The 288,358-nt window shown below is 33.2% G+C and overlaps 23 protein-coding genes, 1 long non-coding RNA gene and 2 pseudogenes across 33 annotated transcripts; 12 read left to right on the forward strand and 14 right to left on the reverse strand.

Moving 5' to 3' along the window:
• Positions 1 to 256: 256 nt before the first annotated feature.
• On the forward strand, positions 257 to 1,783 carry LOC149484917 (uncharacterized). The gene is made up of 5 exons (XM_089700426.1): positions 257 to 569; positions 693 to 843; positions 1,003 to 1,052; positions 1,217 to 1,334; positions 1,616 to 1,783. Exons 1-5 carry the CDS (start codon positions 378 to 380, stop codon positions 1,753 to 1,755), a joined length of 651 nt encoding a protein of 216 aa, XP_089556552.1. The 5' UTR covers positions 257 to 377; the 3' UTR covers positions 1,756 to 1,783.
• Positions 1,784 to 3,096: 1,313 nt separating this feature from the next.
• Positions 3,097 to 9,406, reverse strand: vimar (visceral mesodermal armadillo-repeats). Its single transcript, XM_089701182.1, has 7 exons — positions 9,218 to 9,406; positions 8,378 to 9,133; positions 7,861 to 8,028; positions 6,876 to 7,058; positions 6,171 to 6,431; positions 5,628 to 5,788; positions 3,097 to 4,782 (listed from the first exon to the last, which is right to left on the reverse strand). The coding sequence occupies exons 1-7, from the start codon at positions 9,222 to 9,224 to the stop codon at positions 4,375 to 4,377; spliced, it is 1,944 nt and encodes a 647-aa protein (XP_089557308.1). The 5' UTR covers positions 9,225 to 9,406; the 3' UTR covers positions 3,097 to 4,374.
• An 865-nt stretch (positions 9,407 to 10,271) lies between these two features.
• On the forward strand, positions 10,272 to 110,201 carry LOC149484919 (uncharacterized). The gene is made up of 3 exons (XM_089701237.1): positions 10,272 to 10,488; positions 11,194 to 11,387; positions 110,148 to 110,201. The coding sequence occupies exons 1-2, from the start codon at positions 10,288 to 10,290 to the stop codon at positions 11,353 to 11,355; spliced, it is 363 nt and encodes a 120-aa protein (XP_089557363.1). The 5' UTR covers positions 10,272 to 10,287; the 3' UTR covers positions 11,356 to 11,387; positions 110,148 to 110,201.
• Positions 14,002 to 66,248, forward strand: LOC149484920 (uncharacterized protein ZK1073.1). Of its 5 annotated transcripts, none has more exons than XM_089701203.1 (10): positions 16,576 to 16,924; positions 17,782 to 18,073; positions 36,425 to 36,475; positions 43,052 to 43,115; positions 44,091 to 44,208; positions 44,623 to 44,771; positions 46,243 to 46,418; positions 48,994 to 49,115; positions 50,067 to 50,229; positions 65,216 to 66,248. In XM_089701203.1, the coding sequence occupies exons 2-10, from the start codon at positions 17,867 to 17,869 to the stop codon at positions 65,402 to 65,404; spliced, it is 1,239 nt and encodes a 412-aa protein (XP_089557329.1). In that variant the 5' UTR covers positions 16,576 to 16,924; positions 17,782 to 17,866; the 3' UTR covers positions 65,405 to 66,248. The 5 variants fall into 5 exon arrangements, with proteins under 5 accessions (XP_089557332.1, XP_089557329.1, XP_089557330.1 ...); XM_089701204.1 differs by having other exon boundaries at positions 16,577 to 16,924; positions 17,857 to 18,073; positions 46,243 to 46,376; XM_089701205.1 differs by having other exon boundaries at positions 16,577 to 16,924; positions 17,857 to 18,022.
• LOC149484921 (uncharacterized) lies at positions 38,852 to 39,747 on the reverse strand. The gene is made up of 3 exons (XR_016316244.1): positions 39,331 to 39,747; positions 39,146 to 39,207; positions 38,852 to 39,071 (listed from the first exon to the last, which is right to left on the reverse strand). It is a non-coding gene; the product is annotated as an uncharacterized LOC149484921 (long non-coding RNA).
• LOC149484922 (retinol dehydrogenase 12-like) lies at positions 57,891 to 59,665 on the forward strand. The gene has a single exon (XM_089701153.1). It carries the CDS (start codon positions 58,263 to 58,265, stop codon positions 59,253 to 59,255), a length of 993 nt encoding a protein of 330 aa, XP_089557279.1. The 5' UTR covers positions 57,891 to 58,262; the 3' UTR covers positions 59,256 to 59,665.
• On the reverse strand, positions 70,296 to 101,488 carry LOC149484923 (tubulin alpha chain-like). 2 transcript variants are annotated; one of them, XM_089701200.1, is made up of 9 exons: positions 101,375 to 101,488; positions 75,934 to 76,159; positions 75,152 to 75,324; positions 74,410 to 74,538; positions 73,602 to 73,772; positions 73,074 to 73,214; positions 71,779 to 71,994; positions 70,771 to 70,934; positions 70,296 to 70,496 (listed from the first exon to the last, which is right to left on the reverse strand). In XM_089701200.1, exons 2-9 carry the CDS (start codon positions 76,115 to 76,117, stop codon positions 70,364 to 70,366), a joined length of 1,311 nt encoding a protein of 436 aa, XP_089557326.1. In that variant the 5' UTR covers positions 76,118 to 76,159; positions 101,375 to 101,488; the 3' UTR covers positions 70,296 to 70,363. The 2 variants fall into 2 exon arrangements, with proteins under 2 accessions (XP_089557326.1, XP_089557325.1); XM_089701199.1 differs by lacking the exon at positions 101,375 to 101,488 and adding an exon at positions 76,647 to 76,738.
• Positions 88,771 to 149,352, reverse strand: Cad74A (cadherin 74A). Of its 2 annotated transcripts, none has more exons than XM_089701172.1 (25): positions 149,189 to 149,352; positions 141,982 to 142,189; positions 141,537 to 141,680; positions 141,130 to 141,278; positions 140,716 to 140,844; positions 140,212 to 140,430; positions 139,349 to 139,561; positions 138,385 to 139,209; positions 137,940 to 138,135; positions 137,365 to 137,665; positions 135,575 to 136,454; positions 135,233 to 135,418; positions 133,976 to 134,147; positions 133,487 to 133,606; positions 133,022 to 133,242; positions 132,396 to 132,519; positions 131,883 to 132,058; positions 131,468 to 131,588; positions 131,109 to 131,275; positions 130,502 to 130,812; positions 130,222 to 130,282; positions 129,957 to 130,117; positions 129,091 to 129,338; positions 128,109 to 128,592; positions 88,771 to 88,945 (listed from the first exon to the last, which is right to left on the reverse strand). In XM_089701172.1, exons 2-24 carry the CDS (start codon positions 142,187 to 142,189, stop codon positions 128,492 to 128,494), a joined length of 5,433 nt encoding a protein of 1,810 aa, XP_089557298.1. In that variant the 5' UTR covers positions 149,189 to 149,352; the 3' UTR covers positions 88,771 to 88,945; positions 128,109 to 128,491. The 2 variants fall into 2 exon arrangements, with proteins under 2 accessions (XP_089557298.1, XP_089557297.1); XM_089701171.1 differs by lacking the exon at positions 88,771 to 88,945 and adding an exon at positions 126,628 to 126,830 and having other exon boundaries at positions 127,454 to 128,592.
• On the reverse strand, positions 96,973 to 101,482 carry tap (Basic helix-loop-helix neural transcription factor tap). The gene is made up of 2 exons (XM_089701209.1): positions 101,375 to 101,482; positions 96,973 to 98,378 (listed from the first exon to the last, which is right to left on the reverse strand). Exon 2 carries the CDS (start codon positions 98,364 to 98,366, stop codon positions 97,113 to 97,115), a length of 1,254 nt encoding a protein of 417 aa, XP_089557335.1. The 5' UTR covers positions 98,367 to 98,378; positions 101,375 to 101,482; the 3' UTR covers positions 96,973 to 97,112.
• Positions 107,832 to 115,704, forward strand: LOC149484926 (carboxylic ester hydrolase-like). 2 transcript variants are annotated; one of them, XM_089701188.1, is made up of 5 exons: positions 107,832 to 108,192; positions 108,395 to 108,526; positions 108,798 to 110,086; positions 110,368 to 110,537; positions 115,503 to 115,704. In XM_089701188.1, the coding sequence occupies exons 1-5, from the start codon at positions 108,124 to 108,126 to the stop codon at positions 115,520 to 115,522; spliced, it is 1,680 nt and encodes a 559-aa protein (XP_089557314.1). In that variant the 5' UTR covers positions 107,832 to 108,123; the 3' UTR covers positions 115,523 to 115,704. The 2 variants fall into 2 exon arrangements, with proteins under 2 accessions (XP_089557314.1, XP_089557315.1); XM_089701189.1 differs by lacking the exon at positions 115,503 to 115,704 and having other exon boundaries at positions 110,368 to 110,826.
• LOC149484927 (retinol dehydrogenase 14-like) lies at positions 111,149 to 112,511 on the reverse strand. Its single transcript, XM_089700428.1, has one exon. The coding sequence runs from the start codon at positions 112,233 to 112,235 to the stop codon at positions 111,258 to 111,260; it is 978 nt and encodes a 325-aa protein (XP_089556554.1). The 5' UTR covers positions 112,236 to 112,511; the 3' UTR covers positions 111,149 to 111,257.
• LOC149484928 (carboxylic ester hydrolase-like) lies at positions 113,488 to 115,802 on the reverse strand. Its single transcript, XM_089701186.1, has 4 exons — positions 115,698 to 115,802; positions 115,260 to 115,391; positions 113,829 to 115,126; positions 113,488 to 113,659 (listed from the first exon to the last, which is right to left on the reverse strand). The coding sequence occupies exons 1-4, from the start codon at positions 115,773 to 115,775 to the stop codon at positions 113,488 to 113,490; spliced, it is 1,680 nt and encodes a 559-aa protein (XP_089557312.1). The 5' UTR covers positions 115,776 to 115,802.
• On the reverse strand, positions 116,257 to 120,233 carry LOC149484929 (juvenile hormone esterase-like). The gene is made up of 4 exons (XM_089701185.1): positions 120,105 to 120,233; positions 119,392 to 119,523; positions 117,801 to 119,107; positions 116,257 to 116,468 (listed from the first exon to the last, which is right to left on the reverse strand). Exons 1-4 carry the CDS (start codon positions 120,180 to 120,182, stop codon positions 116,294 to 116,296), a joined length of 1,692 nt encoding a protein of 563 aa, XP_089557311.1. The 5' UTR covers positions 120,183 to 120,233; the 3' UTR covers positions 116,257 to 116,293.
• LOC149484930 (juvenile hormone esterase-like) lies at positions 120,780 to 123,632 on the forward strand. Of its 2 annotated transcripts, none has more exons than XM_089701183.1 (4): positions 120,780 to 121,065; positions 121,606 to 121,737; positions 121,933 to 123,227; positions 123,440 to 123,632. In XM_089701183.1, exons 1-4 carry the CDS (start codon positions 120,904 to 120,906, stop codon positions 123,612 to 123,614), a joined length of 1,764 nt encoding a protein of 587 aa, XP_089557309.1. In that variant the 5' UTR covers positions 120,780 to 120,903; the 3' UTR covers positions 123,615 to 123,632. The 2 variants fall into 2 exon arrangements, with proteins under 2 accessions (XP_089557309.1, XP_089557310.1); XM_089701184.1 differs by having other exon boundaries at positions 120,781 to 121,065; positions 121,609 to 121,737.
• LOC149484931 (cytochrome P450 6k1-like) lies at positions 125,059 to 126,573 on the forward strand. The gene has a single exon (XM_089701191.1). It carries the CDS (start codon positions 125,069 to 125,071, stop codon positions 126,560 to 126,562), a length of 1,494 nt encoding a protein of 497 aa, XP_089557317.1. The 5' UTR covers positions 125,059 to 125,068; the 3' UTR covers positions 126,563 to 126,573.
• A 2,173-nt stretch (positions 149,353 to 151,525) lies between the features above and the next one.
• On the reverse strand, positions 151,526 to 159,092 carry LOC149484932 (uncharacterized). Its single transcript, XM_089701154.1, has 2 exons — positions 158,829 to 159,092; positions 151,526 to 153,740 (listed from the first exon to the last, which is right to left on the reverse strand). The coding sequence occupies exons 1-2, from the start codon at positions 158,982 to 158,984 to the stop codon at positions 151,803 to 151,805; spliced, it is 2,094 nt and encodes a 697-aa protein (XP_089557280.1). The 5' UTR covers positions 158,985 to 159,092; the 3' UTR covers positions 151,526 to 151,802.
• On the reverse strand, positions 154,188 to 156,140 carry LOC149484933 (uncharacterized). Its single transcript, XM_089701155.1, has one exon. It carries the CDS (start codon positions 156,072 to 156,074, stop codon positions 154,188 to 154,190), a length of 1,887 nt encoding a protein of 628 aa, XP_089557281.1. The 5' UTR covers positions 156,075 to 156,140.
• A 3,667-nt stretch (positions 159,093 to 162,759) lies between the features above and the next one.
• On the reverse strand, positions 162,760 to 197,263 carry LOC149484934 (uncharacterized). Of its 2 annotated transcripts, XM_089701180.1 has the most exons (3): positions 197,158 to 197,263; positions 164,837 to 165,275; positions 162,760 to 164,803 (listed from the first exon to the last, which is right to left on the reverse strand). In XM_089701180.1, the coding sequence occupies exons 1-3, from the start codon at positions 197,158 to 197,160 to the stop codon at positions 163,128 to 163,130; spliced, it is 2,118 nt and encodes a 705-aa protein (XP_089557306.1). In that variant the 5' UTR covers positions 197,161 to 197,263; the 3' UTR covers positions 162,760 to 163,127. The 2 variants fall into 2 exon arrangements, with proteins under 2 accessions (XP_089557306.1, XP_089557305.1); XM_089701179.1 differs by having other exon boundaries at positions 162,760 to 165,275.
• A 32,661-nt stretch (positions 197,264 to 229,924) lies between these two features.
• LOC149484935 (uncharacterized) lies at positions 229,925 to 233,073 on the reverse strand. The gene is made up of 2 exons (XM_089700429.1): positions 232,983 to 233,073; positions 229,925 to 230,328 (listed from the first exon to the last, which is right to left on the reverse strand). Exons 1-2 carry the CDS (start codon positions 232,992 to 232,994, stop codon positions 230,074 to 230,076), a joined length of 267 nt encoding a protein of 88 aa, XP_089556555.1. The 5' UTR covers positions 232,995 to 233,073; the 3' UTR covers positions 229,925 to 230,073.
• A 2,672-nt stretch (positions 233,074 to 235,745) lies between these two features.
• Positions 235,746 to 237,622, reverse strand: LOC149484936 (lithocholate 6-beta-hydroxylase-like; annotated as a pseudogene).
• A 9,623-nt stretch (positions 237,623 to 247,245) lies between these two features.
• On the forward strand, positions 247,246 to 248,811 carry LOC149484937 (cytochrome P450 6k1-like; annotated as a pseudogene).
• Positions 248,812 to 255,289: 6,478 nt separating this feature from the next.
• On the forward strand, positions 255,290 to 256,826 carry LOC149484938 (cytochrome P450 6k1-like). Its single transcript, XM_089701156.1, has one exon. It carries the CDS (start codon positions 255,300 to 255,302, stop codon positions 256,800 to 256,802), a length of 1,503 nt encoding a protein of 500 aa, XP_089557282.1. The 5' UTR covers positions 255,290 to 255,299; the 3' UTR covers positions 256,803 to 256,826.
• Positions 256,827 to 262,519: 5,693 nt separating this feature from the next.
• On the forward strand, positions 262,520 to 264,170 carry LOC149484939 (cytochrome P450 6k1-like). The gene has a single exon (XM_089700430.1). The coding sequence runs from the start codon at positions 262,611 to 262,613 to the stop codon at positions 264,108 to 264,110; it is 1,500 nt and encodes a 499-aa protein (XP_089556556.1). The 5' UTR covers positions 262,520 to 262,610; the 3' UTR covers positions 264,111 to 264,170.
• Positions 264,171 to 273,148: 8,978 nt separating this feature from the next.
• On the forward strand, positions 273,149 to 274,725 carry LOC149484940 (cytochrome P450 6B5-like). Its single transcript, XM_089700431.1, has one exon. It carries the CDS (start codon positions 273,149 to 273,151, stop codon positions 274,649 to 274,651), a length of 1,503 nt encoding a protein of 500 aa, XP_089556557.1. The 3' UTR covers positions 274,652 to 274,725.
• A 3,476-nt stretch (positions 274,726 to 278,201) lies between these two features.
• LOC149484941 (cytochrome P450 6B5-like) lies at positions 278,202 to 279,792 on the forward strand. The gene has a single exon (XM_089701157.1). The coding sequence runs from the start codon at positions 278,243 to 278,245 to the stop codon at positions 279,740 to 279,742; it is 1,500 nt and encodes a 499-aa protein (XP_089557283.1). The 5' UTR covers positions 278,202 to 278,242; the 3' UTR covers positions 279,743 to 279,792.
• A 351-nt stretch (positions 279,793 to 280,143) lies between these two features.
• LOC149484942 (uncharacterized) lies at positions 280,144 to 283,051 on the reverse strand. The gene is made up of 3 exons (XM_089701158.1): positions 282,971 to 283,051; positions 280,925 to 281,021; positions 280,144 to 280,327 (listed from the first exon to the last, which is right to left on the reverse strand). The coding sequence occupies exons 1-3, from the start codon at positions 282,986 to 282,988 to the stop codon at positions 280,197 to 280,199; spliced, it is 246 nt and encodes an 81-aa protein (XP_089557284.1). The 5' UTR covers positions 282,989 to 283,051; the 3' UTR covers positions 280,144 to 280,196.
• Between the last annotated feature and the right edge of the window lie 5,307 nt (positions 283,052 to 288,358).

The raw sequence follows: 288,358 nt of genomic DNA on the forward strand, positions 1-288,358 counted from the left end.
ATGACACAACCACACAACCTTTATCGACACACGGCAATCACTGACTGCCAAATAAATTTCTCATCTCAAGCCGCCGACATGCCGCCGACCAAATTTTCCGACTTGTAATAAGTGAAGCCGCCAACTAGACCGCCGACAAAAAGTTGCCGACATATGTCGGCGGCCCGGCGGGCTCAATGTGTATTGCGCTTTAGTATCTCTGATTATAAAAGTGAACGTCAAACGTCTAAGTGATAATGACAAATTGGCTATGTCAATGTCATAGACTCATAGGAAATAGAGGCCGTTTTTTAATGTTTTTAATAATTTTGTAAACAGTAAACAGTTCAACTTAAAATTTTCCAATCGTTGTAAAATATTTGTTTACAGTTTAAATAATGGCAGATTCCGACTTATCAGATCTAAGAAAACAATGCTTGAACAGTTTGTATTTGTGTTCAGACAATATTTCGAAGTATTTGGATGAAGGAAGAAATGATGAATATGAGAAACTACAGTCGATTGTAAAAGAATATTGTCTCATGGAAGCTCAGCAAGATGTAGCAATCCAAGCCCTGGAAAAAACGAAGGTATATATTGAAGTTGCAAAAATGTATTTTCGTACCTACTTTCATGCAGACATATTATTATTTTATATTATGAAGTAATGTTCTTGTAATTATTAATAATATTGTGTGTATTTTCTACTTCAGAAAGAAATAGACGCAACAAACGTAGACACATTAGAAAATAAATTTAAGGCAAATCTAAGTAGTATGGCTGGAAAACGTCTAGATGTTAATAGGCATCCGTACATGGTCGAACTAAATAAACATATTGAAAAGGGACTACAAAATGCTAGAAGTAAGTTGATTTTTCGTACATAATATAAAAAGTTATGTTCTCTAGTGTGGACATGACTTAACTAAATATTAATGTGTGTTTACATGAGACTTCTTAGATTAATTAATTGCTTTGCTTTTGGTTATTTACTGTAATGTGTGTTTGTTAACATTTTTTCAGATAATTTAGATGACTCGGACTTAGCAATTACAGAAACTCAAGATAGACTTGTAAGTATTTAAGTTTTAATGTGAAGTATAAGTTTCCATTTGAAGAATTGTTGGTTTTATTCATATACAATAGTGTTCATGGTTCCAACTTATTGATTAAATTTTTTGATAGGTAGCAAAACTTAACGTTAACATTATTAATGAAATTTTAACAACTGTTTCAGATTGATCCAATAACAAAGAAGGCAATAGTAAACCCAGTAAGGAATGCAAACTGTGGGCACATTTATGAAGAGGAAGTTATTATGAAAATCATACAAAAGAAGAAACTTAAATGTCCAGGTACATATTGACTGATTTAGCTTTTTTATTTTAATTTTTACTTATTATTATTATAGCTGTTTTTCTCGGAATAAATAAATAAATAATCTTTTAGTTAAAATATTATAATAATGAATTAACACACAGTATGTGAATTACCATATTAAAAACTGTTACTTTTTTGAAGAGGTTTAAATTTGGTACAGTAAGCAAAAAAAATCGGAGATTCTTCTTAACAACTATTGTGTTCTCTGCAATCATATAAAAATATGATTTAACATATTTATCTTATTCTTTTTTAGTTGCTGGTTGTGGAAATCGAGAGCCAATAATCAGGCAACACTTAATAAGTGATGAAGAACTGAAATTCCGTTTGGCACTCACACAGCACTCTACTATGATTCAGGAAAGATCTGTATTGGATCTTGATGATACTACTTAGTGATAATAAACTAAATTTTTGTTACTTATGTGTTTTATTTAACTTCAGATTCTATAATCTATTCTTTACATTATTCTGAATCCTGCATTTATTTATTAATGTTACAAGTTTCACCAAACGCATTTTATATGAGTTTGATACTAAAATGATTTCCATAATATGACCTACCACAAAAATGCCAATTTTTTTCATATGTAATCATCTCAATCACGCATTTTTTTTCTTTAAACGAATGCCAAAGAAGACCTGGCTCTAACCAGGCTCCCTCTTCAATTATTCGTAGAAGGATGAGGATCGGAGAAAGGGATATGAAATAAAACAAAAATAGAACTGGAAAGTGCAGTAAGATTTAATTTAGCACATTTAAAACAACGCGTAAATTTTAATAAATGCAATATTAAGTTGTGATTAAAGTAGAACATACATAAATACTAGAATTCTTAAATTTAAAACAATTTCATTGGGAACAATAATTGAACCGATTATTTTCTCGTTAATACTATTTGCTATAATAATTAATTATTATAACGCCTAAAAATATGGCAAATAAAATACATAGAAATGTGTAATTCTACGAATACAGTGGATCATCTTCCTATTTTATCTATAAAGAGTCCACCTTTCTTTGCCCGATGCAATTATTACTAATTTTCAGATTATCCAAAAAGGACCTATTTTGGCAGTCACACTGGTACGCTCTAATGTCTATTAGGCCAAGAAAGCTATCAAAAATATATTATGTTTGTAGGCATATAAGCATTATATGTAGAAAATATTGATTTTTAACTATTAAATATTATTAAACCCGAGTGGGTCATGTAAATACCGTAGAAGTGTTGTACTAGTTTTTTTTTATGACGTGCATTTATAATATGAAGAATTATTATTGTTATTTTTTTACGAATTTACTGGATATTAAAAATACTTAAAGGGATTACGCTTACCTTAATTAAGAAAATCTAAATTGCAATTCTAATATTTGGTCCATAATCTATGGTAATCTAGTTCATAGACAATTTTAATTTATAGAAAAGTTAAATTTGGTTACATTTATGGTAATATGGTAGCTCCAAATTCATGGTAAACATAATATTTTGTTGAGCAACAGACGATCAACATCTTTGATGAAGTGCAGGAATGTTGCAAGTTTTTTTTAAATTATTGCTTCTCGGGTTGAGATCTTCAAAACATGCCGTCATCAACTCTGCAACACACAGTGTTCCTAGCAACTCCGCAACACGTTGAATGAAAATTGTTGCTAATCTTATGTTTACGATGAACACGAGGCTTCACAAATTTAATTTAAACACTGCCAAAGTAAACACACAACAAATCCCTATAGAAATTTTGGTTAGGTCGTATAGTTTTATAATGTTTGACAAATAAACTAGCCTCGTTTTGAGAGAATACAAATAAACTGTACTTATAAGTAAATTTTGAAGCTGGATACGATTAATTTTTAATACTACCACAATTCTTATACATATAATAAAATTGGGTTCATATCATATAAGTAACAAAAGCACCTTATTCTTAAATTTGTGCTAGATACGGAAACGGTGCTATAATCCTTAATTTAAGCTTTAATAAGTGCACTATGGGATTCATAACAATTATGAACTAGACTATATTAAAAGATTAAGTAAGCAAAATTGAACTTTATATGCTTAGAATTAAATACGAAATCACAAAACAAATACGTATATAAAACTAGTGTTAGTACATGATAAAATTACTATTATATAAATATATCTTATGTTGTACTTGGAGTATTTCATCAGTATTGCTCGAGGTGAATAATTTTATTATATTCGTATTGTAATTAAAATAAATTAAAATAAAGTACAAACAAATGTCTTTAAAAATACATTGAATACAAAATACTAAAGCCACGTAAAATGCAGTGACGAAAATATGATTGGATATAAATCATCAAAATGAGAACTATATTTTAATGATCATTTTAATATTTAAAAATACACAAATTCGAAAAATATGGAATGGAAAAAAAATGATGAATAAAAAAATTCTGCAAAAAAAATACTTTAAGAAAAATAAATAAATTTTAGATCTATATTATTCTAGGACAATATTAAATAGTTAACATCTTCTAGTAACTTCTAATAAATATGAACAGCGAGTCAATTCCTTCAATAAGAGTAGACATATTATCAATATTTTTGGCATCAACAGACTATTTCGACAACCAAGCATGTTTTGTGCGATGTTTTATTTAGGAAGGTAAGTATTCCTCTAATTTCTAACATGTATTAAAATTGTTAAAAAGTACAGTCAATGAAATAGCAGGATTAAAAAAGATTAGGAAAAGTTTTTGTATATAATTTTTATCTAAGAGTTAAGTTGCTTCGAAACATGTTGATTCATTTTTACTATATTTGGGTTAACATTGATCAAAGATTGCCAAAATTTTATATAAATAACACTCTTGAAATAGTGCTTGTAAAAATATTTAAGAGAAAATTTAACTTAGTGCATTTTGGGTATCACACAATACATTTATAAGAAAAGTGACAACAGTCACAAAGAAGCAAAGGGCTTCATAACTAATTTTATGTACTTAGGTTCCAATAGACCCAAGTTAATGTCATTTTTTTGTAATCATTCACTCCCTTCAGATATCTTTTTAATAATATCAAAAGCACACGTTCTCAATTCTTCGCTAAAATCTTTTCTAGTATCGACCAACTTTTGTAACCCGTTATGTACTTTCGTTTTATTATAATCGCGTAAGATGGTTTCACATTTTGACGTCACATCCAAAAACGCAAGCAAATTCTCAGCGACCTCTACCGGCATTTTAGCGCAATTAGTCTCGATTAGAACGGACAAGTGTTTGCCGATTTCCGACTCTATTAAGTGAGTGATAAAGTTCTTTTCGTATTCGTCGGTGTGTTTGTAGTTGAGGATTTCTATAGCGAGTAGCGTTAGGGCCAGGATAGCTTCATTTTGCATGACCGAGTGCGGAGCTATCAGCATGTTCACTAGATTGAGTATGCATCCTTCAACCTGAAAATAAAATAAAGTTTAATTAATTTACTCTTTAACTAGTATTTAGGCTGAGTCTAGAGCTGACCGAGATGTTATACGTTTCAATATTGAGCTGACCACTGCGGAGATTATTCGTTTGGCTCGACACTAGTACGCTCTCTGATAACTGAAGGCAGAGGCACATGTGCGGTGGGCGTTGAAGCCTACGCGGCGTCGCACAGACGTGTGGCGCGGCCCGCGACACGTACTCTTGATACCTACGCTTTCTCTAATCGTTAAACTAGAAAGGCGTTCGAATGTTCCAATTTCAAATTTCAAAAATGTTGCTGCACTGTCCCCCCTCACCTGCAGCATGTCCCCGTGCCGCTCCCCCCCCTCACCTGCAGCATGTCCCCGTGCCGCTCGCTGGCCCCCCCCTCACCTGCAGCATGTCCCCGTGCCGCTCGCTGCCCCCCCCCTCACCTGCAGCATGTCCCCGTGCCGCTCGCTGGCCCCCCCTCACCTGCAGCATGTCCCCGTGCCGCTCGCTGGCCCCCCCCTCACCTGCAGCATGTCCCCGTGCCGCTCGCTGGCCCCCCCTCACCTGCAGCATGTCCCCGTGCCGCTCGCTGGCCCCCCCTCACCTGCAGCATGTCCCCGTGCCGCTCGCTGGCCCCCCCTCACCTGCAGCATGTCCCCGTGCCGCTCGCTGGCCCCCCCTCACCTGCAGCATGTCCCCGTGCCGCTCGCTGGCCCCCCCTCACCTGCAGCATGTCCCCGTGCCGCTCGCTGGCCCCCCCTCACCTGCAGCATGTCCCCGTGCCGCTCGCTGGCCCCCCCTCACCTGCAGCATGTCCCCGTGCCGCTCGCTGGCCCCCCCTCACCTGCAGCATGTCCCCGTGCCGCTCGCTGGCCACGTGGCGCACGGTCCAGGCGAGCAGGCGCGGCGCCTCGCCCGCGGCGCCCGCGTGCTCGCCCGCGCCGCCCCAGCGCGATATCGCGCCGAGCGCAGCTTTGTTACTGGACACCAAGCGCGCGACGCCCTCTGGTATTATAAAAAAAAAAAATAGAGCAACTTAGGCTCGTCGCAAACGGGCCACCGACCACAGCCAGGCCAGCAGCCACTTGACACATTTTTTCATATATTACATTGCGGACACTTCTGTAGCGAGTGCTCGCTACTGCTCTACCACTCACTACAGGTCAGTGCATACACGACGACAGAAAGTCAGTGTATACACGATGACATCATCAAAATTCATAATTAAACATACCTAAAAGTTGTTTTATAAAATTCTAAACTTATTAAAACATAATTCAAAAGGTACTATAATCAAACATGTAGATGTTATGAACAATTTTTGAAATAAAACTTCTTTAGGCGCATTAAATATTATAGCAACGCACGCTTTTTTTTATTGACTCACCCTGTCCATCGACCAGCATTCTCAAAGCGGCCAAGAGTTTATACGCAACATGATGATCATCCACATTCGGCAAGCACTTTATCAACAAGGGCGCAGCCCTGCCCTGTACCGCAGACACTCTCTTATTAGCAACAGGCACACTCAAGTTCCTTATAGCAGAGAGTGAGGCGTGTTGTATCTGGTTAAGGGTGGACTTCTCTAGGGGAATTGTTTCACCGGAGTTCTGTTTTATACTTAGGTTGTGGTACACTTCGAAAATATCTGGGAATGAAAAACGATGCAATAAGAAACCAAATTTTCATCATCAGAGTTAATTTTTTTAATTTCAAAATCTGGCAAAATCAATATTTTATGTTATTTTGTAATACATAAGTTACACAATACAGTACTACCAAGTATCATCAAAATACATTTGTGGTTTTCATGTGAAAACAAACATACATACAATACCAAGTTTATAAAAATAACTTTCACATATAATATACTACTTTATAAATAACTAGCGGTCTGCTCCGGCTTCGCCCGTGGTACATATTTCGCAATAAAAGGTAGCCTATGTTCTTTCTCAGGATCTAAGAGATTGTCTGTGCCAAATTTCATCCAAATCGGTCCAGTATAGTTTATGCGTGAAAACCATACATACATACATACATACAAACCTTTCCTCTTTATAATATTAGTATAGATAATTCATTTAAAACTTACCCAACAGCTTATCAAATATCTTATCGTTCATCATCTGTATGCAATAATCATCTTGCCTTGCAAAGTTACCGATAGCAAGTAATGCAGTACCAAGCAAATGATGGTTTGGTGAATCAAGCCATTTTACCATTGTCAAATATACTTCACCCACACCATCTTTGTATAGAATGGGCATTGCTTCATCTATGAATAAAATATTGCAAAAATACATTTAAAGTACAGGTTGAAGGAAGGTAAAAAATTTTTGAAGTGGAGTCTTTAGGAGTCTTTAGGAGCGTTGAGAGTAAAATTTCAAGGCCGCGGCATTACCGTCACGACATGAGAGTAAGGCGGCGATAAAAGAGCAACTATGGAGTTTCTTGCCGGTTCTTCTCCGTAGATACTGCTTTCCGAATCGGTGGTAAATTTTAAAATATGTAATGACGTTTCAAAAGTGTTTCTATAAGAAGTCTAATTGAATGAATAAATGTTTGAGTTTGAGTTTGAGTTTGATTTTGGTATATCTTATCAAAGAAGTTTCACTTCTGACACGTGTGCTTCACACACACACACAGTATCTTTTTTATACTTTTAATCTGAGGACATAGATAGGTTTTTTTCTCTAAGGGCCGATTTTTCAATGCTTGGATAAATTTTATCCGTCCAATAAAATATTACACGATAGTATTCAAATGTCGCGTAAACTGTCAAATACGGGCAATTAGAATACGTTTTTAAAATGGTAGTTTTATACATTATTCGACCAATAAGCTTTATCCAAGCATTGAAAAATCGACCCTAATATTAATTTATCTGTTATTAATTTATCATCAGCTATTTTAAGTAGGAATTTTTTTTTACACTTTTCAGGCAATCAACTTACAGGTTAAAATTTTCCCCCTTTTTTGAATTAATATTTTACACTTGTGATCTTTATTTTTACAAAGTTATTTTACAATTAATTAACTGGCCAATAATAATCATAAACAGAAATACTAGATCTCACCTCCAGTCAATATAAGTATAATCAAATAGCATGCTTGTTTCACGATCCCTTCCACCTGTGAGTCGTCAGCGCTCAGCTCCCCTGCCTCATGTCTTTGTAATAACTGGTTGAGACGCACACACACTAGTTGAACACCACCTTCCTTGGCTAGTAAGGTTTTTACTGTGTCTGGAAGTATTTTTAGTGATTATCAGATACTGAATATATGTTTTAAATGTTGTCTTATACAAAAAATATGGAGGATTATCTTGTCTAAAAACTTGAAATGAAAGGAATGCACTTTTCTGCCTACTAAGACATTTTACTATAAAATATTGCTGCACAATAACTTTGTGGCTAAATATTTAGTATTTAGGATTTAAATATGATAAACAGTGCACATAACATATCTCTAAAGAGCACATGCACAAACTTCTTGCCCGAATCTGTATAATTATTTGATTACAACAAAAAGAATTTTATCAAAGGATAAGAATACAGCATGACAGATGGAAAATAATACAAAAAAAATACATGCCATGTTCCCGAACTTGTGAATGCAAGTGTTCTAAACACAGCTCTGACAATTCCACATTTGTGGTTTCCTTCAGCACTTTCAACACGGCCACATTTATTTCGTCACTATACAGGAATTCAGGTGCATTATCATTTATCACACTCAGTATTAACAGAACTGTAGAAACCAGATCATCATTCATATCATCTTTCTTTAGTTCAGCTATCAATACATTTTTGCAATTGCCTACAACTCCACATTTATCCAACGAATCTGAGAATTCCTGCCCTCCAATTGCATAGTTCAACAGCGTCTTACAAATGAGTATTTGGATCTCGTCAAATTCAGTCACTTTTAAAGTGTTGGTCAACAAGTTATTCAATATTTGTACTCCATTGTTTTCAAGCATGATTTTCCTTGAAACATCACAGTCACAGCATAAATTACCTAGCGCTCGAAGGCATTGTTTCGTGAGTTCGAACTTATCGATACACAACTCTTTGGTTAAAATACTAAGTATTGGTTCGATAATTTCTTTTTGTGCGTACGTTTCACGTTTGTCCTCACATTTCGCAACCTCTGATACAGCCTGAACACTTAATAATACGATAGATTCGTCATTACTCTTTAATAATGATTTCAAACACGATGAAACATCGAATTCGTAGTTTTTACCGGCAGCAATAATTTCGTTTAATTTTGCTTTTAAATCGTTCACATTATTTATGTTTTGTATAACAAGAGTCTCGAAAGAAGTAGATTTCTTTGCTGACGGGCCTGGAATATATGGTTATATATTAATATACAAGGATAACATTAATTATTCACTGTTGTGCTGAACTGTAACATGCTATATTTTACCGTCCATTGTGCTATGCTGTTAATTACAATTGTAAAGAAATGAATGAATTCAATTGGATGCTTTTAAGGATTTTTCTTCGTTGCAAAATATTCAACTGATTTCATCTTATTAATTTTGAATACATTAAATTTTGTGCTCTACACAGAAAATGAAACTGAGCAAATCGATGTCCAGTCCAATTGGCTGTAACGTCAGATGTCAAAACAATTGAGATGTCAAATTCTTGTCAAAAGATTAATGAATGCATTCCGTTTTATTGAAAATCGAACTGTACTTAAAGGTAGTTCAAATTTACATTGAAATACTGTGGAAATACCTATCTCAGTTTATTTCACGTTTATTTAAATCTAATAAACTTTTAAAATTTACTAGTGACTGTAGTAGTCACGTAGTAGTAGTAGAACTTATCTATTCTAGACTTTCTAAAAATGTTATAGGTAGGTACAAACAATATTTCAGAATATCTAAATAGAACAAAATTTTGCAAATCATAATCAGGCTAGGTGTATTTCATGTACAAAAAATTACGATTATTATTATGTACATCGTAAAAAATTCAACACCATTACATAACAATGCAATTATTTTTAGGAACTTTGCGTGAAATATTACATTTTTATGTGGTTAGAGCGTAGGTGTTTCAGTAATAAAAATATAGTTTCGGTAACCGCAGGATCGTTAAAAATATTCTTGAAAACTTTTTGTTTGGATATATTTTATGAAATGTGAACAGTAATGTATAAAATAGAACATGCAACTTTTTTACGCTTACCTTTTATTTGCGGCAACCGCAGCTTCCGACCAGACGTTTAGATATGAACAAAAGCAAAATTATGGCTTAGGTAGACCTATTATGTAAGTATATAATATTTCGACTCTATTATCATGACATAAGTACGAGTCTTTGTATCTGCTATCATAAAATATCACGTAATAGAGGTATAGGTATAGCTACAGGTAAAGATTCTCCGTACTGTCATGATGCACGTAGTAGGTAGTAGTAGTAGACTGCACGGGACCCTACCTGCATAAAATTAAAATGTGTTTCCACAGATTAAATTATCGAAGAATGTTCAAAGGCTATCCTTACCCTGAACCTCTGCCTTCATCAACGTCTGGCTATATCAGATCACCATACAAAAACATTTATCAGGGTATAAATAGGCGGTTAAAAGGTGATATGGACAAACGTGTGTACAATAAAAAGTTCAAATATGCAGCTAAGCCGATTGGTCATCATTTGTATTGTGAAGGCGTGTTTGATTGCATTGTGAGTACTTATTACTTATTAGTTAAATAATAAAAAATGTGGGCGTGTACTAGTGTACACACGTAAGAAGTAAAACTTCTTTATGACCTTATTTTTTCAAAAAATAATTTACTATATGCAACTTTACAGAAATACGTCGAATCATGCGTAGTAGGGATAAGAAAAAGATGGTGCGTAACGGAAAAATGTCACGCGTAACGAAAAAATGTTACACTAAATTTTTTTTCAACCCCGATAAAGAAGTTTTACTTCAAAAATAGTACTTCAACGGCGCAACGACCCAAAGAGGATCTTGGCCTCCGACACCAAAAGTTTCCAGGTTTCGCGCCTAAGCGCCCTGGTGTTGAGGTCTTCTACTTGGAGGATGTCCAGATCTTTTTGGACTTCGTCTCTCCAACGGTGACGAGGTCGGCCGACGGGGCGCCTACCGATCGGCTTGCTCATGTACACCCTCTTCGCAGCGCGATCGTTTGGCATCCTTTCTAGGTGACCGATCCATCGAAGGCGAGCAGCTTTTGTCTCACCAATAATGTTGGGTTCACGGATGAGATCTTCGATGTCTAGATTTTTCCTCATTCTCCAAGTTCCCTCATCAGATTTTGTAGGTCAAAAATAGTACAAATATTTATTTATAGAGAATCTTGTATTATATCCAAACGACAAGAAAAGGGCTAGTAATGCAGAACCTAACTATTATTTTTTTAGATTTCCCGAATGGCGATAGAAACAAATGGTAGTATCCCAATAATTCTTCGTGGTGGTGTTGGATATAAGTACTTCAGTGTAGCGATCAAAGCGTACCCAGGGGAGGAACTTTCTGGAACAGTTCGAGCGTATTGCCCGTCGCCTAATGTCGATGGATCATAAAAAAGAACGTGTGAACCGACACGTGGTCAGAAGTGAAACTTCTTTGGCAAGATTCAAACATTTAACATACCAAAATGGTCGCCTTATTCTTAGTAACGCCTTAGTGTCCGTATTGCCATGACGCGACCATGAAATTTTACTCTCCATGCACCTTTTTTTTTATAGTGGGGAAATCTTCCAAAGATACCCACGGCCCCCGGGGAAGGAGCCGTGGGTTATGTCGGATTCTTACTGACTAAAACCCCACTGTGTTCCGTCGAGCCGCTTTAATGATGGGGCCGCGCGTATTTGTTAGAATTCTTCCGCGACCACTCTCCATGCACCTAAAGATGTTTCACTTCAAAAATATGGAAATAAACCGATCTTGTTCATCTGTACAAAATACCTAATTTAGAGATATTAATTTATGTGTATAAAGCAACCCACATTTTTCGTTATGTAAATAGAAGTTATTTTTTTTAAACGAAATTTCTAAGTTATGGAATAGCTACTCTTTGACCTACGACGAATCTACGAAGGGAAAAATCAAATCGAATCTAAAACGAATAGTAAGTACTTACATACTTAAAACCACTTTAAACTTTCAAAAATAAATTTACAGTATTGTTGTCATTATCAATGAGCAATTAAGTACGTGATATTATAGCATAATAAAAGAAAATAAGTGTATGAATATTATCAAAGGTTAGTAAAGACATTGCTATGCAACATACACAAGAGACTGCAGTGACCCATCTGTTTTGTTTTAGGGTATATCGAGATCTATTTGGGGTCATAATATTATTGATAAGTACAGTTTATGTTTTAATACAGTATGATCTTAAATTATTTTAATAAATAACAATAATATTATTGACTATTTTAAGAAGTCAAAAGAAGATAGCATTAAAATTTATTTTTATTAAGCTCAGTGATTATAATCGATTAATCGTTTCTTTTACTGTTGAATGTGAGTATAATTAAATTTTATATAAGAAACTGTCTTTTTTATTTTTTCCCATATTGGTTTGTTCCTTTAATGATTAGGTACCTACTACAAATTGCAATACATTCGTTCAAGTATGTCGTACGTATTTAATTGATGACTGTAACAGATCACTATACACAAGGCATAATTAGACACATCTTTATAGGTCTTACTATAAAATTAGAAACAATTAACTCATTCAGTTCCTGCGGGATTGAAGCGGTTTTAACTACTTAGTTAATTATAATATAGGGTGTTCATAAATTGTAATGTTTCTGTCATGTTTGCAATTTTACACGTGTGCGTATATTTCTTATATTTCAATATGTACTTAGTAAGTAGTACTTTAATAACAGAGAGAATATTAATATTTTATGAAAAACTAGCAAACCGGGCGAACTCCGTTTCGCCACCAGAGACACCTTTTCTTTGCTATAAACCTCACGGAGCCCGAGACCTTTCCAACGAATGAAAAACCGTGGAAATCGGTTCGTGCGTTCTGGAGTTATAGCGTCAGGAACAGCCTTTCTGTTAGTAAGCTGTAGATACGTGTACGGTGTATCTACAGCTTACGTCAATCTCATACATTCGTAGTCTATTCTGGCAGGAAGGAAAACCCGACTTTTTTTATATAGTAGATGACGAAATCGTTCATCTCTTATCTTCTTAATCGCGTCTCTTCTTCTAACCTCGTATTTTGGCAAAGTCAGAAGAACATACTTAATATTATAAGACGCTAGAATCTATAGATATGGTAATTTGTCCCTCCTTTATGTTAAGACCCGTCTCTTTGGTACAGTGGTTAACGCGTGAGCGTAGATGTGGTAGAACCAAAGGGTCCTGGGTTCGATTCCCGGTGGAGAAGAAAAAATAAAGGTTTGGGTCTGTTAAAGGACACAGGAGGCTGATCACTTATTTGTCCCTAAATAAAATCGATCAGTGAAACAGATGTATGCACAATGCATATGCCCCTGACACAGGACTTCAATTGTCAAGACAAAAAACTTCCGCAACAAATTAGCCTATAATGTGCTTAATAGAAGACTGAAAACATTTAAACTAGATTGCAATGTCTGTGTTTATTATGTCTATACATTCGAGTCTGAGTTGACTTGGAAAGACGCCCAAGTATTGAGAATGTGTTGATAGATAAATATTAGTGACACTGTATTATCTAAACGCTTTACGTCATACATTTTTTGTACTAATTAATGAGTGTTTAATGTTTATGTATGACATACTTTCTAATAAATGTATTGTTAATTTATTTTACTAATTAAACGGACTTAGCTACCTACCTACTTATAAAAAAAGACATGAGCACCTAGGTATATCATCGTCAAAATATAATTTTATATTCATTAATTTTTTCCGTTTAATCGGAGTTTAAGTTAACTATATTAACCTATTATAAATAAATAAATAAATAAACTGATAGTTATATAAAAACACATTTTAATTTTTACCTAACACTAGTGTACTAGACAAAGCAAAATTCCAATAATTTAATTAATAAGTAGGTATAATAATAACTACTGTTTCTTATAGAACTTAGCCTAATAATCCTATCACAGAAAAAATACTTTTCAAATATGATAAGACATGAATATCTGAACAACCTGTATACGCGTTAATTACCTACCCACTTTTGTAGTTTATACGAATAATTACAATCTCAATTAATGACATTCTAAGTGCATGTAAACAGTGTTGGTGTGTGGTAGTGAAGTGTTGAGAAAAATATGTATTTAAACGGAATTGCCGATTTCTTTACACGCCATAGGGAAAGTCTTGAAAGGGTAAGTCGGTTTTTGCTAATCACGATTCACGGTATGGTTTTGTTAATAATTGGTTCACTAAGTAATTAATGGTAACTGGATAACGTAGGATATGATAAGCAAATAAATACGTACATGTATAATCAATAATTCATCTTATTATTATAGTAGTTAGGTAGGTACTTAAAGTATTATTTTATATTTATAAACATAATTCATTGCATTGCAATGTATTTTGTTCCGGTGATAGAAAATTATAGTTAGGTTAGGTAAACCCTCTGTGTGTGTGTGTGTGTGTGTGTGTGTGTGTGTGTGTGTGTTTTTTCTTCATATTGATAAATTATTGTAGAAATAATGAATAGAATAGGTACCTACCTATATCGTGTTCCTTTAACATATTATCCTACATCAACATTAAAAATTACTTACATACATGGTTTTTGATGACTAGTCTTCACATTTCTTATTGCTAGTTTTAAAACTCTAAACTCCATTATGTTTCCTCTTTTAGGTTGTAGGATCAAATTTTTCATAATTTATATCACATAATCGTAAAATCCTACAAACTATAGTGGTTAGATCAAACTAAATCGAACAATTTCAATTTTTTTTCAGTAGGTACTAGGTAGTCGTACCAGGTCGTACCTATCTACTTTAACATTCTTAATTTAAAAAAATGCGTTGAAGTTGAATCATAGAAAAAAAACTTTCCTTTCGATTTCAATCCACATTTTTTTTATTTGTTCAATAGTCGCAGGTATCTCTAAACATTCTTAATTTAAAAACCGTTTTTTCGTCGAATCATAATATAGAGAACATAAAAATCCTTTCCATTGCAATCCACATCGAATTGTTTTATACACCATTGAAAATGTGAGTTTTTCTCATATAAGTAGATAATTTTGATTATTTACTATTATTCAGTTCTTTAACAATATCGGCCTTAGAGCATTAAACCAATAGCGGCAATACCGAAACTAATTGGCACATTTAAAAAAATATAACGACTTCATACGTCATATTTTGAATGTTTATTTTTGTCCACAATGTCGTCTAAATCAGCGCGCCAAGTCGTTCAATATAATAAGTGACTCTTGTTTTAGATTCGGGAACATTAACACTTGTTGTGTGAAAATGTTACGGAAATATAGTTTTACGTTTATTTCTATATTGATCAACCCAGATTATTATGAAATTAGCTATCAAGAGAATTATTAAAAGTTTTATGAGTACGGTCATTAATTTATGAGTGCAGTGAACCTATAAGAGATAATTTCACCAATTAAAAAAGAAATGATATTGTTATGATTAAAACATTCACTTTAATCTTAATTCAAATAAATTGTGCAGACTGCAGGTCTTACAGGCACGTAATAATAAGTGGTGGCCTAAGTTCTTAAATGGCTAGATATCACTCAGGCAGCTAATTAAAAGACGACGTATATTAAAGACCCTAGGGCCTAGGCTATTAATGAAACAGCTAATTAAGCTAATTCACTATGACATATCTATACTAATATTATAAAGCTGAAGAGTTTGTTTGTTTGTTTGTTTGAACGCGCTAATCTCAGGAACTACTGATCCGATTTGAAAAATTCTTTCGGTGTTAGATAGCCCATTTATTGAGGAAGGCTATAGGCTATATAATTATCATCATGCTAAGACCAACAGGAGCGGAGCACTGCAGGTAAAATCGCGGAGCACAGCTAGTTATCTATAAATTACTAGAATAAGCACTTACCTATTTAGATACTTTGATCCCACGTATTATGGATATCTGAAACCAACTTCCTCAAGCGGCGTTTCCAAACGGATACGATTTTGAGACCTTGAAGAAAAGTCTCATCTTTCGAAGCATCTTTCCTTTAAAAATTGGCAACAACGTGTCTTCACACCTATAAATAAAGAAAATTTTCAACAAAATACAGCACAATAAATGCAAAAAATGTTTGAGACTTCTGGATCTTAGTATTCTTAGTAAACCTAACTCAGTATACCTATGTAAAAATCGATACATTTACTGCAATATTTTTTTTATTGATATTAGCGTCACTGAACGATTTCTTTATAAAATATTACGTCTAACACAATATATCATTTAAATACAAAAAAATATATATAAATAACTTACTATGTAGTTGTACTGAAAAACAAGATAATATTATATTTAAAGTAATTTAGTTAGTTAGTGAAATAAATTTCAATATTTCTAAGTATAACAATTTGTAACAGACCTATAAAGATAAATACAATATTGACCACTAAAAAACATTAATAAGCAATATATTTATGAGCAATTAATTTCTAAATGTATCAATCTATCTACTATCTAGTTAAGTATCAATATAATTTATGATTACATTTTGAAATTTGAAGGAGTTTTACTTATTTATTATATCACTCACTTGACGAACCACATTCATAGCACTATAATCGTTAAATTATCTTATTCCACCTCGTACCTTGTTCTATAAATATGAAAGCTGTTACAAAGGCAATTATGAAAATAATATCTCTATTTTCTCCTCGCTAATCTACGCGTCTGATCCAATTTTAAATGTCAGATAGATAATTGTGCAACGTAACTACGGCTGCAGATCAAAAGTTCTAGCGACTGTCTCTTGAAGAAACTAATTCAGTTCTCGCCTATTGACGGAACCAACACGTTTCACAATTGGCGCCAAAACTCACGCGCGGCGTGCCTACGCGGTTTTTTTTTTAATTTGTGCATTGTTGTTTTAATTGGCAAAGGAACGGTGATATTGTGAAGTTTATGTGATTGAGTGATTTTTTTTTAATTATTAAAAACAATGGAAAGGAAAAGGTGATTTATGATAATGTCATGCACATTTCCACATAAAAATTAAATTTTAATAAAATTATAAGATTTTCAAATAAATCTTATGTAATTACTAATTGGTTTGTACATAAAACAGTATTGTTTATATTATTTTTTTTTAAATTGGCATGTTATTTTTGAAACTCATTCTGTTTCATTATCATTTTTCATAATTCTCAATTCCTCGTCATTTACTTTATTTTTAAATATTTATTCATTCTAAATTCAAATTGAAAATTAAACTTTTACCTATCTTGCATTCAATAATTAATTTTATTCAAAATAAATCAATTTAGTATAATTTATAAGCAATAAAAACATTCATCGTTTATCTTATATTTAGGTCATAGGTGTAGGGTAAACTTTCACATTGAAGTTTAAGTACCGTTTATAAACAAAAACTAATTATGTTAATATTTCGTAAACATTGATAACGACTTGGCACACCGCGAGATCTTACGCGACGAATGCTGAGAGACAAGATATATTTGTAATTTTGTATAATAAGAATAAACTTAAAATCTTTTTAAAATAATACCTAGATGATAAAATGGAACACCGTCTTCTAGACTCAACACACTCGTTATAAATAATGTTTTTTTTATAGTTCTAGATGTATTGTCCTATTTCTTAATCAAAAAATTAAAATGAAAGTTATTTAATAAAGCTTTTATTTTGATAATAATAAAACAAAATTTTAATGAAGCGAAATGTTTATAAAGATTAAAGACATCATATTGTTTATGCCATTGATATTTAAAAAAAAAACACTTTTTTTATCTGTGCAAACCATTCCGCGGGAAAACAATGGCGCGCGACAGAATTTCACTTTTCACTTTCAGCATCTAATCACGTTCACGAATCACCTAACCAAAATCGCAAGCGATATTAATTTTCAAGCTTATAACAAACTATAGCGTCATCAAAATGTTTCGTCCGAACCTCTTCCGCGGTCTTAGCGTGGACTCCGCTGACTCTGGGGAATACAACCTCGACAGGAGCCGGCGGGCGTCGCTCAGCGCTGAGCAGCGCAGGCGGCTCAGCATGCTGCGGACGTCCAGCATACCGACGCCGCTGTCATCGGTGAGCCACATTTACCATTTGCTAGTCTGCCCGAGAAAATGCTGTAATCAGGTATTCAAAATTACTGAGAACGATTTGTGTCTGCTTCTGTGCTTGTAAAAAACTGTACGTAATCTCATTTCTACTGCTGGCCTGTTGGTCAAAACAAGTTTTCGTTACTTATAAATTTGAAACGAGAAATGGATCTTTACAGTGTTCTTTTGGTTATATGCTCTAACTTTTTCTGTGCTGTACAATAATTATAATACTTGCGACAAACGTTGTTGTCATAATATCCATAACTTTTCTATACTCTTGTCGTATTTAACAAAAATTCTAACTTTTAAATGTGTTGATGCGATGACGCGTGGGTCCGTACTCCGTGTACTAGGTATGTAAACAATTTGTATGTACCTATATGTATAGTGTATACATAACGAGGTGTTTATTTATGATCAAAAATATCTTACTATTTTTAATGTGTTCGGTTTGGTGCGATAATCACATAGCAACGGCAGGCAACGTTATGTTTTTTTAATTTAAAAATGATATATTTATATAAGAATGTATAATTAATATAACCGTTGTAATTAAATAATATAGGTACGTAATTGTATTTAGGTATTAATAGCAAAATAAACTTACCATGAGCATCCAGCTAGTCGCCTTTTAACTGTTGGTAGTCAATTTTCTTATATGAACTTTTTATGAAATAATATTACGATAACATTGAAACAAACGTATAGATACAATAAATTTTACGTAATAGACCATCTCTTACATAAATTGCGAACTTTATTTTAGCCATCAATCAAAAACTTTTATCAAAATAGAAGCGACTTCAAACGTTGTTCATGATAACTATGTCATATAAACATTTCATTTAAATGAGTGTATCCATTTTGTATAAAATAAGTACTCTTATAAGTACATGAGAAATATTAGTTACCTATGTAGTTATGTATGAGGAATTTTAATGAAATAATCACGTTAGTGGAAAGAATGGAAGTTCCGCGAAACCGTATAGACTAAATAGAAAAACATAAAAGTTTGGTTTGTGGCGAATTACATAATTATGTATCAAAGCTAATTAATGCTTTTGATGTCGATTTCTACTTTAGCTAAAATATGAATGTTAATTTATTAAAGAATCCATGAATCTAAGACATTATAGAAACAGTGTAATAATGTCATACTTAGGATCAAAGAACTAGCTGGGCCCCGTGGTTTTACCCGCATTGCTCCGCTCCTTCGTGATGATATTATCTATACCCATGGGCGTAGCTAGCCATGGGCACAGGGTGGGGCAAAAAAAAAACCGGCCAAGTGCGAGTCGGAGTCGCGCACCGAGGGCTCCGAATAAACCTACTTTTTATTATGTTGTAACTCTAAAATGTATGTTTTAGCAATTTTTCCTTTATCTGTGCTATAAGACATTGCTTTTAACCAAATTTCAAGACTCTGTGTTCACGGGAAGTAGGTACAATGTAGGTTTTGATTCCCTTGCGAATGTTGAAATTTGCGATAATTTGCATCATAATTTTATCTTTTGATTGCGTTGGCTTATAAGTTTGATTTTTTCACAGCTTTAAGAGACCGTAGACTTGAGTATTCGATATAAATTTCAGTTTTATAACTCTACGCATTCCTGAGAAAAAGTGTGTTGACAGACAAACCGACAGGCAGACTTTGTTGTGCGTCTGTCTGTCTAAAAATACCTTTTTTTTCAAGAACACGTGGCGGTATCAAGCTGCAATAATAATGAATAAATCAAAACAAACAAAAGATACCTACAGCCGTTTATGTTGCAAATTTCATCCCTATATTATATAGTTTATCTGTCTAATACAATAATATGATTGCTTGTTACCATAAAATATAGGTCTATGTAAATAGAAAAATAAACAATTTTAAATAACTCAGTAAATAAAGCAAAACCTTGCACTTCCGATTTCATGTTTGTTTTAGGTTAATGGTCACTTATTGACCATAAAAACACAAAATGCAGACAGATCCAGGTGGAGCTTTGCTCGCAATCTTATAGTTTTTGACCGATATCTCGAAAACTATCCACTTTAGGGCAAAAGTTGCTTAGACTTTTTTGTAGAAAGTAAAATTTCGCATATTTTATACCATGTAAATTTTTTTGTAAAACTTACTATTTACGGTTTATGGCCTATTTGATGAACCGGTCGATCGTTAAAATATTGGATTAATGAATAAAATGCATGTATGTACATAGTTTTTAGATCACTTAACACTTTATTCTCTACAAGTTTTGTTTGAAATTTTTTTCTAGTGCCCATATTTTTTGAGTTGTTCCACGTACAATGTAGAAATGCTGAGGCTCGGCGGGTGACGTGGCAGGCCAAAAGCTTTTTTACGGATGTAATAAAAACGAAGAAGAAATTTCCAATGCAAGTGGATTTTCACCGTTTCCGAAACGGCAAAATTTTTGATTTTTTTTTACTTATACAAAATTTTTAATACATTTTTTTAAATATTTTCCTTTATTCTTGCATCCGAATATAAAATAACTACTCAATATTATTTAGAATATATACGAAATATATACTTACGAAACATACATAGGTACCTTGAAATTTACTATTTATTGCCAAACGTTAAATAACTCAAAAAGGATTAGAAAAAAAAGTTTCAAATAAAGTAATCTTCATAAATAGATAATGCATATGTATAATATATTAATGCCTTTGCATTTCATTGATAAATCCAATATTTAAAGAGTTACTTGCCAAAGATGATTAACCGGCTCATTAAATAGGCCATTAATCGTAAACGGAAAGTTTTACATAAAGTTTACAAAGTATAAAAGGTGTAAAATTTTACTACCTACAAAAAATTCCCAATATTTAATGGATAGTTTCCGAGATATCGGCCAAAAACTTTTATGTAAGATTGCGAACGTAGCTCCACCTGGATCTGTCAGCATTTTGTGCTTTTATGGTCAGTAACTTATCCTAAAACAAAAGTGAAATTGGATGGGAAATTTAGTGCGAATTTGGCTAAATTAAAACAGCTTTGAATGGGGTAACAGTACTACACTACTTTTTCTGGCACCAAAAGTGGTTTAAATCATGTAACATAGAAGCGCAAACTTTTTGTTTAGATAGCATTTTTTTTTGTGTCGACTGACAACTTTCGAGTGAGAATTTTTTAACGGATATTAAGTTTTGTAGTCAGTACCTAGATAATTACGTTTTTTTAGATTTGGTTAGATACCTTCCAGATCAGAGCCAGGGTGGGGCAGGTGCCCCACCCTGCCCCACCGTGGCTACGCCCATGTCTATACCTATAGCCTATAAGCCTTCCTTGACGAGTACTTCCTCGTAAATGGGCTCTATACCGAAAGATTTTCTCAAATCGGACTAGGTCGTTCCTGAGATTAGCGCGCAAACAAAAAAACTCATATTATAGTATATAGTATTGATGACCGCTTCTAACTTCTAACTCATCTAAGGCTTTTAAAGCAAATCGAGCCATGATGCCATGAACCTCTGGTCAAAATTTTACTTACCTATAGGTATCTACTTAGTTACTTACACAAGCAAATCGCATCGCAAGTACAATGCCATAATTGGCCAGAAAATATTCATATTGTTTACCATAAAACATATATTTTACATGACCGTGAAAGCATTACTACATTTCGTAGTAAATATGCCTGTATGGTTTCACTATATTTGGAGGATGATCGGATTTACCCATACCCGTAGGTTGTACGGTTTCTGGGTATTATGTGATATTAATCAGCTTGATTGACTGGGTCAGTGTTCATTTGGTTTATTTATACAATGTAAATATACTTTTTATTATTATATCATAATACGGTTTTATTGAATTATACGTGCTCTATGCGTATGCGTTATTTAAGTCTGTAAACGTCACAATGAAGAATCCTAGAAACATAGGTATGCAAATAAACGCGAACTCTACATTTTGTTTTAAATATTCTATATGTCGTTATTATTTCTGTTATACATTTAAATACGTGATAGTTAGTTTCTTATTTTTTTACATTTTTATAAACTAGTAGTAGCTTAATTAATTAATTGTCAACTAGAAAAACTATCAGCAGATTAATAATATGTAAATTTATAAATTTTACCCCAGAAATAAGACAACCGGGAATAAATAGGAATTGACCACTAATACCTCTATTCATTGCAATATTGTCTAACAAACTATAAAGCTCTCAGCCTGTCCACAACACATCAATTAATGATTGACTGGCTGTTGGATGGCCATTGACGTATAACCCAAATACCCAGACTAAACATTTTATCGCCAAGTTAATGCAATCGGTAATAGTTCGACACCTGTGCATAATCGTTATACTGTGACCACTGGTATTTAGTTCACATCATACTATAATAACTCTAGGATAAAGGATTCATAATTTTAAGAGTTTGATTCCAGGGAAATATTAATCATAATGATCACTACAATACAGTCAAAAGATACATCCTGATGTTTATGATAATAAAAAAGTTTGAATTAAATTTGAGTAAAAAATTGTGCGAACGTAAGTCGAAAAGGATCTACATAATGATCACTATAATAATTAAAAGTAACAGTCGAAAGCTCATCCTTATGTTTATGATGTAAGTTAGAATTAAATTTGAGAAAAATTTTATTCCTATATTATTTGTATACCTACTTACGTAGTATATTATTATTAGTCTGTGCTATTATTAAGACCTTTATTGTTATTTTGCAAGTTCTGATGCAAAGTAACAATGAAGTCAATAGAGCCTATAGGTATATATTACAGTATTAATACTATGTAGCTACTATGTATATACTGGGGGTATATACATAGTAGGTACCTTGTTAAAAATATTTGAGTATCGCGATACAAAATATATCGGAAAAAGATTACTATCAATATTTACATATTGCTTCCAGAGTCTAGATATAAGAATTCGCAATTTCCGCAATCTGAAATAATTTATTAATACAACAATGGTAAGAGAGCGTTAACTACATATTGTACTCCTAGGATAATGAATTTTTCTACCAAAATTTTTATCGGGAGAAACATAATATCACGAGGTTGATATTGCCAAATAAACTGGAATACCTTATTATTTTTTAAAGTCTATTTGTACAGGGTAAACAATAAAATATATTATTATGAAAACATGGATTGTAGTTGGATTGCATAGATGATTTAAAGGCAGCAAAGAAATACAATTGGAAATTTCTACAATAATAACGAAAAGAACGGATTCCTTTCTAATCTCTATTTTGCAATCATGACAGTTGGAACTTAAACAAACCGTCAAAAGGAATTGAATGTAAAACCGGGTTGAAGTATACGAACTTTTATAAAAGACGGACTTGCCACAAAAATAAACAAATCGTCAAAGCAGACTTAAAATACGCTAAACGTGAGACAATGGCGCAATAAATCTTCTTAAACTGTTTTCACAGTTGTAACTAACGCTTTCAGTGCAGTAAAAATAGATATAACCTATGTTTTAGTGCAGGAGACATTACGAAGATAAAAATTGATTACCTACTTTGATGAAGAAAATTCGTCGCAAAATACTCAAATGACAAAGATAACATAAGCTTGAATAGTTTTCTCGCAAAACATGTAAAAGATCAGTCGAATGAAAAGTCGAAGAGTGATTTAGTGATTGATAGACATGCCAATGATTTTAAAATTATTATTTTTTTGTAAATTTGGCACTTATTTTAATGTTCTAGGCGCATAAATAAAACGCATGAAAAATAAACCGCCCATCTCGGTCTCGCTTGGTTGGACGAGACATAGACAATGTCTGCGAACTAAGCAATTAGAGAGAGGATTTTCTAAGTACCTATGTATACTATAATATGGGGTCTAAGATAATTCATTTTTGTAAATCTACCTACTAGGTAATACCTACTGAGTAAGGACTGTAGTCTGTAAAAATCATTGAACCTGAAGTCAGCAATGCTCTGAAACATTGAAACGTGGATAATTTTCACTAAACTTTTCACTTCATTTTTGTTAGCGTGTTTTTAGAACTTTATACATCAAGTAAGTAATTTATGTATTTTTAGAATGAATATTTTAATAATTAACATCCACGTTATCAGTGGTGGTATTTTTGAAGTTTATTTTATAAGGATTTGCACTTGACCCAAGAATTACTATGACATAGGGACTACAAATTATAGGTGAAAAAATAGGGTAAGACAATTGAACAACAGCAATCACAGCTATATGTTTTCCAATAAAAAAGATCACTGTACATTAACAACAAAAGAAAAACCGGCTAACAAAATATATAAAGCAATAAACGTTTGATGTGGAGATTGTCCGCGTCGCGGTCAAAGCGCCGCGCTCGCTGCCAAAATACCAGTCTCAGAGTCATCAGACTAGCGAGTAGCGACAAAGATATTTATCGGTCATTGTTCTATAAACGTTTGTAAATACCTAATTAAATATGCCCGGGATAAGCCGTAAATCTTAAGTTCAATCGGATCTGGACTGTAAATGTCTAAACGGGAACTACATTATTATAATTTGTCTTTGTGACAAATTGTAACGTTAGTTTAGCATGAAGGTTTTCATAAAGTAACAATCTTTGAGTATTGGAATTGTATTACTTTCAGAATTATTGTCTAACTTTTTATGGGGTAAAGATTTTATAGGTAAACTAGATTTCCGCCCGCGGCTTCGCCCGCGTTTTCAAAGGAAAACCCGCATAGTTCCCGTTCCCGTGGGATTTCCGGGATAATACCTATCCTATGTGTTAATCCAAGTTACCCTCTATATGTGTGCTAAATTTCATTGTAATCGGTTTAGTAGTTTTTACGTGAAAGAGTAACAAACATCCATACATCCATACATCCATACATCCATACATCCAAACAAACTTTCGCCTTTATAATAGTATTAAGATGCATGCGTAGGTTGCATTAAATAATATGTCCTAATGACATATTATTTAATGCATATCAAATTTTCCACCAAATCACAAGCCTCTGAAATTCAGAGTAGAGAAAACTCGGTTTTCGTATTTAAAAATTGCTGATTTATTGCATTCATAAATCATATTATTTTATTTTGGTTTATCTAAAAGACACACCTACCTACTTAATTACATCTAGGTATTTAAAGATCCCACAAGGACTTTATTAATACAAATCGTAGTTATTTTTAGCATAATATACTTACGTTTTAAGTATGACTAACATGTCACTATTTTGCAATTGTGTTTTTATTCGTATAGAAAATACTGTGCCATTTTGAGAATCCTGTTCATTTAGATGCGTATGATGCTTTATTTTGATATTTTTTTTATAAATTTGAGACAAAATATAAACCTAATTGAATTAAAGAATCGCACAAAAATGTGAAGTAGTAGGTATTCGATAATGATTGAAAGTCTATGGAAAATGTTTCGATTTTCTACAACCTTTAAATATCAAAATTCAAAATAAATTGTAAATTGTATTTTTGTTTCCAAGTATTAAAACTACATGTCACATACCTACCTAATTAATAAATATCGACATAATTAACATGTAGTTCAAGCTTAAAACCTAGGTATTGTGCTAAGGCCTTGTTTACCTAGACGTACGTCATAAGCGAAGCGTGCTAATTAGATTGTACAGTTATTTTTATAAAGTGTAAACCGCATTAGAAACCGATCAATTTATTTAAATGCACGTAGATGTGCATTCTTTTCTTTATTTAAGAAATATCCTACTAATATTATAAAGGCGAAAGTTTGTATGGATGTTTGTTACTCTCTCACGCAAAAACTACTGAATGGATTTGAATGAAATTTTACCACAATATAGCTTATACATCAGAATAACACATAGGATAGGTTTTATCCCGGAAATCCCACGGGAACGGGAACTATTCGGGTTTTCCTTTGAAAACGCGGGCGAAGCCGCGGGCGGAAATCTAGTATATGGGGCATTTCACGCGAAGCGGACACAGATTTCAGGGTCAGGTTTCAGATTTCGGTTATATTTTGATATGTTACACCTGTATATATCCTCGGTATGTATACGAAATATTTTTGCATTTAGAAGCTTAGTTTTCAAAATACAGGTCTTTAAAGATGTCAGTAAGCGCGAGGTATGGGGAACTTTGAATGTAATTATCAGTTCAAGAAAAGTAATTTTCAAATAAATTGATGACTGAATAATATACCCCATTAAATAAACTTTTTATCCTCATATTACAAACTTTGCGTATTTTTAATTTTTTTTAAGATCATTAAATAAATGGCTTATATTATGCTTAAACTTCATGCAAAGTTCTAGAGTGGTCATTATAATGGCGAAGCGCGGCAATATCCCCATACTAGCGCCTAGCGCGACGCACTGCAATATTCATACAAACGGCGATAAAAAATAAATTCGAGAAATTTGAATTAAATGAGGTGTCAACAGATAGGTCTTTAAAAATTGATTGAAGGTTTATAAATAAGTTTTATGCTAAAATAAATAATTGACGAGATATGCGTATTCAAAGTAGTAAAAATGTCATATTACTTTACTGAATAATTTTTTTTTAAGAAAATAAAAGTAATATTTTCTTGCTTGTTATTTACCACTATAAAACCTTATTAAAACCTGAAACGGTGTTATTAACTAACTATAAAGAGATAAATACTGCAGTACGGTGCGCTAACCAACTAAGCGCTAGTATGGGGATATTGCCGCGCTTCGACATTATAATACATGTAGCTTCTAAACTTCTGCGATGACCACTCTAGAACTTTGCATGAAGTTTAAGCATAATATAAGCCATTTATTTAATGATCTTAAAAAAATTAAAAATACGCAAAGTTTGTAAAAAATGACAAAGAAAAATATTTTTTTCTAAGGAATTTAAATATAAATTCGAAATTCGAAATATGAGGATAAAAAGTTTATTTAATGGGGTATATTATTCAGTCATCAATTTATTTAAAAATTACTTTTCTTGAACTGATAATTACATTCAAAGTTCCCCATACCTCGCGCTTACTGACATCTTCAAAGACCTGTATTTTGAAAACTGCTTCTAAATGCAAAAATTTTTCGTATACATACCGAGGATATATACAGGTGTAACATATCAAAATATAACCGAAATCTGAAACCTGACCCTGAAATCTGTGTCCGCTTCGCGTGAAATGCCCCATATAATAAAAGGCATGATTGTGAAAAATTGACTTAATATAAAGTAGGTTTAATAATGCCTCTTGCCAATGCTTCTTGTACTTTGTGAGCACTAACTACTCAAGTTTATTTGTGAAAACTAATTTCTTCTTTTTGGATATAAATCATAATTTTGTTTGATGAACTTCACATTATAGTTTTGTTCCGGTCAACAATGATTGGTTGTAGGTAAATAGTAAGATAAGAAAAACAGCTCCAGGTTCCTCTACAATCTGAAACAGTTTTAAAACATTTAGAATTTAGATGTGTGGAACCACAGACTAATAATAATATACTACGTATGTGGAACGGTGACAGCGCTGTACCTACTCATCTACACTAGTACATTTATATAGTGCATAAGAGTCTCAATAAAATCGATTTGTTTACAAATCGCCTCGTACTTGTACACAACCGTGGTCTAATGTAATTGTAACAGTGTTATGAGAGCAATTTAGTTATTTTTGTACTATCGATGTTGAAATCTCACTCGGCCCGGCCATCATGGTGTTATACCTATATTTGACAGGGGATAGAATTTAGCGATTGAAACTGACAATGTTGAAACCTATCTTCTAAAATCTAAGCATTTGTAAATGGCTCCATCAGCTCCTACGTAGTTTAGGAGATCATATGGAATATACAGATTACAGACAGACGATAGCCCTTTACATTCATACATGCATAACAAGTACGACGATGTAGTATAGACAGTATAGAGCAGTATTCATAGTTAATAATACTTCCTTTTAATCGTTTGTTTTTCCAGAAATATAAAGCATTTCCTAATCTGTCGATGTATTAAAATTATCCAATATAGTTCCTAATTCTACCACTGAATATTTTCAAGTGGTTTGCCCACATAGCGTTTATTGTACTCGTATAAGACACTCGTATATAGAGGAAGGTCGGTCTAATTACATGACAATAATTGATGTCGAGCTCCGATATCCGGAACATTCGAACGGATATAAATGCTAATATGTGTCTAGTGCCTTGCATTGGTGGAACTTAAACATCATGCGTCGAGAGGCTCTTGTTAAAAAAGCCTCTTAATATTTTTTTGTAAAGCATCTTCTAATGGTAAGGATATATAAGAAACTCTTGTCAACTAAACATTTATTAGAGAAATTGAAGAACTTTGTTTTTGAATCTGTCACCATGTACTTACTATAGGTAGTTAAAGTAGTAAAAGCTTCTAAATATTCAAACGTAGATCAATCTTTTAATTAGGACTTGGTTTAGGCGGCTTCAATTGAAGCAATTGTTTTTCAAAATACACACTAGACAATTATCTATAAAGATCCTTTTTTTGAGTCACACATAATTTTTTGTATGATTAAATACGAACATCTTTTGATATAAAAACGATATGCATAGTAAGTAGTATCTATATATGTATAACTTTTTTTATACAAATTAATCATATTATGGGTATAACGTTTTAAATACTAAGTTATAAACTTGTAAAAGTGCCAATAGCCGTCACTAATTAATTCGATCGCAGTAAAAGCCCTACCCAGAATTCTATCTATTAAGTAATTGAACAAGAGCTGAATACATTTGTTCAGTAATTTACTTTATTCTTCTAGCTATTCACTTTCATATTCCTAGTTTTGTTAGTGAACAAATTAGAAACATTTTACAATACGGTTAAAATTTATGCTACCAAAATACATGTCGCGGGCGGAAAGTTACAGGCAATAGACATAATTGGGCGGATAAAGTTGGTGAAATTTTTTTTTTTAAATTTGGATAATTTTAAACACTCACTTCACTTTCACGCTTCAGAAGATTTTTTCAAAAGCTTTAATTCGATAAGTGTAACTTTTTTATTTTTTTATGATTTGCATTTTTTCATTTTCACGTCGACTTACGCTAAGCTTATTTCGTACTTACCTCCTATTTGTGTTCCTATGATCACATTCATTCCTAACCCATCTATTCTTCATTTAGATCAAGACTATTATAATATTTAATTCATTGCCATAGTGCTTTGTAAAAGCAAACAAGCCTTTCTTATCAATTAAACCGCCTAGAACATTCTTTTACTATAGCCATATTCTATAGACCTACAATATACGTTCTCACTTCTAACGAATTTATAAAGCTCTCTGCCTTCGCTAACTATATTTCGCACTATGACGCACTTACACTCTCAAAGAAACAACATTGTAAATAATTATAGCAATACTTAATCGACATACGCATTATACATTGTGTATTTTGCAAATATTGAATGTTATTTATTGTTTTTAGCATTTCAACGTTTTTGAATAAATTTCAGAAGTAGGAGAAAACACTAATAGATTTCATTCATTCTGTTGAATTTCAGCCCAATCGGTCTTAGTTTGGACTGTGCGTTAATAGATCACTTGCGATTGTCCAAATCAGCAGTGAATAAGAACGATACAATAGCAACGTGGTTTATTAATAGTAACGACATTTATTTGTTTATAATATACCTTTTTATGACATTCAAAGATTGCTGAGTTGTTTCTTATAATTTATATCTTAGTTAAAGTGTAAGAATATTTGTGTCCTAACGTCAGTATATTTGCGTTTTCTTCAAATGCCTCGGGAAGAATGAAAACCCAGCACTATATAGTCCAACACACCGCTATGTAAAATATATATCGGTTTCAATCCCATTGCATTTCTGGAGTTCCCGCGCGTCACTCGTGTTCTGTATTGGTGTATAAAATGGACACTGAGGATAAGTGTACTCAGGTAAATGTTTTTTATATTGTTTTTATAGTTATAATAATGTCTTGTAAAAGTGGAAAGGACTTCCCGGAGACGCAATTTCTAGTACAGCATTCGTTAGTTATGTTATATTGTTTGTTGAAATTTAATACTCTGATTTTTTTTAGAAAAGTTCATTTAAATAACTTATGTAAAGTGCTTATATATTACCACATCCAATAAATAAGAATTTTCTGAAACGGGGAAGCATTTATTAGAGGATAGAGAAATCCTTATTGTTTGAAAATGGTTACTCATTTATTATTTCATTAGATTTTTTCTATTTCTATTTCTATTTTAAGTATAATATGTATTGTATAATAGGGCTGTGTTTAAAAATTTTTGACGGTTATATTTTTGAGTTTTGCGATTTTAATTACTCGGTTCTTATTTTTGGCACGGTTCAGACGTTGTTATTTAGTCGTAAAACAGTTTGGAGCGTCCGTCCTTACGCCGAATATTGTAAAATAATGAATAATTTAAATTTTAATGATTTTTCTACTTCTCATACTTAATATAATATAATTTAAATGCATGTCTTCAAAAGATAATATTTACATTTTAATTGCACTTACCAAGATAACTTTTTGATTTCAATATTTTTTCCAATATTATCAAATAGGTAATATGTACCTTATTATATTGACGTAATAACTTACAACATTACATTAAGTACTAAAAATACATAAGACTACTGCAAGAAAAGGCTAAAATTAAAGTTTTTCATGTATTGGAAACCTCAAACCTAACCTAGTAAACTAAAAACACCATTCTAATTGAAATGTTTACATTTATAAGCACGTTTGCAATATAATGGTCATGACCTTCATTTTATATATATGTTTGAATTGGCAATCATTATTTTCATAAGTGATTTTAAATTGAATGGTAGCTAATTTTTAGAATTGACTTGACTTAGTACCTACTCTTAAAATGCATTTTTAGTGCAAGGAAAGATGAATATCAATAATCAAAATGAAAATAGTAAATTTTAAATAAGTAAAAAGTTTCGGTAAGGATATTTTTTAATAATATAATAGATAATACTCATTGTTTGCAAAAAATGTTATACATATAGGTAAGTACCTACTTAGTTTTGGGGTACGTCATGTATGGAAAAGGGAGATTTTAAGAATTAATTAGCATATAAAAATAGCAAATATATTCTCACTTGTAATAATTCATCTTAAATTTTCAAAATACATGATCTTATAGGAAAATATCTAATAATCTCTGTGACCTTGACAAAAGTGCCGCTACAATTACATTCCTGTAGGCCCCGCCATTTCAATTGACCCATCATAGTGTTTGCTATGTCGTCTTTTGTCCTATGACTGTCGTAGAAAAATTCCTCGAGATCTGGGAAAATAATGAATTATAACACCTTTTAAGTACTTATATTTATTTGCCTAATAAGTAATAAGCTTACTGTCTTAGAGTTTTTTAAGCATAGCTTTTATCTCAGACTGAACGCGGCGACCGAATGTAAAAATTCCGTAACGGATAAACCTAACACCCCCCACTCCAACCGGCACAGCGATGCGATGCTATCACAGTATTACCATAATATTAATTATGCTATGCAATAGCTTTACCGCGGCAGTCCTCGAGTGCCACACGTATTTTTTTTATTTGAAATATTTGTGCGACAGACACAGATAAGTTTCTTTTTTTCCATTTTCTGATCCGGAAGGTTTTATTTATTTATACCTTAGTGTTAGTTAGTTATGGAAAATATAAATACATATTATGTATCTACCCATTTTTACAACATTACTTCGACGCAAAAGCCAAATGTTTCTCAACGTTATATTTTCAGCAGTGCCGAAATGTTTTCCATATTCCAATGAAATGCCTACTCGCTTGATCCTTCATTTTAATTGAACGAGCAGCATTCGTATAGATAGATATTGAAGGTTGATTATATTGGCATGGATAGCTCGTAACCTACTCCACTCGGGACTGATTACTAAGAGCTATTTGTATAGGTATACTATAGAGTATAGATCAACATTAATTTTCCGTTCGAAGCCTCTCTCGAAGAGGTACGATGTGTGTGGCAGCTGTAGAACCACAGAATGGAAATGGCAGTAACATGTAGAATTGTAAAAAAATGATTTTATGTCATCATCAGGCGATCTATAATTAATTATTAGTTTTCACTATAAGATAGGCATTTAGAACAATATCTACGACGATAGACATGGTGGGAGTAACATATCGTTGAACGTTTTAGTTCTACGAACTTTGAACGATTTTCTATTATTCCGCTTTCTTATAAATTTTATTGTATTACAAGGTGAACATTTAATACTAAATTGGGAGGAATTTTAATAATTCCGCTATTTGAAAAAACATTCAAGAGTCGTAGAACTAATTAAACGTGGACTTTAACCTCATGAAAACTCAGCAAACGTACAAAGTTTCGGGTTTTTGACCGCTACAAAACAACAAGTAAATAATTGAATTGCGATGTGAGTATGGCCGCCAAATATTGTACAATAACAGTCGTGAAATCGTAACACACCGTAACATACGTGACTGATAGTAACATACGTGATTTTGTTAAGCCTAGTGTACATTACAACTAATAATGCAGGAGATTTTTTTTTACATTTCTGTTTTATATTGTTAATTAAATTATTTGATTAAATTACTTTAAAACTCAATAAAATAAATTTAAATATTAAAGAAAAAGTTTTATTTCTCAAATTTTGTATTTCTATAATACTTACAAATGCAAGAATCATTCACAACTTATGATATTAATGACGAATACGAATTATTATAGTAAAAAAGTTACTAACTTCCGAAACATGATAGTTTTTGAAGTGGGTTCTCTTTATGTAAAAAAGTAAATTTTTAACTTTAGATTCTCTAGTGAGTACTACCCATAAGAGCCGCTCACGGATGTTACGTAACACAATAGTAACACATGGTATCATTCGTGAATAAAAATATGGTTGGACATAACCTAAAAAGCCTTTATTCGCCAAAGTATTGTAGTAATAAGACGCCGCATAGTTTGATTTGTTACTAGAACACTAAAGCTACACACATAATTTAAATAATATAGTAAATTTGTATTCTTACCTTGCATAATTCTCACTCAAAATTATTAAAATGTTCTGGGACAAAAATGCCGACTACCTTTCGATCAACTTTTACAGTAACAAAATGGCGATTGTTTTTTCTAAAGGTAGGCCAACATGTAAATCGGTGTTGCCCCTACTTAAAAATATTTTTGTGGCTTGGATATCTAGTTATTTAGGGTGTTATATTATGGTAACCGTGCGTGAAGTATCATTCGTGAAAAAAAGTGAGACATAGTTTTAAGTGAGTTTTATATTAATTTCTTTTATGTTATTTTTATTAGAACTTGTTAAAACTATCCACAAGTTTACAGAATAATTTAGAAATACCAAAATTTTACAGGTATCAATAGATTTTTGCATAATTTTGTGACTTCAAAGTGTGAGATGACTAAGTGGGACACATGATTTTAGTATGGAAAGGAAAATTTAAATAAGCATTTCAAAAAAAAAATATTGAGCTTGTTAAAGGCACTCAAAATTAATTTAAATTATTAATATAATGATAAATATAACATAGTGAAGCTGAAACTATTTAAAAACTACCATAATTACTATATAAAAAAATCTGGTGCTATATAAAATGACAAGGACATTTTTTTTTCTTGAATGTACAATTTTTGGCGGCCATACTCATGTGTGGTTTCAGTCAAAAAAAGCAATGAATTACTTACGTCAATAAATTGTTTTAGCATATTCCGATGCACATTAAATTGAACAATGTTTACGTTTTAAATCCAAACAGATTATATTTTTTCCATGTTATTTATCGTTATGTGAGTTCTACATTTTTGATTAACTGTTTTTAAATAAAAAAAAAATATATTTTATTGAATGAAATGAATATTGCCCCTGCGGCGGGTACGTGAGTAGCCGACTTTAATAGTAGATAACGAAAGCAGTAGTAAAATTTGATAACAGAGGACAATTTCTGCAGTTAATTACAGTTAAAAGAGCCTGGCATTTGTTTAAACCGTTGATAAGGGGAATTAAAGCAAAAGAGACAAATGAACTCCTAAGATTCACATCTCCGCGATTTTAAAATGACCTGGGTAATAATGCAACTTTGTATGTTAATCTCCTATGTAAATACTGTTTGCGTGATTAAATAACATACAAATCTATCACGTATACAAACAAACTACAAACCTCTATAGCATAAGTAGGATTACACTATCATGCGCGATACCACGTGCTCACAGAAAAAGCCGACTATACCTCAACAGAAAACTGTTAACAAACAAACAGACCGGGGTGACCTTCCGATGCATTGTTTACATCTCGAAATGCAACGTATATTGATGGACTGAAATAGATGTTATGAATGCGTTGTTGCTTTTGCGACTTTTTAGCCAACTGTGTCGACATTTGACAGACGATTATTAATTATCTACACTAATATTATAAAGAGGAAAACTTTGTTTGTTTGTTTGTTTGATTGTAATGAATAGGCTCATAAACTACTGGACCGATTTTAAAAATTCTTTCACCATTCGAAAGCTACATTATCCACGAGTAACATAGGCTAGGTTTTATCCCGGAAATCCCACGGGAACGGGAACTATGCGGGTTTTTCTTTGAAAACGCGGGCGAAGCCGCAGGCGGAAAGCTAGTTCTAAATATTTGTTCAGCAACAGTTGAGCAACAATCATATAATAATGCTGTTGGAAACTTTTTTGTTTTTTTTAATGTTGACGCTCTTCAGGTGTGATCATTTTTAACCGACTTCAAAGAAAAGGAGGAATCAATTCGGCCGGTATGTTTTTAACTTTTCAATATGCGTTATCAATGTGAAACACGCAGTGTAGCCAACATTCAGCAACATATTGATAGCAACTCCTCAACACGTTGATTCATCTTTGTAATAAACAAATTTTTACTATGAACATGGGTTTTATATGCAACCTCGCGGTTTTCTCTATCCTCGTCAAACGTTTTCATAATAGTTCTGAAATATAGCAACTATCTAATTAGATAAGATTTTAATGCATTACTTACGTTTATTTGGCACGCATTCAGAATACGTTATACGGCAATGTTATGATAACAACGCCGTGACAAGGTGGCAATAGATTCTTCCTAATTAGAATTCCGCGTCGCCCTTTCGATAATGCATAGAACATAGACTTACAAATGTTAGGAGAGTACAATAAAAGCTTAAAAAATCATTTAAAAATAAATTATCGCGTTATGCCAAAAGTCGTAGAACCACCGTAGAACAAAATATGTTGTTACTTATGATGTTAGCTATCTTGTCCTGCGAGGTTGTTGGTGTTTTACAATTAACCCTGTATACAGTCTATATACCTAGGATTGAACGGATTACTACTTTGAGTTATCTAAGCTCTTATAATATTCTTATTTTATTTCATTTGAACCACAGATTTTAACCATCGAATGTAGAGATCCAATCGGATTTTATGTAGTGGGCTGCGGTTATACTTGTATTAATTATATTTTTTTTAATCCTCGATTACCTAATCGATTTTTTATATAAATTATTATAAAGCTGCTGTCACGTTCAACCATTCTAAATTAATACTAGGTTTGTATTGCCAGGCAATGGACAGTCGTAAAATCAAAATGTGGGTTATAGTGGCGATTAACTTACGACGACTCAATTTGTTTCATTACTCGCTATTTTTACAATTTATGACTATCATAAGTGCACATTATTAATATTTATGAAAACTAGTCTAGCTTTATTTCATTATCGTTCTTTGCTTTGATGTTTTGCGAAAATGTGGTGTTCATGGATTACAAAAATAATAAACCGAAAATGTATTGATGCGAAGACACTTGCAATATTATCTGAAAAATGAATACGTAGTAGGTACATCGGAAAAGCATAGAATATAAGTGCCTTTATTCAGTTCGAATGTTCGATGATGATATTCAAGATGTATTGCTGTACCTAACTGATAAATATTACTTACGTAATTATGTTATTATGATTGTCTTTTTATTTAGCTTTCGGCCGTTTTCAGACTATGACTACTGAATTCCCGCTACTAATTTTACTAAATTAAATACTTTGTTTAAAGATAATCATGAGGAATTTACTTATGATGAAATTTAATTTATTTCTTGGCTATTCTCGCTATTTGTATTGTGATAACTGTTTGTTGCATGGAGCAAATTTGTTTTATTTATTATTTGTATATTATTCAGCTATTATTATGTATATTCAATGACGATATTTGTGCTCCTCATTTAATTTTACTTTCTTAGAAAACATTCTTATTCTGAAAATAAATTTTTAAATTCAATTCCCGACATCATAAATCTGTTGTAACTACTTATTACCTGAAAATACAAAATACGATTTTGTTTATACCGTGATTAAGAAAGAAAGTCAATAGGTTCATTGACCTATTTATCTGAAGAGACTCTTTTTTTGTTGCAGAAATATGTTGTCAGCACGGATCGAAGTGGTGATATTCACGTACATGTACAGGTGGGTTTTTTATTTGGATTAATTTTAAATTATTAGCATTCCGTAGATTACACATTATATAACCATACATAATAACATAACTATTATTATAAAATTACATACTTCATTAATTTTTAAAAAATCAGGCTATATCCATCGAGATATATGTAGTATGTACTTACATATATATATATGTATCTCGATGGCTATATCAATGTTTCCTAATAAGTACACAAATCTATTTTGGTTCGATTCTTGGGGATATCGTATAATATCTTTCGGTGGTGAGGTGCTAACTTGCAAACTGATGTATGAAGGAGCTGAAATAAACGCAGACTAAATACTTGAGCAATAAAAGTGAATGGGACACAAAATAATGGTAGATTTGCGTAAATGTCGGATCTAAATTATCACGGTTAAAATGTCATCTTGACATTAATTTCTGTAATGAAAAGACTACTTTGCTTATGTGTTACTATTAAAAATATGTATTACCTTTTATAAAATATTTTACAGCCTTTTAAGATAGTAGAAGTATTGTTTTGTTCATTTATCAACTCCTTTCAATTTCAAATAGTGTTGTTTGCTTTTACGAATGAAAAGGCGCTTTAAATTTTATATTATTTTTCACGCAAACAAAAGGGAGTTATTCCGAAGAATGGACAAGTAAGTAAAATAAACATTATAATCCCAAAAAAACTACTTTTTAAAATTTTACTAGTTGTCACGTACTATTAATAATATAACTCCGTCCTGTAACCTTAGGCCACGGTTCAGCAAATTAACTATCTTAAAGATTTTTTCATTGGAAGGGATGTTTTGTTTTCAATAAAATATAATTATAACAATATATAACGTTACAAGAAGAAAACAACAAACAATAGAAGTATACAGATACCATAATAATAAATTTTATCATAAACATTGTAGTGTTATATGAATAACGAAGGTGTTGTTTAACATTGTATCAGTAACTTATTTTTTATTTCACTTTCAATATTTAAATTTTAACTCTATTTTATTTATTTATTTATTTATTTATTTATTTAGGTACATCGACAGATCGCGCATACAACATTCCTTAATAATAAATACAGAGTAAGAATATTCTAATGCTTGACCCTATTATAGATGTACACAGCATTACAAGAAAAATAAAGATAAATGTAGTTAAGACGATACACAAAAAAAAATCCACTGCTTGGCGGGCGGAGTCTAATAGCTCGCTATCGCGAACGCGGGTGTGCGCGAAGTCATTCTTGCAAACTCGCCGCGCTGCCGCTGGCCGACTCGGGACAAACATGTATGGAGTCGTCATACAGTTATAATATTGTTATACATTTATTCAATTGTTGATTTATTGGTTTTATTTTCTTGCTTATAAACAAATAATCTTCTTTCCAACAACTACTTAGACATTATTAATAATTATTATTATTTCGTAATGTTTACTTTATTACAAAATAATACAGGTTATAAATAATCTTTAAAATTACAAAAAATATTGTTACTCTGAAAAAATGAAATGGTAATCAATAACGCGGACTACTGAATTGATTTAGATAGAATTTGATGCTGACGTAGATATTACATCATGCCCAGAAATGAAAGGTACTATTTCTGAAAGAAGTTATAAACCCTAATTCTTCTCAGTCAAAGTCAAGAGTGGAAGATATCACTAATACAGTAAAACTGATGCGAAACTTTGGATGTTAATTTGTATATTTTTTTGTTAGTTGTTACTTACTTAATCACGTCAAGACTACATTACCAATTTTGATAAAATATAGCTAATTGCCTGGATTTACACATAGGATACTTTTTATCCGAACTGAACACTTCTGTGGGATAAAACAGGATTCACGATATAACCTAATTCCAAGCGGGCAAAGCCGCGGTCGGAATGATATTTTTTTAAATAGAAAAATTGTTTTAAAAAAAACACAAAATATATTGACGCATGTATGTTTTGCACTCTATTATAATTGTAATTATTCTTTACAAATAATCAAAATAAAATAGCCAGAACAAAGTTAGGCCCTGGTAGGGTAGGTAGGCAGGTACAGCAATGTGAGACGAACACTGGCTTATTTATACCAATAATAATGTATTATAAACATTAAATTAAGTTTACAACAAAAATACATAATATTAGCTAATGTGAAAACGAATCAACCAATCATCCCACAACAATGAAATGTGCACACAAATATTCATCCAAATCGGTTCTTGTGATTAGGAGGAGTGACTGCAGCGCCATCTTCCGGGCCCAATTGTGTTTCCAGATCACCCAGGAACTCAATTTAATATAAGTACACAAAATTTTTCGAAATTAAAACTCACATTACTATGTAAATATGAATATAAACCTGTTTTAGTACTAAGCAATTTCCCGCACAGGTGTAGTAGGTAAGTATAAATGAAATAAATATCAACATCAAATTCTTTATACAACATACTTATCTACCACCTACTAAGAAATGTAATTCTTGAAATTTTTTCGTATTTTTTTTAAATATAATACTACTCCAATGAGCTCCTGTTCCATATCACGTCCGCCATACTTCCACTAAGTTCACCATGATTTTTTTATTTCTTTGCACTTTGTTGCTTTTTGCTAAAAATGGAATCATGCGATAAAACCAGTAGAACGTTGATAACATACATTTTTGACTGAATAAAGGTACTTACGAAGGAGTGGGTTCACATTGTGAACAATCAGTGGGTTTATTTTCCTTCTGGATTCCGGATTTCTGAAAAGATTATCTATGCTATAAATGAAAAAAATCTTACACATTCGTTATGTACTTAAAACAGGGGTACATATCAAACATCGTCTATAATACAATTATCATCAAATTTAAAATAAAACCAACTTCTTCATTAATTTGTTCCAATTGTAAGCATTCTTTTTTCTCCAACCTTTATGTTTCTTCTTCTTATTTTCTTTATTGTCCCCATTTGTCTCATTTTGTCTTATCGTGTTGTCACCCTTTTTTACGATTGCGCGAGCGACACAAGTTCCCCGTGTGACGGCCGTAGCGGGAATGACTCGTGCAGCGATCGGGGTAGGAAGGTACAGGGCGGCTCTCGCTATATTGGCTGGTCGCGCGCTAATTTCAAGTATTTCTTGTTTATTTCAAAACCATCGCATATTTCAAAATTCTAAATCGGTAGACGTATAGGTTGTATATTTTATAGTTAATATCCAAAAAGTCGTAACTTTACGTTTGTTATTTTGAAGATGCCAGAGATTATAAAAAAATAACAATGAGAACTTTGTATTTTTTTTCTATCGAGAAAATATCATGGAATCATGTTTCTAAAACGGTAGACGTATTGTGTTACTATTGAACTTTCTTGTCAAGAATTTTCATCACGACAACTTTAATAATATAAAAATTACGAAGGTTTGAAAAGGGCCGTAAATGTTAGAAAAATTAATTCATCACCTTAATGAGGATGGTTTATACAACTAAAGTAAATAATATTGATTCAATATTGCTTAATTCTAAAACGTGATCTGATATGATCTCTGCAGTTTTCGTTTAAACATTGGCAAAGTATCGTGGAAAATATCAAGGTTCGGATCTTTAGTGAGGAATTCATTGTAGGTTCTTAATAAGCGAAATACTGGCGAGTTTGAACCGAGAGTTGTTCTGCAAGTTGGAACGCTGAAAGTTCGGATAGGCTTCCTGGGAATCGAACGGGGAACATTAAACATAATGCTATTGAGCAAATCTGGGCTTTCGATTGTTCCGTTAACCAATTTAAACAAAAATGTTAAGTCAAGGGTGACTCTTCTGTCGTGAAGTTTATCCATTTTGAAAAAAGCTAATCTATCAAAGTAAGGGCGTCTGTGCGAAATGCCAGGTGAAATAAAGGCAAGATACCGAGTGAACCTACGCTGTACAGCTTCCAGTCGTTGAGAGTGAACGGTGAAGTAAGGGTTCCAAACGACACTCGCGTATTCAAGAACGCTGCGAGCCATACTATTGTACAAAATAATCCGGGTACTATTAAAACGGAAACCTTTTGTGTTTCTTTTCAAGAAACCAACCATCTGATTCGCCTTTTTAACAATTGTGTCAAAATGCGAATTAAACTTCAAGCTCCCATCAATCACAATACCCAAGTCCCTCATCTCTTTGACCTCTTCTATTTGAACACGATTAATGTTAAAATTAGATTTAAGTACATTTTTATTCCTAGTGCATATAAGGTGAAAACATTTTTTTGGGTTTATAATCATTTTGTTTGCTTCACACCAAGTTTGGATATTATTTAGATCGCTTTGAATCAATTGTGCGTCATAAACTGAATCGACGACTTTATAAAGTTTTAGATCGTCAGCAAATAGTGAGACTTGTGAGTTTTTAATGGCAATAGTTATGTCGTTGATAAATATGACGAAGAGAATAGGGCCTAAATGTGATCCTTGAGGCACGCCTGAAGTTGCCTGGTATGATTTAGAAGTATAGGCGTTAACTGATACTACCAAAGGCCTTTCTCTGAGGTACGATTGAAACCAATTAAGAAGGGGGCCCGATATTCCATAGGATGATATCTTTTGTATTAAAACTGAGTGGTCGACTTTGTCAAAGGCGCTTGCAAAATCTGTATATATAACGTCTACTTGCTTCCCTCTGTCAACATCATAAGAAAGGTTTGAAATAAATGATACCATGTTTGTGTGTATAGAGCGTCCTTTAACAAAGCCATGCTGGTGGGAAGATATTGAGTGATGAATATGTCTGGAGATTGATATGATTTTATTTAATTTATTCACGTGCATTTGCATGCAAATCTGTTATACTTACAATAAAGACATAAATAACCTTAGCTGAAAACAAAAAATATATTATCGTCATAATTTGATCTTTGTTAAGGAATCAAAACAATATTATTAGGTAAAAATTCGTGAAATAATATTTATAGCTACCGTCTAAATTAATTATTCCAAAGTTTAAAGTTTAAACCGTTCCAATGATATGAGCAGACAGAGACGTAAGACGTTTAACTTTTTTCTTTGTCTCACATAATTTTTGAGTAAAAAAGACTTTTTGCAAAAAAAAAATGCATAAATTTTACAAATAACACTAAATGACATTTACACTATAAGTGCAAAGAAATAACCAGAGGAAACATTAGCACGCAAAAATGTTTACAAAAAAAAAACTGAAAATGTTGTAGGTAACATTTGGCTTAACGGTTGTTCGATTTTTTGTTTATTTATTTATATTTTATATAGGCCGGGAGATACTGACACAAAATTTCGGGTCATATTTGTAACAGAACCGCCGTTCTACAGGGGTAATCGTATCATAATCGTAATCGTTTAGCAAAAAAAAAAAATAATTGCTGATTTTCGGCGGTATGGAACTGTCTGAAAAGTATGGCATGGCGATTTTCGTACATGGCTGCAGGACGATGAGTACCTGTGCAAAAATTACCCTGGTACAAATGGTTGAATTGTTTTTTTTTTTAATCAACGCATTCACATCGGTATGGCGGGCTGTAAGTCACACCGGAAAGTATGGCATGACACTACCGCCTACTTCTTTTTTATGGGCTATCGGTAAATCCTAAAATTTTTGTGTTACAAATCGTTTGAGTCGACGAGTTCGACTAACGCTCACGCGACTAGTCCGCCGGTACCAGCGTTCTGAGTTCTGACCATCATTTTTCTTTTCGTCATTGCGTACTAAGACCCCTGTAGAACCGTCATCCTGTTACAAATGACCCGAAATTTTGTGTCAGTATCTTCCGGCCTAATACTTTTGTATCCTCTGTCTTTCTTTTATAGACGAATTGTATAATTTTCATGTCACAAACGAACAATAGAAATAAAGCCTTCGATACCCCTTTTAACCTTTCTGCTAAATTGCAAATAGGAAAAAGCGTTTGCGAACAAATTTACATGTAATAAGAAAGGTCGGTGATAGACATTGTTCCTATCTGTAATTCATGATCCAAATTGAATTGTACGAATTCGTAAGATGAAGGATCTATTTTATTTCCTTCTTCTTTAACACTTTTATTTTGAAGTTAGTGTACTATGGATCTAGTTTTTATGCTAGCTGCTAGTAAGCAACGGTATGATAGGTGATGTAATAATTTTACAGTTTATAAATTACATTATTTTTATTGAATGAATGAATGAAATGAATGAAACATTAAGAAAAGATAAGAATAAGATAAGTATAAGATCTCACAGGATTAGTGCGTTCATCGATTTTGTGCTAAAACCAAAATTTTATGCATATTGCCAAATTTAATACTGGCAACCAAGGCGATATATCATATTCTCCTAATTATAAATATACACAAAATTTTGGTTTTAGCAAAACAACGATGTAAACACTAATCCTGCAGTGGGATCTCGCTTTTTATTAATCATAGACAATCTGTCCCTAGATAACATCCGATTTTTTGTATTTCTTGGTTTAAAAAAGTTAGTCTACTTGCAGGTGGAAACGCGGAATTAGACTTGCAAGCTGCTGTCAGACATACTGTCGGACATTTCTTGCGAAAGTTTTCTTGCAGATGGAAAGGCGGCCTTACACGCGAATTAATTTATGATTTGTATGCTTTCAGGGTGACTTAAGCCAACAAGACAAAAGATGCGTTTTTCTCACCGTCCACGATCTGGGAACCAATCGTAAGTATAACGTATACTTAGTAGGTACCTTTTTTTTTTTTTTTTAGTGGGGAAATCTTGCATAGATACCCACGGCCTCCGGGGAAGAGGCCGTGGGTTATGTCGGATTCCTACCGACCAAAACCCCACTGTGTTCCGTCAAGCCGCATCAACGACGGGGCCACGGCCGTATGTGTAGAATTCATCCGTGACCCCATCAGCGGCAGCCCGTCGCCGGGCCCAAACAAACTTAGTAGGTACCTATTATATTATTATCTGTGATATTATATAGCATAATAAAATCCATATATTAAAGTTCTAAAAAGTGCAAAAGCATGTGCATTCAATATCCTTTTTGGCTTATAACAAAATTCAATCTTACATAATATTGTAAATACCAAGACTTTTTATTTACCGGAAAAACGAAAAAATAAGGTCGTTTTTTTTACTAAAACTTTTGTTACTACATGTACAATGTACGTACTTACATAATATTGTTTTTGTATCTTAAACAATTAACATAATTCGACAGTATTTCTTTAATTAAATTTTATAATACATACATTCAAAAACGACACGTACTTTACTGTTTTTATGTATGGAAAAAACGTCAGTGTTAAGTTTTTTGTTTAGTTTTTTTTAACTGTATGAATGAACACTATTATCATCTTTTAATCGCATAATAAGTTTTTACGTGTAAGTATAAAATTCAGACGATATTGATATTAAAAAATTAACATTAGCTTCAAGGACTTTTCATAAATTAAGGATGCAGTGTTGTTATTCTTTCAGCTATAAAACTCTGTACTTATAGCTGTAAAGTCCTTTCGTTATGAATTATACTTACCTAATTCAAAATCATCTACAATAATATTTCTACTAAAATAAAAATTCCCAGGTAGATGTATTACTTAGGCCTTTTTAGTTGGACAAACGAACATAATTTTTTTAATAAGTAGATATAATATGTAGGTTTACGTTGAGTTATTTCTCCAGATACATCAATGGTGGACTTTGTGAACAGTCCTGCGATGTCGGAAATCAAAGAGCGGTCGTGTTTCATACATGTGGATGTGCCAGGACATGAGGAGAACTCGCCTGATCTGCCTGAATCGTAAGCGTAGTTTTGATTGAAAACTGATTTGATTTTAGTGCTTGTGGTTAAAGTGTAAACTCCTGAAATTGTTCCTCCTAAGTTCTAGTATTGCTAAGAACATAAGAAGTACCAAATGTCAAATATTTAGTGGAATGTTTGGTAATACTTATCTGTATTTCACTATTCTTAAATTATATTCGGATGTAATAACTTACATATTAACAGGAAATATGTTTCATAAAAATAGAATCGAAGATTGTAAAATACATACTACCTTTTATTTCTGCCCTACATAAATGGTTTTTGGAAATTACATGATTAACTTGTAAACCTATAAGTAAATTTGATATTTCAAAAGTGTATGTAGGTAATAATATAATGCATCGCATGCTGAATCCCAAACATTTAATCACGTGAGAACTACACTTGCAGGTACCCATTCCCATCCCTCCAAACACTGGGCGAGGACATGGTGACGGTGTTGGACTTTTTGCACGTGCGCTACGCGGTCGGGCTCGGGGAGGGCGCTGGGGCCAACGTGCTCGCGCGCTGCGGGCATGCGCACCCGCGCCGCTTGCTTGGTATGTGTACATATACACGAGATAATACAAATTACAGGCATAGGTATACACTATACACATCCACGCGCGCTGCTCGGTATTTACACACACAGGCATACACGCACGCAAAAGACACCCATTATACGCTGCATACCTACGCCACACCCCGGACACTCCATACAAAATTATCGTTTTGACAGTCACACTGTAGAGACTGTAAATGTGTGTGTTAACACTTTATGGTTGGCACATTTGTGACTAACGTAAAAAAAAAATGCGTTTTTCTGATGAAATAAATCCGTAAACAGCACAATATCTAACCATTTTCTACGAAAAACGATAATCACAAATCCAAAATAATAAATTACTTTAAGTCAATTTGATTAATGTTGTCAATCTTCGTTGCGTATCGTCCTTGCAGAAAAATGCGGACCATTTTTAGCCTGATCGTGCGGGGTGAGGCAAGAGTTTAATTTTGGCGGGAGGTGGCGAGTGTCCGTTCTGTAGCGTTTAGCTACTATCACAGTATTACAATATTGTGCTGCTATTATGTATTCTGTGCCTACGCATACTGCTTTACGCGTTCGGGCACCCGCACACATACACACAGCGCTACTCGATCGCGCTCGCGCCTCGCGGAAGGCGCTGCAGCTCGTGCTAACATGCTTGTGACACACACACACACACACACATAGATATAAATTTAAATAATCTTATATATAAAAATGAATCGCAAAATGTGTTGGTAAGCGCATAACTCGAGAACGGCTGAACCGATTTTGATAATTCTTTTTTTATTATATTCCTTGAAGTACGAGGATGGTTTTTATGTAGAGAAAACGTAAATATGTACCACGGGCGAAGCCGGGGCGGACCGCTAGTAAGAAATAAAAACATGATGTAGTAACTAAAATTAGATAATAGATTATTATCTATTACGGCATCAATAACATGTTTTTCTTGTAAGCAAAAAAAAAACATTGTAATGAAGATCGTATAATATCGTCTTACACTTTGGTTTTTGTAAAAATAAAATTTAAGTATTTAATTTAACATAAAAAATGATATAAGTTGTTCATAAAATAATTTTTTGTCGAAAGGAGGCCATATTACGGCCAAAAAAATTTTTTTTAAAATTAATAACCCATTCTAAAATTCATAATACATACAATATACCTAATATATTTCTTAATTTTGTCTTAACTGGAGCAAACTTCCTTATTGTTATTAACTTAAATAATTTTTTTTTTCATTATGATGATAAAAAATATCCGATGATTTATAGTCAAACTGTAAAGAATTTTATATTTTTATTATTAAAGATAATATCCCTTTTTTGTACTGATTCGGCTACTAGGCGATAGTAGCCTTATGATGATTTCTTTATATTCGGTGTAAAATGGGATTTTTATCTATACCAATATCATAAAACAGAAGTTTAGTATAATTAATTTCTCGTCGTACCTACTACAACACTAGTGTCTCGCGCCAGGTCTGATACTAGTGAACTGCACGGCGTCCGCGTCGTCCGTAGCGGACGCGTTCCGCTCGCGCTTCTCGCGCTGGCGCGGCGCCGACATGTCGCACTCGGAGGAGGACTTCCTCGTCTACCACAAGTTCGGACACGTGAGTTGTATGCGCATGCCCTGCGTGCACTATCGCTACCAGGTAATAGTGGCTTGTTCCTAAGTGCTTGGTGTTTGGATTTAGCTAGGTAGGATAAAAAAGATGGGTTTAATAGGGAGAAAAGCAGGATGAATGTATTGGTTAGGTAGGTCTCTTTTAGTAGAATGGGAAAGTAGTTAAAACGTTTTTTTTCGGTTCCGTCTTTGTTTGGTGATATTTGATTTTAGTATCATTTTGCTGTCCATCTGGCTTAAGTTAAGTACGTCACAGTATTCTGTACCCAAAACCCTTTACCTAATAAAAACTAGCTTTAACATTTAAATACTTAGGTTTTTCCAAATGTCACAATAGTAATCTGCAATCGCGTGATCAACAAAAAAATTAATACACATAATAAGTCCTAACCGTTTTTATAGAACAGTCATTACAACACAATGGACCTAGATTCAAAATTGTAGGTTAAAGTTAATCGCGATTGAAATAATTAGGTACATCCCCCAAAATTCATCCGCAAATTATAATGAGATTGTAATTAGACCATGACATTGAAGTTTTATGTAAAAATTTATGAATAGTAGGCGACAGCAGACAAAATATATTGATTTTAATACAACTATGCAAAATATCTCGGTATTGAAATAATCAAGGAAATAATCAATGAATTTGACATGCCATTCATTGAAAAAATAATTATAAATATTTACATATTAAGGTACATTTGGTTGTACTGTAATTAAATTCACATTTTTTAGAATAACATAATATCTATACAAATTTAGGAAAAAAAAATAGTTTGACACCACCGCGCCGCGCCGCTCTGACCTTTACTAATTTTATGGGCATTTTCCATCGAAAAAAAAAATCATTTTACGTCATTCGAAGCAGAATAATCAATCAACGTAAACGTGAGTTTTTGTTGTCAATTGTCATTACTACACTGACTACAAGAAGGGCAAAAAATAGTGCAAAGTAATTACCTTTCAAGTCATTTTGTCAGTGGCATGGGTTATAGAATTTTTTTTTATGGGTTATTATTTTGTTTTTAATTATTTATGCTTCCTAATGTTCTCTCTCTTTCTATGTTTAGAAGAAGCAACTTGACATACTTAACATGAAAAAAAATGTGTGCGTGTATTAGTGTATACACGTACGAAGTGCAACTTTTTTATGTCCTTATTTTTCAAAAAATAATTTACTATATGCAACTTTACAGAAATACGTCGAATCACGCGTGGTAGGGATAAGAAAATATAGCGCGTAACGGAAAAATGTCACGCGTAACGAAAAAATGTTACACTCAATTTTTTCCCAACCCCGATAAAGAAGTTTCACTTCAAAAACTTTTTAAATTGTAGTTAGTTTTTTGGGAATTTCACTATTTCGATTCCGTTAGGACTTATGAAGTTATGAGTGTAGGAAGTCCAAACACCAATCATGCTTTTTTTCTTTATTTTTGTTAAGGAATGCGTTTTTTTACGATGTCTTAGTATTCTTTATTGCAAGTAATGCATTGAAATGGCAGCATTTTTTCCTATTTAAAATTTTCTTACATCTTCTTCTTGAATGTCAAAAACCTGTTCCTTACTTAATTTTTTTTTCGATCTCTTTTATTTCTTTTCTTTTATACACTGTTGCTTTTAGTCATTAGTTAGATCTAGTTTGCGTTTGTTTTTTTTTCATTACAACTAATTCTCACACGTAGTTAGTCATCACAATATAACTTATTATCTAGATTTTATCTACAAAAAAATGACTGCTTATTTTAAATTAGTGTAAAATATGATCATTCCTTTTAATTGAATGGCGACATTATAGGTTTACTTATTCATAACATAATGGATTTCTTAGATTTAATTCATAATAACAACTGTTAATACGAATTTTATTTGAATAATAAAGCTTCCTTATTAATATACTTCATATTATGTGTTTGTTTAATATATGTTTTTGTTGAGTCTAATCTTGTTTTGTTCTGTCTGCTCGATATAAAAATACAATACTTATTTAAAATAAATCGCTCATTAAAACTTTTTTCTTATAATTGGGTAGATACCATGTAGTTGAGCATTTTTTGTAAGTTTTTACTGATTTTAGTGAGCTTTGCCTTTATAGAATGCATGAAGTAAATGAATAATACTATGCCGTTATTATGAGTTATTTGTCTTACTTATGCGATTAAGAGCCGATTTCGCCATAATTGAAAGCGATTTATACATACAGTATAAAAATAATATAACTTTGTCTGTCGTGCAGTTGACACAATATATTATGTAACAGAAACTTCTATAACCTCGGCATCGAGATATTTTAAACGTTTACTAAGTTAAGCAGATGTTAAAATCGGCTCTCAACAAGGAAAAAAATTGGCAAAATAAAAAAATGGTTGCCTGTAAAGTCGGTTTTACGGGCGAAGATTTTACGTGACAACGTCTTTTTCTCGATCATAGTTGAGTGGGAGAGAGACGCAAGGCATTCGGCGGGCCTCTCTCTCGTTCGGTGACTCATCGTAACGTTACCGAGCGTTACACTTTTTCATAAGTGACTCCCAGTCGCAACCTAATTTAAGACGTTGTCACGTCAAAAAGAAACAATCAGCCAATTAGCAACATTTTAACAGAAAATTCCAAGCGAGTCGTGCGAAGCGGCGGAACGCGAGCGCACACTCGCGGAGTACCGCTCGCGGCTGCGCGGGAACCTAAACACGCATAATATCAAGCAGTACGTGCGCGCGTTCATCAAGTGAGTACAACACCAACCGCTCTACACTCACACTACACACAAACACACTACACACGCACACACTACACACTAGTGAGTACAACAACAACACCAGTCACACAACACACTACACACTACACGTGTACAAACACACACACACACAAACAATCGCTACTCATGTTATCTATACGGATGACTTTCTTTGATAGTTTGTTTGAAAGAAAGTAAGAAATAAATATTTCAAAACACAGACACACAAAAACAATAAAGAATGAAGTCAGACAAAGCAAATGCATATTTAAGTTTTAAATGCTAATCTCATTATCAATCGGTTCGAAAATATAAAAATTAATAACTCATAATCGTGTTTTATTTACGGAACCCTTCAATTTATTTACAGTGGTTAATCGTCAGTGAGACATTAATTCAGTAGTTTATTAACTTGGTTAACCCATTAATTTGTTTAATTTTGGATACAGTTACTAATTCGACAGTTCAAGGTGAAAGTCAAAATACGTATACAGTTGTATAAGCATGTAAATTAGTTAACTAATAAATTATAAAACATTTTTGTGTTTTAAATATTTAACAAACGATGAAGGGCTTCATCATTATAATATAAATAATTCGTTACATATGATTCAAGGTTTATCATTAATCAAATTTGTTATTTCAATGACGGTGTTAACTGTAATCATAAATATTTATAACACATAACACATTAACTTAAAGTAACTTGAAATAAAATCGTACTTCTTTTTTAGAAGTTTCTGGACGAAATAAATGTTGTGCATGTCAATAAAAGACTTCTCCTTAAAGAAAATCTTTCAGTGAAACAGTTGTATGCATAATGCATCTGTCCCATGTACAACTAGGGGACACGGGACTTATTGTATATAGATTTGTTGTATGTCGAGGTGTTGCACATATAGTATTGTGTATCAACATGTTATATAAGTATTATATCTCTAGTCGCAAGGACCTAGTACTACGCGGCTGTCGACCAGACATACTCCTCATCACGGGGACCCAAAGCCCGTACCTTTCCGTAGTGGAGCGCATGTACAAGGAACTGGATAAGGACAAAGTTACCATACTGAAAGTGGATAGAGCTGGAGATGTACTGGCTGAAGCGGTGAGTTATACTACACTACAACACAATACCCAAGAATCATAGTAAACAGAATATACAGTAGCGAAACTCCCTACAAAACGTTCGAAACAGCTCACTCACACAAACATCGACGAAACTCAAAAGGGAACGACCGGTAAGAACCGCAAGTCAATAATTATTGCGTGAATGTTTGCATGAGTGATCCGTTTCGAACGTTTTTTAGGTAGTTTCCGTACTGTTCGTATAATGTTTAAGTTTACTGTCATAATCTCGATACACTTTTAAAGATAAAACATTACCTACAGGCTACAGTTTTCTATCAAAAGCGTTATTGCTTTGATATACAATAATACACTATTTTGAACTAAATCATTTGGTACATAGCTACTTTTAGATAAATACATAATAACGTGTTAGTCTCCTGGAATATTGGATACTAATATATCGTTAAACGATATCACGCACATTTAATGTAAATATTGCACTATATTGACAATTTTTGCACTTAATGGTCTTGTTGATCGTCTTATTAGTATAATAGAGTGGCCCAGTTTCATCAAGCTCTGTTAGTTAGTTTAACACGCTGTTAACTCTTTTAACGGGACATCAATGTAAGGGAGTGTCCCACCATGACCTAATCGAGGATTAGTTTCCTTAACACGGCATTATATTTAACCCGTGGCATAGAGGCTCTTTAAATTTTTAACAAGCGATTAGAAAAAATGATTTGAAGTTTTCTTGCTGTCAAGATGGACTCTGCATACTATTTTATTTTTGTAAATGAAGATGTGTTGGATGATTTGTATAATTTGGATTATATAGTGCGACCGCGACGGCCCAGAATTTATAAAGACGTCGTCATTGTTTCGAAGAATATGATGATGTTGATTTTAGTACAAGATTTCGTTTATCAAAACAATCGGTTTTGGAAGTATTGCAATTAATTGAAGATAAACTCGAATAACCGTCGGATCTGTAAATAAAACTATCTCGTGAGGTAATATTTATATTTATGTGCATAAAAGGTTCCTTCCTACATACTGTATTATTTTCAATTAAACCATAATAATCCTGTGAGTCATGTCAAATCTAGTATTGAATACCAATATAGGTACTTAAAATGTAAACTTCACCACTACTCAGGTAAGGCTCAGGCCTCCTCATGATTATGAAATGTACTTATCTTAATTTTAAATTCTGTTTTAGGAATCTATCAGTTTCACCTACAGACCAACTGCTTATTGTAGTGCAGTGCAGTGATGGCTCAGTGGTGAAAAACATTGTGAGGAAACCGACATATCATAAGATAGCGTGGTGGATAATGACCTGATCCCTTACCGTGTTTAAGTTTAAGTTAGCACTACCAATCCCATGTCCCAGCAGTGAGAAAGTATATGGGCTGACGATGATGATGATCCTAATTTAATTTAAATGTGACATTGTTATAGAAATATGTAATTTTTCATGTTACCTAAATAAATAAAACTTGTGTTTTTATAAAACATTTTTATTGTACCCTTAGATTGTACCTATCAACATCATTCAATAAATAGGTTATAACAACTAGATACTAGGTTATTACAAACAAGAATTTACTATTAATTTACTTTAAATGTATCTTGCTGCTTTGTCTTTATTTTTCTTGTTTTAATTGCTCTTCTAGTATGAGATCTCTCGCACTTTCCTTCGGACTCCGAATTTTTTTTCGTAATTTCAACCAGATCCAGTTTACCTTCGACCAAGTGAAATTGAACCGCGATTTTTCTTCAACATTATTGTATTTATTCAACTCAAAATAAAATTAAAATAACACAAGAAAAATCACAACAAAACAATCTCCAAATAACATCAAACATTTGTAACCATGGTAACGACCAAATCGTTTGACATATAAACCAGCAAACGTAAAAGTTTCTACATGATTATTAAATTGTATACAGTGTTAGAACATTTCAATTTAGTCGAATTACCAAACATGACAGTTATTATACAACTAGAACAAATAGCCCCAACGTGCGAAACTATGGCATTGTCAACTATGACATTTTGTTTCGGGCGGTTTAAAATACGAATGAATGATTCGTGAGTCGCTCAGTTAATGGTCGATTTGATAATCGGCTGTTAGATTTCCTTCTTGGGACCTGTAGAGTTGACAACGATGTTAAAATACATGTTTAATTTGAAGCTCGATTAATAAATGTCTGATTTAGAAAATATTGGTGAAATTGGGTCTAAATGTTACAGCCGAGATTATTTTTATATGAATTTCAACTGACTTTCAATACGTTGTCTAACCGATGATTATTTGCATAATATAATGTGTGAAGATGTTTTATTGAACGTATAATTTTTGCACTAAAAATTAATTTACCGCTAATTTTTTATATGCATAGAAAACAAGTTTTGCCGTTGCAAGTTATATTATAGAATATAATCCATACTTTAAAACAAAAAATAATGCATTGTTTAAACATTGCAGATTTATATCAGTACTATTATGCATAATTTCTTCATGAAATTATGAATTTTACTATGCAGTACTTATGATACCTACGTCATTTGAATAAAACTCGTGTAACGGTGCATTTACACCAAACGAACGTAGAGCTGGAGCTAAAGCAAGAGCATTATTTCGTGATCTCTTAGTGTAAACGAAAACACGCATTCAGCGTTGTTCAGTATTAGAACATTGTATAGAATCTTTTCAAACGCACTAAGAACAACGAAAGAATGCTCTACGCCTGTTTACACTAAAAGAATTTGACAAAGGGTTAGAAATGTTAGAATGAGCATTCGCTCGTTTGATGTAAATGCACCATAACAATACAAGCAAATATTTATACACTGTATAGTAAATTTCTGACGCACGGTTTTCGTTTCGCATCAGTACCGCAAATAGAAAAAAAATATATTATGTTAGTCATTTTTTATTAAAAATGACTAGATCATATTCTGATATTATGTTACTTTCGTACATTATTATAATACCAACATAATATTATGTTCTAATTTGTATAGTGTAGTATCAGTTGAAAAAATAACAATGTGCTTTTTTTTCGATTTATACCAAAAAGTATGTCGACTTCGACTTTGAGTCTTCGTCTGACGTGACCTGTCTGACGTGTCATCGTTAAACCGAAAGGAGACTATTTTTTGTGGGCCCACCAAGACTCGGTAACGTATAATAATAAAAAAAAACGTGAAAAAAATATAAAATTATATTAAGAATTTTGAAGCTTCGTTGTTTTACAAACGAAATCGCTAAAATCGCATCAGGGTCCAGAAACTTGAGGTACACACACTTATATCTATTTTCTATACTATTTATAACCAAATCGGGTCTCTGTGTTTGTGGTACCTTCGTTCTTTAGCTTGGAATCGTGACAATGTATGTGATGTTTTCTAATATTTATTTATTCATTTATTGAAATATATTGTACCCTGTGATTGTACCCATGACCCAATGATTCGGATGGGTCACACAAGACAAATCGCTCATTATCAATTAGTTTTTATGTAGGAATGAGGTGAATGTTTGCACATCGTGTTTCTAAAGATTCCGGTTAAAACATGTAAAAGTAATGTCACCACTGTAATCTGGGGACTTCAAGGAACAAATTAACACACATTTCATTAATATACGCAAAAAAATTGAGGTGGGCCTATTCTCCATACAAAAAAATGGTCTCCTTTGAATATTTTGTACCTACCTGGATATCACTAGATAGACTTTTTATTCTGGTTATAAGAAACTAATCTTATCTTAATATCTTAATCTTAATCTTAATACTATTATAAAGGCGAAAGTTTGTAAGGATGTATAGATGTATGGATGTATGGATGTATGGATGTATGGATGTTTGTTACTCTTTCACGTAAAAACTACTGAACCGATTACAATGAAATTTAGCACACATATAGAGGGTAACTTGGATTAACACATAGGATAGGTTTTATCCCGGAAATCCCACGGGAACGGGAACTATGCGGGTTTTCCTTTGAAAACGCGGGCGAAGCCGCGGGCGGAAATCTAGTACTATTATAAAGGCGAAAGTTTGTAAGGATGTATGGATGTATGGATGTTTGTTACTCTTTCACGTAAAAACTACTGAACCGATTACAATGAAATTTAGCACACATATAGAGGGTAACTTGGATTAACACATAGGATAGGTTTTATCCCGGAAATCCCACGGGAACGGGAACTATGCGGGTTTTCCTTTGAAAACGCGGGCGAAGCCGCGGGCGGAATTCTAGTAAAAAAATAGTGTTTCAATTCAAGGTTTTCCCGTTAAATTCGTTTCTTATTTTATAAACGTAAATATTTTCAACACACCGAATATTGCGCACAATGCATTATATTATTGTGATCTTTTTAAGCAGTATTTCGCCTTTTTTAGTTTATTTTTTATTTCAATTCGACATATTTTCAAATTATTATCGTATTAAAAACATCGATGAGAAGTAGGCATCATTATTTGGTGTTAGCCATCACTACATAGTATAAAACAAAGTCGGGGTTGAAAAAAAAATTAAGTGTAACATTTTTCGTTACGCGTGACTATTTTCCGTTACGCGCCATCTTTTTACACGCGCGCATTCTTTTTAGCAAATTATTTTTTGAAAAATAAGGTCATAAAGAAGTTTCACTTCTTACGTGAGTACACTAGTACACGCACACATTTTTTTATTAGAACTCATTTGGCTACACTTGAATGTGTATTTTTTATTGTTAAGAATTTAGATAATATAATTATTATAACCTACATGCATTGATTTATGACTAAAAAATATGTCTAGAGAACTTTTAAGTCATAGTGGATATACATAATATTATTATTCATTCCGAGACCTTCATTATCTTCCTCATTATCTATTTTTTTAATGCTCAATAATACTGTAAATATTCCATGTTTTTGTTTAGTATTAGGTAATATAATTAAAATTGAATATACTTTAATAAAGATAAATTTTTAAAAGAAAGAAATTATACCTACTATCCCTACTAATATTATAAATGCGAAAGTAACTTTGTCTGTCTGTCTGTCTGTCTGTTACGCTTTCCCGCTGAAACCTCTCAACCGATTTTGGCACATACAATCTTTAGACCCTGAGAAAGAACATAGGCTACCTTTTATCAAAACACCACGCGGGCGAAGCCGCGGGCGGAAGCTAGTTAGAAATAAATATAAAGAAATTATTTCGCTTATCAGTTATAAACGATAAGGTCACCTTTTGTACTATACAAACCATCTAGGTACCACAGATGAGATACTTTTGTACAGCAATATAGCTGTTGATGTCAACAAAGTCGCTTTTTCTGTCCCTATGTCCCTATACATATATGCTTAAATCTTTAAGACTACGCAAAGGATTTTGATGCGGTTTTTTTAATAGATAGAGTGATCCAAGAGGAAAGTTTTAGTACCTATATAATTTATTAGTTTTTAGACAAAATGGGTGAAGCCGCGGGCGGAAAGCTAGTAAATAATAAATAACATTTAATAATAGTTTGATTATTATTTGCCAAATTTTCGAATTGTATAGATAATAATATAGCTATAAGCTCAATAAGGGTAAATATCTTACAAGTGCAATGTATGATACATAAAGACATTTTAAGTTTGAAAAATCAGATGTTTTGCGCGAAGTGACAGTAGTACCCACCTCAACGCTTCGCTTATGAGGCGTGCAATAATAAAGAATTCATCTTTAAGAGGCAGTTAAAATTAAATTAAATTAAGTTCCAAAAACGATATAACTTTATAAGTAATTGAAAGATATTAATAATGAAATGAATAAAAAATAATAATTAACTATTAACCTGACATGCGGAATACAAAACAATTTTATATTTTATATTAAAAGCAATTTTAACTAGTATGCAAAAAATTGTATGACGCAAATCAATTTGCCTAGCCATATTTTTTTTGCTTTTTGTCTGTCTGATAGACATCTTTAATAACATAATAATTATAAATTAATAGTAAAGTTTAATTGGCTGGTTATTATAATATAAATGGATCATACCTAGATTTTAGAGCTGGATTCATTCCGCATCCGCTCTATATCATCATCACTACATAGTATAAAACAAAGTCGCTTTCTCTGTCCCTATGTCTCTATGTCCCTTTGTACGCTTAAATCTTTGAAACTACGCAACGAATTTTGATGCGGTTTTTTTCAATAGATAGAGTGATTCAAGAGGAAGGTTTATATGTATAATAACATCCATTAAATAGTGGAGAATTACTGTTATTTTTGAGGTTTATAATGTGATGTCGTAAATAATTACATTTTTTCCGCTTACATTGCAAACGCAGGCTGAACCCTACGAGTTTTATCAAAATAATGTATTGAAAAGATCTATAGAAAAGTCCGCGATGGTATATGTCTATTTCTTATGGATAACCCACAATAATTTTTTTTGTCGTTTACTTTTTACGACAAATAATGGTTAATTTTCGAAGCGATTTTAACCAAAACAGCATTAATCCTTAACCAATTGAATACCTTGAAAACATTGTTCATTTAATATAGATCTATATGGCCCTTTACACCGTATGATTTAAGTGAATATTTTCGAAGATATTACAGATTTAAAAATTGCGGGACGTAGCGTTTGCGGCGGTACCGGCCGGCCGCCATTGCACCCGTGCGAAGCCGGGGCGGGTCGCTAGTAATATCATAAAAGCCAAAAGGTCTCTTAAAAACATTTTTTAGTTACGTAATAATAATTTTCCCTATTTGGAAAACAAGAATAAGATACCATTGAATGTTTTTTTTTGCTGTGTATTTTTTAATGAAATTATACTTTATTTCCTCTTCGTGGAACAACTGTACATTTTCCAAAAGAAATACGTCAATAACAAAAAATATAAACAGTAGTTATTTATGACACAACAAATATATGAAAGTTATTTATAAATCGCGCAAATGATGCGAAGATAAACAAAAAATACAATCGAATAGGGGCACTTGCCTAGTTAAGAACTAGGTTATATAGTGCGGAAATGCAGGTTCATACACAATTGAGTGAATTATTATTTTTGTGGTTATTGGAAAGATCATATTATATACAAAATTTATAGCAAAACGGTATTTTTTGCAATAATTCAAAAGTTATTTTTAAAATAAAAATGAATTTTGAATTCAGTAGGTACCGAAAACACGCTGACAGTTCCGGTAGTAAACCCCGTGTGTTTAATTAAAAAAATCATGAACCTTCTTACTTAATAATTGGGTTTTAATTTGATGTACATATTTGTAATAATAACGTTCTAAGTTATGGATTTGACTAGATTAAATTATGTCCTTATAATATTATCATTTATCACATTTATAGCTAATCAAAACCAAACAACTCGTTTTTAAGCAATAAATTTTCAATATTATTGTCCAGGCGTGTGGTAGCCGTAAAAACTGCTATAACAATTGACGTCACAGCTCTGGTAGGAAAGTTTTTAAGTCGTTTTTTCAAAATTATATGTCCCAGTTACCTATTATGAACTCGTCATATCTTATCTCATAGGTCACACGACTCACACGTTATTAGTAGTGCTAATATAAAAAAAAAATTGTGGAAACGAATGCGAACTATCTATGTTTTATTTTCGCATTAATTTACGTACATTACAATAATTGCTTTAGTCCGCCGTCCTTATAGTTTAGAAAATGTTAGTTTCATATTGGCTACTTGGGTGAACGATGCAATAAGCCGAGTGTGGCTTGCATCACACGCGAAAGCAATAGGCCCTCACATTGCCAGTTATTCGCCGTTGCGTCGCCTGACATACTTTACAATACATCGAACACAGAGTGCATATATTTTGTGGAATATAATTTTTAATCGATCAGTGACGCGAGTGTGAAAACGACATTTTGCAAGGGCAGTTCCGCGTGGAGTGTGGATTCAAAATTGCCACTTGTGATAAACGAAAACATCGGCTTAAACGCTACACTGAGTTTTTATTTGAAGTTCATGAGGACACGTGAATATAAATGAAACTATACAGTGAATACCGCACTTAGTTTCGATCGCCCGGCGTGTAACAATGCTGGCTGTGGCTTACATTTTATTATTGACCGCGATCGTCGCGGTCCTCGTGGGACTGTGGCAGAAAAATACAAATGCGCTCTGCAAATCCAAGAAGAACCTCGAAGGGAAAACGGTCATCGTCACCGGAGGCACGTCCGGTATGGGCTTGCGGATTGCGACCGATTTCGCAAGCCGAGGCGCGCGAGTTATAGTCGCCTGCCCTTTCATCGACGAAGGAACTAATGGTCGAAAACAAATTATCGAGCGCACCGGTAATGAGAAAGTTTTCTTCAAATTATTAGACCTTTCTTCCCTCTCGTCGATACGCAAATTCGTCGCGGACATATTACAGAATGAACAACGTTTGGATATTTTAATTAACAACGCCGGCATCGGAATCGGTTTCGATTTCTTGACGAAAGATGGAATGCACTTTATAATGCAAGTGAACTATTTTGGACAATTCCTGCTCACTTTACTTCTGCTGCCCTTATTATTAAAAACGGGCAAGAGCGGAGAACCCGCTAGAGTAGTTAACACATCATCTATTTTACATAATATTGGTGTAGTTAACTTCGATCACATGAACAGTCTCAAATACTGGAACGGTATCCAGTTGTACGGGAACAGCAAGTTGTGTTTAATATTGTTCGCTCGAGAGCTAACAAAGAAATTAGATAACGCTAATGTTGTGATCAACTGCGTCGACCCCGGGGCGGTGGGGACGACGATATTCAATTGTATCGGAAGTTTTCTCGGGACGATAATAACGGTTTTCTTCAAGAACTTTTTCAAGACTCCGTGGGAGGGGGCGCAGACCGCGATACACGTGGCTCTGGATAAGAAGGCTGGAGAGGTGAGCGGGGAGTTCTTCAAGAATTGTAGGCTATCTCGTGCGAAGAGCTTGGCTTATAATGATAAGTTAGCTGAACAGCTCTGGGAAGAGTCCGTTCGTCTCGTTAGACTGGGCAAGGATGAAGTGGAACAGTGTTTCAGGCCGTTGCAGTAACTTTATGTGATTTAGGGATCTTGTGGTGTGCAGTTTTACATTAATCTTTACTTTGATTGTTAAGTATGTTTGAGTTATCCTTGGAAGCTTCTGTGATTAACTATTTAATGTCGGTGATATTATGATTGCGTTTCTGTTTAATGGTATTTCTTGTGATTGAGATGATTGTCATGTAAAGTATTATTATCATACAATAGTATTTTTTGTAAACGAAATTAAACAAAAAAAAATATCGTATGTAAATCCATGGAATGTATGGAAAAATATAATATATTTAGTCAGGTCACGACCGCGTAATATTAAGTAGGTATCGACTTTATTATTGTAAAAGGGTGCTAACTGTAAATATAATAATAAAATGCTTGTATTCGATATCTCTTTATTAAACGATTCAAGTGAGCGAAATCAAATTATGTATTATTTAATAAATATCCAACTATTAAATGACTGCTAAGAAATTATAAATTACACACAATACATAATTTTGCTGATTTGATTATCTATAAATAATTTACTGTATCGTTGTTTACTTTTCTAATCACATATAGGTACTTTGAACATTACGTATCAATAAGGGCTGCCTCAAATTATAGGATACTAGCTTTCCGTCTGCGGCTTCGCCCGTGTTTTCAAAGAAAAACCCGCATATCTCCCGTTCCCGTGGGATTTCTGGGATTAGACCTAGCTTATGTTAATCTAAGTTACCCTCTATATGTGTGCTAAATTTCATTGTAATCTGTTCAGTAGTATTTGTGTGAAATAGTAACAAACACACACACACATCCTCACAAACTTTCGTAGGACTGTTCTTACATAAATGTTTATTTTTTAATAACAATAATTCTAGAAAGGCCCTCATAATATTTAGTACAGTGATACAGAATTGACGATCAATTTTAATAATTCCTGTGTTGCTCCAAATCCACTAGGTATGAAGTATGTTAAAATGGTCACGAATTCCACTATAAATTAGACTGCTTTGAGCTCCTTGAACGAATGTAGACAATGTACTGTTTTTATGCAAAATTATACAATAGGTAATGCGTTTTTAAACGCCTCAAAATAATAATATATTCATATTATAATGTCAATGAATCATGTCCAATTAATAATCATGTAATGAGTCGTGGTGCCCATGAAAACCGAACATTAATAATATTTACGTTTTAGCATAATATAAATTACTAAAACGAGAAAAATCATTAGGTTAGGTTCCTTTTGAGTTGTAAATTAGGTTAGTGCCTATCATTTCAATAAAAAAAAAAAATTAACGACTTTATTTTATACTATACGGTTGGCTTGGTGACCCTGCCTGCCAAGCCACTGGTCGTTGGGTGGGTTCGATTCCCACCCGGGGCAAATATTTGTGTGATGAACATAAGTGTTTGCTCTGTAAGCTTTAGTATGGGATCAGGTCTTTCCGTGTGTGAAAATTGTCCTGAAATATTTATTATTTATTTATTATATTCTATGAGGAAGGAAGTTACTCATTCGTAGCACTTTTTTCTCCTTTTTTTGTTGTTTTTACATCGATGACTCGGATTTTCAACCTGTTTGTTAACATTATATATTAATTGTGTAAGTATACGTGACGTCTGAACGTATGTAGTTAGTATTATTAATTGTGTCTGGGATTTATTTATAAAACGTGATAGGTATAGTTTACCTTCTTATTATTATAAAATTATTACACTCCAACGAATCTAATAGATTTGCCACGAAAAACCAAAACACATTTAAAGGTACCATTTTTGATCATAATAAAAATGATGATTTAAAATTAAATTGGGATTTCTTAATTTGCAGATAATAGGCATGACGACAGTATCCATAAATGATCGTATTAGTGTTTTTAAGGGAAAATGTATAATAAATAAATTAAATATAGCGACTTAGAAATCTTAAAAACATTAAGATTAATGAGATTATCAATAAAATAAAACATTGAAATTCTGAAGTTCGCCATTTTGACTAAAACACGCGTGACGTCACGCATAAGTAAACAACTCACGTCAGATGTATTTTGTTGTTATGAATATGTTGAGAATACGCATTTTTATTTATTTTCTATTGTTTCACGTATGCTTTATCGACTCAGAACAGAAATATAATTGCGAATTCACGAATACAAGGTTCGGGATTCTCCGCGCCAACTTTATACAATAATTTCTTATTATTTTTTCGCTTGAAATAATTACTAACACATTTTTGAGCATTATTTTTATGTGGATTCACACTGCAATACTGCACACCACTTATAAACTTTGTAATTCGTTTCTATAACACATATTAAATAAAGACTTTTTTAATTTTCTTCGCAATGCGTACAAATAATTACGTATTTACCAAAGTTTGACGTCACGCCTACGCCATGACACCTGCGAGCTGTTTTGGCACAGATATTAAATATTTTTTGAAAAATGGCTTTAATCTTCGTTAAATTTAAGTATATTACCGAAATATAGGGTTTTTCTTGTATAGTAAACGTATACACACATTATGGAAGAGAATTTCAAAATCTTTCGTCATGCCTATTAAAAATATAATAATTAATACTGTAGATACTGAATAATAATATATTGCTGTTATAATTTTCATTGCAATTACACTGCGTATTGATTGATTGATCAGTACTTTCCTAATAATTTTCCTAATATTTTCCTAATAAAATTCAATATTTGTTTTTTAATTGAAAAATAACATAAAATAACGAATATATACTTACTGAAACCGTAACTTATGTACTTCGATAGATAATAATGTATATTGTATAATCTACTTGTGTACTAAAATTACTTTTGGTTCAAGAGTATGTTCGTGAACTTTAACGCCCAAGGTTTTCTTTTCGGGACAAAACCTTTGTACTTTTCCAAGGGTGCTTATATACATAATATAATACTAGCTTTACGCCCGCGGCTTCGCCCGTGTTTTCAAAGAAAAACCTGTTCCCGTAGGATTTACGGGATAAAACCTATCCTATGTCCTTTCTCGGGTATCAAAATATCTCTATACCAAATTTTATGCAAATTAGTTCAGTAGTTAAGGCGTGATTGAGTAACAGACAGACATACAGAGTTACTTTCGCATTTATAATATTAGTATGGATATAAATATACACAGAGCTCGTCAGTTATAAACATAGACATATTTTATTACGTCACTATATTTTTATATAAGTAAGGATCAAGAACGATGAACTGTGACAGATCGTACAATTTGGGTCAGATTTTGTATGATTTTTAGATATCGGAATGCCCCGAAACATGACATCAACATTATTAATGTTATATACCTATATTTTAGGTACATCTTAATACTTAAGTATCACTACAATAAATTAATTGGTAAACTAAGTGAAAAAGTTCTTGTTTGTATGAGAAAATCTGTACATTTACAGTTTACGTAGATTCATCTCTACAAAGCTAATGTTATCCATTTCTGCAGTGGGTTAAGGCAAAATATTATGAATATTATACACAAAAATTAAAAATAATTATGAATAATAATCATCCATTGATAATATGGATCATGAACTTTTGAGGTCAGATTGACGATTGTACCGTATTTTTATATTATCATAAAAAATATAAAAATATAAAATAAAAATCTTTCCTTGTGTAATACAGATAATGACTGCAATTGTTAAAGAAAATTTACAATGTAATTGTTTAAGTGTTTTATTATTAATTGGTTTGTTTAAAAAGAAACAATGGATCGTGTGATCTAACGAATAGATTATGCTATTTATTTTTCCGAATATGAACAGCATAATTATTTTCATTTATATTTCATTGAAAGCTTTTATATTTTTTGCCAAAACACATACATAAATAAAAAAATGTTATCGTAAATGACATAATTTTTATATAAAAACGTATTTACAAATGTTGCATGGAAATAAAAAAAATTAACCTAGGTTCGTCTTACTGTTAATGAAAATTTATCCTCACTAGTTGTATATGTAATAATTGTATAATTAAAATACAAAATTGTCCTTCCGTTAGCGTAGCTAATATTAAGTACCTATTCTGTGCTTCCGTTACACTACAATGTGCTCAAATTTGTCCTTCCGTTAGACTACAGTGCTTTTTGCTCGAAAGAAATAGTAGGTAGGTATATCTGTTGATGAAGTTTTATTTGCGTGTTTAAAATTAGTTACATCCATTATAATAATTTAAAGTCATAAGCAACTGATGTGAAACGAAGGTTAAACTTTCTTAATATAAAATTGAATCGCTATTTTCCCTTGGTCACAGCATCACACGTGAATAGCTGGATTGTTTTGAAACCAACAATCTGATAATAGATGGTTTTAGGAAAAAAAATAAAAATGAAAAAAAGAATGTGCTAAAAATTATTTTTTAAAGTGAAACGTTTATTACATCGTCTCAAACTTTTTGGTCTATGTAGTTGTAGCGCATGTCGCGTGTATCGCGGCTGCCGAGTAGGTATACGGTATACCTAATCGGCAGCCGACCGTCACGCGACATGCGCTACACAAAGCAGTGTTCGGAACCGTTCGAACAGTTTCACTTTTACCGTGGTTTCATAAAACCACACAACATTTTTTCATAATTCGCGCGAATCCAGGCTTCTAATGTCTGACGGGTTAGTTTGTAGATAATGATATAATCTAGGTAAATAAAAAAATGATATTTAAAGTCTATCGCGTAACTATACACTGAGCCTAAATAAATATTTGCTTGTAAGTAAGTAGTGATTGGATAAAACTGTTTATTTATGACACGACTAGCACAATATTTGTTTTGAACAAGCCGTGCAAATAATCAAAGGTTATTTATTATCCTATTAGCATATCCTATCGTACTTTTTTTTAAGAATTCATATTTTTTATTTGCGTTAAAAATTAGCGCATATTACCTCACATTACGTAAATGAGGAGATGTTATATACATTAAAAAAAATCCAAAAAACCTTGTATTAAACTACACTTTATACACTCACACGATTAATTCTATTTAGGGCTGATTTTTCAATCCTTGGTTAAATTTTATCCGTCCAATAAAGTATTACACAATCAGATGAATATACAGATGTCACCTAAAAACTGTCAAAAAGTGGGCAAGTAACACATTTTTAAAATGGTTGTTTAATACGATATTCGATGAATAAGTTTTAACTAAGGGTTGAAAAATCGGCCCTTAGTCAATAATGGCCAGTTTCCGAGTTCTTTTAGAATAGGTTTTCGTTGTTAGTATGTTGACGAGAGTTTCCAACATTTATTTTAAAAACCTGTTTAATTGAATAAATGTCTACTTGAATAATTCAATTTTAAATGAAATTTAACAGCTTTTTTTGTAGTAATTTTTCTGTTAAGAGTTTCATCATAAACTTTTTTGAAGTGAAACTTCTTTATCGGGGTTGAAAAAAAATTTAGTGTAACATTTTTTCGTTACGCGTGACATTTTTCCGTTACGCGCCATCTTTTCTTATCCCTACCACGCGTGATTCGCCGTATTTATGTAAAGTTGCATATAATAAATTATTTTTTTGAAGAATAAGTTTCACTTCTTACGTGTGTACACTAACTAGTACACGCACACATTTTTTCGACTTCGATTTCCCTAGTGGTAGAAATAAATATTTTTTCATACTTATTTAATGTTGAGTCGTGCATTCAGCAACGCATTACCCGATAATAATCGAAGTTTATGTTATCGCCAATGCATAAAATATGTTTTATTGTCATATTATTTATAAGGCTTATCACCGTCCCCCATCAGGTGTTATTTTGGTTAAATGTCTATTGTTTTTTAAAAGGCTCAGAAAACCAGTCATAATTTTTCCTTCCATATACCTACCATTTTTCCTTTCTATACAGATAATATATTTTCTATATAATACCTATGCGATTCTCTATTCACTATTGGGTTAAAATGTACCTATGTTCACTTTTTAACACTAACAAATTATTTATTTTTATTACCAATATTTTCCAGCCCGCGAAAGTAGCTCAATCCCTTCTGCTATTCTGCCAAGGGCAAGGCTTGCTGACGTCACTACCTCCACCTGGTGTGGAACGACGCATGTCTCGCGCTATGTCTATGGAAGAATACGACAAGCCCAATATCCGCAGGTTGTCGCTCACACCGAACACTGCGGAGACACCACCGCCCAGGAAACTGTAGAGTGGTCTCGGGTTGGGTGTAGGGGAGGCGGTGTGATTGTGGTCAGTGCTGGCTATCACACCGTGGCGGAGTTGGCATTGGAGAAAGTTGTAGTGTAGTGATGTTAAAAGACGGTGTGATTGAGGTCAGTGCTGGTTGTTAGTCACACCGAATGTGGAGGAGACGCTGCTGCCGAGGAAGTTGTAGTATGTTAGTACTATGGCTGTAGTGTGAGTTTGGTAAGGTGTATGGTGTGATTGAGGTTTCCTGGGTCGGGTATAGCGGTTGGCGTGCGAGTATATGCTATGGGGATTTTTATGTAGACGTTTTTCGGTTGTTAGTTTTTTTTTGTTTGTTTAAATTTATTTTTTTGTGAAAGTCGAGAAAATTGTTATCAGAATCCCCATAGTTTGTTTATTTGGAAACAGAACAATAGCCTAAACTATAGGCTGTAATAGATAGAAAAGTTCTTAGGTACAATCACAGGTACAATTCTTTCAATTCTGCTCGCTCTTGGCTATAGTCGTCACCGGCCTCTGTGTGAACGATGTTTGCTTTAGATTTATAAATTTAAATTTTATGAAATATATTACAATATTATGATGTCATTGAAGCATCGTAAAATAATGCAAAATTTATTAGTTGTACATTTTTTTGTTAGAAAATAAGATATTTCAATTTAGTTCTGTAATTATTTACCATTGTTTCATTTTTTATTATAAAAATCATGCATTCATTTTCATTTTAAAGTGCTCTTTGTATGCAAAATATTTCATTTTCCTTATGAACGAATTCATGTCGTGTCAAACTTTTGAAAACAACAAATTTAAATTAAACTTATAAGCAGAACGAATAATTTTACAGGTAAATTAGCTTGGAGAAATTTTTGCATATGTAGTGGTGTGTATATTACTCAGATCTTAGAGCGCGTTTCCACTATATCGTTCTGGCCTATACAAAAATGTTTCGATATCCTAACATTACTATTTAATTTTATACTTATTCCTAGCAACACTTTTGTTTTCAATAAAAACAAGTTTTTATTTGAAAGAAAATGGTTTTGACTTTATAAAAAAAAATATATCATTCAATTTTACGTCCTTGAGCAAACGACAAGGCGACTACCGTGAAACAATAAAATATCGTGTCCATAATAATTTGTTTCATAATTAATATTTGACCATAATAATTACGAAACAAAACAAATAAATAAATCGTCACTTGATAGTGGAAAGTGGAAACACGCACAAAACCAGAATAAACCAGTTTACGCTGTCCGCAGGTGCCACGTGCAGTCGTTTGGTACCGTTAGAACATAAAGCACACATTTCATTCAAAAATTATAATTATTATGTACGTAGTTTAATTGATAAATTTTGTATTTGTTGATTGTTGTTATTATTTGTTATTATTGTTATAATATTTGTTGAAGTGAATTACATGTCCCGCAGCCGGAGGCCCCAAATGAAAACTCAGATGTACTTAAAAACTACATTTAATAGCTAAAATGAGACTTTTACACCCATGTCTGCACGATGCAGACCGGAGTTAAAGAATGAATTTATACAGTTTAATAATTATAAAGACGTAAGCTTGGATGCTAACTAAGGGAAATCGCATCCACATTCTATTCCCGTGCGAACGGCGTATTCAGCAGTTTTGTATGAAGGCAGGGCCATAACTAGTGTTTAATTTGGGTGTAAGTGTTGTAACTTTATATTGTTAATTCAAAATGGCTCCAGTGTGTTAAAACATGGTCGAGGCAAGCCTTTGACTTCTCAAACTAAAGAATTAAACTTTAAATGTCGTTTCTTTTTCAGGTTAGTAAATTTTTCATTTTAGTAACATTGTTAATGTAGAAGTTATATGTATGTTAAATGTGCAAATATTAAAATAAAGTCTCATCTTTTTCAGAGGAGAAACACATATAGTTTAATTTAAAATCCCTTATATATATAAAATAAAAACTAAAAATAAAATGTTGTTTTATTTTATTTGCTGACCATACACTACTACAAACGCAAAAATTTCTCCAAGCTAATTTACCTGTATAGTATTATATTTTCATCTCACTACTGTAAATTTGATCTTTTATTTATTTAATTCCCTTTTATAATCCGATTTGAAAAGTAAAACGAAATTTAAAAGTCCCTGTAGAACTTTGTTGAGCAAATGCACATGATGTATTTTTCTATTTAGGTTTAGGTTTAAAGACTTTATTACTCATAAGAACAATTATTAACAATATTTAGTAGAACTATATTATTATATAAATGATCAAAATAATACAAACGTAAAGAATGAAATTATTATTAAACATGTATTCTGAAAAATTAAACAATAATTAATATGCTGTAAATAATTTTCATTATACCCAATTTTAATTACCATTTGCTTAATGTAATAAATAATAATCCTTTTAAGTAATAATCGCATCACATGAGAATTGTGAGTCATTGAGCGTTAATTTATACGTAATTGAATACATAATAAACTCATGTACAGAAATTTATTTTGGAAGAATTTACTACCTAATCCATTGTATGAAAGAAAAAAAATCCACTAAGTTCTTTATACCTTTTCCTAGTAACGTAAAAACTAATAATAATAGTTTAATAAAACTAAAAAAACACGCTTTTTATAGAAAACCGAACTAAAAAATAGAAAATTTTATCAAATTAGTGTATTGTCATCGGTCCTCAATAAATCTACAAAGTTTGAACGAAATCTGGCCGTTTAAAGTGGGTCAAAATCGCGCTCAAAGAAGTCGGTTACAAACATACAAACATACAGGTGAAGCTAATATAAAGCGTGTAAAAAAGCATGTGAACAGCCCACCGTTCTCTTAAATCTTATGTTTTGGCATATTCATAACATTTATTTTCTATTTTGATTCTGTAATTATTGTAAGTTAGTTAAGAAAATAATTATAATGTATGAAATACAGTTACCTATTTATTGTTATGATTTATAGATTTAAAAATGTAGCTTGAAGATTAAGTCAAGATATTATTATAAATTATTATCAGTAATAAAGAAATACAAAATATATTGTGGTTTATATTATTTACTTGTTCCTTACCCCGTTTTTCTCTTCCAAGCTGAAATTGGTATACACCTTTTTCAATCTGGTGCATGTATCTAGTAATTTCCTATAGATTATAGAAAATTCAGCGACATGGTCCAAACTTTTAAACGCTCGGCTCTTCACTAATCACTATACCTATTATTATTCGAGTAGAGACGATTGAATCAAATCAATCCTCGAACTAAGTTCAAAAATAAAAATTAACATGATCAGAGATCTCATAATTGCCATAAGAGATCTCGTGAATGAAAGCCTCATATTATAAATGAAAAGAAACTTATTAGGTTAGGTAGGTACTTATACAAAATGCTTTTAATGATCCATGGTACGTAATATTTTCAAGGATACAAATGTTCTGAATTCCAATATTAATTAACATTAAGGCCCTTCGCTCATGGAGCTACTCAAAAATGACTGAACTAATCAGTAATTACGATTACAAACCAGTTACAAATTGTATCTCGCATACAACGCTACTCAAGTTATAAGGTTTCAGTCACTTGTCAATGTTTGCTCGTTCATTTTATCATAAAAAACAAAAAAACTCGGGAAACCAGTAGCGTGGAGACCGACACGACGCGTCGCGCGTGATTGGTTGTTAACGCGTTACTCACCAGTTAGTAACTAGTCGCGTCGTGTGCGAATCTCCATAGAACATGTATGGGCTGTGACGCTCAGGCAACTCGTTAGTAATTTGAGTTTGTGACTAGTTCTTTTTAAGTAGCTCCATGAGCGAAGGGCCTTATAATAGTGAAGTTCCTTCCTACTGCGGTTAAAGACAGGCGCGTATAATTCATTATCAGACCTCGGTTAATTGTTAAGGCCTTAAAAATTCGGTCAATGAAATGTTGGGTTCACAGACTGACCCTAAGATAAATATTTTTATCCTTGGTTAATGACCAACTATATAGTTTGTAAATGAATTTGGTACTAAATAAAACAAAATTTCGAAAAAATATACATTTATTAAAACAGACAACACTATCAAAACTTTTTAAACATTTCAATAAACGATACAGACGTACAAAACAATTACGCTTACAATATTAAGCACACCCACGGCTCGCAATTTTTCAAAATTGACTCAAAAATTTTAAATCCAAATTTCTCTGTCTAGTATTTGCTAGAGAATTTAGAAAAAAAAGCCAAAAATATAAACTAATCGCAAGTTTACTCGACAAAGAAAGAGGGAGTGGCATAAAAAAAAACTAAATGTTACTGACATGATTAATGATAAAAAAAAAATATTTTGGGCAAGTTGAGCATCGTCCGACCTCTGCGGACATTTTCATACCTTTAATTAAAATTTAACAATTTCTGCTATAATCAACATTATAACCATAGGGCCGCGGTTTTCTTGCGTCCGCTTTGGCGTCGACGCTCCTTCACCACGCTTTTTACTGGATTATCCATTTTCTAGACTGGTAACGCCAATGTATAAAATATTATCTTACATCTATGAATCCAATTTATTCAAGTTCAATATTTATTGCAATTGTGTAATAATATTCAAAGACAACTATATATACCGGCCGAATTGATAACCTCCTTTTTTTGAAGTCGGTTAAAAATGCATTAACTGCATATAAAACAATAACCCTGTACAATATTCACAAAAAGGCTTCAATAATTAATTCAACATCGACTAGACTATAAAGTTTAGAACTATAAAGCGTTACCAGTCAAAGCAATCAACAGCGCGGACAGTATATTGTAACAGCGGGCGAGCAGCGAGCGCGCAGTGACGTCACGTCCCGTCAGACATCCCACATCAGTGCGTCAGACGTGGACGTCAGCGCGTCAGATGACGTCATAGCGCGTCAGACATGCCACATCAATGCGTCAGACGTGGACGTCAGCGCGTCAGATGACGTCACAGCGCGTCAGACGCGTCACAGCTCGTCGTCGCAGCCGGGCGGCATGTCGCACGTCTCGATGGCCACCTCGTCGTAGTCCCGCTCCAGCGCCGCGAGGTCCTCGCGCGCTTCTGTAAACTCGCCCTCCTCCATACCCTCGCCGACGTACCTGAAACATTCAATTTATTTGTAAAAATTGTTATTTTGTATGAAACACTTAAAATAAATACTTATTTAAATCAACATAAGTTGGAACCTTCTAGACAATCCCTTAAAAAAAAGAGCACACGTGTCAGAAGTGAAACATCGTTGGCAAGATTTAAAGATACCAAAATCGTCGCCTTACTCCATGACGTGACGATATTGCCATGACTTTGACATTTTACTCTTCACACATCCTTTTTCACATCCTTTTTCATACACACACGCACACAAACACCCACCAGTGCACAAAGGCCCGCTTCGAGTACATGAGGTCGAACTTGTGGTCGAGCTTGCCCCACGCCTCCGCGATGGCGGTCGTGTTGCTCAACATCGACGCGGCGCGCTTCACCTGCGCCAGGTCGCCGCCCGCCACTACTGACGGCGGCTGGTAGTTGATGCCCACCTGTAAGGAAAGATAAACATTTATTAGAACAACACTGAAAATAAATTATACGTGTTGGGAAAGAAATTTTTTTTATTAGCACAATAACAGCACATACATAAAAATATATATTATAACTAGCAGTCCGCCCCGGCTTCGCCCGTGGTACATATTTACGTTTTCTCTACGTAAGAACCATCCTCGTACTTCAAGGAATATAATAAAAAAAGAATTAACGAAATCGGTTCAGCCGTTCTCAAGTTATGCGCTTACCAACACATTTTGCGATTCATTTTTATATATAAGATAAAAATTTCTTTATTTGTTACAAAATTTTTTTACATATGTTGCATTGAGCCCCACACTAGGATCCCCTGTGTTGTGAGGCTCAATCTCTTTCATCATATTACATAACAAAACAACAGAAAAAGAAATATATATATATATTTTAAACAAATAATTGCTATTTTAAGTATTGAGAGTGTGTGTGTATATGCACGTACGTGTATAATTATGTGTGTGAGTGGATATGTTTATTTTAATATTCAGTAAAAGACAATATACATTAGACAATATATCATACAACATTACGGAAATTACAGATTATGGTAAGAGATTATTTTTAATTAAGAGTTTCCATGAGTATTAGAAATTAGAGCAAATGAAAGCGAGAAAGAAACCTATCTCATCATTACATTACATTCAGGAATCGAACCCATGTGATGCCATGAATGATGTGATAATATAATGCAATGTGATGAGACGACGTGTATGCTGTTGTGATGTGTGATGTATTGCACGCTACGGCATGTGTGACGTCACATGTAATCAGTAACGTCACGTGTGACACGCCCTATCGCATCACCTTAAAGCCGGTGGGACACCAGTCCACAAAGCGGATCCCGGCGCGTCCCTTCATGCCGGCGATGGCCGCGTTCACGTCCTTGGGCACGACGTCCCCGCGGTACAGCAAGCAGCACGCCATGTACTTGCCGTCGCGCGGGTCGCACTTCACCATCTGGTTCTGCGGCTCGAACAGTTCTGCGGTGATCTCAGAGACGGACATGCCCTCGTGGTACGCCTGTCAATAGTTCGGGCTTGAAAATTGTAAATATAAAAATAGTAGATTACTGCACGTAATAAATCTGTGTTCCCCTAGTACCTACTAGGGAAGCGCTACCATCTTAGACCACATCTTAGCTTTCCATCACTCGAGAACCACAAGGTCAAGCGCTTCCCTATCTACAATAACAAAAAAAAAATGTATTAACATTGCATTGACAGTGGGGACGCCTATAGTGGTAAATAGTAGCTTTAGTCGTCGTAGGATAGTTCGAGCTTGAACATTATTTATTTTATTTTATTTTATTTATTTGATTTGCCAACAGATGTACATCTTATATTTATAATATACTAGCGGTCCGCCCCGGCTTCGCCCGTGGTACATGTTTACGTTTTCTCTACATAAGAACCATCCTCGTACTTCAAGGAATATAATAAAAAAAGAATTATCGAAATCGGTTCAGCCGTTCTCGAGTTATGCGCTTACCAACACATTTTGCGATTCATTTTTATATATAAGATTTTGAGTATGTGACATAATTAGCATACATAGCAAGATGTAGATCCAATTACAGGCAAATACAACATGCGTTTTTGAGTTATTATAATAATTAGATATAATAATTAGAGAATTATAATAATTTAGATAGTAAGTGATATCGAGAAGACAAAAGACTTATCGGGGCGGTCTAATGTAAAATGCTATGTGTATAATCTATAATATAAAAATGAATCCCAAAATGTGTTGGTAAGCGCATAACTTGAGAACGGCTGAACCGATTTCGTTAATTCTTTTTTTATTATATTCCTTGAAGTACGAGGATGGTTCTTACGTAGAGAAAACGTAAATATGTACCACGGGCGAAGCCGGGGCGGACTGCTAGTAATAAATAAAATTCACAACGACAATTTGAAAAATAACATTCTGAAATATTATAAGATATTAATTTAAGATTGTATCACCTCACATTGCTATTAGTATGAGCATAATTTATCATACAACAGGCGTCACAATAGTTAGCTTTCAACCGCTAGTCTAGTCTGAAAATATTTTTAAATAAATAAATACTTAAAAAAAACTTGAAATACCAGTATCACCTTATCAGCAGAGACCACGGGCGCGTACGCAGCGAGCGGGAAGTGTATCCGCGGGTACGGGACCAGGTTCGTCTGGAACTCCGTCAGGTCCACGTTCAGCGCGCCGTCGAACCGCAGCGACGCGGTTATCGACGATACCACCTATATAATGAGTGGTTTATTTCAATAAATATGTTTATCTGAAGGTGCATACAAAGAAGGTTAGGTATATATCCCAAGGTTAATGTTAGTTTACTTAGCCCAAAAAAGACGTATTTAAATTGAAAACCAAACTAGTCAGAAACTATTTTGAAAGACAATCTGTGTGGTTTCAGACAGTTTTTTGATAAGCTATTATTATAGAAGATGCTAAAAATTTATCATAATTTATCGCAAAAGCAAAGTATGTAGATTGTAGAATGTGCAACTAGCAAGCAAGCATTAATAAGAACTTTAAGTTAAACTATAGAAATATATGAACAGGAAATCTGATTTCCTTTTGTATCACCAAAATAGACATACGTACAGTTAAAAACTATTGAAAATTACCTGTGAAATAAGCCTATTCAGGTTGGCATACGACGGTCTTTCAATGGACAATCTCCGCCTGCAAATATCATATATCGCCTCATTGTCCACCATGAAGGCGCAGTCCGAGTGGCCGATGGTCGCGTGCGTTGTGAGCACCGCGTTGTATGGCTCTACTACCGCTGTAGATACCTGAATACAGGTTTACTCTACTGTAAGATTTGGACATATCTAAACACTAGCTGTGCCCCGCGGTTTCACCCGCATTGCTCCGCTCCTGTTGGTCTTAGTGTGATGAGGGCTATCTAACACCGAAGAATTTTTCAAATCGGACCAGTAGTTCCTTAGATTAGCGCGTTCAAACAAACTCTTCAGCTTTATAATATTAGTATAGATTTAGGTATCTACACCTAAATAAAAATTTTAGGTATGTTTAAAATCTAGAAAATGTGTCAGGTAGAACACGTATGTAACTGTAAGCTGACGCCGCGCTATGACGCCGAATTGTGTCGTGCAACGCTGTAATATATCGCCAAACAGAAAGCCAGCGCTCCGACTATTTCATGTACAAACAAAATAAAAAATGTGTAGTGCCAAAAATGTAAAGTTTCATATTATTATCTAAACATGACTTCAAATACATATTGTAATTTGAAATTGAATTTAAACTATTGTGTTGTAATTAATTTAATATTTGCATGTCAATCAATTGGTAATTCGAATTCGAAAACAAACTATCTTTGTTTATTTCTGTTACCTACCACAATAATTCATGCTAATAAATATTTTTAATTACGAATTCACATAATTATTATGATAATCTACATACCTGAGGCGCGGGATAAATAGCGAACTCCAACTTGCTCTTCTTGCCAAACTCTTCAGAAAGTTTTTCCATCAGCAGCGACGTGAACCCTGAACCCGTGCCGCCTCCGAACGAGTGGAACACGAAGAAACCCTGGAATAAATATATTTTACAATTACTCAAATGTTTTTTTTTATCTCCTTTATGGCGTCAAACAATTACACTAGCTGCTACGAGTACAAGAAAGTTTGATATTTTCATATACTTATTATTTTTTATTATCTAAATTTTTCCAAGAACCACTGGATAATTTCAAGTTAAAATGATTAAAATCGTGAAAAGCTAATCGTAAAGGAACTAAACTAAATGATCAACATTAATTTGATATTAATTATAAGGCTTAGGTATATACATTTTGGCATATAGACATTATTAGGCTTTGTCCATTTTTACTAAACTTCGATAATCTGGAGATGATGTAAGGAATTGTTTACAATAAAATCGAAATAAAAGTATGTAAATAAATAGTGGAACTAGTAAATTGTGGAAACACACAATTTACTAAAAAAATTTAAAATTAAAATTAATGTGCCCTATAACTTCGAAAACCTCACATGCAGCCCCGTGCACTGGTCAGCCAGTTTCCTGACCCGCTCCATAACAGATCCTAGTATCTCCCAGCTGGTCAAGTTTAAGTTTCCCCGCGTGTAGTTGTTAGCCGCATCCTGGTCTACGATCAATATTCAACATTTATCTTCCAACTCACCTGCAGCCCCGTGCACTGGTCAGCCAGTTTCCTGACCCGCTCCATGACGGGCCCGAGCACCTCCCGGCCGGTGGAGTAGTGTCCCCGCGCGTAGTTGTTCGCCGCGTCTTCCTTGCCCGTGATCAGTTGTTCCGGGTGGTAGAGTTGGCGGTACTCGCCTGATCGGACTTCGTCTGGTGAAAGTGGAATCACTACATAGTATAAAAAAAGTCGCTTTCTCTGTCCCAATGTCCCAATGTATGCTTAAATCTTTAAAACTACGCAACGGATTTTTATGCGGTTTTTTATATATAATTTATATAATTTATTATGTTTTAGACAAAGCGGGCGAAGCCGCGGGCGGAAAGCTAGTATATAATAAACGCATAGGAATAATAAAATAAAATATAATAAAAGTTGTGAATAATTAATCCATAGAAAGAATGCGCAGTTGTACCAGGCATAATGGAGGGTAAAAGTTTATCATATAACGGTGCATTTACAAACGAAGACAGGGTATAGAAACTTTTCTAACGCTCTAAGAACGAAAGAATGCTCTACGCCTGCTTATGTTAAAATAATTTTATATAGTGGGGTTAGAATGAGCATTCGCTCGTTTGATGTAAATGCACTGTAAGATGATGAAATGAAAAATTAGATGAAAAATTATTTAAAGATACGATATTTAGATAATAGATAAAATCAGGTATGACACGTTGCTTCTAAGTCATCAGTATGTCTATAGGAACTGCTTCTACAAGACGTGATGCGAGTCATTTCTGTTATATACTGCCGACACTAACCAATAACAGTTTCCTCCAGATCCACCATCACCACCCTAGGCACCATCTTGCCTCTATCCGCCTCAGAAAAGAAGGTATTAAAGCAGGAATCTGCAGCGTTCGGTTCAGTCTCACAGAGGGGCAGTGTGCCATCGGGACGGATGCCGTGCTCGAGACAGTATAACTGCCAGCATGCTACGCCCATCTGCACCCCCGCCTGCCCCACGTGGATTGAGATGCACTCCCTCTGCTCAAGCAAAATTAGGACTTGGTTTTATTTCTCAATGATAATGAGTCGAAAATTAATTCACATGACGTATGAACCGTAGGGAAGTAACTTCCAAAGGCTACATATTGGAACAAGATAAAGCTTTGTTACATTGCGTATAGTATGACAACTGTTGACATAATTGAGAAATAATACTACTATCAATAGTTTTTAAAGTAATGTCCGTTCCAAATAAATTCATGGCACGCATGTAATTTACTTATAGTATTATTGTAAATCATTTCAATTTTCAATGCAGTTTATAAATAAACACGCCGGAAAACTAACTTTGTAGATGCACTGCATGCATGATTTAGAAGATCAAATGCAAAATTTAAAACATAAATTACTTTCAAAAATAAAATACATAATTTTACATCGTTTTTCGTTCTTAAATTAATGTAATAAAGAAAATGTAGAGAACTAGGATGTGTATGTACTATTTAAAGAACTTAAAAATACTCACCATCATAAATACTAGTAATTTTGGTAAATCCGGTATAAAATAGTATAAAAAAACGTGTAAACTAAAACAGATTTACAAAAATTTTGGTGGAACTGAAATTTTGAAAAAAAAAATTGCAAATCAGCGCCCGACTGGTGGGCCGCTCAGATCTATTGTAAAAAAACTTCAAAATTGTTCCATTCCTTGATCTATTTTTTTTTATGAAAAATAATTCAAATTTGTCAATGGCCAGTAACTAGATACAAAAATTTACGTAAAGAGGTTTTATATAAAATGACTTCAACAGAGGTTTCTTTACAAGCGAAATAAAAAAATGGAAATAGCCACGAAATAATATATGTAGGTATATAGTTAAATGTTTATTTTTTGTGTGTAAATTGAAGTTGTATACTAGTTTAATTTTTTTTTATAAAATAAGGAAATTCGATCAAGAGGCGGGAACAGAATTTTTATACTTGTTCCCCTGCTTGTGTGTGTGTGTTTAATAAATTACCACAAAATAAAGTAGATTAACCTTCATCTATTTTAGATATTTCTTACAAAAATTAAATTTTCTAAAAAAAAATTATTGCCATAGACCTAAAACTTTATAGACATGCGTTCAAAAGTGTTGTATATTATAGGGTGGCAAGTACGTCACTATGGGGAGGGTGCACCCCTAAGTCCGAACTATTAGAGAACAATGGCCACCCCATCGGGTACCCCAGAATTTTGACATGCTGGTACTGTACATGTAAGTTAATTTGCATTTTTCGCAGTGGGGTAGATTTTAGGAAATTATTTTTCTCTTATAATTTTCAATGTAAATATGTAGGAAAATTATGATGAGTCGAATTTTTAAATATTAATAAGCTGTAAGAAAAAGCAAACAAATTTTGAAAGTGAAACAATTTACTTAGTATCTGCTCCATAATTCATTCACAGGAATGACCCAATTATAATATCACAAATAACAATAGTTTTTAGCTTACTTATGCAAAAAGTGCCGAAACGATTTTATCCTACTACTATTATAAAGGCGAAAGTTTGTAATTTGTAAGTATGGATGTATGGATGTTTGTTACTCTTTCACGTAAAAACTACTGAACCGATTACAATGAAATTAAGCACACATATAGAGGGTAACTTGGATTAACACATAGGATAAGTTTTATCCCGGAAATCCCGCGGGAACGGGAACTATGCGGGTTTTTCTTTGAAAACGCGGGCGAAGCCGCGGGCGGAAAGCTAGTTAACAGATAATTTATTGTTTTTATCTGATTACTAGATTTCCGCCCGCGGCTTCGCCCGCGTTTGCAAAGGAAAACCCGCATAGTTCCCGTTCCCGTGGGATTTCCGGGATAAAAACTATCCTATGTGTTAATCCAAGTTACCCTCTATATGTGTGCTAAATTTCATTGTAATCGGTTCAGTAGTTTTTACGTGAAAGAGTAACAAACATCCATACATCCATACATCCATACATCCTTACATCCTTACAAACTTTCGCCTTTATAATAGTATTAAGATTTATCACGTGATTGATACCGCGGGCTGCAGCAAGTAATTAATAATGTGCAAGTTATTAAATAATATTTATTTCAGGCTTATTTCATTTATTAATTTGTATTGTCTTATAAAAGGCAAAAGCTTTCTATATTTCTCTGTTTACAATATGAAAAAGGGTGAAGTATTACAAACTTTTATCAATAAATTCAAGCGGCTGTAAATTAACCAAAAACATTGCACACAATCCCACAAATTTGAATCCGTGTAAACATTAATTAACATGGTCATGCTCAACCATTATTGTCATACAAACATGCATTGGATCCAAGCCCTTCAAGTATTTTGAATATTTAATTTGGTAACAGAATGGTGACAATTGATTCGTTACAGTTATTATAATATACAACTGTTGTATCAGTGATTAGTGGTCGAATTTGTATGGTTTTTATGTTGTATGTTTTGTTTGTTGAGCTTTAAATAAGAATAATTGTATGTAGAGCTTTTTGTGTATGCTCTAGGTTTAGTGCCTAAATTTTATACACCATATTGCAATTGCTTTTAGTAAATACTAGCTTCACTCCGCGGTTTTACCCGCGTGGCTCCGCTCCTGTTGGTCTTAGCGTGATGATATATACCTAGCCTATAAGCCTTACTTAATAAATGGGCTATCTAACACCGAAATAATTTTTCAAATCAGACCGGTAGTTCCTGAGATTAGCGCGTTCAAACAAACAAAATCTTCAGCTTTAGAATATTAGTATAGATAAGATAGGAATGCCACTGTTACCGATACTATAAACTTCATTTAGGATACGAAAAGACGAGAAGATATTATTATAATCGCACATGTATTTCTGTCATTTATTAAGGTTTCTCATGAAGAATATTTAAATAATTGCCAATTTTTCTAGCAAACATATCTATAAAGGTAATTTTCTAAATTATTAATAACCGGAAAATGTAAATCAATGGTATTAAATTATTTATCTATACATATAATAAAATCGTAGGAAAGTCAAAACTGTACATTGAATATTTTTTTAAAAGAATACATAATCCATGATCTATAATCGATGTAGAAGCCAAAAACATAGATTTTAGAATTTTTGTCTGTTTGTCTGTTTGTCGGTTTGTCTGTTTGTCTGTTTGTCTGTATGTTTGACCAGGCTAATCTCGAAAAGTACTGCATAGATTGACTTCAAATTTTGCATGAATATTACTAACAGGTCGGGTCAGGTTATAGGCTACATATTATCAAGCTATCACCTGCGGGGGAGGAGCTGTGAACCTTTATTTTTCTTACGTATTCTCTGTACTACGATAGCGTACAATCTAAAGACTCATGTTTAAATGTTGTTTTTGAGTAAGCCATGCTATTGTCTACCTTTACACTATAAAAACTACGTCATTTAAGTAATTTTGGCAGAGAAACAGTATAATGAATCTTAGTAGTATAAAGACAAATTTAAAACAGCGCCATCTATGAGATTTCATTAAAATCAAATCAATTTACATATAATATTAACGCTTCTTGGAAATTCATAATTTAAATATTATGATGTTGGTGAGGTTGTTTTTTTTTTTAAAGTTAAATAAATAATTCATATCTTCCCAGAGTCCATTTCAGGTGCGCTTATATTTCATGTGAATATATGTACTAAATTTTTATAAGTGAGGGTAGATGTTTATTATTTGATGTCAAACAAGACACCATTACAGTTAATATAGGTAATAGTAGATAGATAACAGTGATTGTGTTCATTCGTTACATTGTTATAAATCTTCGGCTTTTTTTTTAATTTTCGCCTCCTTGCGTTCCCACAAAAGGTAAGTTGTAGCTTTTGTATTTATTCTTTATAATTATAATTATATAGTTAGACTCATGTTTTTAATTAGTTAAAGTTAAGTATGACAAAATAAGAAAATGATGAAATTTTATTTTTATGTAGGTATAACTTTTACAAGACTATATTAAACGCCCAAAGAAGGTCACTTTAGTTCTTGATAAAACTTTATTTGTTAGTAGCTTTTTAATAAAATAAGGTACAGTTATCTTTTGATTTTTTTTTATTTACAGATTCAATGTTAATAAAAATTGACGATATGCGTGAGGATGTACCGATGTAGTGGAAATTAGTAACCTTGCGCGTGGTCAATTATCAATCATCAATCATCAATCATCAATACATATAATAAAATTCTAGAAAAGTGATGTCTGTACAATGAAAATATGTAAAAAAAATTAGCAGGGGTTAAATTATTAAATCGATCCCAAACCCAAAACTGTAGTTAAAAATTTAACTTAAGCTGAGGTAGTAGGGGGAGGGGTCAAATTAGAATTATGCTTACTTCTAGGTAAATTTTCTACATAAAATGTCCTTTAAATTATTTCGTATTATATTTTTAACCCCCGACGCAAAAAGATGGGTGATAAGTGTTTTACCGCTATGTGTGTTTGTGTGTGTAATCCGAATTAGATGCGGTTTTCATGTTAGGCAGCATATTTTCCGACGCTGGTTCTTAGATAAAGTGTATCAAAATCGGTTCATCCATTTATTATACCTTTATAGGGGTAAAAGTGGGAATGTGGGAAAAAATATTAGTTATATTTTTATCCAATTCGGTTTATCCATTACAGCTTCTATTAGATTACAGCGGTAAAAGTGGGAATGAACAATAATGGAGTGTTGTCAAAATATAATATACTCAAGCGGTAGATATATCAAAATATGAAAGAGCAACGTGTGAATTATAATTAATAATGTTTTATCGAAATCGATTCATCCGTTTATTACATATAGGGCACTTTAGGGGGTGACAGTGGTTAGATAAATAAACCAAATGGAGCATCAAACGATAGGATATGACGTGTACATATAGGTACAATTAGATAATATGGTTTACATCAAAATCGGTTATCCCATTTACTAGGGGTGGAAAGGGAATGGGTTGAAAGTCTATTAAAGAAGAGGGGGATATGGGAGCGAGAGGATAGCCACACACTGGAAATTTTGAACTCTACTCAAAGCCACATAGGCCTGGCCCTTGGCAATTTTTTTTCCTAAAGATACCACTTCTTTTGTCACTGTGGTCCATTACAATTTGTGCCCGGTTACGGGCACCGTAACCGTGCACAAATTGAAAGATGTCAAGGAGCAACAAACTTATAGATATCAATATGATGTAGGAATGTAAAATTTATTATTTATTTATTTATTTTGGTCTACCAACGTTTGTTTACATTACATATAACATATCAAAATTCATATACACAATTATAAGGTCAATGTAAAAAAACACTTACAGGTAAACACAACATGCGAAAACTAAGTTTAAAAGTATACAATATAAGCGATAAACAAAAAAAAACAATGATATATAATGTACTTAATCTATCCTATTCCAAAATGGAGGTAGGTCTCGCTTACTTGAAAATAAGAAACCGAATTTAAAAATTTAAAAATTAAAAAAAAAGCAACGCAACGAATGTAAAGGAATAAATAATAATTTTACAAACTTCCCGACGATCTTTAAAATTAAGTACCATTATAAAAAAATATAATATATGATATGATAATGATGGTATGGCAGCTCCGACGACTTTGTTTTTTTATTTTTATAAATATTTAAAATGGTATTTATTAATTTTTATTGCACGGTCTAAACGGTTTAGTTTCTACAGGCGTGAGACAGGAAAGATCTGCAGGCTGAGACGGCAGAGATTAGAATAAACGCTAAGGAATAGAAACTGCTATCGCTAATTATTATTGACATAAGCTCATCACATTTTAGTAATGGTTCGGTCACACTACCAAAATTACGACGACGACAACGACCAAAATTCTCATCCAGACCAATTTCGTTCAAAATAAAATATTAAAATTTCCCGTCATACTGGTACTCGGAAGAAAAAAATTTAGAGGTCAATTAATAAAAAATAGATTTTTTTCGATTTTCTAGGAGCTACCGTTTCTACGAAAAATCTATTTTTTCGATGAAAAAAACAATTCCAAGCACCAGAACGACAGGAAATTTTAATATTTTATTCTAATTGTGTTTAGCACTATTTTGTTAAATTGCGACTGGATGAAAATTTTGTTCGTGGTCGTCGTCGTCGTTGGTAGGGTGAACAAATCCTTAGCAAAACATCATACGCTTATGTCAATTATTAGTATCGATAGCGGATTCTATTCCTTTGCGTTTTGACGTTTGTCTCGGCGCTCAGTTGCTTCACGATTTATTATCAAAAACATCCATACAAGGAAGGAAGAAAAATAAATTTGCTCCCTTCCCCTCTGGTGCCTAAAAATAAATTTTACGTAGAAAATTAATTAGGTATTTATTTTTTTATTTTTTAGCTCAGTTTAGTAATAAATTTTAGTAACAATTCTTTGTATTATTTATGGTAGTACGTGTTTTTCCTTTAAATTCAATAAAAAAGACGGGTTGCACTCCGGGAGTGCCGGCAGAAGTGAATACTTGATTATTAACGTTGAGCATGTTTGATATTTTGGAATGGTATTCGTCTTACGCTTTTTCGATCAGGTCACGTGTCCTGACGCGAGTTTAAGATTTTATACCCATTACAGAAAAAGTGCTCAACGCCGCTAAAGAAGTTTTCACTTCAAAAATTAAGTAGTAACTACTATACAGTCACTATTCCACGCGGACGAAGTCGCGGGCACAGCTAGTATAAAATATGTATTATGTACCTACTTATTTTTTTTTTATTTCATACCTTCAACACAAAGCCCGTCAGATCAGCGTATAGTTTGACAAATAACTGTCATTCGTCAGAGGGTAGATCTCAGATAGATCTTATCAGCACAATTACCACTAATGCTGGGAGATAGCATCGGCTTTTATAAAGCTGTTTATCATCTCGCTTTATTATTGTTAGTGTTTCTTGTATATGAAGGAAAAAGACCCATTTACATGGTTGAGAAGGTGGCAACTTATTACAGACTACTCTAGATGTGGTTTTGAGCGATTGATAGGAAATTGGTTTCATCTTAGGCTAAAAATATAATAAATTCATTGAAATAAAGGTCTATAAACCTAAATAAGTACCATGACCTAAGCTTACATTTTACAAGTTTTATATTCTTGGCATATATTATAGTCCATACTAATAATATTATAAATGCGAAAGTAACTCTGTCTGTCTGTCTGTTATTCAATCACGCCTAAACTACTGAACCAATTTTCATGAAATTTGGTATGGAGATATTTTGATACCCGAGAAAGGACATAGGCTACTGTTTATCCCGGGAAAATGACGCAATCCCGGAAATCCCACGGGAACGGGAACTATGCGGGTTTTTCTTTGACTGCGCGGGCGAAGCCGCGGGCGGAAACCTAGTAGTTAATAAATTGAAACAGCTCTGTTTAATTAATTTTTCTTATATTATACATCACATCACCCTTATAATATGTGTTAACTAAACTGGATTTAATTCAGGTAGTTTATTCAATGTCGCCGTTTAATCAAGAGTCTAGGATACTATTATAGATATTAATGGAATGGCGGATTTAAACAGTTAGCTACGACACAAATATTACGTGAAAGTGAATCTTTCAGTTTATATTAGTACACTAGCGGTCCGCCCCGGCTTCGCCCGTAGTAGGTACATATTTACGTTTTCTCTATCTATGAACCATCCTCGTACTCCAAGGAATATACCTAATAAAAAAAGAATTATCGAAATCGGTTCACGCGTGATGCCGTGACCAAGGAAAACGGGTTTAATTTATATACATATATACTAGCGGTCCGCCCCGGCTTCGCCCGTGGTACATATGAAATATGAAAAATAGATGAAAAATATGAAAAATAGATGTTGGCCGATTCTCAGACTTACCCGATATGCACAGAAAATTTCATGAGAATCGGTCCACCCGTTTCGGAGGAGTATGCAGATTGCAGACTAACATTGTGACACGAGAATTTTATATATAAGAAGATAGATAGATAATATTATAGCGAGACGTACAAGAGTAGAGCTCATACTCTATCTAGTTTATTATATTTCTGTTTCCAGAATCTTCTAGAAAACATATCGCTCATTTGCTTCTATAACGTGACAAAGTCAAAATCTCAATTGTTGGGAAAACGCATTTGAAAGTTTAAAATTCCTGTAACTTTTTAATTATTATGCTAAGAATATTCAGCTCAATACAACATATTAAAACGTTCTCGTTTTTTTGAATCAAATTGTATTCAGAACAATAAGTCGGTTATTAAATTTATTATGATTATTTATTTCAGAAAGGGCCCTTCTTGTTGCGTTTTTCTTGTAAAAAGTGTGCAGTATTGCGTTACAAACAGATATGTATCATTTTTCTTGAAAAAAAAATTGAATAAAAATCTAAAACTTTACAAGTTATGTCGTATTGTTACGTTTTATTGATAATCAGTAATCTAAATGTATTGGAAATTTTAATTAAAACGTGTTACTGTAGTAGAAATCTTTTTATTTTTGTACTTTGTTTTACAAAATGAAAGATATTTTTGCGAAATTATTGTGTAACTTTCTCTGAAATACAAGTAATATACACATTTAAAAAAATATACAATTATAACCAGACATTAATATTTTTTGTTTTACTTTTACTCACAAACGTTGGCAATTATTATATTACGACCCGCCCCGAATTCGCACGGGTGCAATCCTGATACCTACCATCGATTTTTCTGAAGACTTTTTCATGTGTTAAATACTTAGTAGGTAAATTATTTTGATAAATCTCGTAGGGTTCAGAATGCGTTTGCAATGCAGGAGGAAAATAATGTAATTATTTACAACATCACATTAGAAACGTCAAAAATAACAGTTCATTCACCTATTTATGGATGCTATTATACAATATACATATAAACCTTCCTCTTGAATCACTTTATCTGTTAACAAAAACTGCATCAAAATTGCAAAACGGAAAGCATTCGGCCGGGGAAAACGACTTTGTTTTATATTTTGCTTATCTCAGTAATATTAGGAAACTAATCTTTATTGCGGGTCCCGGTCATACATAAATCAAATAAACATATTAGCAAAACAAATCACAGGTTCTTGTCTCGAGACAGCTTCTTGATCTCTCCTAAATTACAGTAATCTTTCAGTATTTCACGGTGTTGTTCTTCGGAAAAAAAAATTGACACTTGAAAATGCAGGTTTCCTTGCAGGATTCTCTTTTAGTTGACGGGGCGGCACAGTTTTTTTTGTAATGCTTTCGATTCGTAGGACTGTCTTGCATTTTTTAACTGATTTGTAATATTTTTTTTTTCATTTTTCTTTATTCAGTGGTATTTTTTACTCGTTTATGCTATAAAATAAATTGATTGTTTAATTCATATTTTGTATTTCGAGAATCGGTATGATCTTTTCGTTTTTCTAACTTAAGTGAATGTAAAATAAAATAATGAATATTTTCTCGTACAAGATTTACAAGCTTCCTAGACCGTGATTCCATCTGAAAAATAAATTAAGTAATCAGACAACATTTTTATCATTTATAATGCAACATTGTAGCGTATTCGTTGTAAAAATGTATTATTTTTTATCAAGAATGTGTTAACTTGAGATAACCAACATAAATACCAAACATTTTGTACTTTTATTATCAACTGTAACGGAACATCTTAAATTAACCAACAAAAAACATTGTTTATTTCAGCAACAACGGGACAATCCTATGTAAACCGTAGCATGCGAATACTATTTTTACTACAATAATGACCCACATACAAATGTCCCGTTATAGCTGCAAATATAAATCAGTAAAAAAACAAAAAGCTGTACTTACCTTTCAGCAAAACCGTGATACAATAAGCTGTTACGTTTTTACCGCAATCGGGCAGCAGTTTCCTTCTCAAGGGAGCAGCGACAACTGACTTAAACCGTTCTTGCATTAAATTCAAGAGTAAAAAGAGATTTCGCTAAACCGATAGTCGCCGACCTTTTCCCTAATAACTCGGTCATTTTTGGAGCTAGAAATATCGCGTTTTAGCAGCAAGTAGAGCGCGATGCGATGGATTCTACTGTATCATTATTCCATAACGATACATATGCTCGTTAACACGTTCTTGTCGCAAATGAGCGATATGATACTTTTACACCATAATGGATTTAATAGTAAAACACAAAGAAATTCGAATCACACGAACCAGTGACAATCCGTCCACAATGTTCCGAGGTGTGGACCAAACAAAAAATCCCATTTAGTCCACAGAGGCGGAATAATAACCGCTTTTTACCGGTTTAATCCGGATCAGATAACCGGGCCCCTAATGCGATGCCCGTTTGATATTCATGATGCCTCCAACGGGGATTTTGGGAATATACCAATATCATGTTACTTAAAGGAAATTTTTGGATTTATTATTTCGTGTATCGGATGATATACCTATTATAAGACAGATTAAAAAATAAGTACAAAATTGATAGGGCTTTAAATAAAGTAATATATATTCAAAAATAAATCCAAATAATTTGGAAGAAAAAAAAAATTCTTCCATGCAAATAATGAACACTGTTTGATGAGAAAAATTGTCTTTGAGATGGTACTAATTACATTCAAATATGTAATTGAGAGTAATATCGCGAATAAGTCTACATATTTTAAGTTTCATTATACTTTTCTTTTTCATTAACTATTGCGCTAGTTATAAATATTATATTACTTTATCTTCACCACAATAAACTATATTTCGATATGATGCGGGATATATTGTTAGCAGTGCCACTATAAATTAAAATACAGTAATTAAATCTTATGAGGGTGCAGGGGACCTCTTGTCCCTTAGGTAATATCAGCTGCATTTTCCTACCTACGTGGAGATAGAGATTGTTTGGTAACTCGCTTTTGATACCTACAAAAAGAAATTAAAATCATGAGTCGTTTTAAGTGCGTTGTAACTAGGTAAGTTACATAAATAAAAATAAATGACATTCACAAGCTCTTAAATATAGAGATAAAAAAATTGAGAAATTATTGATGTTTAGATATCATGTACCATAAATTAGTTTTTAATAGTATCGCTCGTTTGCTTCATGGGTAAAAACATATCTCTTATATATAAAAATGAATCGCAAAATGTGTTGGTAAGCGCATAACTCGAGAACGGCTGAACCGATTTCGATAATTCTTTTTTTATTATATTCCTTGAAGTACGAGGATGGTTCTTATGTAGAGAAAACGTAAACATGTACCACGGGCGAAGCCGGGGCGGACCGCTAGTAATTAATGTAAATTAACTTACTAAGTTTCGCACACAGATACTTATGTTTTAGTTTTATTGATAATAAGTTAGGGAAGCACAGCTTTAATTTTCAAACCTTTACTTTGGGTCTTTCACTTAACTCTAGTTAAAGTATTTAACTTCTTACCATTTTTTGATTTTTCTAGAATTCTGCGGTCTTCATATATAAGTACTTGTATAAAATACCTAAAATTGATTACAAAATATTTAATAAACACGTAATACCATATAATATTTGACCGATTGTCCCGGTGTCAGACCGTTTACCCTTATCGCGACCCCATCTGTGCAGTTATTGAGAACAATGAATCTATTCATTGGATTTTTTATCAAAAAATGCATTTTCAACCGAAAAACATGCTTTGCTTAATTGCAGCGGGTGTTACTTGTAAGTGGGGAACTTTGTGGATTAAAGTTTTTTGGTAATAATCGATGATGGAGTAGTTTTTAATAATTTTAGTAGGTGTAATTTCTAAAATTATTTAATTTTTATGATACTATGATTTACCTATCCTTTTAATTGTATTTTTCACGCACAATTCCGTTTTGCAAATATTTTTGTGCATATCTAATTGCATTTTGTACGTATATATATAACATCTCTGGTGATATCATTATTTAAAAGAATCGGAATTACCTACAATTGATTTTTACAGTACACAGGTAAGTAAATAAGTACACAAATGATCGATTTAAAGTTTTTTATTTTTTTTTCTACAACACCATCCAAATACCAACAAACCAAGGTGGTATTTTTCTAAATAGCAAACCAATTAACGTATAACTAAGCGTAAAATCAGCGTGGTATTGGGTGGTATTGCTGAATTCGTTCTGCGTGGGAGTTGCCATGCTGTTCATGTGAATTGAATGCTTGTTAAAACCCGATTTATATGATTAGTTGACAAATATAATAATGTGCATGAAATAAGATTTTTGTGAATGTTCCTTCAATATAATTAAACCATCAGCTTGATTTCAGTAATGTTCCTTCGGCAAAAACAGACAAACAGGCTAATAAATGAAATTTTCACTACTTTTTGTTTTTCCATAAGAACTGTATTAATTAATACTTTTACAATTTGCATCTGTTTCTGATTGCTTATTTCAGCTATATACCTAAAAATAAAACATTAATAACTATACATTGCATATTTACAGAATATAAGTATTTAAGTATTAGTAAAATATTAGTACAAGTATTTTATATCAAGTGACCAATAAAAACACGCTCATTTGGTGTCGGCACGCGCTTGGCACGCGACTAAACGCGTGGCTCGTTGCAAATACAAACCATAACGGTTTAACACTTTAATAATAAGATATTAATTAACATCATAAACCATTTACAGCTTCTATCTTCTTATCTTATATATAAAAATGAATCGCAAAATGTGTTGGTAAGCGCATAACTCGAGAACGGCTGAACCGATTTCGATAATTCTTTTTTTATTATATTCCTTGAAGTACGAGGATGGTTTTTATGTAGAGAAAACGTAAATATGTACCACGGGCGAAGCCGGGGCGGACCGCTAGTTGTTAATAAAAATAACACCTTCTTTTGGGACCGTTATTAAGGATGAAGTAGGACAATGCATATTTTTCTGTAAAATTAATGAAGATAATTATGAATAAGGAAATTTTAAGCATCAATTTCATCTGGGGAAATAATCAAGAACTGCTTACATTTTATACATTAAGTATACATTCATCCTAAGATCGGTATAAATGTTAAACAAAAGAACGGGAATAATATGTTATCTTTACAGTTACAAAAACTCTACAATAGGAGATTGTAAAATCACCGAATTATTATTATATTGCGTGTGAATATTTATTTAATACTTTTTACACAACACTTAAATTCATTTATTAATCTCTATTAGTGGGTCTAATATGACACGCGTAAATTCAAGTGGGATAATAACTAAATATCACAGTGATATCCACTTCGTTTAAGGACCTATTATCATCCTGATGACACCAGTTTGTGTCGTGGGAATTTTTTGAGATTTATAATATTCATTTGAATATAATATTAGCCCTTAGGTAAAGTTTCAGTAGAAATAAAGAGTAAGTATGGTTTTTTTGAATAATTTTCTGATGCGCTTTGCTATTTCAGTATAATATGTAGTTTAATTATTGATTGGGATTAAATACAATATGTTAAATTTGTCTTTATAACATTTAAATATAGTAATTTAAAAATTGAAGAATTAACAAAGCTCTATATATAGGTCCAGCAATTAGAGCTTTCTTCAAAGGCGCACGTAATTAAAATATTTTTTTAATTTTTTCTAACTCTGCTATAAAATAAGTATACATAAATAACTAGGTAGAATTTTACTGTTTTGATTTAAAATTTAAATTTAAAAGTAAAACTTTTTATTTACCTTACTTATAAATGAATTGAAGACATTTAATTTACATATTTTTTCTATAATTTGCATGATTACTTTAATGCTACAAGCTTCCTAAAAGCATGCTTACTACTTATAATTACATGATATAAATCTTAACACGTGTTCCCAATTAGGGTACAACAATAATATTTAGGGAAGCTTTGAGGATAGGTGTTAGTATAACCGCTAACACGTGACCGACGCGCGGCCGACGCGCGACATACGCGTGACAGACATTTGGCCAAGTGTTAAAAAATTACTCAAATATCATGGTTGTATCAATGAGACATAATAAGCCCTTTTATTTTGTATCTAAGTAATAAGCCTTTTCTTCTCAAATGAAGCTATTTATTAATTTAATTAAACCTCCTTTAGATGCACTTTTTAATCGTCAAAAACAGACTCATATAACTTACTACCACCGGTGCGAAAAGCTGTAGTTTCTACAGTGAAGAACCAGTGAAATTATTGTAGTTGATCTCATATTGTACTTAGTATATGATACAAATCAAATTCGTACTAATATTATAAATGCGAAAGTAACTCTGTCTGTCTGTCTGTTACTCAATCACGCCTAAACTACTGAACCAATTTGCATGAAATTTGGTATTTTGATACCCGAGAAAGGACATAGGCTACCTTTATTGCGAAATATGTACCACGGGCGAAGCCGGGGCGGACCACTAGTATTTTATATGCGAAAGTAACTCTGTCTGTCTGTTACTCAATCACGCCTAAACTACTGAACCAATTTGCATGATATTTGGTATGGAGTTATTTTGATACCCGAGAAAGGACATAGGCTACCTTTTATTGTGAAATATGTACCACGGGCGAAGTCGGGGCGGACCTCTAGTTTATTATATTATATTAGGGACAGCACAAACGATCTAGTCTCAACCTCGGGATTAGATTTTTTACAAATTAACTAGTTAGCGTTATAAACATAGTAGGACTGATCTATTATTTAGTAGTATGTAGCGCATACTGTTATAAGTACTACCACAGAGGAATAGTTACTACATACTACTATTCGATTTGATTTTCGGATATTAGGTAATTAAATAAAAAAATACTTCTAAATTAACTTTTCCTAATAACAAGGACTAATACAAAACAGTCTGCAGTAGTTACCCACCTACCTATGATCTAAAATACTTTACTATTATTTTTTTACAAACCATACTTGTTCCAACGTACAGATGCGCTCTCAACTTCAATGAGGTCACTTATTATCTTTACAAACAAACATACAAAGATACAGTTGGTTTTCAATCAATCTCAAGTGGGGACCAAATGTTTAGCCAGCGACTGGGGTATAATTTTACCCTTATTGCGTTTAGACTTTAGAGCATTGTTATGAAGGAATATTATAATATTTTGTTACAGTACGTAGTATTAATGTTTCTAGCATTTTATGGTCATATTTAAGATAGATAGAGAAGGTAAAAATTTCATAGTAGAGCATAAATTATACTCGGAACTATTTATTCTTGTAAATCTGAACTGAAACAGCTGAAACTAGAACCACAAAAAAAAACAAAAAAAAAAAACATCTCAAAAATATATTTTAGGACCTACAATGCCAAAGATACTACACGTCAAACTACACCCTCTTTTTCAAGGGAATAAGTACCTGCAAATATAAACGCGATCGACGCCGCGGGCTGGACTTAGTGAAGTAATAATAATAATTTTCAGCCGTACAAATAAAAACTTGCTTATTCAAACCTTATGCAATGCATAGATATGATAAGAATAAATAAAGAATAAGGATGTCATAATTTCTTACAAATAAATTTGGAATAACGTCGATGTATCTATGCTCACGCTATGCAATAGGCGCGAAGCGGCAACGTCGCAATTCATTCACAAAATTATGAAAAACATTGAAATTGTCTACGGTTAAGCCTTGGTGCTGTCATTTTGCTGACGCTCGTTTGACTTCGTCGAATTTGTTGTGAAGTTTCATCATACGATGTTCTGTTTATTTATTTTTTAAATATTTATTGGAAATAATTTAAATATATCATTAAATATGCAAGCAAATGATAGATAACGCTATCAAATATCTGGAGAACAGAAGATAAACCCACCTTGAGATAGAGAGTTGCCAAATAACTGGTACTCAAAACATACAACTCCAGGCTTAGAAGATTTATATTTTCAACGAAAGTGTATATTATTGTGATAAGTTTAGAAATAAGTTTTATGTATGTATGGTTTGGTGCATGTTGTAAATAAATAAATCATTATAAATATCAAAAGGGTTTTTCATAATTTCGTATATTTTGACATTTCATACAAAATTTTCCATTTCAATAGGTACGTAATGAAATTATTAATTTGCTCAACTTTTTCTACATCTCGTATTACTCTCATTGCTATTATCTCAAATTTAGATTGAAAATTGCTTCTAAAACTTGTAAAACACAGCACAATGTACTAAAAGATATGTTATAACTCGGTTATGTCAGACTTATACTAGGGTGGTAGCCGTAATAAGGACGGAATAGCATTAGTATGAATACTTATTACGAAGTTATACTAGGTTACATTTATTTCGTGTTTATTTGTATGATTTTTCCTTATTCTTAATTTATTCTTTGCATAAAATGTTATAACTCGTTTATTTGTACGGCTGATACAGCCGTACAAATAAAAACTTGCTTATTCAAACCTTATGCAATGAATAGATATGATAAGAATAAATAAAGAATAAGGATGTCATAATTTCTTACAAATAAATTAAGAATAACGTCGATGTAACTATGCTCACGCTATGCAATAGGCGCGAAGCGGCAACGTCGCAATTCATTCATAAAATTATGAAAAACATTGAAATTGTCTACGGTTAAGCCTTGGTGCTGTCATTTTGACGCTCGTTTGACTTCGTCGAATTTGTTGTGAAGTTTCATCATACGATGTCGTTTATTTATTTTTTCAATATTTATTGGAAATAATTTAAATACATACCTATATCATTAAATATGCAAGCAAATGAAAGAGAACGCTATCCAATATCTGGAGAACAGAAGATAAACCCACCTTGAGATAGAGAGTTACTCAATTATATATATTACAAAACATACAACTCCAGGCTTAGAAGATTTATATTTTCAACGAAAGTTTATATTATTGTGATAAGTTTAGAAATAAGTTTTATGTATGTATGGTTTGGCGCATGCCGTAAATAAATAAATCATTATAAATATAAAAGGATTTTTCATAATTTCGTATGTTTTGACATTTCATACAACATTTTCCATTTCAATACTTAATGAAATTATTAATTTGCTTAACTTTTTCTACTTCTCGTATTACTCTCATTGCTATTATCTCAAATTTAGATTGAAAATTGCTTCTAAAACTTGTAAAACACAGCACAATGTACTAAGATAGGTTTTAACTCGGTTATGTCAGACTTATACTAGGGTGGTAGCCGGAATAAGGACGGAATAGCATTAGTATGAATACTTGTTACGAAGTTATACTAGGTTTCATTTATTACGTGTTTATTTGTATGATTTTTCCTTATTCTTAGTTTATTCTTTTCATAAAATGTTATAACTCGTTTATTTGTACGGCTGATAGTGTTTGCACATGCAATACAATGAATGTATGAATAGAAATGTTCTATTCAGCGGTGAATTATTTATTGTAGAGAGTAAATTTATATATTTTGTATTAAAGATCTATTGTTTCATTAAGTACAAATTTATAATACGATTTATTTTCTTTTTACTTGTATCCAGGATAATAAAATCTCTAAAAAACTTAATTTTAGGAATGCAATTAGCTAGGTACGTAATTTTCAAGTGTTGTGTTTAAAGAAAATTTAGTGCACGTAAGATTCTAATGTCTATGCCATCTTCTATCTCATCTTTTTATATTTTAATACTAATTAATTGTTAAGTTATCAACATATTTTTGTCGAATTTACGTAAAACATCATGTAGTTTTGGTGTGAGAATCTAATTTCACATCAGGGATAAGTTCAACAAGACGCCTTTTAAAATCAAATAAAAGTACCCTACAACTCAATCCATTTAAAAAACTAATAAAAACAAGTTAATATTTGTTTAGTTCGTTAAGTAAATACCACTGCCCGGGGCTGAATTTAAAACTACGAGGGATGAACCAATTAGCCTCAAGCCACTAACGGACAGGAGTTATCAAATATTGATTCTGTTTAGTTTTTTAAGCCTGGATTTTGTTTGAAAGGGTCATTAGCAAATAATGTAGACGATGAATAATAAGGACATTAAAAGAATATTTTAATAATGTCCTTTTAAACGAATTTTCGGCCCTGTTCCAACGCCATGACTACAAAATATTGTAATTATTATTTTGAGCGTAACATCTGTAGATAGAACAAATTATAATTAGGTATTATTAAAAAGTTAATCATTTATAGAATTATGTTAATAGTTTTTTCCTTCAGAACTTCAAGAAAATATTGTAGAAGTGGCTCAAAAATTGTGTAGTGGCGGGGAGCCGCTGGAGTCAGGCCGCTGGTGATCGGTCGTTTTGGAAATCTTTGGGGGAGGCCTATGTCCTGCAGTGGACGTCTTGAAAGGCTGGAATGGCTCAAAAATTTATAGTTTACTTCATTAATAATGTTCAAATCTGCAATTATCTGGTTATATAATTTTTTATCGATGATGATTTATGACATCATTTTTACTTACCTGTCTCCTTAATTTGATGAAAATAATTCACAGCTAGGATTTGATAAAGACCATGTTAATGACCAGCAAGAGTTGAGCATTGACATCTGCTACAAAGATCGATTCAAAAAAATATATTTCCACCATCCAATCTAGGAACCACGTTGATCAAAATTCGACATAATCACGGGGAAAGCAAGGGGACTAAATGGTTTCGCCAAAATGTGTAGGATTAGTGGTGAAATTTATCAAGAAGTATTTGTGGGGAGTACCTATTTAAGTATGACATTAAATATTCTGCCAATAACCGTGGGGATAGTGGCAGCCGTATCCAATCGAACATTGGCTTCCAATACCATGTTTACTTATTGGGAACTAATCTTTAAAGCTGATGGATGAATATAAATTTTGTTTTGTTATCTCTTTTATTGGTTATTGAGAGGAAACATCATTCATTCTTATTGGGACTAGGACCATAAACGAACCCAGATGAGATTTAAAAAAAATGAAACGGGGTAGAAATAAAGCTCGAATTTTAGTCTGAGATTCGATATTTAAATAAAAGTTCTATTGATTTTCAAAATATAAAAACAAAACAAACGATAAAGAGAATATCTAAGAGTTTTCAATGTTTTTATTAATACCAAGTTAATACCCAATATGACCGTTTCTAATTTCCGTTTCGTTTTGAAATTGATTCGGAAATGAATTTCCTGCGTGTAAAATAATACCCACATCGAATGAAAAGATTTGTTTAATTACATATTGTGCGTGAAGGACAGGTGGGATTTTAATAGATAATATTTTGTTTTATTCCCTTTTCAAAGGACTTCAAAATGGAGGTTCAAAATTCGAGGTTATACCTAGTTTTATTTTGCGTATTTAGGTATGTCATATGGCTTCTTAATTTATAAAAATATTTTGAAGTTAAGATTTTATAAACTACTAGCGGTCCGCCCCGGCTTTGTACCTACATATTTACATTTTCTCACCATGACCATCTTCGTACTTCAAGGAATACTATAAAAAAAGATTTAAAGAAATAGGTTCAGCCGTTCTCGAGTTATGCGCTTACCAACATATTTTGCGATTCCTCTTTTATTATAGAAGAAGATAAGAAAGTTTATGTGTAGGTTTTTCAATTATTTGTAAGTACATAAATTGTAGCATGTATAATCTTATATGTCCAATTATTGTGATCGAAATTTTAAATGTAGTTTTACTGTTATTGTTAAAGATCTGTCATTTTTTCATCAAACTCAGTGACTGCAAGTCATTGTTAACATCATCTTATATATAAAAACTAGCAGTCCGCCCCGGCTTCGCCCGTGGTACATGTTTATGTTTTCTCTACATAAGAACCATCCTCGTACTTCAAGGAATATAATAAAAAAAGAATTATCGAAATCGGTTCAGCCGTTCTCGAGTTATGCGCTTACCAACACATTTTGCGATTCATTTTTATATATAAGATGAACCGATTTCGATAATTCTTTTTTTATTATATTCCTTGAAGTACGAGGATGGTTCTTATGTAGAGAAAACGTAAATATTATGTACCACGGGCGAAGCCGGGGCGGACCGCTAGTCTTATATATAAAAATGAATCGCAAAATGTGTTGGTAAGCGCATAACTCGAGAACGGCTGAACCGATTTCGATAATTCTTTTTTTATTATATTCCTTGAAGTACGAGGATGGTTCTTATGTAAAGAAAACGTAAACATGTACCACGGGCGAAGCCGGGGCGGACCGCTAGTACGAAATAATAATACAAACGCACAAAGAGAAACGTGTCCGAAATCAGAAGCAAATACAGTTCCAACAAAATAGGCCATAACGAATTTCCAAACCAAACATTAGAGTAACGTGAGTCAACGGGTGCCCCTATTTTAACCAACCGTTTAATTGAACCTTCACCCCTATTACCAAGTTTTAAGAGCTATTTTCGCACAATTTCTTTATGGGTTGAGGACAATGCGTTTGCGCAGGGGTGCATTCACAACTTTTCGCTCTTTAACGACCATTGTTCGTATTTGATTTATATTCATGGCTCTTGTATTATGAAGCAAATCAAGTGTAAGTTCGCTTTTGATTTCATTAATGTCAGTTTGAATCTATCGTTAACTGCAACTGCTCTACCATAAGTTATAGGTGACGGACAGTCCAATTAATGGACCTATAGAATGCAATCTTATTAAATTAGGTTTACTGGTCCTAAAAGTATATCTAAAGGAACAATATTAAACATCTCTCATAGCTACTGTATTTATATACTGAAATTGATTAGGTTTATTGCTCTGAGTTGATCAGTCATCCGAGTGATATTTATTTTCTTCTTTTAAAATCATTTAAACTTTTTAACTTTACAATACGAACCTACACATTACAATTAAAATGTGTATATTATAGGATAGATCTAACAGTATAGGATAGTAAATAAAATACCAAAATATTTATAAAAATAGAATGTATATTTCACTTTAAAATGACTAGATACTTTGATCTCTTTAAATCTAATTACAGTCTTTATTGTCGTTCATAAGAATAAACTGTACATTAATCTTTGGATAAAATTAATTTACAAAATATACTTTTGTACTATATGACTAGGCAAATTAAACAATATATCATACATATCAAAATAATTCTTAAATTTTAGCGTTCACAACTCTTTGATTTCTATAAAAATCCCTATAATATCTTTGGTCGTCGTACAAATTCGTTTGAGGAAAATTCGTTTCGTTACAATAGTTGTATCTTTGATTGTAGCCGTAAGTTTGATTGTAATTACTATAATTATTTGAAAAAGCTTCATTGTTAACGTACTTCCCATTTTTAGCAGCGCTTTCAAATGCATTTTTGAAGAGCTCATAATTTTTTTCGTTAAAGTATTCCTTTGATTCTGTTTGAGCACCATCATAGTTGTTATTATAACAATTATAAAATGTTTGTGGTCGCTGATTAAAATAGTTCTGTTGTGTAAGGTCATCTCCATAACTTGATGGATTTGTGAAGAAGCCACTTCCTGTAGTGGACGTAATGCAATTACCACCTTTATTGTTTACTGATACGGTAACATTTCCAACGTTTATCAAAACCCCTTCAGATGTTTGTAGAAAATTTGATCCATTCGGAAAAGGTTTACTGAAACCTTGAAATTCTCTGTAGCTTCCATCTCCTTTGTCTTCAGTCTTATTAGGTAACATGAATATTTCTCGAAAAGCGTCTTTGTTTATTTTATCTCCAGGTGAAGTGTAGGTTTGTAACATGTCGCAGTTGGTATTGTATCCTTCAGGTGCTTGTCCAGAGTTTATATTATCTAAAGCGTCTAGTGTTTGACTCAATGCAAAAATATAGTTGTGAGCAAACCGTAATGTCTCTATCTTTGTTAATTTTGTATCTTCTGGGAAGGTTGGTAAGACACAACGTAGTCTATCTAATGCTTCGTTTAACATGTGCATCCTGTTTCTCTCTCTGTCGTTCGCTTTGATTCTCCTATTTCTTTTGATCCGCATAATTTGTGTAGGACTTTTGGATCTGGATACTCTGTTCTTTCCATTCGCGTATTTCCTTTTCGGTTTGTTAGGATCTTTGGGTTTTTTGTCTTTAGCCTTTATAGGTGTTGATGTGTTATTGATTGGTTGGAAATTTTCGAATGCCTTCATATCTTCAACTTCAGCAGGTTGTTGAAATGGGTATTCAAATTCTTCTGGGAATAGCCTTCGTCGTACACTACTGTCTTTTGTTGGTGTGAGCGATATTCCAAGGTCCATTGAATCATTTTTCTTTGGTGTGTTATTTGAAGAAGCAAAGGAGTCAGCGTAGGACCTATCGAAGCCGGAGTCGTTGCTGCAGATGCTGTCGTTGAAGTCACAGAATTCGTCGAAACTTGTGCCGAACATCGTTGCTGAGGTCTGTAACAAAAGAAACAATATTTAGAATTTAGGAATTATCAAACATGTAAATGTGTTTTTTTACAGGACTATTTACTTCACAACAGTTACAAGACGTAATTATGGAAATAATTTCGTTAACATGAATAATAATTTATAACGACTTTCTAATAATTACATTATATTCTAGTCTGGTTTCTAGTGTTTTAGTTTAATATGCATGTAATATGTATGTGTATGTACTTTTGACCCTTGATTCCAATCTACATCGCGTGACAAACTGACAAATACGTTATGGAAAGTCAGTTGAACTTTATCGCTTCCGATTTCCGGTGCGTGATTTCCGGCAAGGGTGCTTTAAAAGTTAATTGTTCACTTTATACCACCGCTAAAGGTAATTTAATTTTTATCTTCTATATGAATGTTTAAATAAATTCAAAATCATAGATTAATTTGTTTCGACATTGCAAGCAGTATCGGATACATACTACCTAAACAGACAGAGTTTTAAATCTATTGATTATCAACGAACCCGAATTCAATGGATCAATTATTATTGATTTTATCTGTGGCCTTGTAATGGACGGCATCATGTCTAATATTTTATATTAACTAGCAAACCTGGCGAACTCCGTTTCGCCACCAGAGACACCTTTTCTTTGCTATAAACCTCACGGAGCCCAATACCTTTCCAACGAATGCAAAACCATGGAAATCGGTTCGTGCGTTCTGGAGTTATAGCGTCAGGAAGGAAAACCCGACTTATTTTTATATAGTAGATTACAGTATAGTTTCGTTTCTTCCGAGAGTGAATTTTCATCGTGTGTCGCCATATCATGTCTATGTCTAAATATATCTACACCTAAATAATTATGTACTATATTCTATAGCCTATAGGTATAGGTACCTAAATAATAATTAGAATTCCGAGGCCTATTGACTGTAACAGCCACCCTCTGACCACCTGTTCACCGGCACGCGACCAGCACGCGATCACTTCATACGAACACTATTAGGGGAAACAATACAAATATTGTTATTTTATTCGATTTAGGAAAATTTGTTGCGTGAAGGCGGTAAAGAGGTAACTAGAAATTTGTAAATATATGATCTTTTTGCGGAAGACCGTGTTTAAAATAGTTGATTTATTTAAGGAGGTTTTTACATTCTTCAATCGAACCGCAAGGGACTGGAATATGCTTTCTAAATCTGTGTTCCCCGACGAGTACAATATGGGGGTCTTCAAGCGTAGATTGAACGGATACCCACAAGGGAAGCGCGTACCATCTTAGATCACAACTTAGCTTTCCATCAGGCGAGATATCTCCATATTTTCAAGAAATAGAATATGAAATAGAATTGAAATGCCATTTTTCCGATTAGCTAAAGTTAAAAATTCATTTATGGGTCTACGGTTTATACGGTATACGGTTTATACGGTACACGCTTTTACAATAGAATTCCTCATAATATTAAAGAGTTTAGTAGTTCTAAATTTAAAACTTATATAAAAAATGTACTAGTTCAGAGAGCGTACTACAGTATTCAGGAATATATGGACGGTAAAAACCCATGGAGGGTTGTCGCGTAAAAACCACAGGACAGTTCTTTGGCATGTTATTATAATATATGATGTTACATATGTATTTTGTAAAATTGTAAAACTGACATGATTTAAAAGAGCAACTATGGAGTTTCTTGCCGGTTCTACTCCGTAGATACTGCTTTCCGAATCGGTGGTATGTTAAAATATGTAATGACGTTTCAAAAGTGCTTCTATAAGAAGTCTTATTGAATAAATAAATGTTTGAGTTTGAGTTTGAGTTTGAGTTTTTTATAGTATGACGTAGAGAAAGCTGTACCGAACTAGACGACGCTACGGCGCGCGTAGCGGTGAAGCTACAGTTTAAGGAAGCGGTGAAAATACAGAATATGGATTTTCTATAGTTGAGTTTAAAATTATCATGTAGTTTAGTGAAATAAATACACGAGAAATGTTAAACGAATAGGACAACTTTTATCATATAAAATTAAGGGAAGGAAACTTAAACTGGTATGTAGTTCACTGGATGAACGAGGCTGCTACGGAATATAAGTTTTCTTAGTGTACCCTAACTTCTGAATTCAGTTTATGCGTGAATGGTTGGACCAGATTTACAGCAGTAGGTTTTACAATTTACAGGAAGCTAGAAAGTAGTTAGATGTATATTACTTATATCTATATATTGTACACTAGTGGTCCGCCCCGGCTTCGCCCGTGGTAGGTACATATTTCGCAATAAAAGGTAGCCTATGTCCTTTCTCGGGTATCAAAATATCTCCATACCAAATTTCATGCAAATTGGTTCAGTAGTTTAGGCGTGATTAAGTAACAGACAGACAGAGTTACTTTCGCATTTATAATATTAGTATGGATTGCTACAAAGATTAAAGTATTCCACATTAGTAGATGTTTATTTTCATCCAAACCCACACAGTAATTTCCGGTGAAAACTTGTATATTATGTTGTACACTATAATATATAACTATATATTTTTTATCGTTGTATATATAAAGTTACGTACCTACAATTATTAAAATCGACGCGTGCCTTCGTAGGCATGGCAATTGCACGAAATAGCCTACTTACTATATTGAAACATTATTTTCCTTCAATTTAATCGAATATTGAACAGCCATTCCGTCCAGATAGAATAAAAACAAAATATATCAGAATTTAAACATGATTTCTATTGTTCCGTTTCCTGTTACTGCATACGTTAATGTTTTTAAAATCAAAATAACAGTAGGTATTGTATAAACTTCCTCTTATAACCTTCTATGACTTTCCCTTTTCCTTTGAAAACTACCTATTAAAATATTAGTTTTTTTAAACAACTTGCTTTTGTATAGAATACTTTTATCAAAACAACAATTAAAAATACATCTAAATTTTAAATTGTAGGCCTCAGTTTGATCTGATTCAAAAGCAACTCCATACTAGGTTCGATGTGTAGAACAAAACTATCCAACTTACGTATAAAAAAATCTTCACAACCTAAAATCACAACACTAAATGCACATTAATTACAACCACATATTTGCACTATGTCCAGCAACCTGACTCTCGCGCGGTGTCTACACGCGCACTGCGGGGCTGTGTGCACGAACCCTTATTTTATCATTTTGTAGCCCAATCGCACTATAGTGGGTGGAGACACGCCCCTTTGGGGATTGAGACCTTTGAAGATATTGTTTTAAACTTTATGGAAAAGAGAAGTAGTATTGAAATCTACACAACGAATGTGATACCTACAGTCTACACCCCAAAAGTTTGAATATATTATGTGTGTCATGGTAAGATGTAGGTTGGTTTTTAGTCTACTACTGAACCAATTTTGCTAAAGTTCGATTATAGGTAACGATTATAATATCCATAGTAACATTAACTTATTTAGGCAGCAACTACAGCAGCAAAGCTCTGAACGGTAAGTAGTAAAATAACTGCATTGGGATTTGAGAACTTAGTATCAAGATACCTACTTTGTTCTATTAGGTTCAAATCAAATACTCATAACTAAAATCATCAGTACGTATCATTGTTATTTGTAAGAGGCATCAAGAATTACTATTTGGACGTTTATTAAGTCAAATCACAAATAATTATTACTAAATAATACACAAAAATGTACGATGTTCGATAATCCTAAATCTTCAGTTCAATTTTACTATGAAGAACAAACCAACAGACTAACAGATGTAACTAATTCAATAACAGCACCTTGCAACGCCCGAATTTGTGTAATGGGTTAATAGTGCGTGAAAGTGTCGTTTTTTATCGACAATCCTTTGTCGATATCGACGGGCCATAAATTATATAAATATTTGATCAGACACGCCGTTTGGAGGTAATGGCTCCAGGGAAGGGTTGTAAAAAGATTTTATGGAATGTTCTGACTTGTGGAATAAGAATAAACTTTGTGTAAGTAATAAAAAAAATGAGGATCTATACTTTTGAATAATAATAATTAGGAACTTAATTCGTATTTGTTGTGAGGTGATTTGATAACTCAGTATGATAGGATCGAAAGTACAAAAAGTTTAAATTAACTAAAAGAAAAATATAACGATATTGATGGTAATTGAAAAAATTAAATTTTGTATTCATGAATGAAAGTTATGACCTATTCTTTTCTATATAAATGGTACCTAATCATTCTTAAATTTTGGCTAGGCATAGTTATGAATAATCACCACATAAAGAACAGCTTGCTTCCCAGTTTAACCCGTCACATTCGAGTTTCCACTTGATTGATTAACAAACACATTGTACCGTTTTATACCAATGCTACCGATACGGATGAATGGCGATTTCTTGCAAATATTGACAAAGTGCGTCACGCCAATAAATGTAAAGGGTGTAAACGCAGGGACGTTTAAAAATGCCGTGCCAATTGGTAATTAGTCACGTCAGGTTATATGACTGAGTAGCTAAAAGACTAATGTCTTTAATAACAGAAAATATATAGACTGAATACTTAGATAGGAGAAGAGACATAGAATGGTTACATCGAAGATAATCGATATTCCAACCAAAGTGGAATTTTCTAATTATAATTTTAGTGTTTCGGATATATGCTTGATTAGGTATATCAGAGAAATAGATGAGTAAAATATTATGTTTTATGTTAGTGTTTACTGAAGAAAACACTGTGATGACAAAAAATATTTAAGATCTGGTTTCTGTTTTCTAGAGCGTGACTTTCAACTCTTTTTAATTTTGTGTTGCAGTTAAGGTTTAGCGGCGCTTTTGTATATTGCAACGACGTTAAAAATTTGGAGTCGGTTGAAATGTAATTTTAATTTACTTACATTAAAAGAAAATAATCTTATTAATCTTATTTTAGAACGCATTTTATATTAAAGAACAGCCTAAACTAACAAAACAGGTGTTTCATTTTGGTAATGACGCAGTAACCCTCGCACAAATCTCAAAATTATAACTGTGCCGTTTAAAATAATAAATAAAATGCGAACAGGGTAGGGCAGTTTAGTTACTTTGCAGTCACCACGCTTGAGAGGCTATGAATGCATTATAATGCTTCTATACGTGTTGAAGGGTTGGATATTATAGTGATGTAAGGGTGCAAATATTATATCGATAATACCCACACGCTTTTCAACCGTTGCAAGAGAGCTCTGAAATTGTTCTGCATTTTGGAGGAAGGTTCAATCGCTACTGCTGATTGATGTTGGCAATAGATTTTTACATTTAGAATTAGGTGATATTATGTTAATAATAATTATCAAAGAAAATAAATAAAAAAAACAGCTAAATACATTACATTGATAAGAGTATATTTAAAATTAAATAAATATTTCATTGGATTCTAAAAATGATCAACTGATAGCAAGATATTTTTCAAATTAAAAAATATCGATACTATCACATCACTAGTAACCCTTTACAGCGCGCCCCTAGCATGGCGCAAACAACTCGCCACCGAGCATAATTTTGCGGACTTAGGAGCTAGAAGACCGGATCATTATTTGCTTGTTTCGTTTTAATGAATTAATTCAATTTATGTTTGATTATCTTATAAAGATATACGATGTAAGAAACATGTTAAGGTGCTAAGTAAAATTGGGGATTTGTTTACATCTTTGCTACACTCTATCCTTGCTACTCATGCAACTTTACGTTACGTTTACTTTTTTTTAAATAATGCTGAAGAATATAATATTATGTGGATTGATAAAGATAAGAAATATAAATAAACTAATGTATCAATAAAGGTACTGAATTATTTATTAAAGATCGGTTTCTAAGGAACATGATATCAAATATAGAAAACAATAAAACTAAACCACGAATTATCGCATTTAAAATTATAATAATGTATTCAAACAAATATGTGTAATGTAAAAAAATATTTACTTATACTTGTAACTAACATGACGCTAATCCTTTAATATTAAAACATTTATACCAACTCACATTTAATCCCGAGGTCAAAAAAAAAGTTCAATACATCATCCTTTATGGTTCGTAGTTTTAAAATGTTAAGTTTTGTTGTTAAGGGCTTGGGCAAAGGGGTATAAATAATGACGATGCAAGGCTATAGAAAACTAAACGGTGAAAGGGGTTAAAAGCAATGCTGGAATCGATTAGGACGAAAAATACCCGTATATTGTTGGGACTTAGTGTTCCGTTAATATTATTCTTAGGGAGACGGATTATTCTGGTGTTAAGAACATAAAAACTAAAAAGTATTTGAAGAACGACGCTCGTAGAATCTGTTCAAAAATGTGGTTTAAAAAGTCCTGGAACTAGCGTAGCTATGTTCAAATTAGACAAACAATATTATAAATGTCTAGAAAAAAATGTGAAAATTTATTGAAAAGTGATTATAATATTATGCTTATTTTCTTTCTTGTACTTTCTGAACTTATTACCTCAAAGTTTCTCAAAAAAAAGTTTGTTACGTTTGTTTATCTACGATTAGTTTAACAGTCAGTCTGTGAAGAAGGGTTAAGTTTATCGCGCGTAGGTATATTTTTACGAAGGTACTATAGGTTTCTTGAACCCTGATCTATTGACTATCGAAATAGAGGGCTCATCATGAAGATATTAAAATAGTTTTAATTACTGAGTACAGTTTTTTATTTAATTCCTTGTAATCTGACTTTTTAATGATCGTTTAAATTCAGAAACAATCTTTCTTCATAAAATCAACTAAGTATACACACATTAACATTTTCGATATTATCAACAAATGTGCAGCCGTTTTATTAACTCAAAATGCACCTGATGTTATCTATAGCATGTCAATAACATGTCATTCATTGCACACTGCCACTGCAATGCAATCTCTACAGTAGTGGACTATTTATCGAAGCAATTACATTTTACGCTTTCGTGAGAAAAATATGAATAGAAACACATGCTTGTGATAGTACGTTATTAATTTTTGCAATATCTATTAGATTATCAGTCGTTTTGATTTTTATTAATCGTTTGAGGTCTGATTTATTCCGATATTGAATTGCTTTGTAAATAATGGCTCAAATAATAATTAATTGATAGGGATTCGTATTTTTGTGTTTAATACTGCCGGTAGAGGGTATATGCTTCGAAAAACTGTGATTTGCTATCATATTATGATGAGATACAATCTAAAAGCCTATTAATGAAAGCTAATCGTGAACGTGAGCATGTTTCTACATTAAATTCTTTTACGTGTCCAAAATGTTATTCAATAATAATTATGTTCTTAAAAATCCTCTAACAACATGGGAAATGATTATCTACTATAAGTTCACCTTGTTACTCACCTTGCTGTTTGCTACAATTTAAAAGCTCTCGCTTCTATAGTGTGAAAAAGAACATTTCACATATTTTGGAAATTTTCCAAAAGACACAATTTTTACAATAATTATTACTTGTTGATTTACTATTAAAATAATACTAACAGACAAATCATCCTACTCTCTGATTAAGTACAACATGTAGGTAGTTACTTATAAAGCGCAGTGCGTATGAACAGAAAGAGTGCGTGCGCGCGAAAAACCCTGCGCGCGAAACAAAATAAATTCACAAAAATATTCAAAATCACACGTGCAAAACCATATGCAAACAAAATAGAACAAACAATTACAAAATAAAAATAATATTCGCATTTATTTGCACAAATGTTCAATTTCGTGCAGATATCGCGTTGTGGTCGCTAAAAAAACAATTTCTAGTCACAATAAAATTGATAATCGAACTAATCCATATTTACATTGAATGTTTGAAGTGGGTGGATAGATAAGGAAACAGGTAGAACAAATCCTGGATTTTCATTGGTTCAAAATTTTTGTTTATACGAGGTACGGTCAGCCGCGTTGATCCTTCGAATTAAGTATTATTTTATTATAATTTTCATTCAATATTTAAATGAAAAGATATTAAAAGCAAAACCGTAAAAAAATGTAAACTTATTTTAATGTCTTAATTTATTTCCGCGCGGCGCGCGGCGCGATATGCGTAGGTAAAGCTTTGGAATAACAGCTGTGCTTTTACGCTGAAAATTTTCGATGCAATCGACGTTAGATATAGTATAAATCATAAATAGCAAAATTCTAATTCATAAAATAACTTAAAATTTACTTACATATTTATTGGTTATGTAGATACTATTTATTATTCAGAAGCAAGAACGTTTTTTTTATGATTTCCTTTGAAGTCTGAACTCGTAAAAAGATCTAGAGGTTTTATTAATTCTTATACATAATTAATCATTTCTAAGCTCGTATTACAGGCTACAGCATGCTAATTTATAAGATTTAGATAGGTACTGAATACTGATGGTACCTACTGACTACTGATTTTTTTCTCGTCTCTATTTTTAAAAAGTTGACACCCGGCAATTCTTCGATTCTAAGTTTTTTTTTGTTAAACTAGTGAAAAGGCAAAGGTTTTCTTTTGAATGAAAATTGTTTTTTACATTTTATGTTAAATCCTCGATGTTGAATTTCATTTGCCATTCATAATGCTGGGAAATAATAATTAACCCATTGAGCCCCAAGCGGCCCGATCGGTCCACGACACAATAGATTTTCTATTGTGTCTGTGGTTCCGGGGCCTGAGTTATTAATGATATCCCAATAAAAATATTGCAGTAAAGTCCTAGCATCGTGTTTAAAACTGGCTACGATAATCGGCTGGAATCGGTTCCAAAATTAAAATAGATGACTGGATAGCAGCGCCTAAAATTTTTTTTTCGTTGTTGGTTGCCTATTGGTTGCCTATTTAAGGGTTTGAAGTCGGTTTTATTGTTGTTTTAAAATGTATTTATTAATTTATCCACAGAATTTATCCTTTTAAGTTTTTATTGCAACAAATTGTAATAATCTTAAATTGCATGTTCTTGGAAGTCATCTCTTAAAAAAAGAAAACATATTATGTTGATTAAGTTAGCTCAATCCGAAACCCTGGGAAGTGGATAAAATTGACCTGTTTTATTATACCTATTAGGCAGTTAATTTTTCCAATACAAAATATGGCTTTCCTCGTATGTCCTTGAGATTCCATTATCAGATTTTGACTTGATGATAATAAAAGACCAGAACCGGAGTATACACTTTTCAAATTAATATAAGTAAAAGTACTACTTCAAGACTACTTCAGTAAGAAATACTTTTAAGACGAACCTCCGCTTTGACCTTGCTTTGACTGTTTTTGGAGGTTGGTGAAGAACCGCACAATATTTTATTCCATATAGATGTAACTCTCTACTCTTCACTAATTCGTAATTTGTAATTTATATCTATAAAGCAATGAAGCATAAATAAATAGTATATAAAAATACAAATTGTAACTTTTAAAATATAAGGCATTTATTTGTTATAATGTTTATCAATATGAACGCAGACTTATATGACGTTAGCCTTTTGACATTTGAAATTCAAATTAAATTTTTCACAAATGACAAATCCTTGTCATTTTTGTCAATGTTAACCAAAACTTTTATTTTGCATAACTTTTTATCAATATATTTTTATTTTTACTCTTATTATCACATAATAATGTGTAGTTATTAAATTTATATTTAAAATTACACTTAATTTTAAAAACAATAATTAAAAGCATATAGTTAGTAATTAAGTTTAAGATCTAAGTTATTTTGAAAAAAGTTTTCGACAGAATATTTTTTTTATATGAGTTATACCTATTCCTAATAAGAAAAAACATTATCAGTAAAAACAATTTAATAGAGTTATGTGTCTTATATAATCAATGTAATGGTATTAAGTGTATTCAAACATTTACCATCAGTCAGAACTAAATTTAAAAATTTCTTATCAACCATGGTGAGTTGTCCTTTTTTATATTTATTTAAAGTAAAGTTCTGTTAGTTAACTAAACAACTTTTAACTCAAAAAGGGCTGAACATATTTTGACAATGTTTATTCTGATGTACTTAAGTTAACTTAATTACTTAAATAGTACTTGGGGGTAAGCAGCAAGTAAAAAAAAACACTTATTATGACAATGTTGATAAATATTTTTCAGGCAAATCCCATAGTGCAAATAAAAGATGGTCAATTGAGAGGAAACATACTTAAATTATTTGATAATTCTGAATACTACAGCTTTAAAGGTATCCCATATGGACAGGCACCTGTGGGAAAACTCAGGTTTAAGGTAAGTTCATAATTTACTTATTATTTGTACCTAGAGCATACATCAATATGTTTAATAATTAATGGTTTTTTGTACAAATCTATTAACAAAATAATACCAAAACAATAGCGACTTTGCCTGTGTGCATATTAATATTAATATTATGTATCAAATATATTCTAATTTTATTGTTGAAATTTATTCTTTAATACAATCCTTATAAAATTTATTAATGCATGTAGGTTTTATCTGGTTATATTATAAATTAATGAAATGCTTTATATTGTTTCAGGCTCCCCTACCTGTACAACCTTGGAAAGATATCCGCAATGCAACAGAACATGGTTCTGTGTGTCCACAATTCGATGTTTACACCAGACAATTGAACTTAGGGAGCGAGGACTGCTTATTCCTTAATGTGTACACAAAATCAATAAATCCCAACGCTAATAAACCAGTAATGGTCTTTATACATGGTGGTGCTTATATGTTTGGTTCAGGTGATGATACTCTACTTGGCCCTGAATTCCTAGTACAGCATGATATTGTATTAGTGACTATCAACTATAGACTAGAGGTATTTGGATTTCTCTGTCTCGATATCCCTGAAGTACCAGGGAACGCAGGAATGAAAGACCAAGTATTAGCTATGCAATGGGTCAAGAATAATATACAACAATTTGGTGGTAATGCTAATAATATAACGATTTTCGGGGAAAGTGCAGGCGCTGCGTCTGTAACGTACCACTTACTATCACCAATGTCTAAAGGATTATTTAATAAAGTAATAGCTCAAAGTGGAACTTGCACTGTAGATTGGGCGCAAACAATTGACGCACAAGATAGAGCTTTTAGGCTATGCAAAGTACTTGGTAGAGATACTAAAGATCCTATAGAAGCTTTGGAGTTTTTACAAAGTGTGCCGACTAAGGATTTAATACGAAAAACTTTTAAAACTATGACAAAAGATGAGGAGCACAGAGGCTTACCAATGCATTTTGTGCCTGTTGTCGAAAAATTTGATAACGCCTTTCTTTGTGATAAACCTCAAGATTTATTAGTCGCTGGAAAAGTTCATAATGTACCGCTCATGATTGGATATAATAATAAGGAAGGCATGATATCTCTGCCGATAGAGATCGCAAAATTAGAATACAGGAATAAAATTCCATCGTCCTATATACCAAGGAGTATTTGTAACAACATTACTGCTGATAAACTGAATGAATTTGGTAAAAGAATCAAGGAGTTTTACTGTAATGGGGGAGATTTTAATTCCGAAAATGCCGATAGAGTATGTTCCGTGTTATCTGATGTATATTTCGTCAGCGCGATACATATTTTTACACATAATTATGCAAAAAACTCGCAATCTGTGTACATGTATCGGTTTAATTTTGATACCGAGTTGAATCTACTTAAATCCATAATGGGTTTAAATATGACAGGAGCGTCGCATGCTGATGAATTGTTTTATCTCTTCAGTTGTAGTTTCAATAGAGATATATATCAAGAGAATAAAAAACTAAAGGAAATTGTGGATCAAGTTACTAGGATATGGACGGATTTTGCTAAAAGCGGGTGAGCGCATATTATTTTTTTTTGTTTCAAAATAAAAATTAAAAAAAGCGCGTGTTAGAAGTGAAACTTCTTTGGCAAGGTTCAAAGATACCAATATCATTGCCATAACGACATGGTATTGCCATGACGCGACCTTGAAATTTTACTCCCAAGTAAAGAAGTTTCACTTCAAACTTTTCTATTAGATACTGATATATCCAATTACAATACAATTGTCTACAAATGTACCTAATAATCAAACATTTATTTAGCAGTTTTTTTAATTAATTTGTCAATTTCAGGAATCCAACATTGAACAGTCCTCACATTAAATGGAATCGCTACACAACAAATGGGAAGGAATTCTTAAATATTGACGAAAACTATTCTTCCGGAAAGTATGCGGATAAAGAAAATGTAGAATTTTGGAATAAATTATATCAAGAAGCTGGTTTGATGCATATTAATAAAAGTAAATTGTAGTTAGTGATTAATTAGATTGTAGTTAGTTTGATGGTCAGTAGATAGATATCATATAGGTATGGTAGATAGATGTATGTATATAAATTACTAGCTGTGATATATAGCCTATAGCCTTCCTCGATAAATGAGCTATCTAACACTGAAAGAATTTTTCAAATCGGACCAGTAGTTCCTGAGATTAGCGCATTCAAACAAACAAACTTATAATATTAGTATAGATTAATTAAGATGTATTTTATTCTTATGAGGAATACTTTTATATCTTTATATGTTTATAATTGTTAAATATATATACATTATACATATGTTTTTTAATTATTCCTTAACATTATCTTTTACGATTAAGTTTAAGTGTGTAGTGTTTCTTCATACTTTTAATACCAGAACAACATATAATTTTTTCTGTTAGTGCAAAAATAAAATATCCCCTTTTTCGACAGAATTAGTAAGATTTAAATAAAAGTGATAAATTAAAACCGTACGTAACCGAACGTAGTTATATGTACGTAATATAATCATTCTTGGTTTAAAAAAAAAATAAGGATTCATTCTATTTATATAAATAGAATGAATGAAAAGTTTATCTTAAGACAAAGACGATAGACATATTATACCTTGTTTTTAGTCATGCGTATTTTTTCCCATTTTCTTATCATGGAAGTTATTTATTGCACTTCAAAATTTTCTCATAAACATTAAAATCAAAGGTTTATTTTGCCGCGATAAGATCTCGTAAATCGTCATCATTTAGTTGAACAAGCTTCATAGATTGATCCCACAGTTTCTTAACGCTGTTCTCATTATATGCCTTACTATCAGCTTTAATTCGCTTGCAGTTTGCAAAATATTCGCCACTGACCGTACCAGCGTCGTCCACTCCCAAGTATATAGCTGTCTGAGCACCATCATACGCAGTCTTGGCAAAAATACGAATTAAACTATACGCTATAAGGCCAAATAGTTCGTTTGCGCTTTTGTAAATCCTAGTTGCTGCAAATCCTGGGTCTGCACAGTTAATGACCACATTTTGACCAGCAAGGCGTCTTGCCAACTCACGCGCAAATAGTACTAGAGACAGCTTACTGTTAGCGTATATCCTCAGTTTTAACCCGTATCCAGTTCTATTATAATGTTCGACATCGGAACTTGCAAATCTATGAGCGAGCGACGACATATTAATGATCCTTGCTGGGTCGTCCTTTGTACCTGTACGCCTCAATAATGGTAGGAGTAGTAGTGTCAATAGAAAGTGTCCATAGTAATTCACTTGGAGTATAAAGTTCATGCCATCTTTTGTCATAACGTCTCTAGGGACTCCGACGCCCGCGTTGTTCACCAAAATGTCCAGTCGTGTCTCTGTGTTTAGGATATCTTGAGCAAATTCCCTTACAGATTTCAGGGAGGATAGGTCCAAGTATTTGTATACGACGTTTTGATTCCCGGACTTCTCGATAATTTCTTTTCTAGAATTTTTTCCTTCTTCCTCGAAAGGACAGGCCACTATAACTCTAGCCCCTCTTGACGCGAAGTCCTCTGCAATAACCAAACCAAGGCCTGACGTGCCCCCAGTGACGATCACAGTTTTGCCATCCAGCCTCTTCTTAGATTTACACACCGCATTGTTAATTTTTTGGTAAACACTAAAGGATATCAACACTAGTAAGATAATTAAAATCATAGCAAACATTTATATAGATCAGTTTCACGAATGTCTTGGGTTAGCCACGAGCCAGTGATGTATGTAAATTCCTTCACTATTTTTTTAAATAAATTACCTGAGCTTAATAACTAGATAATACGGTCGTGCCAGTGTTGGTGCAAGTACTGTTATTAAAAATATTTTATCATCAACACTTAATTTAATATTACATTCGCTCATTAAATAAAACATTTTGATTAATATTCAGCGAATATTGTGAATACGGTCGTATAATTTTCTGAACATTTGCAAGTTAGACACAAATTCACAATGTAGAATATTTCAAGTATAGTTAAATTATTTATTAAGGTTCGTTTGTACACAATTGTCACGCCAATATTTTCTGTATCTATTTGGGTTTAGTGATTGAAAATCACTTCATAATACATATTTAAATTCACTGTCCCACGTGTATGTTCCCTATGTTCTTATATCTTTATCGACAGTTTTTAATACCAGGCCGATTTTAGTTCTTTCTAAGAAATAGTTTTCATCCAATAAAAAAAATCATCAAAATCATGAATGAATGAATGAATGAATGAATGAAAAATACTTTATTGTACACCATATAGGACAATTTAAAACACATAATAACTTATATCAATGTACAGAGGGCGGCCTTATCGCTGACAGCGATCTCTGCCAGATCTGCGATCATGCAACTCATTATAAAAATATTTCTGCTAATACAAAAAATACAACATCGTTTACTACGGAACGACTTTAGTATTTCGTCGTAAAAATTTGTTTAATTAATTATTTACTTAATATTCTAAGGTGACAAAGTTCGAATTTTTCAATACGCAGGTAAGTAGTTACCTAATTGGTTGATAAAATGTGTGACATTCAACTAAAATAATGTAACAAACATTCATTTATGCACGGATTTGATAATAATAGTAAAATATTTTCCAGAAAAGGTAACGCTATCATAAAAAGGTAGGCTTTATATTGTTATTTGATATTATACTAGATTAACCACCACCACCACCACCCGCGACTTCGCTCGCGTACTCATTAGGTATTTCCCTGGGAATGAGATGTTTCACCACGGTAAATTTAGCCTGTCTAGTCGCCTATCTCCACCTACAAAAATCACATCATAAAACCCCTTCTTTGCGACATTAAACAAAGACAAACAAACCAATAATTTTGGCAATTAAATTAGTAGGGATTTTCTATTTACATAATACTTAATTAATTATTTCTACATTATTAATCGTAGGCAAAATTTATAAATTTATCCTATAATAGGAAGAGTAGCCTCTTTGTAAACTCCATTCCAAAATTCCATGCGATGTTGGTCAGCATATGTTCCCATGGTGTAATTCTTTTGTATTGAAAAATATTCTTTGCCAGAAGGTGTATATGGCAGCCATTTTACACCAAGAGTGTCGTCTGGCGTGGGATTTCTGAAAATAATATTTTCTCTATTAATATTTTATGAATTATATTGAAAGTTTTAATACCTGGATTGCCTGAATATTTTGCCATGTTGGCAATTCATGACAAGAAACATTGAGAAATATACTCATTCAGTCATTAAAAACACTAAATTATGCAGATAATCTTAAGACTTACCCAGTTTTGGCAAAATCTGTCCACATTTTGGTAATTTCATAAGTATATTTTCTTAATTTCGCATCACTATCAAAAACGTTTTTATTCAACGTATTGTAAAACAAATAAAATAGGTCATCTGCATGACTGGCGCCTTCTAGATTTTTGTATGGCGTGAATTTCTTAGCTATGTTCAAATCTGTATCGAAATTAAATCTGTACATGTATACTGGTACTTGCAGACTGCTGTATAGATAAGCAAATCTATGGGTATTGTATGCGAAATGTAAATCCGTGGCCATATCACGTATGTTTTCAGGATGATCTTCACTAAAATTTCCATTGCCAGCATAGAATCTTTTTATTCTTTCACCAACTTTCATAATTTGCTCCTCAGAAAGTCTATCAGCTAAATTATTAGGTACAAGGTAGGAAGGATTTTTATTCCGTATATCCAATCTTGGTATTTCACTGGAAATTATTGTGAGTCCTTCACCGGAATTATACCCAAGCATAAGTGGTACTTTACTCGCGTTACCGTGCAGCAGCAATAGCGCAGGATCCTCGCTTATAAATGGCTGAACATTTGGAAATCTAGCTTCTACAACTGGAACAAATCTTTGAGCTAAATCTCTGTACCTTTCATCTTGTGTCGAAGTCCTGTTATTAAGATTAGTAAGATTGCCAGCTGCTTGACTGCGAAGAAATTCCAATAATTCACCAACATCCTTTGTCTGTTTTCCTAGTACTTCTCCTGCTCTAAACGCTCTTTGTACCAAGTCTCTTCCTTGAGCCCAGTCCTGTAGGCAGACTCCACTCTGTGCTATAGCTTTATGGAACAATCCCTGAGCCATCGGTGATAATATAAGATATGTGACAGCCGTCCCTGCAGAGCTTTCCCCAAATATGGTGATATTATCAGGATCACCTCCAAATTTCATAATGTTTTCTTTTACCCAACGAAGGGCCATGACTTGGTCTCTCATTCCCGCATTACCTGGTACTTCGGGTATGTTTAAAGAGATATAACCCAAAAGTTCCAATCGGTAGTTAATAGTTACCAGTATGACGTCATGTTGTATGATAAGATCTGGTGAGTACATATCGGAGTTGCCTGATCCCGAATCATAGGAACCTCCATGAATAAACACCATTACCGGTATTTTGGACTTTGTATCTAGAGATTTAGTATAGACATTCAGAAATAAACATTGTTCGCTTCCAATTGGCTGAGATGTTGTGAAATTAACTTGAGTACAAACAGGTCCATGTTGTGCGGCATCACGGATACCCTCCCATGGTTTAACTGGTAGTGGTGCCTGAAAATAATCGTATCGGTGTATAAAAAAAAACAGATTGTAAAAGTTAATTATATCCTACATCTCAATTGCATAAAAATTATACAGTACTTGTGATAAATCTCAGACGAAAAATTAAAGTAACAGACAGTACCTCAAACCTGTGTTTTCCAACAGGAGCTTCAGCATATGGTATTCCTTTAAAACTATAATATCGGGATCCATCATAAATCGTTTCAACCGTGCCCTCTATTTTGCCATCAGTAACTGTTACTATAGGTATTTTCTGAAAAATTTAAGATTTTTTTTAATGCGACAATATGTTTTGTATTTACTTTACCTACATAGTTAACTTATATTGCCTTGATTGTTAAAGACACGATATATTATTTTTTAGCGCTGGGAAGTAAGACATAGCATAGAAGAAGATTTTAGAGGCCAGGTTCTAAGTTACTCCAAATAAATTTGGTCACGTTATTTCATTGATAATTCCAAAGTGACATACAGAAAAACAAAACGTAGGTACCAAATATTGTTCCTACACATTCATATTATGTATATTTAATTGTATAAATACCGGAAAATCACTTACATTTCTTATCTCCGAGTGTAAACATGATGTACTAGACACGTATATGAGGATACAAATGATTTTGTTTTTGTTAAACATTTTCCTCTAGACATAACAACACACGAATACTGAATGAGTAATATTTATGAAGGAACCCGTTATTATATGTAGTGGAGGAGGTAATAGGTACCGGCTTAAGTATAAACGATTTGAGGGCGAGTAGTTTGTCTGTGTACTCATTTAGATGTATATTATTAGGAAAAGCTTTACAGAATTATTATATTACAGTTCTATCTCATAGCTTTCTTTCAGCCTGAATAATATCATTTTTAAGACACACCCGAAAAGGGCACAAATTCAATTTTTTCTTAAATTCTCTATTTTGTAAAGAGTACCTAATAAGAACAACTCATCCATAGCTATAAATATATGTATGCTAATTTATGTAAGAAACTATAAATAAATATAATTCAGTTATAGTCGAATTCTATCACAATTTAATAACAATGCCGAATCACAAATCCATACAGTATTAAATCAGTTCATAACTATTGGCGATAGTGAATAAAACACAATCCAATTGAATTTCAAACATTTATTCACATTCTACATTATGCTTATTGTCCAATATGCGGCAGACCGGCCTCTTTGTAGATCTGGTCCCAGAACTCCATTCGCCGCTGGTCCGCGAACCTCCCGACGGAGTATTTGTCTTGTATGTTGAAGTATTCCTTGCCTGCTGGCGTGTACGGCAGCCAGTTTACTCCCAGACTGCCGTCGGGCGTGGGGTTACTGAAATGAGAAGAAAAAGCAGTTAATTAGGAGTAAATTAAATGTTAATAATAATCATTTTAGTAAGTGCAGTCGACGCAAATTCTGGACCCAAAATTCTAAGATGCATAGTCCAGCATTTGAAATCTGTTTCAATATTCTTCTTTATTTGAGCAAGGTAATTAGGTATCTGGATGAAGTATTTTACGTTCTCGCATCATCTACTGTACAGTTAGATTCAAACTTAATGGCAGGTACAGTCAAGTTTACAATCCCGCTGATACCCAAAATTGCGTATTGCGCATCGGAACGTACGATATTCTGTACCAGCGGTTGTTGATGATTATATTATTAGACATAGTTAAATTCTTCCCGCGGATGACGAATTTGTTTTAGGGTAATACCAGAACGTTATACTCATTCATATTAGTTTCACGTAACTATACCACACACTTGAAAACCACAATACGAAAAATATTTTTTTGTAGTTTCATTATTCACAAGCAAATAGTTTTTTCCTTATATTATGATGACTATTATAATAATACTATTACTATTAAGCATATTAAAGTTCACGTCTATGTTACTAAAGTGAAATATTTTTTTACAATATCAATAAGATTTTGCCTAGAGAAGAACTTGTATTGCTTTAATACGGATTATAGTATGCATTTTGATCTCGACGGTCAACCTTATGTGAGACTAGCCAATTGCGCAGAAGCTTACCTACATTGACGCCATCGATCTTTCTCCAAATTATTCCATTGAAAAGTTACATTTGGGGTTGCATTTTTTAGAGGAAGCTGTACTGAAAAATAGTACTCACTTCAGAGCGCTGTAAAACCTTAGCTATTGACGTAATGAAAAAATGTTGTATATAAAAGTTGTTCCTCGAAAAACAATCTACAAAAATGGTCTGATATCATTTCTTCGTAAAATGATAAAAAAAAGTTTTATTGAAAAATATAAAAAGCTCTAATTTCTGAACGTTTTCGCTTATAACTTTTTTATTTATAGTTCTACGACAAAAAGTTACTGGACAAAAGTTGTAGAAAATTTAATTTGCAACTAATAATGCTAACAATTTTTTTTATCAGATAAATAGTTTAAGAGATATATCGTAAAAACCATTTCAACCGCTATTTTCAAGATGGCGGCCGTGGGACAAGGGTGGCAACCCCACAAACTTGGTTTTAGCTACTCACTGACCCCCCCTACACATCAAAAACATAAAATTGCGTCCTCTAAAAACTGCAAGGTTAGGCCTAAAAAATGTAACATTTCAATGGAGTAAATACTATACATGCAAAGCTAGCAATTGATATTATGTTCATCGTAATAAAGTTGTCTTACCCATATTTAGCAAAATCAGTCCATAGTTTTGTAACTTCATACGCAATATCTCTCAGCTTCGGTTGATTGTCATATGCCTCCTTGTTAAGGTTATTATAAAAGAGATAGAACAAGTCATCAGCATGACTAACTCCTGGCAAGTCTTTGTAAGAGGAGTATCTCTTGATTATATTTAAGTCTGTTTCATAGTTGAATTTATACATATATACTGGAGCGTTCAATTTGCTATACAGATAAGCAAATCTGTGTGTGTTGTACGCGAAATTTGTATCTGTTAAAATATCACGGACAATATCAGGGTTTTCTTTTGATATGCTTCTATCTCCTGCATAAAATTTCTGAATCCTTTCACCAAATTCTAAAGCTTTTTCCTTTGAGACAGCTTCAACGATTTGCCTTGGCACGAAATATGTTACATTGTTATTTTTAACGTCTAGTTTTTTTATTTCTTCAGAAATAACTGATATGCCCTCGCCGGAATTGTAACCCAACATTATCGGTACTTTATTTGACACTTTTCCATTGACCACTTTCTGTACTGGATCTTCGTCTATAAATGCTTGAACATTTTTATAATGTTTTTCAATAACAGGGATGAATTGTTCAGGGAAGCCTCGATATATTTCTTCCTCTGTCATTGTTTTTTCAGTAAGGTTAGTTAGATTAAGAGCTGGTAAGCCTCTCAAGAAGTGTAACAATTCTCCAACATCATCTGTGTCCTTGCCCAATAGTTTGGCTGCTCTAAAAGCTCTCTCTTTCATTCCTCTAGCTTGAGCCCAGTCTTCGAAGCATGTACCGCTCTGAGCGATGACTTTATTGAACAATCCCCTGGCTGTTGGAGACAGCATAAGGTACGTAACGGAGGACCCGCCTGAACTTTCTCCAAATATAGTAATGTTATCTGGATCACCGCCAAATTTAGCGATGTTCTCTTTAATCCATCTCAGCGCCTTTACTGTGTCCTTTATACCCCCGCTTCCTGGTACATCAGGAGTGTCAACAGAAAGGAATCCTAGTAACTCCAGTCTATAGTTGATAGTGGCTAGAATAACGTTATGTTCCAGTAAGAGATCTGGTGAGAACGTGTCTGAATTACCAGATCCTGACATATAAGAACCACCGTGAATGAATACCATTACTGGTATTTTGGCTTCTGGTTTTAAGGACTTTGTGTATATGTTGACAAATAAACATTGTTCACTGCCTTCTATGTATTGGGAGATGGTAAAGTCATATTGGGTGCACACAGGACCATGTTGAGAGGCATCCCGGATGCCATTCCATGGTTTTGGTGGTAATGATTCAGACTGTAAATAAAAACATTAATTAAGATAATGAAAGATAAAGAAATTGGCACAAAAACATTGTTATCGGAGGATGTCTACCTTTTTATTATTTACCAACCAGATAAGGTATGATGAGTGGGTACGTGTTTACAGGTAAAATATGTTTTTTTTGTTTTATCAATTACTTAGTTACTCATTTTAAAATAATGCATAAATTATTACTTGCTTCTAGAAACGAACTCTGACTCTACATGGGCAAAATATGTATATAAATTATCCTTAATTTGATGCAAAAAGGTGCTTACTTCAAACCTGTGTTCTCCAACCGGCGCTTCTGCATATGGTATACCTTTGAAACTATAATACGATGAGCCATCATATATGGTCCCGATTGTGCCTCTTATTTTACCCTCTCTTAATGTCACTATAGGCTTTTGCTAAAAAAAAAACAATATGCTTTAAAATATACTGCTGATCACAATATGATTTAACTAAATGCCGTAAATATTTTTTACAAGCCGTCGATAAAGTTCATTGAGTTCAAGGTGAAGTATCGAAAATGCAAGTGCATATTTTTGTGTCAACAAAATGACTCGAAGATATTTGTAAGACAAGTGTATTAAATATAATAAGTACTAGCGGTCCGCCCCGGCTTCGCCCGTGGTACCTACATGTTTAAACTATCCTATCTCTCAAGTTAGATCGAACTGCACATGGTGTGCGAATTTTATTATAATCGGTTAAGTGGTTTAGGAGTCCATTGAGGACAAACATTGTGATACGAGATTTATATATATAAAGATGTATATAGGCTTTAGGATTTGATGTTTGGAAAAAAAAAGATTATATTATTATTTGAGTTTTCTTCGAAATCGGTGCTGCTGTGGTTAGCCGATATATAGCATTTCAGTAATATTTATGATTTTACAACCATTTAACGCTTACGTGTAATTGCTATAAATATATGGCAGGCGCAACTTTTTTCACAAAAATAGTAAAACGTTTGAAAAAAACTTACCTGTTTGTCCTTACTACGGTAGCACACTACAACTGCAATACAAAACGCCAAAATTGCGATTATTTTTACGCCCGCCATTTTGTTATGGCGCGACAAAGAACGATGCGACACTGAGGAATATTTATAGATGACTCGGTTATTATACCTGTTTTCCTGTTATACGTTCTATATAGATTAATACGATGTGTCGAGACATAGGTTTTTCGCTAGAGATTTTCTATGAGGAAAATGTTTGTTATTGTTTATAAACAACATGGACCGTGTAACTGTAACAGATATTGACAATGGTCAAGGTTACGAATAGAGTTCGATATGTGTGAGTGTTAAGAAGGAAAGTACATTTATGTGTTTATATTGTTGGAGTTTGAATTTTGTACATTTTTCTTTTACGAAAAAGCGCCCCCTATAGTTTTTTTATTGGATCTTAGATGATCTTCGTTTACCTATTCCGAGTTTTGGGTTCAAACTCAAACTGAAACATTTATTTATTCAATTATACTTCTTCTAAAAGCACGTCATTACATATTTTTTACATTTACCAACTCTATCGCTACTTGCTCTATCTTATTTGGCTAATCGAACTCTAATTAAAAGTTCATTCATTTTTTTTGGATTAGGGCGACAAATAATTTTATTTCAGAGTTTTACAACTGATGTGCGTCGAAAGCGATCCGACAGTGTTAATTAAAAGTAATTGATCTGTAGTTCAATTGAAAATCTTTAGTTACAATATGAGCTAATATATCATATCTTATATTATGTATACCTACAGACAGACAATTTTTCCTTAATCCGTGGTATGCCAACTCGATTACATATAATAACGGTATCCATTATAAACATTTCTCATTCAGAGTTTGTGTGTTGTTATGTCTACAGGAAAATGTTTAATAAAAACAAAATCATTTGTATCCTCATATACGTGTCTAGTACATCATGTTTTCACTCGGAAATAAGAAATGTAAGTGTTTTACCTTCGACTGACCGGTTGTCTTGGTTGGTAGTGGACCTGCCTTCCAAGCCAGTGGTCGTGGGTTCGATTCCCACCCAGGGCAAATATTTGTGTGATGAACATGATGTTTGCTCTGTGTCTGGATGTTAAATACCTATTTATAAATTTATTTAAAATTATGTATGTGTTGTATATGTATGTTTATCAGCCATTGGTTTCGATAACACAAGTGTGAAAATTGTCTTCAAATATTTATTTTATTAATGTTTATGTATATTTACAAATGAAATATATGCATATGAACAACAAACAAACAATAGAACTTTTAGTTATAGGGACATTCTGATTTCTGTATAATATGGTGCCTTTTGTATAGTTATTTGATTTTCTGTCTGTCGTGTAAATATATTTAACTGAATTTCTATGCTATGTCTGTTAAATATTCTGTGGCTATGGTTAAGGAGTAATTTGATCTCTACCATCTTATTTTATCCAATGTTCGTGTTTGAGTTTGAGTTTGAATAAATAACACAACACTTTTCTTTTCAGAAGAGACCTATAGTAACAGTTATTGATGGCAAGATAGAGGGCACGGTCGAAAGAATTTACGATGGATCTCAATATTATAGTTTTAAAGGGATACCATATGCTGAAGCTCCTGTTGGAAAGCACAGGTTTGAGGTACTGTATGTGGTTATCAACATAAAGCATGTAATTTGGAGGTGAATTTTAAAAATGATTTGAAATTTAATTTACCAGATGCTTTGCAACAATTAAACTTAAAGTCCACCAGAGGGTTATAGTGCAATTAGTAAGTTATCGGAGCTACCATACATATTCATAATGCTGATTTTTTATTACATGCGATTTTTTCAGGCGCCACTACCAGTCATACCGTGGCGTAGTATTCGTGATGCCGCACAGCATGGACCTATTTGTACACAAGTGAATTTAACATCTCAGTCAATTGGAAGCGAACAATGTTTATTCCTGAATGTCTATACTAAATCACTAGATACAAAGTCCAAAATACCGGTGATGGTGTTTATACATGGAGGTTCCTATGACTCGGGATCAGGCAACTCCGATATGTACTCACCAGATCTTATCATACAACATGACGTCATACTGGTAACTATTAACTACCGATTGGAACTTTTGGGTTATATCTCTTTAGACATACCCGAAGTACCAGGTAATGCAGGAATGAGAGACCAAGTCATGGCCCTTCGGTGGGTAAAAGAAAATATTATTAAATTTGGCGGTGATCCTGATAATATCACCATATTTGGGCAAAGCTCTGCAGGGACGGCTGTCACGTATCTTATATTATCACCTATAGCTCAGGGATTGTTCCATAAAGCTATAGCACAGAGTGGAGTCTGTCTACAGGACTGGGCTCAAGGAAGAGAAATGGTACAGCGAGCGTTTAGAGCAGCAGAAGTGCTAGGAAAACAGACAAAGGATGTTGGTGAATTATTGAAATTTCTTCGCAGTCTACCAGCCGGCAATCTCACAAACCTTAATAGCAAGACAACGACTCAAGATGAAAGATATAGAGATTTGGGTCCAAAATTCGTTCCAGTTGTGGAAGCTAAATTTCCTAATGTTCAGCCATTTATAAGCGAAGATCCTGCGTTACTTCTTGTGCATAGTAACACGAGAAAAGTACCACTTATGCTTGGATATAATTCTGGGGATGGAATAAAATCAATTTCCAGAGAATTATTAAGATTGAACATAAGTAATATAAATCCTTCATACCTTGTACCTAGTATATTAGCTGATAGACTTTCAGAGGAACAAGTAATGAAAGTTGGAGAAAGGATAAAACGATTCTATGCTGGTAATGGGAATTTTAGTGAAGATCATCCTGAAAGTATACGTGATATGGCCACGGATTTACATTTTGCGTACAATGTCCATAGATTTGCTTATCTATACAGCAGTCTGCAAGTACCAGTATACATGTATAGATTTAACTTCGATACTGATTTGAACATAGCTAAAAAAATGACGCCATATAAAAATGTAGAAGGCGCCAGTCACGCAGATGACCTATTTTATTTGTTTTACAATTCGTTGAATAAAAACATTCTTGATAGTGATACGAAATTGAGACAATATACTCATGATATTACCAAAATGTGGACTGATTTCGCCAAAACTGGGTAAGTTAATACTATCTTTATAATTTACTAGTTAGTTAGTTAGTAGTGTTAGTTGAATTGTTATTAATTTAATAAGAATAATTTACAATAGTTTCAAAATAGTGTTTTCTTCATAAAAATCTTCCTTGTGTTTTAACAAAAACTTAAAAAAAATTTGCCTAATTGGTCGAGTTTACGCTTAGTAATACATTTCGACATTCATTTAATTCCAGTAAGCCCACACCCGATGGCAGTCTGGGAGTAAACTGGCTGCCCTACACGCCAGCAGGCAAGGAATACTTCAACATACAAGACAAATACTCCGTCGGAAGGTTCGCAGACCAGCGGCGAATGGAGTTCTGGGACCAGATCTACAAAGAGGCTGGTCTGCCGCATATTGGACAATAAGCATAATGTAGAATGTGAATAAATGGTTGAAATTTATCGGTGTGTTTAATTGACTATCGTTAATAGTGATGCCTTAATTTTGGAAAAGAAATGGGACCTTACTATGACTACATGATACGAGAATTTTATGCTTCGTGTGAGAAATTTTTAAAGAATAGAAAAAAAAATTATCCAGGGGCGGGATTTTTCTACCTGTTCTTTAAAAATTAATTACTTGATACATTTTTTTAAATTACATTGCATTTTCTCAACTGTATGAGAAGGTGTATAAATAGCAAAATATTGATTGTTATAATATGTTCATCAAATATGAATTTTCGTTTCGACTCATCCGAGAACGAGTTTTGTCAAGGTGATACGTTGTTTATTTCTTTCTTTTTCTTCCTGCTTCGGTAATTTAAAGAGCATGTGTCAAACAGTACTGACCTATAGCCTATACCTATAGTATTTACGTTTTGGATTGCGAACATAAATATAAAGTAATAAAAATCTAACTTCATCAACACATCAAGATTCTACCAAACAGGCCTAGTTTCAAGCAGGCTTTTTATATCAGAAAGAAGATTTTATATCCCTTTTATCGGAAAGTAAGAACTAACGAAATGATATATTACTCCAGGGAAAGAGGAGACTCAAATGGCCTTTTTATCTAATACTAGCGGTCCGCCCCGGCTTCGCCCGTGGTACATGTTTACGTTTTCTCTACATAAGAACCATCCTCGTACTTCAAGGAATATAATAAAAAAAGAATTATCGAAATCGGTTCAGCCGTTCTCGAGTTATGCGCTTACCAACACATTTTGCGATTCATTTTTATATATAAGAAGATTAGATTGTATGTTATCGATTGTCAAAGGTTAATAATAATACTTTTAAAAGTCAAATTTGCCCTTTTAATCGTGTTAATTAGGTACAGTTTGATAAGACACGTGGAACTATTATCATAATGTTAAGTTACTTCAATTATTTAAAATTATACTTGTTTGAAGTGTAACTTGAAAATGCAGCTGATAATGATGGAATATTTGGAATATTATTTACTGGGTGGCGACCGCTCTTAGGCCGCGTTTCCATCTGCAAGAAAACTTGCGCAAGAAATGTCCGACAGGCTGTCTGACAGCAGCTTGCAAGTCTACTTGCAGGTGGAAACGAATTAGACTTGCACTTAGAACGTCACGTATACAATTTTAACTCTACTGATTAAGGCAAGATACGCAAAAAATATATATATTCGAATTTTTAATTAATCTTATAAAAGCTGTCTGTTTGGTAAAATAAACATTATTTTTGTCTTAGAACTTTTTTTTAATTCAAAACAGTTTTAAAAATAAGCGTGCACTCGATGCTTATTTATTTAAGTACATTATCTCCAAAGATAACACTGGAGTGGTTCATTAATATAAATACGCCATAAAATTAGTATTAACACATCCATCGAAGAAAACAACTGTAACATGATCGTGTTACTGCTTGCAATTATAATAACAATTTTATGTTTTATTTATCTAACTGGAAGATACAATGAATTCTATTGGAAAAGGAGAAATGTCACGTTTTACAAGAAGAATAAAGTTATGGGAGTGTTTTGGGGCTTTCTAACACAGGACAAAGCAATTTTCGAAAACTTATGGGAAGTTTACAAGGAACATCCTAATGAACCCGCTATTGGTCTCGGATCTATTCTAACACCTACTTTATACGTAACTCATCCAAAGAATGTTCAGCATGTGTTGATCACGGATTTCAACTCCTTTAACCACAGAGGATTGGATGTCAACAAAGATGACCTATTAGCGGATAATATCCTTTTCATGGACGGAAATCGCTGGAAGCTAATGCGTCAACATATGACTCCCCTTTTCACGACAACAAAGCTGAAGTCCATGTACTATATAATTGATAAAAGTGCCATAGATTTTGTAACACATTTGAAAGAAAATGCAGTTCTCTTAAAAGGTGATGCTTTCAATACTATTTCTTCGTTTTGCTGTGCTGCGATAGGAGCAGCTGTATTTGGAGTAGGCACGAAATCTATCTTCGATTCGCCTTTTCTTCACATGTCACAGAGCGCTTTCAAATCATCATTCAAATTAAATCTCAAATTCTCTCTCGGACATTTGTGTAATCCCCTGTTTAATCTGCTGGGCATATCGATGTTCAAAGACTTCGAGGATCTTATCATTAATGCAATTAAAAGAGTGATACGTGAACGGGAAGCTGATAACGTGAAGAGGCACGACTTTGCTGATGTGTGTGTGTCTTTGAAAAACGCGGGAACCATGGTAGATAAGGATTCAAATGAACATTTAGAACCTACAGATGAACTATTGGCAGCTCAAGCTTTCTTCTTCTACACAGCTGGCGTGGAACCTATTGCTACTGTTATATTCAATAGTCTATTGGAATTAGGGAGACATCCAGAATATTTAGCTAAAGTTCACAATGAGATAGATGCAGCATTCAAACTACATGGTTCGATGAATTATGATGCAATAGGTAGTATGAAAGTGCTGGACATGGTTGTGAATGAATCAATGAGGATCCACACACCAGTGGGCTATGTGACGAGAAAATGCGTGAAGGATACTGTTCTTCCAATTGGAAATATTAAAATCGACAAGGGAACTAAGATTTTCGTGCCAATATTTGAGTTGCATCATGATTCTAAATATTATCCTGACCCAGAAGTTTTCGATCCAGAAAGGTTCTCTCCTGAAAATAAGCACAATATAGCTGATATAACCTATTTGCCTTTTGGGAGGGGAAATAGAGTATGTCTAGGAGCTAGATATGGTATTCTACAGTTGAAGGCCGGCTTAGTACATTTACTTCGAAATTTCACAGTAAAAACAATCATTCTGGAAGAAGGGATGAAGTACAGTCAACAGCAGTTTCAAGTTAGATTGAGTAATTTTGATCTAGAGTTTATACCAAGGAATACTGTTTAATTCGTCTATAGTTAATAGAAACAAAAAAAAATAGTTTTTAGGTATTTGAAATAAAACCATTCAAAAACGTGTAGTATAATTTTATTTACAAAAATACAAATAAATATAAAAATCTCAGTACATTTTACAAATAGGTATTGTGACTGACTTATAACTAACATTGAATTTTTACTGTTGTACTGATAATATTGTACAAATCACATGTCACAACATCATGGAAATATAATGTCTATATTTCCGTGCACAAGATACATAATTAAATTATTTACTATAGTCCTTTCCACCTAAGATGATTTCTGTGACACATCGATTTTTGACACGTGTAGAGATGTCGGTTACTGAAATCGTATCAATTGTTTCCGATAATCGATAATATTCTATATGGAAATGAAATCGATTTGAATAAAGTACCAAAATTAGTTTTTTCGGCATTTCGCCAAACAATTAACTAAGGAAACTTAGCAAAAAACAGCAACAAAAAGTTCAACAATAACAATTAGTAACAATAAAAGAATACCAAGTAATGTATCAATATAAAAATGCAAATTGTATACAAGACTGACGCCCTCGTACAGACGATTTACTCGATTGACAAACGATCACAAGATGGGCGCCGATTATATGATTTTCCAACTCTATGATTTTTCAACGATCCATTTCATGTACACGAATTATATTTTTGTGTTATTTTATTATATTTTTCATTATATTAAACTAAACAATACTGTTTTTGATTTATAAGCTTAAGATGTTTCATTTTTATATTTTTGGTAATAATGCCGCCATAAAATAGAAATATTATACACTAAAATTATTTTGACTTTTTAAGCATAAAATACGTAATTCGGAACACGATGAAGTGTCACAGGAATCATCATAGGTGAAAAGGACTATAACTATAAATGACCGATATTATTGTTTGTTTGGGATTATTGACTTATATTGATGTCATTGTACTGTAAGCTTATTAAAATATTATTTATACAAATAAAAAAAATATTTATTTTTGAAGTGAAACTTCTTTAGGCCGTTAAGAGTAAAATTTCAAGGTCGCGTCATGGCAATACCGTCACGTCATGGAGTAGGCGACGATTTTGGCATCTTTGAATCTTGCCAAAGAAGTTTCACTTCTGACACGTCTGCTCGGCACACACGCTCTATTTATTGTCAAAATCAGTGCTAAATACAGTTTAAATTATCGATACAAATAATATTTGGCACCGATTTCGAATATTTATGTAAAAAATTATTATCTATAATTATTGTCTTTTGTGAAAATCTAAATGGTAATAGGATATTTTATTTTGTGAGTACTTACTTATACATATATTTTTACATTGAACTTTCGTACATGGCCCTGTTTGTATTGTACATGTTTGCTTATTTAAATTACGAGCATAATTGTCAAGATATCTCTTAAAATATAAAATTAGTTAAATATGTCGTTATTACTGCTAAACTACAAAATATTATATTATTTACAAACTTAAAATATGGACGGTAGTACAATTTTTTTGTTATCCCTAAATTCCAATAAAGACATAACTTGACAATCTTACACTTAAATTGTTACTAATTTTTATTTGAATTCACAAGAGCCTATGTCGTTATAGAAATATGATAATAAATAGTTCGCTTCGCTCGAGTTGTTTTCGCTTATCGCATATCAATTCAAAACATTTTCTATATAATTGATGTATTTCTATTTCACATGCGACGATTTTGGTATCTTTGAATCAACATTCAAAGAAGTTTCACTTCTGACACGTATGCTCGGCACACACGCTTTTTTATTTTATTTTTACCAGGATGCCTGAATACACAATTGAATTTGATAATAATAAGAATAAAAATATGCAATCTATCTAGTCCATTATTTCAGTATTTCTCTTTATTATTTTTAATTGATATGTGACGTTCCTAATTCCTTCATGTAGAATATAATGGTTCGGCGTAAAGTCTTGTCGGTTGGGAAATGGTGGTAGGAGCTTCCCGGCAGGCCAGCAACGAAGCACGCATACGCCGTTTCGCTGAAAAAGACAATACAAATGTGCAACTATAGTTCTTAATTATATTATATTAGATAATATATTTATGATCTTATCTCTTTTAACAATAAACAATAAAATTCCAAGGTTAAGCAAAGGTTGGCACGGTCATAAATTGGATGGGTGTCCATTTTTTGCAGTTGCTCTGTAGCTTATTTGTACGGAAATCTTAGTGTTTCGAGTCCGACTCGGACTTGACCGAATTTCTGGGTTTTTGGGACGTGTATGAAAGGGCAGATGTGTCAAATAGGGCTACTTATAACAAAATATATTATGGTATCCTATACTACGTAATATTATAAAGCTGAAGAGTTTGTTTGAACGCGCTAATCTCAGGAACTACTGGTCCGATTTGAAAAATTCTTTCGGTGTTAGATAGCCCATTTATCGAGGAAGGCTATAGGCTATATATCATCACGCTAAGACGAACAGGAGCGAAGTAATGTTGGTTTAAAATGTTGACAGGAATGGCATGGCTACCGGCGGAGTGCATGCAGGTGAGCGCCAGCAGCGCGAGCAGCGCGGCGGGCGGCAGCGCGGCGGCGAGCGCGAGCAGGGCGCGCTGCGGCAGCGAGTGCGCGGGGCGGGGCGCGCCGCACGCCGTGATGTTGCGCACGGCGTGCTGCTGCAGCACCAGCTGGAACTGCGCGCCGAGCGACCGGATTGTGGCCTTCATCGCTTGCGGCGTCAGCGCCGCGCCCTCCATCGTGCGGAACTGAAAACACGGCCTACAACGAGGTAAAAACAATGATTCACAGGTTCAAAGTAAGAATCACGACCTACGTTTGGTTAAATATTGGAAAAAGAGGTAAAAATATTGATTCGCAGGTTCAAAATAAGAATCACGACCTACGTACGGTTAAATATTGGAAAAAGAGGCAAAAATATTGATTCGCAGGTTCAAACCTACGTACTGTTAAATATTGAAAATTAATAACAATGTGAAACAACAAAGTGGGATAAATTGAATTATTAATATAACATAAGAACCAATAGGACCCAGAATAGTGCCCTGTGAAACACCTTTGAAACTCAGAATATTTTGTGTAATTTCTGTATTGATGATACTTACTTTTTGAAGCCTATTGGATAAATAAACGATAAACAGACAATATGAGAGCAAAAAATTAACCATGAACACGATAAAATTCTAACTTGGCTATCAGAGTCCTATGATCAACGCAATCAAAGGCCGTCTTTAAAATTTCCCAAGCATCATACACTTAAGTTAAAATTTCAGAATTGGCATCACAAGGAGTTAGTGAAATAAAAGTTAATTATTTTTTTGCACCACATTAGATAACATTAATAATTTAGTATTAAAACGTGAAAACACCATAACTCACCCCATATTATCGTTAAAAGCGTCATGTGTGGAGTCATGCACTTGTAGCTTGAGTTTTTTCAACTCCAGTACTTTCGAGATGCTTTCCTTGAGCGCAGCTAAACGAGCGCGACCGCTCGGCAACACTAGCCTTAATAGATCTCTCTCACGTACTACTACCACCTGAATATAAAAAAAATATAGAATATTATTTATCGTCGAGGAAAAAATTTCGAACAGGCCACTGGAAAGCTACTATTTCGAGAAATTGAAGGAGGAAAACTTACCTCAACGTGTAGATCGCTAAATCTTTCTGGATCAGCAGAATTATTTGCTCTTACTGTTAATCTGTAAAATTACAAAAATAATAATTATTTTATGCATGTTTAACTGACTCTCCTTTTTAACTGACTCCAAAAAAAAGGAGGTTATTCTCCCAAACCAATATTTTTATTCTCTAGAATTAAAAAAAAAAAATCCCTGCGTTCCGAAAAATACTTTTTTTCTACTGAATTGCATTAAGATCTTCGTATAATTATTTAACAGATTAAAATTCCCTACTCTTACCTGAATATCCCATCAGCGTAATGTATAAGATTCATCATAATCCTCAACTCTCCTGTCGTATCATTAACCACAATTACATCAGTTACATTATTCAAAGATTTCGACTTTATAGGCGATTCGAAACTCATGTTAACTATCTTATAGTCTATGGGCAATGCATCTGGGTCCTTGTCTATAGCTTTGACTAGTGCTATAGTAGTTCCTAAAGCTACGTTTAGTCTGACACCTATGGTTACGTTGGTTGTATCAAATTGCGGAAGGTGGTCGTCTATGTCGAGAATTTTGATGGCTACTTGGATTTCTGATGGGTCCTGGAATTTTATTATTTTGTTTACTATATGTATGAGGTGAAATTAAAGGAGAGCAATAAAGCATATTCAACAAGATAACAATTAGTTTTAATAAAATTCACTCAAATGTTATACCAGAATACTATCAAAGAATTTATTTTAATATACTAGCCTCAATTAATCAAATAAAAGGCACATTACACATAAAGCAAGATTTAGAGCCTACATACATTTTTTTAACCCTTAATAGAGTATTAACAACTTTTAACTAAGTATGTATTCTCCTCAGATAATGAAAATTTATTGTAACAACTTACCAATCTATTATAAGTTTTACTGAACCTCGGGTTAGTACCCAATTTAAAGCACTGTATTGTCAACAATATTCTCGACATTGTCTCTCTGTCCAATCGTGCTGCTGCTATTATTAAAGCTTCACTATCATTGGTCCTTTGTAACTTTACGTATTCTAGCTCATTGCCAGCTAAAAATAATAAAACCATTTCAAGTGTTAACATGTTAAGAACAACAAATATAATATTTATTTGGTTAATGATGTGTGTGTGTGTTTTTAATGTACAAAAATTTTTGAGCTTGTATTACCTACTTGTATAGAGAAAACAAAAATTAATTTCAGTATTTTTTAACTCTTGCCTATTTCCATTTTTAAACTCACCAGTAATACGATAGTCGATAGCCGCATTTTCTCCAATATCTTCATCAATTGCTTTAATTTTACCAATAACAGAGCCAATGGGAACTTCTTCTTTCGTGGTCATTAATATTGGCGGGGCATCCTAAAATTATAAATTATATAATGCTTTTATGACCTTTTTAACCAAATTCTTAATTATTTAGACCGATTATTTTATAAAATTTGCTATTCTTTTTAAAACAACTGATCGTATCTTTTACGCGTAACTTACTTTGAAGGTAGATTGCAGATTGGAATAGCACCAAGGCTATCGTTAATATGCGTATCACGATTATCTTTTAAATATTTTTTTATATTTTATTCAAAACGAAAATAGGTATAAATTTAATAATAATATACACCCGTACTCCTCCAAATTATTATGGTAAAAACTCACCAGATGTCTAGCAAAATGCGGTTTATGGTCATCCACATCAGTGACCCGCACGGTCACAATGCGAGTGCGCTGCTGAGACGGGGAGCCGCCATCTTGTGCGACGAGCACTAGTGTGTATGCTGCTTTACGTTCGCGGTCTAGTGGTTGACGTGTCGTTATAATACCGGAGTCTGGGTCTGGAATAATTCGTCTAATGATATCTTTTGAATGGTATGGTATTTTGATTAGATGTATGTTGTGTGTTAATCATTATTAAAAATCGCTTTAGCGAAATCGGGAGATATTAAAATATACTTAAAACCAACTTAAAAAATGTTCGTAAGATTAATTCTTAGATAAAAAGTCGGCAAAAAAATAATTAAGAAGTTCATACGAGTTTTAAATTATACTGCTTTGACAAATTTGTAATACTTACTACTCCATCAGTTAAATTAACAGTGAAATTAATAATCGCTCTTTTTTATCGTATTTAACAAAAACAAAAATACCACATCTTCTACCACTTATACATACCGATAGAGAACACAGACGCATCTTCAGTCCGTTGTATGCGGTAAGATAATTGCCCGGCTGGTTGCGTTGGATCGTCTGGGTCACTTGCTACCACTTGATATACCATAGAGCCTATTGTTGCATTCTGTGAAATGTATGAAATAATTTAAATATTAATATTTAATACGCAATTAGTGATCTTCATATTATGTGAAAGGCGGTGAAAGTTAATTTAATTGTAGTTGATAAAAGAAGTCTGATTTCGTGTGCCGAAATATTTCAGTATAATATTTTGGGGCAAACTTTGTAGGATCGTCTTTTTTTAAAGTGAAACTTTTATTACATCGTCTCAAACTTTTTGGTCTGTGTAGCGCATGTCGCGTGTATCGCGGCTGCCGAGTAGGTATACCTACTCGGCAGCCGACCGTCATGCGACATGCGCTACACAAAGCAGTGTTCGGAACCGTTCGAACAGTTTCACTTTTACCGTGGTTTCTTAAAACCACACAACATTTTTCTTTCTAAAAGCGAAAATTTTTATATACAGAATTTTTCTACCCAGGCTATTACAGTGAAAATTTAATTAAATTTTAATGAAAAACACAACTATGTTTCAAATGACACTTCTAAACAACAAATTTAATTACCTCGCTAACATACAAATCTTCGCCTTCCGCTGGCCGTATGAACCTAGGTACCCCATCATTAGCGCTAACATCCCCGATATAAATCGCAAGGGAAGCATCCCCTGAATGTCCTCCACCATCCGTGGCACCAACTAATAGCCGATAGGGGTCAGTTCGACCCCTACCTGTGAGTTCCTTTTGAGTTTTCACTTCACCAGTTGTTTGATCGATTGTGAATAAACCTGAAATATAGAAGTACTTAAGGTTGTTTTTCCTAATTTTTTAAATTAAGATAAAACAATAGTATACAAAACCTCAACAATATCGGTTTAAAATATTATTGGCGATAAAAATAGACTCAGAAAATCTACAAAATTATAATTCTACAAGAAAAAACCCCCATATATGATAGTAAAATATATTATTGAGCAGTAAGCACCTATAATTCTTACATTTGTTCTGAATTATTTATGAACTAGAACTTACCATTTGCTTCGCCCTCATCAAGGAATTCATATTTGATCTCGCCTCCTAAACCTTCATCAGGGTCGGTAGCCAGCAACTTGACAACACTGATGCCAATTGGAACGTTTTCAGGAACCACAGCTGAAAATACGATAAACAGTTCTATATTATTTCTATTTCTTGTATTTTATGTTGTTTAGCTAACTTGATTGATGGCGTTAAATTCGTCTTCTAGAATGATAGGTACTTTATAGGGTATAAACAACGATATATAGGTAACAGGCCGGGTACAGAAAATAAACTTTTGGAAAGTTATCGTGATAGTCACATTTGCGCACGAGCACAGATAAAACAATCTTCTTTCTATTTTGTATTTAATATTATTTACCCATGAAAAGCTGGAGATCAGACTTATTGTTCTATCTAAATAAATTAAATTGTGCAAATCATGCGATGTTTATTGAACAGCAATTCTTTTCATATAGCCTATATACTTAAAATAGCCCTTACCAGTATACACAGTTTTCTCAAACGTTGGCGAGTTATCATCCACATCGAGTACATCAATCAATACTGCAGTGGTGGATCGTAGTCTATCTGTAGATGATGGTCCATCTATGGCTTCCACTTCTAGACGGAGGACCGATTGACGCTCGCGGTCTAGCGTTTTGTTCGGGGCCACCTGGAGATAGATGATGATGATGATGAAAAAGCTTTTGATGTATAACATAATGATGAATAGGCATGACGAAAGATTTTGAAATCCTCTTCCATAATGTGTGTATACGTTTACTATACAAGAAAACCCTGTATTTCGGTAATATACTTAAATTTAACGAAGATAAAAGCCATTTTCCAAAAAATATTTATCAACTGTGCCAAAACAGCTCGCAGGTGTCATGGCGTAGGCGTGACGTCACACTTTGGTAAATACGTAATTATTTGTACGCATTGCGAAGAAAATTTTAAAAATATTTATTTAATATGTGTTATAGAAACGAATTTCAAAGTTTATAAGTGGTGTGCAGTATTGCAATGTGACTCCACATAAAAATAATGCTCAAAAATGTGTTAGTAATTATTTTAAGCGAGAAAATAATAAGAAATGATTGTATAAAGTTGGCGCGGAGAACCCCGAACCATGTATTCGTGAATTCGCAATTATATTTCTGTTCTGAGTCGATAAAGCATACGTGAAACAATAGAAAATAAATAAAAATGCGTATTCTCAACATATTCATAACAACAAAAAACATCTGACGTGAGTTGTTTACTTAAGCGTGACGTCACGCGTGTTTTAGTCAAAATGGCCAACTGCAGTATTTCAATGTTTTATTTTATTGATAATCTCATTAATCTTAATGTTTTTTAGATTTCTAAGTCAGTATATGTAATTTATCTATTATACATTTTCCCTTAAAAACACTAATACGATCATTTATGGATACTGTCGTCATGCCTATTATGTATACTTAACATATAATTTCATATTATAAGTTGAAAAGAGAAAAGAGAATATGGAACAATTTAAAGCATCATCTCATCCAAATATGCGTTTATGATGCTTCAAGATTAATAAAACATGACCTTTTCCTATGAAAATAGCATTCAAAATAAAATGTTCACCAGGAATTGTGACCCAGAAGACTAACTGTAATAATAAAAAAAATGAAAGAAAAATCTATATTACAGCGCATTAATAGAGACAACAGATCAATTTGTAGTATAATATATTTATTTTTTATGATAGATCTTTATAATCCATACCTGTATTTCCCCTGTTTTGTTATTAATCACAAACAGCTCAGTGTTTTCTCCTCTCAGCATATAGCGTACATCGGAATACCCATTTAGCTCGTCTTGTTTTGTTAACACTGCGTCTTTATCATTCGCTTTAACTGTAACTACTGCTTCCGGATATAGAATCGATTCTAATACACTGACTTTGTATAACTGTAAAAGTATATCACAATCATTTATTTAAAGGTAAAGGTTTTTAAATTTGTTTATTCATTTCAATACAATTTGCATAAAAATAATGTTACAACAAAATAGGGTGTTCTATCTGGTTGAACTAATACATTTTCCCATACTAGAAATGTTACTCACCTCTTTCTCGAATACTGGAGCATTATCATTAATATTCATCACTTCAATAACAACTTTCGCTGTACTATGCTTACTTTCATCACTACCTATCGCTTGTACAGTAAGTGTTAAATTCGGACTCTTTAATTCTTCATAATCTAGATGTCTTGTTAACACAACTTGACCACTGAACGGGTCTACTTGTAACAGACCAGTTTCTGAATCAACTACTTTAAAATTTGTCACTTTAGAGTTTGATATAGGGTCTTCAGCCATAAGAACTAGCACAGTACTACCAATAGGCTGTTCCTCTTTGATTTTGTGGTAAATTAATGGATTGGAATTTGTCCAACCAGGATTCATAAATCGTGGATTATCATCTGCGTAAGGTTGTATATAAATAGTATGTTCTGTTGTTGCGAATTGTTCTTTATTCAATTCTGCATTAACATCGACTACTTTAATAGTAAGTATGACAATCGATACTTGACTATAATCTAAAGTTCCATTAACAAATATATCTCCAGTATCTTCATCTATACGGAAGATGTTTTTATAATCATAATTGGCGTTTGGTTTCAATTGTACGCCGGCTTTAGAAAACGCTTTAATGGGATCTATTATCGAGTATTTCAGCTTTGCTGTTAAGTCTGTGTCGTGTGCGATAATTTTCGTCACAGTTTCATTGATTGGTGTTCTTTCTGATATGTATGTGGTCGCTTGTGTGATGTTAAACACTGGGGGTTTATTATTAACGTCTGATATATGAACAAAGACGGTCGTAGTTGCTGTTTCTGGTGCAGGTCGTCCGCTATCAACAGCAGAGACTATTATTTCGTATCGATCGGTGTTTAGATCGCGATCTAAGTTTGCATCGCTTGATACTGTTATGAGACCCGTTCTGAAAGTTACAAAATATCTCGATAAATATCTATTTTATTAATTACTAGCGGTCCGGGGCGGGGCGGCTTCGCCCGTGGTACATATTTATGTTTTCGAAAATCGTACTTCAAGGAATATAATAAAAAAAGAATTATCGAAATCGGTTCAGCCGTTCTCAAGTTATGCGCTTACCAACACATTTTGGGATTCATTTTTAGGGTTCCGTAGCCAAAATGGCAAAAACGGAACCCTTATAGTTTCGTCATGTCCGTCTGTCCGTCTGTCCGTCTGTCCGTCTGTCACAGCCGATTTACTCGGAAACTATAAGTACTACAGTGATGAAATTTGATGGGAATATGTGTTGTATGAACCGCTACAAAAATATGACACTAAATAGTAAAAAAAAGAATTGGGGGTGGGGCCCCCCATACATGTAACTGAGGGATGAAATTTTTTTTTTCGATGTACATACCCGTGTGGGGTATCAATGGAAAGGTCTTTTAAAATGATATAAAGTTTTCTAAAAAACATTTTTCTTAAAGTGAACGGTTTTTGAGATATCAGCTCTCAAAGTCGTAAAAAGTATGTCCCCCCCCCTCTATTTTTATAACTACGGGGTATAAAATTCTAAAAAAAATAGAGGTGATGCATGCTAATTAACTCTTTCAACGATTTTTGGTTTGATCAAAGTATCTCTTATAGTTTTTGAGATAGGTTGATTTAACTGTAATTTATTATATTTGCTGCTACGGAACCCTTTGTGCGCGAGCCCGACTCGCACTTGGCCGGTTTTATTATATTACATATAAGATTTACCATGCAAATTAAGTAACAAAAATATATCAGATTCAACTTCTCCTTCGTATTATGTGGAACGTGTGAACGCGTTTATTGCACTATTAATTTCTTAAAAATAATATAAAACTTACTTCTCATTTATAACAAAATTGTCCTTAGAACCAGTTAATATATGATACGTTAATAAATCATCCAATCCATCTGGATCATTAGCTACAACCATAGTAACATTATCTCCCGGTTTTGCGTCTTCTCTAATATTAGCCTTATAGTTCATAGGATTAAGGTCGAAAGTAAAATCATCTGTGACGTCATTTTTTTGGTTCACTGTGTATTTGTAGTGGTGGTAGTTGCCTTTGAATGTAGGCCGTTGGTTCCCGGGTACTCCTACGCGAATAAATACTCGAGTTTCGTTGAATAGCGGAGGGGCACCTGTAAAAACAAAGTAAAAATATAAATAAACAAAGTAAACAAAGTATAAAAATTCATGACTATTTTAAAACTGACATGTACTATCATTTTATAAAATATATGCAGATGCTTAAGGGTGCACATTGAGTCTCATAAAATGAACGCATTTGTGCTACTACTGGATCGGAAAAAAATTCATGCATACCTATTTATTGAAAAGTGCGTTATATCGAAAAAAAGCCACAGCTAGTGCCTAGTGCTACTACTGTGATATAGTTGAAGCATAACTCCTTACCATAATCAGTAGCCCTAACAACCAGTTCATACTGCCCACGAGGTGTATCCATAGTTTCCACTTTCTGCACTATATCCAGTTCCCCGGTGTGCTCGTCGATTGTGAACACTTGTCCCTTGTGAGCTATACTGTTGTCCGATTCGAGAGAGTAGCGAATACGTCCCCCGCCTTGGGTTGGCCCATCTATATCGGTTGCCTAAAATTAAAAAAAAAATTGTAAGCACAAGAGAAGAGAGAATTTTATCAGAACGTCAACACTCAACAGTTTGTCGATTGTAGTAAGTTCACGATTTGTTAAACTTTTATGAATATTTTTATGTAAGACGCAAATGAAAATCTGCACATAACTGCACAAGCACGTTGCAATTGCCTACAATAAAATTTATTCATCTATTTTGGTTAGTGAATTTGACCAAAACTCAATATTATTTAAATAAATACTCACTCGAATAACCAATTGCGGTTCGAAGCTGGTGGCGCCATCTCGTATCGTTCGACTGTACTCAGACGCCTCAAAAATCGGAACATTGTCATTTACATCTAATACATCAATAAATATACTGGTCGTTGATCCTTTACCCCCTCCATCTTTAGCAAATAACGTTAAACTGTAACTCTTTTGACTTTCATAATCTAGCTCTCTTGCCACGTAAATACCACCTTTATTCTTATCTGTTTTGAAGAAATTCGCACCAAAACCGCTTAAAGTATATTCGATCTCACCGAATATACCGTAATCTTTATCCGTTGCAATAATATCGCCAATTTTGGTACCAACTGTAGCGTTTTCTAGAACGTTCAGTTTGTATTGCTGTTCTTCAAATACTGGTGCATTATCATTGACATCTAATAGCTTTACGTTAACTCTAGCTGATGATAATTGCTGATCATGTAGTGATGTAACAATGTCGAAACTGAATAGCCTTTTTTCTTCATCATCGACATCATAATCTAGTTTGGATGAATCTCTAACTTTAACACTAATCGGTGTTCTTCCTTCACCGTGTTCATTCGTTAACGCAAACACACCTTCTGAATTAAACACATTGCGTAGTTTCAAGTCGTATTTACTATTTTGTCCTAAATCAATGTCTTCAACGTATATCGATAAGCCGGGTATTGGGCTGCCATTATCGATATTTTCCGGTATCGATATGTCAAAAGTATCTTTATTAAAAATCGGTACATGGTCATCGACATCGGTAACTATAACGGTAACTGGAATGACTGTGAAATCTGATGGCACTTCGTTATTTATTAGTTCTGTGGCCTGAAAAGGTACATACAAATGATTTTTCTCTTAACTTATTAAGCTTGTAATATAATAATATGTAAACTATGCTTATAAGTTTAATTCCGAACGTACAATTAAAATGTTTTAGATCTTTTTGTTCAAAATAAAAACTTACCTTAATATTAAAAGTATAAACTCCACCATTCTGCACTATAATATCGCTTTCTCTATCAATCGGGTTATTTGTTGTGGTCAGTATAGCACGACCAATTGCTCTTTCAGGCAATAACTTGAAGTAGGATTGCGTATCACTTTCAAGGGTCAATAAAACTGGTCGAGGGTTTGCTGTGTCGCCGTCTTTAGCTACTATTTCTAAAATACTTGTATCCTGAAATTATTATACAAATAGTATTGTTATATTTTTTCAAATGTATTCTTGATTTACCAGCAAGCTGGGCCAGATGAAAATAGAGAACTAAAGGCACGTAAAGGTGTGTCAAATTTAAATTATTTTTTTCTTTGAAAGCTTAATTTAAATATTTATTCACAGAATATCAGTATAATGTGTATTTTCTATTTTTCACATACAGCTTTGTATAAGAACACATAAGATTTCTTCATTATTAAGCAAGATAAGTTACATTACACTATGATTAACACGAAGAAACATTACGTATTAGTTAAAACCACAGATCACAGAAACTAAAGGGAGATATGGTTAGGGGGCGGGGCCGGTGTCGCAGCAATATGTCCAAAAAAAGAACAAACTGTAGCGGTGCTGTATACGTACGTCACTTACAATCTAGTGTGCGAACGAATAGTCGCTCTCATATTTTTGTGTGATGACACGCACACAACGCGAGGTATTGTTTTGATTTTGTTTGCTGCAGTTGTGTGCGTAAATTTTTTATGAGACAATATGGTTTCGTACTCAGCGCAAGCGATTGGCATCTCTCTAGATCTCTATGGTTAAAACAAAAACAACAGCAGACATTAAGCTCACTAGTTTCTAGATTGAGTAATAGTCTTATTACTTACAGGACTAGTATTCTCCGGTACAGTGGGCGAATACGGCGCATTAACAAACACGGGTGGCTGGTCCTGTACATCCCGTACCCCGACCGCCACGCTCGCAGTCGCCCGCAGCGGACGTGCGCTCCGGTCGAGCGCTGCGAGCGTAATAACGTATGCGGTACGGCTTTCGTAGTCGAGAGGCTTGGCTAGGTAGATGCGCGCTTGGTATTCGTTTGGTGATATCTGCGGGTATTTTGTATTTTTACTCTTTTTACTGTATTGTTTTAAAATTATCAAATAAACTGGAACGTAATAGAATTGAACACAGTAAAATATTAAGCAAATTATAATTAATAACTCAGGCTCCGGAATCACAGACACAATAGAAAATCTATTGTGTCGTGGACCGATCGGGCCGTTCGGGGCTCAATGGGTTAATAATATTTTAGTTCAAAGTGTTGTTACAAACAAAGTCAGTGTTTTATTAAATAGAATGTAGTTATGTACTATGAATTATTAAATATTCACCATGTCAGTAACAATCCTAAATGTTGAGCAAGCCTCGGCATCGCTTCCCCTATCTTTAGTAGAACAAGTGACTCGTATATTCGCGTTTTCACCTTCATCGAGATCCGTTATCAATATCTTTGGAGACACCTGTAAAATAAATTAAAATTTTCACGTTCCGTTTCATGTTTTAAGAAATTTTTTGTTTAGTTAATAGAGGAATATTCATAAACTAACTATCCGCCCGCGGCAGCACCTGCATTGTATTAAACTTAATAAATTATGTACTAAAACCTTCCTCGAGAAACATGCCATCTATTGGCGAAAACAGAATGAAAATAGGTGCTCTAGTTTTTGAGTTTATCGCGAACAAACAGACAGACGCAGCTGGGAATCTTTTTTATAATATTCAGTAAGTATTTAGTAGAATCTCACCTCAATCTCACTATCAACGGGAGTTGCCTCACTAATATTAACGATGTACGGTCGATTGTGGAACACAGGGGGGTTATCATTCACATCCCGGACTGGTATCACACGACGTAGGGACACTGTGTTTGGTTCTGTGTTTGATAAACCTTCATCTGGAATTAAATTATTGGTTAGCAGCTATTGTAAGCTGAAAATATGCTCGATATCTTCTTATTGATTCATGTAATAAGAATGGTAAAACGTTTTGTCTTGTAAGAAATCGCCTCTCGAAGAATCATCTGATGAGGTAACAGCTCTATACCTATTTCACTTGATATGTATTACAATATATTTTTAGGTATATAAAATGTAAACTTAAATTAGTTCCTGGATAATCATAACTTACAATTAGACGATAGAGAATACGTTACCTGTAATACTAATAATGACTTCCAGAGTCGCTTGTTCTTCCCTATCCAAGCTCTTCGCCAACGTGACCACACCCGTGTTGGAGTCCACACTGAAGTATTGGCCAGATATGGAGTATGTCAGCCGACTGTTTTCTGGATCGATTCCTGGAAAATAAAAAGTATTTAAAAAGTATTTAAGTTGGTATTTTTGTTAGTGGCAGCAGTCACACACATTTTATTTTAGCTGATTGTTATTCTTATTTAAGTACATATTTAATAATTCCAACTGTAAAAACGTATTTTAAGTGAAATTTTTGTTTCGATCTTCAGAATATGCCTGCGATATGTTATACTAGATCAAAAAATAAGGCTTAAACGTCTTCTTCGTCTCTTGTGCCACTTAATTTTTGTTATAGTAGTACACTTCAATTCAAATGTGTTTTTATCATTATCAAATCTTACATACCTTTTAATTGATAAACAGGCGTCCCCACCGCTGTATCCTCCGCTACACTAAACTGGGACATGTCCCCGGTTTGGGGCACAAAATGCGGGGCCCTGTTGATCTCTTGGGACATACATATTTGAGCAATTGCCAGGACTAGCAGGATTATAAGCGGGTTTGGCTCACATATAAGCGCAGGCTTTCGTCTTTGGAAGATTATTTCTGCCATCTGTGGAGAATAAAATTTTGTAATAATAAATATGAATTAGCTTCGCCCCGCGGTTTCACTCGCGTGGCTCCGCTCCTGTTTGTTGGTCTTAGCGTGATTTAAGCACAATATCTACGCATTTCATAAGCTAGGTATTATGCTATTTTTTACTATTTTTACTATTACTAAATATTGAATAATGAATTGCAATAGGAAGTCGTGCAAATTCCCTTACACAATAAGTTGGTAAGTTATCTAAGGGCAGTTACTATTGCGTAATCGTAACCAAAACATAACACCACTCTATGTTGTCAATTGTGTAAGATTCAAATGGAATCATACCTAAATTTGTAGATACTAAAATAAGCATTTGGTTGAAAGATAGTATTATTTCTGATTCTGCTAAGTGTAGGTTTCTGATACTGCTAATTGAATCGAAGATCCTATAGAATAGATAAGTCTCGGTATACCAGGAAACATATTATGGTGGTCTATTAAGAACATTGGCCACTTAAACAGATGTTTCTAAATCTTTAAATTTATAAATCACCAGAACGTACATACAATGAATCATTCTACTTTCGAGTGTGAATACACTTTTTACGTCATAAACCTTTCTTTTGGCGCCTTTGAGTATTTTCACGTATTTGGTAGAGAAATTATCATAGTATTACAACAATTCTATACTTTTTATAAACATTTCACTATTTCTGTTCGAACGAACGATACAAATTGATACGAATACGCGTATTTACTGCACATTTTGAGTTTAATATTACCAGCGGCAGAGAAATAATTGTATTACCATAGATAATATAATACTATCATCATCATCAGCCAATTATGTTATCCCTACTGGGACACGGGCTTCCGGTTAGGGATCAGGCCGTAATCCACCACGCTGCCCGAGTTCGGGTTGGCAGATGTCACATGTCGACGAACTTATTGATTCTTGATTATTCGACTGACGACTAGGTAGGTAAAATACTTCATTGTTTTTGTTCGAAACTTGATACCAATACGCGTATATGCCCTTTATTACGAATACATAATGCGTTTTGTTCCCATTAACGCTATGTAACACTAAATAGTACCTTTATGTAACATAGTTTCAATTGATAGACTAAGTTCGGTAATAACATTTTAAAAACAAAGAGCATTGTCCCGATAATAATCAACGGCAAATACATTTTTCTCATTGTTAATTATTATGCTGTTGTTGTATTGAAAAGCAATTAGTTTTGCCTGCGGATTTGACATTAAGTAACAATCAGATTATTCGGTTAAAGTTCATTCAAAATCTACTTACAAACTTTTTCAACACATCTTTAATGCACACAATATGTACTGTATACATCTTGGCCGAAATGAAAAGATAGTATTGATCACACAACATTTCTCCAATTCCTAAAAAGGATTGAACACACCTAGGTACATCTCTTTTTACTACATATTATGTCACCGGCGTTTTAATCATTGACACTAACCATTACACTAAATAAATCGTTTGCTAATCTTATTACGTCAAAATACAACTATTAGCAAGGAGATTAACAGATAGAAATTGGAAACGAGTAAAGTCTATGCTATTAGTATCAGAAGTAAATTTTGTTCGGATGAACTTATTTCAGGAAACACTCGTTCGAATTAAGATGTTTTTTCGGGTAGTCACTTTATAGAAGACTAGTTATAGAACATAGACTATCATCACGCTATCAGTAGGTACCTAATGATTATGGTGCAAAAGTAGGATATTCCTTATTCAGAGCAGATGTTGTTGCGTGGGTAACAACTTTCAAACACATAATAATATGTAAGAGACTCCATCTACTACTGTACTAATATTATAAAGCTGAAGAGTTTGTTTGTTTGTTTGAACGCGCTAATCTCCGGAACTACTGGTCCGATTTGAAAAATTCTTTCGGTGTTAGATCTATCGCCCATTTATCGGGGAAGGCTATTTATCATCACGCTAAGACCAACACGAGCAATGCGGGTGAAACCGCGGAGCACAGCGTAATTTATATGACTAAGGTAAATTTCAAAGAACAGTTAGCTCATAGCACTTGTCCATTACATGTTCTCGGAGCGATGGTCTAGATTTATTTCGAACAAATCTCACGTAGGTACGTTTAACGGCATTCTAGTGGTACAAACATGCTGATTAACATAAACAAACTAAATGTATTTTATACGCAACTTATCTTTGAAAATATGAATTATTAAGATTGTTTTGATGAATGTAATGTAGCGATTTGTATAGCTATACTAATATTATAAAGCTGAAGAGTTTGTTTGTTTGAACGCGCTAAGGAACTACTGGTCCGATTTTTTAATTTTTTCGGTTTTAGATAGCCCATTTATCGAGGAAGGCCTATCGCCTATAGAGGCTATATATCATCACGCTTAGACCAACAGGAGCGGAGCAACGCGGGTAAAATCGCGGGGCACGGCTAGTTTGATAATTAATATAATAAACACGATTACCTCTAGGCTTAGGTAATCGAAAGACCGTCAATAGTGACGGTCTTTCGATGTTTACATTATCACTATAGATACAAAATCTAAGTAGTTAACTATTACTATTTTTACATCTTTACTTAATATTTTTGTAACTTGATAAATTTACTTTCTACACAGAGGATCGAATTATAGCTGTTTCACCAAAAATAATATGGAGTGTATGTTACGCCTAATAAACTTTAATATCTATTAATTTATACTTACTTTTTCGACCGTTGAGTAATTAACTTATTTTCTTGTGCATTTCACGTAATTACAAATAATTAGTTAAGTATTTACTGAATTCTCGTTATTGTTGTGCTTTCTTCATTGAAAATTTATCAATCGTTTTGTAATACTCAATTAAAGGACAATAATCCTTTTCTTTCATAAAATAATGACTATTAATATTTGTATATAAGTAATGTAGAACTCATACTATTTAAAATGCACTTGCATAATAAATAATCCCTCTAAAACCAAAATTTAGAAAGAATTAATGATCAAATGAGATTCGTACTTAATTATTACAATTTGTTCTAAATCTCATTTTAAAGTAGGTTTATGGATTGCAAACAATGGCTATAATTGATAAAATTTCTACCAATTCTAGGATTCTTCGTATAGGAAGGAAGTGGGTTGCCATGACAACGTATCGAGTCAATGCACTTAGCACAATGGGCCGTGGGAAGCTGATAAACATAATTATTAGTCCCATAACAAGTTTTTGTGCAACGTTACGTCTATGATAACCTGGTTTATTGGTAAAAATATATATAGATATTTAGAAATTAAAGATTTTAACGGACTTTAAACGCGATTTTTAATTATAATATTATTATCCTGTCGTTTCGTATGGGGAGCCCGTGACCAGGCTCGGCTCGCTGCAAAGCCGTAAAATGAAATAAGTACAAGAAAATGCTTATTACTTAGATATCAACCGACTTAAAAAAGTTGTTTGTTAGGTTATAGGTAGGTACCTCAGAACTTTTGACCGGGTGAACCAATTTTGACGATTTTTTGACGTGACAACGTCTTATAATTCGATAGGCACGCACGAAAAAACATGACTCATGCGGCGTTACCTCGCTCTGAGGCGTTCCATGTAAGGCTTGAAGTGCAAGCGAGAGCGCGGAACGAGCGACAAAGAAGCAAAATCGGATGTTGTCACGTTCAACTATCGTCAGTAAACCGACTTTACAGACATTATAACAGACAACCAATTTTTTTTATTTGAAAACTGGAGCCAAAACAGGATTGAATTCAGGATGTAATATATATAACGTAGGTAGAATATAAAGAGTAGGTAAGTGATGGTATGTAAAGAAACGAGTGTGACTACATTAAGGTCAAAACGTGACTTTTCTTCGTATTACCTACTAGCGACCCGCCCCGGCTTCGCACGGGTGCAATGCTGATACTAAATACACTACAGAAAAACTTTTAACGTTGTATATAAAAACATAGCGGCCCGGCCGGCCGGTACCGCCGCAAACGGTACGTCCCGCAATTTTTAAATCTGTAATATCTTCGAAAATATTCACTTAAATCATACGGTGTAAAGGGCCATATAGATCTATATTAAATGAACAATGTATTCATGGTATTTAATTGGTTAAGGATTAATGCTGTATTGGTTAAAATCGCTTCGAAAATTAGCCATTATTTGTCGTAAAAAGTAAATGACAAAAAAAAGTTATTGTGTGTTATCCATAAGAGATAGACATATGCCATCGCGGACTTTTCTGTAGACCTTTTCAATCTGTACAATACTTAGTACATTATTTTGATAAAACTCGTAGGGTTCAGCCTGCGTTTGCAATGTAAGCGGAAGAAATGTAATTATTTACGACATCACATTAGAAACCTCAAAAATAACCATACTTCTCCACTATTTAATGGATGTTATTATACATATAAACCTTCCTCTTGAATCACTCTATCTATTAAAAAAAACCGCATCAAAATCCGTTGCGTAGTTTCAAAGATCTAAGCGTACAAAGGGACATAGGGACATAGGGAAATAGGGACAGAGAATGCGACTTTGTTTTATACTATGTAGTGATATATTATACAGTACATAATATAACAAACTGTACGTGTATCTATAAGTACTCACTATTTTGATACTTAAATAATTTTTATTAATGGTAATATCTACGATAAAACCTACCTTCATTATAGGTACTTCCTCACAATTATTTAACTGCTTAGTTACCTAGGTATATAGGTAATAAAATAAGCTACAATCGAACATATATATTATTTGTTTAGATACCTTCACAATTCCTATCTTACAAGTTTTTCGTAACGTAGGTATGTTCAAAACGACCTAATTCCGAACAATTCTGAGAATATTCTAATGAATGACCATAGCCTGAGTTGAGTGTTACAAATCTTCTTGCATTCACAATTGATTAAGATCTCAATTCTCATCACATCTTTTTGGCAGGTGTAAGTATCCTGCTGAGATTATTTTACTAGATCCTTATTGAAAACGTATCAAACGAAACGTATGACGCTATGTAGTAGGAGGTAGTAGGTATGTAGTATACATAATTCAGGATGGATTTTTGGGGCGGATCAGTACGGGTACTTTAACTTGTAGAAAATAATATCTGCGTATGTGAAGCTGGTGAGACGTGACTTACCGTAGTTTCTGAATTTAAATTTTAGTTGCAAAATCTATACTAATATAATATACCTAGGTAGCTGAAGAGTTTGTTTGTTTGTTTGAACGTGCTAATCTCAGGAACTACTGGTTCGATTTGAAATATTATTTCGGTGTTAGATAGGCTCTATCATCACGCTAAGACCAACAGGAGCGGAGCCACGCGGATGAAACCGCAGGGCGCGGCTATTATAGTAAATAATATTTCTAGTAGAGCTTTTCCGTTCCGTAGAGGCAATTTCTGTACTAAAATCTCATCGAAGGCAACATTTTTTTCTTCCGTATTTTAGCTTTTCTGACTGTAAAATCTATTTGAACGTTTTCCGTCTCAAAAATCCATCCTGTATAAAAAAAAATTTAATATTTTTTTTTATATCTACCTAGTTAACTGTTTATTTATTACTAGCCCCGGCTTCGCCCGTGGCTAGTAATAAATAATTCGCAATAAAAGCCTAGATGTTCTTTCTCAGGGTCTAAAGATTATCAGTGCCAAATTTCATCAAAATCGGTGCAGTAGTTTATGCGTGAAAAGTGAAAACCATACATACATACATAATTACAAACCTTTCCTCTTTATAATATTAGTATAGAAGTATAGATAAGAGATATAAAAGAGAATTCAATTCATTCTTTAAAATAATTGGGGTTTCTTTAGAGAACTGCCGCACGAATTATAGGTTTTTTGTGGGTGGGGGATGGGGGGGAGGAGGGGGGGGACCCTCCCACCAAAAGGGGAAAGTTAGGAAACCAATAGTTTTGGAGAAAAATCAATTTTCCTATTCTAACCTCAAAATGTATGGAATTGGTGTAACAAAAATTTTACGATACATAAATAAAATACAAACAAGTTGTGAAAACCTACGTAGTTTTTTTTATTTGAGTGGGAATCGCCCTAAAGTCGCTTCTGGCACTCGCCGGCCGCTGCCGCGGCACGCTCGCTTCGCTCGCTCGGCTCGTGCGGCAGTTCAAATGTTAACCTAATACGCTCGTCGCTTCGCTCCTCGCTACCTATTTGAATACTAAAAGTTTAATAGTTTTTTAACCTACGTAGATTTTTTTAAAGCTATTGCATAGCTTCTATCGCGGGCCTTGAGCGCGGGGACCGAATCCAGAAATTGCGTAACGAAAAACCTCACGCTCCCCACTCCGACGGGCACGGAGGTGCGGCTTGAAGGCATGCTATGCAATAGCTTTGCCGCGGCAGTCCCCGAGTGCCACACGTCTTTTTTGTTTGAGTGGGAATCGCCCTTTAGTCGCTTCTGGCACTCGCCGGCCGCTGCCGCGGCACGCTCGCTTCGCTCGCTCGGCTCGTGCGGCAGTTCAAGAGTAAACCTAACACGCTCGTCGCTTCGCTCCTCGCTACCTATTTGGATATTAAAAATAAAAGTTTAATAGTTTTTTAACCTACCTACGTAGATTTTTTTTTGTTTGAGTAGGAATCGCCCTAAAATCGCTTTTGGCACTCGCCGGCCGCAGCGTAAAGTCACAGTACAGTGAAATAGAACGTCTTGGTCCGCTTTTTTGCACAACAAAACGGATAAATGCACTTTTTTCGCACAAAAAATTATTAACTTTAAAAATTAATAACTAAAAAACTACAAGTTTCCTAACGATAATATTTTGGAATTACAATCTTACATTACCTAGCTAACTAAAAATATAAATATTTCCAACAAATTCGTGCGGCAGTTAACTAAAGCCAACCCAAATAATTAAGTGTGTTTAACTTCCGTATTTAAATTCGAAGTAAAACATAAAAAATATAAATGTGAAATGTCAGACCTCTATATTATAATAAATTTCGAAATATCCTTGATGACTAACAAGCAAAAGTTGTGTGAACTTACCTTTTATCACCGGTTTTGACAATATTCCAGTAAAGTTATAAACAAACACACATACATTATCACACACAATAACACATAATTCTTTCAAATTATCTATCGTTTACAAAAAATTCACACAAAACAACACATCTTGTATCTCCTCAAGACACGACTGTTTAAAAACTGTCAAAAACTTGCACCACCGGTCTGTTGCTGTTTTTTGTTTCATCACATTAGCGACTATTTCGTTGAATAGAAAGGAATAGCTATATTTTGATCAGTTCGTTTCTAATCTATTGCAGATCGAGCCTTTTGCACGGGTAAAAGTAACGGTGTAACTTAAGATGCGTGAGGTGAGATAAACATATAAGGTCACATCTGCGTTAGAGTGAGATAGAAATACGGGTCATGTATGGAGAACGGAATAGTTGCATTAAGGTCACGGGAACGAAAAAGCTGCGTAGACCATGCGTAGACGCAATTCTATGGTCTCTTGGGCAAATCAATTTTTACAGGAAATACATAAAAAAAGGGGCATAATAAAAAATGTACACATATTTGTGGGAAATATTTTTTGTACGTTTAGGAAGAAATACAGCATAGGTACTCAACATAGTGTTAGTAATCACCATGTAGTAATCACACAAAATAATTATTATGTTATCTAATTGTGTTATTAAAATCTGCTCAAGTAGAAACAGGCCTTTTGAGTTTTGACTGTCTCATCCTCGCCAAAATGTTAAACGGACGGATAAAATATTTTTTAAGGCCTCTTGGCCAATTTATGCATTATGGTAAATTCTGTTTCCTAGAATTTTTAAGGCTTTAACGATTTTGTAAGGGGTCCCGAGTGGGTTTAATTTTAAAGAAATTATTGTCTTTCCAAACATTGCTTTTCAGTGATATTTAAACAGAAAAAAATACCATGATGGTATTATCGCTAAAGCAGCGATCTCTTCCAGACAACCTCTGATGGTCAAGGAGGAGCAGGAGAATATATTTTAATTAGTTGTTTTTTTGAGTTTGTATTAGATGTGTGTAACTTTTACTAGCAATAAATATTATTCAAATTAATGTATGAATTCAAATACTTAAAGATTTTATTTATTTAACTATTTATTTAATAATGTATTATTGTAAAACTGTAAACATTCAATTTAACCAATCATGTAATACTTTGTGTGCGATGTACACAGAAATATACAGACAAACTAAAGTGATTTTCTTCGCTTTCATCACAACTGAATGTCCCAAGTTCATTAATATACTTGACAACAATAGGTATATTGTGTTAAAACTAAAACCTTGTATGGCTCACGAAAACACCGCTTCGACACACCATTAGAACAATCACCTTTTCATTTGCCTACTATTTTTATAAAATTTAATTGCTATGAAAATTTTATGCGCCTTCCAAATATTTCATCATTGTTAAACACAACTTTGCTTGAGTTTTTCTCCCAGGTGATAGCAATTTTAGTAATACCACAGATAATATTATAATATGTACTATAATACAACCTTTACATTTATACTCTTACTTTTTTAATTAGTGAGTTATTAAATAATGTAGGTAGTTTTATAAATGACAATATAGGTCACTCTAATTTCTCTATTTTTGACTATGGTCTTCAAAGTAGGAAGAGCATTCCGGATTTTGCAAATCCTTTCAATTTTATTAATTCAAATTCAATAATTTGATGCGTTTGTATAGATGTGATATATGAAGATATTAAATTATTAAGAGTAACTATAACATCCTTTCACCGTAAAACTATGCTTAAGCAAAAACTTCCACCACGCGATTGTGTAAGCATTGTCGAATTACATTTAATGTGTATGGTAAATACGTAATTTGCTTAATTCAATACATTATGAATGTGCATGTTTAATATTTTTTCATATTCCGTGTCTTTGCGTCTTGGTACTTACTATATGCTATAATTATCGTATCTTTTTAATGATCATAATTACATGTCATTCCGCTTATGTAATTAAGTACTATGGTATCAATTCTGTTTCTTTTTAAAATAATTATCAAATTAGTTTATGTAATAATCATTAATGATATTCGTCACGATAAACTATGATTATTGTTAATTTGATTTTTGCATGAAAGGCGCGGCTTGTATAGGTTTAACTATAATAATTATGGAAGTTTATTTAAAAAAGCTCGCCTGTTATCTTTCTATTAGCACAGACAATATAATACTATACTAGTAAGTAATTCTAATAGGTAACATAATATTTTATAGATAGTTTGAATGCACGCATGTGAATTTAATTTAAGATTATTTGAATAACTACAACTCAAGTTACGATTGATTGTGAGAAAGAAATAAAACAACTTAATAAATTTTAAATGGTTTATTTTAATTATTTTTACAAATTACAAACGAGTCTCCCACGTCATAAATATTTAAATTACAAAAAAAGAAAGAAATAACAACAATTTATAGGCAACTGAAATAGAAAAGGCGCGGCTACAAGCTGTTTGAGGAACACAGTATAAATAAAATGCATTTTTAGCTAAAAGGTAACGTTGCAACAAATCCAGATAGAATGAACTATTAAGCATGAAAGTGTTAGGTTGTAAAACAATTCGGTGGGTAAAGAAATAAAGAGTAAAGCACGTTTAGTCATTTTCAATAGATGTATTAGTTCGATTCCTTTTTATTTCTACATACATAGGAACATAAGTTGACCGTTGAAAGCTGATCGACGTTTCAAGCCTCTTCTTCCTGTATTTTTCTGAATTCTCATTAAATAATACGTTTAATGTCTTGCGTTTTATACTCCTGTAGTGTCCGTTTATTGTTGGTACGTACGTGTCTTCTTTTTCCGTTGTTTCTGTCGGTTGAATCTCAGTTGTGGTATCTGTATAGAATTCTGTGACTGGTGCGTCTGTAGTTGTTTGTAAAACATTCTTTAGTTTAATAACTAGCATTTTGGAATCCTCATTATCATCTATTAGCTGAGTACTATCGTTGTCAGATTCGGTGTATGCTTTTGCATAATCTTCAGCATTTCTCGTTTCTATATCCGATTCACTCATCATACTCATGTCTGATTTCCGCATATTCAAATTCAAATATTCGTCTGGTACTTTAGCATCTTCGGGACTAAATTTGAAAATTTCTGGAGGATTAGTTACATACGATTCTGTAGATGAATATGTTGAATCAAATTGTGGTATTGTAGGTGTTGTATATTGGTAAACTGGAGGAGGAGGAGTGTATTCAACTGGTATTACACCCGAACTTCCTGCGTGATAATCTTCAACAGAAGATGTATTTAAAACAGGCAGTTGTACGTCATAATATATGTGGTCATATGGTATTTGGGGCGTCGTAGTTGTGCTTGTGCTTGTAGTACTATATGATATGTTTTGCTCATTTTGATATGCAGGGTTTGTTCTCACAGAATATATATTGAAATGCACAACTCTTTGTTGTGGTACTTTTGTAGTCTCAAAATTTGGTGCTTGTGTTGTTGTTAATTCTATATTTCTATTTGCTAAAATTTTAGGTCTTCTCGGCTTGAATGACGTTCTTCTATCCTTTGAATTGTTTAATTTCTTTTTAAATTGATATTGCGGCCTTGACGTCGTGATGTAAATCTGATCTATAGCCGACGTGCTTTTAGGATCTAAGTCTTCGTATGAACTGGTTGATTTTATAGGATACAAATCGAGCATTACCCCGAATGCTCTTGGTTTATCATATTTGTTCGCATGAATTCCAGTAAAATCAATTGCATCCACATTTTGAGAATCAGACATTTTATTACAATTAGTAACTCCTGTACATTTTCTTTTGTGTTGAATTACAGGTCTAAACATTGGTCTGTGTTTATTACTTGTCTTGTGTGATGTCAGTAAAGGTGAGAACCTGTAACCTTCTGCTAATAAATTTATATCACCTGGACTGTCTGGTTTAAATACAAATAATGGATCCGAAACATGATTAGATTGATATTCAACTTTCCTCGACCCTTGTGCTTCATAACTAATATTATCTTGGTGTTTAGGTTTCTTCTTTTCAATTGGTGCTACATAAACACCAGAAAATGCTATTTGAGCGGTTGACGGTTCGCTGACATCCCCAAATTTTGCATTCAAAGTTTTTTCAAGATATTTTATGACTTGATTAAGATTTTTTAATCTTTGAGCGTTGCGATAACTTTCCACCCAACTCCTAGAGTTAAAATTCTTACTGAACGGTGTCGGGTTAGGACTTCTGTATTCGTACGAAAATGGTTTAGGTGTTGTTTTTCGTACTGATTTGTACATTGTTTGTGATCTTGTTATTTGGCTAAGGGTTTGAGAGCGCTGCTTCTTCCTCATAATGGTCGCAGGAACAGAGGTTTCTGCTGTTGGATCTAGATAACTATTTTCTTGCAACGCATTTACAAGTAGCGGCATTCTCTCAAAGTAATCTTGATCAAAGCCGAAATAGCTTCTATCAAGCCTGTCAGCAATTGGTTGGTCTTTAACAAGCTTATATTTAGACTTGAGATTTTGTACTGCATTAGATTCTACTATAATCAGATTCTCGTAGATGAGTAGAACTATCTGAAACAAAGTTGTTTCAATTATTATAACTTCTTCATAAAAAAAATAACAGTTTTTGAGATAATAATATTGCGTTAGATGTGTTATTAATGAAGTAGGATAATAATTGTAGCTTTCTACAAGTAAAAGAAACAAAATTGGTCTAGTAGTTTCTGAGATGATTTTATACGAGCAAACGAGCCTCAGGTCTGAACGCTTATGTGGCTGAACGCTACTATTTATTTTATATTTCATTACTTATTTAATTATTAACCTCACAAAATATCATCGCATTTTATAATATATATGTAGTGATGATGATTATGTTTAGTGATGTTTCTTAGCAATGCAATACAATATAAGGGTTACACAAATAAAATTCAGATGTAATTGAAAACAAAATCTATTTGTTCCATATAAAGGTTAAGCTACAAATCATAATACATAACAAATATCTTATAAATAAAGTTAATCAAAGGCGTAATTGTTTATATTATTGTCATCTTCTAAATTATCATTTATGTTCCAGTCGTTCCTCTGAATTTCTAAATATGTTGGTCGATTTTGGGACATAATAGAATCCGTTAAATTTTTTGCATGCTCCTCTATCTTAACCAATTCCCATTGATACATTTCAGAACTCTCCGCAGTTCTATTACGAGCCTTTTGATTAGCCGTATCGTCTTTAAATGTTCTGAGTACTTGTTCCAAATTTCTAATTGTATTTTCTTCGTCAGAATCCTCATCTGAAGCTTTTTCCATTTCTTCTTCCAATGTGCTATCTTCTATATGATATTCATTATTTGCTTTATTGTTACCAGAATCTATGGGTAAATTTACTTGTTGAGAATTTTGAACTGTATCTTCTACAGTATAGACTGTTTTACTAAGTGGTATTGTTCTATTTGTAATCGTTTTGAGCACAACGGAATCATTCTCTAGTAAATTGTTTATGTTTATTACCGTCACATTCTTTGTTAGTTTATTCAAAGCATGTGTTATAGTAGCTACTATATTGTTTACCTTTTGAGGTGAACTGAAACTACTATTAGTTGCAGTTGTTATAGATTGTTTTGATTCCTCGGATTCTGACTGTGTATCATTTGTTTTTGCAATCACCGATAAATTACTGTTTTTATTTGATCTTCCTGAAAACATTTTTACTAATTCTAAGCTATTCGCGTCTAAAATATCAAATAAATTTGCAATATTCGTTGTTGTTTCCCCGTTACCTTTTCTGTTTTCATTCAGGATAGGTCTAAAGGTAGGCAGAACTCTAAAACTGTGATCATCCAATTTATTTCTGTCAAAAATGTAACGAGCTATTGATTTCACAGTTGGTTTTATATCACTATGATTTAAAGCCTTATTAGTAGTATTATTTATCGGTAATACGTTATCTAAATTGTAGTAGCTTTGTAGCTTTTCTTTTCCATAATACGTACTATTTTTTATCACTTGTGGTTTATGATTTTTTGGCTTTATTAATTTTATAATGTTATTTAAATTAGATTCACGCTTAGCATTACTATTAATTATTTCTTCAGATGATGATGGTTCATAAGATTTTTCGATAGTTGTTTCGTGTTTGTTTATTATTTTTTGAACTGATGGAGTGGTAGTAGTATCTGAAATACTATTTCTTGGTATTAAATTTCTCTTCTTCGTAAACGGTGTAACAAGGCCAACGGTATATGATTCAGTTACATGTTTAACTTTTTCAAGAGAACAAGGTTTTGTTTCTGTGTTATTGTTCATAAAATCTGGCAGTATACTTTGAAGGCTAGATATAATTTTCCTTAGCAGTTCACCCATTTTCGAAGAACAGTTACAATTCATTCGCATCTTCTTTTGAGAAACTGGCTTCGCGACCGTATACGGTTTCGTTCTTTTTAAATTAGGCAAAGGTGTTGTACCTTCACTCAAAAATGGTTTCTCATATGCACTATAATCTCTTTTCATTAGCGATTGTGTTGATCCAGTCACTTTTTCACTGATCATTTTATCCACGTAATTCATTATACGCTTATAATCTCTGATCTTTCTTATCTTCGTGTAATAATCGACGTTTCGTGTCGGGCTTTTGAAATAAATTACTGGTGATGTTTTATATTCAATCGCGTATACTCTTGAAGGCATTTTCATCCAGTTTCTTGTATCAGCGAAGATGTTTCTGGAATATTCTGTCGTTTCATAATTAGGACTTGAAGTGTCGTCTATGAACTGATCGTAATATTTGTTCCTTTTGAAAGTTTTTAGCAGGATGGGGAGCAGTTCAATAGTGCTGTGGTCGAAGTTTAGTTTTGCTTTGTTTAATGGTGATGTTTCGAAAGGGATATCTATTGATTCGTTCATCAAGCCAAGCCAATTAGATTTGTATGAATTCGTGTTACTGAGAGTGGTATATTCGTAGATGAGGACGATGCACTGAAAATAAAAGATTCATAAGTTAGTTAAATAGATTTTATGTAGGTCATGATTTTTTTTATAAGGTATTTTATTTCAAATGAAATATTTAAACATTCCCATATTTAAGTATTTGCTACAGAAAACATGAATACATTGAAGCGAGATATTTATTTTATTGTAATTCAACATAAATAATTATAGTAAGTAATACAATAAACTTACCGATTCAATAAATTTTATTTATAATCATTTAATGATTAAACCACACAAGTAGCGAGAAATAAACAGTTTGTAGAGATAAACACACACACACACATATAGTTAGTTTACGAAAAGACTACTTACAACATAACAATTAACAATCTCATCAATAATTATCAACTAAAAATATAATCCTTTTAATATTATAAATGCGAAAGTAACTCTGTCTGTCTGTCTGTTACTTAATCACGCCTAAACTACTGAACCAATTTGCATGAAATTTGGTATGGAGATATTTTGATACCCGAGAAAGGACATAGGCTACCTTTTATTGCGAAATATGTACCACGGGCGAAGCTGGGGCGGACCTCTAGTATAGTATAAATTTCACTAGACAGTACAGAGAAGAAAGTAATTGGCATATAATTAATTACTTAATAACCCTTTAAATATTTATTAACAACGTTAAAGAAAAACACAGAAAAACAAATAAGTAGGTAAACCTTTAAAACCTAGCTTCTAGTCAGATAAAAAAAATTAAATAAGCCATCTTCTTAACAGTAATTACTGTTTTAAAATATGCCTAGAGTTAATTTACTAGAAATAAAGAAAATTAATATTAATAAACGTACACGTAATATATTATTAAATTCACAGTTTTATTATGTAACTGCTTTAGAAATCTCATTCAAGGTTTATACAGTGAAATTTTTCGTTAAGTGCACACTAATTTTTGTTTCAAATCGCTTTCAGATTAAAAGGTTCTTGCGCAAATCTTTCATGAAAATATTTTACTTGTAGGCATTTATTTTTTAAAACCTATATCAGCAAAGCTATTTAGATATTATATATCTAAGAATATGTATTAAATACGTATTTACCTTCTTTATGTACGCATGATAAATATTAATTATCGATTATTTTTTCCTTGTCTCTCCTACTGCTGGGTGTAGGCAAAAATAATATTATATATTCACAGTGAAAACACTATAAGGAGGAATTTCCATGTATCTTTAGTAAATAAGATTATTTTTTTGTTTTATATATCTCTGTCATTGTCTCTGTTTGTTTTCCAATAAAGAAAATAAAATAAAATAAAAGGATCTGATTGCATTTTATATATTATTCTATCACGGAAATATGACTGGACCAATTTTGATGAAATTTTATGTTCTCTTTGTCACAAAGATGTAGGCTCTTTCTAATGATAATATTTTTTATAGATTGAGGAGTTTTACAGCTGAATTGTAACAGATAAAATCACGTTTTAAAACCACTGAAAGTGATAAGTATGTTTGTTTGTTTAGATACAACAACTTCTACTGAAACGGTTTGAAAAAATGTTGTTGTTTAAAATTGTTTCTTTAACGAATGTTATTGTTATCATTGTCATCACAAGAACCTATTTTGCATTATTACAGTTAGATACGTTTTTCGTTAAATGTTCAAGCAAATATATTTTAGGGCCGATTTTTCAATCCATATTTAAAACTTATCCGCCCAATAAAATAACACGATAATATTAAAATGTCACCCGTAAACTGTCAAAGACGGGCAAAAAATACATTTTTGAAAATATGGTAGTTTAATACGTTATTCGACGAATAAGTATTAACCAAGGATTAAAAATAAGCCCATAAAGGACTTTGTTCAAAACACAGGCGTAAAATTTTGTATGCTTGGGTTTTAAACTATCAACCTTAGTTCAATTTTCGGCGGATATAAAACATGCTACCACGTAAACAAAGATGGATCGATTTCATTGTGGTATTGCGCAAAATTATTGATATTTATCCACATTTATATAGTTTTATTTGTTCAGTCTATGCTCATTATTTGAATTATCTTTTCAAAAAGTGACAACACAAATATAAACAAAAGTTAATCTACATACCTACTCTATAAGACATGATTTAAAAATTTATAAAACTCAACGCGTCTCCATTGATACGGAAGAATGATTGTAACATCGAGCAAGTACGAGAAATATTTAATTAACGACAATTTAATACAGATATGCAGTGAATACGAACATAAAACTATGGAGAGGAACCGATCTTTTTTTTTCTTTTTCAGGGTGTTATTTTTACTTACCTAAGAAGTTTCTAGTAACTTATATTTTAATGATAATGATTAAAATAATTTTATGTCGCGCGTCGTGCGAACATTTAAAAAGTTTCGATCAATATGTAAAGAATCATAACATGAGCATAGTTTGTTTTTATACGAATAAATTAAACAAAAATAACTTCTCAGATGATTGAGCAATGAAATTTAAAATTACATAGTTAATGGGATATTGACTTACGCTACGAATTTTCTTTATGATTTAGATTATTAAGCACATCACTACTTAATATTTGTATGAATTTATCCTCTAAAAGACATCGTAATTAAAAGAAAATTAACACAAAAAAATAGCACTAGAAGTTTCACCCAACAAATCTACACAACCAATCACATATAACACACACACACACAAAAACACTAATTACTTACAATAACTACAGTAACCGTGATAGCAGTCGATATGGCTGCACAGAGGCATCCTTGCCGCATCTGCCGTTTCCTTGACAACTTGAGAAACTCCTCTGTCCTTGCATCTATCGTCCTGTACAACCCGAATTGCTTACTTGAGCTGCTCTCACTCGACATTGTCACATCACTAGTCAATAAAAAAAAAATGTTATGACCGACGCTTGCGTCCGCGCTGAAAAATGTGAATTCTTTGTGAGTGTCCACGACAGTGTGTTTTCCTTTGAGATTGTTGATGTATAGTGTTGTGGTGGTCGCTTTCATTATATCGATGTTTTGACCAAGGTTAGAAAGCAATATTATTTTATGCATGTTACTTCATTGACGAAATAAAGTACAGCACAATAGTGGTTTAACATGATAATATAATAAATTATATTGCAAGACTTATAATATTTAGTGTAAGTAATGAACATCTAAAGATGTGCACCTGTTCTATATACTCGAATATCAATCTCGAAATCAATAGAAAAATTGCAATGCATCGCAAAGCCTACATTATAAATATGAGTTTTTATTTTACAAATGCACCCTATCAAGTTAAAATACGAGTTATACTTTTAAACATAGGTGTTGTATAATGGCTTCATTCTATGATATGAGATTATAAATATATTTTATACTAATTGTTTTAATACAGGCTTCTTTAAAATTTATTTCAAATACTCCTTTATATACATATAACAATTAGGGACCACCAGTTCAGTATCAGATGATCCGACTTCAAGTTGAGGTCGATAAATTGATTTGAATACTTCTATAACAACAACGTTTTGTCGACATTCACACATAACGGGCACATCACTATCGCTAAGCGCAGAGCAGTGGAGCGTGCTACGACGAACATTGTTCACTCCTAATCCCGCACACTAAGACAAGTGAAACGGTTTTTATGTATATTTTATTCGACATTACGTGAGTTAAAATTGTTTCCTAAATTGCTGGCTTGTAATTCGTGAATTTATGCTTTCATAATCACTTCCAGGTTCGCGTGAGATGGTTGCTTCATTTTGGACACGATTTTTGGATTTTCAAAACTAAACTATTTAAATAGGCTTTCTATTCTTAGAGTAATGTGTAATTTAGATAGTAATGGAACTGCGTGTTTACGATTAGTTTAAAGCGCGTATTCTTAGCCACTTATATATTATTTAGAACTTATTAATTATATGAGGATAGATGGATATTAGATACACCTACATATAGAGTACTTTATCGATGAAAGTTGAGCCTGGTAGAGATGGTTTAGTAGCTATAACTTATAAGGCGGCTATTTGTGTATAATGTCTGTTTTACCAAGATTTTGTTATTTATACTGGTGTACAATAAAGTGTTTTCATTCATTCATTCGATTGATTGTATCCTAGAATAATTTATAGGCTCGTTATGCACGTATTTTGTCAGCGAATCCGCGGGTTAAAACTAGCTTAATCGGTTTATAATATGTTTCTGTACATTTTTAAACACGGTGTAATTATTCAACAACAAAAGACAAGCAATTTAACAAGGTCTGTGTGATTTCTCTACTATATGAGAAAATACTAATGATAACCAAAGTAGTACTGTAGAGTGTAGAGCCATTTATAAGTTATGGATAAAAAATAAATTTAACCGTGTATGGTTATGATCTATTACATTGTCAATTATGTTGTTGCGTTTAGCCGTTTTGTGTGAAATGCTCGTGAAAGAGGTCGGCAAATATTGAAGATTTATTTTGCTTTAATAATATAACTACATCTTAACTATCTTAGATGTATTTCCAATGTTTTTTAAATTGTGGTAAGTATATATTATATGGTTATTTATATTAGACTAGCTGCTCCGCGCGGTTTCACCCCCGTGGCTCCACCCCTGTTGGTCGTAGCGTGATGAAATATAGCCTATAACCTTCCTCGATAAATGGGCTATCTAACACCGAAAGAATTTTTGAAATCGGACCAGTAGTTCACGAGATTAGCGCGTTCAAACAAACAAACAAACAAACTCTTCAGCTTTATAGTATTAGTATAGATAACAAAAATGGAAAGAGGAGAAGCTATTTTGAAAAAAAAAAGTGTAAGAAAAGCATGTGTATCCTGTTACCCGTTTTTTTTTGTTGCATCAAAGAATAGGATAAATTATATCAAAACTAGCTTTCCGCCCGCGGCTTTGTCTTAAATATAATAAATGATATACTAAAACCTTCCTCTTGAATCACTCTATCTATTAAAAAAAACCGCATCGAAATCCGTTGCGTAGTTTTAAAGATTTAAGCATACAAAGGGACATAGGGACAGAAAAAGCAACTTTGTTTTATACTATGTAGTGATAATGATATAGAGACGTACGTAATTAAATCGTAAGATTATGAAATTTGGTTTTCGAATTAATTACTAAGTTAAGTACCTTCACTTTCCTTTGATTTTGCCATGAATAATGGAAGAACATACTCACTGGTAAATTTAATGTTCATAATGCGAATGTTTTCAATTTATTGTGTCTTTGTAGCTTGTATTTTTTTTATTTAAGTCAATAAAATATTGCTTATTATTACCTACCTACTGTTTTATTTTCCACACTTCGCAAATCGCAATTATGAATTAAACTTAAACCAGCATTTGATATAACCTATAATACTATCTATTTAATTTAAATTATTTGAATTGACCTTTCAACTAATGTGTAATTTTAGGAACAATAATTCTGGATTAATCAGAGTTGAGCTAATTTATACCAATAATCTCTACATTCCAAACTACCTGTTGACTAAATTTCATCTGAATCCGTCCAGCAGTTTTTGCACTATTCACACAAACATGTCAACTTTCACACGTGTAATGTCAGTAGGATGCCCGTGGCTTTCCTCGTTTCTATTATAAATATATTCAGTAAAAAAGCAGACGTATATTACCTAATGAAACTGATTGATAAGTATAAAATTCAGTAACGGTCTGTGCGTCTGTTAATAGCAGTGGACAAACAGTATTGTAATTGTTACAAGAATTGATATACAAGGAAAAAGTAGTTGGAAATTTTTAAATTATAGAAAAAAATCGAGGCTGGATTCGAACCCGCGTCTATCACAACTCGGCCACCCGTGATCTCGCCTGAGTAATCGAATTTCTTCCTCTCTTTTGGTTTTATGTCTAGAGGACACCCCACTTTTTTATATTCTCATTTATAAAGCACTAGCGGCCCGCCCCGGCTTCGCCGTGGTACATGTTTACGTTCTTTTACCAAAGAACCATCCTCGTACATCAAAGAATATTATGAATTGAAAAAAAAGAATTATCGAAATCGGTCCAGCCGATTACGCGTGACCAAGGGAAATAGAGAAGATTAGAACGCTATAAAACTGAATAGCACATTCAAAATATGTACAAAGAAAAACGAATAATTTGGCGCCAAATATTTAATCGAATCTAATTTCTTTTCGATTTCTTTTAGTGGCAAAGTAACGATAGTCGATACTAGAAAATAAAAACTCGTAAAAAAAATTTATTTTTTTAGAGCCACAGATAATATAAAACTATACGTAGAGCTACAGAATAAATGAAAATTGTAAAATGTTTAACCAAGGATTGAAAATTCTGCCCTAAAATGAATAACCTAAATTCATCCTTCATATGATTTAAGATGATTATATTTATTACGTACTAGCGGTCCGCCCCGGCTTCGCCCGTGGTACTTATTTCGCAGTAAAAAGTAGCCTATGTCCTTTCTCGGGTATCAAAATATCTCCATACCAAATTTCATGCAAATTGGTTCAGTAGTTTAAGCGTGATTGAGTAACAGACAGACAGACAGAGTTACTTTCGCATTTATAATATTAGTATGGATTAGTATGGATTATCTATGTACTGTCATAGCCATAAGAAAAGTTTCAGTTATATCTATAGGGGAATAATAAAACACATTGTATAAATTCATTTTTTTTATTAAAAATATTTTCTTATCTTAACATAGGATTAGTTGGCAGTGTCGTTATAATTTCGTATTGAGTATTAATTTTATAATTATTATTTACTTAGATATACATATTATACATAACAATACCATACAGAGACGGTTTTAAAAATTCTATTTGAACTAGAATTTAAAAACGTGTACTTTCAAAATGTGATAAAATAATGTTATTATACATTCGATTATATCTAATTTATCTTTAGCAGGTACGTATGGGATTTTAGTACGACAAATACATATTTTTCAGCCTTAGCTTAATTTAAATTTTGCGATTTTCTTACATTTTGGTATCACAATAATATGGCAACTTATTTAGGCTTAGAATACAAATGGAACGCGTGGTTTGTCGTAGAAATATCCTTCGTCTGGTACAAATGGTGGTCTGGTAGTGAAAGGTGCTTGAGTGGTCGTGTATATGGGACGTCTGGTTGTAGGGGGAGTTATATAAACTTGAGTAGAGGGAGGGATGTACGGCGGGCGAGTTGGAGTCGGGAACGGTGTCGACGGTTTCGGGTAGCTGTAGCCGGTTGTTTGCTGAGTTGCTGGTGGTGGCGGCCTGGTAGGAGGAGGCGTTGGTCTGGTAGGAGGAGGTGTTGGTCTGGTAGGAGGAGGTGTCGGCCTGGTGGGAGGAGGTGTCGGCCTGGTGGGAGGAAGTGTCGGTCTCGTAGGAGGAGGTGTTGGTCTGGTAGGAGGAGGTGTCGGCCTGGAGGGAGGAGGTGTTGGTCTGGTTGGCGGTTGTGTAGGTAAAGTAAATGTTACTTTTGGTGTTGGATAATCGTAACCTGTGGTTTTGTAATTTTCAATAATAGTGGAGTAAGTAGGTGGTCTTGTGGGTGGTCGATAGGTAGGAGGTCGCGTCGGTGGTGGTGGCGGTCTGGTAGGAGGAGGAGTTGGTGGTGGTGGCGGCCTGGTAGGAGGAGGAGTTGGTGGGGGTGGCGGCCTGGTAGGAGGAGGAGTCGGTGGGGGTGGTCTGGTTTGTGGTGGTAGATAAGTGGAAGGAGGTCTAGTTGGTGGTGGTGGTGGCCGCGTTGGCGGAGGTGTTGGTGGTGGCGGTGGTCTTGTTGGTGGTAAGTAAGTTGACGGAGGTCTGTAGGGAGGCGGGGTTGGGGGTGGTGGTGGCCTAGTAGAGGGTGGTGGTGGCCTAGTAGGGGGTGGTGTCGGGGGTGGGGGTGGTCTTGTTGGTGGTAAGTAAGTTGACGGTGGTCTGTAGGGAGGCGGGGTTGGGGGTGGTGGTGGCCTAGTAGGGGGTGGTGTCGGTGGTGGGGGTGGTCTAGTTGGAGGCAGATAGGTTGAAGGTGGTCGTGTTGGTGGTGGTGGTGGCCTAGTAGGGGGTGGAGTTGGTGGCGGTGGTGGCCTAGTGGGTGGTGGCGTCTGTCGAGTGGGGAAAGTGAATGGAATAGTAGGTTTTGGATAATCGTAGCCGGTTGTAGGTTTCTGGGTTGTTGTTGATGGTGGTAGGTATGTTACTGGACGTGGTGTGGTAGGTGGTGGTGGCGGCCGAGTGGGAGGCTGTCTTGTTGTAGGTGGTAAGTAAGTTACTGGCCTAGGCGTCGTAGGAGGTGGTGGCGGCCGAGTGGGCGGTTGCCTTGTTGTAGGTGGTAAGTAAGTTACTGGCCTAGGCGTCGTAGGAGGTGGTGGTGGCCGAGTAGGCGGTTGCCTTGTTGCAGGTGGTAAGTAAGTCACCGGCCTAGGCGTCGTAGGAGGTGGTGGCGGCCGAGTAGGCGGTTGCCTTGTTGTAGGTGGTAAGTAAGTTACTGGACGTGGTGTGGTTGGTGGTGGTGGTGGTCTCGTTGGTACGGTAAATGGTATTTTGGGAGTAGGATAATCATATCCAGTTGTTGCTTGCGGGAATCGTGGAGGCTGTGGTGGGAAGCGTGGTGGTTGGGGTGGGGGAGGAAAACGTGGTGGTGGTGGTATCCTTGGAGGCTGTGGTGGTGGCGGGGGTGGTAGCCGTGGAGGTTGTGGAGGCGGTGGTGGTATCCTTGGAGGTTGTGGTGGAGGTGGTGGTGGTAACCGCGGCGGCTGAGGTGGTGGTGGTGGTGGTAACCTCGGAGGTTGTGGTGGTGGGATTCTAGGGGGCTGATATGGTGGAAACCGTGGTGGCTGCGGTTGTGGTGGTAGCGGGAACGGTACGGACGGACGTTCATATACGTATCCTGTTGTTTCAGTTATTGGTGGCCGAGTAGGCGGCGGAGGTGGTGGCCGAGTGGGTGGTGGTGGTGGTGGCCGAGTGGGTGGTGGTGGTGGTGGCCTGGTAGGTGGAGGAGGTGGTGGCACCGTCGACGGCGGTGGAGGGAATGGTATCTTCGGCTTCGGATAGAAGTAACCATCCTCATCTAGGTTAGCGGCTATAGGCTCGCCAAGCACCGCATAATTCTGACTAGGGTTTGGTATCGCGCGCGGCTGCCGCTCCGCGCAGGTGTGGTACACCGACAGCAGTACCACCGCTATGTGCAGTGATAGCCTCTGGAAAGAGAAAAGAAATGGTTAATAGAGCTAAAAGTATACATTTAAATTGGCAACTAGTATTAATAAGGCATAGCTTGATGTGTTATAGAGTAGAAAAACAACAGACGCCACATGAATTAAAAACCTTTACCCTTTAAAAAACGATCGTGCAATGTTTACCAGATTAACATGAATTAGTATCTTTTTTATATTGTTATATAATTCATTTGATTTTTACTTGATATTTGATTAACAGCCTCTCTTGTTTGTGTTAACAAAAAGATTGATGTTTCATTGATTTAATCTGTTTAAATGAAGGCTAACGTTTTGCATGTTCGACAAACCAAAGCAATGTTTACAAGAAGTTAAAAATTCAAACAACTTGAACTAAAGTCAAGGATATTTTGCAAACATGTTAGACCATTCAGCTTTCTGACCTGCAGGTTAAGTTTATATTTATGTATGTTGAAGTTTTGATTGATATACTTGAGTTATTAATGGTATGGCGTCAATGTTTATTCGCAAATGGCTTCCTCTATAGATAGTTCATAATATCAACATTCAATATGATTATATTGGAATTTGTATTGCCTGTAAGTATAGAAAATTCATTAACTTAAATATCTTAAATAATTCGAATTTCGACTTTATCTTAAATATCAAAATCTACGATACATAAAAATGTTCCCTTTCCCTTTTCCAGAATAATGTTTCTTAAATTCTTACGCCTTAAATAACTTAGATAGCAATTTTATCGGATGTAATATTTTGATGTCAAAAAATTGTAGGAGTTTTCAAATTACATTAACATAACTTTGGCGAATATATATATATATATATATATATATATATATTAATATATTTGTCATTAACTCTCAATTTATGTTATAGATTAGACTACACTAGATTAGTTTATTAAGAAAAATATTATATCCACGTGTAACAGAAGTATATTTACTTACTATGCTAATTAACTAGTCGATAAATAATTTATTAACATGAAAACCAACGTTATTAGTAATTTATATTTTGCGCTCTATTATCTTTACTACGTCGTCAAAAAGGAAACCATTGCATTAAGATTTATGAAAATATATCTAAAACAATTGTTATGTTTCTTTATAGATTTTCTAATATAGATATAGATTTTACTAACACTAAAGATTTGAAAGGTGTAGCAACAGTATTTATTAACATTAACCTTTAAAAACTTCTTCAATTGACTTTTTAAAATGTTGTTATTTCCTCATAATGTTAATGTATTCTATAATGTCGTTTGTCTTTTTAGATTGTATGTTATTTTATTTAGTAATATTATGTTTGGTAATAATTTTAATAAAACGTCTTCATCGTGTTTGTAGCAGAAAGAGTTTCGTTTGAGATTTGTATTCGATTTTAAACGAAAAAAAAAATAACTGGATAATTAATATTAATTTCTATCTATTCTAACTATTAAAATGAGTATTTATAGCGTGAAATTGTTTAATAATTTTTTATTTAAAACAAAATATATTTTATAAGGTTTAACGAAGTGTATAATTTTACTGTACCTATGCATAGTGTTTCCTTCATATTCAATTTAATTATTTATTGAAGTGAAACTTCTTTATCGGGGTTGGAAAAAAATTTAGTGTAACATTTTTTCCTTACGCGTAACATTTTTCCGTTACGCGCCATCTTTTTCTTATCGACGACTATTCGACGTATTTCTGTAAAGTTGCATATATAGTAAATTATTTTTTGAAAATTAAGGTCATAAAGAAGTTTCACTTCTTACGTGTGTACACTAGCACACACACATTTTTAGTTTATTTATATTCAAAGAATATACAATAATATAACTAAATCACATAACATGAGTTAAAATTTATTTTTATTTTCAGGTCAGCCCGGGGGAAACAGTACAAACGACAAATTTTTAATCGACAAAATCGATACAACTTGAAACAAGTAGATAGCTTAAGCATGCAAATGTCCATTAAAATGCGATTATAATGCAAATAATGCGTCTAACGTCACTTACAAATGTATGCACATTGTAATATCGTTACATACATCATTTATAATAAAAAAAGGTGTTGATAATGCAATATATGTAATCTATATCTATTAGGATTGATGGAATCCTTCGATTCTGGGTCCTGGTCCTGGTCAAAGTCCTGGGTTTGATGAAAATTATCAAATTTGAATAATGGCGCAAAAAATGTTTGCATTCTCACAATGTTCCGTCTAATGTTTTATCAAAAAAAATTGTAATTGAAAAATTTAAAACTGCGAAGCCCATCCCCCGATTACTTATGTATTACATGTAGGTACCTACTTATTTAAAGAAAAAAAATATATTGTCAAATATTTTAATAGATTAAAAGAATTCGTATTTAACACGTTATATAGTATATAGTATGTAGTATCTTTCTTTAAATCGCAGAGAGGCATTATTTAATTCCCCACAAAACTCTCCTCGATAGTCCAAAGTATTACTAATATTTAAAATACTTATTACATTATAGGCGCCAAACCTTCGAACACGAATATCTAATTGTTTAAACATAAACATTTCAATATATGACCCATAACAACACAATAGCTCAAACGCGTATCGTTTGGTATTTGCGTTAAATTTTAAACAAACGAACCTGACCCCTTTGCGTAAACAAACAGACATACACGTCACATTTCATGAATGGTATTAGTTATTATGCAAATATTTACTAAGTATGTTGCCTAAATTAGTTTTTTAAACCTCTATACTTATAAAAATGAAACCCGTTTTCCTATGTTGCCTAAATTAGTTTAAATACAATTTTTTTAAACCTCTATACTTATAAAAATGAAACCCGTTTTCCTTGGTCACGGCATCACGCGTGAACGGGTGGACCGATTTTGATAATTCTTTTTTTATAATATTCCTTGAAGTACGAGGATGGTTCTTATGGAAAGAAAACATATACCACGGGCGAAGCCGGGGCGGACAGGTCTGCTAGTAATTGTTAAATATTGGATAAAATTACTTATTATTTTACCAGGATAGGTCATTCTACCAATAAGTAGGTCAGATATTTCTATCTAAGACTGAGAAGTAATGATAATTGTTATAAACATTGTGAAAACAAATAATTAAGTTTTATAGGAATTTTTTCAATCTCCAAACTCTATAATTTAAATTTTAAACAAATAGAAAATCCATGTGAATTTCCTTGACCACCAGGTTGTCTGGAAGAGATCGCTGTCTTAGCGATAAGACCGCCTGTTGTGCTCAACTGTGTCTCTTTCTTTTATACATTTGATTTTGTAATTTTTATGTCCTGGTGCACAATAAAGTATTTTTGTTTGTTTGTTTGTTTGTGAAATTCGTAGCCAAAATAAATTACTACAATTACGAGCAAATGTGTACAAATTATTATCCTTCGTAATAATCGTGAATCTTATTATCTTACCAACGTCCACTTATTATAAATGATCTTACGTAAAAATACGTTGGAATGAATGTTCGTTTCAAATCTTTTAATAGGTACCTACATAGTTTTTTCTTTAGATTTTAAATTACATGATTACTTAATAATATAATATATTATAATAAAAAATAATTGGTGGTATATTTAGTCACCAATTACCTACTGTACACAAACAATAGATTCTTAATAATTTAATTTAAATATTCAATCGATGAAATTTCGAATTTCAATATAAATAATTAAGATCTGGTAGATATACATATATATTATATATTATTACGTAAACATATGTTAAGTACTTTATGTTTAGTATATTGTTTATTCATCAGTCATCATTTGGCATACCTACTTATATGTTTGTACTTGCCCAAAAGTGATGTAGTGGACTGTAGAGCAATGTTTGATGTTTTGCACAATTTTGGCAAAAAGATAAACGTTTGTTCACTATCTGTTGACTTTTAACATACCAAAATCTTAAGAAAATTGCATAAGACACCAATTAACAATGCTCTTTTATCATAATACACTTTTTTCCAAAAAGGTTAGAACAGTAACCCTGTTATTGTTTTTTTTTTCTAATTTTATTAGCTACTGTATCTACTACCAATCCAGCGGTCGTTTTTCTGCCGTACTTTTATCATTTAAGGGGATGAAAAGTTTAATAAAAATTAGTAGAGCCATTTCGGAGAAGTTTTTATCCCGATTTTTAAATATTTGATTACATATAAATTTTCATTATATTAAGTGTAAAACCTGTTACTTAATTTAGGCAATTTTGAACGTAATATCCATATTTTTAATTATTTAACCACACAGTAGTGGCGTCACGTACAAAACGCATGTACAATGTACGAAATGTCAAATCAAATCAAAATCATTTATTTATTTCTCCTCACAATTCCCAATCACATAAATTAATCTACATGCATACAAAATTATCAAACAATAAGCTGGAGTTGGAGGAGCTGGTGTCGAGCTGGTGTCGGTGCAATGTACGAAATGTACGAGAATATTGACAAAGATGCAAAGATAACGTAAGTCTTTATTTTGAGTTATGAATGTTAATGACCAATACTTCAAGGAGAGTAAAGTGATGTGCAATTTGGTCAGGTTTCAATATTATGGAAAATTTTCTTAATTAAATATGCTATTTATCAATATAATATTATAAATGAATCGCAAACTGTGTATTTGTTGGTAAGCGCATAACTCCAGAACGGCTGAACCGATTTCGTAAAACTAAACCACTTTCTGTAGGTCTATCAAGGTTTATCATCATCGTTAATATATTTTTAGCGAACATTTCAAAAATTCAATAGTAAAGATTTAGGTTGTAAATTATATACCCCAGTGCGTTTAAAAATATCACAAGTTTTTAAAATCTGTGCTTTTCTAAATAAAAATTTATAACAACATGGTCATTTTTCGTTTTGACGGTTGTCTCGGCGCTCTGATATATATATGTAGAGATTTTTCTTAAATAATTTATTTGGCAAAATTTTATTACTGTATCTTAATCTTAATCTTAATACTATTATAAAGGCGAAAGTTTGTATGGATGTATGGATGTATGGATGTATGGATGTTTGTTACTCTTTCACGTAAAAACTTCTGAATCGATTACAATGAAATTTAGCACACATATAGAGGGTAACTTGGATTAACACATAGGATAGGTTTTATTCCGGAAATCCCACGGGAACAGGAACTATGCGGGTTTTCCTTTGAAAACGCGGGCGAAGCCGCGGGCGGAAATCTAGTAGTGTATATACAGCCAAAGTTGACCTTTACACATCTACCACAAAATTTCGTAATTCGTCAAGTCTGTAAACTTAAAACAATAACAAATCAATCATTACCACCACTCGTTAATGATCTATGTCATGATGTCAACTTGATGACTAACTCTATGACATTAGTGTCAGTATGACATACTAATTTCTTTATTACTATCTCAATTTATTTCATAACAAAATGTTCTGAACTTATAGTGTTTCAAAATATAGGTTCGATTGCGTGAGACTTATAAGTTATAAGCTAGAGCCTATCATTTAGAATGTTTCTTTCCTAACACAAAACCTAATTACTTTATTTAGTACTAGCGGTCCGCCCCGGCTTCGCCCGTGGTACATGTTTACGTTTTCTCTACATAAGAACCATCTTCGTACTTCAAGGAATATAATAAAAAAAGAATTATCGAAATCGGTTCAGCCGTTCTCGAGTTATGCGCTTACCAACACATTTTGCGATTCATTTTTATATTATAGAAGATAAGATGAATGTTGAATGAAAGTTCATAGATTGTAGGTATATGCGATGCTCATCTATACTTATATATTGTATACGTAGTATATTATTATTAGTCTGTGCTTATATTATAAAGCTGAAGAGTTTGTTTGTTTGAACGCGCTAATCTCAGGAACTACCGGTCCCATTTGAAAAATTCTTTCGGAGTTAGATATCCAGGTACTTGAATAATAAGCTTAATAAAAGCTCCTGCCCCCGTACCATGTCTAAAGCAGTATTATATCTAGTGTGGAAAAATGACAGCTCTAATTTCCCAAACTGGAAATAAGATTGCTATAAGCTCCCCTGATTTAAAAGCATTATGCAAGACAGACAAACCCCGTAAGCAAAGTACTAGCGAAGTAAAAGTGCCACATAATTATGCACATAAAACGAGACCCATGATCAATAATAATGTTTTTGTTTCGAGTTTTACGCAAGCGATAAGGGCATGCCTTATAAGGGCGTGATGGTCACTTGAATATGTATGCAGTTGGTATGCGGATAGCAATTATATTGATGTGCGGATGATGTGTCATACTAGTGAGTTAACCTGACTTCGAATCTATAGATAACGTCTCAGAAATTCTCGTCACAATGTTAGTAACCATACTCCTGCGAAACGACTAGACCGATTCTCATGAAATTTTGTATGCCTGTTATTATATATTATGGTATTTCTGAGAACCGACTCACATCTTTTTTCATATCTATAACTGATAAGAGTAAGGCAGAACAACGTTTGCCGGGACAGCTAGTAATATACATAATTATCTTCTGGTGTACCTACTATAATCGCTTACTCAAAAAATACCGTCTAAAGAAGTATTTGTATATTAGTAAAAATATATTATACTAGCTTTCCGCCCGCGGCTTCACCCGCATTTTCAAAGAATTACCCGCATAGTTCCCGTACCCGTGGGATTTCCGGGATAAAACCTATCCTATGTGTTAATTCAAGTTACCTTCTATATGTGTGGTAAATTTCATTGTAATCGGTTCAGTAGTATTTGCGTGAAAGAGTAACAAACACACACACACACACACACATCCTCACAAACTTTCGCATTTATAATATTAGTAGGATTGATCCAGGTCAGGATGTATCCAATTAAAGTATGAATGCAAAACAAATTCGCATTGAAAGCATTGGCTCAGTACGAGTATAATTATGATTAATTATATATCATTACTAGCGGTCCACCCCGGCTTCGCCCGTGGTACATATGAAAAATAGATGTTGGCCGATTCTCAGACTTACCCGATATGCACAGAAAATTTCATGAGAATCGGTCCACCCGTTTCGGAGGAGTATGCAGACTAACATTGTGACACGAGAATTTTATATATAAAGAAGAAGATAACTATATACGTAAGAATTTATTTATGTGTTTATTATGCATATAGTGTATACATATGTGTATACATAGTGCTGTACCCAATTAAAACATACTCCTTATTCTTGCACGTGCTTCTTAAACATTATCATAAAGAACAATATAAATCATATGGTTTAAATTTTTACAATTTTTCATAGAGCTACATCACTCCACGTCTTTCTGGGAACTGCTTTGCTTTGTACTAGCCTAATTTCTACCTGATTCTACATTTGTTATTTTAAACCGAACGGACTTTGATTACTAACTAGCTGTGCTCCGTAATTTTACCCGCAGTGCTCCGCTCCTGTTGGTCTTAGGTCCTCGTGATTGTATACAGTACTTCCTAGATAAATGGGCTATCTAACACCGAAAGAATTTTTCAAATCGGACCTGTAGTTCCTAAGATTAGCGCGTTTAAACAAAATAACTCTTCAGCTTTTTTATTAGTACATATTATCAACTATTAGTAATTATGAGTTCTAAAGATTTTTGATAGAGAAGACCAAGAACCCTTTGGTAGAGTCTACCCAAGGGATATACTTGTATCTTCAGTTATTTAACGTGCTACTACAATCTGATCCTATTTGACCTCCTCCATAGAATCTATTAAAATGTCAAAATGAACTTTAAGCAAATACGGAATTGAGAAAACCCATTGAGTGTGGAGACGTTATTTATAAAGCGTTAGGAAATATTTACCGTATTCAAATCTGACCACAGATTTCGCTATAACTATCGACAGCCTTGACATTTTAAACCAATATTTAACTCAGTGGGTAATCTCACTTAAACTTATTAAATTAGTTTTAATGTTAAAACCTATCTATATATTTTATCTTTTAGAATAAAATTCTCGAGAATTCCATGTATGTATTAGAGATCTGTTTGTAACCAAACTCCTGGGACACGCTTTGACCAAAATTATGATTTTTTAAATAATATTTTAAATAGTAATTTGTACATTTTTAAATTCCGCTATGTCATAAAGCATATTTTATTTCAAAATTAAACCTCATAGCATCTTAATATCATATTAAATGATTATATTTAAATTGTTTTTGAAATTAATATTTGTCGGTTCGTTTATCGTTATTAAAAATAACTCATAGCTGACGTTAAGCTTCTAATAACTACGTCAATAAAAAGCGAGTTTCTACCATATTATGAAGATTGGATGAAGGAAAAATTTATTATATTTATTGTCTGATAAAAAAATGGACCTAATAACCTAAGTAAGTATATAGTATAGGTAAGTATTATTATAATAGAACTAGCTTTCCACCCGCGGCTTCGCTCGCTTTGTCTAAAACCTTCCTCTTGAATTACTGTATCTATTTGAAAAAAACTGATCAAAATCCGTTGTGTAGTTTTAAAGATTTAAGCATACACTTTGTCTTATACTATGTAGTGATAAGTAAGTCTTGAATAAAGTTAGTGATTACCTTTAACTTATAACTTATCTGTATACGTTGTGAATACTTATCTTTTGATAAGCTTCAAATTTCTTAGCTCTTGATCATCCTATCTTTTTGTATTTAAATTAATTTACAAAAGTGAAGTCCCGTGTCCCCTAGTGGGGTAAGGGGCAGATGCATACATCTGTTTCACTGATCGATTTTCTTTAGGGACAAGTAGGTGATCATGCCAGACCGAGACTTTTTTTTCCTCGTTTCTACCGGGATTCGAACCCAGGACCCCTCGGTTCTCGCGTCAACCACTATACCAAGGAGACGGTAAATAATTTAAAACGAATGTATAAGTACTGTCGTGTCTCCAATATACAGGCTATAGCTGGAGAGCCAGTGAACCCTGGGACTAACGGTCTTCCTGTAAGGCTAGAAATTTGTATACTTACGATTTATGGCATTCTAAGAGCAATAGCCATGACCTGGCAGGCGTCAGCCCTGCACGTCATCAGCCCCTTTATTTTTTAAACTGTTAATAAAATTGGTTTTCTAAACTTGTTTCTGTAAATTTGAAAATTTAATAGGATAAAGTTTATTTATTGTACATTTTAAAAAAAAATTGACAGGCGATTACAATAAGCAGAAGTATATGACAGATCAATTAGAAAACGCACAGTTGATGGGGTAAAATAAACTTTATCCTGTATACTCGAAATTTTTATATGTCTTCAAATAAACGTCTCAGAGTAAGTATGTACAATGCCAGGCGGCTTTGAACAGCATAAGACCATGACAGGCGAGGGGACAGTTGCTAAGGGCGTGCGAGTGGGAGGTTTTGCGTGAATGCATATAGTGCATTCTGTCTGTCACTCCTGTTGGTCGTAGCGTGATGATACATAGCCTATCACCTTCCTCGATAAATGGGCTATCTAACAGCGAAAGAATTTTTCAAATCGGATCAGTAGTTCCCGATATTAGCGCGTTCAAACAAACAAACAAACAAACTCTTCAGCTTTATAATATTAGTAAAGATTTATTTTATTTAAACGTACAAAAATATTAAATAATTTTAGTTTTGTAAGTTTTCGCTTATCTTATAAGATCTATAAATAGACCATCTAACAAATGAATGAAATAATTTTTCAAATCCGACCCGTGGTTCCTGAATCCTGATATTAGCGCGTTCAACATAGCAAACAAACGAGCAAATTCTTCAGTTTTATTATATTACCTTGTATAGCTAGTAGTGTCACTACTATAATATAGACTATGTATAATAACATCACATAGCGTGGCGACGCGGCCACGATTTAAAAAAAAAAAAGCTTCGTTACAACTTTTGGCCTTTATTTTTTCTGTCTAGCCCATGTCTAGCCCCCTTTCGCAACGCGCGATATGGAACATACTTGTTCCAAAAATATTACAAAATAAATATTAGGTGGTGTAGGTAGTACTTTAAGAAGACATTGATTGCTCACATATTTATTTATCATAATCATCATAAAGAAAGTTATTTGAAGTAGGTACCTACCTATGCATTTTAAAATATTAAAAAAATGAAATAATGTATTTTATTGTGATTTTAATACATTTAAAAAGCTTTTTTGATTTGAATTATAAAACACAATAAAATACATTGCATTTACTGTATGCGTTCATGTAAAATTTCTTATTTGCACGCCGCCCTTAGCAACTGTCCCCTCGCCTGTCATGGTCTTATGCTGTTCAAAACCGCCTGGCATTGTACATACTTACTCTGAGACGTTTATTTGAAGACATATAAAAATTTCGAGTATACAGGATAAAGTTTATTTTACCCCATCAACTGTGCGTTTTCTAATTGATCTGTCATATACTTCTGCTTATTGTAATCGCCTGTCAATTTTTTTTTAAGATGTACAATAAATAAACTTTGTCCTATTAAATTTTCAAATTTACAGAAACAAGTTTAGAAAACCAATTCTTTTAACAGTTTAAAAAATAAAAGGGCTGATGACGTGCAGGGCTGACGCCTGCCAGGTCATGGCTATTGCTCTTAGAATGCCATAAATCGTAAGTATACAAATTTCTAGCCTTACAGGGAGACCGTTACTCCCAGGGTTCACTGGCTCTTGGACCACTAGTTGACAGATTTATAATAAAGCAGAGGACGCCTGCAACGCGCAGTTTCGTAACATGTCAAACGTTCATCTTAGTTAAGTGGCATTCCAAAATTGACATTGAAGACTCTATTGATAAGTCCTAATTGACAAATACTCGTACGTGTGAGAAGGTTACGTTTGTTTATGCGTAGTATTTATACTATGTAGCTAGTGAGGGTTTATTTACGTTATTTGAACAATTTATAACAACATTAGATGATGATACTAATGACCGTGACCGCCTCCTTGGTACAGTGGTTGACGCGTGAGCATAGTATGGAGGGTTCGATTCTCGGTGGAGATGAAAAAAAATGTCTCGGTCTTGCAGAAGAAGGATCACCTACTTGTCCCTAAAAGAAAAATCGATCAGTGAAACACATTATATTGTGTGCATATTGCATCTGCCCTTTACCCCACTAAGGGACACGGGACTTGACGCTTTTTTTTTATTAGGTGATGAAATGCCAATGGCCCTTGGTTGGTAAATGTCATAATTGTTGCAAGGTTGAATGATTATAATATTATAAATTATCAAATTATGAATGAGGTTTGAAATTTGTGGCGTATAAGATTTATGGGTATGAATTTATTAGTAGATGTTTGTTTATTTATGCGTTTATAACGATGAATGTCCTTTGAAAGTAGTTAACACAATTTTCACATATGAATATAATATTTTAATACAGTCCATATAAGGAGTACAGATTTTGAATATTGGCTAATATTAGTTACTTAAATTCGTGTATGAATATTTTTAATGAAAATTGTCTGTGCCAATTTTTAATCTTATTTTTAATTTAAAACACATAATAATTTCTCGTGCGTCAGTTTATCATTTAGGACAATATGATAAATGAAATCCGTGGGTGCCGTGACTAATTTGCTCCAAATGAGAATCGAACTCAGCGTTTAACCAGTTGTTCTTGCGTGAAATTCTCGTGAATTATTGAATATCTTCGTTTCGAAATTCAGTTGGATGAGATATTACAGTAAAATATTATTTATGTACTTGCCCTTCGGGTTATTTTTCAGGGCTCTTATTTTAAGTGTTTAAATATGGCTCTTTTATGTGGCTCTACTACTTTACTTTTAAATTTGATATATTTTCCTAATTACGGTCATCTTAACTTTAATATTACTATATTAACTATAACTCAATATACTAACTACTACCACAGAATCTATATATACTTATATAAAACTCAAAGGTGACTGATATAGTGATCTATCAACGCACAGCCCAAACCACTGGACGTATCGGGCTGAAATTTGGCATGCAGGTAGATGTCATAACGTAGGCGTCCCCTTTTTTTTTTTTTTTTTTTTTTAGTGGGGAAATCTTGCATAGATACCCACGGCCTCTGGGGAAGAGGCCGTGGGTTATGTCGGATTCCTACCGACCAAAACCCCACTGTGTTCCGTCAAGCCGCATCAACGACGGGGCCACGGGTATGTGTAGAATTCATCCGTGACCCCATCAGCGGCAGCCCGTCACCGGGCCCAAACAAGCTAAGAGCCTGCCAGCTCTACCCTCATGGAGCGGCGTGAGCGGAACACGTCTCACGCCGCCTCATCCCACCGGACAATGGACTAAATCCCCACTCCATTGCCCGGCGCCCCTCGTCAAGGAGGCTGGTTGCGGCCGCGTAAATCAGCCGCAACGCGACGACGACGCCCAATAGGACGTCGGCGCCGGATCGGGTCCGCGTGAGGATCCCTCTCGCGAACCCGCTCCGCCTCCTCTTTCCGCGAGATCACGTCCTCGGAGAACGTGATCACCGCGCGCCAGGATCTGTCGCTGCCCACCATTGCGCTAACAATGGAGGGCAGAGAGAGATCCGACCCGACGACCGTGACCAAGCGAGCACGGGGCTCAGCCCACGCGGGGCACACGGCAAGTGTATGATCTGCCGTGTCCTCCGGGCAGGCGCACCAGTGGCAAGCCATGCTGGGCTCCCTCCTCGACGTAGGCGTCCCCTAAGAAAGGATTTTAGAAAATTCATCCCCTAAAGGGGTAAAATAGGGGATGAAAACTTATACCATGAAAATTTATCTTTTCCACGCAAGCGAAGCTGCGGGCAACAGCTAGTTCATACTATAAAATCCCTTACGTGTAGGGAGTAAAAAGCTGAAATACCATGCAGTTTAAGGCTAAAAAAGTCATCATTATTTTCCTTTGATCTCAACAGATGTTCAAGTAAGAGATAGGAATTACAACGAAAGGATAACGTCAATACGTCATTATAAACACAAGAACAGTAATATGGTATCATCTAGTATAAATAAATAATTAAGACTTATTTGAATTAGTAGTTGTTTCCTTTTCCAATAGATACGGGTATAAAGACTTAGGTGGACATCTTTAGATATTCGACCTTCTAAGGACTCGCCTACGTTATAGCATGTACCCTAACATTTTATATGAACAAACTGCACTATAATACGAAAACACTCAGATAATATGTTTCATCCAAATACGTGGATGGAGATTAAAATAATCCTACGCGATTTATTCATTATATTATTTTCCCGACGTTTCGAACACTTTCGCGTGTAAAACAGATCGAACACGTTCGCTCGTAAAAAGTCTTTATTTTCTAAATTATTTATTCATGATAAAAATGATTACTACCACAGACAATATAATATCATTTTAATATTTATTTACTTAACTTATTTCAACCAGCTTCAAAATAAAGCAGCATTATAAATAGTCATCAATTAATTGAAAAGGTTGTTGATTTATCAACTATTTATTTCTATTAAGATACGCCTAGAGCATAACTTTTAACAATAATGCGATTCATCATAACTTTGATTTATTATTAAGTTCATAATGATAACCTTTAACTAATAAATTATTATATAATTCAGCACTTGCATAATCCATTATAACTTTTGTGTGACCTTCTCTGGTATTTTACTTGGCTGTTTAAAAATTAATCTACCTATATTTTATTCTATTAGTAGGTGTATGTTACTTATGAGATACAGAAGGAAAATTGAGTAATATTAAATTGTTATGTAATGTTACCAAAAACTAAATAAACAGAGAATAGCCTGGAAGAGATCACTCTTTAGTGATAAGGCCGCCCTCTGTGCTAGTTTAGCTATAAGTTTTAGTTTTAAGTAATTTGTATTATTAACTAGCATAGTAAAGTGTTATAAATATATAAATAAAATAAAATAAACATAAAGTTTTGATGAATAAAAATTTAAAAATGTCATAGCTACAAATCTCTTGAATATTGCTTTTTACTGGTAGAGTTTACGGTTTTACAAACAGAAAATACGATTAAAATGAATTAAATTATTATTACGAATGAAGTAAATTATTATTTTGTCCCATTATATACATTTATTGTTTTACACATTGCTCCTAAAATTAGTTTTGCAAATATATTCCAAACAGTCTAAAGTATATTTAGATAAAATTTCGTCACATACATAACAATATGTAAGATTTGGAAAACATTTTCCTCTCTTTAAAATGTATTTAGATTTATCTTAAACTAGCGGTCCGCCCCGGCTTCGCCCGTGGTACATAATATTTACGTTTTCTCTACATAAGAACCATCCTCGTACTTCAAGGAATATAATAAAAAAAGAATTATCGAAATCGGTTCAGCCGTTCTCGAGTTATGCGCTTACCAACACATTTTGCGATTCATTTTTATATATAAAGATAATGTAGGTAACCTACAATCTTAACCTTGAATATATATAGGATTCACGGTTTAGATTTCTAGGTTATAATATAGTCATTATATGTTTCAAATGTACTGCTGTTTAATGTATGTCATATATTTTGTTGCTAAGCCCGACTTTGTTCACATTGGTGTCGATTTCTGACTATCTTTTTCATTTTTAATGTAAGAAATGAATAGACTTAACAGGTTTTGTGTGAAAAAATATAAAAATCTACGCTAATTTAATATATATAAATACTAGCTTTCCGCCCGCGGCTTCGCCCGCGTTTTCAAAGAAAAACCCGTTCTCGTAGGATTTCCGTGATAAAACCTATCCTATGTCCTTTCTCGGGTATCAAAATATCGGCGTGATTGAGTAACAGACAGACAGACAGACAGAGTTACTTTCGCATTTATAATATTAGTATGGATGTGTAGCTGAAATTATTATTTAAAAAATCATCTAGACATCTTCAGAAACAAATTATCCATTTTTGGGAGCAAAAAATAGTCCATTTATTTATTTATCCCATTAAATCAAAGTTCAAGAACAACTGCAGACAAGATCTGTATAGGAGTTGTTTTATATATCCGGATATACACCTTAACGCTATTTAAATAGAGTCATATTTTGTTTGAAAATAAATATTAAGATCCGTATTATCCAATGAAGCCACTTCAGCGACCTTTAAAATGTGTTTATTTGTAGTGACATCAAATTATCGAAAATATTTCACGCCTTTTTCAACTCTATTGCCAGCTCTTACGTACGAATATTGCGTAGCTATATTTTACGTTGTAAATCGCATCACGGCATTGAATTGTTGACATTGAAATTTTTGAATTAATTTAACATTTTAATGTGTGGATGTGGTTTTTATGTATGAGTGTGAAGATGTTATAACTATGAACGATTATGTTATGTGCAACGGAGATAGGAAATCCTGTTTAAAATTGTTTCGTACGTAGATGGGTAAATTAATAGCTATTATCAAATTAATATTTGATATTTTATGATCTCTCTTAGAATTTAGGTATCTCTTGGAATGTCTATTGTAAGTATTATTTTATCATTAAACATAAACAAAGTTATATGTTTCGTAGATAATATGTTATTTTATGACATTTTTTGTACTCTAACATAATATAGAGATTTCAAACCTTTCAAAAACCTTTGTGAACCAGTTAAATAGAAAGATCGATTTCTTATACAGATGTAGAAATAACTATTCTATTTTCTTTATTCGATATTTTATACTTCCTAACAATCATATGTTTTTAATCTATACTAATATAATATTATAGAGCTGAAGAGTTTGTTTGTTTGTTTGTTTGAACGCGCTAATCTCGGGAACTACTGGTCCGATTTGAAAAATTATTTCGGTGTTAGATAGCCCATTTATAGAGGAAGGTTATAGGCTATATATAATCACGCTACGACCAACAGGGGTGGAGCCACGGGGGTGAAACCACGCGGAGCAGCTAGTAAGACATATAGCAAAATACGTTGACACGACTGTCTGCCGATTGAACACAAAATTGATTATTAAGATTCACCACATGATAAAGTAAGAATGCTAATTTATACATGTCTCATTAATAAACCGGTAAAGCAGCCTTCGCATTTGTTTTATTGTTACGTCTGTCTGTTTGATTATTTTTGAGGATTAAAAATAAATATAAAACAAAAAAAATGTTGTGTGGTTTTATGAAACCACGGTAAAAGTGAAACTGTTCGAACGGTTCCGAAGACTGCTTTGTGTAGCGCATGTCGCGTGACGGTCTGTAGGTATACCTACTCGGCAGCCGCGATACACGCGACATGCGCTACACAGACCAAAAAGTTTGAGACGATGTAATAAAAGTTTCACTTTAAAAAATAGGAAATCGACTCTATTTCATTGTTATTAGATAAAGTCAAAAACATATACTTAAAGTCAAATAACATAGTTATTACAAATCAAGGATTAAATCCATATTTTAAATCAATTGAAATGCTTTATTATCAGGTGATTCCTTCCTCCTTCATATCTGTGCGACAACATGAAAATATAGTGAATACTAGCGATCAGCCCCGGCTTCGAATGTGGTACATATTTCGCAATAAGGGAGCCTATGTTCTTTCTCAGGGTCTAAAGATTATCTGTGCCAAATTTCATCAAAATCGGTCCAGTGGATTATGCGTGAAAACCATATATACATACATACAAACCTTTCCTCTTTATAATATTAGTATAGATTAATTATATCCCGAGTATTTAATACGTATAATTGTTAATATTTTTAGATAATGAAAGATTATACATACGAAAATACTGCAATAGACCAAAGTACATCAAAAGGGATTTCTATAGAGTGGCAATGGACAGCTTTTTTCCGACTTCTTCGAGATTCACACGCAAACAATCACTGACCAATTATTTGTACAATACACGATAGTGTAAATTATCTTAGGAAATAATATGAAACCAATAACCTATACACTCATCATCGTCAGACCATTATGTTCCTACTGCTGGGCACAGACCTCCTATGTCCACCACGCTGGCCAAGTGCGGGCAGATGTCACATGTCGTCGAACTTTTTATTCTTTGACATGTTTTTTCAATATGCTTTTAAGGTTTCCACAAGATGTTTTCTTTCAATGTTTCGAGCAGTTGTGTGATACACAAGCAAAGATAAATTGAAAAAACAATTTTCCTGCGCTCTCGACTGGTCTCGAACCCTCGACTTATTGAATTGCGAGGTCCTCACCACTGATTAACACTGCTTAACACTATTAAGGCTAAAGAGATATTATTATTGATGTAAAACATCTATAGGCGTATGTAAAACCGCTTTCTGACATGGCGACGAATGTCGTGTCGACGCGTGACCACGCTATATGATAATACATATATACATAGTATATGTACATAGTCTATATACAGTAGTGTGTGTGTGTTTAACATCTGCCAGGCATCGTGTCGGGTCACATTTTTTTATTTTATACTATCAAGGGCCAAAGGGTTCGGGTTCCATTTTTTATCTTTATTTATTCCTTGACCAAATTTCCAAGGTTTTTACGCAACTTTCCCTGACTCATCCTATATCAGGCTAGGTTGAGTGGGCTCGTTGATTTATTATAAAGATTACAATACGTGTTTATGACAATATGTTTTAAATAATTTCGTCATTAATAGAACATATTTTTATGTTAATAATTTATTTTAAGGAACGGTTGAAAGATCAAATGTTAGTATTTACTAATTTCAGCCCACGCAGTCGATATCATGCACTTGGAAAAACAACTACGTACTTTAAAAGAATAAGATTATCAATTATCATAGATTCAGATGAAGAAATAAGGCATAAAAGTTCTAAAATAAAAAAGGAATAAATAATGATTGAACATTATGACCTTGATTATTACCTATGTACCGAAATAACTGGCAATAAAAAACTATTTTAATTATGAAAAAAGATACATATATAAATTAAAGAATATCTTAATTGAAAAAGGGCCAATTAAACGAACATTCAAAAAGAAATTTAACAAACTTCCATACCAAATTCCAACTTACATTAGACATCAACGCACTATTTTTGAATGTTATCTTTAACATACCGTTCAGTGGACATGAAAACTTTTCTTTTTAAAATGAGGTTACCTTGAAATACTTGGATATTATTGTGTATGACACATGTATTGGAACATAGAAAGTTGGCACTCAGACAAAAGGCTTCCAATAGTTGTATTTCGTAACCACATTTCAAAGAATATCTTAAGTTACAATAACTTTAAGATTACTTAAACTGAGTAAGTAAGACGTTTATTGTTGAAATGATATTGAATTTTTGTTAAGATACAAATAAGATTATTTTGAATTATTATTATTTTAAAAATCGACACTTAAAAGAAAACTTACATTTTTTGAGTGAAACATGTGAGTTAAAGCTGAGATACTGAAATAAATTAAATACTCAATATTTGATTTACAGCAATGAATAACTCAAGTATTGAAACTAATAATTTTAAATGTTACTAGAAGATAAATACTTTAAGTAATGACATGTAGAGCAAATTTTGTACTTGTAGCTTATAATTTTAATCATCAGCCCATATATGTTCCCACTGCTGGGATACGGGCTTCCAATGCTGGCCACCACCCATCACCACGCTACAGCTGACCAAGTGCAAGTTGGTTCAATAATTTTAATACAAAATCGCTAATCGCCTCCGCTTGTACCTCGGACCGACAGTCTCATTTTTAACTCACAATAGTTCCGCTATCCAAACAAAACGTATGCAACGATGTTATCTGCATCTCATATTGTTGACGCGTTGACGTGCGTGAAAACGCTACTGCTTGTGGTCTATGGCACGAATGATAGCTGTAGTCTTTTAATATTTTAATTTAATAATAATGATAAAGCAGAGTTTGTTATTAAGTCTATTCCTTCTTCTTAAGAGACTATCAGTAATATACCTACGGCAAAGTTAAAACATTCCATAATCGCTCTCCAATCCAATGTTTCGATATTTTATTTTTATATGAATAAACAAGCCATGCTCACTTAAATAGTATTTAGTCTATGTGAATAAATTTCATTTTGTAATAAAAACTCATAGGAAAGGAAATTGATCTTTGATCTCATCAAATTTAACAGTGAAAATAGTAGGTGGTTTATGAGGTTTCAGTAATTATTACGTTGCTGTAAACTTTAATCGAGAGTTTCATAATATAAATAAACAACAATATCCTAGCATTCCACAATAATAAGCATCAATTGAATAAATCGCTAAAACGTATAACTTACACTGCGTTACTAGCACACTATTGTAACTCGTAACTTCCACTCGACCAGTAAAATTTTCTTTAACGCGAAAAGATCTTTTGTTCACAGCTCCCTCAATTTATCTTAGCCTTTGTTAATTCAAAAGATAACATTTGTGTCAATGAACGTGAATGTATGTCTATACGTTGGTTTTATGCACGATTTTATGTGTATAATTATACCTATATTATACAATGTGTAATTTGATGCTTTGCGAATATGAGTGTGAAATACGAAGCCTTTAAAATTACTGTAATAATGTTTACACAACGCCTGTAACTTTATGTGGCCCTGGTACTTATTCTTCACATGAAATTATTTTAATTGCTGTTCCAAAGGGTAAATCTAAACAGATGAATAATTTATTTGTTGTTGGTAGGTTATAATCTTTATAATTATATATAACTAGCGACCCGCCCCGGCTTCGCACGGGTGCAATGCTGATACTAAATACACTACAGAAAAACTGTGAACACGCTCTTGCCGCACCGGGCGGCCAGCCGGTATCGCCGCAAACGCTACGTCCCGCAATTTTTAAATCTGTAATATCTTCAAAAATATTCACTTAAATCATATGGTGTAAAGGGCCATATAGATCTATATTAAATGAACAATGTATTCAAGGTATTTATTTGGTTAAGGATTAATGCTGTATTGGTTAAAATCGCTTCGAAAATTAGCCATTATTTGTCGTAAAAAGTAAATGACAAAAAAAAGTTATTGTGGGTTATCCATAAGAGATAGACATACACCATCGCGGACTTTTCTGTAGACCTTTTCAATGTGTATAATACTTAGTACATTATTTTGATAAAACTCGTAGGGTTCAGCCTGCGTTTGCAAAGTAAGCGGAAAAAATTTAATTTTTTACGACATCACATTAGAAACCTCAAAAATAACAGTACTTCTCCACTATTTAATGGATGTTATTATACATATAAACCTTCCTCTTGAATCACTCTATATATTAAAAAAAACCGCATCAAAATCCGTTGCGTAGTTTCAAAGATTTAAGCGTACAAAGGGACATAGGGACATAGGGACAGGGAAAGCGACTTTGTTTTATACTATGTAGTGATAATAGATAACAATAAAAAAGGAAAACTTTGGTTATGGGTGTCCAATCTATACTAATATTATAAAACTGAAGAGTTTGCTTGAACGCGCTAATATCGGGAACTACTGGTCCGATTTGAAAAATTATTTCAGTGTTAGATACCTCATTTATCGAGGAAGGCTATAAGCTATATATCATCACGCTACGACCAACAGGAGTGGTCGAAACCGCGCGGAGCAGCTAGTACAGTATATAATTACCACTATTAAGTTTTTTATCTGTAGGTACTCTGTAATGCATTTTTTATATTAATAAGTAGCAAAGTCGATTACTTATTATTTGATTAAATTGCAAAGAAAATATAGCAAATACAATATAATTATTTACCATAATATTTTTTTATTTAAATAAATTCGCAAATATAAGAAATCAATCAGATTTATAGTGATCTAGCGGTCCGCCCCGGCTTCGCCCGTGGTACATATTTCGCAAGAAAAGGTAGCCTATGTTCTTTTTCAGGGTCTAAAGATTGTCTGTACCAAATTTCATCAAAATCGGTCCAGTAGTTTATGCGTGAAAACCATACATACATACATACAAACCTTTCCTCTTTATAATGTTAGTATATATTTGTTATTATTATTTAAGAATTCCAGCATGAATCAAGTCTTACATAAAAAGATTCTTAGCACGTCCTCAATATATTCCTACAAAGAAACAAATGACAAGATAATTAAAACGCATCTCAGAACAACTCACTCGTTAGATTATACAGTGTGTTCTGAATTTATTAGAAAGGTCAGTAAGACGAGAATATTTTGATATAACATGATATAAGGTTTCAATTGCAGCAATTAAATAACAATAAGCTCTCAGGTGTACATAAATTTTGTATCTAACTAGTAATTTTTAAATTTAAAAGTCAGCAAAGCAATTATCGTAGAGAAATTTCCGTAACTTAAAGTGCCAATATATATTTGAACTTTGTTTTTGTAACCAAATCACTACATAGTATAAAACAAAGTCGCTTTCTCTGTCCCTATGTCCCTATGTATGCTTAAATCTTTAAAACGACGCAACGGATTTTGATGCGGTTTTTTTAATAGATAGAGTGATTCAAGAGGAAGATTTTAGTATATAATTTATTATGTTTTAGACAAAGCGGGCGAAGCCGCGGGCGGAAAGCTAGTTAACTATAAAATAAACTAATCAAATCATATTTAGTGATAAATTTTATAATAAATACAGAATTAATACCAAATGTATCACCAAAAAAATTACATACGTCCTTTTGACAAACAACACAACAACAAAAATATGATCATTGAAAATATTAACATCCTGTATATAGTATGGGCCACTCGAAGCCTTGCGTCAACTATCTGACCTATGTCATCACTCAAAGCTTCATAAAGTTTACTTATAATACGTATATAAAAAGTAATGTTGCTTACGATATAATATGATAGGCAGGACTTTCTTGTGCTAAATTAAAGATGAGAAATATAGGTACTTGCATATCAAAATTAGTTATTTTATATTAGTCAATTGCTTGTAAATAATATATAAGTTGAAAGGATAATTTATTTATTTTTAGATTAATTGAATCAAGATATTTTATAACTTATAATTTAAATATATAAAAACAATTTACTATCTATAAATACATACTTTAAATTTTCACACTTTTCACGAGACTATACGTAAATTTTTCTTCTAAATTCCATGTCCATCTATATAATCATAATTATTCATTCAGCCAAACAAATAGATTTCTATGGCATTTACAATTTTTTGTATCTTTTTAAATACCATTTCATAAAATTTTCTTAGACTCGTAATAAAAATGCATATTTTCCCCAAAAATTATTATCAATATCTAAAAACATCCTATTCAAATGTATCTAAATGTCATCAGTTTCGTGAACTCGACTCGACGACCTTCACGTTGAGGATGCCGCACCATTCCACCCACGAAACAATCTGAACCATATGACATAATGTTTCAAGTGTGGGTGACACTAACATTCCGAAGCTTATCTTATAGCATTTATCCATACTAATATTATAAATGCGAAAGTAACTCTGTCTGTCTGTCTGTTACTCAATCACGCCCTAACTACTGAACCAATTTGCATGAAATTTGGCATAGAGATATTTTGATACCCGAGAAAGGACATAGGCTACTTTTTACCCCGGGAAATAGGATAGGTTTTATCCCGGATACCCACGAGAACGGGAACTATGCGGGTTTTTCTTTGACTGCGCGGGCGAAGCTGCGGGTGGAAAGCTAGTATGAAATAATATAGCTTAAAAAACTAAAAAGCACGCTCTATTTTTTGTCAGGATAGTAAAATGAAATCTTTGTATTGTCACCGGTCCTTGATAAATGTGAATTAATCTGTCCGTTTAAAGTGGGTCAAAATTGAATTTAAACAAATTCGACACCCTTAAATCAAATTATAATTAATGCTTGGGAATGTTTATGAAAATGCGCAACAATGTTTAGGTATAATAATTTAATTATAGTATTGGTATATCAATTTAATAAAGTAAGTAAAGTATTGAGAAAATCATTTTTAAATTAAACTAGCGGTCCGCCCCGGCTTCGCCCGTGGTACATGTTTACGTTTTCTCTACATAAGAACCATCCTCGTACTTCAAGGAATATAATAAAAAAAGAATTATCGAAATCGGTTCAGCCGTTATCGAGTTATGCGCTTACCAACACATTTTGCGATTCATTTTTATATATAAGACTAGCGGTCCGCCCCGGCTTCGCCCGTGGTACATATTTACGTTTTTTCTACATAAAAACCATCCTCGTACTTCAAGGAATATAATAAAAAAAGAATTATCGAAATCGGTTCAGCCGTTCTCGAGTTATGCGCTTACCAACACATTTTGCGATTCATTTTTATATTATAAGACTAGCGGTCCGCCCCGGCTTCGCCCGTGGTACATGTTTACGTTTTCTCTACATAAGAACCATCCTCGTACTTCAAGGAATATAATAAAAAAAGAATTATCGAAATCGGTTCAGCCGTTCTCGAGTTATGCGCTTACCAACACATTTTGCGATTCATTTTTATATATAAGATTATGTAATCCAAAAAATATTTATCGATTTAAAATCCCATAAATGATAACCATTTATGGGAAATATCATCCAAATTGTCTCAGGAATTTAGTCGTTATTGTATTGATATAATTTAAATATCTTTATATAGTATTCAAGCATAATATATTATACTAGCTTCCGCCCGCGACTCCGTCCGCGCGGATGTCGGTCTTCGCGTGGATGGTTTATTTCTCCATTTTGAGTAACTCTGACAATGACATCTTATAAATATCTATTGGACCCAAATACGGCTAGGCCTATAATAATACGCAACGTGTGTTCGCGGTTCTACAGAACAACGTCTATGGATAAAACTGAAAAATTAAGATTAATTTTTTTTTACGTATTTTTCCAGGATAAAAAGTATCCTATTTTACGCCCAGGATAATAAGGTATAATTATACTAAGTTTCATCGAAATCGAACCGTTAGTTTTTACGTGATGCCTGAACATACAGACAGACAGACAGACAGACAGACAGACAGACAAAAATTTTTTTAATCACATATTTGGGTTTGGTATCGATCCAGTAACACCCCCTGCTATTTATTTTTTCAATATTTTCAATGTACAGAATTGACCCTTCTACAGATTTATTATATGTATAGATGTGAAATATCAAATCCTCTAAATTGTGTTTTTCCTTATTTGGTTGCAAGCATTGAGACATCTAAAGATGATGCTTTCCTATTTATCATTTCAGTGGAAATATGATTACAAATAATATTATTAGTAAGTCTGTAATATAATATTATAAAGTTGTTTTAAAACTAAATGCTTCACATAAATTCAACTTATAGATACACTGAATATCTAAAATTGATGTATAATTCATCTGCCCCATACCCCACAAGAGGACTCGGGATTTGTGTTTAAAAGGCTTATTAGACCACCCAATTTTTAGGGACCCTAACCCTAACTAAGAGTGGTGTAATAAGACTTAGGGAGTTAGTGTCCCGATTTAGGGCGATCGGGTCTGCCCGATCTGCCTAGCTCCCTAAGCGCCCTGCAGATTGGGTGATGTAATAACGTTTAGGGCGGTTAGGGAGCTCAGTTGCCGCGCGACTAGTGCGTGGAGTGGCTGCTTTTGTATGTAAGGTGTCACCAAACTTCCCTACTACAGGTTTATATAACTTAAAAGGGAAGTTCCAAATGTTTGTGATCACACCGCCATGTTAACAAATAAATAAATTGTTTAAATCAATTGTTTATTTCATTGTTTTAAAACTCAACAAGTGTTCAAATTGTTCTGCACCTACTCTAATTAATTCATTAAAACTCCCAGTTCAAGCACGCTTAGTATTTGCATATTTGAAAGCTTTTCACGTAACCGCAAATACTCTTTCACCCAGATCTTTCTCTTCTTTTTTTAATATTTGTTATTGCGTCAACGGTTGCCACTGCTACAGCAACTTTTTGAAGTTTCGATACTGACGGCGGCATAATGTATAATGCAACAATACGTTTATCTCTCTAGACATTCGCGTTTATACTGAGTTAGGGCCCAATACGCAGAGAAGTGTAATAAGCGCCGCACTAACTAGGGTACACGCCCACCCTAGATGCAGGGCCCTTGATATCGGGTAGTGTAATAAGGGTATTACTGTATATTTTAGTACTAGCGGTCCGCCCCGGCTTCGCCCGTGGTACATATTTCGCAATAAAAGGTAGCCTATGTTCTTTCTCAGGGTCTAAAGATTATCTGTGCCAAATTTCATCAAAATCGGTCCAGTAGTTTATGCGTGAAAACCATACATACATACACACACACACATAAAAAGCAACAGAGGATGATGTAACAAAACTGATTGTAGTTATTTTGTTATTATATTGTTGAAATACTAAAAATTTAAATTATCTATCTCTAAAATACAGAACTTATATCGTAAAAAGAAGTTAAAACCGGGATGTTCTCAAAAATCCGGTCGCTAGGTCGCGCAAAATTAATCACGTCAATCCAAAAATGTATTTGTTTTCGATATCTGTGCCTGACCTTTCCCAACATTGCGTCACGACGTTATTGCTTTTTACTTTAAATGAACTCCATTATAATATATTGTTTTAACCCTTAATAAGCCATGGGGATATTATTTTCCCACCTCGGCATTGCCCACAAATTAATTATTATTTTTTGTATTTTTAAAGATACGGTAAAATTTAAGGAACGCACCTTATGATAGATAGTTCTTTTAATTTTTTTCTAGCAACACTTCTTTCTAAACGTCAACTGTGAATGTCAGTAGACAATCGAAGTAAAAAGTTCATTAAAACGACCGTTTTTTCCCGAAATTCAAGATAGTTTTTGGATCTACGCCCAGAAAAATTCCTGTAAATATGCAATTGTTTATAATTCGTAAAGAAGAACGTGTTATTTATCAAATATAAACAAAATAACGTACGAAAGCTGTTACTTTGGGTTATTTTTTCTAATTTAAATAAAACCGGCCAAGTGCGAGTCGGGCTCGCGCACAAAGGGTTCCGTAGCAGCAAATATAATAAATTACAGTTAAATCAACCTATCTCAAAAACTATAAGAGATACTTTGATCAAACCAAAAATCGTTGAAAGAGTTAATTAGCATGCATCACCTCTATTTTTTTTAGAATTTTATACCCCGTAGTTATAAAAATAGAGGGGGGGGGACATACTTTTTACGACTTTGAGAGCTGATATCTCAAAAACCGTTCACTTTAAGAAAAATGTTTTTTAGAAAACTTTATATCATTTTAAAAGACCTTTCCATTGATACCCCACACGGGTATGTACATCGAAAAAAAAAATTTCATCCCTCAGTTACATGTATGGGGGGCCCCACCCCCAATTCTTTTTTTTACTATTTAGTGTCATATTTTTGTAGCGGTTCATACAACACATATTCCCATCAAATTTCATCACTGTAGTACTTATAGTTTCCGAGTAAATCGGCTGTGACAGACGGACAGACGGACAGACGGACAGACGGACATGACGAAACTATAAGGGTTCCGTTTTTGCCATTTTGGCTACGGAACCCTAAAAATGGTGGGAAATTAATACCCTGTAGCCGTGCATGAAATCTTCAAGTGGGAATATATTTCCCTTTATCCTGCAAGGATACCAAGTAGGTATAAAAAGTAAAAAGTTGAGTAAAGTAAAAAGTAATTTAAAAATTCATACATATTCAATAAATAATAAATTTAATGATGCATTTTTATTTTTTGTCCCTGTGTTAAAATCGACGAGTAAAGGCGCGGGCAAAAGCGGCAAAAGTGGGAGATTATTTCCCACATGTATGTTCATGGATATAGGGAAATAATTTCCCACAAAACATAACTTTTAATGGTTATAGGGAAATAATATCCCACCGCCAAAAAACCTATAAGCTACCCAATATTTTACTTTTTAATATTTTACTGTTTAATCTCGATATAACCCCGTACTGATGTATTAAAATAAACTTGTTTGAAGTCATGGCCGATTAAGGGTTAACGTGCAATTTATTATGGAATATTTTCACGCTTCGTACTTTTGAAGAGCTTAAGAATTCTCGTTATGTATATATTAAACATTAATTAGTGTATGTACATTTTGACACGTGTGAAATGTCCCATCCATGTCCCATCACACCATCTTTCTTATTTTACTACATTTAATATGTGTTGTTTATGATAATAATAACCATTTCTTAGCCTCTTTCTTTTAAATAGGTTTATTTTAAAAGTAAAAGGAACCGGATATTATGCTGCTTAAATTATTGGATGCAAAATTTTAAATAGTCCAAAATCATTAATTGCCAGAATCAAGTTTTTATTCTAATTATACACTACTAAAAGACAAAGACTTCAACAGAATTCAAAACACGTTTGTAACCTGATACCTATATAATAATTAAAGATATTATTTTATTTAAGACTAGCTTTCCGCCCGCAGCTACGCCCGCGCAGACAAAGAAAAATCCGCATAGTTCCCGTTCCCGTGGGATTTCCGGGATAAAACCTATCCTATTTCCCGGGGTAAAAAGTAGCCTATGTCCTTTCTCGGGTATCAAAATATCTCCATACCAAATTTCATGCAAATTGGTTCAGTAGTTAAGGCGTGATTGAGTAACAGACAGACGGACAGAGTTACTTTCGCATTTATAATATTAGTATGGATGTTAATAAATAATAATATCATGGACTAATATAATATTGTAAATTTAATAATAACATACTTATGTGATAAACTAATAATGTTTATTATTCCAAATGTTGTATACCATATTACTCATTGGAAATACATATTTGTTATAAAATTCCTAAAAACAATTCGGTCTATTTTACAAATTTTTCTGTATAAACACTACGTAGTTAAAAAAAAGTGTGCGTGTACTAGAGTACACACGTAAGAAGTGAAACTTCTTTATGACCTTATTTTTCAAAAAATAATTTACTATATCTATATGCAACTTTACAGAAATACGTCAATCAGGCGGTAGGGATAAAAACAAGATGGCGCGTAACGAAAAAATGTCACACTAAATTTTTTTCCAACCCCGATAAAGAAGTTTCACTTCAATAAAGTCGCTAACAGCCGTCTGTGTGTCTGTATGTACAGATCTTTAAAACTATAACGCAGTGGATTTTGATGTAGTTTTTTTTCTCGAGGAAGGTTTTAGTATACAATATTAGACATAGCAGGCGAAGTTGCGGGCGTATATCTAGTTATAAAGTATAGCTTCGAAACTATTTTTATTTACAACAAAGTTTACCAAGCCAGCTAGTTATTGCATACAAACACGCAAGACAAATGAACTTCAGTGGAGATTACGTGTTTCTCAACAAGAAAATTATATAAGAACATTCTCATAAATGTTAAGGTGGCATCAGCTTTATTGAAACTTGGTTTCACAAAAATTACAATTGATTTCAAAATGCTTTAAAGAATAATGAATCATTGATCTTTAACTGGAACTATTTGTTTAATAAGGAAGACTGTTGTTATTTGTTTTGTTTGTATTGTACTGTTATTTTGTAGTTTTGCGAAAAATAAACAAAAATGAATAATTGGTAGACCGTAGAGCTAACGAAAAGCTATCTCTGCTACACAATCTTTCGGAAAAAGGATAAGTAAAACATCTATATATAAAATATGAATCTAAAACTGTGTTGGTAAGCGCATAACTCGAGAACGGCTGAACCGATTTCGTTAATTCTTTTTTGTAATATACCTTGAAGTACGAGGATGGTTCTTATAGAGAGAAAACGTAAACATGTACCACGGGCTAAGCCGGGGCGGACTGCTAGTAATGGATATATTTGTCTTCTACAGAAACAAAAAAATAAAGAATTCATGGGTGGTGTTGACTGCATAAATCAAATAGCCCGCATCTTTTGACACTGTCACAAAAACTCGAGTGATAAAAATATGTACGTTTATAATAGTTTTTATGTGTAGTAATTACATATTACATATGCTTAACTTATGAAAAACTTAATATAAGCTAATAAATAATAAAATTAAAGTAATTAGCAGCAGTTTGTTTTTCTCGAAATTATTGAAAAATATATATTATGTAGTTAAAAAATATTCAATAGTACCTAATGAATAAATTAAGTTCAAATAAACATTGAACAGTTACTATGTAAATTCATGTCTTATAAAAAGGAGGGCAATCATTTTCTGTTGGGATGTTTCATAACAATGGTTGTTTTTTTAGCTTATTAATCAAACTATATTACACTTTTTGTTTATTTATTATATAAACGCAGTTGTTTTATCAAGAACTAGCTTTCCACCCGCGGCTTCGCCCGCGCAGTCAAAGAAAAGCCCGCATAGTACCCGTTCCCGTGGGATTTCCGGGATAAACCCTATCCTATGTCCCGGGGTAAAAAGTAGCCTATGTCCTTTCTCGGTTATCAAAATATCACTATACCAAATTTCATGCAAATTGGTTCAGTAGTTAAGGCGTGATTGAGTAACAGACAGACAGACAGAGTTTCTTTCGCATTTATAATAATTTGTATGGATTATCATAAAATATATAGTTTTAAGTGAAATTTCAATCTTTTGATGTAAAAAGATATTTTAAATCATATGAAAACTGGAGTTTGTAAAATACAAAATTTTCAACGCAATAATGTATTATTAATAATAATAATCCATGGCAGAGCAATTACTGTATTACGTAATTATCAAAATAGCATGCAAATAGTTTGAACTTACTCAAAAATTACATGATTGAGTCTAGGCAACACGTTTCAAAACTTCGTGAACGTTAGGATGTTACCCGATGACCTAGGTTCAAAACCTGGTATTTTCTTCATAAATCATGCGTTGTAAATTATAAAACTAGTATTTTCTTGTTTACGAGCATTCTGCGTTTTGAAATTAAATAAGATGGTTAATACATTGAAAGTTATTTCAACATTAACATCGTCAATACACAGACAGTAGTTATTTATTTATTTATTCTTCACTGTATAGGAAATACAAGATTAAGACGACACAAAATAAAAGATACAATCGGCATACAGTGGGCGGCAGTGGCTATAAGCCATTTCTTCCAGGCAACCGTCGGGTAGAGGATAAAAATATAATAATTAATAATGTAAAATATAATAACTAATAAAAATGTAAACATCAACTACTACCACAAAGCGACATTCTTTTTTTTATGCTACGATAGGGGAGCGCTTGACCACGATCTCGCCTGATGGTAAGCTGAGATGTGGCCTAAGATGGAGCGTGCTTCCCTAGAATGTACCTTTTCACTCTCCTCTTGAAGACCCCCATATTGTACTCGTCGGGGAACACAGATTCAGGAAGCATGTTCTAGTCCGAATAAAGAATGACGATCCGAACCGCTTAGTCCGGGTACATGGAACGTCAACCATATTATGGCGATGCCTAGAATCTGTGCGCCTCGACGAACGATGGAAGAACGGGGATGGCGGAATTAGGTCGTGCAATTCCGCAGCGCACTCTCCAAAGTGACATTCAATTCTTCTTAAGTGAAAAATACATCAATAATCGGTCGATGAATTAACTTTGCGTCCTCTTTTATTCGGTAAATGTCTTCATTTCTTATTTCCTATTTATGTCCAAAGATTAGCGCTGAGATGAAAAAGAACTTAAATTACGCGATTAAACAAATAAGGTCAGACTCTACAATTTACCGACATCTATGTAATGTAATTCGATAATTCGTTCTTGATTTAAGGCAAATCAAATAGAGCTTCCAAATTATTGCTAACTAGTTGTGTCCCTCGGTAGGTATTACCCGCATTTCTCCGCTGCTATTGGTCTTAGCGTGATGATAATATATAGCATATAGCCTTCCTCGTTAAATGGACTATCTAACAGTGAAATAATTTTTTAAATCGGATCTTGAGTTAGCGTGCAAACAAACTCTTCAACTTTATAATATTAGTATAGAAGATCAAAGCGTTCTAATTGGCTTAGAAAGGTATCACATCCCCACAGATCAGCGTGATATATTAGCATGTGAATCATGAATGCTACAGTGTTGCAGAGAGAGGCTTGAATTGTTGGCATAAGCCAGTTCTTTTTAAAAAGATGTACACAGCTCTACATAACCATCGCAAAGCATCTTTACCCGCTGTTAAAAAATAAAAGAAACAATAAATATAAATCAAGCAAGCTTTTTCTGAAGTTTTGTTAGATGTTTCGCACAAACGTGGTATCGAGTTATTTGATACTTTGAATGTTAATTTAATTTATTACCTATCCTAATTATTCCTATATTTAATTACCTACAGTATCAATATATGCAGTTGCCTTTTTAAGACAATATTATGATGACATAAGTTCAACTATTAGTCTTTTATTTTATTTTGACGACGCGGTTGGCGCAGTGGTAAAGTAACTGCCTACTGAGCCGACGGTCCCGGGTTCGATCCCCGGTCAGAGCAAATATTTGTGTGATGAACTCAATTATTTGTTCTTGGGTCTGGGTGTTATTATCTATATATGTATTTATTATATTTATCGTCGCCTAGTACCCACAACACAAGCCTTAATTGAGCTTACTGTGGGACTAGGTCGATTTGTGTAATAATGTCCTATAATATTTATTTATTTATTTATTTATTTCAAGTAATGTTAGTATGTCAGCTCAAAAGGTCTTAGTAGTAAAGAGTTAGTAAAGAGTTAATTATTAACTCTTAAACACTTTTACTATCTCTTACAAATATTTATATTATGTTATGCTACAGTGAGTATTTTTGATGCAATTTGCATATATTTTATTTTGTATTTTAATTAAATTTTAGTTTAAGCCATATTGAGGACGTTAAGAGATTCTCAACCCTTACCTAATTCTTATTTTACAATATGTATAAAAAAATTGACATCTCTATCCAATTCATCTCCGTTTTGCCATACCATCGAAAATGATTTCCGATAAAAATAATTCCGTATACTTAAAGTAGTTCTTTTAAACTACTACTAGAACACTAGCATTTGAACATCCATATCCAAAAATTGCGTCCAGTCTATACATTTCTATATCTACAATCTACATATCATCCCTCTATACATTCTTACATCTACATTTCACTACACTCACCATGTTGATCAGCACAATCACTGCATATCACACACACGCGACTCGATCCCGTCGCGACACGGTAAGCTTTGCGCTCGCGCACCTCCCCACTATCATATATACGTTATGTATCCTTGCGCAGAGAGATGGTGAACGTTTTGTGTATTGTCCTTCTGTATGGTGTTGTGGTTGTCTTCTGATTTTACAGGTTAATGACCGATGTTTATTTGTTCCTGATTTTTTGACAGGATCAAACATATAATTAGTAATAAATAGCAATAACAAAACTTTTTAACAGACGACCCTAAAGTTGCTGGTGGTTTTCGTAGCGTATGCTTGTAGAGCTGCTCTATTAGGAGAAAAATATATTTAAACTTAAAGTAAAAAAGCTATTCATGTGAAGAACGAGATATTATTTACTCCCTCTGGAAAAACAGGGTTATTACAATAAAGTTCTTAATAAATGTTTCACAAATACTTAAATCAGTGTGCACCAATACCTGTAGTAATAGCTTGAAAAGTTATGTCATTTTTTAAATTTTGAAGTGAAACTTCTTTATCGGGGTTGGAAAAAAATTTAGTGTAACATTTTTTCGTTACGCGTGACATTTTTTCGTTACGCGCCATCTTTGATTCGACGTATTTCTGTAAAGTTGCATATAGTAAATTATTTTTTGAAAAATAAGGTCATAAAGAAGTTTCACTTCTTACGTGTGTACTAGTGTACACACGTGTAAAAATGTGTGCGTGTACTAGTGTACACGCACACATTTTTATAACTAATTTTTTGACTACATGAGTGACTCTAATTACTTCAATCGAAAACATAGCCTTAACACATAATTTATATTATACAATTTTATATTATTGTCTGTCTCTCGTTAACTCAATGCTCATATTACATTTAACTTTAAATATATATATATGGTCGCTAGCTCTTATACTAAACTGATAACACACGCATTTTCCAACAATTATTTACTTAAATAAGCTTACATAGCTTCTGTTCATTGAGTAATCACAACCTCCTTAACTTAAGTGTTATTTTTTACTTATTTTCATGTCAATTGAACGATTTTGTTTAGAAGTATTTATTAATTAGAAAAATGTAATGGCATACTAATTAACAACTTTAAGTGAGTGAGTTCGATTCTTACTACTGAAAAATATTGTTTGATAAACATTATATTTTTCTGACTTCACGAAAAAGTTCTGAATTTGGCTGTAATTTTTTTTTTGGATTTTTACTTTCGACTGGGTAAACAGATTTTGATGAATCTTTTTTTTTTGAAATCTAGTGCGCTTCGGTTGGTCCTATATAAATTTTAAAGTTCTGATAAATACATATTTTAAAGGCTATAACTATAAACAGATAGACTCTAATTAATATTTCTTTAGTGTCTGCCTGGTCATATACTACTAAATTGTATTTTAATTAGTTGATTAATTACCCATTTGGTTAAAGTTCAGCTTTTTATAAAAGATGTTTATTTTTGCAAAAATTTGGAATACAGGTTATTCTATTTATAATATTGCTAACTGATTTTTATATTATTTGTAATGTTGATCGACCCGGGTCTCGAACCCGCACCTTTCGACCTATAGAAGCTTACCACTACAATTACGAGGCCGAATATTTTAATTAAATTAAGCTCTTAATGAGCACTTAAGAATAAATCTGTAATGTTTAATGAACTGTTAATCTATACTTATATTATAAAGAGGAAAGGTTTGTATGTATGTATGTATGTTTGTATGGTTTTCACGCATAAACTACTGGACCGATTTTGATGAAATTTGGCACAGACAATCTTTAGACCCTGAGAAAGAACATAGGCTACCTTTTATTGCATATGTACCACGGGCGAAGCCGGGGCGGACCGCTAGTACATAATATTTTGAATACTATTCATAATAATATCTATTAGCGTATCAACTACTCGGCAACGGCACGGTATCGGTAAGGTAATAAAAAAGTATGTGTTGTTTGTTGTGCAAACTAACTCTTTTTGCTGAAACGACTGAACAGATTTTGATGTAATTAACATGAAGATAAAGCACTAACTATTATAAAATAAATATGTAACATCATTACCAAATACATATTTTATATGTATTTCTTTTTGACAACGCAGGCTGCGGAAAAGCTGAAAAAATTAAAGAATAGGTACCTCTTGCAAAACCGAGCTAATTCATATTTTTACGCACAAAAAAGGTTTCCTTCTCACCTAAAGGTCATATTATAAGAAGCTTGAGATTACGGATGCAATAAAGGATGCGGTCGTAAAAATTGTGGTTCAAAGAAATTACTCTGTAAGAGACGGATGCTATGACGTGATTGATTGATAAAACTTAAGTATTATAATAGGGAGAATTTTTTATTTTAATTTGTATACCTTTTTGATGACAAAATTAAATGTACATACATAATACACATAATGCGATGATAATATAAAATTTGGTGGTTTCAAAGAAATATCAGAAAAACTTTCAAACTTTTTTTTAAAGTGAAACTTTTATTACATCGTCCCAACTTTTTGGTGTGTGTAGCGCATATCGCGTGTATCGCGGCTGCCGAGTAGGTATACCTACTCGGCAGCCGACCGTCACGCGACATGCGCTACACAAAGCAGTGTTCGAAACCGTTCGAACAGTTTCACTTTTACCGTGGTTTCATAAAACCACACAACATTTTTTTTTGTTCTATAGGTCCTACATAAAAAATACTGCCTCCACCCATAACTGGCTTAAATATAAACAAAGTATCAATGCTACATAATAAGTAGCTATATAACACAGTTATTTAAAGCTCTAAATAAATAAATAGTGCCATTCTAAAATCACACTTAACCTTATTATTGAATAGAGTTTAAATTCGAGAAATAAATTCTTGCGGTCAATTAATCTTGACCCATCCTCTGATCAAGATGTCACGAATATTTCTCTCAAATTGCTCAGGGTTCATACAATTATATATAAACTACTATATTTAACAAGCTATGATATACTTATGAATTTACTCAAACTCAAACTCAAACTCAAACATTCATTTATTCAATTAGACTACTATTTAGTAGCACTTTCGAATCGTCATTACATAAGTATTTTTAACATTTACCACCGATTCGGAAAGCAGTATCTATGGAGAAGAATCGGCAAGAAACTCCATACTAAGAATACTAAGAATACTAAGAATACTAAGAATTATGGCTCAGTGGTTGGAACCTCGGACATAAATCGAATTATCGATGATTCGAGACAAATAATTAAAATATTTTTCAATTTATTTCTGCATTTTCTACTTGCAACCTTCAGCATCACTACTGTTAAATTTGGTGAAAAAAAAAACATCGTGATCGGAGTTTAAAGTAAAAAGTTCGACGTTATGTAAAATCTGCCAAGCCGCACTTTTAGGATACCTGTGTTTACAAACACATCTAAATAAATAAGTAAAAATAACTTTCCTTAAAATTCCGTATCAGTAACAATTATTGGTGCAACTGTTTTCAATAAATAATATCGTTCCTTTCCAAAATATAAGTCTAAATTCAACAAAATTTCGATTATTTCTTTGGCTGACACACTTAATCATTTTATTATTTACATAGACATAACAAATACTTATGAATCAATATTATCTTACCGTCTCAGAATATGTTGCTTCTGAGATTGATGAGTACTCTCTAAAAATGCATATTTATGATGTAATCAATAAAAATACTTGATTCGAATAAATTAAAATCTGTGTTACAGTAGAAACTGTAGGAGACAACATATTCAATTTATTCCCTACTAGCGGTCCGCCCCGGCTTCGCCCGTGGTACATGCTTACGTTTTCTCTACATAAGAACCATCCTCGTACTTCAAGGAATATAATAAAAAAAGAATTATCGAAATCGGTTCAGCCGTTCTCGAGTTATGCGCTTACCAATACATTTTGCGATTCATTTTTATATATATAAGATTAAATGATTTTTCCAAAAAGTACGTAAAAATTATGAGAAAATGATCAATTGATAATCCATATTATAAAAATAATGAATACAAATATATTAAATATTATAAAATATGGTTTATTTCATTTTGCCTTTTCACGTTATAGCGCATGGCGTGAACGCTTTCCTGAAACATTATTAATACTATTATAAAATAGCAAACCGGGTGAACTCCGTTTCGCCACCAGAGATAGCTTTTCTTTGCTATCAAACCTCACGGAGCCCGAGACCTTTCCAACGAATGCAAACCCGTGGAAATCGTTTCGTGCGGTCTAGAGTTCTAGCGTCAGGAAGGAAAACCCGACTTATTTTTATATAGTCCAATAAAAGTTATTATACCGATATTTCATCACAAAATGCAACAACCACCTACAACATCCAAAAACTACAATACCAGTAGTGACCTTAGAACGTTAATATCGATTATATCTTATATATAAAATTCTCGTGTCACAATGTTAGTCTGCATACTCCTCCGAAACGGGTGGACCGATTCTCATGAAATTTTCTGTGCATATCGGGTAAGTCTGAGAATCGGCCAACATCTATTTTTCATATGTACCACGGGCGAAGCCGGGGCGGACCGCTAGTATATCTATAAAATGATAATATTTTACTAATAAACCGTTTAGAATATAATGGTCTATATTTTATATAATTTATATGTATCGAGGTCAAGATTTGTGAATCAAATATATTGTTTGTGTATTATATACTTTTATCATTAAAATGATAATAGGAAGGAATGTTAATAAATGCGATTTAGTGAATATTTATATATTTTAAATAATTTAGCAAATGTTTATATTATTAAGGTTATGCTTAGGGCATGCAGAACCGAGTCCGGTTCCAAGTTTCTGAAACCCGGTTCCAAATCCAGCTCAGAACCGGGTAGAACCGGGTTACCCGGTTCTTTTATAATACCTCGGAAAAAAATACGAAATTTAACAAAAGTAACTGTAAAAGTACCTGATGGGCCTTTTATTTTACGCGGCTTGTGTCTTATTTTATTAAATTAATAAATAAACAAAATTTCAATACTTCTCTTTATTTATCAGTCTTATAAAAGTACCTTGTTATCATAATATCACATATAAACTTAAACCGTATTCATTAACTGCAAACTGTAAAGCAAAAAACCGGCCAAGTGCGAGTCGGACTCGCGCTCCGACGAGGGCTCCGAACAAACCTATTTTTTATAATGTTGTAACTTTAAAATAATGTTTCTAGCAATTTTTCCTTTATCTGTGTTATAAGACGTTACTTTTACCAATTTAAAAGCCCTGTGTTCATGAAAAGTACCCAGCTGTAGGTTTTGAGTCCCATGCGAATGTCGAAATTTGCGAAAATTTTCAGCATTTACGGCTGTATCTTTTGATGCGTTGACTTGTGAGTTTGACTTTTTCACATAAAAGGGACCGAAGACTTGAGTATTCGATATAAATTTCAGCTTGATACCAAAAACAAAAACATGACTGGATCATTATATGAAACAGTAAAATCAACAGCTTTTCAAATTCACGACAAATCTAATAAAAATATTTCAGTAGCCTAATTTTGGTCATTTTCGAAGCCAAATTTTTTTTTTGGTAATACAACCGTAGGAAACTTATAGCATCTAAGGTTAGACAACCAATCAGAGCCACGCTTGAGGCGTGGCACGAAAATTCGCGATGCACGTGAGTCTGACGTTGCCAGATACGATAAATTTGTTAAAATAATGCAGCAAAATATAAATAATACTTTATATTTTAATATTTTTGTCGGAACCGGGAGAACCGGGTTTCATACTATTCAGACCCGGTTCTCAAGATCATCAAAAAACCCGGGTTTACCCGGGTTTTTCGGAACCGGGTAAACCCGGGTGCATGCCCTAGTTATGCTGGCAGGGACAAATAGACTAATGAACTGGCGATTAAAAATTATGAAATTCAAAGCTAAAAAAATGCAGTCGAATTACGAACTTCATCTTTTTGAAAAAGTCGTTTGGAAAAAGCATATTTGTTGGAGAAAGTATTATCAAAATCAGTCAAGGAATTTTAGCCCAATCTACCCAATTTAACGCATAAAAAACAACAAATTAAATACAGGTAGGTTTACACAAGAACAATATAGCTATATGCTGCTGAATTTTATTATTTTTTTTTATTAATTGGACAATGGTCATATCGGATAATATGAAAAGGAAGCATATTAATAAGATATTTAGTTCTAATCCAATGTTATATTGTGTTGATAAATAAATTTTCAAATTGAATCAGCTGTTCACATCCATATTAATTACACCAATGAAATTTTGCACAAAAACTTTAATATATCATCTGTAAATATTAATGAAGTACCATAATAATTGTAGTAAGACGTAATAATGCATATTTCATTCACATTATTTCAAAATGAATATTCATGAATTGTAAAAGACATTAATAAAAACAAAAGACTATACAAGTACCTACTTAACGTTAAAGAGCGTGTTATGTAAAAATAATTGTTTTTTTAAATGAGTCGAGACTGAGGGAAAATATATTTATTCAGTAAAAAGTTACTTATATTATTCAGTAAAAAGTGAAAATGAAAATGTATTAATTCAATGTAACATTGAACTTTAGCAATTTATAAAAGCATGCAAGCAATTAAAGCTTTTTTGGTCCATTTTTCCTTTGAAAAAAAAAACTCCGATACTCGAACAACTGAGAGCAGTGGTGGCTCAGTGGTGAGACCTCGGACTTCGAATCGATAAGTCCAGGGTTCGAGACCGGGCGAGCGCGCAGGAAATAAATTGATTTTTCAATTTATCTGCGCATGTTGTAACATCACCACTGCTCGAACGGTGAAGGAAAACATCGTGAGGAAACCGACATGTCGAAGAATCAAAAGTTCGACGATATGTGTCATCCGCCAACCCGCACTTGGCCAGCGTGGTGGATTATGGCCTGTACCACTCATAGGAGGCCCGTGTCCCAGCAGTGGGAACGTATATGGGCTGATGATGATGATGATGATGATGACTCTAACAATTACTTAGAAAAGTTTTAATAATAGTTTCCATTAGTCCTGTGTTAAAAAAATACACAAGTTAAAACTTTTAATCCACGTAATCTTTAACTATTGCTTATATTTTATGAAGTACCACTGATTCGGAATACTTCTAAAAGATTTGAATACAGATAATTATAGTTTAAAAGCTTACAAAATCATTTAATAGTTATCTAGTTATCTCAAGCACCGTGGTTCAAATTTCACTTATTTTTTAAACATTGAAAAGGTCAAGGTTATATAACCTATATAGGTTTAAACATAATTTTGTAATAAATGGTAATAAGATTACTCAACTGTCTTACGCTAATTGAAATATAAATATTGCATTCTATTATACAATTAATTATTGAATTAGGTATGCATCTTAGAGTAAATAAGGCGAGAAATATTTGTCGTGGTTGTATAATTTTTAACGAAATTGGGCTTTTTTTAAGCCTTGAAGATCATTACTTCAGACTAATAACCTTTCGCCTATGATTTACATGATAACCAGTCATTTGTTTTAAAAGGTATTTGGTTAAAGAATAAACCGCAAGTAATTTTAATTTATAATTAGGTTAAGTTTCCTTATAACTTTTAAGAGCAATCACTACATAAAACAAAGTCGCTGTCGGTCCCTATGTTTGCCGTCCATATCTTTAAAACTACGCAAGGTTTTTTTGATTAAGTATTTTTTTAGGGATGTTAGAATGGTAGAATTTGTAATTTTTTTTAAAAGCGCGGGCGAAGCCTGCGCGGAAAACAAGTAAACATAAATCAATAAGAATTTTGGCGGTGCTAGAGCTTCATCTCTTGTCATGGCTGTACAGAAACTCAATGGGACATATTATAGTATTGCAAACGCTGATTTCATAAACAATACTATAAAATTCTTCTTCTTCTTCTATTTTGTTTTTTTTTTACAGTCAGCTACTGTTTTACAATATTGGTTTCTTATCGAAATTCGACAAAGACCTCTTAAATATTAAAGAAAGGAAACCAAACTATGAACCTTGGTGACGCGCAAAAACTTCGGTTTCTAGAAAAAATAGTCATTTTTTTATACAATGTTGACATATGTTTACAACAAAAAATGACCATCTCATAGGAAGGTTATATCTTTGCTTAATTTTATAATTAAACGGTTGCATCGAAAATAAACGATACGCAATGAGTCAAACTAATTATACAGATATATTTAAATTAAAAATTTGCATTAAATAAATTTGATTTGTGGCTTATAAATTAATATATTCGTATGCATTTGATTGATTGGTAAAGGACATTTTTATTAGTAACTCTACTCTATAGTTTTATCTTTAAAGAATCTACTATGGTCGAAAAAAATACATTTAAATGCCAAAAAATACACACATTGAAATGGAGTGTGGGGTCCGTAGATTTGCTCCTCTTTTCCTTATTAAAAACTTTTCCTCATAAACCTGTCTTGTGTCTTCTACAATTATTTTTGTACACACACAACACAAGTTCAATTATCTTTGCTCAAAAGGCAGGGATTGAACTCAAACCTTCTAGTAAAATAGCCAGGGTTATTAACCACTATGTCAACCAAATTATTATCGAAATATCTGATTTGTAAATATTGCATAACATTCGTATACATAATGTAATAATAATATGATATATGTGTATGATTTGCATGTGATATTGAAAAATATATCTTTACTAGCTTTCCGCCTGCGGCTTCGCCCGCGTTTTCAAAGATAAACCCGCATAGTTCCCGTTCCCGTGGGATTTCCGGGATAAAACCTAGCCTATGTTACTCGTGGATAATGTAGCTTTCGAATGGTGAAAGAATTTTTAAAATCGGTCCAGTAGTTTATGAGCCTATTCATTACAATCAAACAAACAAACAAACAAACAAAGTTTTCCTCTTTATAATATTAGTGTAGATGATCGTCCATCACAATCTAACTCTAAAGAAGAGTTATTCTTTTAGTAACAAATCATTATAATTATATGTATTATTCATTAAAGTGTCGTGAATTTATATTTTTTTGTTTTGATGTAGGTACATCCTTCCTAATTCCAAAATTTGATAGACAGGTATTCACTAGACTACCTTTTCACAGTCACAGTACAATACACCGATTTCGTAAGTATTTAACTAATATTTACGAATTTAAATGTTATTAGGCGATCGAAAAGAGTCATAGAAAATTTCATACAAATCGGTTCAGTGCTTTAGGCACGAAGAAGAAACAGACAGACTAGTGTTGTTACGATTAGGATTTTCGAGGATGTTGAGTGAAGTCCCATGTCCCCTTTCACTGATCGATTTTCTTTATGGACAAGTAGGTGAACAGCCTTCTGTGTCCTACAAGACCAAGACATTTTTTTTTCTTCGTCTCCACCGGGAATCGAACCCAGCACCCAGGACTCGGTTCTACGCTTACGCGTCTACCACTGTACCAAGGAGGCGGTCACTGATATGATATCATATACCCTTAAAGGTGGTCTGTATTGTGACATTAACATCTCGAACCACGAACGAACAACCCGATTATGAACAATTAAAATCAAAATTCCAAGAAAGACAGTAATTACTGTGCCATTCATAACATATACTGAACAAGATAACTTGATATACCAAGAAATACTTAAAAACTAATGACAATGTTGCAATCCAAATCATCTTTATGTCAACCTTCAAATATGTAGGATTACTCTAATGATCATTTATTTATTATAAGTTATCATTTGATTGAATGATCTTTAATTATAATAAATTATCAACGTTTTCTGATAAGTGAAAAATTATATTTATTTGTAGGTGGTGTTATTGAAATATTTTTATTTAATAAATTATGTTTATTATAATTTTACACCGACCAAAAGTTTTAACGGTTCTTCTCGGCAGGTGGCAGATTAAAGTAAAATAATATTATTATGAAGAGCAGTGGTGGCTCAGTGGTGAGACCTCGGACTTCGAATCGATAAGTCCAGGGTTCGAGACCGGGCGAGCGCGCAGGAAATAAATTGATTTTTCAATTTATCTGCGCATGTTGTAACATCACCACTGCTCGAACGGTGAAGGAAAACATCGTGAGGAAACCGACATGTCGAAGAATCAAAAGTTCGACGATATGTGTCATCCGCCAACCCGCACTTGGCCAGCGTGGTGGATTATGGCCTGTACCCTCATAGGAGGCCCGTGTCCCAGCAGTGGGAACGTATATGGGCTGATGATGATGATGATGATGATGACTCTAACAATTACTTAGAAAAGTTTTAATAATAGTTTCCATTAGTCCTGTGTTAAAAAAATACACAAGTTAAAACTTTTAATCCACGTAATCTTTAACTATTGCTTATATTTTATGAAGTAGGTACCACTGATTCGGAATACTTCTAAAAGATTTGAATGCAGATAATTATAGTTTAAAAGCTTACAAAATCATTTAATAGTTATCTAGTTATCTCAAGCACCGTGGTTCAAATTTCACTTATTTTTTAAACATTGAAAAGGTCAAGGTTATATAACCTATATAGGTTTAAACATAATTTTGTAATAAATGGTAATAAGATTACTCAACTGTCTTACGCTAATTGAAATATAAATATTGCATTCTATTATACAATTAATTATTGAATTAGGTATGCATCTTAGAGTAAATAAGGCGAGAAATATTTGTCGTGGTTGTATAATTTTTAACGAAATTGGGCTTTTTTTAAGCCTTGAAGATCATTACTTCAGACTTATAACCTTTCGCCTATGATTTACATGATAACCAGTAATTTGTTTTAAAAGGTATTTGGCTAAAGATTAAACCGCAAGTAATTTTAATTTATAATTACGTTAATTTTCCTTATAACTTTTAAGAGCAATCACTACATAAAAAAAGTCGCTGTCGGTCCCTATGTTTGCCGTCCATTTCTTTAAAACTACGCAAGGTTTTTTTGATTAAGTATTTTTTAGGGATGTTAGAATTGTAGAATTTGCAAAGTTTTCTACAAGCGCGGGCGAAGCCTGCGCGGAAAACAAGTATGTATAACATAAATCAATAAGACTTTTGGCGGTGCTAGAGCTTCATCTCTTGTCATGGCCGTACAGAAGCTCAATCATGGGACATATTAAAGTATTGCATACGCTGATTTCATAAACAATACTATAAAATTCTTCTTCTTCTTCTATTTTGTTTCTTTTACTACTGTTTTACAATAATGGTTTCTTATCGAAATTCGACAAAGACCTCTAAAATATTAAAGAAAGGAAACCAAACTATGAACCTTGGTGACGCGCAAAAACTTCGGTTTCTAGAAAAAATAGTCATTTTTTTATACAATGTTGACATATGTTAAACAACAAAAAATGACCATCTCATAGGAAGGTTATATCTTTGCTTAATTTTATAATAATTAAACGGTTGCATCGAAAATAAACGATACGCAATGAGTCAAACTAATTATACAGATATATATTTAAATGAAAAATTTGCATGAAATAAATTTGATTTGTGGCTTATAAATTAATATATTCGTAGGTATTTGATTGATTGGTAAAGGACATTTTTATTAGTAACTCTACTCTATAGTTTTATCTTTAATGAACCTATGGTCGAAAAAAATACATTTAAATGCCAAAATACACACATTAAAATGGAGTTTGGGGTCCGTAGATTTCCTACTCTTTTCCTTATTTCCTCATTCTAAACCTGTCTTGTGTCTTCTACAATTCTTTTTGTACACACACAACACAAGTTCAATTATCTTTGCTCAAAAGGCAGGGATTGAACTCAAACCTTCTAGTAAAATAGCCAGGGTTATTAACCACTATGTCAACCAAATTATTATCGAAATATCTGATTTGATAACATTGCAAAACATTCGTATACATAATGTAATAATAATATGATATATGTGTATGATTTGCATGTGATATTGAAAAATATATCTTTATGATCGTCCATCACACTTTAACTGTAAAGAAAAGTTATTCTTTTAGTAACAAATCATTATTATTATATATGTTTTATTCATATAAAGTATCGTGAATTTATAATTTTTGTTTTAATGGTCATCTGGTTCCTTCCGATTTCCAAAATTTGATAGTCAGGTATTTACACAGATATACAGATTTCGTAAGTATTTAACTAATATTTACGAATTTAAATGTTATCAGGTGATCGAAAAGAGTCATAGAAAATTTCATACAAATCGGTTCAGTGGTTTAGGCACGAAGAAGAAACCATCAGACTAGTATTAGTTATGATTAGGATTTTCCAGGATGTTGAGGGAAGTCCCATGTCCCCTAGTAGGGTAAGGGGCAGATGCATTATACATCTGTTTCACTGATCGATTTTCTTTATGGACAAGTAGGTGATCAGCCTTCTGTGTCCTACCAGACCAAGACATTTTTTTTTTCTTCGTCTCCACCGGGAATCGAACCCAGCACCCAGGACTCGGTTCTACGCTTACGCGTCAACCACTGTACCAAGAAGGCGGTCACTGATATGATATTATCATATACCCCTAAAGGTGGTCTGTATTGTGACATAAACATCTCGAACCACGAACGAACAACCCGATTATCAACAATTAAAATCAAAATTCCAAAGAAGACAGTAATTACTGTACTATTCATAACATATACTGAATGAATATCATTTAACAAGATAACTTGATATACCAAGAAATACTTAAAAACCATAGAAATCTAAATAACAAGACACTAGAAGTCGTAAGCGTGCGTGACCTTGTCGCCACTCAGGTGATTTGCACATCACCAGTGCATTCGTCACTGTTCAGTTGCTCTGGAGACGTATGAGTGTATACATGGTGTGTTTCAGCAATTCCCATTGCGGAAATTCTTCCACAAGTTGTAATTATACTTATAAAGGAATAATATTTCATCGGAAAATATTTTTTTTTAGAAATAATGCCGTTTTTCCTTAAAATTATAGAATATTTACAAGTATTACGAGTGTCACCATAGTAATCGAAATAACAATGAATGACACAGTCGACCATTCTTATTATCACGTTTGTTCGTATTGGAGCAAAAAGTCTCATATACTTAGGGATGTTATTCTAAAATAAACCGTAAATTCGTGCGTTAGGATACATATTCAAAAGCTTAATTTAATAGATAAGTTAGTTTTCACTAAAATCAAGCTGTCCAATAAAAGGCATAGTTTACTTGTGTGTACTGTTTAGCTTTCGGTTTGAATGTGTTGATTTTGGCGACAGCGGTTTTCATACGAATTATGACATTATAGCACTTCTATGTGTCTTGTTATTTAGATTTCTATGTTAAAAACTAATGACAATGTTGCAATCCAAATCATCTTTATGTCAACCTTCAAATATGTAGGATTACTCTAATGATCATTTATTTATTATAAGTTATCATTTGATTGAATGAACTTTAATTATAATAAATTATCAACGTTTTCTGATAAGTGAAAAATTATATTTATTTGTAGGTGGTGTTATTGAAATATTTTTATTTAATAAATTATGTTTATTATAATTTTACACCGACCAAAAGTTTTAACGGTTCTTCTCGGCAGGTGGCAGATTAAAGTAAAATAATATTATTATGAACCCAAAGTATTTATGTATATTATCTATAGGTATGAAAAATATAGAGGTTATACCTTCAAAAGAGGTTTCTGCTTCCAAAGCTAAGAGCTTTTATGCACGGCTTGTTCGACTTTACATTTCATAAATCGAAAATCATGACGTACGCAATATGCAATATGCATTACTGAATTATTCACATTATTATAACAAATTTTATACCAAAGAAACTTTTTGGAAATTTTATGCAAGGTATGTAAAAAATTTAAAATATAATATTTTCTACAAATAAACAGCTTTGATTATAAATTTAATTTGCATATGAAATACCTAATTACCTAGTAAAAGAGCAAGAACTCTCAATTCATAGACATCAGTCAATTAGTATCGATAACATTTTCAAATGCAAGTATTGCAATATTGAAGCAAAATGTACAGTCTAATTACCTAGTAATATATAAATGAATGAGAAACTATTTATTACACATAGCTAATAGTACAATATTATATAATAATTTAATCTATACTAATATGATAAAGCTGAAGAGTTTGTTTGTTTGAACGCGCTAATCTCAAGAACTACTGGTCCGATTTGAAAAATTATTTCGGCGTTAGATAGCCCATTTATCGAGGAAGGCTAATAGGCTATATTATATCATAACGCTAAGACCAACAGGAGCGGAACCACACGGGTGAAACCGCGGAGCGCAGCTAGTTTTCTATAATTATTATCACCTGACTATGTAATAATAGACACATTGCATTATTTTATTGAAAATTTAAAAACAATTAATAATTCAAAGAGTAACCTATTTCATTATATGCTTTTCCAAAAATCTTTGAGGTAAGTTTTGTGTGCATATCTAACCAATAGGTCAGAAACATTATTTTCTACCCCTAAATAATAAGGTTGTTCTAGCTGACAAAAAAAACACAATCATGTTCAAAAAATAACACAATCATGATCGTTCAAAAACTAATCAACATACAGTGTATATAATTTGTTTTTGTTTATAATTCCGGCGATAATCGAAATAAAGACGTTATTCCTAAGCATCGCCTACCACTCGCATTTATGGTCAAAGCAAGTGTCGTTTGATGCTTTTTACTACTTACGATTTTTTATCGTATCGTTGTATGACGATGGAAAACGATGCATTTATTATGCAATTTTTTATTATTTGAACTTATTGAATATGCATGTTTAATGCGTAATATTGATTTGTGTTTTTGAAAAATGTCTATGGATGTAATCTCGCATAAAAAAGATGTAGAGTCAAGACGTATCACTGAAATGTTGTAAATTCGAAATTTTTACGCTTTAGATTTTTATTGAACTAAAAAAATATAAAAAATGCCATGCGTTAAAAAAGTATAGAGACTAATAAATAGAAGGTACATATTATTTTGAATATATAAGATTAATTAATTATCTAAATATTTAAGAATTTGTGATAATAACACGACAAAATTCTAAATACAATTTGATGTCGTGAAGTGTAAAGCGCTCTCATTTCTAGTATGCTCAACTTCATGGCCGCCCAGTGCTATAAACTTTAGAATCGTAATTGGAATTTAGTTATATCGAGCGCATCACTTCGAATAATTATTTTAACTAGCTTTCTGCGCGTGACTTTACTCACTTCTATATATCGCCAAAAGTTATTTTCTATTAAAATTTTCCTCTTTCTATCAAGAGGATGATTTAAAAATACCCACTCTAGGGTGCTTTACAATGTTTCAAATTCTTTAATCAAATTCATCTTAGCGATTTAACAAAGCTTTTTAGTATTTGTATGGTACTTAATTTGACCGCCTCCTTGGTACAGTGGTTGACGCGTGAGCGTAGAACCGAGGGGTCCTGGGTTCGATTCCCGGTGGAGACGAAGAAAAAAAAAATGTCTCGGTCTGGCAGGACACAGAAGGCTGATCACCTACTTGTCCCTAAAGAAAATCGATCAGTGAAACAGATGTATGAATAATGCATCTGCCCCTTACGCCACTAGGGGACACGGGCCTTCACTTTTTATGGTACTTAATTATTTTATACACTACTTCACAACGACGACGACGACGGTCGGTTGACGACGCGGTTGGCGCAGTGGTAATGTAACTGCCTACTGAGCCGACGGTCCCGGGTTCGATCCCCGGTCAGGGCAAATATTTGTGTGATGAACTCAATTATTTGTTCTTGGGTCTGGGTGTTATTATCTATATATGTATTTATTAAATATTATATTTATCGTCGCCTAGTACCCACAACACAAGCCTTAATAATTGAGCTTACTGTGGGACTAGGGCGATTTGTGTAATAATGTCCTATAATATTTATTTATTTATTTATTTATTTATTTATTTATTTATTTATTTATTTATTTATTTATTTATTTATTTATTTATTCACAATATAATCTATACCAATATTATAAAGCTGAAGAGTTTGTTTGTTGGAACGCGCTAATCTCTGGAACCACTGGTACGATTTGAAAAATTCTTTCGGGGTTAGATATCCCATTCATCGAGGAAGGCTATAGGCTATATATCATCACGCTAAGACTAACAGGACTACAGGAGTAGGCTAGTAATTATATAAACTACTATGTTAAAATATACATATAAATAAGTAACAATTACTTTTTTTAGAATTCTACGTTGATATAAAATGTTTATATTCTTGTACATTACCTTAAATATTATTTTAAAAGCTCAATGCAGTTTACTATACATTTTATTTAAATCATCCCCAAATTGTTATATTATTACATTAGTCATGGTATTTTAGGATATATTTCAGTCGAATAGCCTGGAAGGCCATAAAAGCTTTGATCATATAAATATTAATTATTAAATATATTTAATTAACAAAACAAAAAAATTCTTCGAAGCGTCTATGTAAATTGATCTTCGGAATGTTGTTAATTCTTTTAATTAAGCTAAAAGTGTTAATAGCTATTGTTTCCGAAGGTTATGTTAATATAAAATATGTTTTGATTATTATTATTTGGTTATTTATTTTGAATATTTCGTAATATATTCTGATTTAATAGCATGGATTATATTTCTTACTGGACAGGAAATAAGTGGATAGTTGTTACTAGTATAATGTTATGGCGTTTTAAGCGTGTATTTTACAATAATTGAGAAAATAATATGACAATGCTTATCTAACAGGACCGCCTCCTTGGTACAGTGGTTGACGCATGAGCGTAGCACCGAGTCCTGGGTTCGATTCCCGGTGGAGACGAAGAAAAAATGTCTCGGTCTGGTAGGACACAGAAAGCTGATCACCTACTTGTCCCTAAACAAAATCGATCAGTGAAACAAATGTATAATGCATCTGCCCCTTACCCCACTAGGGGATATGGGACTTGACTATCTAACAGGATCTGGAAAGTTCATAACCAATAGGTAATACTGCTAATCCACCTGTCAATAAATCAGTGAATATAATATTATGCATATAAAATAGAAAATTCATATCATTCATAATCTTGTCAAGATGACATAACTTTTTTTTATAGTGGAGAATGCATTTAGGCATACCCAGGGCACTCGGGGGAAGAGCCCTGGGTTATGTCGGACTCACCCTGCTGAGTGCAGGGTCCTACCGACTAAACTCCACTGTGTTCCGCCGCGCCGTGCCGCTTTATTGACGGGGCCGCGGGTATTCGGTAGAACCGCGTCCGCAGACCCGTCAGCGGCAGCCTATCTCCAGGCCCAACGAAGATGACATAACTAGCCTATACCTATCCATCTGCTAACCAAATTTCTTCAAATTTAAGACAGGCTATGAGAAACGAAAGGTTTCTTTAGACATAAATGATAGAATTTTAGCTTTTTAAAATAAGCTGCATACTAGTAAAATTAAATTCAACGTGTTATCATTTAGTTTTCCTGCTTGTATACATTTAAAGATGCTGCTTCTGTATATTTTATGCTAAACATATTGTGAAATTCGAACAAATAATGCATTATGTATTATATAATTATTATAAATGCAGTATTTTATTTTTCTATTTTAAAATGTGACGCGTCGATATTCCAAATACCTAAATTAAATGAAACGAAAGAGGAAACAATATACACCCTATACTTAATGGTCATTCCATCTAAAATTTTGAAACAGTACTATATGAGATTAGCTTTCCGCCCGCGGTTTCGCCAGCTTTGTCTAAAACTTTTCTAATCACTACGTCATCATCATAGTATAAAACAAAGTCGCTTTCCCTGTCCCTATGTCCCTATGTCCCTATATCCCTATGTCCCTTTGTACGCTTAAATCTTTGGAACTACGCAACGGATTTTGATGCGGTTTTTTTTAATAGATAGAGTGATTCAAGAGGAAGGTTTATATGTATAATAACATCCATTAAATAGTGGAAAAGTACTGTTATTTTTGAGTTTTCTAATGTGATGTCGTAAATAATTACATTTTTTCCGCTTATATTGCAAACGCAGGCTGAACCCTACGAGTTTTATCAAAATAATGTACTAAGTATTATACACATTGAAAAGGTCTACAGAAAAGTCCGCGATGGTATATGTCTATCTCTTATGGATAACCCACAATAACTTTTTTTTGTCATTTACTTTTTACGACAAAATAATGGATAATTTTCGAAGCGATTTTAACCAATACAGCATTAATCCTTAATCAATTAAATAACTTGAATACATTGTTCATTTAATATAGATCTATATGGCCCTTTACACCGTATGATTTAAGTGAATATTTTCGAAGATATTACAGATTTAAAAATTGCGGGACGTAGCGTTTGCGGCGGTACCGGCCGGCCGCCATTGCACCCGTGCGAAGCCGGGGCGGGTCGCTAGTTATGTATACAATAAAAACTTTCTCAAGGACAACTTCTATTAAAAATCAAGCATATTTACATAGGGACAGACAGCGGGACGGCACTTTGTTTTATACTATGTAGTGATGGTATGATGATATACATATAATAATATTATGTATACATTACATATATACATTTTGTTTGTTTAATATAATTTAAACAGAACTAAAAATACTAGCCATAATGAATATATAATCCTTGATAAGGCTGAGGCTGTCTCCGTTTGCGTAATTGTAAGATATTTTATAATGTGTTTGGCTGTGTTTTTTTTTTTGGCAATAAATTTCTTTTCTTTCTTTCTTTCTTTCATAAGTGTACCTACAAAGTTTCAAATAAACCTGTCCATTTAAAGTCGATAAAAATCGAGTCTAAAGGAATTACATACAAACCAACAAACATACAGGTCAAACTATATGCGTGTACCATTCTCAAGCTTTCCTTCAATTATGTATATTATGATCACGTGTATAATTGAGCATAACATCCGCGTACAAACGGACATTCCTATGCCCAATGACCATATATGTCCAAAGATATATAGATAGTCAGTAATTGTAGCTATGACCGTGAAAAAGTCAAGGCTTATTCAGTAAAAAGAGGATTAATGTTAAGACCAAGGTGTTGTTACGAAATTTGGTTGACTAATGAGTTAAACAGAAAATTAGGAATCAGTATGGAGTTGGTTTTGCTAGAATTCTGATGATTTGGTGACTATTCGTCTGTTCCGTCGGTTACTGAAAGAGGAAAAACAGCGTAGATTTTAGCAGGCAACTGGAAGAATTCCAACCAGTACCCGCGGCCACATCATTTAAAGCGGCTCGTCGGAACACAGTGGGGTTTTAGTCGGTAAGAGTCCGACATAACCCACGGCTCGTTTCCTTCCCTGGGGGCCGTGGGTATCTTTGGAAGATTTCCCCACTATAAAAAAAGGCAACTAGAAAGAAAGAAAGAAATTTATTGTCATTTAAAACAACCACACGAACTCTGTTGTCCATCTTGTCAAGACCCTTGGAAGGGTAGTGATGATGGTACTACATCATCAGATGATGATGATGCACCATCATCATTGATGACAGCCCACTTCCTATTCCATCACACTTATAGACAAACTGATAAGTTGTTTATTTGTATGAAATATGAACATTGCATAAGTTATAGGTATGTATATAGTTTATGACTAGTGATGTTATTTATATATCAAAATACATATATACAGTGTGTCCGGACATGACATACCGATATTTGAAGGGGCTATTCTCCAGGTATTTTTATCGACAATTCAACCCCTCTACAGTCCCCTACCTCACCCCCCTCAAAATGGTTTTCGAATTTTTTAAAGTATGTTTCATCACTCTTATCAATTAAATTTGTTTAGTGGTCCCTAGAATAACTTGTTATTGTTCAAATAAAACCAAATTTAGTATTTTGTGACACTCACTTTCGAAGTTATTACAATTTTCATAAATTCACTATCCGAATTGATAGGTTTGCCATTTTGAGAGGGGGGATTCTGTAGAGGGGTTGAATTGTCGATAAAAATACCTGGAGAATAGCCCCTTCAAATATCGGTATGTCATGTCCGGACTCACTGATATAATAATTGATAGTTTTAAACCATTGTATCTTTATTACTGATTTATGAATGCAATAAAAGATTCAATGTTCGCAATAAATATTTTTCTATTAACCTTTAAAACAAAAGATGTTCATCAATAAATGTTTTATAACTTAATAACTTGCATACGAGAAATTAACAATTACTGTATAATGCAATTTCCTTGCAAATTCCTTGGCGCAGTGGATAAAATAATAGCTTACAAGTTACAACCAAATAGTCGATTGCTGGTGGTGGTGGATCCTTTAGTTTCTGTGATCTGTGTGGTGGATAATATGTCGCAGGCAAATTGTAAATTCTACAAAAAGCTCTTGATTTACTTTTTCCAAAATTCCACAAAAAGACGGTCGCGAGCCGACGGATCACGGAGCCCACCTTCGTGGGGCTCCTACTTTTGTGTAGTTTTAAAAACACGAACCTAACCTAACCCACCCCCTTATCCAGGCGAAAATTTTCTGATTAGGAATTCTCGACATACTACAAAATGCCGAGCTTTTGTAAACGGCGAAATAATACAATTTGCCTGCGTCAGATACATAGATACAAAAAAAATCTTGGTCTAATTACATAATGTAAAATAATTTGAAATTCATAAACTAAACTACCTACATTATTGCGTCAATAACAATAAATAAATTGCACGCCTCATGCGAAGCGTTGAGGTGGGTATAGGCCAGTGGAAATTAACATTAAATTCGCAAAGCACGATGTAGATTTGAATTTTTGGTATGTTGTTTGGATCAGTTAGGGTGATGTAAATCCCAATTTGCAACTTCGAAAAAGTTGTGCTCGCTGCGCACCACGTGATAAACTGCGAAAATTTTGGACTTTTTTCACTTTTTGCTCTAAAAGTCATAAACTATGCGTTTCCGACAAGTATGATTCAGTACATAAATTAAGGTTATTAAATTTGCAACAATTTAAGCCTAACCGCAGCTCTCTAAACCTTATAACGACTAAACTGTGGCCATTCGAAGATGGTTCATTTTTCCCGAAATATTGAAATTTTTAGTTTTGCTCCCGTTTGAAGCAAAATATTGGCAAAAACCGCTCGTTCTATGAGAAGTTCGTATAATAAAGTTGTAGTGCATTTAATTTTCTTTCATAAGAGCATAGAACAAAGTCTGTGAGACAAATATTTCACACACAATATCTGAAAAACAAAAAGAAGGTAGAAATAGATTTTTAAAGAATTGAAACTGAGAGCATATAAAATCATAAAAAGAATAATACTTTTTCATTTGCAGGATAGGTAATTAACAAAATTACAAAATTTGGGAAAGTAGGAAAAAAGATTATACGCAAATAATAAACTGCGAAAATTTTGGACTTTTTTCACTTTTTGCTCTAAAAGTCATAAACTATGCGTTTCCGACAAGTATCATTCAGTACATAAATTAAGGTTATTAAATTTGCAACAATTTAAGCCTAATTAAAGCTCTCTAAATCTTATAGCGACTAAACTGTGACCATTCGAAGATGGTTCATTTTTCCCGAAATATTGAAATTTTTAGTTTTGCTCCCGTTTGAAGCAAAATATTGGCAAAAACCGCTCGTTCTATGAGAAGGTCGTATAATAAAGTTGTAGTGCATTTAATTTTCTTTCATTAGAGCATAGAACAAAGTCTGTGAGACAAATAGTTCACTCACAATATCTGAAAAACAAAAAGAAGGTAGAAATAGATTTTTAAAGAATTGAAACTGAGGGCATATAAAATCATAAAAAGGATAATACTTTTTCATTTGCAGTATAAGTAATTAACAAAATTACAAAGCTAATTAAATTTGCAACAATTTAAGCCAAACCGCAGCTCTCTAAACCTTATAACAACTATGCTGTGGCCTTTCAAAGATAGTCAGTTTTTCCCGAAAATTTCAAATTTTTAGTTTTGCTCCCGTTTGAACCAAAATATTGGCAAAAACCGCTCGTTCTATGAGAAAGTCGTATAATAAAGTTGTAGTGCATTTAATTTTCTTTCATTAGAGCATAGAACAAAGTCTGTGAGACAAATAGTTCACTCACAATATCTGAAAAACAAAAAGACGGTAGAAATAGATTTTTAAAGAATTGAAACTGAGGGCATATAAAATCATAAAAAGGATAATACTTTTTCATTTGCAGGATAGGTAATTAACAAAATTAAATTTTCTACAACTTTATTTTATGACCTTCTCATAGAACGAGCGGTTTTGCCAATATTTTGGTTCAAACGGGAGCAAAACTAAAAATTTGAAAATTTCGGGAAAAACTGACTATCTTTGAAAGGCCACAGCTTAGTTGTTATAAGGTTTAGAGAGCTGCGGTTAGGCTTAAATTGTTTCAAATTTAATTATCTTTGTAATTTTGTTAATTACCTATCCTGCAAATGAAAAAGTATTATCCTTTTTATGATTTTATATGCCCTCAGTTTCAATTCTTTAAAAATCTATTTCTACCTTCTTTTTGTTTTTCAGATATTGTGAGTGAACTATTTGTCTCACAGACTTTGTTCTATGCTCTTATGAAAGAAAATTAAATGCAATACAACTTTATTATACGAACTTCTCATAGAACGAGCGGTTTTTGCCAATATTTTGCTTCAAACGGGAGCAAAACTAAAAATTTCAATATTTCGGGAAAAATGAACCATCTTCGAATGGCCACAGTTTAGTCGTTATAAGGTTTAGAGAGCTGCGGTTAGGCTTAAATTGTTGCAAATTTAATAACCTTAATTTATGTACTGAATCATACTTGTCGGAAACGCATAGTTTATGACTTTTAGAGCAAAAAGTGAAAAAAGTCCAAAATTTTCGCAGTTTATCACGTGGTGCGCAGCGAGCACAACTTTTTCGAAGTTGCAAATTGGGATTTACATCACCCTAACTGATCCAAACAACATACCAAAAATTCAAATCTACATCGGGCTTTGCGAATTTAGGGTTTTTTAGTGTCGATTTCTACTGGCCTAGTACTACTGTCACTTCGCGCAAAACATCTGATTTTTCAAACTTAAAATGTCTTTATGTATCATACATTGCACTTGTAAGATAATACATACACACACATATTAAGAAAAAACACTATTTTTAACATTCATGATATTTTTGATGTCATTTTTGTTATTTAAACTAGTTAAAAAACAGTTTAAAAAAGTTCTGTCTTGGACGTCCGTGTGTCTGTATGTGCGGAGGATTTTCTTGTTAACACGATAGCGACCGAAATACTTTACTAATCGAGTCTTTTTTTTTCTCTTACGCTTGAGTATGCTCAGGAATAGAACCCTTTCATTTTTCAGGGTCTGATTCGATGTGGTTTAATTGTTATTAAATAAACAAAAATAATAATTAATAAATAATTATTAAAAAAAATTATGAGGCGTGCACTTTTGGATTTTCCAAATTTTTTGTTTTGCTATGACCTTCCTCAGGTCTCAAGCTACCTCTGTACCAAATTTGAAATCCATCCAGTGTTTTTTGAGTTTAGAACGTACAGACATATAGACAAACAAACAAAAATTCTGAAATCTATAATATTTTTGGCTTGGATATCTATTGTAGATCACACCCCAAGCATTATTTAAAAAAAATATTCAATGTACAGTTTTAACTTTCCTACGATTTTATTATACCTATTATATTCAAAATATAAAAGATATTTATGTTCAGACTGATTTAAACAAAAACAAATTAACAAACTATAATCTTTAAACATAAACATATATTTGAAATATTTAAATTTTTAAATCGAAACGCCGCCAAAATGTTAAGTCGTTAACTAAATATGGTACTGCAGTGTATTTATTATTTTAAACTGATATGCAAATCTTGTTCATTAATTTAAATAAATTTGTAATCCAATTATATTATACTTTGTTGTTCAATAACATTATAAAAAAAAAATTCGTTAATTGTTACCCAAATATCAAAAATAGCTATTATTTTAATTTTAATCGTTTTATAATTTATGTATAAATAAACTAGAATTTATATAAAAATACACGCAATATTTATAACTCCTTGAAAATCCGTTTAACATTAATAACCGAATTTATATTAGTGGATGCTTACGAAATAGGTCGCTGACGAGTACGCTACGGTGTTTTATTATCATGCCACTCGATATAATGTCGAACGGTAGAAAAATATCATGTATGTATTTAATAAAAATTTGAAAATAAATTTTACAAAGATCTGTTTTTCAATAAGTCCCGTTTGACCTCTGGTAATTAAAAATGTTGACTTTAATAGATAATATAATATTTCAAACATAATATCAATTTTGAAAAAAATTAAGTTAATTAGCTACAAATATGAAAGTGAAATGATAAACGTATCGTTATTCATCGTTACTAATATTATAAACTAGATTTCCGCCCGCGGCTTCGCCCGCGATTTCAAAGGAAAACCCGCATAGTTCCCGTTCCCGTGGGATTTCCGGGATAAAACCTATCCTATGTGTTAATCCAAGTTACCCTCTATATGTGTGCTAAATTTCATTGTAATCGGTTCAGTAGTTTTTACGTGAAATAGTAACAAACATCCATACAAACTTTCGCCTTTATAATAGTATTAAGATATTAAAGAATAGTGTTTGTGTAGTTGTATTTTACGTCAAAGCGGTGTTTAGCTGGTTATAGACATATCGTAATTTTACCTATGCTATAAAACATAAGAATCGGTTAAGCTATCGAAATTTCCATCATTTTGGTAACAAGCTTCAGAAGAATTTTACAATCCTAGATTTTTCACCAAAAAAAGAAAAAAAAGAAGATTCTAGAAACGAGCGGTTTCAAAATACACACCCAATAAGTTGTATTAGAAGTTAAAATCACAAACATTGGAACAAGGCAAGAATAAATTTGTTACCAAAAGGTCAAACCCGCGACCTTTCCGGAAGCAAGGTTACTCTGATGACGGAAATCTTTAATATTTTTGTTTTATCAAAATATTTTTACTCTAATCAATATTTTTTGTTACTGCGTTGGTAGAGCTTTGAACTGAAAGGGTCTTGATTTAAAAACACGGTTAATAAAATTTGTATTTGTAAATAAAATGTCTATTTTTAGCATGACAAGCTTCTGTAATTTAAATAAACAGTTTTCCGTAATATTTAATTTAAAAAAAATATATAATCCTACCTATATCCAGGTAACTAACCCACAAGAGAATGAAATCTTGATGAAATCGATTACTTGATTAGTGAAACCATAGTGAAACGCATTCAAGCATATTTTGAAGCCTACCCCATAGGAGGTTCACAAGTGAAAATTTAATTTGATAAATTATAATATTATGTAAGTGTAAAGCCGTTTGATTAAAAAAAATGTAAGTAACTATGCTTACCTACCAATGCCAAAAATCCTAAATGAGTTCTAATATAATATTTAATATTATGTTAGGTTGACACTGAATTTTTTCAATGCCTTTTCGGTTGATACTACCTATAATAATAAAAAAATAAATACCGCAAGATATATCCGATGATTGCGGGGCAAGTTCCACCTGGATCTGTCAGCATTTTGTGTTTTTATGATCAGTGAGTGACCTTAAAAAATAATCAAAATTGTATCGGGAATTTATAAAATTATATTATGTAACTGTGCGAGCGTTTTCAAAAAAAAGTGTACCATGCCTGAATTTATGGATAAATTTTAAATGTTGCATTTTTAATGAAATTTTGATTTAGAAATTTTAAATATACATCATAGTAAGTGAAATTGTATTTAATTGCTTGCAGATTAATTTGTTTTACGAGAAATCATCAAAATAAATTGGGACTGTGAAAAAAAGTGTCAGTTTTGCGACAGTCATTAATGCTCATGTAACTATTAACTACGAAGAAAGACGCAAAATATTTTGATTGTGTTACGAAGATTATAACACACATTATTTAAAAAATAGAAAATTGAAGTCGACAAATTAATAAAATTCCTATTAAACGAGCTTTAAGTTCTGTTTTGCCACAGCTGATGCCAAAGTAGCCGTTACTTTTACGATACTTAATACATTTCGATTAAAATCGGCAAAGTGGTTATTTTATTTCGGAACAGTAAAACCATTTTAAATATTGAAATCAAATTATTTGTGTCTCGTATAATAAAAAAATGTAAAAACTAAAATTTTTCTTGTCGCAAAACGGGGGACTGTCGCAAAACCGATAGACCATTTTTCATAAGGCTAGGTTTATATTGAATCCAATTAACATGGTTAAAATAAAACCGAGAATACGTTTACAAAAATTTTATTTAAGTCTCATAAAAAAAATACACCAACACATAGTTTGACACAGTATCAATTTTAAGGTAAAACTCAGAGTTACACTACCTACACCTTTTAACTTTCCATACATATGTATCACATAATCGCACCCCTAGATGAAGACTCCGGTAACTCAAAAAGTGCCCGTTTTGAGTTAATGGCCTTTTCAAATCCTCGTATCGAGTACCTACACGGAGATATAACTCACGTAACAATATCGTCCACCATTTTGAAAAAATGGCGCGAAACATTACTTTAGTTGAATGACCTTGCCCCGCACCGCCCGTAGACTAGTCCGCCATCTTTAGTTAATTCCCGATCGACACAGGTGAAGGATGCTTCAAAAGTTGCACATTTTAAGTTGCAGGAGTTTACGTGAAGTTTATAAGGTAAGTTTATTTTCTTATTTGGAGTTGATCAAGTTTTGCTGAAATTTCGTTGATATTTAGGACTGCTCATTTTGATTTGCAGGGGTTTTGATGATATTGAATCACAATGTTTTTTTGGCTATTTTGAGTTACTTTAATTTACATGAAAATTTACGTAAATTTTGAGTTAACTCAGTTTTCTTGAATAAAAGATTAACTCTGTTTATTGTTGCTTGTTTAGTTAAATACGCAATTATAATAAAGTAAATAGATTATTTATAACATTTTCAATTGATTTCTTTCTATGTTATAAATGTTCGAAGTAAGATCGTGAAGTTTTGCTGTTTTTTTTAGTTGGTTGACTTTACTTGATTTTTTAATGAATGTGATCATTATTTGCTTTCAGAATTATGAAAGGTCGGGGAAAATTGATGTTAGAGATGTTGAACACAAAAAAGGAGGATCCTGACCCGCTAGAAGCATCGGAGGGTTCAAGGAATTTGTCCCCGGGTACAATAATGGTCACAAAAATACTAACAATTTTTATTCTATTTTTTTTAGAATAAACATCTATTTACTTATTGCTGTGATTTTAAGAAAGTTATGATAGTTATTAAGTATAGTTTTAGCTAAGCAATAAGTAGTCCACGATCTCAATTTTATTAAAATAGTAATTATTAGTAATAATAGTTTGTAATAATAAGTTCATATGTACCATTTTTTGAATACATATTTAAATTTTCTAATATTATGCATTTTTATTAAAAAAAAATATTTATTTATTTATTTATGAATGAAAAACTAGTAATATAACTCAAAACTCCTCAGCAAAAATCCGCTTTTTTTTAAGTGAAACTCATTTTAATTTCAGGTAAAGTAAACTAACTCTTCTTAGTGTACAAAAAAGTTCAATATTTCTACTTCAAAACCCCGGTAACTAAAAAAAAATATATTGTTCAGGTTTTTAGCAGTCAATAAACAAACAAGTTAATCCAACACGGTCTAAAAATATTATCTTTGAATGTGTATAGTTAGAGTTTTGATATCTTTTCTAAATGCAGAAATATCAGTTTTTCTTTATTTCTGAAAAAACTGGTTTTTTGAGTTACCGGAGTCTTCATCTAGGGGTGCGAATATTATGTATTCAGGGTATACCTGCTGACCAACGCATTCATTGCAATACCATTTTTTGCAAATTATACATGTCCTTTTTGGTCCCGAGATCAGTGAAACCTAAAAATATGAAAAAATTATAAAAATTATGAAGAATATTACAATGACAATCTAGACTTGGCTTTATGCTGCAGTTTTGCGACTTTTCTTGTCAGCCTATATAGGTCACGAAGCAAAATGTTGCAAAACTGACGTGACGTTTTCTTTTCAGTTTTTAGTCAAAATTATATTCTGACGAAAAAATGTGCCTACACTGATTATCAAATGTAAATAACGGTTAATGAATATATTGCTCATCTTCTGAAAGTATTTAAACGATGTTTACTTCCCTGTATCAAGTAATAATATGTCTCAAACCAGACAGTAGAAATTGCAACGGCCGTTGCACTCACAAAACACTTCTGTTTTACTCGAACTGTATTTGAAAATAAGCTTTTTTAAATTAGCGGACGGTGAAAGTAAACGATAATTTTGCCATTTATAAAATTCAAATAGTAATCTAAAATTTGTAAGTGGCATTATTAGCCGTGATAAACCCGACATGTCCGGTCGGTACCACTTTTTAAGATATTTTTGGAAATCAAATTGCTTTTAAACGATTATAAGGCCTTAATTATGAACTACATGCGACGATTCGCAAATAAATGTACTTTTAGATGACACTAAAACTTATGGTACCTTGGTATAAAACTTTTTAGAATCGCTTCTCTAACATCGAAGAACTTGGATGGGGACACGCCAAAAACTGACACTTTAGTTTTAAAAATGATTATTTAAAAAATAGTACGCAATGTTTCCGTGAATTAATTGTTTGCATTTATCAAATTATGATGTATTTAATACTTTTCAAGCATTATATAATTAGCCATCATATAAATTTTACTTGTTATTCAACTTGAAACACAGGGGACAGGCCGAAAGTGAGGGGTACACTTTTTTTTGAAAACGCTCGTGCACGAGCGTTTTCAAAAAAAAGTGTACCATGGCTGAATTTATGGATAAATTTTAAATGTTGCATTTTTAATAAAATTTTGATTTAGAAATTTTAAATATACATCATAGTAAGTGAAATTATATTTAATTGCTTGCAGATTAATTTGTTTTACGAGAAATCATCAAAATAAATTGGGACTGTGAAAAAAAGTGTCAGTTTTGCGACAGTCATCAATGCTCATAATATAACTATTAACTACGAAGAAAGACGAGAAATATTTTGATTGTGTTACGAAGATTATAACATACATTATTTAAAAAATAGAAAATTGAAGTCGACAAATAATTAAAATTCCTAATAAACTAGCTTTAAGTTCTGTTTTGCCACAGCTGATGCCAAAGTAGCCGTTACTTTTACGATACTTAATACATTTCGATTAAAATCGGCAAAGTGATTATTTTATTTCGGAACAGTTAAACCATTTTCAATATTGAAATCAAATTATTTGTGTCCCTTATAATAAAAAAATGTAAAAACTAAAATTTTTCTTGTCGCAAAACGGGGGACTGTCGCAAAACCGATAGACCATTTTTTATAAGGCTAGGTTTATATTGAATCCAATTAACATGGTTAAAATAAAACCGAGAATACGTTTACAAAAATTTTATTTTAGTCTCATAAAAAAAATACACCAACACACAGTTTGACACAGTATCAATTTTAGGGTAAAACTCAGAGTTACACTACCTACACCTTTTAACTTTCCATACATGTATCACATATTATGTATTCAGGGTATACCTGCTGACCAACGCATTCATTGCAATACCATTTTTTGCAAATTATACATGTCCTTTTTGGTCCCGAGATTAGTGAAACCTAAAAATATGAAAAAATTATAAAAATTATGAAGAATATTACAATGACAATCTAGACTTGGCTTTATGCTGCAGTTTTGCGACTTTTCTTGTCAGCCTATAGGTCACGAAGCAAAATGTTGCAAAACTGACGTGACGTTTTCTTTTCAGTTTTTAGTCAAAATTATATTCTGACGAAAAAATGTGCCTACACTGATTATCAAATGTAAATAACGGTTAATGAATATATTGCTCATCTTCTGAAAGTATTTAAACGATGTTTACTTCCCTGTATCAAGTAATAATATGTCTCAAACCAGACAGTAGAAATTGCAACGGCCGTTGCACTCACAAAACACTTCTGTTTTACTCGAACTGTATTTGAAAATAAGCTTTTTTAAATTGGCGGATGGTGAAAGTAAACGATAATTTTGCCATTTATAAAATTCAAATAGTAATCTAAAATTTGTAAGTGGCATTATTAGCCGTGATAAACCCGACATGTCCGGTCAGTACCACTTTTTAAGATATTTTTGGAAATCAAATTGCTTTTAAACGATTATAAGGCCTTAATTATGAACTACATGCGACGATTCGCAAATAAATGTACTTTTAGACGACACTAAAACTTATGGTACCTTGGTATAAAACTTTTTAGAATCGCTTCTCTAACATCGAAGAACTTGGATGGGGACACGCCAAAAACTGACACTTTAGTTTTAAAAATGTTTATTTAAAAAATAGTACGCAATGTTTCCGTGAATTAATTGTTTGCATTTATCAAATTAAGATGTATTTAATACTTTTCAAGCATTAAAATAATTAGCCATCATATAAATTTTACTTGTTATTCGACTTGAAACACAGGGGACAGGCCGAAAGTGAGGGGTACACTTTTTTTTGAAAACGCTCGCACAGTTTCAATATAAGTTACGCCATCTCGTGGATTTTTGGTAAACAACGAATAAGCGTATGTTTGCTTTAGACTAAGTAGTATATCTAATCAGCAATAGATGGCGCTGTTACAAAAAAGCTAATATAAAAAAAATATCAAAAAATATAAATTCTGATACATTGCGATGTCTAGTTAATTTTTTATTATAACTGGGAAGAAACCGCGGGAAATATCTAGTTATGTAGATCCAATAGATATAATATGTGGATTTAATAAAAAGCAATACAATTTGGAGTAAAAGAAGTAACGCCATCTAGTGGATTTTTATTAGCATTTTATAAGAGACATTATCAACATGTACGAGTTAGTGTATCTGATTACCAATAGATGGCGCTGTTTCAAAAATATATTATTCGAATTTTGTTCAATTCAGTTACTGTTTTAACTTGTTTATTATTAATTACATTGTTTCAATATTTGTTATTTTAGTTTGCCATGTTTATTGTTTTGCACGCCTCATAAGCGAAGCGTTGAGGTGGGTACTACTGTCACTTCGCGCAAAACATCTGATTTTTCAAACTTAAAATGTCTTTATGTATCATACATTGCACTTGTAAGATAATACATACACACACATATTAAGAAAAAACACTATTTTTAACGTTCATGATATTTTTGATGTCATTTTTGTTATTTAAACTAGTTAAAAAACAGTTTAAAAAAGTTCTGTCTTGGACGTCCGTGTGTCTGTATGTGCGGATCCTTTTTCTTGTTAACACGATAGCGACCGAAATACTTTACTAATCGAGTCTTTTTTTTTCTCTTACGCTTGAGTATGCTCAGGAATAGAACCCTTTCATTTTTCAGGGTCTGATTCGATGTGGTTTAATTGTTATTAAATAAACAAAAATAATAATTAATAAATATTTATTAAAAAAAAATTATGAGGCGTGCACTTTTGGATTTTCCAAATTATTTCTTAAAACACCAAATTTCATGTCGTGTATGTGAATAGGCGGTTCCACAAAGCGCGGTGCAGAGTCGCGAAGCATTTTCCGCGCGAAACAGCTGCAGTTCGGTGTCTGTGGAGGTGGCTTGACCCGAGGAAAGTTTACAAGATATAATAAGTTCTAAAAAATTGTATTTTTCACATTTTTTTTTCTTATTAAAATTATACTTATATTACTACTATAAGTCTATAACCTTATAAATAAATCGTTTATTGCATAGAACATGGTACATACAAGGATATTTAATAGAAAGGATGTAATATAATAGGAGGTCTATACCTTTTTGCATTGACAAAAATGTTCTTTTTGGCGCCAAAATTATTATTTCACTTTAAACATTTTTGTATCTACCTACTAAGCTAGTTAAGTTAAACTTTGTGCATATACTATGGTCTATGGGACTGACATAGTCATTGCTGACTCAAAGTCCCTAAATTAAATTAGAATAAAAAAAATCTACCTACTAAATAAGAAACAGTAGCGCATTACAAAAAGAAAATATTATAATGTTTCCTATTATTACAATAATTGATACTCATTTTACTCACGTGATTTTTTTTCCAAATACTTTCAGTAACAGGCCAACACAGCCTTAGATTGTGATAACTTTAAATTTTATTCTGAGATTAAAATTGTATTATTTGGTTCATATTTAGAATCTCTTGTTAGAATAAAAAACCAATGAATGAATGTGACTACGCCTAACGCCTTGTTGAATTATAATAATATACGAGTACACGTACATTTCGATGCGTACGTACATTATAACACGTACTTTCGATTCGACGTAACGTTAATAATTCAACTTTACAAGCAATAAATTTAATAATCATATCCTATCCTACTTAATATTATAAATGTATTTGTATGTGTATGTATGTATGTTTGTTACTCTGTCACGCACATACTACTGAACCGATTACAATGAAATTTAGCACACATATAGAGGGTAACTTGGATTAACACATTTCCTAGGTTTTATCCGGAAATCTCACAGGATAGGAAACTATGCGGGTTTTTCTTTTTAAACGCGGGTGTAGTCGAAGGCGGAAAGTATAGAATATATTTAATACCACAATTATTATAACAAAGAAAGAAAATTTTTTTTCGGGTAAATATTATATCACAATTTGAAATCTTCTTTCAGTCTTATTATTGGAATCATGCATCTTGACCACCGAGGAAACATCATAATGTTCTACTAGGCAATTCAAAAGGTATTTCGATTAAATGAAACAAAATTGTAGCTTACAGTAATGTATTTACGTTTTAAAATACAATACCTAATACACATTCAGTATAATCTTAAAACTATTTACGTCACTATAATTTTTCTATTAAACAACAATACTCAATTTGTTCTAGAAATAATTACCTACATATTATAATCCAACGGCAAGCATAAACATCCTGAGTTCATATGAATCTTTGGCTCTTTACCACCAGTAACCATGACCGTATCCATACGGCCAGCCGTGACCGTACCACCCATAACCGTAGCTCGGCCAGCCCCAGTAACCGTAGTGCGGGTAGTAACCGTAACCGTAGCCAAAACCACCGTAGTGACCGCCCCAGTGTGACGCAGATGGTTCTAAATCATCCTTTTCGGGGGTCGCTGGCTTTGGTGGAAGATCTGCGGGTGCTGCGAAGGCTGCAGCAAGAATGCAGAAGGCCAGGGTAATGTAGAATACCTGAAAAAAGAGTTATTGGTTTATTTATTTAATTTGTTTCTACTCTACTAGCTCTCCGCCAGTAGCTTCGCCCGCGTAGTCAAAGAAATGCCCGCATAGTTCCCTTTCCCGTGGGATTTCCGGGATACCTATCCTATGTCCTTCCTCAGGTCTCATGGTATCTCTGTACCTGTACATGTTAATCTAATTATAAATTAAAACAATTGGTGGTCTTTTCACTACATAGCGATTCCTTCCAGTTAAACAGACGCAGATAAATTATATAACTAGTATAAATACCTATCTATATGAAAAAATAATGTTACAAAACTAGATAAAAATAGTAAACAGTGCCTAGTATCAAATGGTAAATAGGTGACTAGATTTCCTGACTAAGTAATTCTTAGGCTAAGTATTCCTAATATTACCTACTGAAAACATGAATTTTATAGCATACTAGCGGCCCGCCCAGGCTTCGCCCGTGGTACATATGAAAAATAGATGTTGGCCGATTCTCAGACTTACCCGATATGCACAGAAAATTTCATGAGAATCGGTCCACCCGTTTCGGAGGAGTATGCAGACTAACATTGTGACACGAGAATTTTATACAGGGTATGTAATCGTTAAGTGTGCACAAGCGATTATTCCGTAACTATTGCAGATATCAAAAAACTTTAAACTGATATCGAAAGTACTTAACCTAATGAGTAAAATGGCCATAATAAATTTTTAAAAATAAAACGAGAAATAACCAAAAATGTTACATTAAACGCTCCCATACAATTTATTTCCCATACATTTTGTATTCATAGTAGATTTTCGAAGTGACGTCCTTATTGTGCAATACAATGAGGAGGTCTATTTACAGTTTCTAAATGAACTTCCCTCCAAATTTGCGAAGTAATTAAAGCAGAAAACCAAAAAAACAAAAAAAAAAAGCTAAAATCTTTCATATTAAATGTATAGGTTGATCCAAAAGTAATGATAATTGGGTATTTCCTGTGCACATAAAAATATAAAATAAATGTTTTATGCTTGCTCATGTAATCACTAAGTTATCACAAAAAAATTATATCTACAGGCCACGTTTCCAAGTATTAACATTAATTTTAATGTGAACAGTGCGAGCCAGAATGTTTCCCGACGAAAAGAAGAAACAACGATTCGACATTTAGAGGGTGAATTTCTAAATTTTTAATGAGATCAGGATAATTTTCTGTCACGATTTGTGACCATGGGCGTTACCTGGGTTCACCATGTTTATGCTGAAACCAAGAAACAATCAATGGCCTGGATGCGAGCTTCCAAAGTGACGGTGAAGATTTTCAAAGTGAAAATTAGTGGGATAGATTAAAGCCGTAGTTTTTTGGGACGCTGAAGAAATGTGGAATATTTTAAGAAGGTAGCCACTACTACACAGGGCTCTTACTACACAGACCAAATTAAAAGATTGCGGGTAGGTTAGTAAGAAAAAGAGACATGGCAAACTTCGGTCTTGAATGTTGGTTCACCAAGACAACGCACCAGATCACAAAGCGTCAGTTGCGATGGCTGCCAATCAAAAATCGGCATTGAAAATGCTTGAACACCCACCCTGTTTGTAAGATCTAGCTCCTAGTTAATTCTATCTCTTACCTCGGTACAAGAAACACCGTCGATACAAGAAATTTTTAGACGACAGCGAAGTGATGGCCGATTTTGAGGGGTTTTTGTAGATGAAGTCAAAGTTTTTTTTTCTAAGTTAAGGAAAAAAAATATCGAAGTATGTTATCTAGTTAGAAGACTATCTAGAGAAATACATAATTATTTTAACTGTAATGACTTTGTTTAATATTGATTATCATTACTTTTGGATCAACCCATGTACATGGGATATTCATATCTCATACTAAATGTATGGGAGGGTTTAAAGTTAATTTTTTAGATATTTCTCGTATTATTTTTAAAAATTTATTATGGCCATTTTACTCATTAGGTTAAGTACTTTCGATATCAGTTTAAAGTTTTTTGATATCTGTAATAGTTACGGAATAATCGCCTGTGCACACTTAACGATTACACCCTGTATATAAGATATTACGTATTCCAGTATTATTTATTAGTTTATTCATCCAGTATTAGTTTATTTTTACACGCGAAAGAATAACTCTAATCATTTAAATCTTTTGACATTTTAGGACACACAAAAAGCTACATATTTCTATTTTAATCAAAAAATATAAATACCACCTGTAACTTTCACAATCACAATATTGGATTAATTGAATTCGGATAAGAAATTGAGTACATACATAGAGTAAATTATTTTGTGTAATGTACTAAATTAAAACCAATATCACAAATGAAAGACAAAAAAAAGTTGTGTGGTTTTATGAAACCACGGTAAAAGTGAAACTTAGGCACAAAATCGTATTTGTACGATAATTATTATCGTACGGTTCGACCGTCACGCGACATGCGCTACACAGACCAAAAAGTTTGAGACGATGTAATAAAAGTTTCACTTTAAAATCTTGGAGAAATCTTCACATTAACGTCACATTTTTCACCCATAAAACTTTTAATCTATTTTTTCAAACTTCCGTGTATTTCCCCTAAATTTTTAGTGCGTCTTACAACCAAACACCGTATTACACTACGACTCCAAAATCTAAACTCAAAGTTGTACTTACTGTGCAAGCCATGTTAGTCCGAAACACACTGCTTGTGTCACCAAATCACAAACATTTATATTGGCAGTGTGTCCTAGAGGCGATGGATGAGTGAACACCTTCCTTACCATTAGATGCCAATGACCCCTATAGCCAGAAGGTCCCATAATAGCTTTGCAAGGACGAAGTTTCCTTGTTGAATGTAATCTCTACGGCTTTTTGACACCATGAAGTATTTTTGTAAGATTATATTATACTTCCAAAGGATATTTTCTACTCCCTCTAGTATGTACCTATGTCAAATGCTATCGAATTTGCCATATTTACATTTTTAGTAACATTGTGAGTAAACTTCATTGTGATCGAAGAAGATTCATTCAAATCACTGCATTATAACAGTGCCTGTAGTAAACTGTAAAATCCTTGTAAAAAATATTTCATTGTAACTTTACTTTGAAATACATAATATAACTAATAAGTTCATTGTACAATTCGAAGTGTTATTTTCACAAATATAACCGGTTCGATTCCCGCTTATGTCAAACAAAGGAAAATCAGGGAATGCAGTTGTCTTTCTTTTCAAATAATGGAATTTTTTATTTGAGTAAAGTTTTTTATCTATTATTACGAGTACTTTCCCTACAGCCATTTCAAAGTCCATCCTGTACAGGTCGTGTAGCGCCATCTCTTTCCTACACTGGAAGTAATACTGCTTTAAGACTTACTAACCACAGCAATGATTTAGACAGAGCGTCAATAGTAATTTTGAGAACATCTTATATATAAAATTCTCGTGTCACAATGTTAGTCTGCATACTCCTCCGAAACGGATGGACCGATTCTCATGAAATTTTCTGTGCATATCGGGTAAGTCTGAGAATCGGCCAACATCTATTTTTCATATGTACCACGGGCGAAGCCGGGGCGGACCGCTAGTATTAATATAATAAATACCTAATAATAAATATTTCAGGACAATTTTCACACACGGCACGATCTGATCCCATACTAAGCTTTTGCTTGTGTTATGGAAACCAGATGGCTGATAAACATACATAAATAATTTTAAATAAATACTTAAATGTCCAGACACGCGGTAGCGTCTCAAGCCAAGTTTAGATAATTAACACCCAGACACAAAGCAAATATTTTCAGTTCATCACACAATAATATTTTCCACGGGTGGAAATCGAACCCACGACCAGTGGGAAGAAGGGAGGGTCACTACCAACCAAGCCAGCCGGCCGGTCATATCACGGTATTTAGCTTGCAATTTAACAAAACAATTACATAGTAATGTTAGGAATTCAATTGTTGCACCGTCCTTCCTTTATTTATGAATTGTTACTGTCAATGACGAAGATAATTAACTGCCTTGTAATAATTTTACCCGACTGCACCAAAGAGGCATGTGTTTTTCGGACATTTCAAGCGACCAAACAGCAAAATAAAACCAACATTATTAATATTTTAGGGCTGATTTTTCAATCCTTGGTTAAAACTTATTCATCGAATAACGTATTAAACTACCATTTCAAATATGTATTCTAATTGTCCGTATTTGACAGTTTACAGGTGACATTTTAAAATGTTCGTGTAATACTTTATTGGACGGATAAATTTTAACCAAGGAATGAAAAATCGGCCCTTAGTCTATCAAAAAAATGATAACAGCTAATTATAACTTCTATCAAAAAATGATAATATCTGTCTAAAAATATATTTTTAATCAGTGAATAAGCAAAAATATTATGTATCTTTTATATCATTATTGTTTTGCTTTTCATCATGAGTATTAAAAAAAATCATCACAGCGAAATTACTGAATCGAGTTATATGAATTCTGGTAATCTTTACAAATTACACACTTTAAGTCTCTAAAGTTTTCAGTGATTATTTTTCCGACCCAAATATCGACCAATAGAATTGCACCATTCGACGTCACGTGGTACAACCTACATGGTATTATACTGATAATTTTTTGAAAATTTTCTCTGGTCGTTGACGTCAAACTGACAGGTTCAATTCAATTGTGAAATTATTGGCCGACATTTGGGACGGAAAAATAATCTCCCGAATACCACACGAGCTTCAAAATTATCTGGCATTTCCCTCAAGGTTCCCTGCAAACAAATAAAGTCGTCAAGTTTTTCAGGAAAAATCACTCGCGCTTCGCGCTCGTGATTTTTTAACCTTGACTAAAAACTTGACTCCTTCATTTGTTTGCAACGAACCTATCGGAAAATACCCGATAATTTTGAAGCTCTTGTGGTATTATAAGTGATAAACATGAAAAGAACTTTGACATTCGTATCTAAATAATTAATGTAATCTGTTAATAGCAAAATATTTTTCAAGTTACCCGTCTTTTATAATCTGATTGTGCAAATGAAAAGGGATGACTTGCATATGCATGTATTGATGATAAAAAAAGAATGTTCTTTAGCTTACGGTGCATTTAGACCAAACGAACATAGAGCTAGAGCGTGAGCAAGAGCGTGCTTTTCTCGTGATCTTTTAGTGCCTTATTCGTGATATTTAAGTGTAAACGAAAACTCGTATTCAGTGTTGTTCAGTATTAGAACATTGCATAGAATCTTTTCGAACGCACTAACTACGCCTGTTTATTCTAAAAGAATTTGACACAGTGATTAGTGGGGTGCAAGAAGGTGGGGTGAAGAAGCATTCGCTCGTTTGATACAAAATGACTGAAATGAATGTTCTACCATATGACATACAAAATATTAAAGTTGGGTATAATTAAAAAAGTAATTCAGTGCCATAAATAAATTTATTATTAAATAGTAAAATAATTAAGTAGGAACAGCTCTCGGTATGAATTCAACATCTACATTCTCAAGTCTCACTTGCATCACGTGTTGAACATATTTGGTTTCTTCACATTTTATTATAGTATTTACAGAGAAATTGCGAAGCAAATGAACCAAACCAGCTTTGGTTTGTAACGTAGCGTATCTAGTACCCACACATACTCTATTTCCCTTCCCAAACGACATATAAGCAGCATCAACTATTTTGTGCTTATTCTCTGGAGAAAATCGTTCTGGTATAAATTTCTCGGGTTCTGAATAATATTCATCGTCGTAATGTACTTGTAATATTGGCGTCATTATCATGAATCATTGTTCCTTTGTCAACTTTAATATTACCAACTGGCAGAACAGTGTCTGTTACAAAATTTCAATTATACAGGGTGTCCCATCGTCGGTATACTAAGCTCAAAGAAGTATATAGTTTTGCATATGCTGAGTACGTAAAAAATACTTATAAAATTCCAGACGCATTTTTTTTTCAAATTGATGAATTTTTAAAACTCTATGTGTACACCCCTAACAAGCAACCCGCACCTGAGTTGTCGTTGAAGATTAGGTTTTCATAGACAAAATGCTCACATTAGCGAAGCCGTATATGCCGGCTGCGCGAAGCTAGAGAAGAAAACATGGATTTGGAGCAAAAAAATAGGAAAAAATTTATGACTCAATTTGTTGTTTAACCCTTAACTAGAGTCGTGAACAATTGTTACGTGTGTATAGTCGTGGGTCCATTAGACCCATGTATTTTTAAATGGTCATAATTACTTATTTATGCATTTATTTATGTAAATTTAAATAAAATATGATATTTTAGTTTATGAAGAATATATATTATAAAAATCAACAATTAGAACTTTTATTTACTTAACATAATTTCACTTATAAAATCAGTCGTTGTTTTCTTATACAACAAAAAGGCGTCTTACAAAAATTAAAAATCTCAACGAAATTTTTATTTTTTATAAATCAATTTTTTTTATCTAACTAAAAAAAGTATGTTGCTTGCTAGAAAAAACAAAAACAAACTAAAAACTCTTATATATAAAAAAATAGCAATCCCTAATTACGTGCAAGATTTACAAATTATATTTGCTCAAGTCATGCATATGGGCTCCCTGCATTTAGTGCATAAATGTACAGTTTTTGCTCTTTTGCCAGGCAAACAGAATGAACATCGCTTCCTTTTATTTCTATCTAACAACAAAATCTACATCATCATCGGAAAACTCATTATCTGATTTAGTTTCTGCAATACGGGTAGGTGTTGAGTTTTCATCGGAGTCTTCATCATTTCTTAACAATTCTTCATTTAACCATTGTTCTAACATCTCTTCGTTATCAACACATATACTTCTGGGATTCTACATAGCGATAAACTAAATAAAAATACAATAATAAATTTAATAACGAAAATAAAAAAGATACGTAGCTATAGTCGTGGGTCCAGTGGACCCCTGTAAAGGTCAGTACCTACCTAAGGAGTACCGAGCCGAACACGTCTGTCTCACAGGATACGCTCCGGCGTACTATAGGAAGGTACTGAGCAGTGGGAGGTTCTGCGGTAAGTGCCGTGGAGTAAACGAGACTTTAAAAACTCAACCTGGGTCCATTGGACCCACGACTCTAGTTAAGGGTTAAGTATTTTTACGTGATCAGTGTATGCAAAACTACAAGCCCATTCGAGCTTAGTATACCAATAGTAGGACATCCTGTGTATCATTTTTAATTTTATTTATAATAATATATCCAATTGGTGGATGCAATCGCTTATGCTTCACTTACAACCATATCAAGGAACTTCATACCCATTATAACGTCGAAATCCATATTATTTTTATATATTATGGTACCTACTAAAAAGCTCGTACGTGATTAATTAACGATACCGAATACTCTATAATCTCTAAGTATGATGGCAACGGCAGGTAAATAGTGACTTTGAAAAAACCTTAAGTAAATTGAGTGATTACCGAATCAAATTATCAATAGCTGATAAACCTTCACAATTTGCATCAGCTAAAAAAGTTAATCCAGGAACAATTTTTAATTAACAATAGCCATAAATAGCAGTAAAATATATTTCCACACAAGATCAAAGTCATTGCCAGGTCATTTCGTTATATAAAGGGTTTTTCATTAAGCACGGGTCGATGTTTTCGGCCTGTGGTGGCCACCTCCTGTGAGTGATATCTATCAAAAATATATTTTTATGTTCAGTCAATTATGCCAAGTTAGAAAAAAAAACATTAGGTACAAATGATAAAATTTTACGATCAAAATATGTGTCCGTATGTACGCCGTACAGTAAGGTACAAGCGGTAGGTAGGTGGAAGGTCCCAAATGTAATATTATGATATAAAGCAGACATCTTTCGATTTTTAATACCTTTTGTACCATTACTAAGACAAATAATACAGTTAATTTTTTTCACAATTTTAAAAGACACACGCTTTTTATCATTGGGTCAACGGTCACGCATGCACGCACACATGTGTACAATTATGTAAGTGTTGCATAAAATAAAACCTTTTGCATAGAATAAAAATGGTACCTAGGGGTACATGGTGAGTCACCACTCACCATGTACCCCTTAAAAATTACCTTATGTCACCACATAAGGTAATTTTAACATTTCTTAGTTATTATTGTTGCTTATGAAAGTTGTATATTTTGAGCCGACTCTACCAGAGGGAGAGACTTTTTCTTTCAACAACCGATTTTTTTTATATTGATAAAATATAATAAAATAAATTGTACTACTTATAGTTTCAAAGATACTTTAAAAAAATTACTATCGAATTTCTTTAATTCAATTTTTATTTAATTTTTACTATGTGTAGGGCCGTTTAATAATTTAAATTAAGTTCAATGGAAGAAATCAACATAAACCTAAACATTACGACTTTTCGTACTTTACCGTATACGTAGTACCACAGGTAGTACGTACTTTTCGTAGTAAATAGCATTCTGCGATATGCTAGTAGATTATCACATGTTGTTTTTAACAATGCAAAACCGTGAGAATTTGGGGACAATAAAACTCCATGCTTGCATTATAATTATTTACTTATGTGCAAATTGTGATGAGTTTTTCACTCGTCTCGTGTAATGGAAAATTTAAATTTATATTGCGATAAAGTTATTATTGTACATTCAATAAAAATTGGAATAAAGTTAAAAAAAATACAGTTTTCTTGAGCAGCGTTTGTCTTTTGAGACAACTTGTTACTAAAATAATGCATAACCTGTAGGAAATGATGTTTTTCTCGCTTAATAAATTAATCTAAATTTAATTCATTCGTGACTCATGCCATTCACTGTACCACTAAAAGTGCAGGTTAAGCAACGTTAAGCGCGGTCATGCATTGGATGGGTGATCGCTCATTCATTACTGGAATACCAGCTCAATACTCGCGGGCATTTAGAGCATACAACGGTAGTTGCTAGACAGTATTTTAACAGGAATACACAACAAACTGCACAAATGCATGAATTTTGACAGCCGGTTGCTAATCCAAAATGGCCGATGTACCTATAAACAAAATATGAGTAGCACGTTGTGAACTTGAATGGGCTTATTCAATCGCCAAATATGATACAACGACCGGTCGAAAATACCGAATCGTTACGTGCCGTGAATGGCAAACTTTACACTACCAACTACATTACAATTTAAACCTTAAACCAATATGTTAAAAGCTACTTTCCAATGATAAGTGAATCTAAAATTTCGCACGTGGTTCTGAATGAAATGGGATGACTTCAGAATATTAATTGATTTCTGTGATACAGTTATAGAGAGGACATAACATGCTTGTTACCACGTGAGATTTTTTCCTTTAGATGTTTTGGAAACATGTGCAAATACAAGATTTGAGACACTGATAAGTTTGTTTACTATTATACCACGCTACTTTGAAGTTTGGCGATTTAATTCTATACAAATAAGCTCAGGAGTTTGTTTGAACGCGCTAATCTCAGGAATTAATGGTACGATTTGAAAAATTCAACGGTGTTAGATAGCCCCTTTATCGAGAAAGGCTATAAGCTATATATCATTACGCTAAGACCAACAGGAGCTGAGCACTGCGGGTAAAACCCAGGAGCACAGCTAGTATTATATTAACCTTCCTTGTTCTTCGAAGTAAGTAAGTAAGTAAGTATCATTTACGACGCGATGTGAAAAAATACGAAACAGCTCATTTTTTACAGTTACTTAGTTTATATTCATAAAAACAGACACGTTGTTCTACAAATTACGAGGTATTTCATCCTAGACTAGATTTCCGCCCGCGGCTTCGCCCGCGTTTTCAAAGGAAAACCCGCATAGTTCCTGTTCCCGTGGGATTTCCGGGATAAAACCTATCCTATGTGTTAATCCAAGTTACCCTCTATATGTGTGCTAAATTTCATTGTAATCGGTTCAGTAGTTTTTACGTGAAAGAGTAACAAACATCCATACATCCATACTTACAAACTTTCGCCCTTATAATAGTATTAAGATGCGTAGATATTTTTAATAAGATATTTGCATAGAAGATCAACATATTTGCAGTAAGAAAAAGATATTTGCACGCTCAACTACGAGCAGAATGTAGAACCAATTTGAATTTGAATACAGTTTTTTACTAGGTACTAATCTATAGGTACATACTAATATTATACCTAAAGCTGAAGAGTTTCTTCGTTTGTTTGAACGCGCTAATCTGAGGAATTACTTATTTATTAAATCTTACGAATTACTAATACTGGTCCGATTTTACAATTCTTTCGGTTTTATATAGCCCATTTATCGAGGAAGGCTATAATATAATATGATCAATTCATCACGCTAAGACCAACAGGACCAGGGGCCTTAGACAAAGTAACAATTAAAAAACGATAACGAAGTTAGAAAAGGAAAAATGTATGGGATTGATATTAGATAGACCACGTGATCTAACGCGGATCTAATTTTTGCCTTTTCTAACTTCGTTATCGTTTTTTAATCGTTACTTTGTCTAAGGCCCCTGAGCAGTGCGGGTAAAACAGCAGGGCACAGCTAGTTAATTCTAAAATAAAAAAAGACGTGTGGCACTCGGGGACTGCCGCGGTAATTGGTGCTATTGCATAGCATGCCTTCAAGCCACACCTCCGTGTCCGTCGGAGTGGGGAGCGTGAGGTTTTTTCGTTACGGAATTTCTCGATTCGGTCCCCGCGCTCAAGGCCCGCGATAGAAGCTATGCAATAGCTTAAAATATTTGACATTACTTTAGTGTGATCTCGGTTTAAATGCAATAATATCAACGAAAATACAAGAAAATTAACAGGTACAGTTTTCAAAATTTTCTGCTTAGAGCTTTTGTTTATAGTTTATGCTTTTAACCTTGAAGTATCCTTAGTACTTATACTTGTACAAATAAAGTCGGTTAAAAATAGAAACACAAAATCAGAACAAATTTTAAGTACGTACTAATTAAAGTTAAAGGAAATTATTATTGAAGGTATTTTAAGAAAATCTATGTAATTGTAAAATTTATAAGAACGGATTTTTCCCGATTTTTCACGAGGGTGAAAATTGGTAGAAAAGCTTTTTGGGATAAATTTATTATCTATACTAATATTATAAAGCTGAAGAGTTTGTTTGTTTGTTTGAACGCGCTAATCTCGGGAACTACTGGTCCGATTTGAAAAATTCTTTCGGTGTTAGATAGCTCATTTATCGAGGAAGGCTATAGGCTATATTCCATCACGCTATGACCAACAGGAGAGGAGCCACGGGGGTGAAACCGCGCGGAGCGGCTAGTATCGAAATAAAACGGAACTAGAGGTATTTGTTCATTAAAAGTGGTATAGCCTGTTTTGAATAGATAATAATATTATGATCTGCACAATTCGCCAGTCATGGCTAGCATGCAAATAATAATATAACTATAATGCATTTACATAATTATAGGTGAACAGTTATTTACATATTTGCTCCAATAACTTCGGTTCGATTGAAAATTAGCCATCTATTTTAATTTTTATGGTAGCTCTAACGAATGCGCAGTTTCTAGTTTAATTATTTTGTTTTTTTTTACCACAAAACCTATTTTCATTAAATTTAGAACATGCAGAGGTACCTACACTAGACCTTGAAAAATACATTTATAAGATACTAGCTGTTGCCCGCGACTTCGTCCGCGATTCGGTCGTTTTTCGTCATTCGTCGTTAAAAAAAAAACCTGACACTTTATTTTTGAATGTTCTTAATTGTCTCTTATAAAATTTAACAACATTAAAATTGAATACTCTGATAAGAAAATCTTAAAATCATCGAAAATCATAGACATCGAATATCTGAGGAAAACATGAATGAATGTGATTTAAATTCTACATTTCTTAGTAATTAAAATAATAATCTAAATTAAATGTAGATTAACAGTTTGAGCGCACCATTATAGAATATGTACCTAAGTAATAAATTACGTTAGTTTACATAGTAACTTTACTAAAAACACGATGACTTTCTTTCGCGCTCGGTACCACAAACTAAACATGTTTGTGGTACGTGGCCCGCGTCACTTTACCCCCCACGAGTTCCCCTCCGTTGCTATGCGAAAATACATTCGTCGCCCTACTGTAGGAAAAATTGTAATACTGCGGCCTGGGCGTTATAACACGCTCAGGGAATTCCTGAGTGCTGATAGACTTCCGTCTATCGGCATTTATACCAATTTTATATTAATATCACCATCTTGAGGAAAAGCTTCTAATATCGATTTAAAACGCATATATACAGATTAACCTGATGAATTAACATGTTCTAAAATTGTGAAATGAGTTCAGTTTTAAATTCGAGAAATATTGATTTCTTGTATTCGATTATTCGTCGTAGTCGAATACAAAATATATTTAAAGAAACTTAGGTTGGCCTTCAGGCAAAAGGGATCCTATCAAATGATAAACTTGACCTTGTATCTTAAAAGTAAGAATGAAAGGAGCATCTGATAATTGTTGAGCACCAAAGGATCATTTAAAACGCAATACTATAAGAGCTAATATTGTCTAAGAACTGTTTAGATTGCACATGTTCCTCTAAAACTTAAAAGTAGTGATTTCAAAGGTTCCGGCGTATCTTCAAACGAAAGCCGACTCCTTACTCCACTTTAAAGCATTACAAAAAGAACATACTACGTTAATATCGCCTATACAGAAGATGATCTGTAATCGATTGTGAGGTTATAAGCAAACCCACTTTTATATTATTTTGTCGGACCACACCAACGAATTTGTAGATTGATCTTCTATGTTTACCTCTAAGTCATTAAGACTATGTCGAAATCTGTCTGCAATAAGACGGGCCTCTCGCTATTCGTCCGTTTAAAGAGACCAATAGTTTCAATTCTTAATCTTTCATTAAACAAACTTATTAATCGTTCTTGTCTCAAATAATGGTAATATTCGCGTCCCTACTCTAGTCATTGCTTATGCTCATGTTCATCTTCGAGAGATCGAATAATATTATGGTGCACCCTATTATTTGTCAAACGGTCTTCATATTGAGTAAAAGTTTCAGAATTCTCGAGATAAAATATGACGATCGTGATCAGCTGTGAGACGTAATTCCCTCTCAGTGAGGGTTTCGGTCTCACGGGATAGTACAATATGCCATTTGCGATCAGCTGTGAGACGTTATATATACCCTCAGTGAAGGTTTCGGTCTCACAGGATAGTACATGCCGTTCGCGGTCAGCTGTGAGCCGCAATTCTCGTTGTGAAGCGGTTTCAGGTTCGGCATAACACATGTTGTTTTCGGTCAATAGTAAGCCTCTTATCTCTAACGATCCTTGAGAACTCTTATTTCTCATTTTCTTAACTTTGCTTGAATTTCGATATATAAAGATTTTTTAGGTGGCACTGATGCGGGTGAATAAAAATTAAAACGGACTAAGAGTGTTATAATCTCAATCATCATCATCAATACATATAATAAAATTGTGGAAAAGTGATGTCTGTACAATTAAAATATGTAGAAAAAAATTAGCAGGTGTTATTATTATCGAGAAATCGAGAGAAACCATTTTTTTCTCTTAAAAGCTCCCCCCCTCCCACTTCCCGAACTCCGATTGACCGTAATTTATTTTTCCTTACATTTTTATCATATCCTTTTCTAATGGGTTTCATCCTACTGCGATTTTTTTTTGTTTCAAAAATTATCTACCCTGGTGTATAGGTAAATTTTCCACATAAAATGTCCTTTAAATTATGTCGTATTATATTTTTAACCCCCGACGCAAAAAGACTGGTGTTATGTGTTTGACCGCTATGTATTTCTGTGTGTGTGTGTCTGTCTATGGCACCGTAGCTGGCTAACAGGTAAACCGAATTAGATGCGGTTTTTTTTTGTTAGGCAGAATATTTTCCGACGCTGGTTCTTAGATAAAGTGTATCAAAATTGGTTCATCCACTTATTATACCTACATAGGGGTAAAAGTGGGAATGAAAAAAATGAAAGTTATAATTTATTTTTAAAGATCGTCGGGAAGTTTATGAAATTATTTATTCCTTTTTCTATACACTTTTCTTCGTCTAAACGGTTTAGTTACGTGCTCTCTCTCTCTTCAGCCTTTAGTTACGTGCGTGAGACAGGAAAGATCTAATTTGGATTTGTTTCTGGATTTGATAAAAACTGAGTACTATCGATTAAGCTGATCAGTGGCTACTGGCTACACCATAGATTATTAAAAACATCCGTTTAAGAAAGGAAGGAAATAGAATTTGCTCCTCTCCCCCCCCCCTGGTTCCTAAAAAATAATATGACATAATTTAAAAGAAATTTTACGTAGAATTAGTTAGGCATTTCTTTTTTGATTTTCGATATTATATACTAATCATAATTTTTAATTACAATATGTAGTAACTATTTGGTTATAGGTTAGGCATTTCATTTCTTGATTTTCTTTAATAATTTGGTACGTAAGTTTTTTAGCTCAGTTTAGTAAGAAATTTTAATAACAATTCTTTTAATTATTTATGGTAGTACAACAGTACAGTATGGTTGTACGTATTTACTCAATAATTGTATGTTAAGTAGTAATTCAGCATGGGCGTAGCCACGGTGGGGCTGGGTGGGGCGCTTACCCTGGCTTTGATCTGGTAGGTACTAATTGTGAAGGGGAGTGGGCGTGGGCGTGGGATTGGGACTGAACGTGGCATATGGCGTGGGAGTGCGAGTGGGCGCGGGAGTGGGAGCATGAAAATAAAAATGATTTTTTATTGTTGCCCCACCCTGAGCCCATGGTCATAGGTCCCATAGTCACTATTCCACGCGAACGAAGTCGCGGGGACAGCTAGTAGACAAATATAATCAGAAAGCTTTGAACTCCTAAGCTCAACCATAAAAGATAGACATTTATGATGTCGGGAGATATTTTTTATATAATATGGAGAACATTTCTTTCATACTTGATTTCTGTGTAGCTTTAACCATTAAGATACACGCATTAAGAACGCACACGCGACGAAAGCTTAAAAATGGAGTTGCTGCTCTGCTCACGAATATGAAAAATAATTGTACCAAGTTTCGTTTAAATCCGTCGAGTAGTTTTTGTTTCTATAACGGTTATACAGACAGACAGACGGACAAACATTTTTGACGTCGATGTCGATCTCTAATCACCTCGTGATAGTTATTTAGGAAATATATTTCATGTGCAGAATTGACCTCTACAGATTTAATATAAATAGGTATACATATATTTAGATTCCAATTTCCATGTAACGTTAAATTCGACTATATAATAATTAACAGACAACGCAGGTTACTCTCGTTTCCGTAAGTTGAGGCGGCTACATATTCGGTCCTAATAACATGACTTTTTGTGAACGAAACGACAGCGCGGTTTAATGCGATGGCAACACCATCAGAAAAAAGGAAATATTTTTAACTTTGAAAAAATATTATGATTTACACTATTAATACTATTTTAACATTAACACAAAATATAAGACTGTGAGTATGTAAAAATAAATCCAGCTAGTTTCACATCACACTTATGTTTATAATTAGGTATACGACATGAAAATATATTAATTACCAAGCAATAATCATACAGATAAATACTGAACAAAAGTATTAACAGTCAAAGTATATTATTTTTTACTAACAACATGTAAATGATGAAGGAATAATAATTATCAACGAACTAACCTTTTTGTATTAGAGTCCCGCCTCGTGATCGAATTATTAAAACACGAAGATTTTTAAAAATGTAACCAATATATGAACACAATCAATATTAGATTAACTGTAATGGTGTCTAGTTTGACTTAAAATAATATACATCTACCCTCACTTTTAAAAATGTAGTATATTCACACGAATTATATAAGCGCACCTTATAGGGAAGGGAAGATTTATTATGGGTTAAAGAGTTAAATAAATAAATAACATAATTATATTTAAATTATTAATTTTTAACATTGGGTTCAGTAGTGTTAACATGTAAATTGATTTGATTTTTACGAAATCTCATAGATGGCGCTGAATCAAATTTGTCTTTATAGTACAAAGATTCATTAAACAGTTTCTCTGCCCAAATTACGTAAATGACGTAGTTTTTATAGTGTAAAGCTAGATAATAGCATGGCTTACTCAAAAACAACATTTAAACATGAGTCTTTAGATTGTTCGCTGTCGTAGTACACGGAATACGTAAGAAAAGTAAAGGTTCACAGCTCCTCCCCCGGAGGTGATAGCATGATAATATGTTTAAAAAAACCTCACACGACCTGTTAGTAATATTCATGCAAAATTTGAAGTCAATCTATGCAGTACTTTTCGAGATTAGCTCGGACAAACATACAGACAAACAGACAAACAGACAAACAGACAAACAGACAAACAGACAAACAGACAAAAATTCTAAAAACTATATTTTTGGCTTCTATATCGATTATAGATCATGGATTATGTATTCTTTTAAAAAAATATTCAATGTACAGTTTTGACTTTCCTACGATTTTATTATATGTATAGACTATAACTTAGAGATCTATAGATACTATAAACCAGAGTGGTATTTTACTTCACCATTGATATTTATTTGTTGTTTTTTTACGAAAGGAATAAAGTTGATGATGACGTGGACTCGAGTGAAGCCGCGAGCGGAAACCTAGTGTGTAAAACTATCCCTATCTAGACGTCAAAATAAACTAAAATCTATTTAAAGAGCTGTTAACAGTTGTTTTTGTTTACTCAGTAATAAAATATGATACTCATCGTGACTGGACACCTGCTGAGGTCAAAAAATTATGAACAAATTATATTAACCGCCCACCGGATTTGATAAGTCATGATGACGAGAAATAATTATTATATAACATTATATAATATATGTTGTATTATGTTGATAACATTAAGCTCGGCTTGAGACTCACATCATGTAATAAATACGTTTTGTGTTATGTATTCATAGTCAGATCCTCGTCTACCATGTTCGTGTTCGCACTTTTATGTTGTGCTATTATAATATTATGTTTTGCTTACTTAAACGGAAAATACAATGAACACTATTGGAAGAAAAGAAATGTGCCCTTCTATTCAGAACACAAAGTGATGGGAGTGTTCTGGGACTTTGCAGTTAAAAGGAAACCAGTTTTTCAAAATCTAAGGAAAGTTTACAAAAAGTTCCGCAATGAACCGGCAGTTGGTATCGGCTCACTGTTAACACCGACTTTATATGTGATAGACCCTACTAATATTCAACATGTAGTAGCAACTGACTTCAACTCCTTCAGTCACCGAGGACTGGATATAAACGCAGGTGATCAGCTCGCCGACAATATCCTCTTCATGAATGGAAATCGTTGGAAACTTATGCGTCAAAGTATGTCACCCCTGTTCACATCCACAAAGTTAAAATCCATGTACTACATCATAGATAAAAGTGCCACAGACTTTGTGGACCATTTGAAAGCTAACAGAGACCTCATGAAAGGTAATGCATTTGACACTTTGTGTTCATTCTGCAGCGCAGCTATAGGAGGCGCTGTGTTCGGAGTGAGCACTGGATCCATTTTCGATTCACCTTTCCTAGATATGGCACGCAAATCCACCAAACCAACTTTGATGGGCAATTTCAAGCTCAGCATTGCCAACATGAGCAACCAATTATTCAGCATATTAGGATTAAAATTATTTACCGATTACGAAGATTTTTTCATTGGTGCCATTAAGCAGATCATACGTCTACGAGAGACTGAAAAAACCAAACGACACGACTTTGCTGATATATGCGTAGCTTTACAGAATGCTGGAAACATTGTAGATAAAGATACTGGCTTAGAATTAAAACCAACAGATGAGTTATTGGCGGCTCAAGCCTTCTTCTTTTTTATCGCCGGTGTGGAGCCTACAGCTCAAGTGTTATTTGTCACATTAATAGAATTGGGAAAACATCCGGAATACTTAGAACGAGTCCACGATGAAATCGATGAAGCTTTTAAAAAATACAACAACAAAATGGACTATGACATTGTCATGGGTATGAAGTTACTTGATATGGTCGTAAATGAAGCTATGCGATTGCATCCACCTATTGGATTTTTAAATAGAAAATGCGTAAAGGACACTGTTCTTCCAGTGGGTAATATTAAAGTTGACAAAGGAACGAGAATAATGATGCCAGTATTTGAAGTTCAACATGATGAAGAATATTTCCCAGATCCCGAGAAATTTATGCCAGAAAGATTCGCTCCAGAAAATAAGCACAACATCATTGATGCTACTTTTATGCCATTTGGGAAGGGGAATAGAGTATGTGTGGGTACTAGATACGCTACGTTACAAACCAAAGCTGGTTTGGTGCATTAATACGCAATTTCACAGTGAAGACTGTTATTTCGGGTGAAGGACCCAAATATGTTCCTCATCCAATACAAGTAAGACTTGAGAATATAGACGTTGAATATATACCGAGGCGAATTCCTGCATAATTCTTAAAAATCTCAGTATTAATAACTTAATTAATAATTAAAATTAATAAGACTTATTTTACTCTTTATTATTACCCCATAATCATATTTCATTTTTTTTTTTCAATAAATTATTAATTATCAAGTTCATTCCCACGATTGTAGTGTTTTGATCGACATCAAACTAGAACACGAAAAACCGGTTAACTTAAAACCGGTACATGTTATTTTAGATATGAATATCAAAGTTCAAATCTATTTATATATGCCAAACAATGCTACTTCTTATTGGAATATAAAAACATTTCCTTGATAACCACTGGTAGTAAAAACAAAACAACAAAAGTTGATATCATGCATTGACCCTATCACAGTCATCAGTAGTGAAAGAAATCACAAAAAAATATTTCTACACCACAAAAGAACAAACTTCTATAAATATTAAATCACATCAATTAAAAGTAACTTCTTCTTCTTCGCTTAATAATTAATGGCTCCACCTAAAAGTTACATATTTTGGGCATCGATTTTTGACGAGGGTCTATTTTTTATTTAAATTTTACTATGTTCTTCCATATCACAAAATGAAATAAGTTCAATTCTGTACAAAGATATTTTTAAAATGCATTACAATACGTGATCATTATTATTTTGAAACCCGGGAGTTCCCGGGCGATCAGGTACCTAACATTGTTTAGAAATATAATATTACTAGCGACCCGCCCCGGCTTCGCATGGGTGCAATGCTGATACTAAATACACTACAGAAAAACTGTGAACGTTGTATATAAAAACATAGCGGCCCGCTCCAGCTTCGCACGGGTATAAAATAGATAGCCGGGCGGCCGGCCGCCGCAATCGCTACGTTATGGTGTTTGTTAATTTTAAAGCTTCATGTAATGAATTGTGAAATTAAAATAATAAAATTCAAAGACATCTTAAATTCTAATGTGTCCACTGCCCTCTGACAGGCTGCTTATCTTTGAGATTTATTTATTCTGAGTATCATTTAGAACGCCATCTATATGCAAAATATCGTAGTTTCATTGAGTGTATGAATATATTATTATCTGTAACAAAATAAAAAATTGATAGATTTTAGTAGATATTGTTGTTTGTTACAAGATGTCGCTAATTTAAAAAACAACGATACGCAAGTTTGCTCAATTTTTATCAACAGGAGTGCAATTTAAAACTAATTATTAGCCCGGTTTACACGCACACTCTTTACCGCGGGATTGAACGCGGGAAAGCACGCGCGCTGAGGAAAGAGGAAAGATTGTGCGTGTAAACGATAATCGCGCGCGATTGATCGAAGTAAAGCGTGGCGCGTTGGAGTGTGTGCGGAGTGGACGCGCAATCTCGTTCTCTCTGTCATCGTTTAAATGCTCGCTCTTTCCCGCGTGAAAGCCGAATCGCGCGCGAAAGAGCGTGCGTGTAAACCGGGCTATTATTGTTGCGGTATCTGTTGAACCAATAGTAGTAGATCTCAGAGTCCTTGCTAGTACTGCTGTGCCTTGGAGGTTTCAGTGGATAAGAATGCTCTGTTTGTTCACACGAAAGGCACATATTTTTTGAAGGTTTCGTCCCCGTAAACAAAAAGTGTTATGTACTGTCATATGAATTGACACTTTAGAATCGTATTTTTTTCTCAAGACTTTTCTGAATCTTTCCAAATCCCTAATTACCTTTCTATTATAATATCGCTAATAAAGTAATATTAAAAAATATTAAAGGCTGGTTTCATCGCTTTCTGATAAGTCTATTTTACTGTTGTTTGTTTTGACGCAAATTTTCATACATAACCTATCATTTTTGCTATGCAAGTTGCAACCGACTCTTAAGTAGGTACCTATTAATTAAAAATAATGTTGAAATAAACAAAATCAACTTTTTGTTTGAATTAAATAATGGATGTACCTATTCATCCTGGGTTTAAAAAACCTTCTTTTAATAATTCATTAAAACCTAATTTATCGAAATTGAATTTATTTGTAGGCAAACTATTTTCGAATAAGAGATAGATTAGATAAACGGCTTATTTTCTGTAATCGGGGATTTATAGTATTTAAATGATTTAGATGATGTGTTATAGAGATGTGAGTGATAAACTAGTTGATAGGTAAGTATATAAATTTAAATGACTATTAAAATAACATATTTATTTTGAACCATGAAAATCAGGAAAATAATGATGTTGATTCCAGACTTGAATTAAATATAATGCCAATTTCATAATAATATGTATACCACGTCAAGTAGAAATCGTGAATATTAGAGGTAACTTCGTTTATCGATTCAATTTTAATGTTTTATGTTTTTGATCAAACATAATCCTCGAAAATATCATTTAGTTTGATATTTTATTTTTTAAATTTGGTCTTGAATATTTCACGTATCATCTAATAGAAGATTGGTAATTTTGCTTTATGCCCACTCTTAAGGCGTAGGTAAGCCACGACCCTAGGCTAATATCAAAGCGGCTGATTTAACCATTTTGCTGTGACATAAATGCTAATCTTTATTTTCATCATATTATCTATAATTTTATTCTATAAAAACAATTCTCCATTGTCATCAATTCTCGTTTCTTTATTAATAAAATATGAAAGTCATCGTGATTATGATAATGTGAGTGACAAAAAAATAACAAACAAACAAGTTATTATAATAGTACTAGCTGTTGCCCGCGACTTCGTCCGCGATTACTTACGTCGTTTTTCGTCATTCGTCGTTTAAAAAAAATACGTGACACTTTATTTTTTAATGTTCATAATAATTGTCTCTTATAAAATTTAACTACATTAAAATTGAATACTCTGATAAGAAAATCTTAAAATCGGAGGACATCGAAAATCTGAGGAAAACATGAATGAATGTGATTTAAATTCTACATTACTTAGTAATTCAAATAATAATCTAAGTTAAATGTAGATTAACAGTTTGAGCGCACCATTATAGAATATGTACCTAAGTATTAAATTACGTTAGTTTACATAGTAACTTTACTAAAAACACGATGACTTTCTTTCGCGCTCGGTACCACAAACTTGTTTGTGGTACGTGGCCCGCGTCACTTGACCCCCCGCGAGTTCCCCTCCGTTGCTATGCGAAAATACATTCGTCGCCCTACTGTATGAAAAATTGTAATAATGTGGCCTTGGCGCCCAGGGAACGCCCAGGGAATTCCTGAGTGGCGATAGACGTCCGTCATTTACACCAATTTTATATTAATATCACCATCTTGAGGAAAAGCTTCTAATGTCGATTTAAAACGCATACATACGAATTAACCTGATGAAACATGTTCTAAAATTGTGATATGAGTTCAGTTGTAAATTCGAGAAATATTGATTTCTTGTATTCGACTATTCGTCGTACAGCGTTCTCGAATACAAAATATATTAGGTTGGCCTTCAGGCAAAAGGGATCCTATCAAATGATAAACTTGACCTTGTATCTTAAAAGTAAGCATGAAAGGACCCTCTGATAGTTGTTGAGCACCAAAGGTTCATTATAACGCACTACTAAGTATAAGAGCGAATATTGTCTAAGAACTGTTTAGATTGCACATGTTCCTCGAAAAGTAGTGATTTCAAAGATTCCGGTGTATCTTCAAACGAAAGCCGACTCCTTACTCCACTTTAAAGCATTACAAAAAGAACATACCTAAGTACTACGTTAATATCGCCTATATTTATTTCAATAATCTGTATAATTTATTTTTAAAGATCGTCGGGAAGTTTATGAAATTATTTATTCATCTTTCTATACACTTTTCTTCGTCTAGTTGGTTTAGTTACGTGCTCTCTCTCTTCAGCCTTTAGTTACGGGGTGAGACAGGAAAGATCTAATTTGGATTTGTTGCTGGATTTGATAAAAACTGAGTATCGATTAAGCTGATCAGTGGCTACACCATACATTATCTTATCTTCTTTATATATAAAAATGAATCGCAAAATGTGTTGGTAAGCGTATAACTCGAGAACGGCTGAACCGATTTCGATAATTCTTTTTTTATTATATTCCTTGAAGTACGAGGATGGTTTTTATGTAGAGAAAACGTAAATATGTACCACGGGCGAAGCCGGGGCGGACCGCTAGTTAAAAATATAAATAATCATACAGACAAATACTGAACAAAAGTATTAACAGTCAAAGTATATTTATACTAACAACATGTAAATGATGAAGGAATAATAATTATCAACGAACTAACCTTTTTGTATAAAGAATAGAAAAAATTCGATCACTACAGGATGCGGGTTCGAGTCCCGCCTCGTGATCGAATTTTTAAAACACGAAGATTTTTAAAAATGTAACCAATGAACACAATCAATATTAGATTAACTGTAATGGTGTCTAGTTTGACTTAAAATAATAAACATCTACCCTCACTTTTAAAAATGTAGTATATTCACACCTTATTCCTCTGAGATTCACACGAACACAGCCTCAGAGAACACAGCACACGAATTATAAGCGCACCTTGTAGGGAAGGGAAGATATGGGTTAAAGAGTTAAATAAATAAATAATTTGGAAAATCCAAAAGTGCACGCCTCATAATTTTTTTTTAATAAATATTTATTAATTATTATTTTTGTTTATTTAATAACAATTAAACCACATCGAATCAGACCCTGAAAAATGAAAGGGTTCTATTCCTGAGCATACTCAAGCGTAAGAGAAAAAAAAAGACTCGATTAGTAAAGTATTTCGGTCGCTATCGTGTTAACAAGAAAAAGGATCCGCACATACAGACACACGGACGTCCAAGACAGAACTTTTTTAAACTGTTTTTTAACTAGTTTAAATAACAAAAATGACATCAAAAATATCATGAACGTTAAAAATAGTGTTTTTTCTTAATATATGTGTGTATGTATTATCTTACAAGTGCAATGTATGATACATAAAGACATTTTAAGTTTGAAAAATCAGATGTTTTGCGCGAAGTGACAGTAGTACCCACCTCAACGCTTCGCTTATGAGGCGTGCAATAACATAATTATATTTAAATTATTAATTTTTAACATTGTGTTCAGTAGTGTCACAGACTAATAATAATATACTAGGTAGTGTTAACATGTAAATTGATTTGATTTTTACGAAATCTCATAGATGGCGCTGAATCAAATTTGTCTTTATACTACTAAGATTCATTAAACAGTTTCTCTGCCCAAATTACGTAGTTTTTATAGTGTAAAGCTAGATAATAGCATGGCTTACTCAAAAACAATATTTAAAGTCTTTAGATTGTACGCTGTCGTAGTACACGGAATACGTAAGAAAAGTAAAGGTTCACAGCTCCTTCCCCGGAGGTGATAGCATGATAATATGTATATAAAAGCTTCACCCGACCTATTAGTAATATTCATGCAAAATTTGAAGTCAATCTATACAGTACTTTTCGAGATTAGCCCGGACAAACATACAGACAAACAGACAAAAATTCTATAAACTATATTTTTGGCTTCTATATCGATTATAGATCAGGGCCCAAGTATTCTTTTAAAAAAATATTCAATGTACAGTTTGGACTTTCCTACCATTTTATTATATGTATAGGAACTAATATTGAAGAGATTTTGATATTTTAATTTCAGCTAAAGCTTATTTTCTCATAATACAACATACTAGCTGTGTCCCGCAGTTTTACCCGCATTGCTCCGCTCCTGTTGATCTTAGCCTATAGCCTTCTTCGATAAATGGGCTATCTAACAACGAAAGTATTTTTCAAATCGGACCAGTAGTCAGACTAGTTCCTGAGATTAGCGCGTTCAAACAAACAAACTCTTCAGCTTTATAATATTAGTATAGATATTGTAATATAAATATCTGCCAGTGAACGTTTTATTAACTCGATTAACTGAAACAATTATGATAATTAATCTCAATGTTTCCTTCCTTACATGCGATGCATTTTGATGATGAAATGTTTTTTTTTTAATGGAAAATGTAACTTTTATCGATATTTGGTATACTTATTGATGTTTTCTTTGCTCCTTTCATTATTTTTTTAACACGATTATAGAAGCTTAACCTGTATGTTTGAATGTAACCGACTCATTTCGACGCGATTTTGACCCCCATTTAAAAGCATAGATACACCTATCAAGGATCGATGACAATATTAACCTACCTATATATAAGTATGTATAGGTGTTTTTTTACAATGCTATAGACATTATCTCTACATGAGTGGAAACTCAGGTTTACATGTTATTTAATACTGCGTCACAAAACCATTATAGCACTGAACTTGAAACACGATAACATTAAATGCAAGATACGACTATCATTGGAGGAGTCAATCAGTGCCGGTTTAAGGGCCACTGACACCCCGGGCGAAAATATTCTGGCGCCCACTTGAGGTGTTCTGAAGGTTTGCACCAGGAGAGGCAAGAGACTCCAACTTCAGACCTTGGCGCCCCCCAGAATTTGTCGCCCTGGGCCATCGCCCCCTCTCGCCCCCCCCCCCCCTAACGCCGGCACTGGTCAGTCAATAGACATGTGTTTATAAGTCTCGAATCTCTGGCAATCAGAACGATTCATGCCGCAGACATGATAGCATTTTTGTTTGTATTTAGTGCGTTTCTCGCATGCCTCGTTTATTTAAACGGCAAATACAATGAACTCTATTGGAAGAAACGAAAAGTTGCATTCTATAAGAAGAACAAAGTTATGGGTATATTCTGGGAGTTTCTCTTCAAAAACAAAGCGGTATTCCAGAATTTATGTGAAGTGTACAAGGACTACAGGAAGGAACCAGCGGTTGGGATCGGGTCGTTTGTGACCCCAACGTTGTATGTGATAGACCCCACTAATGTGCAACATGTGCTGGCTTCAGATTTCAACTCTTTCAACCACAGAGGAGTGGATATTAACGAGGGTGATATGCTCGCTGACAATATTCTTCTTATGCATGGGAATCGATGGAAATTGATGCGGCAAAGTATGACGCCGCTCTTCACTTCTGCAAAACTAAAATCTATGTATTACATCATCGATAAAAGTGCTGTAGACTTTGTCCAGTATTTGAACGATAATAAACAACTGTTAAATGGTAATGCTTTTGATACTTTGACGATGTTCTGCTCTGCGGCTATTGGTGGAGCCGTGTTCGGAGTAAGCACTGGATCCATTTTCGATTCACCATTCCTGCATATGGCACGAGATGCGTTTAAAGCTAGCTTTAGATTTAACACAAGGTTTGCTGTAGGTTTCCTGAGCAGTGGTCTGGCTACCTTCCTTGGACTAAAATTTTTCAAAGAGCACGAGGGCTTCTTTATCCGTGCAATTAAACAAATTCTGCGCGCGCGTGAACTAGAAACTGTAAAGAGACACGACTTCGCTGACTTATGTGTAGCATTACAGAGTATGGGGAAAATGGTGGACAAAGAGAGAGGCTTAGAAATGGTACCAACTGATGAGCTTTTAGCGGCACAAGCATTCTTCTTCTTCGTCGCTGGTGTGGAACCGACAGCCACCGCTTTATTCGGTACGTTATACGAATTGGGAAAATCTCCAGAACATTTAGAAAAGGTGCATAACGAAATTGACGAAGTATTCAAAAAGAATGATAACAAAATGAGCTACGACACTATCCATAAGGATTTGAAACATGTTGACATGGTGATGAGTGAAGCTATGCGATTACATCCACCTATCGGCTTTTTAACCAGACGGTGTGTCAAGGACAGCGTTCTTCCGGTTGGCAATATTAAAGTTGATAAAGGCACTAATATACTTACACCAATATTTGAAATACATCACGACCCGAAATACTACCCAGAGCCCGAAAAGTTTATGCCAGAGAGATTCGCTCCAGAGAATAGGCATAAAATTGCTGATATTACTTACATGCCTTTCGGAAAGGGAAATAGAATTTGTGTAGGTCTCAGGTACGCGTCACTTCAAGCTAAAGCTGGATTGGTCCATTTATTGCGCAACTTTACTGTGAGCAGCATCATCAATGATGGCGGACAGAAATACAGCCGACACCCAGTGCAAGTGAGACTTGATAATGTTGATGTTAAGTTTATACCGAGAAATATTGCTAATTAATTAGAATAAATGATATAGAATAATTGTTGGGGGAGGTTTTGGGGTAAATTATAAGATTGAGATTTTAGATAAATTGAGATATTTATTATTAACTAGCTTCCGCCCGCGACTCCGTCCGCGCGGAAAAATTAAGTTTTTATTTTTTTTCTACGTATTTTTCCGGGATAAAAAGTATCCTATTTTATGCCCAGGATAATAAGGTATAATTATACCAAGTTTCATCGAAATCGAACCGTTAGTTTTCACGTGATGCCTTCACATACAGACAGACAGACAGACAAAATTTTTTTTATCACATATTTGGGTTTGGTATCGATCCAGTAACACCCCATACTATTTATTTTTTCAATATTTTCAATGTACAGAATTGACCCTTCTACAGATTTATTATACGTATATATGTATATAGATTCACTATAATGGGATGAGATGAGATGATCTAGGATGGAGCTCCGCCCGGTGCGGAATCCGACTGCGAACTGACTTATTTTGTGTTAAAATAATTAATACATTAAAATGAAAGGTGCAAAATCGACGGATAGTATTCCGGGAACCTGTATTATCTGTACGATGAGGTACTTAATCGTACATGTTCCCGGGGGAGGAAAAGATGAGGGTTAGTAACTTAATGAAAGATGAACTTAAAACTAACAAGGTGATATTACAATTTAGTGTCTATTTACTAAATGATTGTGTTAGTTATGAGAACAAGATGAAGATACATTGATTAAAAGATGAAGATACAATAAGTATAAGATTAAGATACATTTGTTCTTTACGATAGGGTTACAAGATTAAGTTACAATTGGGTATTTGAATAAAAAAAATTTTTGTGCTAAATGGAAAGATTATATATTAGTTTTATAACAAAACTATTTTTTTAAGTTTTTTTTGCAATAATTCAAAAGTTATTTCAAAATAAAAATTAGTCTTTGAATCCAGTACCAAAAACATACCGACAAAACCGAAGCGTCAGCCGAACGCGTGTGACGTCATAACTCATAATGTTAGTTTTCACTCATTGCAGTTGATAGAAAAACGAATACAACTATAACATTTTGACGTCACATCTATCGTGACCAGTCATGGCGCGTTTATAGTCACGTGACTTTAATTTAAATTTCATCAATCTTTAATTGCTTATAATTAATTGAAAAATATATTTTTTTTGGATTTTTTGCATTAAATATCAATATTATTAATAATAAAGTTTTTAAATACATAAAAAAATCAATATATTTTTATTATTCAAATACTCAATTGTTTTTTATAATAGCGTTACACAGATTCACTTAAGTTGGGAAACACTCGAAAGATCTTGTTCATTTACGCGCACATCACACTCACTATGTATTTCACTAACACTTATCACACAATCACTTTTCACTGGGGTTGGAGGTGTCCAAGCGGGGACCGCGACGCTAGTCACAGCCTCCACCGCCGGCTCTGCTGAAGCTCGTCGACGACGCAATTGTTTCCAATACGTTATTATTGCCACAATCAACCACAACAACCAGGATTACAATTAAAACATACTCATACAGCTCCCATATCAAACGAATCACTCATAAGTAAAATGTTATGAGAGACTGCCACAATTTGGACGAAATAACCCGGAAATTCATAGTAGCAGAAAAAACCATTAAAAATGATAAAAGGGCATTCAGACATTTGAAAGACAACTTTTTACGGTGATGTCGCACTTGCATTGAGCAACAGCGGGGTTATTTTAAAAATTTCTGGTAATTAAACACCTATTTATTGGTTTTAATGATCATTATGTTAATTCAATTTTTGCACTTACTACATTTAGATTTAAATTTTTCTATTGAAGCCTTCTGAATAATTAAATGAAATTTTCAGGGTAGCTATCTGATAGATAGAGCAAGTTTTTAAAAGTCAAACGGAAAACTTTTTTTATGTGATTTTATTTTTTTACGGGCCCTTGAAGTGGTGAACATACTGGGTAATTTTATCTTTCTTGCCATTTAATTCTTTTTTTTTATTCCATTCAAAGATCTAACGATAGTAAATGTTGCTATACTGAATTGGCCTATCTTTCAGCTTAGCACCCAAAAAAAATCAAGCATGTTCCGCAATCATTGACGTCAGCATGAGTGAAAATATCATCGTACTCGGCGATAGCAGAAAAATTGAAAAAAACGTCATAACTCCGAAAATACGAAAAATCGCATAACATACATGGGGGTGATTCGGATAGCCCTCTAGGTCCTCTACCTCTCAGCTTCCGTTCATCACTACTTTTTGGTACACCCTGTATACATAATATTGTCATTAGATCAAAGGTCAGGCATGCAAGCATTCATGTGTACAATTATCAATAAACTAGCTGTGACCTGCGGTTTTACCCGCAGTGCTCCACTCCAGTTGGTCTAAGCGTGATGATATAATATATGTAGTATTTCCTGAGATTAGCGCGTTCAAACAAACAAACTCTTCAGCTTTATAATATTAGTATAGATTATGTGTAGGTTAAAATATACTATGATTGCTATGGTACATAATAACATAATAATTAATATGATACTTTAACATTTTTCAGGCATTTTTTCAATGTAATTCATTTTTAATTAATACGTGTTTCAATTTTGTTGAATAAACTTTAAACCATTTAAAAAATATGTTACTAACGTAAAAAATGATAATATTTGATTATCAAAATTGTACAATGAAACAAAGTACAAACAAAATCCGGAAGAATGATAAAATGTACCGATAAGGGTGCACTCACACACATCAGTCACCGTCAAGTCACCGATGACTGATCGGTGACGGTTTGTGTACGTATCCACAAACACCAGTCACCGTCATGTTGTCCGTCAGTCACGTCGCCGGTTTGACTGAATCATTGAACACATACATCAGGTTAGTCAGTGATTAGACGTGTGTCACGCTAGAGAACATGTAGCAATTGACGGTAGCACGACGCTGACTGAACTGAGACGTGACGGCACCGGGTGAGTGGGGATAAAAGTATGATACATGTATGGAAAGATTATTTGACGTGCCTGACCGGGGACGTCACTGATAGATTTCGTGCCGGCGACTGTCGTGTGGGAACAGAGTCATACTAGAACTATTGATACATATTTTTTTTTAATCCTGTCCGGTGACGTGCCGTGACGGTGACTGATGTGTGTGAGTGCACCCTAACAGTCAAAGTGCGAAAAGATTTTTAGGAAAATCACAAAAAGATAAAAGTTTTTGAAATGAAACTTCTTTAGGCGCGTTGAGAGTAAACATTGATGATCACCATGGAGAAAGGCGACATTTTGGTATCTTTGAATCTTGCCAAAGACATTTCACTTCTGACACATGTGCTCAGCACCCACTCTTTTTTTGTAAAACATATATATACCTACCCACTTATTGTCCATGGTGGCATTTTTTTGTTTGTTTTATTTATTGTATTTTTCATTACAAACAATTAATATTGTTTTTTTTATAATATCTTTGCCAAAATAATCACACATGATGTCATAGTGTGTGGATTTTTGGATTTTACCAGTGATTGGAAGCATGGATTCCATTACTACTATCTGCTTCAATAAATAGCCGGCGGTCTTATTAGCTAAAAATCAGCAGATAACGACCACCGCGCAACAGCAGCGCGACAGGTTCGCGACTGGTCGCAAAACGTAAGCAATTAATTATACGGCGCCGTTTTATGAAGAGCCTAGACTTTCAAAGCGACTGATTTAATTAATTTGCTGTGACATATATCCTAATCTTTACCATGGACTAATAGAATGTCTTTACTAATCATATTATCTATAATTTTATTATATAAAAACAACTATAATCTATTTAGGGAGCCATTATCATCAATTGTCGTTTGTTTATTAATAAAATATGAAAGTCATCGTGACTAAGATAATATGAGTGATAACAAACAAGTTAATATTATAGTATAGAATATAGATAATATGTATATAGATATAATATGTGTATAGTCATGTAAAAAAATTCTTTTATGGTGTCATCATGACTATGGAATAGCAATCTATGTTATAAAATGAATTCTATATTCACTATGGTCGAGTAGAGTAAACGTAGTAGGCCTTTTTTATGTGAATATGAGTCGCCCGCATTACCCGTGGATAAAAATTAATAGTATATAAATCGACTACAGAAAAGTAATACATGCTAAAGTGTTCACTATGATCGAGTAGAGCAAAGGGTTCTTTTGGTGTTAACAAGAGCGGACTTAAAAGATTTATATTTATTCGTAATAGTATCAAAAACATAAAGCCTCCAAGACACGCGGGGCGATGCGACGAATGCAATATGACGCTGTACGAGTGCGTTTTCGGAGAAGCAATTTTGTATACTTCAATTACTACTACTATTGAAAATACTATTACAAAATAATATTGAATGATATTGGTGGAACTACTGCTAGTCTTATATGAAGATCTTACAACGTAGTACGTGAAAATGTTAAAGATTATGCAGAAAATAGATTATTTTTAAGAAAGTTATGTGTTAATAGTGAATTAATTAATTAAAAGTGGTATATTTACAATAATTGAACTTCAGATGTGATTATGTTGCGCGATAAGGCCGCTTTTTTAGCTTTATAACTTTGTCTGTTTCTTTTTTTTACGTGTATTTACTTGGTGCTGAATAAAGTGTATTTATTTATTATTATTATTTATTTATGTTGCAAAGTGAGAAGTGAGAAGCCAGGGACGTAGCGGGAATTACCGCTCACTCGGCTTGCTATGAACAATCTTGGTGGTAAATGCTGCCATTTACAGCACAGCAACTGAAGCTGAGGTGTCTTCTTTTGTGTTCTTTTGTAAGAGTCGTTTTTTCCGTCGATAAATAAATGCTTGTTTCTTTCTTTCTTTTATTCTTATCCTATCCTGCTAATAATATAAACATGAACGTTTATAATAATTTTTGTTTGTTATTCTTTTACGCAAAAACAGCTGATCAGTTTATTATGAAATTGATACAGAAATAGATTATAGTCTAAAGTTAGTGACCGCCTCCTTGGTACAGTGTTTGACGCCTGAGCGTAGAATCGCGGGGTCCTGGGTTCGATTCCCGGTGGCGACGAAGAAAAAAATATGTCTCGGTCTGGTAGGACACAGAAGGCTGATCACCTACAGGCATAGTTTACTAGGCAAATAAATATGCTGATGGTACCGTGGCTGATAGATGAGATACTAAAGGCAATAAAAATTTAATAAACTAAAATTATAGATATAGATGTAATTGTGGCCGGATTTTTAACTCGTCAATAAATCCGAATCCGAATCAAGATTAAAATTGTATCCATTATTACTTAGCGATACTGTATCACTTCCTGTAGGCTGTAGATTGAGATGATTTAAATTATTAACAACAAATGCAGTAATAAAACAAAAACAAAAACATAATTTAATAAATTAAAAGAATTCTTCTACAAATTTTTGAATTCCAAAAGGAAGACAAAATGAGCTGATCAGATATAGGTAGAATAAATTTTGCATAGAGATTTTTGTTGCACATTATAGTGTAGCTACTACAACAAACTAATACAACTACTTACAACAAATTTAAACGTTCATTTATATGATAAATATAAAGGACGAAGGAACAATATTTTTTCAATTATTTTCAATATATCTGTTAGCTCTAGTAAATCTCTTTAAAAATAAGTAGATATACCTAATAATTGGACGGCATTGAACTTCAATCAAATAAGATGACGCTGTGATAAGATTAAAATTCGGTATGAAATCATCACACTACATATAAATTTGTATATCTCCATTCACAGCCAGAAACTCCTCAATCATGATCGTGTTCGCGGTATTAGTTTGCGCTCTAATAATACTATGTTTCGCCTACATCACCGGAAAATACAACGAACATTATTGGAAGAAGAGAAATGTAGCATTTCACTCGAAGCACAAAGTGTTGGGTGTATTCTCGGAATTCGCATCTAAAAAGAAGCCAGTTTTTCAAAATCTGTACGAAGTTTATAAAGAACATCGCCATGAACCAGCAGTTGGTATCGGTGCACTGCTAACACCTACATTATGTGTAATAGATCCCACTAACATTCAATATGTATTAGCGACTGACTTCTCTTCCTTCAATCACCGAGGACTGGACATTAACGAAGGGGATCAACTCGCCGACAATATTCTCTTTATGAATGGAAATCGATGGAAATTAATGCGTCAAAGTATGTCACCGCTGTTCACATTTTCTAAACTGAAGTCCATGTACTACATCATAGATAAAAGCGCCATAGACTTCGTGGATTACATGAAAGTGAACAGAGAGTTGTTAAAAGGTAATGCATTTGACACTTTATCTACATTCTGCAGCGCAGCTATAGGAGCTGCTGTATTTGGAGTGAGTACAGGATCCATTTTCGATTCCCCATTCTTAAATATGGCACGCAATACGACAAAGGCAACTTTGACGAATAGTTTAAAGGTCGCTACTGGTAACTTGAGCAACAGATTGTTCACTCTCTTAGGTTTAAAATTATTTAAAACTCATGAGGAATTCTTCATTGCTGCCGTTAAGAATATAATACGCACCCGAGAGCAGGAGAAAATCAAACGACATGATTTCGCTGATATATGCGTAACGTTGCAGAGTGGCGGTAACATTGTAGATAAAGAAACTGGCCTAGAATTAAAACCAACAGATGAGTTATTGGCGGCGCAAGCCTTCTTCTTCTTTATCGCAGGTGTGGAGCCTACAGCTCAAGCGTTATATTCAACATTATTAGAACTAGGAAGAAATCCGGAACACTTAGAAAAAGTTCACAATGAAATCGACGAATCTTTTAAAAAACATAATAATAAAATGGATTACGACGCTGTCATGAATATGACCCACCTTGATATGGTTTTAAGTGAAGCTTTGCGACTGCATCCACCCGTCGGATTCATAACAAGAAGATGTGTAAAAGACACTCTTCTACCAGTGGGTAACATTAAAGTTGACAAAGGCACCAGGATAATGACACCAATATTTGCAGTGCATCACGATGAAAAATATTATCCGGAGCCCGAGAAATATGTGCCAGAAAGATTCTCTCCAGAAAATAAGCACAAAATAATAGATGTTACTTATATGCCCTTTGGGAAGGGAAATAGAGTATGTATAGGTAATAGATACGCATTGCTACAAGCTAAAGCTGGTTTGGTTCATTTGCTTCGAGATTTCACAGTGAAGACCGTTACAGGAGATGGTGGAGCCACATATGCACCTCATCCAGCTCAAGTTAGACTTAGTAATATAAATGTTGAATTCATACCGAGGAATCCAAAATAATTAATTAGTAGATCAATAAGAAGTATAATTTAAGTATTTAATAAATTTTGATATTATCAATTTGCTATTTTTATTTTATCACCAATCATTTCTATCATATCTATTTTCTATCTATTACGAATTTGTTCTTACCTAGATGGACTTACGAATGATAGATTTAATTATATTAAACAGACATATTGATTGGTTTAGTTGTATTAAAGCAATCAAGTTTAATTCATAAAAACTCTTCGATAAATACTCTCGGATATATTTTTAGACTAGTTACTAATAACGATAAATTAAATTTCCTTGTTTTAATAGATAGTTACCTCTACGGATAAAAAATTTATTTTATTTGTCGTGTAGATTCCTCCTTCTATAAAAATAGAGTGATAAAGTGGGTAATCGGTTTTTTAATGTAATACTTATCAGAATTTATAGTAAGAATTTTTTTGGGCTTTTAATAAATATATATTTTGTTTTACAAATTTTCGGCCAACTTTAAAACAGTTTGCTGGCGATGCGCTCCTACAATCAATACATATAATAAAATTCTAGAAAAGTGGTGTCTGTACAATGAAAATATGTAAAAAAAAAATAGCAGGGGTTATTACTAAATCGATCCCAAACCCAAAACTGTCGTTAAAATTTTTTTTGTCTGTTTGTCTGTTTGTCCGTTTGTCCGTTTGTCTGTTTGTCTGTATGTTTGAACACGCTAATCTCAGAAACGGCTTATCCGATTTAAATGCTGTTTTCACTAATATATTGTGGTAATCTTCATTTAACATTTAGTGTTTATTTCATGTCAATCGGTTTATAAATAAAAAAGTTATGACCATTTAAGTATTCACGGAGAACATTTGCTAAGGCATTCTATGGTACACTATTATACAGTGTACGATAAAACGTAAGTTATCTGTTATACGCTACAGTTATTTTTATAAAATGTCCAGGTGATCATATCGAAAGTCCCCAAGGGTGGGGTGGGGGTGGGGGGGTAAGCTGAGGTAGTAGGGGGGGAGGGGTCAAATTAAAATTATGCTTATTTTTAGGTAAATTTTATACATAAAATGTCCTTTAAATTATGTCGTATTACATAATTATATTTTTAAGCCCCGACGCAAAAAGATGAGTGATAAGTGTTTGACCGCTATGTGTGTATCTGTTTGTTCCACCGTAGCTCGCTAACAGGTAATCCGAATTAGATGCGGTTTTTTGTTCGGCAGCATATTTTCCGACGCTGGTTCTTAGATAAAGTGTATCAAAATCGGTTCATCCATTTATTATACCTACCTTTAGGGGTAAAAGTGGGAATGAAAAAAATTAAAGTTGTCGAATCTAAGTGATATACATGATATATTAAATGAAAGTGAACGTTTTATCAAAATCGGTTCATCCATGTATTTGATATAGGTATAAAAGCGGTAATAAAAAAATGAATTTGACATATGAAATGAAAGGGCATGACGTGTAAAGTTTAATTTGACGTATTGAATCAAAATCGGTTCATCCATTTACTATACCTATATATAGATAAAAGGGGGAATGAAAAAAACGAATGTTGTCAAATATACCTAAGAGACATATATATCAAATGAAAGTGCATAACGGGTTAAGTACAGTTAGTTATATTTTTATCCAATTCGGTTTATCCATTTGTTAGACTACAGAGGTAAAAGTGGGAATGAACAATAATCGAATGTGGTCAAATAATATACTCAAGCGGCATATCAAAATATGAAAGGGCAACGTGTGAATTACAATTAGTTAGTAATGTTTTATAGAAATCGGTTCATCCGTTTATTACACATAGGGCACTTTAGGGTAGGACTGTTGATAAAATATCTATATATCGAAATATCGATATTATTATTTCGAAATATCGATATTTTTTACTAATATTTTTTGGACGATATATCGATAGTTCGGTATTGAAATATCGATATCGATGGTCGATATTTTTTTTAATAATTTTTTTTCCGTAATTTATTTAATCTAAAAAATCATCGTAAACTTAATGTTAGCAGTCGCTTGACAATTTTTTATCATCTGAACGAGTTGCTTCTTCAATCAATCTTTCAGTGCCTAACAATCTTAGTAGCCAAACAGCTGAACATATTTAAAACAAAGAGTATTTTTAAAAACTCTTACAGAAAAATATTGGTATTGGTATACATAATTGTCTTATTTAAATTTAAAAAGTAATTACCAAGAACTATTACCTACTACTTATGTACATTCATAATTTAATTTGTTTAATAAATCTACTAGACTATAAATTGTGTAATCATTTATGAGCTGACTTACGATTTTTTTTAAATAAAGCCGATATATCGAAATATAGATATTTTTTTCGATATATCGAACTCCGATACTGATATATTTGAAAATATCGATACATCGAAAATCCGATATTTTAAAAAATATCAACAGTCCTACTTTAGGGGTGACAGTTGTTGGATAAATAAACCAAATGGAGCATCAAACGACAGGATATGACGTGTACATATAGATATGTACAATTAGATATTATGGTTTACATCAAAATCGGTTCTGCCATTTACTAGGGGTGGAAAGGGAAGTCTGTGAAAGAAGAGGGGACATGGGAGCGAGAGGATAGCCACACCCTGGAAATTTTGAACTCTACTCATAGCCACATAGGCCTGGCCATTGGCAATTTTTTTTCCTAAATATACCTTCTTCCTACTTCTTTTGCCACTGTGGTCCATTGCAATTTGTGCACGGTTACGGCCCAACTTAAAAGATTTCAAGGAGCAAAAAGCTTATAGATATCAATATGATGTAGGAATGTAATATGGAGGTAGAATTGATAGCTCGGTCTCGCTCACTTGAAAATATTACATGAAAATAAGAAAATTAAATTATAAAAGAAAATTTAATAAAAATAACCCAACGCAATGAAGAAAAAATTTTAGGAATAAATAATTTTACAATCTTTCCGACGATCTTTAAAATTAAGTACCATTATAAAAGAAAAAATATGATATAATATGTATTATGATAATAATGGCATGGCAGCCCCGACGACTTTGTTTTTTATTTTTATAAATATTTAAAACTAGCTTTCCGCCTGCGGCCGTGTCCGGGATAAAACCTAGCCTATTTTGCTCAGTGAAGATGCAGCTTTCTGATGGTGAAAGAATTTTTGAAATCGTTCCAGTAGTTTATGCGTGAAAACCATACATACATACATAATTACAAACATTTCCTCTTTATAATATCAGTATAGATGGTATTTATTTTTAAAGATCGTCGGGAAGTTTGTGAAATTATTTATTCCTTTTTCTATGCACTTTTATTCGTTGCGTTGGGTGTTTTTTAATTTAATTTTTATTGCATGGTCTAAACGGTAATTAATTAATACATGTGTGAGACAGGAAAGATCTGATTTGGATTTGGTGCTGGATTTGATAAAAACTGAGTATCGATTAAGCTGATCAGCAGGCCAAGACTAATGTCAGAGAATAGAATAACGCTAAAGAATAGAAACTACTATCGCTATTTTTTTAAATAAACTCATGATATTTTAGTAATGGTTCGGTCACACTACCAACGGCGACGACGACTACGACCAAAATTGTCCTCCAGACAAAATTGGTTTAAAAAAAATATTAAAATTTCCCGTCATTGCGACTGAATGAAAATTTGGTTCGTGGTTGTCGTCGTCGTTGGTAGGGTGAACAAATCCTTAGCAAAACATCATACGCTTATGTCAATTAGTATCGATAGCGGATTCTATTCCTTTGCGTTTTGACGTTTGTCTCGGCGCTCAGTTGCTGCACGATACATTGTTAGAAACACACATACAAGAAAGGAAGGTAAATAAATTTGCTCCCCTCGACCCTGGTGCCTAAAAAATAATATGACATAATTTTAAAGAAATTTTACGTAAAAAATTAATTAGGCATTTCTTTTTTATTTTTTAGCTCAGTTTAGTCATAAATTTTACTAACAGTTCTTTTAATTATTTATGGTAGTACGTGTTTACTCAATAAAAGTTAAGTAGTAACTACTATACAGTCACTATTCCACGCGGACGAAGTCGCGGGCACAGCTAGTAATAAATATAATTTCGAAGATGTCTTCGTTAGTTTGTCTTTCTTTCACGATTTTATGATAAGATTTTTGTGTCTGGAATAATATGGTGGGGCAATTTTCTTCATTATGTCCAAATTTTTAGATTCTCCTACCAAAAAATTGCCAACGAAGCAAAAAAAGTTTTCATTTCAATAAATAAACTCCAAAGCATTCATTCGTTTATTCAACATTAATTATTATTTAGAGAATTTAAATTTTCGTAAAAAATGTCCATTATGATATCCAGAAAAGAAAAAGTCTTGGGGCAATTTGAGGCAGGTTTAGGGAGGTTTCCAATCACAGAATATTCATATAATCGCCATGTTTTCAAAATTTTTAATCCTAACGCTTTGATTTTTAAACATCCCAAACAGTTTATTTGCTCATTATTAACAGGAGCACTTTATGTTGAACTTTACGTTGATCTAAAAAATGTTCACGAAATTTCTACAGCCTTCTTGAAACATTTAAAGAACCTTTTTAATATTTTTATAAGAAACTCTCTTATTATATAATTACATATTTTATAATTACATTACTGATTACAACTGACAGGCACATGCGTCATTCGGCAGAGCGACTACATAGACCAAGTTTCACGCCGCGGCCGCAAGTAGGTATTTAATAATCAATGTTAACGTTAGCTATGAACTATTTAGTATTCTGTGCTCTAACATGAATATTATTTAACACTCACTGTTACAAACCTGTTTTTAATCCCTTGCGAATGTCGAAATTTGCGAAAATTTGCAGCATAAGCAGCTGTAAAACTTTAGATTGCGTTGGCTTATAAGTTTGTTTTTATACAACTTGAAGGTACCGTTGATTTGAGTATTGGATATAAATATTAGCTTGATACTTCCACACGTTTCTAAGAAAAAGGGTCTTTACAGACAGGTCAATAACAATCAGGTCAATAGCATCTCTGAATGTTGATTGGACGCTTTACAACTAATAGATACAATTGCTAATCTACGCTCTATCTAAACGTTACTGTGTTAAATTTTCGGTTCGTTTGTATGAGCTTATCTCAATAATTAGTGAAACAATTTCGAAAATGCAAGTCATTTATTGAGGATTATCTACTTAATTACTCATATTGTTTTGATGTATTAATGCATGGCGTACCTAATATGTATGTACAAAATAAATATTTGATAACGATACGTATATTCTCTAGTTTCCATGTTTGTTTGCATATTCATTTTAATAATCCCTATTTCAATACTTAATATTATAAATGCGAAAGTAACTCTGTCTATTACGTTTTCCTGCTTAAACTTCTCAATCGATTTTGATGAAATTTGGCACAGACAATCTTTAGACCCTAAGAGAACAAAGGCTACCTTTAACAAAACACCACGCGGGCGAAGCCGCGGGCGGAAGCTATCCATACTAATATTATAAATGCGAAAGTAACTCTGTCTGTCTGTCTGTTACTCAATCACGCCTAAACTACTGAACCAATTTGCATGAAATTTGGTATGGAGATATTTTGATACCCGAGAAAGGACATAGGCTACCTTTTATTGCGAAATATGTACCACGGGCGAAGCCGGGGCGGACCTCTACTTTCATATAAAAATGAAAACTTTGATGAATCATGTTGATAAGTATTATCGTACTTTGTATATTATTTTAAGTTCTAAAGTCATAATTTTGTATTGCTTTGTATGTCGCAATATTTATCTCTAAATAGAAAGTCATGTTTGTTAAACAACTTTTAACCCAAGAAAGGCTGAACAAATTTGGTAGTTGATAGATTTAAGTAGTAGATTTAGGTAGTGCCCAGGCGAGTAGTTAGTACCTTACCAAATGGTCTTAAGTATTTGCGATAGCCAAATTTTCGTCAAATAATATATGTTAAAAGTTTATGTGTATGTCCACTATGTACATATTATGTTATAGTCAAATCCCGAAACACAATCTCTTCGCGGGAGGACTAGTCTATCTTAGGTTTGCTAAAAGCCATCGGGCAATCCTCGAAATACATTTGAAATTCACGTTTTGACTGAAGTGAGCAGCAGTCTCGACTCTCGGGCGTAGACGAACGCAGCATAGGCATTGCACGCGCACGCCATCCTGTTACAAGTTACCCGAAATTTTGTGGGTCATTTGTAACAGGATGGCGGTTCTACAGGGGTCTTAGTACGCAATGACAAAAAGAAAAATGATGGTCAGAACGCTGATACCAGATACCTTAAGATACTGTAATATAAAATAATTTGGAAAATCCAAAAGTGCACGCCTCATAATTTTTTTTTAATAAATATTTATTAATTATTATTTTTGTTTATTTAATAACAATTAAACCACGTCGAATCAGACCCTGAAAAATGAAAGGGTTCTATTCCTGAGCATACTCAAGCGTAAGAGAAAAAAAAAGACTCGATTAGTAAAGTATTTCGGTCGCTATCGTGTTAACAAGAAAAAGGATCCGCACATACAGACACACGGACGTCCAAGACAGAACTTTTTTAAACTGTTTTTTAACTAGTTTAAATAACAAAAATCACATCAAAAATATCATGAACGTTAAAAATAGTGTTTTTTTCTTAATATGTGTGTGTAAGTATTATCTTACAAGTGCAATGTATGATACATAAAGACATTTTAAGTTTGAAAAATCAGATGTTTTGCGCGAAGTGACAGTAGTACCCACCTCAACGCTTCGCTTATGAGGCGTGCAATATTACAGTATCTTAAGATAAAATATTATAGTATCTTCACCGTGTGTGACGCGCTTTATTTGGGCTTTGACAAAGTTATTATGCCAGACCTGAGGTTTGACCAGTCCAACCTAAGAGTGCCCGAGCTTCGGGGTTTGACTATAACACATACATATTATAAATCGATATTTGCGATGGGATTCCATATCTTCACCGTGTGCAGAAGAAAGTTACGGAAGTTAACCAACCATGGTGCGGGTGCTACCGGGTGGTCCAACATAACAATACCTTTCAAACATAACTCAAACTTAAAAATTATTTCTTCAATTATAAATAAGACGTCTGGAAGCACGTTTGAATGGTCATAGCCTTGTTTTACCATGTAAAAAATATGTATTGACGTTTCAAAAGTGCTTCTCGAAGAAGTCTAATTTAATAAATAAATGTTTGAGTTTGAGTTAAACACCGGTACATTGATTATACTTTGCATATTAAAGTGAAACTTTTATTACATCGTCTCAAACTTTTTTGTCTGTGTAGCGCATGTCGCGTGTATCGCGGCTGCCGAGTAGGTATACCTACTCGGCACGCGACATGCGCAGTGCGCTACACAAAGCAGTGTTCGGAACCGTTCGAACAGTTTCACTTTTACCGTGGTTTCATAAAACCACACAACATTTTTGGTCTGTTTTTTTTTTCATTGTTCAGACTGTTAAGTACGACTGTACCAATTTAAAATGCATGTTGACTAATGACTAGATGACAGATGAGTTCTTGGCAAAATATAGTTATTTTACTTAACATAAGATTTTATGAACGTGGACTAGTAATTATTAAATTAAGCCGATAATGATGATTTATAAGTTATGATTAAATGTCTATTATTCACCATGATATGCACTTCGTGTAAAGTGGAATACATTAATTTATTAACAACAAAATTAATAATGGCACTTAAACATAGTATTTATTAATATTGTCCACGTGTACATTATTATTATGATTGTAATATTGTATCGCATAAAGTGAATGACGGGATTGTAGAATGTCTCTTCACTACATAGTATAAAATAAAGTCGCTTTCTCTGTCCCTATGTCCCTTTGTATGCTTAAATCTTTAAAACTACGCGACGGTTTTTGAAGGGGGGTTTTTTTTAATAGATAGAGTGATTCAAGAGGAAGGTTTTAGTATACAGGGTTACTGGTAATTAGACCGGATCCTTTTAAAAGGTGGTAGGGGAGGTTATTTGCAACAATTAGACTGCATATTGTTATATCCGGAAATGGCTCATTTTTGAGATATAATTTTTAATTTGTGAATTGTAGATGTTTTTTAAGTAAAACGCAGACTAAGTTTGTCGGCGTTTTTTTGGAGAAAATAAATGTCTTTGTAAACCAAGTTCCGAAAATTATTAAAAAAAAAATATAAAACCGCCTCTAGTTTCTAGATGGATCCACATAAGTAAGCTATTATTATTTATTATTAAGAGCTATAACAAGGTTTCTCTAAAACTGTAAAGAAAATAAAATCGATTCATAATTTTTTTTTAATTTAATTTTAAAGTAGTGAAACTGGATTTTCTTGAAAAAATATTCAAAAAATTTTATCTCAAAAATGAGCCATTTCCGGATATAACAATATACAGTCTAATTGTTGCAAATAACCTCCCCTACCACCTCTTAAAATCCGGTCCGGATCCGGTCTAATTACCAGTAACCCTGTATAATTTATTAGGTTTTAGACAAAGCGGGTGAAGCCGCGGGCGGTAAGCTAGTAATTAATAATTCATTAGATTCTTTTGATAGATAATATTCTTCTCCCTGACAAACAAACAATTATTTCGATTAATATAAAGGTGCTACATGTTGACATGTGGTACACTCGATTGGAATGAAGTTCCCTTCGTTTTGAAGTATGTATGATAACATAGGTAAGCATAAAATCGTCTCCAAGTGAGAATAACGTTGAAAAATGGTATAGAATATAATTTATTAAAATTAATGAAAAATTAAATTAACCAATAAAAGTAATAGTTCGAAAATAACCTGCTCTATAAACATATTTCACAATATTTTCATTGACTGATGATAAAAAAGATATTGAAACCTACATATATCATAATAATGCGATAATAAATAATATAAACAAGCTTATTAAATAATTTGATGACAAAGTATATCAATTAGATATCATCACTGGTGATAAGACCAAAATTCGTCGTGCATACATTATACACCATAACTATAAATACTTTGGAGTATTTAATTATAGTCATAAGGTCCTCAAACATGTTCGTGTTCGCAATTTTAATTTTTACTCTGACAATATTGTGTCTTACTTACATAACCGGAAGATACAACGAAAACTATTGGAAGAAAAGAAATGTGGCATTCTACTCGAAGCACAAAGTGACAGGAATTCTTTGGGATTTTGCAACTAAACAGAAATCAGTTTTTCTAAATCTGTATGAAGTTTACAAAGAGTACCGCAATGAACCAGCTGTTGGTATCGGCTCCTTTTTAATACCGACTATATATGTAATAGATCCAACTAACATTCAACATGTGCTGGCGACCGATTTCAGCTCTTTTAACCATAGAGGAGTGGAGATTAACGATAGTGATAAACTCTCTGACAATATTCTCTTCATGAATGGAAATCGCTGGAGACTGATGCGTCAAAACATGACACCGCTGTTCACATCTGCTAAATTGAAATCCATGTACTACATCATAGATAAAAGTGCCAAGGACTTCGTAGAACACATGAACGCTAACAAAGAGTTATGGAAAGGTAATGCATTTGATACTTTATCTTCATTTTGCAGCGCAGCTATAGGAGGCGCTGTGTTCGGAGTGAGCACTGGATCCATTTTCGATTCACCATTCCTTGATATGGCACGCAATGCGTCAAAAGCAGGTTTAAGTACTAAAATCAAATTTGCTATTAATAGCTTGAGCAACGAATTATTCAAAATCTTAAGAATCAAATTTTTTGATGCACACGAAGATTTCTTCATTGGCGCTGTTAAGAAAATTCTGCGCGCACGAGAGCAGGAAAATACCAAACGACACGACTTCGCTGATGTATGCGTAGCATTACAGAAAGCTGGAATCATGGTAGATAAAGAAACTGGCTTAGAATTAAAACCAACAGATGAGTTATTGGCGGCGCAAGCTTTCTTCTTCTTTGTCGCAGGCGTGGAGCCTACTGCCCAAGCGCTATATGCTACGTTGATAGAACTGGGAAGACATCCGGAATACTTAGAAAAAGTCCATCAAGAAATCGACGAAACGTTTAAATCTCATAATAATAAAATTGATTTTGATGTTATAATGGGTATGAAGAACGTTGATATGGTTATGAATGAAGCTTTGCGACTGCATCCACCGATTGGATTTTTAACAAGGCAATGTATAAAAGATACTATTCTACCAGTGGGTAATATTAAAATTAAAGAAGGAACGAGAATATTAACGCCAATATATGAAGTGCATTACGACGAAAAATATTATGCAGGGCCCGAGAAATTTATGCCGGAACGATTCGCTCCAGAAAACAAACACAAATTAGTTGATATTCATTATATGCCATTTGGGAAGGGAAATAGAGAATGTCTGGGTAAAAGATACGCTTTGATACAAGCCAAAGCTGGTCTGGTGCATTTGCTTCGAGATTTCACAATAAGGACGATTATTAAAGAGGGTGGAATTAAATACCTTCCTCAGCCAGTGCAAGTGCGACTTGAGAATGTAGATGTTGAATTTATACCGAGGTCTATTTCTAGTTAATTATATTATTTAAGTACTAGCTTGCGTCCTCGGCTTCAACTGCATTGTGCATCAATGCTTGGCCGCCCCAGCACCTTCGCTTTAGGCGTTGAACCGACTTAGCGCATCATAGCGAACTATATGACCGATGACGTATACATATCTTATTGTGATAACTATTAAGCTACGCTTCTAAATTCTAATACATAGTAATAAATGAAATGAAATCTTTAAGAGCACGTTTTGGCACGAATTGGCCAGCTCACACCAGGGAGGAACCACACGCCTCCAGCAATCAAATTACCGTGTCGGTGTCTTTTGATATAAAAACTTTAATATTATAAAGTTTAATTAAAATGTGTTTAGTGGTTTGTGAGAGAAATGTCAACCATGCCACCATCCTGCATCTATCCCCACAAACGTGGAAAAATATTATATTTAATAAATTATTTGAAAATTTATTTCTTTTTTTTCCTTTTATTATTGTTATTACCAACTCACCTATATTGTATCCCATATTTAAGGATAGACAATATTTTTTAAACTTCAGTAATTTATCAAACTCAAGAGACCAAGAAATACCGGAACTTGGAGCATATTATATGCAATTCTTCTATTGCACGCCTCATAAGCGAAGCGTTGAGGTGGGTACTACTGTCACTTCGCGCAAAACATCTGATTTTTAAAACTTAAAATGTCTTTATGTATCATACATTGCACTTGTAAGATAATACATACACACACATATTAAGAAAAAACACTATTTTTAACGTTCATGATATTTTTGATGTCATTTTTGTTATTTAAACTAGTTAAAAAACAGTTTACAAAAGTTCTGTCTTGGACGTCCGTGTGTCTGTATGTGCGGATCCTTTTTCTTGTTAACACGATAGCGACCGAAATACTTTACTAATCGAGTCTTTTTTTTTCTCTTACGCTTGAGTATGCTCAGGAATAGAACCCTTTCATTTTTCAGGGTCTGATTCGATGTGGTTTAATTGTTATTAAATAAACAAAAATAATAATTAATAAATATTTATTAAAAAAAATTATGAGGCGTGCACTTTTGGATTTTCCAAATTATTTTTCTCCGTCATTTTAAGCTTTCTGTACAAAAAAATACGTCAAATAAAATACTTTTTAAATCATATCGAATCAGATTCATAATAATATTACGATTCATCGAAAGTGTCCATTTTAAATACATAAAATGAAGTCCCATGTCCCCTAGTGGGGTAAGGGGAAGATGCATTATACATCTGTTTCACTGATCGATTTTCCTTGAGACAAGTAGGTGATCAGCCTTCTGTGTCCTGCCAGACCGAGACATTTTTTTTTCTTCGTCTCCACCGGAAATCGAACCCAGGACCCCTCGGTGCTACGCTCACGCGTCAACCACTGTACCAAGGAGACGGTCTACAATAAAAAAAATAAATACATAATAATTAATAATTATTATAAAATATGGTGAAATATAGTGCACGGAAGCTTTTTAATTTGTAATGATGAACGAGTGGATTTGTAGTGTTTAATTTACTAATATGTACATTGTACATAGGTACACATTAATGTTTAACTATTCAATAAAATATAGCAATAGCGTTGTAAATACACTAGCCGATCGTCCCGGGTCTGCCCGGGAAAAATCAGATTATAAATTTTTTTGAAATACATATATAATAGATTATATTCTTGCATTATTGCACGCCTCATAAGCGAAGCGTTGAGGTGGGTACTACTGTCACTTCGCGCAAAACATCTGATTTTTCAAACTTAAAATGTCTTTATGTATCATACATTGCACTTGTAAGATAATACATACACACACATATTAAGAAAAAACACTATTTTTAACGTTCATGATATTTTTGATGTCATTTTTGTTATTTAAACTAGTTAAAAAACAGTTTAAAAAAGTTCTGTCTTGGACGTCCGTGTGTCTGTATGTGCGGATCCTTTTTCTTGTTAACACGATAGCGACCGAAATACTTTACTAATCGAGTCTTTTTTTTTCTCTTACGCTTGAGTATGCTCAGGAATAGAACCCTTTCATTTTTCAGGGTCTGATTCGATGTGGTTTAATTGTTATTAAATAAACAAAAATAATAATTAATAAATATTTATTAAAAAAAATTATGAGGCGTGCACTTTTGGATTTTCCAAATTATTTATATGTATAGCATGTGCTATTCTCAGTTTTGTAGTACCTATATAACGATTCAGAACTATTACGCCAATTCTACCTGCTACCTGGTCCTGTGTACGATTATTTTCAAAAAAATTATAATATCACAGAATGTACAATTCTCAGAAACCTGTTTAAAATTGCACAACAAAACCGTGAATATAGCAACATATAATCAATCATAATTTATTTTGTACCTCTATAAAGCTTGAGATCCAAAGAAAACTAATTATTGAAGATATTTTGATACTTTAATTTCAGCTAAAACATATTTTATCATCATACAACATACTAGATGTGCCCCACGGTTTTCCCCGCATTTCTCCGATCCTGTTGATCTTAGCCTATAGCCTTCCTCGATAAAAGGGCTGTCTAGCAACGATAGTATTTTTCAAATCGGACCAGTAGTCGGACTAGTTCCTGAGATTAGCGCGTTCAAACAAACAAACTCTTCAGCTTTATAATATTAGTATAGATTGTAACATAAAAATCTGCGAGTGAACGTTTTGTTAACTCGATAAACTGAAACAATTATGATAATTTATCTCAATGTTTCCATCCTTACATGCGATGCATTTTGATGTATTCTATTAATATTAAAATATGGTTACTTTTTAAAATGGAAAATGTAACTTTTATCGATACAGTAGAACTCCAATTATCCGAATTAATGGGGACCGGGACCCATTCGGATAATCAAATATTCGGATAATCGGATTTAAAAAAAATTGCCATTGGAGATAATAAAAGCTACGTTTTGATATTGAACTATTTTTTTATTGAATTAAATGAAAGAAACATGAAATTTTCACATGTTTTAAATATTTTTGCAATCATTTTTCTTATTTCCTCTAGTGACAACGCATCTTTATCATCATCATCCTCTCCATATTCTTGTTAGGGGAAGAATAATAGCGCACTTAGACTTTTTTTGGACAATTTTTTGTGATTCGGATAATCGGCGATTCGGATAGTCGAATCCGAACCGAATATCCGAACGGATAATTGGAGTTCTACTGTATTTGGTATACTTATTGATGTTTTCTTTGCTCCGTTCATTATTTTTTTAACACGATTTTAGAAGCAATTAACCTGCAGTATGTTTGAATGTAACCAACTCATTGCGATTTTGACCCCCATTTAAAAGCATAGATGACAAATACAGTAATTTCATGAGTTTGAGTGTGTTTGTTTAACTATACATATAAGTATGTATAGGTGTTTGTTCACAATGCTATAGACATTATCTCTACATAAGTGGAAACTCAGGTTTACATGTTATTTAATACTGCGTCACAAAACCATTATAGCACTGAACTTGAAACACGATAACATTAATGCAAGATACGACTATCATTAGAGGGGTCAATAGACATGTGTTTATAAGACTCGAATCTCTGGCACTCAGAACGATTCATTCCGCAGACATGATAGCATTTTTGTTTGTGTTCAGTGCGCTTCTCGCGTGCGTCGTTTATTTAAACGGCAAATACAATGAATTCTACTGGAAGAGACGAAAAGTTGCGTTCTATAAGAAGAACAAAGTTATGGGTATATTCTGGGAGTTTCTCTTCAAAAACAAAGCGGTATTCCAGAATTTATGTGAAGTGTACAAAGATTATAGGAAGGAACCAGCGGTTGGGATCGGGACGTTTGTGACCCCAACGTTGTATGTGATAGACCCCACTAATGTTCAACATGTGCTGGCTTCAGACTTCAACTCTTTCAACCACAGAGGAGTGGATATCAACGAGGATGATTTACTCGCTGACAATATTCTTTTCATGCACGGCAATCGATGGAAACTGATGCGGCAAAGTATGACACCGCTCTTCACTTCTGCAAAACTCAAATCTATGTACTACATCATCGATAAAAGTGCTGTAGACTTCGTTCAGTATTTGAACGACAACAAACAACTGTTAAATGGAAATGCTTTTGATACTTTGACATCATTCTGCTCTGCGGCTATTGGTGGTGCCGTGTTCGGTGTTAGCACAGGATCCATTTTCGATTCACCGTTCCTTAACATGGCACGAGATGCGTTTAAAGCCAGCTTCAGATTTAACATCAGGTTTGCTATAGGAAACCTGAGCAGTGGTCTAGCTACCTTCCTTGGACTAAAATTGTTCAAAGAGCATGAGGGTTTCTTTATCGGCGCAATAAAACAAATTTTGCGCGCTCGTGAACTAGAAAATGTAAAGAGACACGATTTCGCTGACTTATGTGTAGCATTACAGAGTATGGGGAAAATGGTGGACAAAGAAACTGGTTTAGAAATGATACCAACTGATGAGCTCTTAGCGGCACAAGCATTCTTCTTTTTCGTCGCAGGCGTCGAACCAACAGCCACCGCTTTATTTGGAACGTTATACGAATTAGGGAAATCTCCAGAACATTTAGAAAAGGTGCATAATGAAATCGACGAAGCATTCAAAAAGAATGATAATAAAATGAGCTACGACACCATTATGGATTTAAAACATGTTGACATGGTGATGAGTGAAGCTATGCGATTACATCCACCTATCGGATTTTTGACCAGACGTTGTGTAAAGGACAGCGTTCTTCCTGTTGGCAACATTAAAGTTGATAAAGGCACTAAGATACTAACACCAATATTTGAGATTCACCACGACCCAAAATACTACCCAGAGCCCGAAAAGTTTATGCCAGAGAGATTCTCTCCTGAGAATAGGCATAAAATTGCTGATATTACTTACATGCCTTTCGGAAAGGGAAATAGAATTTGTGTAGGTCTCAGGTACGCGTCACTTCAAGCTAAAGCTGGATTGGTCCATTTATTGCGCAACTTTACTGTGAGCAGCATCATCAATGATGGTGGGCAGAAGTACAGCCGACACCCAGTGCAAGTAAGACTTGATAATGTTGATGTTAAGTTTATACCGAGAAATATTGCTAATTAATTAGAATAAATGATGTAGAATAATAAAAGAGTGTTCGTGTTTTTATTCGATCTGGATTTATTATTGTATTGTTATCACTACCAAATTATCTCTAGGTACCAGACAACCTGTGATATTTAAAAAAATCACAATGCAAATAAGAATTAAGATAATATGACGGGTGAAATTATTAATATCAAACCGATAGAATATAATTATTAATTAATATTAATTAAATACCTAATTAAAACTTCATTGAAATTTTCGTATGAATATTAAAATCATACCTATGTAGTAGGTACTCAAAATTTTATAGAAAAAAAAGATAACTTTAAGTATATAGACCTTTCTTATAATAAAATTTGGAAAAAAAATACAATTCTACCAATATAATATTATTAATTCTTTAATTAAAACTTCAATTATCTTAAATAAAGTGTTTTATTTACAATCATAAATATACTAGCGCCATCTATTATAAATACTGTTCTATGGGCGCGAAACTATTGACGTTTGCGACATGGAGTTGCTTAGCTTGTAACACAGATGGCGCTTGTCTGAAATAGCTCGCTACATCTCCGCTCACGCTGCCGTATGGTATGCCACCTGAAAATTTTAGTAGGTATATTATTATTATTATAAATGCGAAGATGTGTTTGTTTGTTTGTCTTTCTTCTAAAATTGTCACATTAAAGCGTTTATGATGATCTAGTATGATTTTCACGGAAATTTTCTTTGACAACGCAGGTGAAGCTACGGGTAACAACTAGTACGATTATAAAGGTTCTCTTCTCTTTCAGTTGATGTACCTAGCCATAATTATTGAATTTGTTTCATTCAGCATTAATTAGATACAATATCCGATTGCTTGTGTATTTTGTGAGTATTTTTTTGGTTAACTGTGTCCATAATAAATAATCTGTACTAAAATTTATCCAAATCCATTCAGACGTGAGAAAAAAAACAGACGGACAGAGGTACTTTCGCATTTATTATATTAGTTACTAGCTGCTCCACTCCTGTTGGTCTCAGCGTGATGATATAGCCTATAGCCTTCCTCGATAAATGGGCTATCTAACACCGAAAGAATTTTTCAAATCGGACCAGTACCTGAGATTAGCGCGTTCAAACAAACAAACTCTTCAGCTTTATAATATTAGTAACTCCCAATTAGATAGCCACAGATACTATGTGATAACTAACCATAAGACAAGCCAGGTGCAGGCAGGGGAAAAGATCCCGCACTGTCAGGGACCGGGAGTGCGAGGGCGACGCTCGCCACACAGAGGAACACAGCTATCTGGAATTGGTATTTGTTTTGTTAGTGCATTAAAAATCTAATAAAGGAAAATAGTGTACTTCGTAATAGACGATTAGACAGTACACCTTGATAATATTATTTTTATTATGATACTTATTTCAATGATATTGAATGTGTGTAGATAGTAAATAATTATTAAATACATATTTATAGTAATCGCCTATTTTTATTTAGTTTTACTACAATTTTGAAGTCATAAACAGCCATGCAAGATGTAAGGAAACCTTGGGGAAAAACTATTTAAATTATAATTCATATATTTAAAGAAATGCTCTTGATATTATCCTCTGAGCTGCAATTCATATCTATAAGGAAGTATGAATGCTATGAACATGTTTTTAATCGTGACTTTGACTTTCAAATTTCGGAAGTAATGCGAGACTGAAGGTTTGTTTTGAAGACCTTGCAAATATTATGTGGACTACATATGTAGTCCAGTTATAATTTTTGAATCAGAATTGACTTTAAAATTTAAATTACAAGTGTTTATGATGTGAAAATAATCTTGTGTGTCTATATCACTGATACAGAATCTAGAACATACCTACAGTGATTATTGAACAGAAACTTCTTTAGGCTCGTTGAGAGTAAAATTTATATTTTTCTATCTTGACAAAGAAGTTTCACTTCTGACACGTGTTCTCGGCACACACGCTTTTTTATTATCATTAAGTACTAATTTTAAGATTATGATAAATTAATAATCATAGAAACTGGTCTACTTATTCTATTTATTGGACTTATAAGTAGCAGTGTCCGTCACATTGCATTTGTTCTCTCCCTTATTTATTACTTAGACATACAAAATCTACCAAAGACACTCAAAAATTTTTATAAAAATTGGTCACGCCGTTTCGTAGAAGATTAACATTGTGACACTATAATTATAACAAACTAATATATTTCTATACCTATATATAAAATCGCATCACTCCTAATACAGCAATTATCATCTTGAAAGTCAATCTTGTTCCCAAATCCCAATTAACCTTAAAAGTCAGTAATTGATCGCCCTTTAGCAAAATATGTCTAAATAAAGTGAGAAATGGATTCCACGTAATGCAATTTACATTTCCAAATCTGTTATACTTATACTGAATAAATAGTTCTGGGATATTCGAATAATTATAACTATTAAAAAAAGAGATATTTGTTAGGCAACGACCCTTGAATGGCTCAATGGATTGTGATAAATTTTAGAGCGGTAAAATAAAGGATAGACTATCTCGCTGAATAGCACCTATAGGCGAACTTTCGAACAAAAACTTAAGCTACATTTATCCATATACTATGAGTGCAAAACAGCATAATGCTGTTTTAAAATTGAATGAAAAACAATTTAAATTTATCACAGTTCTGTGCAATGATTTCGTTCAAACTTTTCGAAACTTTTGTTTCAAAAATTATTTAATAAATAATGTAATTAATTATTTTTATCTTTTTTTTTATTTAAAGATAGCCAGGCATTTGACTGCATCCTACCTGATGGTAAGTAGTGATGCAGTCTATGAATGAGCATGCCTGCCTAGAAAGAGCCTATTCACTTTTACCCTGAAGCCTGAACAGATCCGGATTATAGGTATCTGAATTAACCAGACAAAAACCCAATTTTCAATTACATTATATCGTAATTCGTAACCAATATCTCTATCAACACTACATACTAGCTGCTACTCCTATTTCGCCTAGCTTGATCCGCTATAAACAAAAAGGTAGCCTATATCACTCGATAAAGATAAAAGCTTTCAAAAAGGTCGTGTATTTTCTATGCCAATAGTACAAGAGCTTTAACAATCCACAAAAGCAAATGCATACAAGTCCTTCTCCTTAGCTACATTACTTATATTACTTCAATAGACAATAGAGCTTACTATACATATAGTTTTTTAAAATAGGTTATTACTTATTAATAACTAGGTTACACTAACCTGCCGTATGGTTGACATTGTGCGCACTACGCCGCGCCCGCGCAAACATTCCCTGTTATATCGCGATGCGACCGCCAAATTTGCGGGCCATTCTATAATAATACGTATAACTAGTTTTCCGCCCGCGGCTTCGCCCGCTTATATTATAACCGAATAAATTATATACTAAAACATTCCTTGAAAATCATTCTTTTTAATGGAAAAAACTGTATCCAAATCCGTTGCGTACTTTTAAAGATTTAAGCAAACAGGACGGACAGTCAGCGACTTTGTTTTATACTACGTAGTGATTAATTATTCCTATAGATTTACAAGTACTCTGGTTATTTTGTAAGTATTACGAAATTTGAGTATTGATAGAGTAGGTTCTATGTAGATTTTTTGGATTGCTTATTCGTGGTGCAATTTGTCGGATTGGTGATTAAATAATTTCTATATTTATATACATTGTTATAGTTACCTAACAATTCAGTAGAAAGTGATACTAATAAACCTAAAATACTCAATAGAACCTTCCGAATACAGTGTTTTTATAAAAAATAAATTGGCCTATAATATAAGTAAATATCGTCACTAGTTGAGGATTCCCAAAATTAATTAAAGCTTCAAAGCTTCATATTACAAATACATATTTATAATAACATGCCTTAATATTATGTCTACAACTATATCTTGTGAAGACTATGTGTATACGAAGACGACTAAATCGTCACGTAGATCTATACTAATATTATAAAGCTGAAGAGTTTGTTTGTTTGTTTGTTTGTTTGAACGCGCTAATCTCGGGAACTACTGGTCCGATTTGAAAAATTCTTTCGGTGTTAGATAGCTCATTTATCGAGGAAGGTTATAGGCTATATATCATCACGCTATGACCAACAGGGGTGGAGCCACGGGGGTGAAACCGCGCGGAGCAGCTAGTGTTAGTATATATAAATGAATCCTTACCAATTAGTATGCGCTACAAAAAAAGTTACATAAACAATAATTTAAGTAGGTAAACAATTTTATTTATTTAATAAAATTCAATTGCCACTTTCACTTTATGGCAGGCGTGCGTAATTAATTTACTTATACAAACCATTAAAAATGTTGTTAAACGCATAGCAATGAGAACTGTTTTCTTTTCTATATTGTAATCTAGTATATTTTCCCATAAAAAGAGAAATCTTCGCTAACAAGTTTACGCCATGATTATAACATAATCCTCAAACTATTATTACGTTACGCTAGTTGAAAAATAACATTATTCGAAATTATCAAATCTATACATATAATAAATCTGTAGAAGGGAAAAATAAATAGCAGTGTTACTGGATCGATACCAAACCTAAATATGTGATAAAAAAAAATTTGTCTGTCTGTCTATATGTATATGTTCAGGCATCACGTAAAAACTAACGGTTCGATTTCGATGAAACTTGATATAATTATACCTTTTTATCGTGAAAAAATACTTAAAAAATATCTTAACCGCGCGGACGGAGTCGCGGGTCAAGACTATTATGTTCCATTTATTTTAAAGTGGGACGAAATTTCAACTAGAATTCTACTAATTTACCAAATACCTATAAAAATTAACCAATTATTAAGAAAAATATAAATATTTTATTTTATGAGAAACACCCATCCACATACGAAGGTGTATATCAATCTAAGGCTACATACGGGCCTTGACAGCTAAATGCCGATTAAGTATAAGCTGTACCAGTTTTACGCAGCTTAAGTTATGCAAAGCATATTATGTTATTACTAGCGGCCCGCCCCGGCTTCGCCCGTGGTACATATGAAAAATAGATATTGGCTGATTCTCAGACTTACCCGATATGCACAGAAAATTTCATGAGAATCGGTCCACCCGTTTCGGAGGAGTATGCAGACTAACATTGTGACACGAGAATTTTATATATAAGACTAGCGGCCCGCCCCGGCTTCGCCCGTGGTACATATGAAAAATAGATGTTGGCCGATTCTCAGACTTACCCGATATGCACAGAAAATTTCATGAGAATCGGTCCACCCGTTTCGGAGGAGTATGCAGACTAACATTGTGACACGAGAATTTTATATATAAGATGTATGTAATGCAACGCATCTTATGTAAATATACATATTTTTTACTGGGACGATAATAAATTAGGAAAAAAAATCGATTTCGATCGAATGATCATTTTCATTCCATTAAATTATAATCGTTTTCAAATAGGGTTGTTATAAAATTTCAAAAAAAAAATATTTCTGTAAGTAGGTAGGGGTAAAGTCACCAGTAGTTGACCATGTACCTGTAGTTGACCGCTAATGCACATAAACCGTTATAATAAGAATTCGCGGCAATTTTAAAAACTCATTCGTTAATAAGTAGTTAGTGCTGCTATATTCTGGTCAAATAGGCGCGTAAATTGCGCATCCATATCTGTCAAATATAGTAAATGGTGGTCAGTTGTTTGTTGAGTGACGGACCATTAAATCAATAAATTCGTTTTTGTAATAATATTCGTAGAGATTGAAAAAGTTTGAAGCTGAATACTAGGAACTTTGTCACCTTGTTGACGGTAAGTGTTTTTCGTTTTTTATTCGTTTATGGTTTATTTAAATGACAGGGTAATTAAAATTTAAAGATTTGTTGACAAAATTGAGATGTGGGGGTGGTCCAATACTGATTCCGTTTGACTGCGATTTTCTAGTAATTGACCATGGTGGTCCATTACCGAATTACCGTTTGACTATGATTTTCTAGTAATTGACCATGGTGGTCAACTTTTGATTATGTTCTGTATCTTTTAAATATACTGCATATAATAATTAATTAAAATAAACTATTTTATTTACTTTAACAATAGATTGATTTTCTTTAGTTAGTTAGTTAGTTTTGTTTATGGTACAAATTTATGGCTATGATCTATTACTAAAACCAATTTTTATCTTGTAGATGCCTGGGAAAAGGGGCGCATTCCTAAATTATACTGAAGCTGCAATACTTGTAGCAGTGAACGATGTTCGTCTTCATAAAACACCAATACGAACGGCTGCAAAAAAGTTCGGTGTACCAAGAATAACGCTTACAAATAAAGTAAAAGGGAAGTCACCGATGGAACGAAAAATGGGTCCGACATCCATCCTTAGATACAAAAATGGCAAAAAATGGCATAAAGATGTGCTCGACTATCCCTGGGATGCAGTAGTTGCTCACATAGAGGCTCCCAAGAAGACCAGTTCTACGAGAAATGTATATGATGTTCCAGAGATACATTCCTTGATATGATAAATTTGGCTAAAAGTTTGACGTTTACGCTTTGTGTTTGACAGTGTCCTTTTGTTTTATAACCATCTTTCGGATCTTTTAGGATCTTGTTTTTATTTAAATTATAGGCTTAAAAAGGCCTAATTATTATTATATTTCAAATAAAACGTTATCTTTTCATCTTATTGCTTCTTATTTAACAAATAACCCAATTAAAATTGTAGCATCTGAGTGGTCATCTACTGATGCAAAATATGGTCATCTTCTAGTTTTTAGATGGTCAACTACTAAATTTCTAATATAAGAACATTTTTAATTTTTTTTAAGTTTATTCGACCATTGTACGTGGTGAAATGCTTGTTCATATGTTAAAACACATTTCACAGGGTTTCCAAAAAAATAAACTTACTGAATTCATATGATAATTAAAGTCAAACATTTAAAAAGAATATTCTGTCTCCTTAAGTGGTCATCTACTGATGCTTTTACCTTACCTACCTACATAATATTAATAAAATTTCATTAGTACCTAACCGGTAATGAAGTCGAGTATATAAGTGAAGTCCCATGTCCCCAATGATTATCCATACATCTGTTTCACTGATCGATTTTCTTTTAGGGACAAGTAGCTGATCAGCCTTCTGTGTCCTGCCAGACCGAGACATTTAACCTTACATCATAAAGGTTGACAGGAAAGTATTCATCCAATCTATACAGAAAATTTAATAAAAATCGATCAAGCTCTGAATTAGGTTAAAATTAAAAAAAAAACAATATAACAATAGACAGAAAATCAATTTTATTTGAATTAAACATCACCACGCCTAACACGGTACCTAATATTGATTCTTAATTAATAAACGAAAATTTGTTTTCGTTTGTTACTTGAGACCCACCAATTTCCGAAGTTAGTCAACACAGTTCATTTCCCTAACCATTAGAGACAGTTGCAACACACAACAAGTTCTAGAAATAATTAAATTGGTTTCTCCATTTAAGCCTTTACTTTGAAATATTAATAAGACCATTATTTTAATTTGAACTCTTAGGTCATGGTTCGTATTTTGTAAATAGCTTCGAAATGTTTAACTTGCACAAAATGAGGACAATCAATTTTCACAGGCTCTTATTTAAGTTGCCATGAAGTGTCAAGCTTTCATGTTTATTACAAAAATGAAATGAATGGTGTGTTTATTTTTTTTCCTTTTACATCTTTTTTAAAAGATTTGTTAATGTGTCTTTGATTTTTCCTGTACGATCTCGCAAATTAGGGTTCAAAGAATGATTTACTGATATTTTCTTTTTATAAATTTAACATCTCTACATAGCATACATAATAAGTAAATACATAAATAAGTAAAGTCGCTTCTCGCGTCTGTCTGTGTATGTATCTTTAAAACTACACAATTAATTTTGTTTTTTTTAAATAGATAGAGTGATTCAAGAGGAAAGTATAGTATGTATATAATTTATTAGGTTTTAGACAAAGCGGGCGAAGCCGCGGGCGGAAAGCTAGACCATGATTGATATTATGATTTATACAAATTAACGTTATCTAAGAATATTATGTTTTATTATTATGAAATATCTTTTTCAAAACAATAGCACGCGTTCAACTTGGGAGATATAAATTTAATTCTTATCAGATCAATTATTGAAGTTGACTCATTAACATGAAAATATGCATTATCATCTTATGTGATATTTTTAATGATAAATTATTTTATTTAATCGATGTCAATATATATAAATATTTTGGACAATTGCTGTAATTTTCTACAAATTGTTTCCAACTATACTCAAACATTTAGTAATTCAATAAGACTTCTTCTAGAAGCACTTTTGAATCGTCATAACAGTTTACCACAGCTTCGGAAAGCAGTATCTATGACATTGAGGTATTATTATAGAGAGGACACCACGAACAAAATCTGTGCAACAAGCGCGGCGGCGCGGGGGGGGGGGAGTGAGAGACTTTGTAGATATTCTGCCTCTTATTACTTATAAATTAAAACCAATCATTGTAACAAATAAATATTGTTTATCTTATTAAAAATATATAATAAACTTATCAATTAATCCAATCAATGTAACAAATAAATATTGGTTTAAAACGATTGATATAACTCGTGTTACAAATAGTGTAC

This window comes from Colias philodice, chromosome 11, assembly GCF_061535455.1.
Source record: "Colias philodice isolate Cphi_HAF_F1 chromosome 11, ilColPhil1 Martin Lab GWU primary, whole genome shotgun sequence".
Classification (NCBI taxonomy): domain Eukaryota; kingdom Metazoa; phylum Arthropoda; class Insecta; order Lepidoptera; family Pieridae; genus Colias; species Colias philodice.

Bases quoted from the DNA above. Each gene is read 5' to 3' on its own strand.
- LOC149484917 (XM_089700426.1), top strand. From the start codon at position 378: ATGGCAGATTCCGACTTATCAGATCTAAGAAAACAATGCTTGAACAGT. The intron at 570-692 runs GTATATATTGAA...TTTCTACTTCAG, and splicing joins AAGCCCTGGAAAAAACGAAG to AAAGAAATAGACGCAACAAA. The intron at 1,053-1,216 runs GTAAGTATTTAA...CAACTGTTTCAG, and splicing joins CAGAAACTCAAGATAGACTT to ATTGATCCAATAACAAAGAA.
- vimar (XM_089701182.1), bottom strand. The intron at 8,029-8,377 runs GCATGTATTTTT...AAATACTTCCAG, and splicing joins TTCACAAGTTCGGGAACATG to ACACAGTAAAAACCTTACTA. The intron at 6,432-6,875 runs GTAAGTTTTAAA...TTTCATTCCCAG, and splicing joins GATATTTGATAAGCTGTTGG to ATATTTTCGAAGTGTACCAC.
- LOC149484919 (XM_089701237.1), top strand. From the start codon at position 10,288: ATGTTCAAAGGCTATCCTTACCCTGAACCTCTGCCTTCATCAACGTCT. The intron at 10,489-11,193 runs GTGAGTACTTAT...TTATTTTTTTAG, and splicing joins AAGGCGTGTTTGATTGCATT to ATTTCCCGAATGGCGATAGA.
- LOC149484920 (XM_089701203.1), top strand. From the start codon at position 17,867: ATGTTTCGTCCGAACCTCTTCCGCGGTCTTAGCGTGGACTCCGCTGAC. The intron at 46,419-48,993 runs GTAATAGTGGCT...ACATTTTAACAG, and splicing joins GCGTGCACTATCGCTACCAG to AAAATTCCAAGCGAGTCGTG. The intron at 49,116-50,066 runs GTGAGTACAACA...TTATATCTCTAG, and splicing joins TACGTGCGCGCGTTCATCAA to TCGCAAGGACCTAGTACTAC.
- LOC149484922 (XM_089701153.1), top strand. From the start codon at position 58,263: ATGCTGGCTGTGGCTTACATTTTATTATTGACCGCGATCGTCGCGGTC.
- LOC149484923 (XM_089701199.1), bottom strand. The intron at 74,539-75,151 runs GTGAGTTGGAAG...TATTTATTCCAG, and splicing joins ACCAGTGCACGGGGCTGCAG to GGTTTCTTCGTGTTCCACTC. The intron at 71,995-73,073 runs GTGATACTGGTA...AACTATTGACAG, and splicing joins CCGTGGTCTCTGCTGATAAG to GCGTACCACGAGGGCATGTC.
- tap (XM_089701209.1), bottom strand. From the start codon at position 98,366: ATGTTCGGCACAAGTTTCGACGAATTCTGTGACTTCAACGACAGCATC.
- LOC149484926 (XM_089701188.1), top strand. From the start codon at position 108,124: ATGGTATTAAGTGTATTCAAACATTTACCATCAGTCAGAACTAAATTT. The intron at 108,527-108,797 runs GTAAGTTCATAA...ATATTGTTTCAG, and splicing joins TGGGAAAACTCAGGTTTAAG to GCTCCCCTACCTGTACAACC. The intron at 110,087-110,367 runs GTGAGCGCATAT...TGTCAATTTCAG, and splicing joins ACGGATTTTGCTAAAAGCGG to GAATCCAACATTGAACAGTC.
- LOC149484927 (XM_089700428.1), bottom strand. From the start codon at position 112,235: ATGTTTGCTATGATTTTAATTATCTTACTAGTGTTGATATCCTTTAGT.
- LOC149484928 (XM_089701186.1), bottom strand. From the start codon at position 115,775: ATGTTTAACAAAAACAAAATCATTTGTATCCTCATATACGTGTCTAGT. The intron at 115,392-115,697 runs GTAAGTGATTTT...TAAATTTTTCAG, and splicing joins TACACTCGGAGATAAGAAAT to AAAATACCTATAGTAACAGT. The intron at 115,127-115,259 runs GTACTGTCTGTT...GATTATTTTCAG, and splicing joins TTGGAAAACACAGGTTTGAG to GCACCACTACCAGTTAAACC.
- LOC149484929 (XM_089701185.1), bottom strand. From the start codon at position 120,182: ATGGCGGGCGTAAAAATAATCGCAATTTTGGCGTTTTGTATTGCAGTT. The intron at 119,108-119,391 runs GTAAGCACCTTT...TTTTATTTACAG, and splicing joins TTGGAGAACACAGGTTTGAA to TCTGAATCATTACCACCAAA. The intron at 116,469-117,800 runs GTAAGACAACTT...TTCTCATTTCAG, and splicing joins ACTGATTTTGCTAAATATGG to TAACCCCACGCCCGACGGCA.
- LOC149484930 (XM_089701183.1), top strand. From the start codon at position 120,904: ATGCCAACTCGATTACATATAATAACGGTATCCATTATAAACATTTCT. The intron at 121,066-121,605 runs GTAAGTGTTTTA...TTTTCTTTTCAG, and splicing joins TTCACTCGGAAATAAGAAAT to AAGAGACCTATAGTAACAGT. The intron at 123,228-123,439 runs GTAAGTTAATAC...ATTTAATTCCAG, and splicing joins ACTGATTTCGCCAAAACTGG to TAAGCCCACACCCGATGGCA.
- LOC149484931 (XM_089701191.1), top strand. From the start codon at position 125,069: ATGATCGTGTTACTGCTTGCAATTATAATAACAATTTTATGTTTTATT.
- Cad74A (XM_089701172.1), bottom strand. From the start codon at position 142,189: ATGGCAGAAATAATCTTCCAAAGACGAAAGCCTGCGCTTATATGTGAG. The intron at 133,243-133,486 runs GTAAGTTCTAGT...TCTATATTTCAG, and splicing joins TGATGAGGGCGAAGCAAATG to GTTTATTCACAATCGATCAA. The intron at 130,283-130,501 runs GTAAGAGTAGGG...GTAATTTTACAG, and splicing joins TACGCTGATGGGATATTCAG to ATTAACAGTAAGAGCAAATA.
- LOC149484933 (XM_089701155.1), bottom strand. From the start codon at position 156,074: ATGAACGAATCAATAGATATCCCTTTCGAAACATCACCATTAAACAAA.
- LOC149484932 (XM_089701154.1), bottom strand. From the start codon at position 158,984: ATGTCGAGTGAGAGCAGCTCAAGTAAGCAATTCGGGTTGTACAGGACG. The intron at 153,741-158,828 runs GTAAGTAATTAG...ACTTTGTTTCAG, and splicing joins TCACGGTTACTGTAGTTATT to ATAGTTCTACTCATCTACGA.
- LOC149484938 (XM_089701156.1), top strand. From the start codon at position 255,300: ATGATAGCATTTTTGTTTGTATTTAGTGCGTTTCTCGCATGCCTCGTT.
- LOC149484939 (XM_089700430.1), top strand. From the start codon at position 262,611: ATGATCGTGTTCGCGGTATTAGTTTGCGCTCTAATAATACTATGTTTC.
- LOC149484940 (XM_089700431.1), top strand. From the start codon at position 273,149: ATGTTCGTGTTCGCAATTTTAATTTTTACTCTGACAATATTGTGTCTT.
- LOC149484941 (XM_089701157.1), top strand. From the start codon at position 278,243: ATGATAGCATTTTTGTTTGTGTTCAGTGCGCTTCTCGCGTGCGTCGTT.
- LOC149484942 (XM_089701158.1), bottom strand. The intron at 280,328-280,924 runs GTTAGTTATCAC...TAAAATTTTCAG, and splicing joins TGCACCTGGCTTGTCTTATG to GTGGCATACCATACGGCAGC.